This window comes from Condylostylus longicornis, unplaced genomic scaffold, assembly GCF_029603195.1.
Source record: "Condylostylus longicornis isolate FDR11 unplaced genomic scaffold, ASM2960319v2 ptg000004l, whole genome shotgun sequence".
Lineage (NCBI taxonomy): Eukaryota > Metazoa > Arthropoda > Insecta > Diptera > Dolichopodidae > Condylostylus > Condylostylus longicornis.
In genome coordinates, this window is record NW_026577973.1 from 16193895 (window position 1) to 16482252 (window position 288358).

Consider the following 288358-nt stretch of genomic DNA (forward strand, 5'->3'; position numbering starts at 1 on the left):
TGTAACCTCTCGTGGATTTTATTTAGTGAAAAAATTAGAATTCTATGAATTTTTCCTTAAAACAGAAGTTCATTTTTTTTAACTATGTTTAAAATATTAATTCCGTCTTAAAATTTTTCACTATACGTAATATTTTCCTTACACACATATAGCAATTGAATATAAAGGCTTTGTTATACAACTCAGTTGTGATTCTTTGACTAATTTTACTAAACTATTTGAATTTCCCTAATAAAAATTGTCAATTTTGCATTTGCTACATCTATTCAACGTTTCATTTATTCGATGACGAAATAATTGAAATCTTTGATGTTCAAAATTATTGTATATTTGTATAAAGACTTGCCAGTTATAAAAAAATTAATGGGTTAGCTTTAAAAAAAAAAATAGTTAAATTTAAAAAATTGCTTATTTTACATGGACTATAGACATATCGCTTGTTTAAATTTTGGACACATTTCGGCTTTTTTATTAGCAAATTTCACATTAGTTTGGAAAAACACCGGAAAGCCATTGCAACGTTTTTAAACTTAGCTGCGTAACTATGTAAAGAACACAATTATGAAATCTAAAAAATATTCAGTGCATACATAAAATTTGAAAAGCTAGAAATGACAACACAATGATGATGTGAATGGAAAACTTTTCCACTTATTTTTCCGGTAACCACTTTTCCAGTATTTTATAACTAACAGCTTTAGATAGTGTTGAAAGTATCTAATGAGAATCAAGAAAATGGTCAATTTTAATATTGAACCTCCATTGCTAATTGAAGTTTTATTTTAAGATTTAAAAAATCGACTAAATACGGATAAGCATGAAAAAAACGTTCCATGGGGACAAATTAGATAAAAAAGTGGCAACACTGTTCGGATACCTACATACATACTTCTTTCATTTATTTTGATTTCTTTTCTTTTGCTTTCTTATCCACTCCTATCTATCTAAATTATTGATGTAAACATGGAAGACAATTGAATTGAAATGTACAAATGTGGCGTTAATAATCTTCTCTAATTCAATAGGGAAGAAAAGAATAAAACAAATATATGTAAGAAGGCGGGTAATAAAATAATGAAAACAAAAAAAAAAACAGAAATAAAAATGTTACCAATTGAATAAATTATTAATTTGTCAGGAAGAGGATTATTGTGTAAATTATGTAGAAGTAGATACAATGCATTAACATATTAAATATATGCAAATATACATACATACTTTTTGATTTCTTGGAAATGATAAAAACACTTAATTTAATTTTATTCAATCGAGTGCTCCCCTTACTCGCCCTATATCTTGCTCTTCCTTATCAAGTCAGCTTATTGACTTATTTATTCACATTCCTTAATATTCAATTAAATTCAATTAGATTAAATCCATATTTAAGGGATATTTTCTATTGAAAAATTAATTTAAGATTAATTAAATAAATTATTTATATTACAATTTAAATTTATTTATTCATACATGTAAGTGATTATGATTGCTATTTATTATAAGATTTATTAGAAATTTTAATAATTTTGTACAAAGAAAACTTGAGATTCAATATGACTTCATGCAAAAATTGAGTTCAATGTCTTTGAATATGAGAAAAAATAAAAAAAAATAATAATTTCTTTGTTTGTCGCTTACTTGAAAACCAATGCCGTCACGATAACACAAAATTTTGTGTTACAGTTTTTTGTATTGAAAACGTTTATAAAATTTTTCTTTGAAATTATTACACAATAGACCTAATCTTACAAATTAGTTTCCTTAACAAAAAACCCTACCAATAAATGAAATGAAATCAAGTTTGGGGATTCCTGTAAAACCGTAATTGGTTTTTACAATGACAAATATTTTTTTAACAAAATTGGAACAAACCGAACTGATATACTGCTGTAAATCCCCTAGAAATAAATAAAAAACGCAGTTTGTTTTGGTCACTCCAAAATTAAAATACGTACTTGGTTGTTCAAATTGAATTTTTTTATTTTTTTATACTTTATTAACATTGTTTTTTTATATTAAAAATTGAAGTTTCATAGAATAAACCCATAATTCTAAATTTATCAATTTACAAGAGCTGTATGTCATTTGTATCTCTCTTGAATGAAGTGCCATATCTGATCATTGGAATAATTTTGCATTGGAATGAGCATTTGCATGTAAGGCACCTCTTTTAGTAAAACGATCGTGGTCATTGAAATTATCTGGGTGCAACAAAATTAAGTATCCTAGCGAAGTCTATGTCTCTAGATCTTTCTCTTCTCAAATGAACGTTTCAAATGGAATCTAAACAAAATACTATATTTGAAGAGTTAGAAAATTTTCGTTCTTGGATTTGAATTTCGCTGTCAGAAATTGTGCATAAAAATATAATGATATAAAAAATATTTAAAATGTGGGTTACCATACTACATCTTTTATGAGTTAATAGTAAAAACAAAAATCTTTAAGCATTTGGTCTTTAAGCATTTCTGTAATAGATGCGTATTTCAAAAAAAAGAAGAGTATCTGCTTAGATTTAATGTTACACTCCATAAAAGGTTACATAAAGTTTGGAGGGCAAAGATTCGTTCTTCAACTACTGTTGTTGTCAGTGTCTCTGACTGGGAAATGTTTTAAGGGAAAAAAAGTGAAATTTTCAGAAAAGAAAATTAAAAATTGTACTTTTTAATAACCATAAAATTCATAAATCAATGCAATTAAGCTGAGTTGATTAGAACAATAATATTTCTTGTACTATAGACCGTTTGCGAGAATTAAAATATCAAAAACTTTTATAATAATCAATAAAATAAACCGTGTAAACAATGCGCTTATAAAAGGAAGAAAATTTTCTACAGCGTTTTTGAGGTCCGAATTACGAACTAACAATCGCGTTAAGAAGAAAATATAACGAATCGCGTATATTGACCTTTTCTTCTAAAAAATTTATTTGTCAATATTGCAAAAACTAGTTTTGTAACTATTGTAAGTAAATCTAAGAGCTTTAAATTTTTTTGGAATTAAAAAAAAAAGGAAAAAAAAAATTGTGTACAAAAGTTCAAATTTTTTCACAAAGGTGTCAAAACGGGAACACTGATCGGGGTTGCTATCATAAAGCTTAGAAAAATTTATTTATAATTTTAAGTGGTACAATTGGTATACAATTAAGTAGATGTTCATTTCAATCAAATAATGAAACCATTCCCATATTTGCATGACCAATTTTAGTAAATTGTTTTGCTATCTGTATACACCACACTGTCATTAGATTACCTCCGAATATTAGTCTATACCTTCTATCTTTTACAAGTAATTTTAAGCATACGATTTTCTATATTTCGGTTTTAAACAATTGCATTTGTAAAAGTAATGAATCTAAGTATGAAATATATGCAAGGATATTTTAATATTAAAAACGCTAAGCGATTCAATTACCATTAAAATTAATTTTTGAAAAATTTCAAATTTTTAACAATTTAAAATACTGCGTTATTAAATTATTTTACAGCACTTTTTAATAATTCAAGTAATTGAAATAAAGCTATGCAAATATACAAAATGGTGGTGTGATCAATAGTAATTAATGAAAATAATTGCATATTGTTAAAATGAATTTTTGAAAATATTTTACGACACTTGTACATATAAAATACACTTGTACATATAACTTGTACATATAAAATAATAAATCATGTCACGTATTTTCATGTCATGACCAAATATCTAATATAGTGCAGTGTTGTCATATAGTGTTATTTTACTCGTTTCTTTGAATATTATCTTTATACAATTTTACACCTTTTTGTTCTTTATATTTCACACTTATATAAGTACAGACTTACAATGAAGGTCATCATCGCTTTAAAGGAACTTTCAAATACTATTGTAGTTCAATTACCTTCAAAATAAACACGAAAGCATTATTATATCTTAAAATAACTAATTGTTTAATCTAGGTGTTTTTGTAATACTTTCATTATTAAAGGATCCATTTTTGTGTTTTCTTGTCATCGCATACAATATAAAATGCTCGTGTTTTGCTGTTATTGGTGTACCTTTGTATATATACACCACAATATTTGCAAAAAAAAAAATAAAATAAAGCTCTGATAGTCTATAAGTGTATTTTTAACGGTACCGTTAATGTAAAAATGAATTTAATATCAAAATCATCATCTCTGCTATAAGGGACCTTTAATAATGGTGTTTGTTTTTTCTTTTATATCTTTTGTCTATTATAAAGGAATAACGGTAAATAAAAGTAATTTTTTTCACAAAAAAGAAATTTTGAAAAAAGAACATTTTTTTTTATTTTCTGGTTTTTTTTTTGTGTGTGTGTTTTTTTATTTAAGGACAAAAGGACGTTAAAAATTTAGCAAACAAAAAAATATTTTTTCGGTAAAATATGTGTGTACGTGTGTTTTGCGTAATATAGAAAAGGAATTAAGGATAAATGAACAGTGTAAGAAAAGGAAAACACAAAAATATTAAAGTTAAAGGAAAGAAAGAAAGAAAAAAAACTAAGAAAAATAGCTTTTATGAAAATTCGATTACTTTATTACATTGATTTTCACTTCAGTAAATTTCATTTAGAAAAATATTTTAAAATTAAATTTAAATTTTTTTTTGTGTTTCATAAGATAAATAATAATTATAACAAGTGTACATATAGTTTGTATATACATATGTATATGTATTAGGAAATGTTTAAATGTGGGCATGAACGGGCAATAACGGTTTTAATAAATATTTATGAGTTCTTAAACCTATGTATACCCACATAGGAACTACATCTACATACATATACATACTTGTAAGAAAAGGAATATTTTTGCAGGTTTATTCAAAATAGTTCCAACTTAAATAAACTGACTGCGGCCAGAAAAATAAGTTAAATGTTCACTGTGGATCCATCTATCTGGAGATTAGAATGAAAGACTTGCCAGCCGACGGGTTTCCTTAAATATAATTGAGAGCATATACAGGAGTAAAATCTAACGCAAGAACTTGAGAAGCGAAAATTTGATTCTTATATTTGTCACGTAAGTAAAAATGATTACCAATAACGGCATAAATTTGCATAAATATTGTTGTGAGGCTATAATTTTTTGTTTTGGATAGGCAGAGGTAATTATGAGTATAATTTGTGTGAAATAACAACGTTCAAAAGTATGCAAAAGTTGGTAATATTAAATATGCCAAAAGCAATAATTCACACATACATAGTTTTATTTTCATCCAAAAACACAATTTTAAATCACCACATTTTTTTTATAGTGATTTGTGAAACAGGAATATAAATCAGATTTGTTATAGCAACTAACTTTTATATTGAATCTCTGTTACAACTTATATATCATAATTACAGTTTATTGCTATCGGTACGTTAACAAGACACATGTATTTACTGTTCATTTTATCACTATAAAAAGTAACAACAAAAAAAATTTTTTATAAATTTTGGAAATATACAGATGTAGTATAAGTTGTAAACTACCTTAAGTAAAAAAAATAAAAAAGATGAGAAAAAAAAATTAGAGTAATATTTTTTCCTTCTGAATTGGGAATAGAAAAACTGACATAGCACTGAATCTTATTTTTATCTTATACTTGTATACGCCAATCAAAGAGAAACAAAAACTTTTATTATTTAATAAATTTTGTGGCAAATTTTTATCTTGTTTTCGTCCTCCCCTTAACATCCTTCGAAAATTTTTATTACCCGACTTCGTGTGGTTTACCTTATTCCTTTCATTTATATTGGTAATATAAGTGTTGCCGTTTCAATATTGAATAGATGCAGTAGCAGTTTCTGCAATTTAATGCTTTTGTAATTCGAGTCTGTAATTTGAATTACTAATTATGATGAACCATAGTAATTTGTATGACATCTTTCAATGTTTCTTTTGAAGATGTTGTCATTGTTATCAATTTTTTGGTAAGATGTCAAATTATCAATTTTCGACAATTTTTTTTATATTTTGAGGTGTGGAAATACTAGGCCTATAATAATATAAACTTTTCGAAATGCTGACCTTTTAAGAATATGGTATGTGCTCCCATTTTTTTTTTGTTTAGGAGAATCAATATACCATAAAAGAAGACTGTATATAAGTTTTTTAAATTTTGTTAATGTAAGTAAAAAAATTTTAAATCAAATTTAGCAATTTTTTGATTTTATTATTAAAAATTGGAAAATTAAATCTTTCAGAGATCGCTCAAGATGTAGTAGCATAATGTATATTCTGCCAAAATCCGGAATTAACCCGAATTGATTCTCGATTTGTGAAAAAGAGTAAAATAAATTTTAATTTTTTTAAATTTCAAACTTAATTTAACAAGTTTAATTTAAGTGTTGACATTATATCTTTAGTGCTTAACTCTTTGTGTCTTTGTTCACATATTGTAACAATTTTATAAATTATAATTATTGCGATCTTAAATTATGAACGGAAGTAATGTAAAGCTATAATTTAATCACGATACAGATTCGATTGAGCACATTTTCCAAAGAATTCAAAACTTTTAAAACCAAAAGAATTCTCATGAACTCCAAAAATTTAAGTTTTTATCCAGTCAAATGAAATTCATTTTTCAATTTCTATTCCTCAAAATTAATCACATGGAACACGGAATTAATCTTTTGAATTTAATATAAGCCACTTTGGAAATTACACTGGTTTGTAAGTATGAATTTTGTAAAAAAAAATTTCCTTTATTTTCTAATGGAAAAATATTGACAAAGTTGAATTTTCTTTTCTTTCCAAATTTGAAAAACTTTTATTTACTAAGTAATATTTTTAAAAACCATAACAAATACCACATTTTTCTTTTTAGGATTTTAGTCTCGTAAAATATTTTAAACAATGCATACATAACATTTTTTTGTATAACAAAATAAAGAACAAATTGATTGTTCAGTATTAGAAGAGTTTAAAATAACAAGAAAGGTTAAAATTTCCTAAAGAAAATTTATTTATTTTGTAGATTTATTTGTGTAGAGTTTAGAGAATTATTTATGATCAAAACTAATTCGTAAAATCTGGAATTGTCAACATTTTTAAGAATTTTATGTACAAAATGGAATTTATATGATGGAGTGGAAATGCTACAAATTTTAGGGAAGATCAAAAATTTCTTCAAAGGTAAATCTTATATCGAAACCATAAAATAATATTTTTTTTTATAAATAAAGAGCATCGCAATGAATCGTAATAATATGATTTGATTTCTTACGTATCATCAGAGTTCATTAAACAAGGGTAAAAAGGAAGAAAAAAACCGAAATAGCTACATAAAAAAATGAAGAATAAAAAAGAGGAAACAAACAAAAATCAAGGTTTTCATTTCTTTTTCTCGAAATTTTTTTTCTTTTTTGGAATGGTATGAGCCACTAAATAAAATGATAGCCACTTTCCTTTTTTAGAATTTACCTATACACACTTCCTATACTTATTTCTTTTTTTACTCTTCGTTACATCCTTTTTTCTCTTTCGTAATCTATAGCTTTAACATACAAAAAAAAAGAAGCAGAATTTAAGGAATTTTCGATTTTTCATTAAAATTGACTGATGATATTTTTTTTTTTTTTTACCTTTTATTTTAGTTTAATATTTTGTTATTGTAAGGATGCTGTAAAATACTTATAAATTTACAATGAACTTTTCAGGATGTCAAATATCATGAATGTAAAAAGTCTGAAATAAATACTCTCTAAGAAAATTTATATTTTATGTGCCTTAAATGTGTATGTGTTATTTATATATTGTTGTGTTTATATAAATAGAATAGGCATATACATATATATATACACTCTGTATTTATGTAGATATTTTGTAATGTTTGTGAAAATTTCAAAGAATTTCAAAAATAAAATTATGAAGATTCATTTTTCTTTATATCTTAAGGAGGTAAGAAGAATATACAAGTGTATACATACATATATATATATATGTATATATACAAAAATGAAACAAGTAAATAATGGAATTAAACGTATTTCATAAGCCGATTTCTTATAAAGGATTTCATTTATTAGAGAGGAAATCGTTTATTAAAGCATGCATTAAAAATCAACGAGGTGTTAAAACATTTTAATACCTTTGTCGCAATTTTTAATACTTTTGGCTTGTTTCATTCAAAATTTTTTTCTTTTAAAAATTTCAATTAAAACAAATAGGAAAATAAATGGTTTTTTTACTCCCAAAATATTTAAATCATTGTTGAAATTAAGAAATCTTTTATTTTTGTGAATTTTTTTTAAAGAATTACGTATAGAATTTTTTAAGATTAAGAAATCTCTATTAAGTGTATAATACGAAAAAGAATTTAAATAAGTAAATAAAATACGATTTGGATTTCGGAAATACGAAATTAAATTTTCGTAACATTAGGCGAAGGCGGAACCTATTGAAATTTCAATTAAAGTTGTATTGTAATTTCCAATAGAATTTCAATTGGTTTTGCGGATGTTGAAGCAAAAGAATTCTTAGCTTTATACAAAATGTTTGCGTTAATACTCTTATCATACAATCCTATTGTTTTAAGGAAAAAAAAATGGTTTTAGTTGAAAACATGTGCTCAAATTAAATTATGCAAGTTGAAATTTTAAATTTAATTTTAAAGAAAAAATTAAAATTTTTTGTATTTTTACTAAAAATTTCAGAACTAATTGAAAGTTACAATGAACAAAACTGTGAATAGAATACATAGATAGTATTACAAAAGACTCAAACTTGTTACAAAGTTGGTCAGGTTGGCTTACCAATTTACGTTTTAACTTTTGATATTTCTTTATAGGATGTTCTCAATTTTAGACTGTTCTTTAGGTAAAGGTGAATTTTGTAAAGTATACGTAAGTACATGAATTTTTTCAAATTTTTAATGAAATAAAGATCTACGAAACTCGATTCAAGCAATTTTAAAAAAATTTTTAGTAAACGATTCAAGTAATTTTGACGAATAAAATTTGGTTGTGTCACTACATAAACTACATCAGCTGTGAAAAACAACAATCAATCTTCTAACCTTAATGAGGCAGCAAATTTAATTAAAAAGGAAGCGTTTTGGAAAAGTAAAGTGTACGTATAAGTGTTTGAACATAAATAATAAGTTGTAACCGGTTCCAGTTTTTTATTCGGAAACTGTTATTATTAGTCAGACTGTTTCTATTACTCAAACTGAGTTGAGTGTTTGATAAAGCTAGATTACTGAAATTATTTAGGAATAAAATTTTATAACCAACGTTTCAGTAAACTCAAACCGCTTCTTAATATTCTAATACCAAAGAAAGGAAGTCATTGTGCATGGGACAACGTTTTGACAATTTGGAATTAAACAGTGCATTTTTCCTACTATTCTTTTTGGCTTTTGCATAGCATGTCAAAATTTTAAAAGGATAAATGGAGTAAAAGGTAAATTTCTTTTGTATAAAAGAAATTTGCGGTAAAATTTTATTTTTCATTTTCCTTATTATTTTTTCCTTTTATTGAAATAAGATAAGTGTGACTATACATTTTGGGTTTAAAATAACAATTTTCCTTCATCCTCTTTCAATACATTTTTTTTTTACTATTTTATGCTTATAAAATGAACTTTTTGAATGTCCTTTTTAAAAATTAATTTACACAACAGTTTTATGATTGGGTTATTTTTGTATATGATGAAATAAAATTCTCTTTACAGTTTTATTATCACTTTTTTTACATTTATTGAGAGGAAAGACCTTCTTTTCTTGAAGTTTTTTTAGTATTGATTGGTATTTTAGACTGTAATTTGAATATTTAAGAGTAAGAATTCTATTATTAAATTGCTATTCGTTTATTTTTTGTTTAAGTGTTAAGAAGCTGCTTTAAGTGAGGTAACATCATGTTTTTGCATAATTTACACCATTTCCGAATCTATCACACTAGCACATTGTACTTCCACTTCGTATATTTTTTACGACAACGAAATTTTAGGAATAATAGAATTTTTGCCATGATAAATAGTTTTATAGCATTTCTACTAAATAAATTTTATAGCATTTCTAAATTTATCGTATAAGGAAAGTACTTAATTTCAGTATTGAGTGTTCAGTTATATTAATGCTGTTATAATGTTGGTAAATGTTATGCAGTAAGCTTTATTATTTTTTCATGCAATTATCTGTTCAAACCTGTTAAGCGATACAACAAAATTTTCTAGACTATATTTGAAATGTAATTTTTCATATTACTGACATGTATTCAATTACTTTTATATTATTAGTTTTTGAAAATAATTCTTTTGGCTTTTATGGCTATTGTCAGCTAACTATTAACCGTTGTTATACCCGAACCCAATTTGATTGCAATGGCAGTGATCCTTTGTAGAAAAGAAAAAATTTCTAAAAGTTTAATGGTGTCTGCTTAGCTTGTTTTTGAGTAATCATGTGATCGGACAGACGGGTATGCGCTCAGACAGTTATATCTGAATTAATGCAGAATTTTACACTGGACAGGAATATATATACATAATTGGAACGGAAACTGCTCCTTCAAGTGGTTACAAATTACATACCAAAGTTAATAATTCCTTCACTAATGTGTAGGTTTTGAATGATCTAAATAATGCCATTTCTTATTATTGTTATATTATGCATTTTTTTCATTTTTTTTGTAAAAGCTTGTTGTTTCAACAGATAATTACTATTATACAGAACAAACTGTTCGGAATTCGCAACAATGTTTTTAGTGACTAATTAATATTTCGTGTATTATTTCCAACTGATCGGACATTTTTGAACAATAGTAACAAATGTATCTTGTGCTGTTGTATGCGGAATTGGAAGATTATAAAAATTATTTTAATTTTAACATTCTCTTCCCTTTCATGATTTTAGCTTCATTGCGTATGTCTTTCTTATAATGTGTGTTGCGTATTTTTCATCTTTCAAAGAGATGGGAGGAATTTTTTGTAATAAAAAATTTTTGAAAACCAAAAATTCATAGTAGTATGTGCCAATGTGTAGATTAATATTAACGAATATTATTTACGCAAATTAAATAACCTTGTATATATGAACATAAAGGAAAAGATCGAACACAAATTTATTAAAAAACAAAGCGAAAAAAAAATTGTATGAATTTTCAACTCAAAAGTGATTGAAAATTGATTTTTTTTTTTTTTTTGTAAAAAATTTCATGCTTGACAGCTTAAAGGAATAATTTAATTCTTAAAAAAACAAAATATTCCCAAGGTTTAAAAATAGAAACTTAAAAACAAAAAACCTGTTATTGTAAATATCTTGGGGGGGTTTCTTAAAAAAATATTTTGGCTTTCCAAAAATTTACTACATAACCTCGAAAATTTTTTCTCGTAAATAATTAAAATTTGCAAAATATTTATTTATTTAAGGGTTACTTTTCATGTCTCGTTTTAGTAATGAATTTTTGCGTCAGGATTGCCATTGGTTTATTGCCAGATGGTATTTAAATAAGGATGAGGAAAAAGCTCATTTCATGTTAGCATAATAATTTCGATAATATCAATAAATATCAGACATTAATATTGCTCTTAATAATTTAGAAATTTAAAAAATATTTATTTGACAAAGGTGGTTAATTTAAAAAGCCTTACTATTTATATTGCTATCTTTTGTTTTACATTTTTATATAAGGAATATCGAAAGGGTTAAAGGGTGTTTTGTAGCTCTTTCTTTTTGTAATTTTTTCGACAATTCAATACAATTCTGAAAAATGTCAAAAGAGTTCTTGTAAGAGACTATTTTGAAATATTCTGATCAGATTAGCACAACGCTTTATTTTCGTGCGAAGACGAACAACATTGCCCTTGCTTGCCCTGATTCTCAGGATAGCTTTTTTGCTTTGGAGATGAGTGTAAAGTACTCACGTATTTTACACCGAACATATATTTGGGCTAGTTCTTGCATAGTTAGGAACTTGGATTTTAATTAAGAAATATTACAGAAATTCTAGTTCATCTGAGTTTCCGGTATTTGTCAACAAAACATGTTCTTTTGTTCATTGTTTCTAATATTAAAAAAAAATTCTTAGAGCTCGACTTATTTGAAATTTGAATAACTTGCGTGTCATTTTTTCAATTCAACTCTTAATTTAAAAAATACATTCATTGGTCTTTGGTTTATTAAAACCTTTATAAAAACATCCTTTAGACTATTTTTTTTCCATAACTAGCCAAACTATATTACTACCGTAAATGCTTATATTGTTGCTTTTGTTATAGATAGTTCCATGTTGCTTAATTACGAGTATGCTTCACAATCCTTTTGGGGTGTGCTTGTTATGTGCTTGATTTAAGTGAATCTGATATGAATAGTAATGAACAGTGTACATCCAATATACATATACACCATTTTGCTTTATAATTAACTTACAATTATTAATTTTCATCTCATACGTGGATGCATGAACTTTGAAAATTTAAAAAAAAGCATAGAACAGATTAATTAAGAAGAGTTTATATTAAAAATCATTATTTTTTAAAATTTATAAAAGCGATACCTTTTATGTATACGAGTATTTTTGTAATTAATTTATGTGTTGCTATACACTGGCATAGAAACGCTCTAAGGTTGCTGGTTTCGTTAGAATATTCTGAATTTTTCTTTTGCCCGCCCCATCAAATACAATTATTTAATTCTTTAATATTAACATGATTTTTTTTGGATCTAGTTTATTAAGAATAATAATTGTTGTTAACTGAACGCTCAATTACATCCTTTTTTAAATATTTTGTTTTTCTTTTTTTTATAAAATTATACAAAATTAAGCAATTCTTTACAGAATAATAAGAAATTTATGAAAAACAGAAAAAAAATGCTTTATTTTACTGCTTTTTCACAAAAACAGAACATTGCTGTTGATTGAGGTTAGGGTTGATTACATTTATTTTAAACAACAAACTGAAATTAATTAAAAAAGTATAAATATAACTAGTAGATGAAAATATATACATACTACCATACATACATGTACAGATAATGTGGGTATCTGATTAAAAATAATAATGTGTAAGCGTATATACATTAGACAGTTAATTAAACCGTTGCATTGCGGTTGTGTGGTAGATTCTCATCACAACTGCATTTGTTAATGAAGTGAATTTGAAAATATTGTTGGAGGAATGCATTTTATTGGTTATTCATTTTGTATAAAATGTTGAAATTTATTTTATATTATGCAGAAGACGGCAAAATGACATTTCAAAATAAAAAAATTTCAAATATTTTTTCTTCGCCAACTAATTTAAGAGAACCTTCATTAATTTTATATGATTAATTTTATTTATTTTAATTTCTTATAACATTTTATTAAAGTGTTCGCAAATTGTATTACTCATTTTGTAAATATGTTTGTGTAGATAAATCCATATATAATAATTATGTATACAATATGTTGCACAATATACACACACGTATTTTTAGTATAATGTGAAATAAGAGATAATTGAAACTTTTTGCTTTCCTTCTAATAAAATTCTTTCGAATGTATTTAGCATTTCACATAACACCACCAACAACTTATTTAATACGAGAGTAGTCTCCAAAATTCAATTAGAATTAATATAAGAGATTAAGCTTTGTTTCAAACAGTCATTAATCAGAAACCTTTACTCATGTTATGTATTCAATTGCTCCTTCACATAAATTAAGCATCTAGAACTCTGTATTCTTTATAATATTTAGCTTTGTGCATATAAAAAGAGGACTTTGTTCATTAATATCAGTTGACTGCAGTAAAAATATTGTACGAGTATTAGGGGAAAATGTTGTCAATGAGCTCAAAATATTAGTTTAATGACAATCAACCTCGAAATTTGAAAATTGAATCGATAATATTTTTGATTTATCGTCAAATCTCACACCATAACAATTTTTGAGATCGAAACTCCTAATGAAGCCAATTCAGTTACATATTCTAAATAATTGTGAAGCTACGAGTAATAAATGTATAAGGGCGCAATTTAATGTAGATATTTAAAAAAATAAGAAGCTTTTAAGTCATATGAAGAAAGTGTGGCTATGAAACGGTCCTTGTATTTGTCACAATTCTGTCTTTGTCCCTAATATGTTTCTGTTGCATGTTCTATAGGACTTTTCTATTAACATTCTACTTAACATTATTTAATTGATGCTCATTGAAAATTTTTTACTTTTCTTCTATAGGATACGTATAGGATACAATAAATCAGTGTCGTTTAGAATTTTTAGAAATGACTCTTTCAAATACGTTAAGTTGTAGTTTAATAGTATATACCATTGAATGACTTTATATACAATTTAAAGGTTTCAACATAAGTGTAATGAGTTGGTCTTAGTTAGAAATAATATCAGTACGCGTGACCGAAAAAATTCATATGCAGAAAATGGGAATTTATTTACTTGATGAAGAAATACAATTAAAAGGCCTAAAATACTTACATATTTTATGCCTATATACAAAACTATGCTTTCCATAATTGCAACCAAAATATAATTGCATATTATTTAATTACAAACTTCTCTAAATCCTTCTACTGCCTTTAATTTATCTTGACAACATAATAACTTGCAATAGTTTCAATGAGATTAAATTTGTATAATTTACAATTTCCGTTCGGAAGTTTTATATAACAATTTTATAATTACAAATTATTTAGAAACATTTTAATTAGTAAAATTCCGTTTTCAATTGTACATAAGTAATTTTGAGAATCAAATTTGACATATTCATTACGTATATGCAAGACATGTAAGTAAATATAAAACATATGTAAATTTTTATATAAAAAAATTTTATACAATAAATTCTGAATATTTAGTAAAATGCTCATTTGTTAAAATTAGGTACCATATGAACATTTTAAAAATTGTTTAATTTGTATAACCGGCGGAATAAATCGCAAATATGAGATACCTTTTTTAAAGAAATTTAGAACTGCTTCTTCAATTCTCAATCAACTTACAAAAATTATATCCCTAAATTACTTTTGAATTAGCCCGTAGTTCGAAGGTTTATTAACAAAATAATCTCCCCTAAAAATTAGCAATAAAATTTTATTGCATTTGGAGTCGTATAAATTGAACATAATACATTCTCTCTGTATTTGAACTTTTGAATAAAGTGGCGGCTATGTCGATAAGACACAAGAACAAACAAAAATATCGTTCGTTCGGCGGCGTACTTCTATTACGTGAAACGTGTGAGTATTGTAAGAAATATTTGAGGATAAAGATATGGATCTTCTTATTTGTAAAATTTTTCGTTTCGGAAATATCTAGGATAATTTTATTAACTTCGAAAATAATTGTAAAGAATAATCGAATAATTGCGTTTTTTACATCACTATTCAAACGTTTTCACGAAAATCGTATCATTTACGTTATGTTTAACTTTGTTGACGTTTTTGTTACGCATACAACACTCATTCTAAAATTATGTGATGCTAGCTAAAACAGAGTCTAGCACTGATAAATTTTAAGAAAAAAAAAATAATATATAAAAGTTGAAATTACGTTCCCATCGAGGAAAATTTTTTATTAAATTATAGTTTAACTATATTGACTTATTCTTCTATGTATTTTATATATGTATAACAATAAGTGTTATTTAGAATTAGAACACTATAATATGTGTGTATATGAACATGTAGTTGTAGAGAAAAAAAGTTTTTCATTCATTGAATTATTTTAGTATTTTAGCTAATAGAATTCAGCTAATTGTTATTAATTAGTTGAGTGTATGGCATATTCAAGTAATTTTCTTGCTCTACATTGCAATCATTTCACACGATATATAAGCATGGTTATGTTGTATGGTAGTTATAGAGTCATTGATGCTATAGAACAAAGTACACAATATTGTTTTTGATTCTGAAAAATTTCATGGTGAAAATGATTGTTGATATTTAAGTATAGTAATAGTAATAGTAGAAAATATTAAGATTCAAGGAGAAGGATTCAAATTTATTCCTTTTAAATAAAAATTATAAGAAACTGAATGAAATTTTATGTTTAGAAATTTTATGATGTTCTTTTCATTATAAGTGAAATTGTTGTATATAATATAGTATTGATTTTTACTGCTTATGAGAAATTTGGTGACGTAAACTTAAAATTAACTTGAATCTATTCTTTTAAGTTCTCTCTTTTTTTTTTATTCATTCTTCTGACGTATACGTATGTAGACTATTTTTTTTTTCGCAGAGAAAAGAAAAACCCTGTTAATTTAACAAAGTTATTAGTGCATAAAATATTACTTGTCAATTATAAAATCTTTTAAACTTAATTAAGAGTATAGCGAATTATATAATTTTGTTATTGACATATAATTGACAAAGAATGAGAAAATTGTATAAAATTTGTTATGAAAGAAAATGTGATAAAAATGAGTTTCTTTTACCACACTTAATACTAGTATGATTCTATATATAGAATCGCACCCACAGAATCAGAATCAGAGAAGCAAAAATAACAAAATTGGATATTTTGAGTAAATTATGTGCATTACGTATGTTCAATAATTGCATATTCTTATATAGTAGGGCGTTGACTTCTAGGATGACTATTAGGTTCTAGAACTGTAAATAATTTTGTAATAGTTATACTTATACATTAAAAATTATAGAACAAATTATGATATTTTTGTCATAATATTAAATACGACTGCAAAAAGAACGAATTTAATTGTCGTGATTAAACAACGAAATAATATGGCGATTGGCTCGGAAAATTGGTAAATTAAACAAAAAGCAAGAAAATTTTGCAATGTTGATTACCCAAAAGTGTTTTTAACAGTTTTTGATCTTCATAACAATAACCATGAAATTCAGTTTTTTCATACCCCTTCGACTGTTCGAGATTCAGGAACAATTATCATTAGTGTTAGTAGTAATTGTAAAAATTTTTTAAAAGGTTCTTCTATGTGGGAAATATTTGTATGAGGTTACATAAAATATTCCTTACCTTTTATGGGGCAGTTTTTCAGAGCAGACGGTTTTTGGAGTAATCATAAGATAGAGTACAAGAATTCGACATAAAAACAAATTTAAAATGGCTAAAGAAAAATTGTAGTTTAATGTGTATTTTTCTTTTAGAAGTGTGCAAAATGTTTCATTATCAAAGCAAAAATTGGTTAAGATTCACATTTCGAAGTGGTTAATTTATGATGTCAGCAATAATTTTCTATACGATAGCAAAACTGTAAGTATTAGAAATGGAGATATTTACATACATGTTTACATAAAACAAAAAAAGGCTTAAAAAATTTATTGTCAGTGACAGAAATGTGAAAGCATCAACTTTGGAAAATAATGAACAAAAGAATTATGGCTTAGCTAGTTCAATTTAATTATAAAATACTAAGGTGATCTTTCGAAATACGTTTGCTTCTCAAATCTATATTATTCAAAAAACACACAATACCACAGATTATCTGTTGACCATATTTATTCACTTAATTAAAAATTTCAATTTTTAATCTTTAAAAACAAAATCCTTGTGTTTCTTTGAGACCTTGATTAAAATAAATAAAGTAGCAAGTAAAATATTGCAAAAGTGTGAACAATTATCGGCTTATTTTAATCACATCTAATACAGTTTTTACTTAATTTATAATTAAAATCTACACCTGATAATCTACCTGATATTTTTAAACAATATATGTAAAGAAAAAGGTTCCTTGCATACAAATAAATTCTCTTTTGTTATGCAAAGGAAATATGAAATTGTACTGGACTAAAAAAAAAGTATTGCAAATATTGTGCAAAAGTAAAAATTATGGAGGACTTAATGAATGGAAAAATCTTTGTATATGCAACTTATTTCTAGTGGCACGTATTGGTGTAGCAGGAGTTCAGGTAACAAAAAAAATTTCCCTTTGCTTTGTAAAATTTATTGGCATTTTTTTTTGTTTTTTAAATATTTTTAAGCAAAAAAGTTTACAATTTTGTGTTAGAATTTTAATTGGATTTTCTAAATTGAAATTTATCTTGTACATTTTTTACAGATTGCATTGCATACAATAAGTGAGGTATTGTTATGATAAATAATTGCACATGTCGGGTTCTCGGTGGAAAGTCATTCCCTTATGCAGATGAAACTAAGAAGTGAATCTATTTTTTGAAAATGTTTATCTGTCCATTAGTCTGGTTTGGTTTTTGGGAATCTTAATTTCAGCTAAACTAGATTTAATGAAAATAAATAAGGCGTAAAAGTTGAATTGGATGGCGTATAACTGGAGTATGATTAGTCATAAAAAACGGACTTTTATTTTACACTTTCTTAATTATTTTAAAGAAAATAGGTGAATTGCTTGAAATTTAATATTTTGGTTTTGCTTATTAGTGAAACTAGCTGACAAACTTCTCACGTAAATCAAACTCCAGCTAATGAACCTCTACTAATAACCAAATTAACATTTTTTGTTAGCAAGATGGAGCTAAAATTTTAAATAAATCTTTGAAGAATATTTACGTTTTAGCTGAATAATTGAAATTTGTAAGTTATTCAGAAAATACACAATGGCGGTCGATTAGGTGTTGACCACATCATAGTTTTTTTTTTAAAATAGTTTGGCTTTACTAAGTTTTTTTTTTTCAAATTTAATTTTAAGTATTTTAAAAATTTTTGCTTTTCTTTTATTTTTTTTCGTAAAAAACAAATTCGGATCCTTGTAGAGTGGTTTTTCGAATTAATATGAATTAAAGTATTGTTTTTCGTTACAATGCATGCAAATATTTTTGTTTTTAAACTACAATGTAAATTTATATGCAAAAAAATTAGTAAAATATTTTACAACTTCATTGTTTTTATATTTCTTTATTTTTATGAAATATAGAAATTAATTTTCCACAAATTGAGTTCAAAAGTAATACAAAAAATGAAAATGAAAATTGTATAAATTTTTTCTTTTTTTTTACAGTGCAAATCCGATTAATTTGAAAAATTTTTTGCTGCTTTTATTGAATGCCAAAATTTAATTAGATTTCACTTAATTTTGTGAATTGCACTTTATTTAATACAAATCAATGTCTTTGAAAATAATTCTCTAAATTCAATTGCAGGCATCATGCAGATTATATTTCATATGAGTAAATTGTGTGCGACATCCTGAGATTATTGAATTTTAGATCTGGATGGGTATATGGGCACCCATCAGATGAGAAAATTTTGTTAGAAAATAATTAGTATATACAGAAATTTGTAAGTCTTAAATCTTAGAAAACCTTAGTATTTGAAAAGCTATGAATGTTGTTGGAATTATATACGTAAACAAGTTTTGTATGAACGTAAAATTATTAAAAATTTTTTAATTGTTTTGCTTTTGTGTTTCACATTCGTACAGTGTATTCACATTCGTATTTTTGTTTAAAAACACAAATTTTGTTCTAATCGGAATTTTCAATTTAAAAATACGAGTATTTTTATCTTACTAGATTATTCAGAGAAATTCCTTTAAACCGGTTTTAGATCAGTTTTTTTACCAAGGAATTTAATAATACAAAATACGAGAAATACTTACATAAGTGTATTTGATGAATCGTGATTAAATACGAGTAATATTGTCAATAAAAAATAATTGCATTTCAGAAATTATTTGATTTGTTTTGATGTTAAAATGAAAATTATGGCAAATTTTTGTTTTGTATACGAAAAATTCCTACTAAACAAAAATAATATTATGTGGTCTTACAACGAATGTTATAGATGTTGGTTATTAAATCACACATGTGTGTGTACAATAATAACCAACCAAAAATATTGCATTCTATTTACATTTTAAATTATTTTGTCAAGAGAATTTGAAAACAATAATAATACTTATTTATAAATAATATTTTGTGGTAAATTTTATATGAAAATCTTAATTAATTTTAATTTTGTATTTGACGTACTAGATTTGTAAATGTTATTATGGTATGTAAATATGGTATGTGTATGTGTAATTTTATGTACACATGTATTTATTTTATTAAAGTTGCTTTGTATTAAAGTATGCCAAAATATTGTTCAAAAATTATAAGAAATTTAAAGATTTTAAACATTATTGTAACATTATTGTTTAACTTTAAAAATTTTCATTTAAATCTAATAATAATTTTGAGAAAAAAACAATTGTGATCAAGTACCGCACTGTATATACTCAAATAATATTGTATGATGAAAATTTATTAATTCTGGTTCTACGTTGTTAGCGATTATAATATTTTTTGTTGATTGAACAATAAAAATATACGAGCATTTCAGATTTTATGTAATATTTTTTATTCTTTTAAGTAATAATGCATTCATTTCATATTTTTATGTGGTTATATAACTTTATAACATTAAAATTTAGTACTTATATGTAATATAAACATATAGGTATTTAATAATTTAGTATATAATATGATCATAAAGGAATATGTCGCGGTAAAAGCAAATGTAATGGAATTTCGGGTGTAATTTGTCTATAAAATGTGAAAAAATGTTTTGAAAATAAATCGTAAAATTTAAATCTTAATGGTGTTGGTGCAAAATTTTAGTAATTGGATAACCAATTTTATGTGAAATAATTTGGAGTATATATAGAAAGTAGAAGTGCACATTATCCGATATATTTTATTTTATAATAACTAATACATTACTTTGCATACAAGTATGTAAATTATTTATGTGTATAAATGTGAGTATGTGTTCATATTAAATAAACATTATTTTTTTTCTATTAAATGTTATATGTGTTCTTCATAAGTACATTTACGTGTTCTTAATTTTTTTTTCTATATATACATTTATATATATACAATATTTTAAATTATTGTAATTTGTTGCATATAAAATTGTGTTAAATTTAATTCTTTAAATTGTTCACTTTTTTAAAGGTAGTAAATTACGAGCTCATGCGCATGTGAATTAGATAAATGTGAGAGTTTAATTTTAAGGGGTCTTAAATTCCAAATTGCAGGAACATAATTTTAACTCAGCTAAGACATTGTTAAATTTATAAATAATCTTAAAGAAAATTATAAAATTGAATTTAAGAAACCTATTAAAAATTCTTTTTTATTTAGTGTCGGAAAAACTATTAATTTCATTTATTGTAATTATATGTGACATACATAATAATGACGTAATATGAAAAATTAAATTGTGTTTCATTTAATGCATTTTATTAAATTATCACTTACTAAAATTATCAAATCTTTACTTAAATAAATATAGGAAGAAAATTAATTCTCAAAATAAGGGAATATTTGATAAAAAACGAAAATGCTGAATCGCTAGTGTTGCTTATGATCAATGAAATTGATGAATCGACAACGTTCCTTATTTCTGTTCATATTATAAATTAATCAATTGATAAATAATTGGCGTCTTTTCATTTTTGTATAAAACCTAAAATATTTTTAATCCGAGCTTCAGTTGCAAGTGAGATTTCAAGAACAAAATATTAATTTCAGATTGTCCAAGGTTGTAATAATTAAAAATATAAACTGTCATTATGTTATAAAGTGTTTTTGTAATTAATAAATTAATGTACATAATTGTTATACATATTTATATACACTTCAATACGTTTGGTAATAATTATTTAGACGTGCATATATTACGAAGCTCCGACTTCGAATAAGAATACTGTGTAAATTGCATAAAGTTTGTATTGTCTTTTTATTTATACTACTTACATACACATAATCTGCGATTTAATCTGAGTCTAATTACAGTCGTATATCGGAAAATTATAGAAATTACCCTATTCTCATCAGATTTTCTGTCAAATTTTTAAAAAAAATGTAAAAACGACCATCTGACTTTTATTATTTTTATGGTTTTTTATGTTAGCAAAATTTGACTTAAAATCCGACCGCCATCAATAAATTTCAGTCTGATGTATAAACAGTCATCAAACTTTATCTACAATTTAATCCTAGATTTAGTCATATATGTAAGTAATGCCTTATTCCCAGTGTATGATTCAGTTCAATTAAAATACAAAAAACAAAAAATTCGGTTATCATTTATACTGCAAGTAATTTTAAATAATTTTCATGCGATCACCAGGTAATGTGTGATGTTTTACTTGATCCTATATTAAAAATATACGTTGTACAGTTAAAGGAATTTGATGTGTATAACTTTAAATAAGCAAAACAAAGTATGAAAATAATTTTTTCATGTATGAAGTTATAAGAATTTTTATTTGATAAAAACTAATTATATTGCCCTACGCGTTGAATGGGACTCGTAAAAATAATTTTATAGCAAGAAACTTTTTACATAAGTATATTAAGTATATATACGAGTACATAAATACTTATATTAACTTATTTCATAACTAGCTTCTTATCAACATAAATCTGTAACACAATATTCATTACATGTTTTTGAAAATATTTTATTCCTTTTTTATGTAAAATTGATGAATAATACACAAATTCTTCACATTTTCTACATTCTCGGTTCTTGATATTTACTTTGATTACTATTATTAAGGCTTACATGTATATACTTGCAAATTAACTTGCATTTTTGTTTTTATGTCATGTTAAATATTTCATCTACATAATTTTTAAATGTACACAATACATATTTGATTAAAATTTTGTATAAATGTATGTAATATAAAAATGTAGAACAAAATATGGCTAGAAGTCGTGTATGTATGTATGTATATGAAACAATGATAGTCCGTTCATATGAAAACAAAACTAAATAACTTCATTTTTACACAACATAAGACACCGTTACAATAAAATATAACATTTTAAGTAAAAGAAAAAATTGTAGTTATTATTATAGTTGGAACAAGATATTAAAATAGCACATTCTTATATAATAAAATATTTAATAAAGACTCTTAATTTATTCATAAATTTCATGTTTTCGCGTTCACGGTAGAGAAGAAGAATGTTTATAATTTTTTTTTTTTATTTCATACAGTATTTAAGAGCACGCAACGTGTGTTTACGCGTATAATTTTCTTATTTTTCTTCTACTTTTTTTTTCAATATTTTCTACGAATAATTTTTTATTTATAAAATATGACAATCATACACACACTATATATATTAATGTAATTATTTAGATATATGAAAAGTGTTATAATAAAATTTTTGAAAATAAATTTTTTTCGGCAGATTCTAGGATCTTAAACGCAATAGTTAATAGATTGAACTAAATTTGTTGTTCAAAATTCTTAACATTCATAGTCCCCTCAGCCTTATTACAGGATGAAGTAAAAATTTTTTTATTTTTTTGTTTTATAATAAGAATTTCTCTTTTCTATATTTTGTGAGAACTTGAAGAGAAAACGGGAAGAGAGAGAAAAAGGGGAAATTCGAATAGGATTTTTGTAATAAGAAATGTCCTATTTCTTTTCTTAGTGCACACAATAATTATAGTTATTCGACCATAACAAAATTTTTTTTTACTTTCGTTTTAAATGAATGAATCAACTGAATGCAGCTGAGAACAGCGACTATTGCTCATATTTTATCTTTTTACATAATGTTGTGGAACTGGAATATTTAATGATTAATACATAAATGATTCGTTTTCTCTAAATTACAGGCTTTTAAATATTTCAATGATCTTATGTAAAAATTGTCGTTTCAGAATGCCTTGTGTGATATTATAATATGGAATCATTTACAGTAAACGATGAGAACGAAATTTATGTTCACGCATACAAATAACATACATAGGCACGTATAATTCACAAGCACAATATGTGAGCTACGTAAGTTGTATATGAATTTGTGAATTAAAAAATGACCATTTGTCAGTCGTATTGAAAATTTTATATGTATGTATATTGTTTTTTAAATTTTTCTAATTGCAACGAACTTTTAGTGATATTTTAAAGTGGTTTGTAGATCTAAGTAAAACATCTGCAAATTATTAAGTTTTCATTTTTATTGTAAGGAAGAGCCAGTTGATAAATCGCTCTTCCTCACAATAATAGGATTCTGATAAATTTAAAATAAGGTTTAAGGGTTTTTTTCACTATTTATTAGATAAAGGTTCTAAACATGTAAATATTTGATTTTTTAACACCTCACACTTGTGACTCAATTTAATATTGAATAAGTCTTTTTAAATATTTATGTATATAAATATGTATATAAATCTATACATATATAGAGAATGTGAAATTCATTTTACATATTTTAATACATCTAAAAATATTGGGAGTTGTTCGAGTTAAATAAGAAAGCATAAATTACTTTTGGTCCATCCTAAAACCTGTAATCTAATTTTAACACACCGTTCCAATATAAAATCGAAATTAATCTATTTTCGAAAGTTCAATATCTCACTGTTAAGATTTCAAGATGCCTTAAAAGTAGAAACCATTCAAAAAAGTTTAGTCGTAAAATTTTGATTCAATCGATAAAAATATTTTCAGTTTTGTTTTCATTGGAAACAAATTTTTTTAATGTTTTCTCATTGCCTTTAATTTTGAATTTTTTATGAAAAATGTCATATGACTCCCATTTTGTTACAATTATTTTCAAAGGAACATGACAATATTTTTTATGAATTTTTATCCTTAAATTTCACAAAATAGAACTTTGTTTAGAGTAAAGTGTAATACTAAAATCCTTGGAAAAAAAAAAATGAATTTAAAGGTAAATTTTTGTAAATTTCTAAGAAGAATCAAAAACAAATACTGAAAAGGAGTATTACTCCGTTACAAAAAATATTCCAATTAGAAAAGGCCAGGTGTATATCGCGTAAACGATATTAAATAAAATTATATTACTTTTATTTGTAAAGTGATGTAACTTACAAATATGTATGTATGCACATAGATGCGTCAATGTATAAATATACAGTGACGATAACTGAAATATTTGACAACTTAAAAAGGTGTAAATTTCTTTAAATTATAGAATTAAGAGTGTATAATAAATAAATAGAGTTCAAAATAAATAAAATTGTATGTTAAAATATTGGAAACCTAAAGGAGGTTTTGATTTTTAACATACTCGCGTTTCTATAAATAAATATTTGAAACGTAACATCTGAATCTTCACTAGATCAATCTGATAAAGTTCTTGTTATTAAATGCATTTTTGATATATTTGAGAAACTATTTCATTTAATAATAATTTTCATATTTTCACAACTGGCTAAAATAACTAAAAATTTGTTAAAATTTGTTTGAAAAAGTCGCATAATGCGAATTGCGTTTTGAAACAAAGATGAAATTTTTATGATAAATTATAAATTTTAATTAACCTGAAATGATTTTACCTGAACACGTCACTGTTTAAATGCAGGTTAAAATTTTTAAGTAAAATTTTTGGCAATCAAAATATTTGAGCTTTGAATTGCTGTCAAATTATAAAAATAAAATGTATTTAAAATATCAAAGTAAGTTGTGGTACCGAAATACCTGTTCTAAATTGTTTTTTTTTTAAGCAAAAAATGTGACGTACAACAAAGCTATTATGAGAAATTTGGATATTTTGGGAATTTTAATAACAAGTGGGACTATAACGATCATTATGCCTACAGAACGTTATCACTGTCTATTTCACGTGAATATATGTGTAGACGAACTCATGTGAGCAGTAATAGCCGATGTACTGTTTATGGATTATCGTCAGTTGAAAAGAAACTATTGACATTTAACTCAATATTTTATAGAACAATTTTCTATATTAAAAAAAAAATTCCAAATGTATTTTCTTGCTTTGGGTCTGTGGAGGTGTACAACTCAATAATATTTGTTATAAAACTCATAATATTTGTTCTCAAAATACAAAATAATGTAAATGATATTTGGTCGTATCCTTGGGATAAAATAAATATTAAAATTCACAATGTTTCTATATTAGAACAATTTTTACTATGAAACAAAAATCAGAAATATTATTGTTGTCGTAATAAATTGAATTTCTTCCTTAATATTAAATTAATGCTAAGCAAACACAAATATTAATTGACTTTTTTAATTAATTAGAAAAATTATTTGAATAATAGCTAAAATTTAAACTAAAAATTTAAACAAGAGCAGGAATTTATTCATTTGTTATGTTTGGCATGAAGTGTTCGCCAATATTCCATTAAGGTAAATAAAATATTAAACTACCCAATATGAATTATGATTTTAACTAAGTGATATAGAGTGTAGATTCCGTTTGTCTCAGTGGGGGAATAAGAAATTTTCCAATATGAAAAATGTACTAATGAACTGAAAATGAAAAATGTTTTCTCTACAGGACGAAAGATAACGCTATTTTAATACACCAATATTAACAGAATCCTTGAAAAAAGAAAATTAAAACGTTATAAAATTCCTCACAACAATTGACGTTATAAAATTCCTCACAACATTGGGCTGCACAAGTAGGAAGAATTATGAAAAATTCGTATAAAAATCAAATTTTCATTTGAATTGCGAATAGGTTTTTGCTTATAAGGGCGTAGGAGTTGATGTTGCATTTTGAAATTCTGATGTACATTCTTTTGATTATGGAAAATCAATGTCAATGTTAAAATTACATTAACAACAAAACTGTTATCAAATTAAATTAAGTATTTATTATGTCGATCAGAATTGTAAATCTTATTTTGTACTCTTTCGAGTCTCCATACCAAAATTTTTGTAGTAATTTCACAAAACAGTAAATATAACCAAAATGTTAATAACATTTTACTCTAGGAAAAAATATTTTCATTTGAAAATGAATTCCGTATAAACGAAAGTTGTTGAACTTTGACAATAATTTTCCCTAGAATTCTTTTTATTGTGATATTTTGATTTTCTAAAAATTTCTCTAAAATTGTAATAATAATCTTTAATAAATTTTCATTTGAATAAATTTTGAACCACAGAATTCTGAAATTCGTTAAAAAAGAGTTTTCCACAAAACAACATTTTACCTATTTTCTTTGAAAATCTCTTTGACGCTTCCAAATATGCTATTATTGTCTATAGTTATTTTGTACACCACTCATTCTTAATTATGATTACATATTTAAATTTTGTATATGATATATTGCACACAACACATATACACATTTGGAATAATACCATTAACGAATATATAAGTATGGGTGTGTATAAGTTACATCTCATTATTAATTTAAAAAAAGGCGTCATAAGAGTTAAAATTTTTTGTCAAAAATTCATAAAATTACAATAAAAGTAATAGAGAAAAAAAAGTATATGTAAAATTAAAATTCAGTTGGAAAAAGGAATAATTTTCTTTATATTTCCATTTTTGATTATCCTTTGTATTTATTCTATATTTGTCCTTTTTTTTCTATATTGTTATTTTTGTATATCTACTAATTCAAAGTTCAACAACATCACTTGTAGTACGATAGCTAAAATCCTATAGAAAATAATGTGATCTTTCAATCTATTCTATATTTATTTTTTCCTTCATGTCATTATCCTGACTTTTTTATATATGTGAAGAATATACACACACACACACATATTATATTTTTATATTGTATATTAAAAAATTTGTATGATTTCTTTATTATGGGTTCTTCTTATATAAATTTAGAATTTTATAAATTTTGACGTAATGGAAAATTAACCATAAATATGATTTTTGGATAAAGAAGTTTCAAAGGCATCCCTTCGTATGTGTAGTGTCCTATCATTCATTTTTTTTTTGTTATTTTTTTGTTATGTTAGAGAAATTTTAATATATTCAAAATATTGTAATCAAAATAATGATAATAATTCAGATATTTTTTTTTCTTTGTAATAATTTTGAAAATTTTGAATATTTTATTCAAGAGAAAAAATATGAAGAATGCTGTCATGTGTAATTTATAAATTTTTACAGTAAGAATATGAGAGATAGAGAGATTTAGTGTTCTATGAAATTTCCGTAATGTCATCAATTTGGTTTCATTTTAGGTACAAAATTTAATTTTTTATGCAACAGAATTACTTTAATTGAAGATATTTTTGTAGAAAAAGGATTAATTTCGCGGAAGGTGAAATTTTCAATTGAAGAATGCCACATATACGTACATATATGTTATGTATGTTATAAAGGAGATTTTGGTATATGGTCGAATCTCATTTGCATTAGATAAAATGAATCGTTTATGTTATTATCAGACTAATTAGATAATTAATAAGAGACGAGATGAATTTGACAAAGTATTCATGAAGTTTTTTATCGAAAAAATGGAACAAGCTACGGGTAAAGAACTTTATTTTATTGGTAGCATATGTAAATGTCATGGCTACAATGAAAATGTTTGATTTTCAATTTATCCGCAAGTAAATGAAGAACTTAATTCATGTTTATTGAAATACGGTGTAATCCTTGAATCCTCGCCAAATTTGGTTCGAAATTTGATGATTTAATTTAGGAAAGAATCTAGTTTTCCATTAAATTCCATTCCTATATATGCAAAATGTGTTCTACATGAATTAAATACATTTTTTTTCAAACTACTTCAAATATAAAGGGAAGAAGAATAAAATTAGCACACAACATTTATTTAAAATTAACATTGATTCTTCTTTTATGAACCACTAGAACGTTTGCGTATAGAGGGGAAAATTTAAAAACTGAAAGCATTCTAGAAATTTTCTTTAGGCGTAATTAACGCTAATGAAAAATTTAACCTTCATATAAAACCAACCATATTAAATTATTTTGTCTTTTTATAGAATCATAAAATTTTGTATTTTTAATTACATTAAAATCCTAGCAATATTTGAGTATGTTCATAAGTTTTAAATTCTACAACAAATTTGATTTTAAAATTTTTTAACAATAATAAATTTTGTCAGCCATTTAGGACGTGAAACGTAAAAGAAAAGTTAAAAGTTGATAGTCACCATCGTTTCGAGCTAGCAAACACAGATAATGAAAACATTTTGAAATTTAATGGAATAATTGAAGCCAACCCGTTTTTTTTAAAGGTCACCTGACCTTGATTTTTTAAGATTTATATTTTGAAGTTCGAGTTAATTAAAAAGGAGGCAATAGGTTTGTGTTTAAATTTGAATTTTAAATTAAAGTTGCTTTAAGAATATTAATTTTACTCCAAAATCCATATTAAAAAATTCCCGTATAAGGCAAGGGAAAGTTTTCTCTAAAAAAAATGTAAAATAAGTAAAAGGAAATACAAGGCGAGTTTGCCTCAATTAAATTAAAAATCTGCTCAAAATGCTTTAATATAAAAGCTCTTTATCGCAATTTACGATTGCAAATTAAGAATCGAGAGGATAAAATGAAGTCACCCATTGACATTACTGTCATTTAATTTTAGTAACTGAAAAAAGGAGTTGTGAAAAGTTTCGAAGCTGTTTTATGAAACATATTTATCTAATTTTTTTAAATCTCCAAAATTCAAAACTACCCCTAGACGTCCATAAAAACTCGAAGGGAACGCCCTGCGAGAGTTTTAAAGCCGTTCTGGACCACTCTGAAAATCGTTTGAAAATAAACGAAATTTTTTTCGTAAGCTGTACGAATTAAATGTTTGCAATTCTAACATATGTACATGCTTTAATTGGTTTGTAATAACAGAGAAACTTCAAAGGAATTAACAAATTTTCTGAACCTGAAATACACTCTAAAATTTTATAACATATGGAATATCATAAAAATTCTTTTTAATTTCATTAAAAATATACTTTAAATATAGACTTAAGTGGTAAATTTGTAGGTATTTTGTAATTTCTTTTTTAGAAACACTTTAATATTATAGTATTTTATCGTAAAATTGGAAAGCACGTGTTAATAATTTCACTCACAAAATGTTATTATAGAAAATTCCTATGAAAAAGTTATTTAAATTTGTGCTAAAAATTTTGTGGGCGTATTTATATTTTGTAATGTACTGTTTGTATTCGTATTCGCAGTATTGGGGTTGGAGTGTTTTATAGCAAATAGTGCTCTATAGTGAAGATGAATGTTTTAAAATTTTCTAAAAGCAAATCCAGAATACTGGATTTGGGCTACTCAGATAATATAAGGCTATTCAAATGGGATATAAATGTTCCATAATTCTTTACAATGAAAATTTTTTGGGATATAAATTTTAGTTAAAAAATCACTCACAGCTTTCTGAAAATAAGGTTCTAATGTCTAGAGGGCACATAAATATATGGTTGATTTTAACATTGAAATATTTATTTAGCCAGCTTAGAGAATTTATAATCGAAATAAAATTCTATAAGAACAAATTTTAGAAAACTGATATCGTAAAGCTAGTCAAATTTTTTTAATGCTAATTAATGAGTTAAAATTAATTTTCTGCTTTTACGTAAAATATTCTTATGTGTTATCTATTCAAGGTCCTATTTCTATGTCATCATCTACCACAGGCTTTCTTGAATGTTAACCCACATTCAAACTTAAATATCCTGTTTGTTTCTATTATGAAATCTAAATTTTTTTTTGAATTACAGCTGCCACATGTTAAATTCATTTCGAAAGAGCGGAAAAGAAATTAAACAAAATCAATTTTACAGTCACGCAATTTTTTTCCTGTGATGCTGCCTGTCATAATATAATCACATTATTCTTTTCATATATGGAAGCAGGTGAAATATATGCGTATACTGGCGGTATACAAACATATACTTCTACGTTAAAGAAAATCATGATATAGAATTTTGATTGATTTTAAAAATATATTATTTTTCCTTACCATTTTAGATATTTCACAAGCCAACAATAACCATTATAAGCACATTACTTTTTGAAATGTGCAAAAATAATAAATTCTAAAGGAAGCAAATAACAACAAAAATTTTTATAAAAATTCTCTATACTTAGTAGGATTTTTTTTTTGGGAAAATAACTGTCTATGATATGGAAAAAAAATTTGATTTTTCTTGGGATTTGTAGTCCTTTATCAATTTTCGTACAAGCTTAAATCAAATAAACATATACTTATGTGCGTATATACTTGCACATTCAACTTACATTAATATAGGTTCAACTCCTTTTTCTATAAAGGATCACATATTTTTAATGTTTGAGGTATGATTTTTCATTGTTGTGAACAGTATAGTATAAAATTAGCATTTATGAATAAGTAGCATGTAATACGGTTCTTACACACCCGTTCTAATAGGTATTATAGTTGAATAAGTGAAAAGCGTATATGAAAATAGAAAACTGAATAGATAAAATAGAAAACTCTTTTATTTTTCCAAGGACGAATAATACTAATTGTTTCATTAAGGTATTTTTAATATGAATACACACACAATGAAAAATAAAATTTTATTCTTAAATAAATTTTATTATTCAAGGAAATTAGAGTTATTTTGACAGCTTATAATGTACTTAATATAAAAATTCTCGCTGTTCTGTGCAATAATACCAATAAGCAATTAAATGCGATATAATCACATAATCATACTTATGCATTTTAGTGATTCTTAACAATTCTGTTTCTTTAAAAGTTTAATTTAATTAGAAATATTTTAAATACTTGTACGTTGAATTAAAATTAAAGATAAATGCTATTGTATGTATGAATAGCATTGTGATAAAACACTTGACTATATGATGAGTAGCAAATGTAGAACACAACGCTCATTTATAGCAACACTAGCATGACTCAAAAAATACAATTTTTGAGTTATTTATATAGGAAGAACTACATAAAACATTTCTCTTTTATAATTTTATAACAAGTAAAATCATTTCAGTCGATCTAAACCAACTGAATTATGCCCTGCACCTTGACAGTCTAACTACAAAAACTTGTTTTTGAAATATTTAGAATTAGTTTACATGGTTGTATGGCAATTATTCAAACCTGTCAAATTAGAATTCTATTTCTATTCTAGAAAAACTTCCGACTATGTCTGATCCATAGTTGGACAAAACTTCGAAGATATGTGACTTATAATTGGACGCATGACTGCCAAATTTCATGAACCTAACATTATTATTTTTCCGAATGTATAGCTTTTGAAATTAATTTGCAGCTACCTGAAGCTTTGACTCCATTAAAATTCTTAGGGCAGATGTGGAATATAATTGGACACACGTGTACAAATTTGATATTTATACCTTTATTAGTTTTTAAAATATTCATATCTGGGCCAATTCGGCCCAGTTACAGAAGGGTCCGTCCGTGGGATAATAAAAATAACTTGTTAAAGTGTGGTGATTCGTTTTTAAGTTATTGTGCGATCGGACGGACGGATTTACATGTCTAAATCGACGCAGAATTTCACGCTGAGCAAGAATATATATACATTTCCTTACCGCTGATGACTATTTCAAGTGGTTACAAACTCCATACGAAATTTGGTATACCCTTCACGAAGCCGCAGGGAATAAAAAGAGAAAAACATATTGACTCCAAAACTATAATATTACAACATTTCTCAAATATGTAAATTCTAAGTTATGCTAGTGATGCACTAAACACGCGATTAGTACAGCAATATGAAAAAAATTTATAATACAATTTCCATCTGTATAAATTCATTTACGTATTACCTACATATGTATTTGAAAATGTTGTTAATTTAGATTAGTAAATTATGTTCGTTTTTCCCAAATCCAATAACTTACACATTATTACATATGAAAATTTATGGCACCAAATGCAAAATGAAATGAAATGAAAATTTTCGTCTTACCTGAAAAAAACAAAAAAAAAAAATTTAATTTTAATGTTATGTAAAAATATTTAATAAAATTGACAAAATTGCATATTTTTAGGGTAGTTAAAAATATTTCATATCTTTAGAGAACGAAACTCAAAATTTATAAATTGTTTTAAGTTACGTAATTCTTCTCTAATTTTTAATTGAATTATTTAAAAATATTGTAGAATTATGGATACTTAAGAATTTCCAGAATGGTTTTGTTAATATAATTTAAAAAACATGCGGGTTCCTCAAATTGCTGATAGTTGGCATAAATTTCCATTGACTGTGATTCACCTCATTTCAAATTAGTTTAGTAATATGAACTAGCCTAAAACAATATTGAACAGAAGAAACGGTTCCGTTTAGAGGAAAATATTTGCATACCACAATTAACAAAAAAACCATAATAGAAATGTCAACTTTGTTCCTACTAATTGCAATGTTGAACTAAGTAAGTCAGCATAAAATTACAATTACTCAATACGTTGGAAATTTTAGTAGTTTTTATTGAAGCGATCAAAGTATTTGATTTTTAACTTAATGTTTAATATTCTTAATGAAAAACGTTTAAATTTTTGGGAACCATATAGGTATTCAAAAAATATTAATAGCCTTTAAAGTAATAAGTGTTCTTCATTATGCTAATTCCATCGTGTTTATGCATAATTTTGCATTATTTACCTAAATGAATTGTTTACCAATTAGCAAGTTCAAAATATTTTTACTTTTAATAAATTAAAATCCAAGCCATTAACGTAAGATTGCCTGCATACACATAGATAATAACAGAATGTCTGCGACTCGATAACATTTCCTAAGCAATCATATTATAAATTCAAACAACCTAAATCGACAAATAGGAGTACTAACAGTAACAACTTTATTTTGCTTGTGAAAATTCCGTTATCCTGTATTTGTCGGACCGATAATTAAGGCAACTTCGACTTATAAATGAGAATTTACAAACAATTGTCTCATATCTCTGTTTCCTAACATAACAAATGGAGTGGTAAAGTTATAATGAACTTCGACCGTTCTTATGTAAGGATATTGAAAATCTAGTCTTAAATTTCTGTTCTTTGCCAATCAATGAGTGTTATTTAACTTGAAAATTTAAAGCTTTACTAATTATTGACGAAAGTAATTTGTATAAGTTGGTTTGTGTTTGCGATCACATCTAACTTTTTGATATCACATTCTTTAATATCACTCTATCACATACGAAATATATTCGTTTGAGTCAATTGAGACCATTGATCTTTGTAAACAATGACACGATAGACGCAAGTGTGCATAACTGAACAGCCTGTAATATGTGCATATTAATATTTTCAATTTCCAAAACACAAAAATTTATTACTTTGACAACTTAATGTTTTTCATTAGTATGACATCAGAAAAATTTACTTGCAGCGGAAGTTTATAACCTATTATGTAAACTAAAATACTCAATTACATGCTTTTAAAATTTAATTATCTACAATATTAATAAAACAGCTTAGACTTATTATGTTAAACACAATAAAGTACAAGTACATGCAATCAGTATGGTTACATATAGTTATTTTATTCAATAGGGTTCTGTATATGCGAGCGCATTATATGTTTTAATAACAATCTATTTACAGGCATAGACAACTTGAAAATTGGGTCATTATTGTTATAGCGACAGAAATTTTTCAATTTATTATGACATGTAATTAATTTTTCAGGTGAATGAATAAAATGTTAAACGACAAAACTAATTTTAATATTCTTTATTAAAATATCTTTTGCAGTTCTAACTCACTTTAATATTTTTATAATAACTATGTTACAAATTTTAAAAATATGTATGCTTTTTTTCCGGAATGTACTTGGAGCCCATAATTTTAAAATGTAATCAAGAATATTTTTTTAATTATGCTTTTTAGTTGAGAATCTGATGAATGGTATGTTGTGGCCTGTTCGCAATTAAAGATTGTTCTTTGGGTAAAATTGGAAATTTGTTTTCTGTTAGTGAAGTTACACTAGTTTTGTTGAGTATTATGCAAGTACGGTGCGCTTGCGACATGAATGAAAAAATTTATTACTTCAAAAAATTCCAACTGGAAAATTGTGGAGTATTTTGATTACATAAACAGCTTTCAGAAAATCTAGTAAGCATTCCTCTGTTTACGAGAATATTTTTTTGAATTGTACTTAGTTATCGGTTAACTATAGTTAATTGAGCTGTTAATTACTAAACCAACCGCATAGTCCGAATTTTTTCAGAATATTGCTTTACTCAATGATTTTTTACAATGGTTTTTCAACATAAGGTAGACTTGAAAATAAAAAATAATTATAAGGTTTTGGGTTTCTTTTAAGTTTTTCACATTTGGCATCTTGTTTTATTTATTGTCACACATCATTACGACAAACTTTGTTATTTAGTTTTTAGCATCGTGAATGCAAAGTACATAACATGAAATGATAAAAAAGCACCTATGTTATAAAAACCTTTATGATCCACCCTTTTAAAGTCATTTTCAAATTTCTAGTAATAATTAGCAATTATAATAACAAAAATTACATCACCTCCCCTAGAAACATTCATCGGGAGTTCACATTATTTTGTTAGCATTGAGCTCTAATGAAAAGAAGCATAAGCGTACGTTAAATTTATAAAGTGTAAAATATTATACGTGCACACTTAAATGTACATTAATGTGTGTGTATGCAGAGAATGGAAGAAAAGTACATTATGAACAAGTTCATAAAGAACCGTAAAATATAATGGTGTAGTTTATGCTGTTGCTGATAATGAAGAGATTATTCATTCTGATGTGATATTGTAATGGGAAATTTTTGTTTTTTATTCGCGTACACAAGTAAGAAGGAAGCTTACATTTTTGTTTTTTTTCTGCATTTACATTAAAGGATTGCATGTTTTTCATTACAGTAACGTAACACAAAACCATTTTTAAAGTGTGAATATAAAATCTTCCCTTTAAAATCTAAAGGAATTGTTTATCTAAAGGAACAGTATTATTTTTTAGATCATTTTGGAATTGAAATGTAATTTTTAATTTTACTCTATACGTTCGCCCGTTTAATGAGACTTTTACGACCTTAATGAGAAAAAGCTAAATTTTATTCATAAATGAATCCTAGAATGCACTCTTTTTTTCTATAGACGAAAATTTTCCGTTTGGAAAAGTTATGATTCCTCAAAGTACTGTGTATGTTATTTTTTTGCGACTTTGTCGAAATTTCAAATCCTTTATAAATATCGAGAACTTCAGATTTCAAATTTTGATTCCAAATTTTTGAAATCCATTGTTTTCTAAAATTTACATACAAGTATTTCACCAAGACAGTAAGTTGTAGAAATCTGAAACTTTTACGAACCGTATATATTATACAAGAGCTTGTTTTGTTAAACAAAATGTTTTTCAACCCTCTTTCCCTGCTTTTGCTTTGTAGAAATTTCGAGCTTTAAAGAGTAAAGGTAAATGTAAATTTTTGTCTTATTAGAATTAGATGATATAATTATTAATTTGAAATGACTTAATCAGTTGCATAAACTAAAAATTTAATTAATGCTCCAATACTATATTTTATCATCCCGGCATTGAGATTATGTGTATGGTACAACATAATACTCATACAAGAAAAAAGAGATTTTTAAAAATCTTCATAATTTGCTTAAGCAAATACGATGCTTTACAAGCCATTCTTTTGATCCAACTTTATATTTCTTTTTGCGCTGTTGTTGCAGCATAAAATGCAAGTTACAATTTTATATCAAATTGTATAAAAAGGAAGAAGTGACAGCCTGAAAAATGTTGGTCGTCAAAAGCATATGAAAAGAGAAATATAAAGGTTAAAGCGATATTACAATACTAACGTAATGGTTCTAACATGCTAAATGTAAGAAATTGGGTTACATGCGTAGAATGGTTGCCTTTCAATCCGAGAATAGATTTGATTAAGATGAAGTAAGTGATAAAATAATTGAATATATAAATTATCAAAAGAAGGGCTTTGTTCATTAATAACAAAAAACTTACAATATGAAAAATCTTATTCAAATCCAGCGTTCCACTTCTGGAAATTAAACTATGAATAAATTAAATTAAATTTCAAAATTTAATAACTGCATATTATATAATATGTGTAACTTTTATACAAAAACTCCGTTAACGTTTTATGTTAATCATTTTTTTGCAACTCAGTAAATGAAGCGCGCTTCAAAAGTTCAAGCACTTTCTAAGACTGCTAATTTTTCCAATGCTTTCGTTTATTTTTATTGTTTTTCATTGTAAATGTTAATTGAAGTTTAATATTTAAAAACTAAAACTTCATCGCAGTGGAACCATGAGGATTTATTATTGAAATGTAGATTAAAAAATATTTTCCATAATGAAATCAAAAAATTTAAATCTTAGTGAAAGTACATTTTAACAGAATAAAACATATTTGTAGTTCTCGCAACTGTGAAAGTGTAAGTTTTTAATAAATTACTGCGTCCACATTACTCGTAAAATCAAATTTTAAACTCTGAAAATGCAGGCAGTAAAAAAATGCCATCGAAAATGGTGAAAGCTGGCATCCAAAATATGTAGCTGCCGAATTAACGATTGCCCAATTGGCTGAGAAAGTAGCCGTTAATGCGTTATCGCAAACCGGTTTTTGATAATTCTCTCAAATACATTTTACAGATATGGATAAATAAATAATTTTAGTAGAGCAAAGTTTCTCACTAATAGTTCTATTGAATTTTTATAAAAACGGAAAAGTGAATGTAACCGTCTTCTAACCTAAAAGTGTATAAAACTTTTGATCTAATTTAAATTTATTCATCTACCCATTTAGAGCTCAAGGCACAATTTTAACTAAACGCATTTCTAACATAATATTATGTGTTACACATAATATTATCTGAAATTGAGTCACTAAAATTAGAATGTCCAGTTTGTTCCCAAATAATATTGCGCTTTTTAAAAAATCTCTCTTAATTTTTGTAACTTAAAAGACCCGTTAGCTAAAACCAGCCCTACACATAGAGATGTACATATTTTTCTACACGAATTTTTTAAATTCTACAAAATTAATGATATTTGAATTTTTTCTATACTTCATTCTAGCAGATTTGCTGGAACTTCCTTGGGTATGTCATTATATACAGTAAAAATTTAAAAATTTTATATTAAAATTGAGATTTTTATTTTTAGATTTTCTCACAAGAATATAAAAATATCTTAAATTGAATTAACAATTTGTGCAATTAAAAAAAATATTAAACTTCACGAAAAATAAGTTCTTAATATGAGGGTCGGAACGATAATAGAAAAGGACAAGATGAATGCATACACATATCAAAACATACACAGAGTCAGACACGACCATTAAAAATCATATTAAATTAAAAGAGACAAAGGACTCTTACTTTTACTAAAAACACTTTCTATAAAAAGAAAACAACAGAAAATACACGGCAATAAAAGATTTATTTTTAGAACAATGAAAGAATATTAACGATCTTCTTTCAATTTTTTGCCAGTTGAAAATTTCTTCTTAATTGAATAGATGCATTCAATTATGTGTTAAATTAAAAGCACTTAATATTTCATGTAAAAACCTTGAATGTAGTGTGTTATTTTCAGAAAATACTAAAATTAATTATAAAAAAAAATAAAATTAAAAATAATGGAAATTGTTTTTGTGATTTTAAAGTCATTTTTAGAGAAAATTTTAGATGTTTATATACAGGAAGAGAATAGGGGCCACTCTCACAAACATTTTATTTGCTTAGAGTGTTTTGTAATTAAGTACCATTGCGTAGGGCCTCATGAGTGAACAAAATTTTGTGTGGAAACGATGTTTACAACTCAACAGATTCCGAGTTACAGCGGCTTAAATTCAATCTCGACTGACTTACAGGGCTGTATTGATGAGAGAACGCATATGATATTCTCCGGTCCATTAATTTTTGTAAATATAAGGGCTATTTATATTTTGTAAATATAAACTCTGTTGATCATCTTTGGAAAGAGACTTCATTTTGAATGGCTGTTTACATTTTTTATACATTGCCAAAGAAAAAATTGGGTACAAAACAACATTCACAGTAGTTTATTTTTCTCAAGGACTCTTAAACCAGAACAGGTATCAAGATGACTCATGTACCAAATTAAAGCTCAGTTGTAAAGCTTGCTAAAATCTCTAATTCAGCTGTGCTAAAGAAAAATAAAGCGCAATGTTATGTCACCGTTTTCTTTTAAATCAAACCTTTAAAGTCATGTGATTCCGAAATCTGAACAGATTATAACTAATGTAGATAGCCATGAGAAACATGTTATTCTGAGGCTTCTGAATCATATATAAAAATTTACCTATCTGACACAGGCATGGAGTTATACTTAACATTTCAAAAAGTAAAAAAATCAGTCGAGATTATTGACTTTAAGTCTCTGTAATTCGGAATCGGAATGTTGAGCTGTGAACATATGCTCCATAAAATTGTTTTGCTTACTCATGAATGATATAAAACAATACACTTAAATACGAGACACCCTCTATAGGCATTTTGAACTTAAAGCAATATTCATTTTGAACACCAAGACTTTGTTAGAAATTATTTTTTCATATAATTAAAATAATTTAATTCTATTCTATAAATTCTCAAGTTTATTAACAATTTAAAATTACTTTAGTCGGAATAAACAATGCGAAGCCACTGCAATCTTCGTTAGAAGATAAAGCAGTTTCCAGGTAAAAATTCCATGATAATCTTAACGGCAATAAGTTTAAAGAAATAGAAAAATTTAATGGAAATTACCATAACTACAATTATTGACTCAAGTATAGCCCAAATAAATTTTGTGGTTTTCAACGAAATTAATTTATTTGGTTTCCTTGAAAATAATAATTAATCAACTCTCGTGTCAGCACATAGACTCTTTTAATAATTTTCGAGGACAATTTTCAAAGCGAATGTTTTACAATTTCTATGTTTTTTAAATTTTCAAAAAAAAATTTTCATAATTGAATTTGCTTTTTCACAATATTTTTTAGTGTTATAGTGACCGAAACCATTTCGAACTTTTACGAAAAACAATTAAAAAATGTTGTCATTTCTAGTGATTTCAATTCGTGAATCTCATTTTTATTTGCCTGTATTTACTACAAGGAATTATCAAATTGGATTTTATTAATGACTAGGAATTTTGTGTTATTTCCACTTTTGTTTTTCTCCAAAATATAATCTTAACGAAAACTGAAAAGAAAGGAAAAATTCATTTTAATATCCGCGTGAGCAAATAGAGTGGATTGCAAAGGTATTGTAAATTTGATATTCCGACTATAAAACGAACGTCTTTAATTGGAAATGAAGGATTGAAATGAAGACTGTTTAAGATTTATGAAATTGGTAATTCGCTGTTTTATTGGGTCACGTATAAAATGCATGCACATATATTTCAGGTTCTCTAGTAGATCGGCTCTTATATGTTGAATGATTAACTTAAGAATTGAATGGTTGGACCTTCATTTTTCAAAGAAAGATTTTAAAATAATGTAGTAATGAATTTTCTGTCTAACCTTAGAGATAACTAGGTTAACTGTAGTATATTTACACATGTATATATATACTTTTTCTGCTGGGAATGAAGGAAATAAATCCAGATTTTCCAATTATTCAATTTTCAAATTAATGATGCAAAACAGAGAGAAGAAAATTCTAAAATTGTAAGAGCAAAGAAATGAAAAAAATTGCTTGTTTTATTTTTTCTTTTTAAATGCCATCGAATACAATGAAAAATGAAAATCTCTTACTAGCTATGCTTTAAGCGATATTTTTTATTTTATCATCTATCCTCTGACCTTTGTCTGGCAACGCCATGGTAACTGAATGTAAACATAAATTTTTTCTAATTTCAGGTAGACTTTAAATTTACTTGGGATATTTTAATTTACTGCTGTTTTTTTAAATATCCGTAAGATACTTTAAAAAAGTAACTTTCTAATTGAAGTCGTGAGATTTTTTAAATCAAAAGGCGTTTGAATAATATTTGTGATAGTTATAATTATCAACTCGGTGTTTAAGTTGTTTAAATTTTAAAAATTAAGTAAAATTTTCTTTACGTATAAAGTCTGTCTTCCAAGAGAAGAGATTTAAATTTTGCTAAAAAAAAATTTGCTAATAGATGTTTCAAATATTGTGCCCTACTAATTTTCCTAGCAGAGCGTTCTTTTGGAATGTGATCTAATTATATTTTATTTACTTAAAGATATTTTAACATGTGTCAAAGACTTCACAGATCTATCCGTACAGATTTCTAAGTATATGGTGTAAGAATTGAGTGTTGGATTATTTAAAAACTTTAAATCTGTACAATTTTCTTGATTCACGTTGTCCTTATATAGATTTGTTAACTTTATCAATAAGGTTAATTACTTTTAACCTATAATAATTTCACTGCGGAAAATCCTCAAACAGTCAATAATTGCCGTAACCTGTTAAAGTCTTTAATTTTGAGCTAATCCGAGGTAAAAGTACCTGCTCCAGATATCCAAAGTTCCGAGAACCCAATTGGAATTCTTGTCGAATGTAAATTATATTGACAGTCATGAATAAATTGCGTTCAAATCAATAGAAGGTTTGTGTTTAGGTCATTGATGAAATATTTTTAATTAAGTTAAATATATACAAAGAGCTAAATAGTGGTGGATGTAAAGAGAAATAGAAGTTATCGAATAAAAGTCTGTTTTAATTTTAATTTAATTTATTGTTTTGGTTGACGAAAACGAGTTACAATATAAAAATGGCTACAGCTACCTTAATTCATTATTGTACATTAAACAAATGTTAAGGTACGCCAAATTTTAAAATTAAATTTAAAATATTAGGGAATTTTGTAGGGAACACATGAATTACATACAATGGTTTTGGGAAGGATTGATTGTAGAAATTGAATTTAATAGCCCAGTAGTATAATTGAAATTCTGATTGAATTTTAGTTTAAAGAACAATTTCTAAATAAATTTTTTAAGAAATCGTGAAAAAATTTCCTTTTTTTTTATTAACCTCACAAATTTCTATGTTCTTTTTTTGTCAGTGTTACGTGTAAATAACCTTTAACAGTCTAAGTGATAATATAATCGAAATTCCAAGGATGTTGGTTATTGTTATAAAAATAAAATAGAAAGACTTGTTTTTATTTGTTAGAGACTTTTGTTTGTTTGTAAAAGATGAATTGTGAAGTCTTTTCTGAACCACGGAATATATAAGGTGTTTCTGCATGTATCATAATTTTTATGGACCATATCATGTATGAAGATGAACGCGGAAAAAGTGTTTTCACAAGGGACCAATTTTATATTCTTTATATTAGAAACTAAAAACGGTATTTAATATTAATCTTTTGCTTGTAGGAATTATCAAATGAGCTAACCCCTCCGAACATGAACAGCGTATTAACTATGAGAGTCTATTAATTAGTTTTTTAAAATTTGAAAGAAGTGTTTAAAAGAAATTTTCATAGTTTTATGAAACTCTTTTGGCAAACCACAAAATACACTTCGGAGCTAATGTAATATTGGTGTTTTTCATTTTGCGGTAATCGTGTCATTATTGACATGCTCAGTCTCAAATAATAAGTGCCGAATTAATAATTCTTATAGATTTCGTAAATTTCATAAATTTCACTAAAAGCTAACTAATTTAAATATCGAACTTTCTAGATTTCTTTACTGTTAATTAAATTTGTTCATTTTTATAATAAAGTACTATATTTTTTTATGGTTACTACGAATGGTAAATTTGGTTATATAAGACTTTATTAAAATAAATTATTACATGCCCTTAACGATCTATTCTTTAATCAGAATATTGTAATAAATTTCATCATTTTCAATCTCATCGGAGAAATTAAAGATTTAAAAATTAAAGTGAGCTTGTAAACTAATTTCAAAAAAGGACCTTTAATACACAAAAATGAGCAAAAAATTAAATTAATATCCTTGTGTTTTGTAAAATAGAAATAATTGTTCAGAGTTTTAAGAATGGTAGTCAATCACTTTGATTTTAAGACACGTAAAAAATTGGTTTCATTTGTCTTTGTTAAAAACAAAAACAAAATATTTTTTTTATGCTTTGAAATAGGAAATTTTGTTTTAAATTTTATTCCTTTAAGGATACTCTTAACATTTTTAATTTTGTTTTATTTATTTTTATACTTTGAATTCTGTAAGAATTTTTCTATTTCGGACAAATGTTATTTTCATATACACCTAGTTTCTTAGAAAATATTGCCATTTTTATTTGTTAGATGTTAGATAATTGGTCAGTGAATGACTGCAATATTTTGTAAATAAAAAACAAATGTGAGCCATTTGCAGATAAGGATTAGTATCCAAAAACCGATTTAATTCAAATTTCGAGATGACGTTTAATAAATTCGATAATTTTCAAAAAAATCTTCTTTATCGACGAGCTTTAAAAATTTTGTTTGGACATCAGATCTTAGTCGGCCTGAGATTCTACAAAGAACTTTGCGATAAAGTTGAATTTAATGGAGATCTAGGAACACAGTGGTTTAAAAATTCTTTGGCACGTAATCTTGTAATTGATTCTTAAAACATAAAAGTATAGTAAACAATGATTTCATTCAAAGTTAAAAGAATAATCACAAGAACCGATAATACATCTCCAGTTACCCCCTTGTTATTTTCATTTTCAGCTTTAATTTTAATTTCAAGGAAAGAGAATAAAACAAATAAATAGAATGTGTTTGTTGGTATGTATGTGCACTTAACGACAGTTGAGAATTGAAATAATAATATTTTACTTAGTAGGGGTTTTTAACATTTTGTACATGCTGGCCATTTATTTTTAATAACCATTTTCAAAAAAATTTTCAATCTTGATTTATTCTGTGTAATATTCGTGTTTTACTCTTGAAAAAAACATGAATCTTTGCAGTCTCATTTCTTTACACAGTTTGGTAGTTTATAAAATTAATTATTTGTGAACAAATCTAAAAATTTAATGTGAATAGAATCTGATGTACTTATAGAATTCATGTTTCAGTTACCATGACCAGCTATGAGTTTCAGTTACCATGACAAAGGCCAGATGTCATTATTATGGAATTTTATAAATTTTATAAATTTTTTTTTGTAACATACACAAAACATGGCTTTTTACAGCTTTTCAAGTTCAAGAAGTTCACAAAGGGCGATTAGTTGACCTATAAACTTACCATGAAATTTACTTTATGATTTAAATTGGATTTTACGGTTCATTTTTGAAATTATTTTTTTAAAAATAACATTTATTTTAAACTGAAAATATTTTTCTATATTATTCTGAACAAATCTTGTCATTTTTCCTAAAATTGTGATGACTTTGACTGAGGAATATTCTATGAGTTCAAAGCTCCTAAATAATTTAATAAAATTCAACAAGGTTTCTCGTTTGTGTGTGTATGTATGCTTGGCAACGTAGGTGAAAATTTAGTTTTTTCTCTCAGTTCTCACATTTCTTTTTTTTTTCGATATTTTCATTTATTTTCTATAGAAAGGACGACAGAAAAATTGGCGAATTTGAAAGTATACTTGAAAATATTGGAAATTTTTATTGTATTACAATTTTGGAAAAATATTCAATTAAAAATTAATTTTTAAAGAATTTCGGAAAAAATGGTTTTTGTAAAAGTTTCAATTTTTTTTTTATGTTTATTTTTCAGATGAATCATCAATAATATTTTCAAATATCAGAAAAATTTTATGAAGTCTGAGAAATGAATGAATGATTTTAATTGAAGTTTTTCTCTTTTAGGCTTTTCACCATTTTGTTTCTTTTGAAGAGGAAATTTAATTTGAAATTATTAAATAAAATATTAGAAATAGAATTAAAAAATTCATAAAATTCATCAGTTTTCTAATTTTAATCAGTTTTGAATAAGTTCTAATTAAAATTTAAAAAAAATAATTGTTTGCTTTTAGGAATTTTCAATATTTCTACAAATTCAATAAAATAAAAATTGGTAAAGCAAAGCGTTGCAAGTTCTACATATAAGTAATTTCTGTAAAAGCTTTGAATTCAGAAAGTAAATAACAAATATGTATCCGAATTGGTCGAATTCTCAGCTCCAATATTCTCTGAAAAATTATGGTTCACTAACGCTTTTCTGAACACAACTAAACTAAATTGGATAATTTAGCCTTTAGTTTGCCCATGTGAAATTCTGGATCGTACAGCCATTGTAGTTTCTAAAAAATATTGGAAAAACTTTTGAATTTGTATGAGAGCTGAGAAACAAAAAAACTCATATTCTGTACAAAATTTTGTGAAAAAATTCTCTGTAAAAAAAATTTTATTTTCCAATTTAAATTGATTGCATTTGTTCTGTATTTGGTGAAAATTCTATTTGTTATAAGCTTCTTAAATTCAGTTTTTATTTTGAATGAATGCTTGATCAAGCGAACTTTTACTTTTGATTGTTTGTTTCCATTTTTACATTCTGGTAATTTACGAGGAATAGAATTTTTTTGTACAAATATCTTCATATTTTAAGTTTATTGCTTTGAATAATGATTGTTAAGCATTGATCGTTCATTTGCAATGTAGTGGAAGAGAAAATAAATAATGTGCTTATATAAATTTCAAAAGAATTATTGTAAATAGTATTGGCAATGTCAATTGTTCTTATTCAATGTTTTACAGTAACACACGTACAAGTATGTTGTATTTGTAATTTGAATATTACATATTAAGATTTGTAACGTATTAATGTAAGCAATGTTTTAGTTTTATGCATTTCTATAAATAATCATAAATAGTAGAGGAAATTTATGTATGGTTTTATGATTTAATGAGTGTGTAAGTTTGATGTAGCTGATGGGAGATAACTAGAAATCATTGGGTTAATAATATAAATGTACAAGCAAAGGTATAAAACTTGAAAATAATAATATTTTTTCTGTAACAAGAAGTTTTCCAAGTACAATTTTCTTTAGAAAACTGGAAAAAATTGGTATTATTGGAAAAAAATTTGTTATTTAAGGAATTAGGTACTTCTGAAAGTATATGCAGGCGAATTTCATATAGATGCGGGTGGGGGGGGGGGGGCTAGGTCATCGTTTTAAGTGACCGCATTAAACCATATTCAAATTAGAGATTCGCGAGGTTTTGGAACAAATCGGACATGCAAGTGCCGGAAATGTGCGGCCAAGAAGATTACAGCGGCATTTTGGATTTTTTTTTATAAATTCATTATCCGATTTTCAATTTGTCTGTTTCAATAATAAACAATTGCTCATCTGTTTGTTTTTTTTTAAAATGTCAAAAATTTTGTTTATTTAATTTTTACACTTAATAAATTTCTTAATAAATTACGACGTTCGTGACAAGGATAATGCCATTTTTATCATCAAAAATTTGATTTATTGTTCATGTTTCAATACGATGCATCTCCAACATACATTTAGATCTACAAGAACATAAAATTTCTATGTGAAAACATTAAATCAGTTAGAAAGTGAGAAATAGAAAAACTTCTCTATGTAAGAATTTAAAGGTCCTTTTTACTGTGTTGTTGCCTTTGTTTTTTTAGAGTAACTATTTAATAGAGTATTCCTGTTAAAAAAAATTACGTAACAAACATATTTTAATGGTTTTTTATTTGATTATAAATTTTGAATAAAATATTGTGTTGGTTAGGTGGACAACTTTAATTGTTTGCTGTTTGTTAATGTAGATGCATCTTTATTATTTTTGTTATTGAGACTGTCGCCTCAATGATTGCTTGTTAGACGCCAAAATGAAAAATTTCTATTTTCATTTTTTTTTTATTTTTAGATATACTCGTATCATATATATTATGTAGTCATGTGTGTGGATAAGTATATGGGTAACATTTTTTACTATAATATTACAGTGTACGTACTTTAAATATAAGTGTTCTTGTGTCCTTAATCTTAATCCTTTTATTTTTTATTTGAAAGTTTGTTAAAGAATTTTTTAATACATTAATTTCTTATTGTTTGTGAAAGCTAATATTTTTTAAAATAATTTTGGTTTTGAAATTTAAATTGAATTAATTTTCTATTTCCAATTATTTTATTGTTCAAGGTTTCACTACAAGAAGTTTCCACTAATAAATATGAAGTAGTTTACAATTTATTGAGAAATTCAAGCGTAAATTCCAAAAATTGGAAAAAGACAAATAGCAATGCAGTTATGTTATGTATGTAATTTAGTTTTGAATATAAACTGAAAATTGTGATGGGTTCAGCCCTGTGTTTTAATGGCGCGTATGATTTTCTAAATTTAATCCGGATAATTAAATGATGTCACAAAAATGGTATTGAACAATTATTTTGAATATTCTGTAATTGAATTAATCGTAAATTTTACTACAAATCTTAATTTTCTGAGAGAAAACCTTTGAAAATTAAAGATTTTATAAATAAATTAAAAATTTCAAAACAAAACTTAAAAGTAATGAGATTTTTTCATAAAGCTATTTTTTGCCAGAAAACGTCCAATTAAAAACTAAATAAAATTTTAACGCATTTCTTATAGGATCAATTTGAATTTTGAATAAAATACGGAACAGCTTTTACTTTAAGATAGCATACATGTTCATACACATGTAATATTTATGAGTCAGTCGTCATTATTTAGGATTAATTTGAAAATAATTACGTACATATATTTTTTTTTTGGAAATTTTATGACAATAGATTCGGGGGAATATGGAAATATAATTATTGTTTTTTTCTCAATTCATTCATTCGTTTAAAATTTTAACTTTTTACTAAAGATAACATAAATAAGGAAATTTCCTGTTCTAACCAACCTGTTCTTCAAGAAATTTCATGAAAAGGACTTCATAGAGCTCATGCATTTAATTATTTTTAGAATTTTAATAATTTTTCAATTGTTTGTGGAATTTATTACTTGACTGGGACTACATACACAGAAGAATTTAATAATTGATTCATTGTCTGAGTTAATTCGGCACTTTTTCGACAATCAGCGAAATAAATTACTTATATATACAAGGTAATTTAGAAAGGTATATATGTATATGCACAATTGGTAGAGGATCGAGCCAAATCTCAAGTGTTTCCGAGAAACAAGAATTTTAACGGATTTTCAAGTAATTTCTACTTGTTTAAATTAAATAAACAGTTATTGAAAAAGCCAAAAATTTCAATCCACATGTTACTTTAGCATTCGAACTTTAGAAGAAGTTAAATTTTTTTCATTTTGCAATTTTTTGAGTTTTCTTTATCCCAAAAATTTCGTGTGAGACTTTTAGAAATTTAAATTTTTTTTTGACATTTGTGTCCAGTTCCTTCAGCTTAAGTTTTCTTATTAAATTTAATGCAACTAAAATTAGCATAGTCACTCCCGTTTTTAATATCTTCCTAAGTCACTCTACATGTTCAATTTTTAAAAATAATTTTTAAGATGTACGAAAATATGAATTGTTCTTATCGTGTGTGCTTATAATTAAATCTTTTTAATTAACAGATAAACTTTTCCTTAAATAAAACTTAATTGCAATTAGAAAATCGACATAACCCTTATAAAACGCAAATATAATTTATAAACTTCAAAAAATTATGAGTTGTCACATTCATCCAAGCAGTTTACAATACACAAAATCCACCTAATAATATAATAATATTGTTTTAACCACAGAACATAAATTGTAAAACTGATAAAAAGTTGGTTTTACTGAAAATTAATCTCTCCATACAGTTCTATATAAATATTAAATAGAGTATATTCTTCTAATTATTATATAGAATATCAACTGTGACATAGAATATTTCCGGAATTATTAATATAATTGTAATATTGTAAGAAGTTTTTGTATGAAAGGAAACCGCAAAAAAAACTTAGAGTTCATCAAGATTTTGTTCCTTCTCAATACACATATGTATATGTACCGTATACATCTATTCAAATGCATATTTTAAATACTAGTTTAAATTTGCCTAATCAAATTTCGTTTTAATTTTATTTGCTTAATTAAGTGCCATATAAATTATACTCATATTTTTCAAAATCTTTAAACTTAAACCATAAATATTGAAATTCTAGAAATGTTCATTTTATAAATTAATGCAATTATGTTAGTATAAGTATAACACAAAACAGTTATGAACATAAATGTGCTATGAAGATTGAAAGAGAAAAATTCTGCATAAAACGATGATGTGTATGTGTCTGTATTATGCTTTTACGCTCTTCAATTTAGAAAGCTCACATATTCTGGTATTATTAGAATTAAATTTTGAAAAAATTTTTAATTTATTGTAAGAATTAAAGTTCTCGTTTGAATCGACCTACAGTATTTTCTTTTAAAACAAATCGGAGATTTGTTTTTCTCTTCATATTTTAATTTTGACCATCTTTCGTAGCATTTCTTAAAGAGAAATTTATATTTTATTGTGACATCACAATTAGTTTCAAAAATAAATTATATACCCCAAGTACTCCAAAGAACTCTTTTAATTAATCTGTCAATAAACAAATTATTTTATAAAGTTAAAAAACAAATTTTTCGTGCGATACGAGTATCACTTTAAATTTCGAGCAATCTATATAATTTTATAGGTTGTACAGCTATCGATATAAGATGTTTGCCATTCTATCCATGAGGGACTTTGAAAACTTCACGAATGAGTGAAAATTTATAAAAGTTTACTATCCTGATTTATTTGCATTTTACAAAATTGCTATTGAAAAGCTTATAACTTTTTCCTTTAATTTTCCACTAATTTGCCTTTAATTATTTTTATATTGATATTCGAATAAATATTTTATTTGTTTCTAGAAAGTATTTTAATATTAAAGTATAAAAATTTGGAATTTATTTTGTTACCAACTCATCAAAATTATATTAAAACTCATTTTTTATTATTAAAGGATAAAAATAACGGCATGGATTTTATTTTTAATTCCTTGAATTTTACGCACATGTTTTCGCATTTTTCATATAAGTAAATGGAAATAAGCGTTTTTATATGCAAATTTTGTAAAGTGCTATATAAAAATTGTCTGGGCTCGTTAATATTATACATATCACATGTTGAATATATACACATACGTAAATGTGTGTGTAAAAAAATCATGTAGGCATTTAAATGGAAAATTTCTTTTTGTTAAGTTTTTTTTTTATATGTATTCGATTATTGTTTTATAACTTTAATAAAGAATTTAAAGACTAAATTTTCTAAAGATGAATAAGAATTTAAAGTTAAGAACTCATTAATGAGAGGTTTATGGCATATTACAGCCTGCTATCATAAAAGATTTTAGATTGGTAGATAAAATTTTACTGTTGCTTGAAACGTTTTACACAAACAAAATCAAATATATAAGCAGGTACATTTGTTAAACTTACACACAACTTTGGCCTGATAGTCATATAACCGAAGCGTTTACAATGGTTTGAAAAGCACACATTTAATTTCGATATATTCAGTAAAAAACCGGCATTTTTAGATTTTTAAGAGTGGAAGTGTTGAAAAGAACATTTCTACTCAAATAATTACAAGCGCATTGCATACTTTTGGGAGCAATATTAAGAAAAAGAAACAAAATTTAAATTCGTTGCGATGACACAGAAATCCCAGACGTAAAAAACTTATAAAAGAAATTTTCAAGAATTTCATAATTTTGTGGATGTACTGCTTGAGGAGAGTAAGTCTTCCTCTTACTCGGAGGATCGAGAGCTCCAGAGAAATTATTTATTAATTGCAAAATATTTTTGGAATTCATTCAAGTTTCTGAATATTCGCAAGTTTTTATTTGAGATAATTTATTGGTGTAAGCTTCGTACCTCTATTTTTTATTGATTTAAAATATTTTTTAATCTAATAAAAAATACATTTGAGATTTTTGAATTTTACATGTATCGATTATTTAAAAACTGTAGTGCATATGTCACTCCTTTTCGAGATTCTTATATGTTTTCTTAAGGAGGAAAAATCAAGTTGAAGAAAACAGTAATCAAAGAAACGTACACGAACTTTTTATTATTGTTTTGAAACATTATTTTTGAATAAGTTCCTGCGCTAGGATATGCTAATAATTGAACAACTGCTTACTGAAATTTATTGATGAAAACTTTAAAGAAAAAATTAAAGGTAACTTTTCAATAACGAAAAATTGCATGAATTCAGACATCTTTCTTAAAGCCCAAGTATTCAAACTCAAAAAATAAAGCGACAAAATAAATTTTCAATTACTTTTCAATAAAAAATTTTCATGAATGAATTTTTTCCAGTAACCATTAAAAATTTTTACCTTGAATATCGTGAATAACCAAAAATTGTTTTGTGTACTTTTGTTTCTCATTTTAATTAAAACAGATACATCCAATATGAATTTTTCTAAAAATAAACTCAGTATTAGAATTGGTCATATTTTGCCGATGAAAAATAAAATCATTCTATTATACCAAATTCTAACTATGTTATATACTAGTATATAAAATTTTCTTTGAGAAGTTTGAAAAAATTTTAAATTAAAAGCTCTACATTTCATTCGATTGCTTTATTTGTTTATAGAAGAAACAATAAAAAATTCGTACGAATATATTCCAAACATTTGAGTAGAAGCATGAATTGAGATCCTGTGCTTAGTTCCGTTGAGAAATATTTTACTTTACACAAAATATAAAATCAAAGGGCAAAAACTTGAATAATTATTTCTTTTAAAATCAGGACAGTAAGTGGAAAAGGTTTGAATGATGAATAATGTACGGTTTTATGGGGAAAAAATAAAAGAATGAATTTTTGTTTTGTGTTTACAAAGTGGTTTGAGATGAGTCGATCTCAAATGCAATATACAAAAAATGAAAACAAGAGAAAAATCTGTTCAATAATTGATTAATTAAAATGGCTAACACGCGCATCGTTATCAAGATCTAATTTAAATGAATTTTTTTATGAAATTCTCTTAGAATATTATTAAATTTCATTTATAAATTGAACTTTATATTACAAAAATTCTAAAAATCTATATTATTCTCATATTTCATTCGCGTCAAATAAAGGAAGGATTTAATATAGACAAAACATAGATTATCTTATTGCATACTTTTAGGATGAGAACTGCAATTAAAAGTAGCATTAACACAATGACTAATTTAATTCAAAAAATTTGAAAGAACGAAAAAAATATGCAGTACATATCGGGTAAATGTTGAGAATTATTTACAAGGTTTTGTAAATGATCATTTTGAGGAAGAGTACAAGGAATATCTTGCTATCTTTCTACGTTGTAGTTGAACTAAAAATTTTTTTGCAGTATTCACACAGAAAGTCGACAAGAAAAGGAGATACTAGAATATTGAGGGGGCACACCCTTCAGAGGTGGGTGGATAAAATTATAATGAACTTGTAGGTAAGTACCACGGAAGGATCGGGCCATGAAGTGATCGAGTTTAACAAATTTTATAAAGGAAATTTATAGTATAAGCCGTTGTCATAAAAAATAAAATGTCATGTTTCATCATTTTTAATTTTTTCTTGCTTCTAAAATTCAATAAAAACGACCAATTTTATTCATAAAAGGTCATAAAAGTAAGACTTTTTTCGCTTTGCTTTTATTAGAAGAATATTCACATTGCATATTTAAGTATGTCTTTTCACCTCTATCTTTCAATATACTGCATTTTATTTAACTGTTATTGTTGAAAAATGCAAAACTTGATACAATACTCGTATTTGTCAACGTTCGACGATTATAGACACAAGGGAATGCTTAACAAACTAAGCAATCAAAATAAATTAAATTATACTGTTATAATAGCTAAACATAATATAATACTTCAAATGCCAGCATGAATAATTCTACAAAATTCTTTTAAATTCTAAATATGAATTCCTCAGGAAATTTGCAACTAAATATTTCCATTATGAGAAAGTGAGATTTAATAAAATTTTCTATTGGAAAATTTGATATTTGAAAATTCCATTTTCTTTCATGTTATTTTTAAATTTTTCCCTGTTTTTACTTTATTTTTTTTTTTATTTTGCATTTAAATTTTGCATATATCACTTCAATTTTTTAATCCTGATCCTTGAGATTTGCATAGAAATTATAAAAGAGTAAAAAGCATTGTGAGGACAATAAGAAAAATAGTTTCCATGGAATAAAATAATTTTTATTTATGTAAAATGAGAATTTAAAAAATATTTTTAATGTTAATAGGATAATAGAATGGCACCTTACACTTATATTGTATGAATTCTAAGAGAAAATATAATAACGTAGTTTGAAATCATACAAAATAAATCTTTCCTGATATTACATGTAAGGTAAACGGCTATAATTCGGTCCTATTGCAGTTTTTTTTATAATAACTTCTTCAAAATTCTACATATAGCTACAAAAATCAAAATAAATTTTTTATAATATATTTTTTATAATTAAGTTGATTTTCGAATCCACGGCGCTTTCCCAAAAATTTTAATTTAATTTTTAGTGTTTATAGGACACGAGTGATTCGATTTCTTCAGACAATGTTGCAATTTCATCTAAAAAATATTTTTCACTAAATAAATGCGTTTAATTCATAATTTAGGTTTCAGAACACTGGTTTAGATTTATTTTTCTTTCTTTGCGACGTGTACTTTAAAAACCGTTCTATAGGTCAGTATTAAGTGGCCCAGAGAGAAGAAAATGGCTCAAAATTTTTAAAAATTTATCTAAACTGCAATTTTGATAGATTTTTTATTGTATAACATTAAAACCATTTTCGGTCCTATGGTTTTTTTACAGGTTTATAGGAATTTCTTTCGTTTAAGTATTCACTTGGAACCACATTATGAACATCGGCATTGAAATTGTGTGCTCTTAAATTGGAACTACTCCTTCATAATTACACATAAAAGAAATTAAATTCGCTAGGAAACGGACTTTTCTTTTAGTTCGTAAATAAATGAAATGTTTATGAGTATCCTTAATGTTAATTTATATAAAAATTTAATAAACCTCTATTTCATTTATTTCAAAATTACTGTGAATTATTGAGATGACGTGTTTGATGTTCTGAAATTTATAACATACCTTACAATCACAGTACCTATTTTCAAGACTTCCATTGTTTTACATCTCTGTACATAATATTGTGGTGAAAGCAATTTATTTTAAAAACATTACTTAATGATGTTCCTTTTTACTTTACAAACGCAAGGAATGAGACATTAAAAAAAAATTTGAATAAAAAATGATAAATTTTTCAATGTAGGGTAGAAAAACAAATCAAAACCGTAGGAGAAGTTGTTTTTCTATAAATTATTTAAATTTTCCACTTCAGTATGCAAACGTACATGTATTTAAATAATACATATATATATATATATATAAGTTAACACCCTATAGTTTCTTTCTCAACGATTAGCTACACGCGCCGTCCAATTTTAGCTAATTCAACATTTATTTCATTTTATTTCTCACATTCTTTATTGCAACATTTTTTATGCTGAAATTAACTCAACTAACTGAAAACGCATCATCAGCATATTTCAACATCATGAATGAAGCGCGTGTTATGCAGGTAGAATAAAAACGCTTTTTATAAAATTGTTTTTTATTAAATTATTATTGTTCTGAACTTGGAATAAAAAACACGTAAAAATAAAATAAAGAGTTTTTTATTGAAAATTTTATTAAAATAAAATAACGGTTTTTTTGTTAAGATAGTTTTTTTGAATAAAACTTTCTAACTCCAAAGGGTAGGAGTTATCTGGCGCCCGAGCAGGGACCACCCAAGTTATGAGAGTTGTGAATGAATAGCACTGAAAAAAATAAAAGATAAAAAAATATAGAAAAACCTGGAAAAAAATAATACAAAAACAGAAATAATAAAAAGTAAAAACTTGTGAAGTATTGGAACAAAAAATAAAAAAAAAAAAATAATAAAAAAAAAAAGAAGATAATAAAAACTTGTGAAGTATTGAAATAAATAAAGGAAACTTTAAGTTCAAAAAATTTTTTTTTTAGAGATAAATTTTAAGAGTTCAAAAAATAAAATTAACAAAATCTTGAGACAAATTAAAGATAATAAAACATTTTTTTTTGATTAAATTAAATTTAAGATTCAATAAACAGTAAATACAATTAATTTCCTATAAAAATAATAAAACATTTAACATAAAATATAAAGATAATAAAACATTTTTTTTGATTAAATTAAATTTAAGATTCAATAAACAGTAAATACAATTAATTTCCGGCAGTGCTAGAAGAATTCCCCTCTACATAACGCGCAGCAAGTAGGCGAAAAGCCGAATTTGCTACAACAATAGAGTGGGAAAAGGTGCCCCGGAGTAATCTAAAAATAGATAAAACGGAGTTGCTGCACGGAGCAGGCAAAAAATACTGTGAAAGACTACCAATACTTAAAGCTCGCTTGAGTCTGGGTGAGCGGTATTTAGAGCCTGACTCTACAAAGTGTCAGTTAACAGCGGCCCACTCGTTGTAGCAAAAGACTGCAGGTGGAACCTAATCAGATGGCAATCCAACTGGTTTTCATGGTGTAAGTTAACAATTTTCCTTTTTATTATACAAGTGTTGCTTACCTGAAAAGAGAAAAAGAAATCATAAGTCAAATAAAAATTAAACAGTCTATAAAAAATAAAAAAAAAAAAAAAAAAAAAAAAATAATAAAAAAATAATAAATAAATACAGAGTTAACGTCAACAAGTATCCTTAAATAAAAGGAGAAAAGGAGACCTGTATTTCGAAAAATTTTCACTTAAATATCATACAAGCTAAATAAATAATTACAAAGAAACTTGTTATTGCAAACATAAAGAAAGTTAAAGAAAATAAAAGTACAAAGATTTTGAATAAAAATTATTGATATAAAATTATAAGGATCCTACTCTCGTAAACAAGTATCCCCATCTGTAGGGAGAAAAGAGAGAGTTTTTTTTACAAATTACTGCAATTACATAAAAATAAAAGATCTTAAGACAAATCAATTGCGCTGATCAGCTGTAGAAATTAAAATATAGTAGAAATAACCGTAGAAAATTACAACAAAAAAAAAAATAGAAAATTTAATGCTTAACCTAATTCAAAGTAATAATAGTGCTCATTAATCTTTAAACATACGCTCTAGCTTATTAACTGTAGAATAGAAATTATAGTGCCTAGTTTAATATTAGTGCTTATGAACTTTTAAACTCTATAAATAAAAATTATATTAAAATTGCTCTACTAACAATTTAATTCACTAATTTTACTAAATTAACTAACCTAAAAATCAACTACTAATAGTACTAATGAAACGCAAATTAAATTTTTAAATACAAAAAAAGAAGGATTAAATATTTGATAATTTATATCCCTTACACAATATCCACAAAAATATTGAAGAAATCTTCTGTATTCTTGTCTTAAAATAATAATAAAGAATTAAAGCATTAAATATTAAATAGATTATAATAATTGTTACAATTTTTGTGAAAAAGGAAAAATTATAATAAAGGTTAAATAATTTTAAATTAGATTTCCTTTTAATTAAATGGTAATTAAGATTTAAACAAAAAAATTAAAGATAAAAAATAAATAAATCGATTTTTTTTTTTTTCTTCCCAAAAATTTTTCTGTGTAATTCATTTGAAATTTCCAATTTTTCTCAGCGTTTTAATCATTAAATAGTAATAGCATTTAATATTTATGTAAATAAAAAAAAAAAAAAATAATAATAAAAATATAACTAAAACAAAAACTGTATAAAGAATAAAAGATTAAAACAAACATAAAGATTCCGATGCTTAGTAAAAATTAAAACTTTCCGATTCCGATTAAATTTAGTAAAAATTAAAAATCAAATTAAACAACTAGAAATAGAAAACTGGAGATTTCAAAATAATAATAAAATTTTTATCATTGAAACCACAAATCATCCTTATTATTTTAGGAAATAATTTTTTGAAAAAAAAATATTACTCAAGAAAATAAAATTTCAATAAATAAATTTCTAATTTCACAGGATAATAATTTTTATTATTTTACTATCAAAATATGAGATAGAGGTTTTAACAAAAATTCTTGACAAGGAAAATTTTCCCTATTCAAATGCTGAAGAAGCTCTAAACTTTTCAAATATAAAAATAATCACTAACGACACTTGCTTATTTTATTTAATTGAAATACCTTTAACCAAAAATAATGTATTCGAAAAATTGTTGATAAAACCTATCAAAACAAATAATATTGTAATAAAATTAGAATATAAGGAAATATTATACGGAAAGGATGATTTGTACAAAATTATAAAAGAATGTAAAATAATTGGAAATATAACAATATGTAAAAATGATAATATTATTAGTTTAAAAAATTCTACCTGCATACCAAACCTTCTAAGAGGAAAGAATTCAACATGCAACATGACGAGCAGTTATCACATTCCAACAGTAGAACAACTAACAGACGGAGTAATCCTCCTCAATCAGCATGCTGGTAATATCACCATCGATAACGAGCAGCTCAACACCAATGGGACATATGTTATCAAATTCCATGGTTCCTCAATAATAATAGATGGAGAAAAATTTACTTCCAAGGAGCTATCAACAGTGCAAGTACTTCCGGCAATATTACAACCACAGCATATCATTAAACAATTTCAGGAACACCTATCATTGGAGTATTTAAAAACAATCCACATTAACAATACCAGGCAAATTGATTTACTGAAACAAAGAAATTTTTCTGGACCCACGTTAACACTTATTAGTTTTGGCCCAGCTACAATTGTCATCACGTTTATTATCATAGTATTCATCATAAAAATTTCGAGAAAAACCGGAACCATAGTAATCAAGAACAATCCAGAAATTAGCAGACCATCCCCTACTACAACAGAAAATACGGCACCACTGAAGACAACTACTAACACAACATCAACACCCTGTAAAACACCTCATAGTAAAACACCAAAACCTACCCAGAGAAATTTTTATCGCACCATCAAATTGTAACACCGATTGATTGGGGACAATCAATTTTTAAGCGGGGAGGAGTTAACACCCTATAGTTTCTTTCTCAACGATTAGCTACACGCGCCGTCCAATTTTAGCTAATTCAACAAATAGACATCATCAGCATATTTCAACATCATGAATGAAGCGCGTGTTATGCAGGTAGAATAAAAACGCTTTTTATAAAATTGTTTTTTATTAAATTATTATTGTTCTGAACTTGGAATAAAAAACACGTAAAAATAAAATAAAGAGTTTTTTATTGAAAATTTTATTAAAATAAAATAACGGTTTTTTTGTTAAGATAGTTTTTTTGAATAAAACTTTCTAACTCCAAAGGGTAGGAGTTATCTTATATATATGTGTATTATGTATTAAAATTATTGCACAAAAAATTTAAAAATTTAAAACCTATAATATAAAGTTTTAAAGATTTTAGAGATTGTGCTTACAGTTTTCGTATTATTGCGCTTAAGAAAATTAGTTTCTAACGTCTCTATAACAATTTTCGGTTCTTAATTTAATTTTAGTCACTACAAGTAAAAATTACATTCAAGATATTAAAAATAATTACATTTTTATTTAAATAGAGATGACATCACCTATTGTTTTGGACAGCATAAACAAATAATAAATTTAAATATTATGGAAAACAAGCAACAAGTACATAAATTATAAGAAAATTAAATTGAAAGTTAATTTTAGTTGAAAATAACTGCTTTTTCATATTTTATTGTGTACTCAATCTCATGGCAATTATTTTTAGTAAATTACAATGTTATTTAAATAATTACGTTTTTTTTTTAATAATTCTGGGAATTTACGATAACATTGCCATTTGCATGAATATGAATTTGTACAAAGTTTTCACCAATTTTATTATTAAATATTTGTATATAAGATTTTTCACTTTTCACTAAATAAATAATATTTTTTAAATACAATTGTTGTTTAATTTTTATGTTTTATTGTTATTGTATATTTTTAATGCGTATATATATATATATATATTTACCATAACCTGCTGAAAATCAACTCAACTCAACTCTAAAAAAACGTTATTATTTTGTTATTGTACATTGCACTTTAATTTCTTGTAAAATAGATCTACGTACATACTTATATATACAATTACATTTATAGACTAATAAGCTTGAAATGAACCATAAATTTTTTTAATTTAACTTAAAGCTTCAACTTCATAGAGTTTGTAATCATTTCGAAACATTGAATTCTATATATGTATGTCAGTTTGTACAAAGATCATATTTTACATAAAGCATGAAAGCATAAAAAGTAAAATTTGTGAAAAATGCTATGAAAAATCAGATAATAAAATTTATTTTTTGTTTTTATTGTTATTTTATTTTTTAAATATATTATTTTTCTTAAATGAAAAATGAAAGTTAAAATATCATCAAAAGTAATTATCAAGTTTTATGAGAAAATTAAACAAAAGTATAAGTGGAATTGAGTGAAATTATAGAGTAAGAAAATATGTATATAATTTATGTGTATATGTTCATAATATATATATACAAACAATAAGTAATTAAAATACAAATATAAAATGAAAACAATTGTTTTTTGTTTTTACAAATTTTAGTTTACATTTTCAATAGAAGCACATAATTGTAAAGAATTTGTAATTTGACGGCGTCATAAAAACAAAAGATAAAGGTTAATTTTTTTAACGTTGATATGATTGCAAATAATGGAAGTGTTTTGACAATAAATAATGTAAATATCGTGGGTTAAGAAGCAGAAAGCATTAAGTCAGGAAACCGTGTTTTGAGTAAATTCAATTTGAAAAAAATCGTAAAATTGTAAAACTAATCAATTAGTGCAATGGGATCGGTCTCTTTAATTTCTATTTTCTATAAAAACTATGTTCTGGATTTGCATGATTTTTTGTCACAACAAAGAATATATTTTTCTGATTTAATTCATGTGGATAATTCGAATTCTCAAAAAATGCTTTCTGCCTTTTAACCGACGATATTTGAAATCGAAAAGAATGCGATTAATATACTTATAGGCTTATTCTATAATATTAACCGATTTGTTCATCTTAGAGCAAACATTTGCAAGCAACTTAATAGCCTAATTGTGTATCTTGCATTTTAGCACTTTTTCAAAAATATTTAAAAAAAAGTTTCGTCAAACTATTGGTTAAAGATCCAACTTTATTCATCTCACTTTCTATTCACTTCCAAATCAGAATTACTCATTTCATCACTCATCAAGACTACTTAGTTTTTCAACTGGATGTATGCATTTTTCCTCAAATTATCGACTGAACGTCACACACCCTCAAAAACATAATGAATAAAATTTCTATACATTTTAGAAAAAACGGGATACGCAACACGGAATAATTCTTCTTACTGGAAAATTACATTATACAAATATGTGAGTGTAAGTCACTTTCTTTTCACTTTGCAAGTAATATAGCGAGATACACGATTTGGGTCTTAATATCAAATTGACTTCTGCATAACTCATATTACTTAGAAATTGTTCTGTAGTGATGATAGCATTTGTAGTTACCGTATACAATTAATCAAAAAATACTTGTTACTTTTCAAATTTCGTTATAAAATAGCCACAAATTTAGTGATTTAAAATTTTAAATAAATTAAAATATTCTTACCAGGTTGTCTAAAATTTGTTTTTATTGTTTTTTTTTATCAAAGTTTCTGTTTGAAAGAAAATTTACAATTTTCATAATTTTTTCCTTAATTTATAGTATTTAAGTATTCATAATTCATTTATAATATTTACTAATAAGTACCTGGAATTTCCAAAATCAAGATCAGGTTAATTTGACACAATTATGGTGGAAATTTGTCAGATTATTATTATAATTGCTCCAATTTATCATTTTTAATTTGTTCATAACATACAATTTGTTTTACATTGTAAACAAAATGTTGTTGATTAAAAAATTTGAATGAATCTATTGGAAAATATTGCAAAATTATGAAAATTTATTATTGCCATTTGGTGTAGAAATTTGCGCATATGCTCCAAAATTTTGTAATCGAATATAAATTTTGTGATACATACACCATAAGAGTGGAAGGAACTGTTTAATGTTCTTTATGGTTACAGCATTTATAATTCGGATTACTTTAGTTTTTTGTATGATTACAACAGCAATAGCCTAAAATTTTTATATGTAATTTATCGTGATAAAATGAAGCAATTATCGTGATTAACGTGCAAATGCATAATATTTTATTTTGAATAAGAACCGCTAAGAAAGATTTAAGGTTTTGAATCACATTTATTAAGTATTTTGCTCAATGCCAAGTGGCCCATGTACCCGTTTTAAAATAGAAGAATAATTAAAACAGTAATACAATTTTTCTAATTTAATTTGCTGAGTTTATCAGCTTCAATGATTTTTAATAAAAAGAGTATTTTTGAAATTCCATTGGATTCTTTTAACAATGGAAGACTCTAATTTTCATAATTAGTTCTTTTTTTTTTTTAAATTTAATATTTAATTGAAAAGAAGTTCTAAATTTTAAAAGATTGTGAAAAGAAAAGTATTGCCATTTTTAAATTTTCATCAGACAAGAAAATAAATTTGCATTCAAATTATTTTAAATAAAATTATTCGAACCCGTAACTTACATCAGTTGTAAAATTAGTATTCAAGAATGTTTACATGCTTCTTCTTCTGATTTTTTCTTGAACTGAATTATTTTTGTCACATCCCATGAATTTTGTTAATGAAAAACAAAAATCATTTAAAATATGTTTACATAAACATTATGCAAAAAGAAGATGAAAGCTAAAATGCTATAAGGATTTTTAAGTTTATTCCAAGTGATATTTAAATTTCAATCACAAATCTAGGATATATAACAAATGGTTTGACTCTATTAAGTTTCTTTTATATAGGTACATACATCAATCGTAGTAGATAAATGTGCGTGCAAATAACGTTTATGAATAGAACATGTTGTCCTTTTTTAATTTATTGTTAACAGATAAGTGATTTTCTTTTCAAAATAATTCTTAGAATTTAAAGCATAATGAGAGTTCTGTTTTGTCTGTCTAATGGGAACAATTAAATGAACTAAAATGATAATTAGTATAGCTATTAAAGTTTTTGGTTTTTGTTCTTTAAACTAGAAGCTTATACAAATTTTATCTAATTTACGTTTATTGTAAGAACTTTTGGAATTTTGGTAAATTTAAATTTTATATGTATATAGTTGATGTATAAGTATCCAAATGAACATAACGAAAAACGAGAAGAAGGTTTGAAGCTTACATCCGATTAGATGTGATCCAAACGAAATTAAAAATGCTCATCTAATTTTCCATTGTAGAAAATTTTGCAGTGTAAAGCAATTTCAAAAGAAAATTTCACTCTTTTTAAGTTTTTAACTTCAGTCTTAGTTTTTTATGTGTAAATTATAAGATACCAATGCATTACTGAACTTTCAACATTATGCTTCGTCCAATACAGTTGATCATTTTAATGAATTGTTTTGGGTGAGTTCCCCTACATACATTGCTTTATCCTTCAACAACTCTTGTCAGAATCAAAATTAAAAGTATGGCTTTTGTCCACATGTGTTGTACAAATTTTGTGATTCATGTACAATGTGCATGTTCCTGTGCTTATTGGTATTATACTTCTGGACCTATTTTATTTCCTCCTATTTAGTGCATTAAGAAATTCTAACAGGTAAGAGTCACATGATTTATTAATCTACATCTTCAATTTTTTATTTCCAATAAAATAATATTTAAAATAAAAGACCCACAGGTACAAGACAATTTTTGTTCTTAGGCACGTTTTTGATGTATAATTTAATTATAACATTAAAAATCTTGTCGTCACAATGTATCCTTGATTAAGATGTATAAGACCTCTGTAGTTGAAGAAATATATATACTGCATTTAATATAATATGAAATAAATACTGAAGAGACAAGTCATTAAAAATTTCAAAACTACTAAAATATTTACTTTTTTAAGGTAAAAGACTTATTGCGCTTCTAAAATATTTAAAAATATTATAGATATATAAGTACACAATGTTTGTGGTGTTACATAATCAGAGAAACTTACAATCATATATCACTCAAAAGTCATTTTTGTTTGGATTTTCAAATTCGAAGCCGAGCAATTCCAAAATTTAAAAAAATGGATTTGAGAACGACCTTACTCTGAGTTTTTACAGCTTTTTAACTTTCACCTGTTCAAAAGAGTCGGTGCAATTATATAAATGATACTTGCTTGCCAATTTGCTTGCTTCGAAGTTTGGAAATTTTTAATGAAATAAAAAATTTATTTTTAATTAAATAAGAATTTAGGCAAGTTATCAGTATTCGTCCTACATATAATATTATAAAATCAAACTTTTGACATTCTAAATTGTCATAAGTGAAATAAAATTCTCTTAAATTAATTTTAAAATCATTTAAGAACAAATTGTAAATTTAAAATAATATTTTATAAAATTAATAACTAATGCTAGAGAGAATCGCGTTCTGTGTGAAAGTCATTATTTTCAAATTGTTTTCATTCTTCAGATCAAATATTATACATATATCATAAACAAATACATATATCTACGTACATACAAACATATATGAATGTGATATAAACTTTCAATTATAAAGCTCATGTTCATATATAGAAAATTAAATAAAATTTGCATATGTTAGATATTTATTTGAAATTATTATGAAATTTTAGATAACGAATGAAGTTTAGTAAATACTGTTAAAAATATGGAATTTTTATGTATTAAAATGAAATTCCCAATAATTTCGAATAATTTACATTTTAAAATTTATTTAATGAAAATTATAAATATTCAATTTGAAATCTTTGTATGCGAGGCGGCGTGTGTAATCAAATTATAGCAACCACATGCACACTCTTTAAACATAACAGTTTTAGCTAAAATTTTTAACATTTTATTAATTTTGTTCTTGGTTATTTAATGACAGAGTTAATTTATTTTATAATAATTTTAATTGATCAAGAAGTGCAATATTTTATATTGAATTAATTTTAATAGAACAACGGTTTTGAATAGTGCTGCTATAGTACAACGTATTTGAGGAACGTATAATATCGGCGTAGGTAGAAACTCATACTGTTAAATTGTAAATGATTGTCCCAATTATCAGTATTTGCTCCATTATCCATTAAAAATGTAAACAAAAGTATCTACATATTTTTGGCAATTTAAATGAATTATTAACGAAAAGCCACCAATCACGAATAAAAAAACAATACAAAAATATTTCGAATCCATTAAGAGTTTCTAGAATTATTTTCTCTCGCCTGAATTTAAAACAAAAAAATTTAATAATATGGCAGTATAAAAAAAACTTTGAAAGGATTACGAAGTTTTAAATCAAGCCCGATGTAAAATGATATAGGGGTTTTTAACTCTCAATTACCCTAGGAATATATTAATTACCCTACAAAATACAAAATAACGGAAAATTTTATTTCACCGAAGAGTTAGTGTACATGCAAGCTAAGTGATTTGTAATTATATTATTAATTTTGTATAAGTATACATATTAGATACTATAAAACAACGTTACTAAAACTTATCAGCTTGAACTTTAAACGCAACAGTTGATCCAAAAGTTTATTATGCGTAGCTATTCTAAATTTTTTTTTAAATTTATAAAATTTTAGAGTGGACTTACTTTATAACTCATGTTTTAGTTTGGAATGCTAAATGAATTATCATAATTTTGTTATATTTCACATACACTCGTATATGACACGTTGAAATTGCTGAAAATTGCTTTTCAGTTACCTATAATAGTAATTTATAGTTCATTTGAAAATACTAAATATTTATGTAAAATTCCAAATTTTATATTTTTCTTTAGAATGGTGCAGCTAACGAACGGTAATTAAAAACTAATAGAAAATATTATATTATTGTCCTAATATGGTCATAAGTCAATTATTAAAATCAAATTGTTTTCCACAGTGTGTGTCCTTTATTAAACCAATTTCAATAATTCATTTGATTTTTAGAAATTTTGTTATACAACCTACGAGTATTACCCACTGTAATGCTATTTTGAGTATAAGTTTTGAAAAAAAAATAATAAATCCAGAATTTTACACATACATATGAACATATATGAATGTATATGCGAAGATAAATTTCATTGTAATATCTGATCGATCCAATATACATAACAATTAGAATGCCCTTAAGTACTTTTCAGAAATTTTGTGTAAAATTAGAAATTTCCAAAGCATTAATTTATTACTCGTATGAATTAGCTGGAAGTGATACTGCAATGAAATAATTGGCACAAATATTGGCTTTCAATATTTTTTTTATGGCAAGTAATGGCAATTGAAAGTTATTGCGTTTTGTTAGTAGGAAAATTAATTGTAAAATGAATGGTTTAGTATTAGTGAACTAGTGTGTACGATAATTTGAAATACAAAAAAAAAATAATGGCATCTTAATTCATTTAATACGCTTAACAACCTTTTATTATCACATTTTTTTCTCTTTGCATATAGAAAACAAGTTTTAAGTGATTTTATTAATGTGAATTAAATGTAATATGAGCTTTATAATTTGCTTTCATTTTAACCAAGTATACTTGATTGTATAATTGAAATAATTTGCACATAGTCCGTGTATTGAAATCCAAAAAACACTAAAGTCTCGATTTTTTGCACTGTAAATTAGACTGTATCATATTATGGATTTGATTTACTTCAAAATTAAAGAAAGGGGTTTCGGTGACAAAACAATGAAGTTCTTAAAAAAATTATAAAATGTTTAAGGAAAGCATCCTCGAACAACGAGGTTCAGTAACTTCAATTCCTTAATTAAAATTCAAAAGGTGAATTGCGTATAATCTGTCATACTTCATTTATGAGATAAGTTGAGTTACAATGTTGTAAGTGTAAGTTAATTCTTGGATTATCATTTTGACTTTACCCTAACACGAATTATTACGAATATAACCGATAAATTTCTAAACGAAACAACTCTATTAGTTCTTAATTTCTTTGCGAGATTTTGAGCTTCATTCATTTTGTTCTAGTAAGTTAGACATGACAAAATCAATACACTTGCTTTAAATGCTGATACTTTACTGTTAATTCTGATAATTTTTTTTTTAAATAAATTCCATTATTCTCGTGCTTTTTTATTCTTTAAGATTCGTTTATTTTGCCATTTCCTTTTAATGATTGCCTAATTATAATGATATCATTTTTGCTTTATACATTTTATATCGTATCACATTTCCTTTGCCAATTTTATTCAAAATTTACTTACAAATATACATCAACACTAGTACCATATATATCTATACTTTCAGTGTTCATAGCGCACCAAGAATAAGACAAAAATTGTTTTTTTTTCTCGTTTGACGGGAAAAAATTGGGGGAGTATCGTGAAGGAAATGAAAAAAAAGTGTTTAGGTATACGAAACATTTATGATAATTTTTGCATTTTTTTTAAATTTTATTTTGAAGCAAAAGAAGAGTTTCCTGTTTGTTTCACTTTGTATTTTTTCTGTATTCACTCTTTGGAAGTTATGAATTTTCTTCTGAGTGAGCAACAATATACTTTGTTTCTTATCTTGAATCTTTTCTATTTGAATGATTCTTAAATTTGTAAAATTTGCTTAAGTACAATCTTAATATACCTATTAATGTATAAGTGAAAAAAGAACAAACCTTATTCATTCAAAGACAAGATAGAAACGATAAAGTGACGCAAGTTATATAGTGATAAAATTTATTTGTCATTGAAGAACTTTACTGAAATAAGGAAATTTTTTAAAATGCAATATTTTAATTTTTGTTATTCAAAAATATTTTTATAAATTAATTTAATTAAATTTAATAAAAATAAATTAAAGTTAGTTATGAGGAATGAAAAACTTACAATTTTAAACACAGAATTTCTTAAAAATGGACAACATAGGTACATAATGTTAGAATTTTTTAAATTGTAGCAAATGATTTTTAATAGTTAGAAGTTTTAGTAGACTTAGGATTTTGAACCGTGGTGCCGCCATAATTCTCGAAAATTACTGATACATGAGAACTTCCACTGTAATTTTCTTACAGTAATTTGGGGGTACAGTACTTTGCCAAAATATAAGTATCCATGCTAAATTTTAATTAAAAATTTCTAGTAAATTTTAATTTTCCGAAAATTTCAGAAAAAATATTTTGAGCGTAATTTCGCTGAAGTAGTATAAGAAATTCAAAACTGTATTCATTGGGATCAACTGAAACCATGATGCCAAAATAAATTTGGTTTTTAAAATTTACGAAATGTAAAATAATTGTTTGTGACTGATTTTGGAACCGAATTCTATAATGACTTAGTTTTTAATATATTTCCAAATATTTCTTTTCGAATTCTATATACAGGCTGGATATAAACACAAAAGCGTAAGTAATGCGTGGTGTAAGATATGAAAACGTTCTAAAATAGTTGTTAATTTTTTTTATCTGAAATTAATATTAACAGCCGTCTGTTCAGTTAGTGATGGCAATCCCAATTTAGTAATTTAAGAAAATGCTTAATTATTAGCTTTTTCTCATAGTGATCGCATGTAAGTAGAGTTAAAACATTTTATTAATAAACTTGTCTAAATGAATTTTCTCTCTGAATACAAATAAATAGTTTTTAATTTATACTTCGCAATTATTATTGAAAGAATGTTATTAATATTAAAAGATATTTAATAAAATTTCTTATTGAATTAACATAACATGCATGTAATGTATTGGATTCTACTATTGGAAATAATTTAATCAAAATGGAATTTAATATCGAATGAAAATAGTTTTAATGTATTAATATCAATTTATGAAAAGTAAGAAAATATGATTGAATAAATTGTTTCATCATTCAGTAGAAATGAAAATGTATTCAATAACGTATAACCAAACCAATTGGTAAGTGGTTACGAATATGTATAATGTCCACGATTTCAATTAACTGTTTTTAGGGCTAGTGTATGATATCATAGATAATCATGCCTCAGGATTCATTATTTATTGTTTAATTTCTTAGTTTTTAATATCGAATATTTGTAATATATGAAAATTACTTAATAATTTTTTTTATAAGTATTGTATATTAAGCTATAATATTGAATATAATTCTTTTTTTTATAATCACCTGATCGGGGTTTGAACCAGAGATATTTCTGTTAACAGGCCTGTGCTATGACGACTGCACTAACTAATGTCAGATAATTCAAAATCAATGGCTTATTTTAGTACTTTCTGATAAAATTTTCTACTAAATTTTTAATTATTTGCAATTCGTTTAAGTAAATCTAGTTAAATATTAAGCAGCCCTTAAACAAATGAAAAATTCTCTGTCTAGGGCAGACCGAAATTTAAAAGAACCTTTTAAATCAAATAGATAAAATAATAAAACAATTGAGTTTTTAAGACTTTAAGACATTATTAACTTATCGAGAGGAAAGTATAATAAAGTTTTAACTGTTTATCTTAAAGTGTGTGGAAGTTTTGCAAAAAAATGTGAGAACGAGGTGACGGACAGGCTTAATGAATCTATTGAACATTCCAAATTTGTCATAAATGAATTAAGTATTTAGAACTTGATATTCAAAAGAGATCACCTAATATTTTTAAAAAATGGTCCGCTATCATAAGAGAAGTTTTGACTAAACAATTTTAGAGACAATTCTCTTTTTCAAACATTTATTAAAGCATTCATTTAAAATCAATGTTACCTTAAAAAATACGAAATATCAAAAATTTTGATACTTTTTAAAAATAAAAGCTATTAAAACTGAAAAATTTTTTGGAATAAATTCAAATTTTGACATTTAACTCATAAAATTTTTTATTATTTTACTAATACCTATACTCGTACGAATTATTAAAGCAATTACTAAAGTACTCAATATAACACCTAAGTACAAAGAATATAACGCCTGAAGAATAAATATGAAATAGACTTGAACATTATAAGAACAAAAAATTTCTTTTTTACTAAAATTTTATCGTTTTTCTCGAAATCAAATTTTTTAAAAACAACCTTACACATACATACATGTATATATAAGTGTATATTATTAAGTAGATACTTTAGAAAAAAATAAACTGATATCGTATGTACACATAATATTGCAAGGATCTTTTAAAGGATTCCTTGACACTCTCAAGGCGCAACACTTACACTTGTATGGTATATTCCTTATGTAACATATAAGTATAACAGTAGAAGAACGTAAATATATATGAATATATACTTAATATTTATTGATCTAATTTTAGATTAAAAATATGAAAAACGAAAAAATAAACAGTAAAACAAAAAAACAAAATATAATAATAATAAAAGTGTTATATTAAAAGGAAAATGCTCTTGAGTTATTTATGATTTTGTGACATTTGCAGTATATGTTGAAACAAAATGCCATTTTACACTAGCGTGAAATTCGAGTACTATTATAAGCTCTACGAAAAAATTTCATTTTTTTTATGGAAATTTTTTTCTTATATGTTTATGCTATTTATTCATAAATGTTATTTCATATTTACTCAATATGTGTAAAATGGAGAAAAAAAGGATATTACTTATAATTTTCAAATACGGTGTAAATGCAGAAAAATTATATATTAATATTGTGTTATAAATTCATATTTCGTACGGTTATTAAATTAGAGCTTCTAAAAATATAATTTTAAAGGTATTTATTAATGTTAACGAATATATTTTTGTATTGCATACACGATTTTTATGTATTGTTGTTGTTGAAAATATTGTTGAAAATATATATTTTACATATAAGGTTAATTTACAAATTTTTGATTTTAAAAATTGCGATTCTTGCATACTTTTTTATTCGATATAAAATTGGATGATAACCTTTGTTTTATTAACTATATTAAATTGGAAAAAATTATTAAACATTGATAAAAATTGCTTTAATTAAGATAGTCTGGACTTTTTTACTCTAGTAAACAATTTTGGCAGAGTTAACAAACAATTAACTAAATGTGTTGTTAAATCACAAAAATTTCTCTGCAGCAAAATTCAGTTGTGTTCTGTTTTATATATAATCGTTCAAATATCCTTTAAAATTCTAATAGTTTTGAAATATTGGGCAAAGAAAATTAAAAAATTTATATTACTTTATCAAGATTAGTCAGCGTCGAAAAATTTACTTTGAAAATATTGTACAGAATTTTGAGTTATCGTTATACAGTACAAAATAAATTCTTTTGTGTGAATGAAAATGCCATTGATCAGTAATATCGCCAAATAGTAACTCCATAAATAAATATAAAACTATTTTTCAAAAAATTTCTTCAGATCTATTGAAATACCTATGGTACTCTATATAAGAATTTAATATGGCAGTGTGAACAACTTCATTTCTTGTGTAAATCTATTAAAAATGTTTTTAAGTGTGTTTGTAATGTATGTATATATACATTTTGAAGATTTTCAACTGAAAAAGTGTTTGTAATTACATAACATACATATGAATGTCAGCATGTCAATTATGCAATAAAATATACAATTTCCATTAAATTTGAGAATCCAATCATAATTTAAAAAAATTTTATTTAAAACACAAAGATATTTTCAAGCAGTTTTTAATTTCAAGTTATTCTGAACTTTGGTCTCATTTAGAAATTCAAGAAAATTAAGAAAAAATTTTAATTATGAAAGTCACATAAGTTCAGATTTTTTCACAAATAATTTTCTATAGTACAAAACACATTATTCTGCACTTACATAAATATTTAAGCTAGAAAAGTTGAACTGTTGAATTTTAGTAATTTTTAGTCTTAAACCAATATAACATTTCGCGCCAGAGTTGTAAATGTAAAATTTTATTCTAATACAAATTTGATTTCCCAGATAGTCAAAAGATTTAAATTATATTTTTGAAATGTTATTGAATTTTATTTTTATCAATTGTAACATTGAAAGCACTATAGTATTAATTTGCCATTTTAATTTAATAAAATTAAAAAATTGTAAAGAAAAATTTCAAGAGCCAAATATCTCTAAAGTGGCAAATAACAATATTACGAAATAAAACTTGACAATTGGAGATTGTTCCAAAAAGAATATCCAAGAAGATGAAAAGAAATTTATATAGACTAACCAGCTTTAGAAATTTTTACAGAACTAACCGATTTGACTAACTATGGTAAATTTTATATTTTTGTCTAAACGTAAAACACAATTGGTTTCGCATTTGAAAATAGTTCTAGTCAATTTGTTGCATGTACTCCTTCCGAATCAATTCGTTTTAAGTAAAGATTGGTATAAGTTTAAAATCTTGAAGCAAATAATAATTGGATATAGTGAGAATAATTTTATCAATAAATGAAATTCCGAAAGTCTAATGGGAAGTCGAATTATAGCACATTTTATAAAAATTTCCTTATTCACCGCAAAAAAAAATCCATTTAAAATTAAATTGAAATATTAAATTTCACACACCTTTTTAATCGTACATCTGTTTTATTTTTTACTACCGTACACTCACTGATATTTTAAATTTCGTACACATATATTTATTTAGGATCGAACTAAAAGCACCAAAATTTCATTTAATGGTCTTTAATATAGAAAAATTAAATATTTATTCAATTTTTCGTCCTTTATTTTTCACCTGACATAAGTACTATACGTATATATGTATGTTCGTTCGCATATTCATAGGTGTACTTGATATGTGCAAATAATATAGATGAGTGTGAAAAATATATAGGCAAATATAAAATAAATTCACAGGTGTGCCGGTATAAAGCTTCAATCGATAACAATTGCTGAATTTAATATTAAGTTGTTTCAAAATTTTATGATATGACCATTTTTTGTTTTTATTATTTAATTTTATTTTGCAATGAGTTTTGTTTTAAAAATACTTTTATAATTTTATTTTTGAACTAATTTTTCCCAAATGGTAAATTTTACTATATTAAATATATGTTAGTATGTATGTATATACGTATTTTAGTATTATTATTTATACGTGTGTGTGAAACGTTTTTTGTTGATTGAGTTAAGCACACGTTTTTATTTTACAATATTCTAATATTAATGAAATTAAATAATAGTGTCAGTGATTCCTTTAAAATTGTCGAATATCAATGTCGCATTCCGGAAAAATGTTATGTTGGAGACAGGAAATAGATTATTTTAACTATTTTAACTATGAATAGATTATTTTTAAATGATGAATTCATTTTAAAATAGACAAGGTTCATCAAATTATGTTAAAATTTATATAATTACCAAATTTAGAATTATTTTGAGAGAAAAATAAATTTTTCAACAACTTTTCAAAAACTTTTGAAAAGGGGTCCGTGGACCCGTTTACAAAATATCTACTCCTTGTAAAATGGAAGCTGAAATTTTACATTTAAATAAATTTTTAATAGTAACTTATTTCCATAGAAGAAAATATTCATCCCCATCCTTTTAATCAGCTCCTTCCCCTCTCAAAATATAACTGTTTCAAAATCGTTAAATTTGAGTATTCAATACAGTATATTTCTGAAATTGCAAGCTTTTTCAAATTTCTATAAATTCAGGAAGCTGTACGTGAATGCCATGCCATCAAATAGTGTAATTATTTATCTTAACCCGAGCAATTAACCCTTGCATTCAATCATATTAAGTTAGTGAACGTGTATTTATATGTTTTTTTTGTCTCATCCTAAATGTATGTCACCATTTGAAACATTTTGATATATGAGGGAAAGTAATTTAAAATGCAATACATGGTTTTTAAGAGCAATATTTTTACACGTTCAAGGGAAAAGTGTTACTTAACAAAACATTGGCTTGACCCAACATTATTTTAGTTTAAGGCAGAAGATTATTCTACCCTGTATCTACAAGTAAACCAATGATATATTTTATAGAAATTTTGTAAAATATTAAAATAAAATTTTTATTATATAAGTACTTAGGCATAAGTTTTACTTTGTAAATTTTAATGTTTTATTGTGTCCTTGGAACATTTGAATTCGAAACTCTACAAAACATATTTTAGTATTTTTAATTTTTTATGTCAATATGAAGGAAAATATGTGCCTGCAGTACATCTAATTGAATTAGGAACTTATACAATCTGTTAAAATTTTTAATACAATTCGAATTTAAACCACGTCCAGAGTCAATTCGCCATAGAGTCCAGAGTCAATAAAAAATTAAAACATGAATTGTAATAGAGCTAAAATTAACCCAAGCGATTTGTTTAAGTCTTAAACAGAAGTACAAACATAACGAGTAGAGTATGCGATAAAAAGATTTTAATATGACTAGACATCATGGCGTCAATATCAAGCGTCATCTAATTGAAAAAGAAGAAAATGAACATTTTCTTTGCGCTCCTTATTGTTATTCTATTAGCAGAATAGATTAATAATAAATCATGTACATTAAATTTGGTTTCAATAATTTTTTGTAAAATTGTAAATAAGAAATTATTTGATACGGGATTTTATATAGAGGAAAAATTCAAAAATTGTGTTCAAATTTGACAAATACTCTTACCTCTTCATTTTAGTGGTTTTATCCTTGAAAAATTTTTTATTAAAATTTATTTTCTTCTCCTTTATTAATTTAAATGCGCTGTCAATAATTTTCACTTTATGAAAATATTTTTAAATTATTGCATTTTTTTGTTAACTTTTTAATTTAACTTTCTTTTATGTATTTTTTTTTCATATTTTTAATATTTTTCTTTTATTTTTCAACATTATTCTTATTTTCACCTAAATATTCAATATAAATACAATTAATCATATTTTTTTTTTTATTATAGCTGAATATACAAAAAAATTAATGTATCCAATAAATAATGACAGTAAATAATAAAGTTAAAAAAAATATTATATGTTTGCAGAACAAAAAACAAAAAACAATAATAAATTAAAATTCTTAACATGTAATTTCCTTTCGTTTGCAACATTGAACTTTTTGTTTATTTCCTAATTTGTTGGTGGATCATTGGACTACAGCCAATTTAAATTGTCAAAAAAATACATTAGAAATAATGTGTGTAATATAGAAAACAACTAGAACGACAACACTAAAAGAAATATAGAACGATCGGCAAAGGAATTATGATTCGGAAACGTTTAAGTTGTCAAAATATAGTTGATAAATATTATTTTGACAAATATTTTATTTAAATTTTAATTTCGTTCTAGCGTTAAAACAATAGGATTGTTTTTACTTTCGGCTTTTCCTACTCTTAGTGTTGCTACTGCCTATGTGAAGGTAGTTAGCTTTCACGGTGAAGGTAGCGAACCAACAATATTTTAAGCCAATTAAAGCTATTGCAATAAAATCTATTAAAATCAAAGCTTTAAACTTGTCGATTGCGGTTTTGTAAACAAATATCGAATGTATATAATTGGCTGTAGTTCAGACCGAGATCTTCCAAAAAGTGAGGTAAAATTCGCTATTCAAAAGAATTACCTAAAACTATAAGAATAGGTATAAGATAATATTTATTTAAAAAATAAAACAAATTTGATTTTTCTGTATTTTAATTTAATTCTACCAAACTATGGGAGAAAGTAAAATTATTTAAATTTTGCATAATTTTTGCGTATTCTTCAAATATTTTCTCTTCAAAGAATTTTGATTCTTACAATATTTACAATTCTACAAAATGTCTTAATTCCACGCTTCTCTGAAATGAGATTCGCATATTTAATGAGCATATTGTGTGTGCCTGTATTTTATATGTACATTCATACATACGCACATGTATGTGTGTTTAGTTTACGCCTCAGTTTCAGTCTTATCACACAATTTTAAATTTTTCGCCCGAAAATATGTAATACGTACATTTTCTTCTTGTACTGAAATTTTATATATTTTGAATTATTGTCGCGTATTCTTATGATTTAAGCGAATTTTTAGGCATTTATTTTTTTTTGTTTTTCGTACATTCTATTCGTTTATAAACAAATACACGTAAATGTGGAAACATGTAAGTGTGTGTGCATGTTTATGTGTTTATATGTGCATAAATCTAAAATTGTGAATTTTTTACATTAATATTTTTTTTTTTGATTTTGCTTTAAAAGTTGTTATTCTTCTTATTTATGTGCGTCAAAGTATTCTTTTTGAATATGTTTTGTTTATTTTTCAAATTTATATTTGTTTTGTACCTTTCCTACAATATTTACCTGAGTAGAAAAAGTAAGAAAAAAGGTCACACGTGAAACTCGTTTCTTTTCTCTCTTTCTTCATCTTTTTTGTTTTTTTTTTTGTTGGTTTGTTAAAAAATTTTTAAAAGTTGATTTAACACGTTTTTTTTTGTGTTTTATTTTGCAAAAATTTAAACGATCATGATTCGTAACCAACATCAAATTTGCAAATAATCCTGATTTACTAATGAAAAAATGTTGCTCAATTTAAATATGTAAAGTGTATACTTGTGTGTATATGCAATTGTATAACTGTAAAATTATTTTTTGAGGAAGCAAAATCACTTTACACAGGGCTAAATTTCAGATTGTTTTTTAAATACTTTTTTTTTTGGTACAAAAAATACCTTCATTGTATGTATGCATAAAACTCTTTGCTTTTTGACATGATTTTTGGATTAAAAATTTCCAAAAAAAAAATTAACAAGCAAAAAAAAGAAAGAAATAGGAAAGGAAATCATAAGGCAAATAAAAAACTTTATGACAATGAATTTCAATTTAATAAAAAGGCTACTTTTTATACAGAAGGTTTATGACCTCAGGAAGGTCACAATTTTTGATTTATGAACATAGTAATTAAGGAAGCGTACACATATTATTGTTAAAATTATTTTTTAGGACATTGATTAAAATGCTGGTAAAAAAAATCAATTTAAAATTATTAATGAATATTGTGTGTATTTGAGTATATGTAAAGTTTTATTTACATGTTAACGCACAAATAACATAAAAACTTGGTAGAAATTTATTAAAATTTTAAGAAATAATAAATTTGTGCATATAAACGCATGCATGGTACTTTCACTTCAAAATTCGAAGAAATTTAATTTTCTTGTGTTCTGTTCCGGTAACAGATCGAATTACAAATAAAATGTACATCTGAACACTAAAGATTTGTATTTTATTTTCAGATTTTGTCACTCCAAAGCCTTTTGTGATTTATATTTGAGGAATTTCTAGCAGGATTTAGAAAAATTGCATTCGTAAAGACGTTCTACTAAATTCAACTATCGCTGAGAGCAAATTTAATTACAGAGACGTGTTCCATACCTACAGTACATACAATATTGTATAGAATTTTATTCAAATATGAAAATAGAAAATTTGTTAGATTATTTTTACTAAAATTTAATTTACAAATAAAGTAAATGTTTAAAATTCAGTAATATTTTAAATTAAAATAATAAGAATTAAAATTTCCATGTTTCTACTTTAAATATTTTATTTTTTAAAATCACTTTAATTACTTTAATTCGTCCGCCTATTTACTAAAAAATTTTAATTAAAAATTGCAATATTAGATTTTTTTTGAAAATTTTTCCTATTTGAATTCAATCTAAATATTTTTTTATTCTATCAACCGGAATATAAAAATGTCAACGCGTATGAATATTTAATTAAATCAAAAATAAATCATCAAAATATCACGAAAATAAAATTAATTTTGAATTTTGTTTAAGCTTATTATGGCAAATATTAGTTGCAGTAATGATTTTGAAATGGAATGAGGAAATATTTTTGCAAATTAAATTTAATTTTTATTTTAGTAGATCTAGTTATATGTGCACATATGTCTGCACATAGTTTTGACTAGTTTGTTATTCTATGTGTTGTTATTCACAAAAACTATAAATTAGCCAGAGAATATTAAAGTCATATACTTAATTCTAATTTTAAAACTAAAATGATATTTTATTGGATTACAATTAATATTTTTGTATTTATAATAAAAAATTTAATTAAAATTAAGTAAGAAGATTTTGTTTAATAATGCGGATTTTATTTAAATGTTTACAAGCGATAGGTTCTTATTATAGAAGCAATTTTTTTATGAAAAAAAATTAAATAAAATTTAAAATAAATAAATTTCATAATCAATTTTATAATTTTTATTTTCAATTATAATATTAATCATTTATGTTTTTAAAATTGAAATTTTTATTTAATACTTTTAGATGTTAAATAAATCAGTATTTAAATATGTTGTACTTGTTTGGCTGCACTTTTAATTTCTGTTTCTATGATATTTTGATTTATTCAACTTGTAATTTTAATAATTTTAAATAAATTTATTATTTATGCTTATTTTCATTTCATATATGAGGAAGTAAGCAAAGCATTTTCGTATATACACCAACTTTTTACTTTCATTTTCAGAAATACACACTTTATGCATACACACTTATCTATAAGAAATTCTCTTAAAAGAAAATTTAGTTTCACGCTTTTAAAATAAATCACTAATTTTCAACTGGAAATACTTACTATTCCTTGATCTAGGAAATATATTAGTATTAAATATTTTTAATTTCTTACAATATGCGATTTTAAAGCTTACAATATTCTTGAATTTCATTTATTAGAACAAAAAAATATTTTACACTTTAGTTTGTTTGTAAATTAGAAATTTATTTTTAAAATTGCCTATGCATTAAATACCTTTCGAGTATCTTATCTACAAAAAAAAACAAAAAATTAGATAGCTAGTAATTTAATTCATTTTTTTTTTTGCTAATTTTGCACTATAAACCTTGCCTTAAGGTGTAACCAAAAATTCATAAATTTATTGAGACATTAAATGTTTGCATTCCTATGCCCGATAAGTAATTTATTTTTTTTTTGCATGAACACAAAATAATTTTTTATTTAATTAAATTCCGATTTGTTTGTACAAATTCTTAAAATCTAAATATTTCTATTCTTTATTATTAAATTAAAAATTTTTAATTTTAGTTTCGCTAATTATAATTACAATTTTTTTACATCGATTTATTTTTAATCACATATTATTAATGTACGTATTAGAGTATAGAAATGCGACCGTGAGCGAAAACAATAGTAGGTACCAGTTTACTGAAACATAAAATAAAAATCTACAAGTATTTTACCTGCATTTCATAATACAAGTTACTATTTCTTTTTCATTTCTGTTTGTTTTTTTTTCTGTTTGTTGTATAGTTGTAGTTTTTAAGTATATAGGATACGAATGGAGATAGTTTTGCTTTATGCTCAGTTCTGTTTACTTTATACGGCATGATCGCCGTCTCAATACACTTAGACTTTTATTTTGTTTTTTTTGGCTTGATATTTTTGTTGGTGTATTGTTGGCGTTTATTTTGTATGTATCTTTGTAAGAATATTGTTGAAATAATATCAGCCATAGAAAAGTAATAGTTCGCGGAACCATGAATATTGGTTGTAAAAGTTTTTTTTATGTATCTTGATAATCAGGGATTTGAAGACCATTACATTAGCTATAACATTAGCTTTACAATTCAAATTTGGCGTTAGAGTTGCGTTAATTTACGAGATTTAAAAATATTCTAAAATTAAAATCATATTTTCCTTAAAACGTTCCAAGTATCTATTTATTTTTTATTGCTGAATCTTAAAATAAATAAATTTTTTAATTAGAAATTGGTGAAGAAGAATATTCCAAGTTAGAAAATATTCTTTATGTTAGAATTCTAAAAGACAATCCATTTTAAGAAGATCTTAATGTAATAAATCATTTGCGGCAACCATTGTCAAACATTGGTTAAGGGCAAATAAGTAATATGTAAGTATGGGCCACTCGAATTTCTTACATTACCTTCTTATAAAAAGAAATGAAAGTTCTTAAAATTTTTTTGAAAAATTGTAGTAGCCGCAATCGAATTTTTTTCTTGCAAACACAATGATGGGCCGTATTTTGAAGTTGCATGGGCCGCACTTTGCCGATGGCTAATTTGCGGTAAAGCGACTTCAAAGTTTACTGTTTTTTATTATTTTATTGTTAAATTTTGAAAGTTCAATATAACGCACTGGAGAATTTTTAAGTACTAAACTGATTGTATAAACAGTAAATTGGGACGCAAACTGTATATTTTCGACCGATGGTATTTTATAAAATTTTATGAATTTTTATTACTGGCGTTTCTTAATACTGCTGTTATACACTGTACGTTCCTTTGTTTGCCGAATTGAAAAAAAAAAATGAGACTTAAAAATACTTTAAGTAGGTATTAGTTTTGTTATATCTCAAGTGTTTTATAAATTTTATTCTTCCCCCTATATGCGTATATAAGTTTTGTCTTTTTCTCACACATTTCTTAAATAATATACAAATACAGAAAAAGAAAACTCACTGAAATTTTGTGAGATTGAGAAAATACGATAGTAAATAAATTGATATGTATGTATGTATATGACTTAAAGAAATCATATATTTGATCATTTCAATTATGGGATTATGGCAATTGACAGAATAAGATGATTAAAAATTTTGTAAGCCATGAAAACAATTTATTTAGGCAAATGGCAAATTTTTTTGAACATTTTTGACAATTTTAATTTTTAAAAAATGATTACCGATTTTGTTGGAAAATGTTTCACTGAGGTATTTAAGCTTGTGCATATCCAGGAGGAAATGAAACATGGATGGCAAATAAAATTTCTTGCTTATTGTAACCATTTTTAGCACTTTTGGAAAAGTTTTCAAGAGTTCTGTATACTTTATTAGGGCACTTATTGAGGAACTGGCTGCTTGTCATTCAAGTTTTATAAAACGGATTCGAAAAAAATGTTGCGTTTTGAGAAGCTCTCTATAAGTTTTTATAAATTGATTGAAATTCGCCATACTGTGACTTAAGCTGATATTGTATCACTAGAGATTTACTTCACTTTTTTGAAATTTTAAATTTCTATTATGAACGATGATCAAAAATTGGTTTACAACTTTTAAAATAATATTTTCCATTACGTGAAAGAGGAAATGATCAATACTGAAGACTACTTTAAGCAGCAATAAAAACTGATCTCACTACTAAAATAATTATATTTTAGAATTGCTTTAAATGATAATATAATATTATAAAAATTTAGAAACTCGACTTTTGTGTACACTTACAGATATGAAACGTACTTGAAAAACTTATTTTTTCTCATTACTTATCTTATACTTTAAATTAATAATTACGGTCTCTTAATTTAAATTTGTGAGTGTATTGTTAAATAATAATGTTTTTTCTCATTTTTTTTCTATTGCGATAGTGTGCTGAAGAGACGTTAATATTTAATTATGTGTGTATATAATATGTTTTGCTATGTTATTGCTCATTGTCCGAAATTTCTCTCAGCAAATATCAAATTGCTTATTTTGTATGGTGCTTAAAAATATGCGGAACGTTTTTATACCCTGCACTTCGTGAAGGGTATATTAACTTTGGTATGGAGTTTGTAACTACTTGAAGGAGTCACCTGCGGTATGGACATATATATATATTCTTGCTCAGCGTAAAATTCTGCGTTGATTTAGACATGTCCGTCCGTCCGTCCGTCCGTCCGTCCGTCCGTCCGTCCGTCCGTCCGTCCGTCCGTCCGTCCGATCGCACGATAACTCAAAAACGAATAATGCAATCGACACCAAACTTTCACAAGTTGCTTCTTTTGTGCCAAGGACGAACCCTATTGTTATTGGACCAATTCGGACAACGGGTTCGGGTAGCTGCCATACAACTCAAAGAGTTTATTTTAATTATTTCAAAAACTAATAAAGGCACAAATATAAAATTTTGTATACATATGTCCAATTATATTCTACATATGCTCTAAAAATTCTAATGAGATAGCTGCACCGGTTCGGGTGGCTGCTATACAACTCCAAAAGCAAATTTTTTATAATCGGCAAAATAATAAAGTCAGATTCATGAAACTTGGCAGTCGTGTGTCCAATTATAGGTCAAAGATATTTCTGAAGTTTTTGTGGAATTGCTTGACAGGTTCGAGTAGCTCCCATACAAGTCCAAAAGCTTACTTTAAATATTTGGAAAAATAACGAAGTTAGATTCATGAAACTTGGCAGTTGTGTGTCCAATTATAAATCAGATATACCTGCGAAGTTTTAGTGGAATTGCTTGACAGGTTCGGGTACCTGCCATACAACTCCAAAAGATAATTTTAAATATTTGGAAAAATAATAAAGCCAGATTCATAAAACTTGGCAGTTGTGTGTCCAATTATAGGTCAAAGATATTTCTGAAGTTTTGGTGAAATTGCTTGACAGGTTCGAGTGGCTCCCATACAAGTCCAAAAGCTTATTTTAAATATTTGGAAAAGTAATAAAGTTAGATTCATGAAACTTGGCAGTTGTGTGTCCAATTATAGATCAGATATATTAGCGAAGTTTTAGTGGAATTGCTTGGCAGGTTTGGGTACCTGCCATACAACTCCAAAAGCTAATTTTAAATATTTGGAAAAATAATAAAGTCAGATTCATGAAACTTGGTAGTTGTGTGTTCAGTTATAGGTCAGACATATCCGTGAAGTTTCTATAGAATGGTTTCACAGGTTTGAGTAATTGCTATACAACAATGAAAGGTGCAGGGTATAATTCAATCGGTTCATACCGACTGAAACGTTTTTACTTGTTCAAATTCAATTAATTGTTTGATGTTATTCGATATGCAAAAGCGTGGGAAAAATCTAAAAAGTAAATTTTCTTTATAATTAAATTGGTAGACTACAAATATCTAAACAAAACAAACTAAGGGAACAATTTCAATTTCTTCATACATATTATTAGATTTTAATAAGCTTCATAATTTTATTTATGAATAAAACATTTGAACATTAAATAATTATGATCCCTTTAAAAAATTTCACATGCTTAACAAATGGAAACCGTTTCTGTTGTAATAATATTAATATGTGTTGTAATAAAGCTAGGTTTGTATGTATGTATGTATGTATATACATACATCAAATTCGCAGCATAAGACTTTCTGAATTTAATATTCTACTTGACAAAATGTGGAATTCAGTGTATAGCAATTCGAGACGTACCACAAAATGTTTTTCTAATCTACAGTCAATAAAGTATTTTCCTTAATAAATTTCGAAAAACTTCTAAAAATTCCAAGTATAGTTTTCAAATAAAAATTTTACGTACTTTTTGGCGCATTAAGACAAAAATTATAACTTTAGTATGAAAGAAAATTCTAGTACTCTTAATATGTTTTCTTAAACGAAAACCATCTAAGTTTTGCACTACATTGCATGAGAAATTGCCAACGAAGTCCAGTCTGAAATCCCTTGAAATCTTTTGTTGTACAAAAGTAAAACTACATAAGTAAATTCCAAGAAGAATTTACAGTTTTGTACAAATCAACTTCGGCACTTTGCACTTTTCCATTTTGCACTTTTGACCGAGAAATAAACACATTATAATCGAGGAAATTTAGGATAATTTTTATGGCACAAATATTTATTTAGGATTTTAGATTGAAGTTCCGATTCTTTAATCAGATCAATGCATACATATTATGTATACATTAATTATGTACATACTATATTTACTATAATAATGGTGTATACGCTTTGTTTTATGCTTGATTTAATGTTCCCAATTTTTTATATATGTACATATATTGTTGTTTAATTTTAAATGATTTTAAGATTTTATCGTTGCTCTTTCTTTGGGACTTGAATAATTCAATAGGGAACCAAGATAAAAAATATTAAATTTACAGTTGAAGGAAAGAACATGATAACTAAACATAAGTAAAATAGAAACCATCTTTTGTATACATAATTTATATACATACACACAATACATATATTAGGTAAATCATGTATAAAATGACCGAGATATTAAGAGTCCGATGTGTTTTGCGAATATGACGTTATCTACATACTATACATATTATATGGGAAAGATTAAGAGAAGAGAAGTTAAAATGTTAACAAGAAAAAAAAAATACATAAATAAATAAATGAAGTTGAAAGACCTATTTATTTTCGTATATAAAAATTTTGTTGTTTTTGTACTCCTTATAAGTTAATTGACTCGAATAATTATGCAAAAACTGAAAGCTATTCAGTTACTGAGTACGCAATATATGTTTATATGCATGTATTCCTAAAATAAATTGGAATGTTTAGAATACAAAAAACTATAATTTAATAATTTTTTAGCACTTTTCCAAAAAAAAAATTCGAAAAAAGTACTTATTAGTTTTTTCTATCTGTCCGTCCTGTACATGTTTACAAAACTTTTACACCCTTAAAGATAGAAAGCATTGAAATTTCATACGTTCATAGATCTTTATTAGAAACTTATTTCCGTAGAAAAAATTTTTACCTATCTTCCTTCTTCTAAAAGTTACAGCCCCTGAAACCCTAAAAATTCTATTTTTTAACTAAGTATTTATTGCATCGAAACCATCAATATTTTGCAAATTTTGCAAACGCAAAAAAATGCTGGGTAGCTTCTTCTACCGTGGCATACCATACTTGAATTTAAAAAAAAACAAAATGGCCGTTAAAATTTACCATTATCTAAAATCCGTTTTTTTTAAAGATTTTTGACATCATTTTTCTTCTAGACCACCTAAAATTTTAACAGCTCTTAGAAACTATTAAATAGGTAATTTCGTTTCTTCAAGATGCATTGCTCATCCCAAATGTATGCAATTTTTGAAATATGTTCGTATATGAATGAAAGCAATTTTAGCAGTGAAGTACATATACAGATTGTTTTTAAAAGCAGTATTTTGCTGAATTGAAAAATGCTACTTTACAAACCATTGGTTTGACCCAACTTCTTATTATTTTTGAAAATATATTAATAAATATTTTATTTACTCTGCTATAGATTGGCTTCTCTTTACATATTCAGGAACTAAAATTTTTTTTTATTCCCGGATGAATAAAATTCGAGTTGTAAGTCTGTTTTTCCTTATAAGTTCATTTGAACTTTTTCAATATTCAAAATTAAAAGCATATTTATTTTTTCTTACTAAAAAGGTTGTTCTTGCTCGTTCTCAATTAAATACTTTTGGTGATATTAAAAAAACTTGTATTTAACGAGCTTTTTAGTTCTTAATTTAAATGTAGTTTTTTATGTTAATACAATGAAAAACTTTATTTTTTTTTAAAGATTGAAAATCAAATATTAAAGTAATCAAATAAAAAACTTCCCATATAATTTTAAAATGATTTTTAATGCTCAATTTTATAATCTGAACCTAAAGTGTTTTTCTACAAAGATTTTGATAACAACCTGTAAAAATAAAATATACTTTGTCCAACGAAGGATAATGTTAATATTTCTATATTATTTTAAAATGGAGATCATGCAAAAAATGTGATTATAGCACTCTACACTTTTGCTAGTAATTTTATTTCTTGGTAAGAATTAATTTGTTTTGTTGTAAGATGAAAGCATTGGAAAATGGAAAAACTTGTGTTAAAGAACAATAAAAATGAAATCCACATAAAACCTTTATTCTTAAATTTCGATTCAGAATTGCGGAAGGAAAAGTAATATCAAACGCAGCGAGAGTAGCCTAATAGCTATGTATTTGTAAAACACTGTATGAGTACCTGCATATTTAATGTAAATTTTTTTCAAATTGATCATATTTGCAGCTTATGAAAGCATGTTGAGATTGTATTAAAAGATACTTATACAGGAAAAAGCAAAGCGTTTACTTTAAGTGACAGTTTCTTACAAGCAAGTGCACTTTTAAATTATACTAAGTGACAATTGTGACTAAAAATATGGCACTATGTCAAATTCTGGTCTTTATTTTAAATAAAATCAATTATTTGGCCTTACGAGTATATCTGTGAAATACAAAAAAGTTTTAAATTTTTTAATAAGATGAATTTCATTGATTATTCAATGGTTGAATCTTCGGTGGGTGCCTTCGACTTTCTACATAAATTTATCCAAATAGAATTATAATTTTATTTAAAAAAAAGTTTTCATTATAATTTTGTAGGTCAAAAAATTAATTTCTCAAAAATTTTCAATAAGAGCAAAATTATCATCATTTTTGATCATCATAAATTATAAAAGCATCATTGATTTTATTGAGCATCTAGTCTATGTTTTAAAACTGTTCGAAAATGAAAACTGGATTAAATTTTTATGTATCATACGAGTATAAAAATAAAAGAAAACAAAATTGAATACTAATTTGATATCTATAGTTAGTCTCGTGTTAGCACGAGAATCTCTCCAACAAAAAATAAAATACAAACACAAAATGAGCACTTAAAAGAGTGAGTAAAAAACGATTGTATCATAAGCTGGTTGAGAGATTGAATTGCACTGAATGAAGAAATATGTGTGCAAAATCGTGCCGTAAATTGTCTTCAAGTTTCAGTTGACTAGCCAAGCGATCATATTTTATTATAAACATAATATGTATACCTATATATTTAGATACATATTCTCTGATAATGACATAATGGAAAAATTACTGAATCAGTGATACAATTATAAGTTTTATACATAAAACTGAAAGTTTTAACGATAAAATAGTTGGAAATGTTTTAAGTTCTTCAAATTGATTCAAGTGATTGCATTTAATGGTATTTGGTGCCCTTATTACAAACATATACTTAAATGTGCCTATACGAGTATGTTTACAAATCATACACTTTTTTTATGAATTTTCTGTAAAAATTTTTATCACTGTTATAAGGAAATCCAATTTTATATTTTCGTATTTGCAATAAAAATATGAAAGTGTTATGCATGATATTTTATATAAATGTATAGAGCATATTACATTCATATGTATATATAATATGTAGTTGTTCTTCAAAAAAATATGTATATATATATATATATAATGTAGGTATATATATCATAAGTAACAAAATCAAAATCTATATACTAAATTTTTTAAACGACTTGTATACATTATGTGTATGCGAATCACGTACATATATCGATACATACATATGTATGTATATAAATGTTTATGTAAAATGTAAGAAGAAATTGCTCTTCTTCCGTTTCCTATAATCGTAATCCAATCACATTTCGATATGTTGGGGTTTTTTTTTTGGTTTTTTTGAAAACCTTTTGCAATATTTATTTATTTTCGGATAAACTGTCTTTTATGTCATAAAACAGACCCTTTGTAGAGATTTGCCACTTCGTTGTACCACTGCAAAACAAACATCCTTTTCCGCGCAGTATATAGCTCAAAAACTAAGTATGCAAGTTAACGATATTATCAACAATTGCTTATAATACTTAATAGCAGTTCGGGTAGCTTTCGTATAACTCAAATATTATTTGGCCATTTCTTCTAAGATACTCGTATGAAAGGTAGGGTATAAAAATTTCGTACGAACGAATGGAGTTATAGGTTTTTATGCTAGGTTTTTATTCCAAAAATGTTTTAGCGTGCAATTTCAAAATTATGCATATGGCTCTTTACAATTTAAAAGGTCGTAACAAGCTTAATTATTAAGTCTATACAAATAATACTTAAAATAACTATTATTTGTATAGACTGACATAGAACTTAAAAAATAACTAAATCGAATTTAAGATGCAATAAAATATTTAAACCACCTATTAGTGCCTACGTTTAGGGAATAATTTTCATACTACATTAATACCGGAGAGATATTATGTTATTTATGAAAATTAAATTATTCAAGTCTATATGGTTTGTAAAATGGAAAATTTCCTTTTAAATGTTTACTCTTGCAACTTGTAATTAAATAGCTTTAAGTCTTAGTAACGAAAATAATCTATTGAAAGAGTACAGAAATTTCCATATAATCGTTTCATCACAATTGCAACCATAGTTAAATATGTAAGAATTTTGGCTTCTCATCACCAATATTTATTGTATGAATATCCTTGAAAAATATTTTATTTGAAATAGGTATAAATTTGAAATTGATAGATTGTGTTACAACAAGTATTATAATATTAAAAATAGTAAAAGCTCATCTTTTAAAAAAACAAATTAACTGATTATATCAATTTCAATCTTCCACAGTTAGTCTTCATCAACAAGAATTACGTCTTTTTAAGAAATTTGAAAATATTGAAATATTCCATGCTAAAGAAATGCAAAGGGCATATTTTATGCATGTACGTATAATTTAAAAATTACCTACATTGTTACAGATATTTATTATTAATTCGTTATTTTAAGCTGGAGAGACAATTCCATTCTAAGGTCTTAGTAACCAATTCTAAATTTCACTGTGTACAAAATATTATACAAAATTTTATATGGTCGAGCATGAATAAATTTGCAAATAATTAATGATGACCAAGAGTGTCGTCTGTCTATTTGCAATTAATAAATTATAATTAATTTAAAAAGCCGAGTGTAGTATTTGTATGTAAAACTTGTACATAAATCAATTTCCTTCTTCTTTCTGTTGTGAATTGTGATTCAAAGTAATGAATCACATTTAACTATGATTTGTTCTTTAATTAATCATGTACAATAAATTTTGTTTTTGAACTGCTCTGAATGACAATGACCATCAATGTCAAAGAAAAATGTAATAAAATATTTTAATTTTTTCTCATACAATTCCAATTAAATTGTAATTGACTCTAATGAAAAAATCAAATAAAAGTCTTATTTATAGCAATTATTCAAAAATATAATTTTGATTGAAGCATACAAAAAAGTTTTTTTTAAATTCACATGAACTTGAAATTTTTGGCGAAAAAAAAAAATTTGTAAACGAAAAAGAAATGTTAATCAGCAGCTTCGGATTTCTGCTTAACATTTGAATGAATGAATTGAATGAATCATTCGAAATTTTGATCCCAACATAAAGCATGACATTGTTAATAGTTTTTTTACAAATTAATATTTGAATGAATACGCGTGACATCACTGACATAAAAACAAAGTTGTTTTGTTTTTTTTAAATACATATGTATTTCATTTTGGAGTATAAGAAATTTGCTTTGTTTTGAATAAGAATATGAAATATCAAGGAAATTGATTGATTATTGATTCTCTTTATATGCGCGTATAAATGTAAGTTTGACCCGTATACAGAAGCACTAGTTGTTGGCGCCGGATTTCTTTCCAAAAGTTGGGCGGTTTCACGTATACGAAGCTTATACATAAAATTTTGAATTAATCTGTCGAGTAATTTCTTAAAAATGATATTATTATAAAATTGATACGGTCCAAGTTCATTTGATACATGTCAGTCATATCCCAAAAGTCAATCCGTGACATAGCTAAAGTAAACTCACATATAAATTTTCATCAGAAACAAACTTGAGTTGAGATACACACGTGTACGGACACACCGATAGACCGATATCTCTCTAAAAGTAGTTTAGGCTATCACATATCCTCTCTTACATTGTAGGTAATGCGACCGTTAGAAGTGATAATAAATTGAAATAGAAAAATTCATTTGTATGAGGACTATCTTAAATCTAATCTTATTCCCAATGATGCAACTAAAAAATTGTTGAACGCTGATAGCCCATGGCTCAAATTGAATTATATTTGAATTTTGAAATCTGCTACTAAAATTTTCATTTAATTTATACGTTATTCTGAAATCAGTATTTAAACGATTCAACATTCTAATATGGGAACAACCCAACTTTTCTGTAACTATTAGTTTTATTAATCTGTAAACTTTTTCATTCGTTTTCTACTATTATTCTACCTTTTCACTTTAATTCATGAACTGCTATTAAAAATTAGTTTTTGCTTTCCCAGAATTTGAGGAAAATATTAAAATAACTAAATAATTGTTGTGATACTGGAATTCAACATTTTCTATGAGAAATCACTTAAATCAAAATGGCGCAAATACCTCTTTTATCGCTTAAAACTATGTTAAGGACTTTTAAAATTGATGTAACCTACATATTTTAACACATAGATTGTTTTTGAATACGACATTATTATTAAGTTCGTACAAAAGACCTCAGTTTTTACAATCATTGCAGAATCAATCACAAGATCATGTCTATAACTCGTGTCCAATAATTCCCATATCATTATCACTCACCCATCCATTCATCTTTTATTTGGTGTACGGAAAAGTTTCCTAATTCTTTATTTTTAATCAGAAAATTATTTTTACTTATTATTTTAAAATATTAATGTGGTATTTTCACTTTTCGGTCCCTTCTCAAAACTAGTGTATTTTTAATGAAAATTAATTTTCTTAATGATTTTTTAATCCTTTCATTGTATGTGTGAGTGTACATATGAACAAATAATAGAATTTTCTATATATTAATTGTATGTATGTAACATTTTTTCATTAAAATTTTATTTCAAAATACTATAAATCATATATTTTTCCCGTATTTTCTTTGTTTTTATTACTGATTTGGTTTTTTTAGAAATTTAGTAAATATTTCAAATTTCGAATTCTAAGCATTGCTTAGAAAACTTATTTTGGTGTTTAACATAATACATACATACTGTATGTATACAATATGTATAGTCTTACGATATAATTATGTTATATTATACTATACAGCTTCAAGTTTAAAAAAAAATATCCTTGAAAGGCTTTTAAAAAATTATTTTGGTTCCTTAAAACTCTTACAAGATTTTTTGGGATAAAATGTTTATTCTCTTCTTTTGGTTGTGGTTTTCCATTTTACTTTTCAAAAAATCTTTAAAAAGTTATTTAAGTAATCTTTAAAAAGCTTAAATATATTTGGAAAATTGAAAAAGTAAAACAATTACTGTGAAAATGAAAAATTGTTCAACAATGAGAGCATTACTTAGGAAATGTGTGAATAATTTGTGGTTTTCCATGTACAAACCGTGCATTTTCAACTTACGTTATGCGGGCCTTGGATTCAAATTTTAATAGGAAAGAAATTGAGAATTGCGGGCTTTTAAATATAATTAGGTCTTCATATATAACCGAGTTTCAATAAAAATCTTAAAAAAAGTGTAGTGTTGCTGTCATAGATTTCTTTTACGATTAGAGTCTTGTTAATATTTTAAATAAGAACGGTTAATATCAGGAGTTGCTAGCAGAAAATAAAAGTTTATTGCTTATTATTTTTGTGAGAGTGAAAAAAAAAAGTTTCTTAACTATTCAACTTGTATGCCCTTCTTAGTGAGTAGGAAACCTTCTTATACAGAACGTAAGTTTGGAAGTACATGAAACGTTAGCATACAATCATTCAAACATCTGTCAAATACATCCATATTTATATATTTATTCAAATAATAAAGAACAAACGAAAAAAAATGGATACCAAAGAAAAAAAATAACTTTTTTTTTGGACAAAATATTTACTTTTGCATTAAAACTAAAACAAAACCTTAAATAGGTTTATATGGTACAGTATATGTATATACTCGCATTGTATAGAAAAAATTAATAAAAAATGCAAGGAGACAGACAAACGGTTAAATAAGTAGCAAAAATTATTGGTTACTAAATTTCGTTATTTTCTCGATTTTCTCTAGAATAGAGCGGAATATGTGTACGTCCACATAGTTACCAAGAATAATTTTAAGTCAAAGTTAAATACGCCAAACAATGCAAAATGTGTACGATGCAACACCGTGAATAGTAGTGAAGCATTATGCAAAGAAGAATAATAACTTAAAGTTGAGGTTTAATTTTGCTGTGAATCCAACTTTGCTAAGTGATTCCAATTTCATTTGCAAATAAAAGAAAGAAAAAATAAATCTTTCTTTAACGCAATCAAAGCCACTGCTTGATATTTCTTAAGCGACGGAATTTTCTATATTAGGCGAAAGTTCAAAAATTGGTTAATTTGTCAGTTGACGATCGACGTAATTTGGTTTTTTTTTTGCTTTCCCATTTTCTGAATTCTTTGTTACTTAAACTAACTCTTGAAATTTTATCATTCAAGTCACAAAAAGAAAAAAATTTAAGGTGAATTGATTTTAAAAAAGGTGGAATTTTAGCACCTACTTAGGGATTACTTTATTTTATTTTCTCAAAAATGTTCATACTTTCTCCCAAAAATATGTGTGCTTTCATAAGAAAAATTGTTTTAAAAGTGGGTTTACGTTCTCTTGCTTTTCTTTTTCATTTTTAAAGTGTCCAGGCCTAATACTAATTTGAAATACTAAGCATTTGAACTTTAGAAAAATCTAGTTTTCTCGAAGGCGATAATTTCGTACGAAATTTTTGAAGCTTTGAAATTTTTTTGTTAAATATACAAAAAACAGTTTCTATGCCAAGATTTTTAAGTGCCTAATAGAATGTAAAAATTCAAAAAATTGTCCCTATTTTTGATTTCTATTAATAAGTTCTGTAATTATCGACTATTATTAATTTTTGATCACCGTCGTAATTCTGAAAAGCGGTTGACATTTTTAAGAATTGTTATTTTGTTAAAAAAATTAAATTTTAAGATTATATCCATAGAATCGAATTATATCTGTAGGAATGAAAATATATCCATAGGGCAAAAAAATATCCACAGGACGGAAATTCACTCATAAGGCCGAATTATATCCATAGGATCGAATTATGTCCATAGGACCGAATTATATCCACATGACCGAGATATACACATAGGACCAAATATATCCACAGGCGCTAATTATATCAATCGGATCGAATTATATTCATAGGACCGAATTATAACTGCAGGACCGGATTATGTCCAAAGGACCGAGTTATATCTATAGTTATGAATTATCTTCATAATACCAAATTGTATCCATTGGACCGAATTATAACTATAGGACCGAATTATATTCATAAGATCGAATTACATCCATAAGATCGAATTATATCTACAGGTTCGAATTATATCCGTAGGACCAAATTATATCAATCGGTTCGAGTTATATCCATTGAAACGAATTATCTACATAAGGCCGAATTATATCCATACGACCGAATTATATCCATAGGACCGGATTGTATCCACAGGACCGAATTATATTCATAGGACCGAAATATATCAATTGGACCGAATATTATATATCATTGCATAGGTCAACAAAAATCAGTAAAATGTTTGCTTGAAAGTAGTGGTCAAATGTCAACAGTTTCCCAGATACAGGGATTTTAACAAATTTCCACGAAATTTTTACTTGACGAACCTATTCTGTCTTATAAGTTCCCTTCTGCTAAGAAAGACAGGGGCTTGAAATGAACAGTTTCTGGAAGGACTAGTAAAAAGCTTTAAGGCGACAAGGATCTATAGTATTGTACCGAATCACCCTGTATATGCTTTTTTATTAACTCCTTACCAGCAAACCAATTTAATTTTAATATTCTTATGTTAAAAAAACTAGTAATCGTTGTACAAAGGTAAAAGCTTCAAGGAAAATAAATGTTCCGGCCCGAGGTAATATTCTGCAAAATAGCACATTTTAAAATTAATAACACTAAACACTAACTTGTTTAAAATTTTAAGAAAGCAATATGTATCAAAAACAATTAATGTACAACAAAAAAAAACCTTTTAGTCCATCTTAAGCAACTGAATTATACTCTACAAGTCTACATTATGAGAATCTAACTATAAAAACCAATTTTGAAAATATTTCAAATTAGTCTTTAAATTTGTTTGGCAAAAATCGGAACTTGGTTAGCTATTTAAGAAAAACTTCAACAACATTTCTTCAAGCGGGATAAATGGCTGTCAAATTTGATTCAGCTAAAATAATCTTTTTGAGTTGTATGACGATTTCCTTGTTCGAATAAAAAAACAGCCGTCCTTGGCAGAAAAGAAGCAATTTCTGAAAGTTTGGTTATAATTACTTTTTATTTACAATGCGATGGGATCGTCGGACGAACATGTCTGAATCAAACTGGAATCTTACGTTTTAAGCAAAAATATATTCATGTCAGTGAACAAGTGTTTACATGACGTTTGTATGTAAGTATATTGAAATTCTTTTCTTATTATCATTCCTTATTGTTACAGTAAATTGCTTTGTAGAGAATTTCAATAAGAAAATGCAGATATAGATAGACAGACGGACATCTTGAAACTATTGAATATAGTTTGTATATAAAACTCACTAAGAGGGAAAAAGGTGTATGATAGAATTCAGATTATATGAGGGAAGAAGCTAAAAAAAGGTTTCAATTTAGTTTAAGGATACATATGTATGTATGTGCATAAGTAAATAGAAAGCTCTAAATGTCTTACTTTGGAATTTATAATGATTTTGGGTTTCTTAAAGAGTTCAAACGCCCTCTAAAAGTAGTATAGTATGCTACAATAACATAGTAGTTAATATTTTGAATAATTTGATAACTAAATATTTATAAAAATATATTAAGGAGTGTAGTAATATTTAAACTTAAATTTCTCGCAAGGATGTTATTCAAGGAGCGTTGTACTCATAAACATTGGCTGGTGGGTGTTATTTAACTAAACAATGTATGTAAAAAGTTAAGATTTGGTTGTGTTTAAATTTGACGTAATCAAAGAAACGAGTTAAAGCCAGGAAAATTAAAAAAATTTTCTTCTCCAACTGTACTCGAACCAGTTTCATACCACTTTCTAGGCGGATGCTCTACCAACTGAGCTACAGAAGTATGAGGAAATTGCTGACAAATTGCTCATTACATTGCTTTCATGTCATCCATCTGTTCCGCAGTTGTGTAAAGAAATTTCCATTGAGTTAATATTAGTAGTATAATAGGAACATTTCGTATTAATTAAGGAACTACACGTTGTGTTAGTAATTTTGTAATTAAGAAATTAATTGCTTTATAATAAATAAAATCTTCACTGCTGTATTAAAAATCTCTTAAATTAAACTCAAAAATTCGTTTTCCGTCCAAAATCTTCTTCACATCTAAAACATACATTATGTATAGAGTCCAACACTAAAGTCGTGATTTCGTAAGTTTCTGTAACTCGAAGAGGCCAAATTTTTCTCTCTAAACTTATAACATGTTCGAGAATCTTTAAACGTTTGGAAGAAGTAATTTCGATATAAAATGGCATTTCTCTAATTTAATTAAAGTAAGCATTTGAATTTCTTTAAAATTTTATTCCTTGAGTTTTGGGGCCTATATAAAAAGGCAGCGTTCCGTTTTAAATATGAATGAATTTTGCCTAAAAGATATTTTTATAATGGAGCGAGTTAGTTCTTGTGACTGAGTGATCTTTCAAAACGGCCTGTCAGTAGATATTCGACCCGTTTTATGAAATTTTCATATTTTTCTTGTGATAGGTATTTATTATAAAAATTTTGAATATTTTGAAATTCAGTCGAATTTTTTCCACGTCCTGTTTATTTCATTTCTTTGTATTGCTTGTATTATTTCCCATTCCTTTCCTTCAATGTTTTTTTTATTTCTAAAGAAAGGAGTTGAGAAATAAAAAACGAACGCCATATGTTCATAAACATGAAAGAATTATCATGTTTTAATAAATGGAAAACAGATATACGCACACACATGCATAAAAATTTTAGAATTTTCCCCCTGTTTTAAAGGATTTATAAAAATTTTATACGAATGAAAAATAATGAAATGACGTTTTTTTATGTGGTTAGCTTGTCTAAATGGTTTTAATTGCACCTGATATTTGAAGTTAACAGGTGAAACGTAAAAAAAAATTAAAAACAAAATTTATGAAAGTAAAATCGTAAAATGTTGCTTTTTAGGCGGGAAATTTGTCTTTTTATATGTGTATGAATTTTATGAAGAACATTACAATACATGCGTTTAATATGTGTGCGTACAAAAAAAATTATGAATGTTTATAAAGTATAAAATGAGTTTAAATATAAAGATGACCAACAGGTCAAGGATTTATATGAAAAGGAAATAATTTAAGGCTTAATAACATATAGAATGAAAAAAATACAGAAACCTTTGATATGCAAAATGTAAGAAATATTGTTCCTTTTCATGTTTAAATTACGGAAGAATATCGACTCATTGTGTGTTGTACAGCTTTTAGAATCGATTTTCTTCGTGATTATTACTTAAATTTCGATTTTAACCAAAGAGTTACCATTTTATTATTTATATTATGCATTATAAATGAAATTACCCCTATAACTTCAGTTGTTTATAAAAGTATAGTAATGTACATTGGGTTCAGTTACAATGTTTCCTATTTTACCGGAATTATTCAATAACTCAGACATAAACAAAAAATCGCAAGTAGAGCTGTAAGAGATATATCGTTTTCAAATTTTTGTATTTATTCGAATTAAAAAATGTTGAAATTTGGATGATAAATAATTTAAGTATTTGTACATTAAAAAGAAGCGAAAACTTAATATTTAATTACATAATTTACAATTGAAATTCCTCCTACCATCAGAAACAATTATTAAGCTGGCGAGCATGCTAAACAACAGGAATGCAATCAATTAAACGATGTTGAAAATTTTCTCGAAATTTTATCATAATTGTTGCCACCAGCGTTTTTCATGCAACTTTGTTTTTTATACCCTAAACTTTGGTGTGAAGTTTATTGAACAGTTTACATTTATTAATATTTAAATTTTGCAAATGAATAAAAATATAAATAAACAAATTTGAAAATTCTTTAAACTTAATTTTACACTCATTTACTTTTGGCACAGGCTATACAATCTGCAACTCATATCAACCTTTTATTATAAAATTTAAAACATTGAGTGTGTATTTCAAGGAATTTATTTTTACAAGAACAAAACAGCAAGTCTGGCTATTTGGCAGGAATTAGCAACTTCATAATATGTATTTGTCCTGTAGCATTTCAAAATTTCTTCTAAGATGAGATTCGAAATTTTTGCTCGCAGTTTTTTTATAGATTATTTCGGACAATAAGTCAGTTCTTACGTAAGTGTAAAATTACGCCATAATGGAATTGATAATTAGAAAAGTTAAGATTCTTCTTTCATTCAAAAAATTATTTTCCTTCTAAAATATTTTATACAACTAATTATTTGAAAATTAAACTGTAGAGTATACGGAATTATTACTTGGAAACTCTTGAATAAAGCGTTCCAAGCAAATTTAAAGAATTCATTTTTGCATTTTTAAATATAAATATTAAATCTAGAAATGTCGACATACACTCATTTTCCCTCATATTTATAATAAATTTTGACCTTTTGATTTCAATCAGTATTTTTCTAAAAATATATACTTTAGTCCTTCACAAGTATACTTGTATATACCGTACTCTTAATTAGAAATGATAAGATCATGATTTTTTACCTTATTTTGTTATGTAACCATAAATTTGTTCTCTACGGGTTTTGTATTTTTTTTTGTTTTCTCTTTAATAAAATAAGTACAGGATAAAAATAAATTCTTACATATGTTTAACGTTAATTAAGTTATGCCCTTCTGTAACTCACCTGTAATGAAAAAAAAACAGAATTTATGAGTTGGTTATAAAAATTGTGAATTAAGATTGTAAGGAAAAAAAATATATATTAATAATGTTAGAAATTCATTTCTATATATTTTTGTTCTAGGTCAGTTTTCTATAGTTTTTGAAGTGAAAATTTTAATCAGCTTATCAGATTTTGTAAGGGTTTTCTAAATAATTTAAATTTAAAATAATTATTAGAGATTTAATTAATTAAATATGTGAATTTTATGTTTAATTTTAGTTGTATAATCCTACATGGAAAATTAATTAGCCAAAGTACGTGTAATTGTTTGCACATAAGGCATTTAAACACATGAGAATTATGATTGGATTATAAAATTATTGTTAAGCAACCAAATAAAACACGATAGTACAAAGTGTTTATAGGGTGCAGAAAATTAAACTAACACATGAAACGTGTATATTATGTAAGATAGCATCTGCATACACTTTATAAATTGTGGTTTAGATTATATTGTTCTGTGGATTATTTCGTCTGCATCTTATTACTTTTTAAACTGCTCGCTAATTTATCTGTTGCTTAGTTTACAGGTGACAATTAAATTTCAGAAATTTTTATAATTAATAATATGCACGACTCATAATAAATTTGATTCAATCAAATAGAAAATCGAAATAAAAGTTTTGAGCAGCTTCAATTTATCTTGTACCTTATGTACACGTATTTTCTAAAAATGTCAATAATAAATCCGGGCAAGTGAAATAATTAAACTTTTCCAAATTCCACCATAGTAAATGTAGGTGTACTATTTTTCTTTCTTAAGTCTTTTTAATATAAAAAACAGCGCTGACAAGTGGAATTAGACTTTTAGTTGCTGTTTTCTAACTTGAACAAAAATAAAAGTTTTCAATTTTGAATCAAATTTAATTTCTTCTACAATTTTTTCAGAACAAATCACATTAAGAGAAGTAAAATTTAATAAAATAAGTTAACAATTGTCTTTTACTTAGATACTTGCAATTGCAAAATCAATTTTTTTTTTAAATTAAATGCACGATAAAGCAAATAATTTTATTTTAAGAAATGTCACTAAACTTAAAAGTATCTAACTTTAGGAAGAAAAGGCTTACTTTAGGAAGAAAGACATGAGAATTCTTTTTTCAAAAAAAATGATTTGTTCTGATGTGGTCAACATATAACCGACCGCAATTTGTTGCCTAATTTACCGAATATGTTGCAGAAGATTATATCTAGATATAACATACTTACAAAAATGCAATTATGGCTCTTAGTAAAGTTTGACTTTGTGCGATCCGAATTCACTGAGAGCTTTGCCAATTAATTTCGGTAATCACCAGAACTCAAATATTAAATTTCAAGAAATCCTGCCAATTAGTTCAGTAGATCTTTCCAAAAAAATAACATATAAAATTGAAAAAGATCTAATTCCTGAAGCCTGGTACAGAGAAACAGTTAGACCGATATACTTTAGAAAAAAGTTTATTTACATTTTCCTTCCATGGAGAAGTGAGTTCCAAACGAAAACTCGACATCCGAAATTTGGTGCTATCACATCACTTTCCTTATTATATTGAATACGGTCGATAACAATAAAAAATTTTCTATAATTTCACTGTATTTTTTCTTGTTAAAATGAACAAGGGGCAGTAAAAAATCCTATCGCAAAATTAGCGAGAAAAAAAAAAGTTTATCGGTAAAGGTAATTATCGGTAAGATTTTTGGTTTTTGGAAGTTAAAGTAATTCAAATAATTAAGTTTAATTTAAACTTGCAAAAAAGAACAAGTACAAGGTCTCATATTAATTGCGCAGGTAGTAAAATAAAATTGTAATGAGATTCAAACTTTTCGATAGTAAGAAATTGGAAAAAACTTTACTAGTAATCAAACAATAATATTATTATTGAGATCCTAATCTTCAACAGACTGTATGACTTTTAACTGACTTATTTTTCAATAAATTTTTACAAAATTTTATATTTTGACATTGTTTTAGTTTATTTTGAGCCTAGTTTATTTAAAAATTTAGATTGTTTAATTCAGCCTTAATATTACTATGAATAAATCTGGCAATAATGTAGCTAGTTCAAAGTTGCCTTAAAAGTTTCTCTGTGTGTAATGAAACAAGAAACTGTTTTCTGTACCAGTTGCTCTATCTATTTACTATTTTCCAAAGTTTTAAGTACAGATGCATAAAATTTCAATTTATAAACGAACTTAAGCCCAAAAAGTGTTTTTTATAAATTCTGATAAAACTCTTGAATTCTAAAGTCCCATTAGGTTAATTAACTATTTAAATTATTAAACTATATGAAAAATATGAACAATGTTAAAAAATCTATTTATAAATAAATATAGAATAACCAGCATTACTCTTAAAATAGCGTTGAATTCTAAGAAAACTAACAAAAAAATCAAGGAAGAAATAATTTCCTTTTGCAAAATATCCTTATTATTTGTTATTGATTTTACTATATAGGAATCATATGTACAGAGAGTACAGCTACTACTGCATTAAACGAAAAAAAATCATAATATTTCCAAAAAAAATAATAAAACGCAAAGAAACTTTAATTCCATTTCAAACGAATGGATTTGAAATATTTATTTTTTCATATTTCAAATCCATTTCTTGAAATTTTAAAATTATAATAAAAATCTTAAGTTTTTTTTTGTAAAAAATATAGATAAACTTTAATAATTCCTCAACTTCATGCTCTGATATTTCCAAACAATGTGGTTTAAATTATTATTTTTGGATTTCGATGAACTATCCTACAGTCAGTTGAAAAGCTAAAGTGTACAGTATTTTATATATTGTAATATGACAAACCTTGTGACGTAAATATAAATTCTAGTTATAAAATTTCCAAATATACTTAAAATATTAAAATAATTTTGGTGGAAACTTATTTACCATTAAAAAAATTTTAATAAGTCAAGAGTTTATATTTAATGCTTACTTTCTCAAGCAAAGCCTTCTACGCTAATAAAAAATGCAAGATTGTACAAGAACTCCCAAAAGTTCATGATGTCATAAAAATGTTTTCACCGTTTTATATAACAGAGAATAAATTTCAGTTGAAATAAGTTTTTTACATTGTCGTTCACTTTACGTACAAAAAAATGCTTTTATAAAGTTGAAAATAGTCAACAGTAAAAAAAATTATTTAATTGTTATTTTTTCAGCTGCAAGTTTTTTGTTTTTTTTAGCATCAATGCAAAAAACTTTGAGTTCATTTTGATAGTTTTCATATTGATATTTCTGATGTTGTTGAGAATACACGGAAATTTTTGTGAAAGTTCAACTCAGAAATTTCCAAAAAATGATGTGGTAATTAAAATATTTTTGTAAGTGCACTTTTAAGTGCTGAGATACGGAAAGTGTCACAGTACGCATAAAACTATTCTTTCAGAAAGCAAAATTGAAATTTGAATTCTTTTATGTTATAGCCTTAAATATGGGACAAAATGGCTTTCCAAAAAACGCAATAATATACAAGGTGAAAAAAATAATTTCAATAATTTTCGGTACACCTAATTTTAAGAATGGAATAGGCACTCAAATCGATTAGGATCAAAAATTTTGAATGCGTTGTTTCTTTCGCAAAAATTAATTCTAGAGCGATTTTACGTTATTCTAAACTAGATCTTAGCACGTCAGAGAACGAATTTCATGTTCCACTTAACTCTATAGAAGTTTTGTTTGTCAATTGCTCGATTTGGTTTAATACAGTTGGAAAGTTCAGAGTAGTAAATAAAGAATTTGTAAAGAATAATAATAACATTAGGATTTCATTCCACTCGATATGCAACGTTAAAATAAAAATGCAAAATATTGCATATATTTAGGATGAGGTTGGTACTTGCATATTGTTAAAATAAATTACAAATTTTTCTTTTAATTGGAAGAAACTGGCAGAAAGGATAAAAAATATCCACTTTTAAAGAATATTTTTCGCAGAACTTAATGAAAAACGTAGCGAATTTAATATGGTGATTATTTTTATCTATTTTTGTGTCACTCAATTTTTCAGTGAAATTTTTTTTGCATATTATAAAAAAGTTAAATTAAAAATGTTTTTCATTAGATCAACGTCAAGGACAGTTTCAATGCAATTTTCTCATGTAATTTTCATTTCAGTTAATTAATCTGCTTTCCCTAATTGCCGGTTCGTATATGATATCGTATATGATAATTATATATATGACAGTTTGTGATAATGTGATTTCGAAAGCTTATGTAGAAAAAGTTATACCGTTTCATGTTAAATATGTAATGTTCTATTAACTATGTATTTCTTACATCTCCCTACAGATTTGCTCATTACGAGAAATACCTAAACGAAAGACTTTTTGGTAAAATTCCGGCAAGCATAGGGCATATTTCATTTCCGTCCCTTATAGTTTAAGAGTTACGGACTTTTGTTTTGTGTGTCTTTATTTACTTGTATGTTTTTCATAAAAATTGTTACAACTATGCTCACGAAAGAAAATAATATAAAACTCTTGAATCTAGCACTAAATTTATTATACATATATAAGTATTTATTTTTCCAATGTTTTCTAATTTGTAAGTAAAAGCATAATATTTCTTTGAGAACTTTTCAGAAAATGCTACCTATTTGACTTTTTAGATATTCAGAAACTTATAATAATCATGTTTTAGATTTAGAAAGTTATCTTTAGTCAGATGATGTTACTTTTAGAAAAAAAAAATCCTCTTATACGAGATATCTACCTAATCTCTTTAAGAAAATTGATAAAACTTGAGGGAAAAATTATTTTTTACTTATTTTAATATCTTAACTAAGCGAAGAAGTGTTAAAAAGTTTTTCATTTTAGAGTACTAAAAGAAGATGAATAAAAATTTTGTATTCCACAAAGTATAAGAAAATTCTAAAACTAAAGTGAATATTTATGATAGTTAAGAGTTTTCATGGAAACTTTTATATTTTCTAAGAAAATTCAATTTTCTTTTCATAATTTTGGAATTTTTAATTATTATTAGTATTCACGGACCAGTTAAACAAAAAAAACAATTGCTTTAATATTTTTTATTTAATGTTCATGTGAGTTATAAATCTATTATAACGGAAAGGAACTGAAGTCTAGTCATATTAGTATGGAATTAATCCAGTTATATTTTTATGTTAGGCTTAGGTGTTTTGATTTATGTAAAGCACATTTAAAACTAATTGCTGGTTATAAGAGTTTCGATTATATTAGACAACCGTATACGTATGGCTTTATAATAAATTTACAATGTTTGACATCAAACCTTGTTTTAAAACTACACATGAGCAAATTTTTTTTCAACCCACATTATTAAAGGTGTCCCAAAATTCACGCAAGATTTGAATTTTGCGCCATTTGTGTTGCCAACAAAAAAAAAATACAGAGTGACAGCTGGTAGTTCAGGATTATTAAAAATGGAGCGCTACACAAAAGAACAACGCATTTTTATTGTTGAACAATATTTTGTAAATAGTGAAAGTTTCAGCATAACGAGAAAAGCAAAATTATTTTCACCTTAATGGCTTTGTTCATCGACAAAATTGTCGCATTTGGGATTCAGGATTTCAGGCATGAAGGCATCATCGGTCTATTCTTTTTCGAAAATGCAGCTGGTCAGACAATAACGATTAATTGTGCTCGCTATCGCGACAAGATAATTCTATTTTTTTGCGCCAAAATTGCAAGATATGGATGTGGACGACATGTGCTTTGAACAAGACGGTGCCACATGCCATACAGTTCGAAAAACAATTACTGCAGTCATTTCCTCGTTTTGGTGATCAGAACTGGGCGGCCAGATCATGCGATTTAACACCGTTGGATATTTTTCTTTGTGGTTTTTTGAAGTCTAAATTTTATATCTGCAAGACCACGACCATCCACGCATTGAAATTTAGTACGGGTATCTCAAAGTTTCTACTATCAATTATAGTAAAGGAAATCATTGAAAAATTTACAACAGCACTGAATAAAATTTATGTACTTCGAATATAGTAGCCCTTTTTTCACTATATTGATCTTAATTGTGTTCAAAATGAAATTTATTAAAAATCAATTAAATTAAGAAAATAAAAAAATATTTTTGTTCAATATTTTTTCTCATTTATAATTAAATGAAAATGGTGCTTTTCAAATAAAATAGATAAAAAGGAAATTCTTGAAAAATTTCAAATAGATAAGCGATAAAAGTTTCTTTTTTTTTCAAATAACTTTTTTAACTCCTTACACTTTTGAAAATTACACCATAAATTATATTATAGACTTTAAAAATTTTATAAACTTAATGTTGAAAATAAATCAATGCCTGAACTTCCAAGGACTTATAAGGATTATCTTTTCTTTTTCTCTTATTACAATTTCCTCTCTATAGAATTTTCGAAAAATACCTTAATTTGTTCTATTTTTAATCTTTCAAAATTTAAAAGTGATAAGATTAAAATTATAGTTAAAAAGTTTTTTTTTTCAAAGAGTGTATAAGAGCAAATTATTAGTCATTTATAGTTACGCTACAAGGATCAAAAGTTTTTTGCTTTTGCTAGCTAATTACTCAATATGCGGAGGTATAATGAATTTATTATTCCATTGTTTGACATTCAAAAAACACAGTTAAAGTAAAAACTTGTATTAATTTCACTAACAATTCAATCTTTAATCTGTATAGTGCCGTTCGATAACAACCGGAGCTGCTGTCAGATTATTATTAATTATACCCGTATGAACGTATGTTCGAAGGGTATACTAAATTTGCCTTACCGTTTGTAACGCTAAGAAATAAAGGTGTTAGATATAGACTCAAGTGTATGTTTTTGATCAGCGTCAAATTCTGAGTTGATTTAGCTTTGTCTGTCCGTCCGTCCGTCCGAACGATAACTCAAAAACTAATTGAGCTAAGTTCACCAAATTTTCACAAATGATTTATTGTAGCAAGTGCCAGAACCCTATTTAAATTGGACGTGATCGGGGTACCAGTTCGGGTAGCTGCCATACAACTTCAAAATTTATTTGGCTATATCTCAGAAACTATTAAAGCTATGGTATTGAAATTTCACACACACGAATATATTAGTAGGGCCAATCTGTCTGATAAAAGTCGTTGAAATTACTTGGGTCCTTCTGGTACCTGCCATACAACTTCAAAAGTTATTTGACTATATTTCAGAAACTATCAAAGCTATGGTATTGAAATTTCACACAAACGAATATATTAGTAGGGCTAATCTGTTTGATAAAAGTCGTTGAAATTACTTGGCTCCTTCTGGTACCTGCCATACAACATCAATAGTAGTTTGGCACAACCAGTATTTTGAAAAACACATAGTACTGAAATTTTGCATAAATTAATATGGTAATACGGCAACTTAAAGTCATAGTCTGCCACATAGTTAGTTATGGCACATTAGTTATTCGCACATAGGATAACAAATTCGTACGGGTATCACAGAGTTGACAAGGTCAACTCTACTTTTTTTCTCGTTTTTTTGTTAAATTTTGCAGTTACCACTTCCATAGTACTCCTAAAGAGTATTAAATATATGAATAAAGTAAAAATTCAAAGCTCAAACTCTGTTTATCAAATTATAATTAATTTTAATTTCATCTTTGAATTAAAATTCTTACTATAATTTCGATTTTAATATAATTTTAATTCAAAATTTTCACTGAAGTTGTCATAAAATTAGATTTTAATTGGACACCTACTCCTATCTTAATGATAAATCAGAAATTAGAAAAATACTTCGTAATTTAGTGAACTAACGCGCAACTGGATTGAGAATTGCGAATTCAAATTAAATGTGAAATTACGGACAGTGGAAATTAAAATTGAGAATCAAGGAAAATATATGAGAATATTTGAAAATAATTAATTAATACAAAAATATTATATATTAAAATTAATAAGATTTATACCATCAATTTAGAAAGGAATTACAGCTTCAATTTGGTAGGTTGAAAAATATTTAAGTAAAGATTCAAAAATTTTATATATGCAGCAGACATTAATTTTCTTAAATTTAGATAACCCACGTTGTACAAATATGTGTGCAATATGAATTTGAAAATGTGTAGGTATTCTAGCTTGAACACATTTACGAGACTTTTACATAAAATAAATATTAGAAAAATAACAAATTTCTTGGTTAATTAGTAAAAACATGACACTCATTTGGTATAGGCATCCTTATGTGAAGTATAACATTAAAAATCCTTTTTTTTGCTCGTTCTTCTTGGTTTTTTTTTTGCAAGGCAAATAAAAAAAAATAAAAGATTTTTCTTTCTAACAACGAGAAAATTGCTTTTAATATTGATCTTTTACGACTGATGCACATGAATAGGCCAAGGGAACTGCTCGTAGTTATATTAATGAAAGGTCATTTTCAATAAACGATTATAATAAATTACAAAGAAGGTTTAATAGCTATGTATATGTATGGGTTAGAAATACATATAGTATCCTTTTTCTGTCAGGATCATGTATTGGGATCATATGGGAAAAAAAAATATTCCTTATCAATATATTTATCTACACTTAATATATAGGGTGACTTTTGAAAGATAGTTTATTGGTAAAAGGATATGAAAAAGAAATTCATTCTAAATGTTAGCTTTTAACATTAGATATGCCTTTTCATGTTTTGAACTTGATTTTACTTGGATATTTGTTAACTCTTTCAAATATAATGATTTTAACTTAGTTGGGGCTTTAACAATTGAATTGTTTGAAATGCTAGAGAGTCGAATAAAAAGTTCTGATTAAGTTCGTTATTTCGGTAGATCTCCGCTGATCCTCGTGAATGTGTCGTCTAATTTACGCTTATGTAAACTGGAAATTTTAATATTAAAATATTTTGTGTAGCTTCATTTTAAGAAATTTGGTAAAAAAAATTCAGAAGGGTAATTTCAGACACCCTGTTGTAATATTGTAACATAAATTTAACTCTAAATTATTATCCTAGTGCTATAAAGAAGGAATGTTATCCTATTTTCAATTTAGTTTTTCTTTACTTTTTGCCAATGACTTTTGAGATTTTAATTTCTTGCTTTATTGCATATTTTATGACTAAAATGAGTTGATTACTCTATATACGTATATATACACATATCAGTAGCTAATTATATAGAACACATGCCTTTATATACATATTACATGCGTTCTTTTAAATTATTGCTTGATAATGAAACATAAATCCTTGACAGCTTGTTACAGAAAGAATTTTGTGAATTGTGGTTTTATTTACATATTATGGAAAGGACATTCACTTAATTGATTAGATTTATACATATAAATTGTATAAGTACTAACAATTTGGAGAAAAGTTTACATAAGTATGTAGGAAATTTAGGAAATTTGTATAATTCTTTGGAAATTACATATTTGTCTTGGAAACAGAAAATTTCCAGTAATTAAATGAAAATGACAAAACTAATCCTATAAATTACATTTATTGTTCGTAGAAATTATTAATTAAAAAATTTTTTAATTAAATGCTTAAAAATCTGAAAAATTTATTATGATGAAAATTTTGTTGTAATGTGCTAGAGAAGTCATTGTAAAATTTGAAAAGTTCTTAAATGAAATTATTCCTTACAAAAGAAATAGAAATTTTACTAGTGATTAATTGGAGCATGAAATTTAGCTTTATTATATGATATCGTCCGTTTGTACATCGTCCATTTAGATTACATTCTGAGTCATGTGTATAAATATGAATAAAAAATAAAACAAATACTAACCTGCAATTCCTCTATTTTGCTTAGTCCTTCGATTCGATGATGGGCTCAATAAACTCTCTCTACGGCTAACAAAAGAACCACTAACACTAAAGCTTCCGAAACTTGAATATGTGTTAATGTTTAATTGTGAAGGCTGTTGTGGTACATGAAATCCTAAATTTGAATTTTGATTTTGTGTTGTATTATTGGCTGCGGCTGCTGATGTAACTGAACTCATTTGAAAAATTGGTACACTTGTTGTGCTTGTTGTACTATTTCTAGGAACATTAAGTGATGGTCGTGGTGAATCATTCCATACAGTATCAACCATCGAATCAATACTTGCTGATCGAGGTAGTTTACTGCCATAATCCTTCCTATAAAATGAGGAACATAAATTAAATTATAAAATTTAGCATAGACTTAAACATTTTTAGAAACTGGTAAGGTAGCTGTAATGAAAAACAATACCAAATAAATTACATTTCATCTTAAATTTTGAAAATAACTCAAACTTGAACCTTAATGTATAAGTAAGGTCAAGGTAACTGGATTCATTTTTCGTGGAGACAAGACACAAAATTTTCCTTAAAAATTAAAATTCTTCACAAAACTTATTTAAAATTTTAATAAAACTTAATAGATGATCAATATTTATTATTTACTAATAGATAAGAGCAGGGTTTAGGGACATGCATTAAGGGGATTGTCTCTTTTACAAGGATTTGATTGTATCTATTACGATGATCAAAATATTTTGGAAATTATAACCAGCAATCTTACTTTACTCATATTGAAAATAACATATGAAATTTTAATTTAATCTTTTTGATTAAACATTTAGACGCTCACCTACTGGCGCTCTTTTAAAATGAAAAAGTTGTGCTCTAAATTTATAAAGAAAATTTGTAAAAATGTAGACATTTCTTGAATCATTAATAATGTTGAATTCATTTTATAATTTGCATTTTCCTGAATGCTGATCCTTTATATTTTTGCATAAAAATTTATTAATAATAAATGAATTTCCAAAACAAAATTTTTTCAACCTCCTGTGCTGTATTATGTATTAGCTTTTTATTTGAATCTTTTACAAGGATTTTATTTTTTTGTTTTCACAAGGAAAATTTTTAATATTAAATATAAATAAAATATTGGAAGAACAAAAAGATAAAATAAATTTTCGAACACTGCTCAAAACAAAAATTAACTTTAAACCACCTACCTTACGTAGAATCAAATTGAGTAGTCAACATTACAATAATTTTTTTTTCAAGTTGATACAAAAATTCGAATGTTGTTTTTTAGTAGACTCAATGCAGTTAAGCTTTATGATAATACTTAGTTAAATTTTATATGGTCAGTATTTGTATGGTCAGTATATAACCGACCGCAAAGTGTTTTTTTTTGCTGGGTGAACGTACTGCACAAGATTATGAAGGTGTCCGTTAAAGACTTCTCTCAAATTTTAAGGACGTTTTAAGAGTGCAGAATTGATCTGCAGTAAATTTCCAGTTTTCTAAACCAGGCAGGTGTCCAAAGTTGGTCATTCCATGAAAACAAACAAAGTAAACAAACACATGTGTGCGCACAAAAATAGGCAGACCGACACCTCGTCAAAAATTATTTTATCTAGTTAAATTCTTTTCTATTTAAATTCTGGCTATTATTCCGTCACATGGAACGTTTCCGCCGACTGCGAAATTCGACGTCATCACATATCTATCCTTATTGTATACAATGTGGTTGGTAAAGATGCGAATAAGGAACAAAAAATTCCATCTGTTTAAATATTAAGAACTTTCAAAGTTTATAACATTTCCAAATTTTAAACTGGAAAATATTCATGTAACATTTGTTCCTAATTATAAATCAATAAATCAAAAGCAAATTTGCGATGACACAAATATACACTTAAATCAAGATTACCACATTTTTTTCTGTTAAAAATTCTGTTAACATATTTTGTGTTAAAAAGTAAAACATAACAAGAGAAAATCATTTTATTGTATATTAAATTTTAAGGATATTGTGGTAAAAATGTAAGTGATTTGATTTTCAAGTGCCTCCAAACATCTACAATACATATGTATAAAACACTCGAATGTATTTGTAAGTATATCAATACGAATGTATTTACCGTTAGTATTTGTACTTTTACCTAAAAATTGTAAGCGACTTAAAGTGTTTGTTAAAGTGTTTACTAAAATCAATAAAAAAATAAATAAAAAAAACAAAGATATGAAAATAAATTTTTTTTTGACATAACCTATCAAAAGTTATTCTTGACATGTCTGTGACATTCAAATTGAAATGTGGTTGAAGTAAACAAAAAAATTATTGAGAATTAAAATGAGTATGATTTTTTTATCGGCGGCGAAGGGAAGAGCTCTGATCGCAAATCGAGTTAGTAATTTTAAAAATATTTTTGACATTACATCTTTTTGCGGGCCTACCCTCTGTGCAATCCTCTTCTGACAATTTTTACTGAACCGATTTATATGAAAGTTCGCATTTCAGTAACGAGTAGACCTTTTAAGAAAAATTGATTTTTCTAAAAGGAGCAGCAATTGATTATTATAAGCTTAATTTAAGTTTTTCACCACTGAACTAAGGCTATAATAATCGAATTTTCTTAAAATCGTATATTTCACGTGGTGTAAAATCGTATTTGGAACGTGGTGTAATAAGTTTTGGGAAATTCGACTTATCAGAATACGGAAGTTATAGTTTTCCAATATTGATATTCAATTTGAATTCACAGTAAATAGTTTTGTATGTCAGGCAGCAATTTCGTCAGATTCACTAACCCAACTACTGTTTCAGAAATAATCGAATCAGGCTTTTACTTTCGTTTAGGCTTTTACGGCTTAAGTATCAATTATAATTAAAAGTCTTCAATGAAATTGACTGATTTATATAGAAAAAACCAAGATCTTACATAAAGAAAGTTTCACGGACTTTTGAAGATTATTCAGCCATCTAGTTTTTACGTATTTCCTTTTTTCTACGTTTTTTCTTAAGAAAACTCAAATTAAGTCCGTACGCGAACATTTTCTCAACAAAAATTATTTTGGAAAATGTGTTTAGACATTTGAATCATTGCATATGCCTGAAATTATTTGTGTTTGTGTGAAGGAATGATTCTTCTAAAACAATTTTATTGTACTGAAATAAAAAGTGTTGTCTTCAAGGAAATTTCATAAACATAAAACTATTATATACACATACATATATACATATATATAAAACACATGAACTCGTTTTATAAAAAAAAACCAATATCCAACATTTATAAAACAATAATTTTATAATATGGCCTAATGACATGCTAACATGCATGCTAGTTATATATAAGGCTGTTCATGTAATTATCCAAGTTCATTATATAAATAAAAAACTTTATTATATGAATAAAAAAAATTTGCAAAAAGTTCAAGGCACTGTTAATGTACATAATAGGAAGTTCAACTGCGAAAATAATTTTGGAAAAAAATAACTACCTATGTATATTTCTATACATAGTGATAGTATATACATATTGATAGTATTTAAAGCTATTTAAAGCCCATTTTTCAATGAATTTAAGTGGATTTTCCAATGATTCTTTAAAATTAAACTGAATTAATCGATTATCCACGAAGGTATACCAATATAACATTATAATATCCTTTCAAAAACAACACCTCGTTTTAACCCTATTAGTAAATTTCAAATAAGGGAAACCAATTGTAAATTGGCATTGTTACAGTTTCGTATGTAGTACAATATTGTAGTATTTTTTTTAATTTAAAAATAAATGCCACACAAGTAGATTCAGCAAACAATAGAATGTGATTTTGTTCCATTAAAATGTATTTAAAATCGCATACCTAATGTTGATTGAGATACGAAAGGAAAGAACGTAAGATTCAGATACGAAAGGAAATATTTGAAAAACAAAGGATAGAAAATATCAAAGAAAAATAAAAAAAAAATTTTCTTAACTTCATTTTACACTATATATCTATTTCAATTACCTTTCCCAAGATAATCTTCTAGGTGCATCATCATTTAGTGTAGGACTTTGTCGTCCACCTTTATTTGTTTGATTTAATAATCTAGCTAACCTGTATAACGCTGTATTATTACTATTTGTATTCGTTAAATTGGATGTATTAGTTGAGCTCAGAATATTTCCAGTCATTTGCTGTTGATGTGGTGTTATAAAAATTCCACCTGTTGCGCTTGTATTCGATGAAAAATTATTATTATTCGTTCCAGTAGTGTTAGATCCACCACTACCACTACTACTTGTACCTCCAACAGACATTCGATAAGCACGTGCAGCCACCACATGAGGTGCAGGTATTCTAGAAAAGAAAAATTAAATGCAATAAAATGAAAATAATAAGAAAATAAAATGAAACAAATGATTTAATGTGTAGAAAAAAAATGATACAATACTAAAGTGTTATACACATTATATAAATGAGAAAATTAATCCACATTTTCTTTGTTAACATTTATGTTTGGTCAAATAACTTTGAATTATCCATTTTTATCTTTTTTAAATTGGAAATGAAATTGTGTTGGTCTCAAATAATTTTTTTATTACGCTGTAGTTATAAGCCCATTATGATTTTCCTTGTCGTTTAAAAATTCTTTTTCGGAGTAACAATTTCTGTAAGTTTGGAAATTATGCTTTTGCTTAATGAAGGCACAATACCGCTTTTAAGAAATCTTAGTATTCTTTAAATCCTAGCACAGTTAAATGAAAAATTAAGTTCAAACCTGTAAGTCACAATTGAATTTCCCGTTACTTTTGGGATTGAAATTACGATCACATGCATTGCATTTTAGCCATGGAAGACTATGGGTCACGCAAATGACCGTATATTGCCCTCAAATTATGATTTCATGGTCTAAAATTTTTAAAATTTCCTCTGACATTTTAAGCAAATCATTGCATTTCAAGTATAACACAAAATTATTAAGAGTATTAAACTCATTTGTGTTAAAATATTAATAGAATCAGTTTATCACAATTTTATTAACTTTTGAAAGGAGATTATGAATTTAATGTTAATGCTGTTTTGTAATTTTTAATATTTAATTCCTTTGTTTTTTGTAATTTATTGAATAAACAATAACCATTTCTGCCATGTGGAAGTTTATTTAATTCTTATAATTGATTTAATCGTAATTACATAATTTAATTTTCATATTTTAATACACTTTGACTTTTAAATATTTTGTATAGCTTATATAAAATTTTAATTGAATCCAGACAGATTATTACTTTTTTAATTAAAATGTTCTTTTACAAGGTGTTTTCTGTTTCATTTACTCTTATTGGGGAAACTGAATTTCTGTTAAGTTTTTGGTTGAATCAACAGTAAATCACAAATTCGTTTAACCAATTAAAAACTTTAAAATTGAAAACTACTCAAAATTTCTAGTTTTATTCAAAAACTACTAAACGATTTATTACTAAACTGAAAATTGTAGGTAAGGGGTATTTGATAGTGCTGGACTATTTGAGAATGGTAGATAAGGTAAGGACTATTTCATTACCCTTTACTTAAAATTCAGATAGTCATTCTGTAAGAGTTTAATAATGCGGGAAAACTAATTAAATATGAGGCAAAAATTTTTTCCACGAAACCCTGTATTACTTAAATTAATATGTTAGATTAATTAAGAGTATTTTTCTACACTTAATTGGATTATAGTTAACGTAATTTCATATATTGTGAAAATGTACGAGTTATAAGAGGCTTTTTAAAAATAAAATATATTACCTAAGTACAACAGTTCCATCAGCGTGCCGTTCATACTCATCAGACGAATATATATATGGATCTATACCATAGTTACTATTATTATTATTATAGCCTAATAAAGGTGGTCCACTATGCGTACTTCCTGATGATTTTCGGCGATATTCTAATGAACTATCATCACTAACTAAAGACGCTCTAGATGATTTCGGTTGAAGAGATAAACGGGGACCATAAGCTGATGATGTTGATTCACCTGTAATGTAAACAATAAAAAGTTAAAATTTAGAATTAACATTCAATCAAAATGAAGGGACAGAGAAAATATAAATTAAATTTCCACATATGTACATATAAGAATCACTATCACATATTCAATGCAGGGTAGCAGGCTTATAATTGCAGAAAATGTAAAAGATTAATCTATTTTTCTAGTTTTTTGTTTTATAGTTAATTTTTCCCAAGCACCTTTAAAAACCACCCAAGATCTCTTAAACTTAATCCTGTCAAATATAACGTTACGCTTATAAAATGCATGTTTGTGTTTGTAGCTGAAAATTATTTGGAATTTCAATTTCATTAAAGAAGATTCTATTACGAAAAATTCACAGAAGAATTAAGAGAAACAAATTAAAGACATTTTTTAATATTTGTAGGTTTAGTTTTTGGACAAGTTATATAAGGAATTTTGAAAATGCTTTAGCAGTACAATGTCATTGTGAAACTTAATTTTTCAATTTAGTTAATTTGTTAAACCACTTCAACAAAGCCATTGAGCTGACGTATTTATTTTCTACACTTACTTGTCATTTAATTGAAGCGGGACTCTAAAGGTTGTCTTTTTTCAATGTAAAAAAATTATGTTCGTATTTAGTATAATAGCATTCTTAAAAACAATTTATGTGTCCACACTTCGCACTTCTTGTAAACCTGTGATAATTTTTTCTATCCTTAAATGTTTCAATATTTTGCAAGAAATTGATTAATGTTTCTTATAAAGTTTTGAATGTTTTTTAAAAAGTGAATCTTTTCTCTACACACCTACTATAACCACTTTGTGTGAAGAGTGTTCAATATATTTTAAGAAGAATAAAATCTTTTGGGATTTCAAAGGTAAAATGATTCTTATTCATTTTCATAAGAAAGCATGCATTACATATCACTTGCTTTTATTTTATCTATAAGTAATGTATGAATTCCCAAAACAGTGGCTGTGAAATAAACATTGGTATAAGCATTATTCTTTGCAAAAAGAAATAAAATTGCAATGTACATCCATTCCAAATAAAATTATTTACATTTGCATCTATGTGAGTGCATTTATATAATTATGTATATAATATTTAACATTACATAATGTGCTATAATAAAATACGAGTAAGTTTCAATTTGATTATGGAACAAGATCTAGAAATACTCAAGCTGCTTGGTCAAATTCGATTCAAACTGGAGCTGGTTTTAAACATCGAACTTATTTACAAACAAAATTTATAGAATGAATTTTTAATGAAATCAGTAGAAATATGCTTATTTTGCACTTCCTAATTGAAGTTTTAGTGACTTGTTTTTTAATATGAAACAAATTTATAAATTAAAGGAAAGCACAGAGCTTAATATAACCGGCGTAAAGAAAAAGAAAAAAAATTGAAATTGTTGTAATAAAAAATTTTTAAATTTCCTCAATTCGAAAACCATAGGATTCGGAAATTGTTTAGAAAACCATAAATTATTTTGTAAATAAATGAAATAGTGAAAAAATTTCATTGAAATGAGTACCTGTTTACTTGCTGTAGGTTTATGTGTACAAGTACCGACGACACAATAAATTTTATACCGCAAAATTAATTTCAATTTTTTATAGATAGATAAGGAAATAATATTTATGTTTTATCAAAATCAGCCCCTAAAATCAGAGTTCTCTTTATAACCAATTAAAAGAAAATTTTCAAATTAGTTAATTTCCTTTTATAATTTTAATTTAGTTTCTCTGCCACAAAAGTGATAATACTCGTATCTAACATAAAATAAAGGTAATATTGAACAAAATTCGAAACAATATAAAAGGGGGACTTCGTAAATCTTGAATTTAATTTATATTTACAGAATTTAAGACAAATATAGATGGTTATAAGTTACAAAAAATTTTGGAAGGATGCAGGTTTTACCATTTTAGCTAAAAGAATGATTATTTATTTTTGAATTCATTCTTGATTGCCAACAGTTAAACAAATTCTATTAATTTTGTTATTTTGTGTTTATTTTTAAAGATAATTTAATAAGAATATATTCAAGTACAAGACAAATCAGGGTTCGATGATTTTACCGAAATAGACTAATGAAACGCACTCAGACAAACTAAATATTATAGGAGAATTTTTTATTTTTCACTCTTCTTTTCAAATTGTGAAGCTCAAAGCGGGTTTCGTTATGAGTATCCCGTTTTTATGTCTTTAAAGTCAGGACCTTGCTTTTCGAGAATGCACCGTATAGGTAGAATATTTTTCCATTCCAAAAATATTTAATAATTCTATTTTTTAACAACACTATTCTTAGCACCAGCTTGTCTTCTTCTTCGTGTGAAGAAAACACTTGTTTTACAATTTTTATTTTGATAGACGCTATGTGCTGGTAATTTAAATCCATTAGAAAACTGTCAGGTCCATATATGGTTTACATTCAAAATATAATATTTGTATATAACAGTTATTTTGAAATAAAATGCTATAACTCAAACTCTTTTTACCGACCGTATTGTGTAAACAATAGGTAGGTTATGTGATGGCAACAAATTTTGCATATCGAGTTTTCGGTGGGAACGTACTTCTCCATGGTAGGGAAGTGTAAATAAACTATTTTTAGCAACCTGTCGGTCTGTCGGTCTGTCGGTCTGTCGGTCTGTCCGTCTGTCCGTCTGTCGGTCTGTGTGTGCACGCGTGTATCTCAAGTTCGGCTGAACCGATTTTGATGAAATTTTATATGTAAGTTTGTTTCCACCATGGCACGGATCGATCAACTTTTGGTATATATCAGGCCTCGGGAACTGCACTTTTTAGCGGGCCTGTTTTACATTTTTGAACATTTTGAAGAAAATATTCAACCGATTTACCTGAAATTTTATATATAAGCTCAGCTCGACCGTCCGCAAAAATTCGTATGTTTTGGAAGAAATCAGGCATCGGGAACTAGACGTTTACTACGGGCCAAATATACATTTTTGTGTATATAAAGAGAAATAATCAACCGATTTTATTGAAACTTAATATTTAAATTCCTCGTACTAAAACAACGAACATATAAATTTTTTGGAAAGATCAGGGCTCGAAAACTGATCTGCGGGCCGATTTTACATTTTTCACCATATCTACGGAACGAATTGATGGGATTTCTTGAAATTTGAAATTTGAGTTCTGGTTGTTACCAAAACTAACTGGCGAGCATTTCAGGGAATTCGGGTAGCACAAAGCGAAACTCTACTAAGAGCCAAATTTACATTTTTCTAGGTATGTTAACTATAAGCTTGTTAATGTCCTAAAAATTGGAAAGAAGTATTTAACAGGCATTTTTTTAATATTCTGTAACACTTTCACTTAACTAGACAATACATAATGCGGTCGGTTATGTGCTGACCACGTCAGATTTTTTTTTTTAAAAACAATATTCTCACTTTAGTTGAGTCGTTTTGTTCGAGCTTCTATATCTTTTAAACTTTTTAACGGGACATTTACGTTCTATAGGGAATTTTTATTATTTAAAAATTTAAGTGAAATTGTACTGCATATACTTTTGTAAATGTATATGTAAATGCATAAACATCTTTTATGTTTTATGAAACTTTAACTTTAAAATATTTAAAAGGATTCGTCACAACATTGAGCAAAACCATATCGAAGCATTTATATTGTACAGAGTTAAGCAAAACTATAAAAGTGATTTTCAAAGTATAAAGTCCAAAAAGAGTTTTACTTCTTTATTTTTTCTCTATATTAAAATAAACTTTTTTGATTGTTAAGTTGGGCACTCTCTATATAGACGTATACCTATAGGTATTATGCAAATGTTTGTCATTAATTTGTGTATATTTTTATTAAGAGTTCTTGAAAATTTATTTATAAAAGAAAACTTAGCAAATGGGTAAATAGGGAAATTTTTCTGAAAGTTTTAGTATATATACTATGTATATGGAGTGATTTACGAGTGTTATATAATTTGTGTGATTCTAGAAATTATAACGAGACACAAAATGTTGTTTTATTGTAAAAATTAAATTTATGAGTTTTCATCAATTTTTAATGTAGTTACACAAATTTAATTATTTGATTAAAATGAAGCTTTATATCAAAAAGGAACAAGTGAAAATGACATTCTCTTAAAAAGAATTCAGGAGTAAATAAATTAAAAAAAAACACAATATAAAATAGAAAGTTGTTGGATTAATTTGTTAAGTAATTTTATTAAGTGGAAAATAAATAACCAGGTAATTTATATTTATCAGAAATTGGGTACCAATGGGAAGAGTGAAACTGGAGATAAAATAGTTTATATCCCTTTTGCAAGAAGACCAAAAACCAATTTTTAAAAGGAAGTATTTTTGATTCATTCTAATAGAATTTTCGAATTATTAGAAATGTATAGATATAAGAAAAAATTTAAAGTGTAAGTGAAATTTATATTAACTGATAGCTTTCAGAGTATCACACAATAAAATGCTTAACACTCATAGTTAAAGTATACGCAAGTTGTACATGACAATTTTTAGAATAAATATTAAGAGAGTGGCGATCGGTATCTCACCGAAGAAAGTCGTGTAATTTTGGATTACATTTACTATTATTGAAAAGTTGTCATTTTTGAATAATTATATCTTTGATATAATTTGCACTGTAGATTGCACATTATAAGTGTAAAATTCATATATACTATAAAAAATCGGTTGTTCTGTAGTGCTGGTGGTAATTTACCACATGGTTTCAGCACAAAAAAAGGATGATCCAAATAATATAAAGGATTGTATTAAAACAAGCAGAAAATCATCCCTTAAGAGCGCAATGTCAGCCAAAAATGCAACGAAAAAATTAGCACAAGCTAATAAAAAACTGTTGCAAGATAATTCATCTTTAAAAAAGCAGTTGCAAAAATTACAAAAACAGGTTGATGAATTAATTTCAAAGAATAATTCTGACGAAAATATTAATCAAAAGGCATCCAGCTCCTATGTTCCTAGCGTTGGTGATATGGATCTTGATTTTGGTGAAAATAATTTATGTTCGGATAAACTATCCATTGAAAATGAAGTGAATTTTGTTGAAGTCCTACGAAAGAAAAATAAAGAAAAAAAAAAAAACCAAACCAAAACATCCGGAAATAATGAAAACAATTCTACACTTACGAATTCAATTTGTCAAAACATAGCAGGTACATCAAATTCCAGCAACATTAGCAGCAATAACACCAGCAACAATGTAAACAACAACAACAAAAGAAACAAAAATATTCCACCTATAATTGTTGAATCGGAAGATTTACCTACAATAAAAAAACTAATCAAAGGCCAATTAAAAATAAATAATTTTTTGATAAAATCAACAAATAAAGGAAGACACACGATATATACACAAGATATTGAAACTTTTAAAACTATTTTTGAATTTTTAAAACAAGCTAACGTCGAGTGTTTTTCTTATACACTAAAATCTGAAAAACCTATTAATCTAACACTGAAAGGTTTACATAATGACTACGCACCTGACGATATACTAAAATTACTTAATGAATTAAAAATTGATAATGTCACTTTTAAGAAAGTTCTCCGTTTGAACACAAAAAAAGCAACTCTTGAAAATAAAAAGTTGCCAATATACATCGTGCAAGCGGGACACGACAGCAATGTGTCAAGTATATTTGCCATAAAACATCTTGAAAATCAAATAGTAAAATGGGAAAAATTAAAAAAGAAACCAATCGCTCAGTGCACTAGATGTCAGCGTTTTAACCATTCAGCCTACAATTGTAATATGGAGCCTAGATGTGTTAAATGTGGGCAAAATCACTTGGCAGTTAATTGCAGTTTATCTAAGAATAGTCCAGCTGATAAATTATTCTGCATTTTATGTAATAAATATGGTCACCCTGCTTCTTATCGTCAATGTCAAAACTATGTTCAAAGAGAGGAGAGAATGCAAACACAACATAAAAACAAAATTACAAAAGCTGTAAATAAGGTAAATAATATACAGAACTATGTTAACTCAAATTTATCATTTGCTAATGTAGTTGCTGCAAATAATAAAAATAATATTAATAATCTAGGTAATAATAATACGAATAGCAATTTATTTACAAATGTTGCCTCTACTACTGGAATGAACCCAGAAATTACATTACAGAGTGTTATGTTAATTTTAACAGGTTTAAATCAAAATTTCACCACTTTATGTGAACGCTTTAATCAATTAGATAAAAAGGTTAATGGAATTTCTGAGAGAGTAGATTTTCTTATGGAGAATATCCATGACTAAAACAACTCCAAATAAACATAATATTAAGTTAAATTCTATTAACGTAAATTCATGTCGATCGCTTGCAAAACAATTTTCGTTGATTGACTTTCTTTCTAAAAATAATCCAGATGTTGTTGCTTTATGTGAAACCAAACTTGATGCCAATATACGTTTATCTTTAAGAAATTACGAAATAGTTAGACATGATAGACCAACAGTTAATATAGGAGGTGGTACTGCTTTACTTGTTAAAAAAAACATAAGATTTGAGCAAATTGATAATTCTAATTTTACGTTGTTTCAATGTCTGGAGGTTTGTGCAATAAAAATACCTATACAAAACAATAATTTTCTATTTATTGTATCAGTTTATGCATCTCTTAGAAATACCGAAACTTTTCAAAATGAATTTTGCAGAATGCTTGAAATTTTAGGTTTTGACAAATATAATAATTATTATGTGATTTGTGGAGATATTAATGCAAAACATCAAGATTGGGGTAATTTACAACATAATGCCCGTGGAAAATTCTTAAAAAAATTTCTCGACGAAAAAAAAATTTTATATAGAATGGCTTTATATGCTTCAGATTTACCTTCTTTTCCTAAAAGTAATTCATTTTTGGACTTGATACTGGCTGATGCTAGACTTAACTTAAAAACATCTACTATGGGGAAATTAGAAACGCTAATTTATGACAGCGACCACTTGGCTATAAACACTGAAATCTCCTACGAAGATTTTGAGAAATTCTTGTTTGAACTTCCAGAAGTTCATAATCATTATCTATACAATAGGGTGAATTGGCACAAATTTAAAAAAAATATAGATAAACAAGTACTACTAAACAATGATATTAGGGAATTACCTAATAACAAAAATTTAACAAAATCCGAAATAAATATGTTTTTAAACAAAATAGAGCAAATAATTCAAAATGCCATTCGAATTGAGATTCCTGTTTTCAATCCGGGAAATAACGGTACCGATTTGTACTCCAATGCCATTTTGTGTAGATTAAGAAAATATAAAAGTCAATTGCTATCTGCAAAATATGCCTTACTTAAAAATCTTCCAGATAGAAATCATCAAGCAATTATAAGAACTAGAGCACTTCTTAAAAATGTTAGTATTTTGATTAAAGAAAATTTGAAAATTTCGATTAGTAATTACTGGAAAAACAGAATAAAAAATATTAAAAGCAGTAACAGTAAAAGTATGTTTCCTGAAATTAGAAAAATTTATAAAAAATATAATTGTGAAAACTTAAAAAAATTAATTATCCCTAACGATAATACTAATATATTAGTTAATGCTGGTGTTAATCTGAATTTATTGGAAAAACATGGTGGTAATTTTATAATTGAAAATACTGATGATTTATTAAATACTATGGCATCACATTTGTCATTAGTACATCGCGAAACTGCCTATAGAAATTCTGCGATTGCTAATAAAGTTGACTCTGCGATTTCTAATTTCAATACAATAACGCAGGAGTACGAATGCAATGAAATATCACTAGTCGAATTCAATAACGAATTAAAATCAAATGAAATTTCCAGTTTGCAAAACAAAGACAATTATTTCACAACTTTAGAGGACTTAAAATCAATATTTTCTGGTCTGAAAGGCAAAATCTCTTCGGGAATTGACGGAATACCTAATTTGGTATTAAAAAACCTGCCTGATTCAATAATTGAGAAATATTCTATTATTTTTAACAACTGTCTGAATCTCAGTTATTTCCCTGAAATATGGAAAAAAGCAAAGGTTGTAACAATAAAGAAACCGGGTAAAATTTCTACCGATCCTAGTAGTTTCAGACCAATAAGTCTCTTACCTAATATAAGTAAGGTTTTTGAAGTAATAATAAATAAATACCTAACTGAGGAATCTGAAAGAAGGAATGTAATACCTATGAATCAATTCGGCTTCAGAAACAGACATAGTACAATCCATGCAATGACTAAATTGTCTTCTGATATTTGTTGGCATATTAACGATCAGAAATGCGTGGCGGCATGTTTCGTGGACCTGGAAAAAGCCTTCGACACGGTTTGGTTGGATGGCCTAATATATAAATTAATAAGATATGGTTTTCCCTTATACCTGATCATATTAATAAACAATATGATTCGCAATAAAACTTTTAGAGTAGTTTCCAGTAGAGGAAAGTACTCAAAAGAGTTTGCAGTTTTAAGCGGTCTCCAGCAGGGCACTGTAAACTCACCCATTTTATTTAATATATTTTCATGCGGACTACTGGATTCCCTAAACAACAGTTTAGGGCTAAATCACAGTATAGCTTTCGCGGATGACCTAGCAATTTACTCAGTGAATCACGATCCAAATATTGCACGATATATGCTGCAAAAACTGTTTGACAAAGTTGTCTCATACTGCAATGACTGGAAATTAAAAATCAATTACAATAAGTGTGTAACCGTTCTTTTTAGAAATACTACAAACAAGGCAAACTCCAAAATTAGAAGGAATTGGAAAAACGTTTTCTTAAAGGCTCCAGATAATACTTATATAAAAAATTGTAAATCCTTCAAATACTTAGGGGTTAATTACCACTATTTATACAAGTTTAATACGCATTGTCAGAATCAATTATCTAAAGCTAGTAAGGCATTTATGAGTTTAGCTAAGTTGTTCTATTCGAAGGTTCTCTGTAATAGAGTGAAAATTATTTGCTACATGAGCTTTATTAGACCTATTCTTACATATGGTTGCCCAATTTGGTTTAACATAAGTGCTTCAACAATGGAAAAATTTAGATTGTTTGAGCGTAACTGTTTAAGAGCTTGCACGGGTCTGAACAGAACGCCTGAGTCAAATTATATTCAATACTACTCCAACAAAACTCTTTATGATAGTGCAAATATTATGAGAATAGATAATTTTATCTTACAACTGATACGTAACCACATTCTAAGAAGTACTCAGATAACAAACAACTCACTAATAAACCATGCATGGTTTCCTGACGTGGATTACATAAGATCTACATTGGGTTCTGGTTTCATTCCACCAGAGACTTTCTTGTTTTTAGATGAAAATAATTATTTAGAAAATTGCTCTAATTATATTCCAATACTTTACCATTACATTAGAAATGCAGCAAATAAAAAAATACCTTTAGATTTAAATAACCTTAGCTTAGAAAATAATGAATATTTTAAATATGACAAATATATTCCAAATTTAAACAAACTTATTAATTATAATAAAACATATTTTTGGAGAAATTAGAGTAAGTTAGGTATAAGATAATTTTATTCTAGTATATGTAAGTTTAGGGTAAGTTTATTTTAGTTATTAAACATTATATTATAAAAGTTGCTTTTTTATGAAAACTTTTTAGCAACACTAAATAAATAATATCTGAATTCAATGAATTCTAACATTTTGTACATAAAATTTGTAAATTAAATATATTAACAAAAAATGAATTATTAGCTTTTAAAAACATATTTTTATAAATGGGAGAGCCTCTTGGGCCATTGCACATTTAAATTAATAATTATAAAAAAAATATTCTTTAGTTTTGTTTTGAATTGTACTATTATAAAAAAAAGAAAAAAATAAATAAAACATTAAAAAAAAAAAAAAAAGAATAAATATTAAGAATAAAGGGACATTACTTGTACTAATATTGAATTTAAAATTTCAGAATACAAAAAGTCACTTTGGGAATTATTTTTCAAAATGAATCGAATCTGGGAATTGAAATTTAAAAAATTCTGATTAAAAGTGCACTAATTTTTTCGCTGATGCTCACAATAAAAGGAAGGTTAATTTGGAGAGTATGGTTTTTTTGGCGCACTGTGAAGGAAGACAAGACGATAGAACACCTGTATAGCCTCTAGGAGTCGAATTATATCTAGCAGTTGGTCTCTTATGATTTAAGATAGAAGTATAAGTTGCAAAATGGTAAATGTTTTTGTAAATTTTAAAATTTTAAAACCTCCGGTTACCCAAATCCATAAAGAATGAAATTCGAATGCTATATCTAATAAAAAACGATGAGGGAGGGGGGAGGAGGGTAGGGTAAGAATTTTTTAAGCGATTGATCGTTAAAAAATTCTTACCCTACCCTCACAAGATGCCAAAAAATATGATACGAATTTAAGCAAGAGATTTCTCAAGAACGACCATTAAAAGTCATTTAAATAAAAATACATTTTCCATATTACAATTTTAGTATTGACTCGCAAATCCCATATAAATTCGAATATTGAATAAAAAACTACTCTCGAAATTGTTTTACAATTTTATTTATTCTTTATGACATTAAATATTATTAATGATGCGTTTATGTGTCAATGTCAAAAAAAAACAATATTACTCGATCAATATAGAAAAAAATTTAATTTTAAAATTCGAAGTGAGAAATGAGTTTTTTTTTTAATTTCATCAATTTCTTTACCAAAAAAATCAATTTACTCACGAAACTGTGTATAATGTTGGGAAACTTCCGCCAGAGTAATGAGAGTATCCATTAAAAACTAACCTACCTACTTGTATTCTTTTTAAATGTCACCAAAATAAATGACAATTTAATGATTATGTTAATGGATTTCTACTTATTTCATGAAAAGCTTTATTGATGACAACAGTGATATAAATGTATCGGGACATGACGTACAGTGTACCTGATATACTAAAATCTAAAATATATACTTTGTTATATACTTCATACTTATATGCATACATTTGGCCATTTATTTTACTTGAAAAATATTAAAATCATATTGTAAAATTTTCTTCGAATAAAATTTAATCACTGTAGAGGGATGGCTTTTGTTTTATGTTCTATGTTTTTCAAAATTTATATTACCTATTTATATAGAAAAGAAAGTATAAAAGCATACATACCTGTTGAAAGTCTACTAGAATCAATTTGAGCATGAAGTATAGAAATTCCTGGTACTACAATTGCTGGCAATGTCCTTGAACGTAAAAGTGGTGGTGGACCACTTCTACTACTAGTAGTTTGTGAATTGAAAGCAGCTGCTGCTGCTTGTTGAGCAGCTCTGAAAATATATTTTAAATGTAAGTTAAAATGAAAAAATAATAAAAAATATTATATGAGAAAATTTATTTCTAATGATTTGATAATGTGAAAACATTTTTATTATTTTTCTTATACGTTATATACCTACGTAATGTATATGTATAGATACCTGTTAGGTATGTAGGTACAGTAAAAGTTGGTTTATATTAGATGGATTCTAAAACTGAAATTATCAGACATTAAATTTTATCTCTCTCGGAAGGAAAATAAAATGGGGATAAAAATAGATGGTAGGAGTTAAAATATATTGCAGCACATATATTTGCTGCTCATACTTTGCCTTTTTTTTTCTTTGATTAAGTTTAGGCGGAAATTACATAGTAAATTTTTTGTTCTGTTTGACCATCAAACAAATAAACCATCTCATCAAGTGAATAATATAGAAATATAAATGTTATAATAAATAAATTTAAAAGAAAAAAATATTTGCCAGCGAAATGAAATGTTCCAATAAAAATAAAAGAGTTGCCTTACGCAAAAGGAGCAGGTTTTTGTGGAAAATGTTGCTGTTTAACATAGATTAAAATAAATGTTCCAAGTTTTGAATCGGGTCGAGAAAAAGTCTTACTAAATATTAAAATTTTGTGGGATTTTTACTGAGCAAAAATATCTAAATTTTAAGAGATTTATTTATTTATTTTCTAAATTTGCTGTATTTGCAAGCTATTGTCAGTAGTTTCGTTTTCTTATCAGAAATAAAACTGAATGAAATATTTAAGAGACGAATGTGATTTACATATTCAAGAAGAATCAATTTCAGTTAAAACTACTCTCAGTAGGAAATTATCTTCTGAGTTGGTGCACTTGATTTCAAAATATATAAAATTACTCCAGAATATTTTAAAATTCCAAAACAGTTTCCATTAAGAAAATGAAAGTATCTGCTTAAAAAAATTTTTTTTTCCTAATGCAACACATAGCTCTTTATTTTCAATTGATTACAACCATGGTTTTTTAATTTAAGACATTTTGGTACTTTAATTCCCGAATTAAATTTCAACCGTTTATAGCATCAAGTGCCGATATCTTAAATGAAATGAAAACATTTTGCTAGTAAAATTCGGAGCATAAAAGTTTATTTTAAGAGCGTTATTTTGGCAATCTTGTAAACCATTAAGAAAAGAAAATAATATAAAGAAAAGGATCTTAATGATCTGTTATCTTTTATAAAAAGCTAAAGAAGAAAAGGATGTTTAATTTTTTTTTAATGTGAAATTTCAAATAAAGTTACCTTTGTAATTTCAATGTTTTATTGTGAAAATAATATTTTAATTTAAAGGGTTTAGTTAACGGCATTATAGAACGCAAATTCTAAACATTTTGAAAAGGTTTTCTTTTCTCTCTTTTTCTTTGTGATTTAATTAACAAACGCAATTTAATTATCCTCTATATTGTAATTTATTAATTTGTTTTGGAAAGGTTAAAAGTAATCATGATGAATTTTTGTTCGTAATGAAAAACATATTATAATTTTCGTGTAAGGGTATATAAAGGATTCTAACCCAAATCAATATTGAATACGTAAAATCGAGGGAATTCTTATTGATTTAATTGTAATGGATACATTTTATTATTAAACTTATTTTCAAGAGCTTTTCTCTTTAAATGGACATTGAAAATTGTTATTTGCGTTTAGTATTAAATTAATTTAAGTTATGTAAGTATTGTAATACAAAATTTACGTCATAAGAAGTTATTTTTAAAGTGAATAAGAACAAGAGAATTAAGTGATGCATTTTCATTTAGTAGGATGGTTTATAAAGAAAAGATAAATTTAAATTTTTAATCTTGACTATATAGTAAATACTAATTTTTGCAATTGTCTTAAGAATTAAACGTAAATAAACGACAGCAATACGAACGTCACTGTGCTTTCTTAATAATTAAGTATAAAATTTGTAAATATTATTTAGTAGAAATGTAAACTTTTCTTGTTGGAACCTAGCACGTGCAGAGCGCGGTGAGAAAATCATTCCTACAAGGTCACATGTTCCTCTCAGTATATTAGTGAGTGATGGGGGTGCTCACATTACCTCTTGAAGAAAATGGAAAAGTTCAGGGGCCTTCTCTCTTACTACTACTACTACTAATTTAATTTTTTTTTGATAAACGAATTTAGATAACAAATTTATTTTAATGATCAAATGAGGTGGCCGATGCGTTGGTAAGGAAAGAGATAAGCACAACTTTTCTTGAACTGGAGCTCTTCTGCGGAGCCGGACCACATACGGTTTTGGAACACCTTCTGGGAGAATTCGGGGCTCTCATCCGCAGGAGAAGGGATGTACTGGGAAACTACGTGATCTGCCGCTCCTTCAAAGTTACTTGCGTTCATCAGTAGGAAGGGTCTCGAAGGGGTGTTGTAAAGCTTTGTCCCACACCTAAATAAGGGGCACAATCGATCCTTCAAGCTGGTTGCGGTGCATTGTAATCCCTTCTTTGCAATCTATAATCCGTAACAGTAATTTTTTTGAAAATTCTAGGCATTACAAAAATTTTTGAAGAAAAAATAAAATAATTAAATTAAGTTTCAAATCAAATTTCATTAAAATTCATTACTTTGTTTTATAGTATCAATCACTTGAGTATAAGATTCTCCGAACTTCATTTACTTGAATTAAATAATTATGAATAGATAGTATGTAGGTTTTTCCTTTTTCTAAGCGTATAAGTCAGGTTATAATATTGTTAGTACCTATAGACATTTTATATATAAAGCGAATTTATGCTGAAGGATGTTTTATATAAAGCGAATTTATGCTTTTATTTAAATAAAAATTTCAAACAAATTATGTTTTTTAAAATCATGGTTTTGAAGAGAATTTTTAATTAGTATTAAAACGTACACCAAAATATCTATCCTAACACAGTTGCGTAAATAAATTTACAGTCTTATTTAAATATAAATATTGCAAAAATTTTAAAATTTAAAGTAGCTATCATTTAAATTTTCTTAAATATTAAATGTATTAAAATATAAAAATTTTCTACATCTATACATACATATTTGCATCGAAATATTATATCGTAAAAACGAGAAAATTGTGGCCTTACTTCAGACGTTAAGGCAAACGTTTCATCAAGATCCTTGACCTATGAAACGTTACATATACACCAACGAAAAATTTGTGGAATAATAAATTCCATAAGAAAAATAAACAAGAGATTTTTGCGTAAAACTTAAATACTACGTTGATACCCACACATATATAGGTGAATATTATGTATGTATATAGAAAAATGTTTTCCCTCCTTCCAATTAAGAGAATCTTATAAAACCATAAAATTATTTTTTCGTTCTTTACACCTTTAAGCTTCGACATTGTTTCTTTTCAATATAAGTTCTTATATTTTTATCCATCCACATTATTTATGATGCATCAAGTTGACGAGCATATAGAAATTACATTATTTAACATCCTTAGTTTTTAGTAATATATGGTATTGGATTTTTTGAAAATTTTATGTTCTCGTGTGGTTCACTTTTTAAGCGAAAATTAATTTAGTTGAGAAAAATATTTGATTCTTGAAACCGTCTAGAAAAAATTATTAGTGTGTGTTCAATCCCTCTTCACTTTTTCTTTCGGATCGAAAGGTTTCTTGTCCGGCATTACCCAGAGTTTCTCATTGATTATGGTTTTTCGTCAGAATATTCGGCACATTATTCTGAGGCATTTATTTTTGATAACTTGCAGCTTTTGAATAATTGATTGATGTAAGCCATGTTTCATTGCCGTACATCAAAATAAATTTCACACAGCACCGGAATATTCTTGATTTTGTTGTTTTGGAGATTTGGCTGTTCTTCTATATCAGTTGTAGATTACATAATTTTTCTTTTGACTTCTTCAGTTTATTCTGACTATATATCTTCTTCGGTCAGCCTTCAGGTTATATTATACTGTCCAAATAGCAGGAACTTTTAACGAATTCTTGGTGATTACTTGTATGTGTGCTTACGTTTGTTACGCGATATCACGTTTGCTTAAGACGGTACGTTTAGTTTTGTTTTTAATCTGTTTTATACTATGCAGGGGATTGGCTTATTACAAATGTTTATTAACAAAGAATTTTTTTTGTTGCAACAACTTAATTCGATTTTGTGCTATAATGATGAAATTTGTAAAATTTTTAATTTTTATTACTAAAATTTTATTGCTAAAATATTTTCGAATTCTAATTATTAAACTTTTAATATCACACGAACGAATTATTCTTTTATTACATAAACCATAAATTAATAATTATAAGGTGAGAAAACTAGACCTAACTAAAATATCAATAAAACTAATACACCTTATAACTTGTATTAAATCTTAAACTATTTTCCAATATGAACAATGTATATAGCAACGCGGTTATTATGTTCATAATAAAATTGTATTAAAATTGTAATTATTTTGTTGATCTTAATAAAATAAATGGCATTTCAGATTTATAATATCCTGGGGATTATGTAACTACGCAACTATAAATTTCACGATGTACTTCTATAGCAAATCACAATTAGTTCAAAGCAAGTTAAAGAAGGACATTTCACTCGGGCGTAATGTAAATTTTCCAAAAAAAATATTTTGAGAAATTTGAGTGTGTAAAAAATGTTCATTGTTAGACAGAATATCAGGTGATAAGACGGATTCAAAATGAGTAAAAAAGATACTAAAATTATTTTAAACAAAACTCCTCTCTTTTTCGACAAGTTAAATTAATTTTTTAGTAGACAAAATAAGTGAAAAAAACAAATACCACTACAAGGAAAATAAGGAAAAAATGTTTTAAATAAATTTTTTAAATTTACTTAAAAGAATGTTTTGCTTAAATTAAACTTATCCTGAAAATATGCAATCTGTAAAGTTGCTAAAAATATGGTGCGATCATTCCGACGGTTAAATTAGCTGGTTGAAATTACTAAACAAATTTTTGTAAACTTTAGTAGAAAATTGTTTTGTGTTCTCAAAATGATTTATTTTAATTTTGCAATCTGTTTTGTGCATTACTTTTCTGCGAAAAAATTGTGAACAGGGTCTCTTAGTATTGAAATTAGCCAATATCTGTTACCCTTTTTGCCAATTTTTGATTATTGTTTGAATATTGTTTTCTTCTAAACTACACGGTAATTATTAGACGTCTGAAGTTTAAGCGACTTTTAGAAATTACAAAATCATCTCCTCCCGCCTCATAAAATGTTTAAAATGGGAATTTTCTATGCCTTATATTTCTGAAACAATAAGCTTTTTTAAATGTCTCTAAAATCAAAAAGTTTAAGGTAAATGCTCACTTAACCTTAACAAATGCTGACTATTACTGTAATTCTACTTTCAATTTTTATTTGAAACACCCTAAATATATGCAACATTTTGACATATTTTGGTGTCAATATTTTCACATGTTCAAGGGAAAAGTGCTACTTTACAAATTTTTGGTTTTATACGAATTTACTATGTGCGTATGTACAAATATATGTATATGTATGCCAAAATATTTGTGAATTCAAAAACCATTAAAATTTTGCACATCTAATTTTATTTCACATTATTTATAATCCTGTGTTTAAGTGTATACTAGCATATTATACATATGTACATCGTATATTTAAATAAATTAATGTAGGGGGCGAATTTTGCGTGTGCTTAGGTACTTTACAATAAAAGCGTGTTATACTCGTTACATTTTTCTTCTTTATGTACATATGTATGTATAACGATTTTTAATGTGAAATAATTTCAAAACATAAGGCAGATTTAGCTGTCAATTAAAAAAACCGTAAAAGCATTTTACAACTAAATTAAATGTTTTATGATGTTTGGGCATAAAATTATAGGCAATTTTTTTTACATACATACATACATGTATATATACATACACACGAAGATTGCTTCAGCTTCCAATTTATTAATGCAGGAACTATATATTTTATATAAATAGGTGCGAATATAATAATCAAATGATATTTAGAAAACTTGAAACCATTGACCCATTGAAATCATTCTTAGAGTATTTCAAATTTTTATGATGCATAAAATGTTGTTGAGACAATAATACACGCACGTGTTGTGCCAAAAGATCAAGGTGGGTTTTCCTTGTTTAGAATTGAAATATTGAATAGTTTTTCATTTATATGCGTATAATGTATGTTATGTAGTTGAAAATAGTAAAAAATTCATTGAACCAGGATTGCCAATGTATCGAAAATTTCATTCAATTTTTCTGCATTATAGAAAATTTTTATTATATTTCCAATTTTATGCATTTTCAAAATTAAAAACCTGGCATTAAACCAATTGGCTCACATAAGGTTTTTAAGCATGTTGACTGAGAAAAACCTAATTAATTTGCGATATTTGTGTACTCACTCAGGTAAGTTATGTTCGTGTAAGCAATTATATAAAAGTCACACTCCTTTGTCGTTATTATCATTAAGTATTTTAATTAAATAAAATAATAAGAATTATAAAATTATGACAGGGAACTTCATAACATTCTTTTTTGAGGGTGACTTTCTTCTTTTGAAATAAACCATCTTGATTTTTCCACACTGTTCCACTTGTTCTTTCCAAGGAAGGTTATGTGATGGTACCCAATTTCGCACGTTTAACAAAACCTATTTTTAGAGAGATGTCTGTCTGTCTATCGACGAGCCTGTCTGTGCAGATCTGTCTTTCAATTTCGGCTTAATCGACTTTCGTGACAAATTATATTGCTTGGGTCATGTCACGGCTTGATCAACTATTCGGATTTGTTAGATATTGGGAACTGGATCTTTACTACGGGCCAATTTTAGGTTTTCGATCATTTTTGAAAAAAATATTCAACAAACTTGAAATTTCATATATAAAATGAACAAAAATTGATGAAAAGAGTATGGGGTTTAAAAAAGAAGTGAAAAATTTCAAACCTAGCTTCTAGAAATAACAAAACTTTTGCGGAAGCAAATATTGAACTATTAATAAACACTTTTGTTTCTAAAGTAAATTTTATAATTTTCTAAAGAATAGTTATATTACAATTGTATGCACTATAATTATCGATTAGAAAATTCTTGACAATAAAAGTTCCTTGCCTTAAGTTTTAACGTAAAGAACTTTTAAATTTTAAATTCCCTACGAATTATTATAAGTCAATATTATAAAAATTAAATTGTCAAAATAATATTCGCTCTAATGTGTAATAAATTATTTTTAAAGTTAATAAATTCTAAAACTTTAAAAAGTAATTCAATTTTGTAACATTAAAGTTTAACCGCCTTTCTTGGCTTTCTTGGTTATACATAAGGAAGCAATAATACTTTAAAAGTTATTTCTGAATTAATTTGAAGAAAGCACTTGAAAAGTTACCATTGCAATTCAATAAACCACTTATTATTCTGAACTATTTTAATATCAATATACATATATATATATATATAAGTTATTGAAAAGTTTTAAGTGGGTTTATAAAAGTGGATAAAATCCTGAAAGAAAAAGAAAGATTTCGTGTTTAAGCAAAATATCTGTCCTCCATTATATATTGAGGTTAAGATATCAAGAGAGACAGAAATAAATTTAGAATCAAATAGAAAGATTAAATTTAGATCATCTGGTCATGCATATATATCAGTTTTATGGAGAATGCGATTTATATGCAATAAAAATATTAATTTCAATTTCTTTTTAATTTTGTTGGCACGAAAAATTGATAAAATGAAAATTTCTACTGCTATCCCTAAAAGTAACTTAAGGAGATTGAGTAGAACGTAAAACAAAATAAAACATTTCCGATTTTTGAAATCAATCCAGTAATAAAAATCTAAGCCAAACTTGACAATCTTTTAGAGTTCATAATATTCTCAGAGCTTGCGGTAGTATATTACGTTCTATTATGTGGAACAAAGAAAATAAAATAATTCGATTGAATCTGGAGACTATTCTTAAGTTCGGTTGTTTTTTGACAATTTTCTTATATTTACATTAATTTGCTATCATTTTAGCAATCTTGTTATCTTGCTCTCTGTTTTGTTGATATTTGGATTATTAGCTAACAACTTCTGATTGAGTGAAAACTAAATTAAATGAAGACGTATGGAAAATACATACTGTATGATCTTAAAGTAATAATGACTGCATCATGCGGAAAAGGTTTTATTGTGTTGGAAACTTGTTCAGTATTTTAGAAATCACAGCAATCGTAGGATATTAATTTTACTTCCAAAATGAATTTTTTTTTAGTTAAAACAAAGTTACTGTTTGTAAAAACTAAACAAAGTTGGGTCAAACCAACGTTTCTTGTGATGCAGCACACTTTTCTTTTCAACAAGTGAAAATACTGCTTTTAAAAACAGTTTAGCTATGTACTCTATTACTAAATGTACTTTTATTCATATACGAATATATTTCAAAAATTGCATAAATCTAGGATGAGCGTTGTATGCCTTTTTTTAAATACAAACAAAATAAAAATTTAAGAGGTGTTAACATAATAGTCGAGTTTAAGGGTTGGTTGCTTGAGTTGAGAAAAATAATTATATTTTTAATGGTATGACAATAACTGTTAGCATCCTGCATTTATGGAAATTTGAAAACACTTGCAGTTTTGGAAATATAAGGCGACAAATTTTTGAAATTTCGAGAGGCAAACAGAAATTTTTGAAATTTGGAGAGGCAATTACTTGAGATGGTGAAAAAAAATTTTCTTCTAACGAAATGAACTATTTTTTATTATCTAAGAAATGCTAAAGTTTCAGGTCTTGCAGCCTGGGATCTAGAAGAAAAACAATATCAAAAATAAGAGGATGGACGAATGGACCACCGGAAGGATAGAATGAAACTAATAAACTCTTTTTTTCAAAATTTTCTGGAAAAATTATAAAAAGTAATTTAAATTGAACTACTCCCAATTACTAAATATTATTCTAAACACTAGATCGCCAGAGCATCTGAAATATATTCATAAAAGGCTTCAAAATTTAGTTTTAACAAAAGTTAATTTCACACGCTTCACATTTTCCTATTCGGATTAATTTCACATTTTTTCCTATATTTGAAGTTAAACTACAAATTTAAACAGAAAAAAATTAGCGAATCATAAAAAGTGTTAACAATTTTAAAATTTTATGTCAGACCTAAAATTGTCAATCAATTGTCCTACATAACAAATTCAATAAATAAAGTGTTTAAATATACTACTTTGGTATTACGGGATTAAATTATTAGCATATCGCACGATCTCTTATAACATTATGTTAATTTGAATGAGAGGATAACAAAATCTTGAGAGAATCTTCATTTAAAATCCTTAAAACAAAATTAAATTTCTATTTGAGTTTTTGTATCTTAAGTAAAAAAGTGAATTTCCTTGAAGGGCGTACAAAATTCGATTCCTTTGAGAAATTTTATATTTTCCTTTCCCATATCAAAAATTAAATATGCAACTAACGGAATTGAAATTTACTTCAATTCTTATATTCTTCTTATATTTCTGACTATAGTAAGTTCTTAAATTCACTCTGACTCAGTGAATTTTTAACTATAATTTAATTGAAGCGCCTATAATCTTTTTCGTAAATATCATAGGAGCTGAAATTTAACTGAACTCATATGAAATAAGTCACTCAAATTTTTTCGATGCGTTTTAATGTGTATACAAACGCCGTTGAAATTTGATTTAGAATATTTTGCTTATATACGAGTATATTATAATAATAATAATTGGAAATCTATATTTACAAAACTTATTACCAATATCGAAGTACTCAATTAATATTATGCAATTTTTGGAAATGTACAACAGTATTACTTTTATTTCCTCAATGTAAAAGGCGAGTTCAACCGGAAAACATAAAAGTGTGGTTAGTGATTCTTTAAGAAAAATTAAGAAAGAAAAGCATATCTTGTAGATCTTTGATATCATAAGTTAAATCTAATAAAAAAATTATATTTAGGCTGCGATTATCACATTCACGGCAATGATTTAGAGAGGAAACGCGGTAGGAAATTCTAACATCATATGCTTTCCCTTTTCATCGAAAATAAAAACAAAAAATTTTAAAAATTGTTTAAAAAGAATTTTTCCTATTTTAAAGTAAAAATTCACGGAAATTAAATTTTTAATACAATAGAATACTTTACAAGTTTGAGGTAGTTTGGGATTTTACAAAGAGAAGAGACTTAATTTGCATATGGTTTACAAAAAGAAGAAAAGGAACATTTAAAACCTTTTCTTTTTCCTTAAAACTTTGTGAATTTTTTAGTTCCTTTTTTACATTACTTTCTTTTAATTTTGTTTTTTTTTTTGTTTCAAACTGTTCCTTTTATATCCTTCAGACCAATTATTTTCTTGTATACCTTATATTTTCCACTAAGGAATACATTTTTAAAATAAAATGAAAATATTTTTTTAGGAATATGAAATTTCAAAATATTTTATATCAAATGTCATTGCCTTTGAGTGCCTTCTACAAGTTAAAAGCATAAAAAGGAATTAAAAAAAAAATGGTATTTTAGGCACTTGTATACTGTTTAAAAAAAATTGTATTTTTGCTGTTTTATGGATTTTGTGTCTAGCTTTGGTATGCAGTTCCAAAAAATAAAAAAAAAGTACCATTAAAGAAATTACTTTTAGAAGAATGCAAAAATATTCGGAATACAAAATAATGTTTTTTTTTCGTTCTTTCTTTGGTCTTGAAGATCGTGAATTCTTGAGTTGATTCTGAATTGTTTAGTACCTAAAAATAATTAATTCTTTTTCAAAAACATTAAGATTCAAAGAAAAAGTACAAAAAAGTATTTCTCGTTGAATAACTTTTTTTTTTTGTTTCGATTAAGAAGAAAGAAGAATGAAAATATTTTCAGTTTTTCTCCAACAGCCTTTTTCATTTTCCAAAAGGATTTTCCATTTTATACTTCTGTTGATTTTTAAGAAAACCGTGAACAAAACTTCTCAAAATTTTATACATATACAAAATTTCTTGTCATATAACTGGTTTTTGGTGGAAATCAAAGGACAGTAACGTAGTTAGGCTGCAGAAGGTGTACCATTATTGAAAACAAAATGTTCATTTTTTGAGCTATGTTAATTACAAGTTTACAATAGTTTTGAAGTAGCTTGAAATAAATTTATAGAAAACACTTGAAGAGATTTATAATTAGTTGAAATAAATTATTTGGAATTTGGAACGAATTTGTTATAAATGGGGACCAAATTAGATTTTTTTGTAAAAATTTGTTTAATTCTTGTTTAAACCACGTCAATATAAATGTTAAACCAGGTTAAACGTAACATTTAAGAAGGCAGAGCTCGTTATTTTGCTTCATCCATGTTGTTATATTTTATTAATTTGCGTTAGGCAAATCTGGTCTTCTGGTCCTCACAAGTTTCTTGAGTTCATATGGAGGGTGAGTCTCGAGCGCGTGTTGTAGGGCATGCCACGCACTCGGATGGAGGCGCACAATAGATCTACAAATCTAAGGCAAGTGAAATGAATTTGCAAACAGTTTCTATGTAGTTTCGCGTTTTGGTTTTATAAATTTTAAATTGTTTGCTTTTATAGAAAAAATTATTTTCAAATGCTAACTTTTTTTTAAATTCATCTTTTCACAGCTTTAAAGATGCTTCAGTTTTTCTTTATTCATGAACAAAACCTGTAGTTCTGAACATTGACATATTATGCATTGGTTAATTGTATGAATTTAAAGTAAGATCTAATTCAAAATTTACTAAACTCTTCAAAGTGTATTTACGTTGGTACAGTATAATAGTTTTATTAAAATTTAATTAAACTTCACTAAATATACAACATTTTTAGTAGATTTGAATTCAAAATAATAAAATAAGCACAAAGGCAGCTTTATTAAATTTTTACTTTTTCCAACATTTTATTAAAAAAAAAAAAATCCTTTTTTCTTACAGTTCTTTTAACATAAACACAAAGTAATTGAACATTGAAATAAATAAAAGGATTACCATTAAAGCTTTACAAGATAAACACCAGATATTTTTTTTTATTTTATTTCAGCAATAAAGAAACTGCTGTTAAGAAAACGTTTGTAAAATATTTATATAACATTATTTACAAATGAAAAATCCGACTGCACACAAACAAGATAACCCAAACTCAAAAAAAAAAAGGTTAGAACAAAATTTTTAAATACTTTATTCAATATGAAAAAAATTTAAAATGCATTTAAGCGTAATATTGAATCCCATAAATTGATTACACTATATTGTGTACATTTTACGAAACAGTGAAACTTTTTACACCTTTTTAAGTTTTTATTAACACGTTTTAACCTAGACGGTTCGTTTTTCAAATATTTTTTCTTTGTGAACTAATACCATTGAACACAAATTTAAAAGAGTCTTGTTTTGCGTATTTATATACATACATATATGTGTACTGAGTGTCTCAAAACAAGTGTACATCACTTGAGATTACGGATTTTATTCAAAAATATTGAGGTTTTCGGTTTAGAGTACCAAATTCTTAAACTGAGCTTATAATTTGAAAATTACATATTCTAATAAAACCCTATTAGCAATTAAAAAATTTTCACTAACAGCCCGTCACCTCAAATGAAGTATCTATGAGAAAATACGATTGAAAATTCACCATTCAATTTATAGCAATACCGGTACATAACCGAAAGCAAAAATGGCCGTTCGCGCTTCATTGAAATTTTAAAGAAGTTTGTAAACTGTTAACATACCAATCAAACTAAAAATTTTGTTCATATTAGAGGTTCATTTTAAGAACTCAAATATTGAATTTGAAGAATTTTCGTCTGTTAGATCCCAAACCTAAGATTTGATACAAGATATAAAGTCAATTCGTCATTAAAGTACTGTTTTTAATTTTAAATATTAAATTTCAAGAAATTTTTTTAAATATTTTCTTAAAAGTGATCAAAAATGTAAAACCCAGTTTACATTTTTCATCAGACCAGAAATATTTTAATGTTGAAATGGTTTCAGTTAACTCAAATATGAGTTTCTATTAAAAACCGGTCCAGACGAAATGGATAAACATGTAAGCACACACACACACAACAGGCAGTTCAACACACCGACAGATGTGTATTTTACTATAGAAAATATCTTATTTTCTTTTCTCTTTCATGTAGAAACTCATAATGAAAATTTGAAATTTGAAATTTTGTATATCACATAATCTTTAGTATACAAAAGTCAAATGAACTGAAAGCTAAATTTTTCCGACCGCATTGTATTCAAAATGGTAGGTTATGTGATTGCAACAAATTTTGCATGTCAAGTTTTCTGTGGAAACGTACTTCTCCATTGTAGAAAAGTGTAAATAAACTATCTTTAATAACCTGTCGGTCTTTGTGTTCATGTGTGTATCTGAAGTTCAGCTGAACTGGTTAAACTGGAAAGATCAGGGCTCGGAAATTGATCTGGGGCCCGATTTTACATTTTTTACCATATTTACAGAAAGAACTGATTGAATTTCTTGAAATTTAATATTTGAGTTCTGGTTGTTACCCGAAGATACTGACAAACTTTTCGTATAATTCGGACAGCATAAAATAAAACTCTACTAAAAACCAAATTCACATTTTTCTAGGTATATTAACAAAAAGCTTATTAGTGCCCTTAAAATTGTTAAGAAGTGTCTAGACAATAAGTATACATTGCGGTCGGTTATGTGCATTAGAAAAGAAAAACAAATACACTTGCAACGTATATTTTGTGACTCCTACTGTTAATTAATGAAAATAATTATTTTTAAAGTTTGTAGATTCAAAATGTTATCATGAATTTATGATCATTATTTGGACAAATTCTTATGATCAAGGTAGTGAAACTAGAATCAACAAGATGAAAATTTTCCAAATAAAGAACGAGATTTTCTGGAAAACGCTGTATCCTAAACTAATTTTTATTTTAAATGAATGAAATTTTCAGACTTGATTCCAAATAGTTCAAACAAATTTCGACAGTGTTGATATCTTATTCTGTATGCCGTAGACTTTTTAAACGAATCCTCTTGCAGTTTTTCATTTGTTTTTTTTTTTCATTGTTTGTTTACTAAATCCTTGCGTTGACAATTTAAATAAATTTTTATACATTGCGATTACTAGCAATTTATTTTTTTCGTATGTATACAAAAAGATTTACATAATCATTATAAAAAAAAAGAAAAAAAAAGAAAAGTAATATAATTTCTTAAAGGGGGAAGAGTACATTCCTATTATCTCCGTATATTTAACAAACGTTTTACGGTTGTCGCTTAAATTATAACGACTTCATTATCAGCACAAAGGAGAAATGGCGCCGATTTTTTTAATAATAAAACGATTAATAATGGACTAAATTAACAAAAGGACTTTTATATAAATTTTAATAATTAAATATTTCGCTAAAAAAAAATAAGTATATGGAAAGTTGTTATTGCGACAGCCCGATTAGTCTATATATACTACTTATATATATATATATATTCTAAAATAAAAGGCTTTGTTCATAATATCAATCAAAATTTATTAAGAATCTAATAAATTACGTCTACGGTCCAGTAGATTTATTCAAACAGATTCATTTTAGATGATACTTTCTAAACGAATGGATTCAGATAGCATTACAGAAATAAATACTAACATTACAAGAATGTAGCTCCGACATCCTATACTATTGATTATGTACTAATAGTATACATATTAATAATACGTATATACAGATAAAATAAAATGTAAAAGTACAGAAAAATAAAATGTAAAAGTATTTTGATTTAATTTAATGAAAAAAAAAAATTTGGCTTTGATCAAAGAAAAATTGAAACAAATTGAAATTCAAACACTTATTCAGACACTTAAACTCTGTAGAAACAAAGTTGTTTCAATCTTTTAATAAAATTTTTTAATGAATTTTATTCGATTAAAAGTTTAGTGATTTTATTTAAATAGATTTCACAATTTAATTCTATGTCAATTTGGTCTGAAACTTAAATTTTTTCGAATATAAAATTAAGGCATATTTTGCGAATAATATTGAACAATTGAAACCTAAAGTTAGAGAACTTGTTGAAAAATCGTCACTTAATTTAAAATTTGGATATAATTTGTAAATTTTTTTTAAAATTTTTACTCATAGAGTTGTACACATTTTTTTATTCTTAAAATGTTGCTGTATTTCTGTCACATATAAGTACATACATAATAAGAGAATATAGCATTCACTTCTTTTTGTATTTCTCGTGCGACATTTCTGATAAAAATAGAGTTTTGTTATCTATTATCTATTAAACTGATTTGAAGAATAAACGGAAACCTCAACGTGAGTTGTTTTCTCGAGTAAAAAATTGCACTTGCTACAGCGTTCATTTATATTTCATATTTCACGTGATTGAATAAAAGTATATTGTATTGCTGAATTTCTTGGCAGCAGCATTTTTATTACTCAATGGTGAATTTGGGAACACATTAAAATTACAATAACATTAGTATAATAGTCAAAATCCTATTTGTATAAATGTATAATGTTCTTGTGATTGCGTGTTTCAAAGGCGACTGAATGAATCAATCGCATGTAGACAATATTTACGGTATAGGTAATCATGACGTTTACGGCATGAGGTAAGGTGAAGAACAATTTTCCGTTAATTTCTTCATACCTTTATAGCTCAGTTAGTAGAGCGTTAGTTTAGGAACCTGTTGGTCACTGATTCGAGTCGAGTTCGAGGAGAAAAAATTTTTTAATATTTCCGCCTTGACTCGTTCTTTTCAAACTTCTAAAAATAAATGTCATTGTGAAAGTTGTTAAATACCATTAAAAAGCCAGTTTTCACTTTCTCTCAATGCTCTCATTCATTCGTTAAAGCCTTTCATTCATCTACTAAGCATCAATTTTAACTTTACTTAATTTTTAAATGTAAAAGAGTGTAGTAGGTATTATTCCATTTTCTCATAAATTCAAACTTTTTAAATTTTGCAATTTTAAATTAATTCATATAAGTTATTAACATTTGAAATTTTAATTCAATTTTATTTAAAATATGTATACAAGAGGAATATGCAGCACTATAATTTCACCACTTTAACAAAATGCATTAATAATGCTTTTATTGTTTAAAAATAAAATGGAACTTCATAAAATTCATAGCTAGTTGAAAAGGTTATTAGGTGGTGAAAATTAAAACAAAAATTTTGAGAGTATAAAAGAATTTTTAAGTGCTTTTAATGTTAAACTATTCTCGAATTTATGTCAATAATTGATTTGGAGGTTAACCAAAATAATTAACTTAGATTTTTCCTCTCTCTATCCATTAAAAATTTATTTATATAGTTTTAGTAAAGTGTAACAAATTATATTTAATAGAAATTATATTTAGTTTAATATTTTAAAATAAAATTCAAAATTATTGTTCTCAAACTTTTTGTGAAAATCTGAAATTTCAGAAACACTACAAAGAAGTGAAATTCATACTCATGATTCATAAAGCAGTTCATACTCGTATAGTAAATTTCTACTAGTACGAGTATTATGAGTGTTTCCTAAGAAAGGGTTGGTTAGCTGAAGTTTTTTCGATAATGAACAAAGTGCATTAGTTAACTTTAGTGAAAGCGATTTTACGCTATTTAGCGCTGGATCTACCATATATGGAAATTAAGGATTTTCGTAATGAAGGCCGGAAAGCAGAGCCACCATTGAAAATGTAAAAGAAACTAAATTTTAAAAAAATATATCTTAATAAATTATCATTGAAATTAACTTGATCCTTGTACCTTAATTTGTAAACATTGCAAAACAAAAAGTTGAAAGTTTAATTTCAGGCTTTTATTGTATGACTAATCTTGTATTGAGCATGCTAACGTTACGAGAAAGAGATTTACCGCGCGCAATGTGCAAAATTTATTGTACATTATTCACAGCCTTGAGACCGAAGAAAGGGCAAGACCTTTTTTGAAACCACTAAGACGTTGAACAACTCAGAACGCTTTTATCAAATACACTTTACGTGATTTCTTTTATACTTGTGACCTAAATCACATTAGATGAAGTTTTTAACTAAAATATTAACTACTAAAAAATTTAATTAATTTTTAAAATAAAAACCAATGAAGTAGTACGATGGTACTTAAATAGATCATATCTAAAGTTACACAAGTTAACAAGTGTCTTTTTATTTATTTTTTAAATTTTTATACTTGCAATAATTTTTTATTCGCAACATATTTCAGCTTTAAAAATTTTCTTAAAAAAAAACACCAAAAATTAAAAATTTAAATTCGTAGGATCTCAAATAATAATTAAAGCAGAGGAGAAACTTTTTCTCATTTAATATAATTTCCGTTAATACTGTTATTCTTGGTTTGGGTATTGTATTGTTCTATATGGTGCTAAAGGTTTTCATATTGTTGGGATTTTTCCCCAGAAAATAATAAAAATTTTTCAGTTTTTTTAATATAAAGCTGCCGTTAAAAGGTTTACAAAAATGTAATTAATTGCATAACAGAAAAGGTCAATTTCATAAAAGCAAAAAGAAAAACCCCTGGTTACCATTTCATCCCTATATATATAATATTACATAGCTTTCGAACTCATTAGCGGAACCAATATTGTAAAGTAAGTAAAATAAAAATAAAAAATCCAACCAAAAAATTATGCAAAAAAACTCCCATTAATTTTAAAATTCTTTTAAAGAAAACAACGAGAAAAAAAAAAAAAACATATAAAAATGAAAAACAAAAATAAAAACTAAAAAATTTTGAGAAATTACGATTAATTTTGCCGCTTTTTGCACGTCAGGACCACGTAATAATTCTTTATCCTTTAACATTACTTCACCCGATTTTATAGAGTTTCATTGGTAACTATTTATTTATTAAAAATATTATGATGTTACCTGCTTTATGCTCTTTCTTCACCCGTTGTGCTGCTTTATACTCTATGTGTAAATAAATTTTGTTCTACGTTTAACATTTTACAAATTACAAAGTAAAATCCAAATAAAAGTGACCATATTCCTAGTATAAAACTTTTCAGTAACATGACTTGTGTTTATTGACAAAATTGATTTAATTTTGGAATACTCTTTGGTGTGAATAAAAAATTGTTAGATTTGTTCTGAAATTTTGTCGTAATTGCATACTTATAAGTAAATTATTTTAGGTTTTTATTAGCGAATACTACATAAATACTTGCTAAAAATTTATTATGTACCGAATAGTATAGATACGCGAGTTCCAGTCAAATGACGTAATTTTATAGATAACCGGCGTCAAATGACGTAATTTTATAGATAGAGCAAGAAATAAATTAGAAATTGTAATATGAAATTGAAATGACGATCAAGTATAATTGGACTATAACAGTTGCTGCCTTTGAGTTGCGGCAGTTCCTAGGAATCCGAGATCGCACATAGTAACTGGTGTGTGAGTGGTTACTGTGTTAAAATTTGTACTAAAATAAGATGTTAAATTGTACTTTTTGCACTTTGCTAGTGGGATTATATCTTTATTATCTAATTATTATATCATGAATGATGAATTATAAGTTTATTAAAGCCTACTTATGAATCATAAATTCTACTTGATACCTACATTTATTATAGAATTGTTATATGTAATAGATTGAGTTAAGTGTTCAAAATTTCAAAGAACGAAATGTTGAGCTCCTTAACCGTCAAAGGTTTATGACTTACCGTGTCGTGTGGGCACGTATTATTTGTATTTTTTGTACTTCAATTTTCTTTTAAACTTTCAAAATATCTAAAATGTTGGGAAAAAAGGATAATTTTAGGGTATTAATCAACCGCGATGTGAAAGCTCTATAACGGTTTTCAATAGAGCCGCGTCAGCAAGAGTTGTTGTAGTTACCTTGACACAAACTTTTTCAGGTTAACGTGTAGTTTTTCTTATATCAAAAAATTTTTCAAATTTTTTGCTAGAATTATTTAATTTGAGTCAAAGTTTACTTATCAGCATAAAAAAATATATTGTAAACCATTTATAAGGTTTTCATTTGCGTAAGATTTTAAATTTTTCGAAAAATTTATTATTGAAAACAAGTTGCTAAAAAGAAAAGATGTTCATTTCAGTTTTGAATACAAATTTCAATACAACAACAGCTTTTAACACTATTCGTATATTGGAATAATCAAAGAAAATAAACTTCAGGGATTACTGAATCTGTATATTGCGTAACTAATATACTTATTTACGAAATCGTCGTTAAAGTCTGAATAAATAGAAAAAGATAAATTTTATGAAATTTTTTAAAGGATCTATGTACTTTTTCTGTCATTTGATTTAGAAAATAAAGCGTTTCGCTACCTTATTGAAATAAAAATAAGATAAAAGAGAAAGTGAAGAAAAATCAAGAATTATAGGATGTTCAACATCACTTTGTGCTTGAAGTCTTTCTGACTATCAAAACAAAATTTTCGTTTTTCTCGTTTTTTTTTTTGAGAAATTTATTTTTTATGATTTTCTCTTTTATTTTGATCCGAAAGGGTGAATTTATTAAGCGGAAAATATTTTAGCACATTCCTTATGGAAATTAATTTCACGGCTAAATTTCATAATATTTTTGAATTTCTGTTTTCATTAAACGCGTCCGTATGAATGTATATGTGCACTTAAAACATGGCAAAGATAGTTAAGCATAGATAAGTTTTTTTTTTAAATACAACTAAACATAAATTTAGAAATTATGAAAATTATTATGTATACAAATAAAATAAGTTGAAATTTTCTCATTTGTGAATTTTAAATGAGAATATTTGTAAAAAAATTTAAAAATAAAATTATAAAATTAAGTAATGAATTCAAGTTAAGCTTAAAATACTGTTGAAAATTGTGCCGTGTGAGTTTGAGCGCGAAATCTTTACTGTGCAAGTAATTAGTGTCAAATCAAAAGCCCCATCATAACTAAAAATAAGCTGAAAAAATAGATCTTCGTCTTTCCCCAGGATAAAATACTTTTCTGTTTTAAAGAAACTTTGTTTATTGGAGTAATTTCACAATAAAGGATTAAAAATGGAAACATGACTGCTAGCCTATTATGGCGAATTGGGTTTGATTGTGAATCGTACAGTGTTTTCTTAACTTTCTTAAATTGATTAACATTATTTTAATTCTGAACATTGAAATTATTTTTCTGTATATATACATATGTATGTACATGTAGGTACTAACAATGTGATAAAAATCGTAATAAAAATCCCAGTCCTAATTTTTCCTTTTACTGAATTTGTATTTAATGAATGCACTTAATACTTATATTATAATTGTAACTTCTCATTTATTAAAAAATTTTAAATTTAACTCTTTTCTTCCAAAAATTCCTAGAAATTTTCACACGTTTTCCATTTTCATTTCAGAGTGCAGAAAAATTAGTTTGGTTAACACTAAAAAAAATTCAGTCCGCAATGGAAATTAACAAAAAACAAGTAAAAACGTTTCAGTCGGTATAAACCGATTGAATTATACCCTGCACCTTTCGTTATTATGTAGCAATTACTCGAACCTGTGAGATCATTCTATAGAAACTTCACGGACATATCTGACCTATAATTGGACATCCGACTGCCAAGTTTCATCAATCTGACCTTATAATTTTTCAAAATATTTAAAATTAGCTTTTGGAGTTGTATGGTAAGTACCTAAACCTGTCAAGCAATTACATCAAAACTTCACAAATATATCTGATCTATAATCGGACACACAACTGCCAAGTTTCATGAATCTGACTTTATTATTTTTCCAAATATTAAGAATAAGCTTTTAGACTTGTATGGGATCTACTCGAACCTGTTAAGCAATTCCACCACAACTTCAGAAATATGTCTGACCCATAATTGGACACATGACTGTCAAGTTTCATGAATCTGACTTTATTATTTTTCCAAATATTAAGAATAAGCTTTTAGACTTGTATGGGAGCTACTCGAATCTGTCAAGCAATCGCACCAAAACTTTAGAAATATGTCTGACCCATAATTGGACACACGACTGCCTAGTCTCATGAATTTGACTTTATTATTTTTCCAAATATTTAAAATAAGCTTTTGGGGTTGTATGGCAAGTGACCGAACCTGTCTAGCAATTCCACTAAAACTTCACAAATATATCTGATCTATAATCGGACACACAACTGCCAAGTTTCATGAATCTGACTTTATTATTTTTCCAAATATTAAGAATAAGCTTTTAGACTTGTATGGGATCTACTCGAACCTGTTAAGCAATTCCACCACAACTTCAGAAATATGTCTGACCCATAATTGGACACATGACTGTCAAGTTTCATGAATCTGACTTTATTATTTTTCCAAATATTAAGAATAAGCTTTTAGACTTGTATGGGAGCTACTCGAATCTGTCAAGCAATCGCACCAAAACTTTAGAAATATGTCTGACCCATAATTGGACACACGACTGCCTAGTCTCATGAATTTGACTTTATTATTTTTCCAAATATTTAAAATAAGCTTTTGGGGTTGTATGGCAAGTGACCGAACCTGTCTAGCAATTCCACTAAAACTTCACAAATATATCTGATCTATAATCGGACACACAACTGCCAAGTTTCATGAATCTGACTTTATTATTTTTCCAAATATTAAGAATAAGCTTTTAGACTTGTATGGGATCTACTCGAACCTGTTAAGCAATTCCACCACAACTTCAGAAATATGTCTGACCCATAATTGGACACATGACTGCCAAGTTTCATGAATCTGACTTTATTATTTTTCCAAATATTAAGAATAAGCTTTTAGACTTGTATGGGAGCTACTCGAACCTGTCAAGCAATCGCACCAAAACTTTAGAAATATGTCTGACCCATAATTGGACACACGACTGCCTAGTCTCATGAATTTGACTTTATTATTTTTCCAAATATTTAAAATAAGCTTTTGGGGTTGTATGGCAAGTACCCGAACCTGTCTAGCAATTCCACTAAAACTTCACAAATATATCTGATCTATAATCGGACATACAACTGCCAAGTTTCATGAATCTGACTTTATTATTTTTCCAAATATTTAAAATTAGCTTATGGAGTTGTATGGCAGGTACCCGAACCTGTCAAGCAATTCCTCCAAAACTTCGGAAATATATTTGACCTATAATTGGACACATGACTGCCAAGTTTCATGAATCTGACTTTATTATTTTGCCGAATATAAAAAATTTGCTGTTGGAGTTGTATGGCAGCCCCCCGAACCGGTGCAGCTATCCCATTATAATTTTCAGAGCATGTGTAGAATATAATTGGACACATGTATACAAAATTTTATATTTATAGCTTTATTAGTTTTTGAAATATTTAAAATAAACTCTTGGAGTTGTATGGCAGCTACCCGAACCCGTTGTCCGACTTAGTCCAATAACAATAGGGTTCGTCCTTGGCACAAAAGAAAAAACTTGTGAAAGTTTGGTGTCGATTGCATTATTCGTTTTTGAGTTATCGTGCGATCGGACGGACGGACGGACATGTCTAAATCGACGCAGAATTTTACGCTGAGCAAGAATATATATATATGTCCATACCGCAGATGACTCCTTCAAGTAGTTACAAACTCCATACCAAAGTTAATATACCCTTCACGAAGTGCAGGGTATAAAAAAATTTATGCAGTAGAAAATTTTTTTTCAAATACACTAAATTAATTTAAAATTTTCAACATATTGCACAAAAGAAGATTTATTAGACAGACCTTAACCATTTTTTGAAAAAAGAAAAAATAGAAATTCAGTTTGTTTCAGGTGTTTTAAGGTCGGATAAAGAACAGACGAACAAAAAAAAACTTTGTGTTCTTCATTACATGAAAAACTGAATTTTTGTTAAAAATTCAAAACTTGAAAAGTTTAAAATTTTAAATGTGGCCAAGGATTCATTTTTATTCTATAGCATGATGAAATGGAAAATTAACCTCTTATAAAATTTTTATGAAAAATGAATTTTTATTAAATAAAAAATAAGTGGAATAATTTTATTTATTACAAAATATGACTCAAGTGGCTTGTGATGCTATAATGTAAAAGCAAAATAAATTAGAACCTTTTGAAAATTTCAAAAATGGAATATTATTATGATTGGCGTATTGAGGTATGAAGGAGTTTAAAAATTGCAAAAAAATCGTGAAATTTGTTTTCAAATTGTGATGAAGGACTGCATTAATTACTTTTATGGAAAGATTTTTTAAAGGCTGAATTTTAACTTTGGGAAATTTGTTTTACACTTAAATAAAAAATGGGTTGTTAGAATGACTGAATAAAATTTTTCAATGATAAGGTACTGAAATTTTCATATGATATCAGCCATTATGCTCATCGATTATACATTTTCAAAATGCATTTGTTATTCTAATCGGTTTATGAAGGTTTCAAGTGATTGAGTAATCAGAAATGTCTTCTTCAACATCCAAAGATTTTTCAAATAATTTGATTCCTAATAGGCTATTCAAAACCAAAATTACATATACTACATTAGATATAGTAGTTATTCGATATTCAAAGAAAACAAAAAATTAGATGTGAATCCAATTTCTTCTTAGCTGCTTAACCTTCAGAGATAAAAAGTGAACTTCTTGCACATAATTCTACAACCATTTACACTTAATTATTAACAGTCTAAGTTTTCAAAAAATTTTTCAAACTAATTTCTTAACTGAAAATATTTTAACGAAATCATTTGTTTTTTTATATATGTATACATGTTTATGTTGAATATTGAAAGCTCTAAACGTCTGTTACACAGGTGTGTATAAAAATACTACATATAGAAGTACGGTATAGCACGATATATGTATGCCTATATGTGATAAAACTAAGTCTTTTTAATATCTTCTTTTACTTACAGAATAGTTAACATTAATAAAAAGAAATCAGGAGAAGATCACTTAGAATATTTTAACTACAAATTTACGTAAATATTTTCTTTTAAAATTAAACGTACAGGATGCGTGGTAGGTGACACGTTTACTTTAACTATCGCAGCAATGCTAAAGAGAAAAACTGAAAATATTTAAGATTTTGTACGTGATTTTACAACTTGCTGAAATTATTATGCAAGATTTTCTTGGGAAACAAAATTAGCTTCTTTGTACTTTATTTAAATGAAATAAAGAAAATTTTTAAAGTCATAATATTGAATATTTAAGCACAATGCCGTATAATATTGAAATATGTTATTTAAAATATAAAAGTCATTGACGAGCAGTAATCATTAAATAAAGCCAATGTATTTTTTTTAATTACTTAAAAAGCGGGTTATAAAAAAATTTGGAGTTCAACCTTGAAATTTTATAACACGGCATAACGTGAATTTGAATTAACAAATTGATTAGTGCGGTATTGTAATAAAATATTACAGCAGCATACTCATACGCAAATCTAATCAAATATACAAGCATGCATTTTATCAAAACGTAGATATTTTTGGAGCTTGATATTTTGTGAATGTGTCAGTTTTTTACATCTTATTTTATTATTTAAATTTAATTGAAAAGAACACTTTTATGTCCAATATTAAAAAAATATTTTATTAAGTCTTGAGAAATGTTGCAATTTTAATCAACATTTGTGAGAATTTTAATAATCTTTTGCTGTTAAGTGTTAATTTTCCTGATTTGTTTTATATAATTTTCAAAAAAGTTTTTATTATGATACGAAAGATTAGATTAATAAAATTGAATCAAACCAACTCCCTTGAACAAGTGAAAACACTTGTTTTAAACACAATTTACTACGTTACTTAAATTACTTTTATTTGTACAGAGTGTTTCGCATAACATTCAGAAATGATTCTTTGATCAATTTCCAGAAAAAAATTGTAAGGGTGGGGTGCAGATACGCTCATTTTCGAGCTACAGCCTGTTGAAAAAAATTTACCAAATTTTTCTTGCATATAAATAAGTGCTTATAACTTCGGAACTATATGTCGAAGAGTAATCGTTTGTGGCTTGTTTTACAGGAGATTGATTATTCTTTATTTTCGGTTTCAATCCATCAATCAATTTGATTTGAGCTCTAATTTTCTATATAAAGCTCATAAAAATCAGAACAATTCAATTTGTTTTAAATTTTTTTTAAACTTAGAATTTCTCAAAAATTTCTGATATTAAGTATTTTTTTTTGTTTTTTTCAATGGGCTATAGTAAAATCTAATAGTTAACCTACACAACATTTTCCTCAATCATATATTTGGCAGTAAAACGTGTTGAATGTTTTTAAAAGCATGCGAAAAATGCATAGTTTATACCATTAATTTCTACATCAAATTGCTGCATACATTTAGGAGGAGTAAAATAAAACAATCGAAAAAAGCCTTAATACTTTCCGATATATTTAAAATTAAGAAACTGTAGCAAATCATGATTTGATTTTTCAAACAAAAAAGGGTTTGAGCTCAGTTTTATAAACTCCCGAGGCTAAAATAAAATAAGCAAAAAACCAGTTAAATATACTGTACAGAGTGGCTCGCAACCAGTATTAAAGCTCTCAGGGGGTGATTCATTGAGGTTTTGTTTAAAAAAAAAATCGTTCGCGTGAAGGTTTAACTTCGGTCTAATGGTAGTTTTGGAAGGATAAAACGATTTAGATTCAGAAAAAACCTTCTACCAAATATCAGACAGACTTTTCTCAACTTCAAAAAAAAATTTTTTTATTTATACATATAAACCCTCTAAAATTACTCCTCCGCGAGAACTGTATAAGTATAGTGAAATTTATTGTGAACTTTCTCGAATGTTAATAAGTAGCAACATCTTGCAAAATTTCCAAATTTGAAGAAACTCCAAAATCACTAAAATACCGATATTTTTATAGAAATCCCAACATCCCACAACATTACAAATTTTCACATGTATTATGTGGTTAAATATAAAAGGGAAGATCTAAATTAATTTAAGACCTCAAGACATAATTACCTACATGTATCTTACATTATAGATTCAATACTCATATAATATGCATGATATATTCCACGATCTAATTCATCTTCCCATTACTCACATTTATACAAATTTATAAATTTGTATACCCAAATGTAAACGTATACAAATCAATATGAGAATATTTTAATGAGAATTTCATGTTATTATTTCATTAATATTTAATATTTTAGAAACAGATATTAAGTCAGCTTGTACACATACATAAGATAAAACTCACACTTGTTTTTTTTATACCTTGACGCTGATATGATGGCAATAATGATTTTGAACAATTTTGTACACGCTTTTTATTTGTATTTTGTATTTATAAGTATGTGCATTACCATAAATATATAAATATGAATAAATGTATATTTATTACATTTATGTACTTGTATCCTTGACGTACGCATTCAATATAAGTAAAGCAAGTGAAGTGTACGAGTATATACGCTAATATAGAATAATAAATTAAATTGAAATTCGATGTGTTACTATTATTCTGATAGAATAAAAATAACTGTTATGTCATCAAAACAGTGCCGAATCATAAATTTGCAGAGGTTTTTTGGTCAAAAACTGCACTAAAAGTAAAAAATTTGTAGCTTATAACTTGTGGAACACAAACTTCAAGAACAAAAGTATAACTCACGCATATTATATAAAGTGGCATAAACCAGCGCCTATTAATAGCCCACTATCTTCAATATATTAAGAAATTTCAAAAGAAAATCCATGCGTAATTTTTAAAATTCACATTAACGAAACCGGAATTAGAAAATTTACACTAAGGCAAGGCTTGAATTTTATTGTCAATTAATTTGTACACGCTATTTATAAGGGTATATTTTAGGTAAGACATCGATTAGTGCTACATTTTTGCTTTATAGAAGTTCGGTAGAGTAGTATAAGAAATGGAAGATCGAAAATTGTAAAATTATAAAAAATGTTTTAATAAAATAAAATATATGTGGGTTTGTGCCAGTTAAAGATTTTTTCAATTGGACTGAATCCTTCTGAAACCTTTAGGTGACCGCGTGATACAAATTCAAAAGAAAAGGCTACACCCTTGATGCTTATCTGGTGCCGCTATTGATTCTTGTATTCAAAATTATTTATGAGTTACAATGATTTTTGTTTTTTTTTTTTGTTCACCTTTCATATTTTCTTCTTTTTTTCATACAAGAACAAATTTTGGTTGCAAAAATTTGATTTAAAAGCTTTTACGATTACTTATGAGTTTATAATTTAAAATTACATTTATTTGTCAGATTTTATAAATTTTTGATGGGTTGTTAATGTTTTATCAAACATTTATTTATACTATCACTTACGTACATAAGAATCGATTTTAAAGTTCTTTACTTTATAGTTTGCGCCCTTTTAAAAATTTGGGGATGGTTGTACGTGCATTCACTTATGTATTTAGTGAATATGTATATTGAATTGCAAATTTTTATATTAAATGTCAGGAAATTGGGTTTTCGTAATAGTTCTTTTAAAAAAAAAATAAACATTAAATGCTGCATAAAATATTTTAGTGAAATATTTTCGGGCTAACAAGATAATTGCTACATAAATTTGTGTGCTGACAGTTATTGAATTAAATGACAGTTAGTGAATTTAAATAGCAAATAGAAAATTTAATAATCGAAAAACGGCAATCTGTTAAATGGTAGTAATGCTAAATGAAAGACTAGTCAGTTTTTTAAATTACAAAATAAAAATTATGGAATTCACGTTACCATTCACGATATATCGAATGTAGGGTTACAAAAACTCCTCACGTCGTAGAAAGACAAACTTTCGTGGAATTCAATTTGTTGTAATAAACAACTGTAATATCGGATTTCAGTAACTGGGCTTTTATAAGCCAATTTTATATTTTTGATAGTGTTTCAAAAAACAATCATTGAATTTTTTTTTCAAGCTCAATTTGACTGTATGGCGAAACATTTCCGACAGAATTCACAGATATAGCGGCTTCTTAAATTCAAGGACATTTTTAATTTTCTAAAATTCAATAGCCTTCATTGTGTTTCTTTTGCCTTTAAACAAAAATTGTGAAAGTTATGAAGTTAACAAGAAATGAAAGTTAAAAATTTTTCAGGGCGTGCGATAAAAACAATCTAATTCTTAAAAGGTTTTTAAGCAAAAGCAGTATAGCTCAAAGAGTTGGTATATAGTTCAATAGTTGTCTCTTTTTTAGCCATTTCTACATTTTTGATATAAATTTCTATATAAATTCGGGAATAATATTAGCAACACTCAACAGTATAAGAAATAAGTAACGAATCAATAATGTAAACTGGTTTAACGAGGCATGTATGAAGAAAATGAGCCTCATCACTGAAGATGATTTTGTTCAAAAACCTTTTATTACTTATTTACAAAGTATTAATCCACAATAAAAATGCATTGTTCTTTTGTGTGACGTTTCATTTTTAATAACCCTGAACTTTCAGCTGTCACGCTGTATTTTTGTTTGGTTTGCAACATTTTACCGCACAAATAGCACAAAATTCAAATCTGACATGAATTTTGGAACACCTTTTATATAAATATATGTAAGTAATTTAATATACTAATATTTATATGTACGTACAAATATATTTTTCAATTCAATACGATTTCGAAATCTTAAAAAATCAATAACATCAGCAAAAAGTAAAAAAATATGTATCAAATGCGGACAGAATCATATCCGGCATTTTGTATACAAAATTAATTTTTGATATTTTAATGAAAAGAAAACTTTTGATCTAAAAGTCGATCTTTTTGGATTAAATAACATATTATTTTTATATATTTGTATAAATTTAATTCGTATATTTTATACAAACAATTATTAAATCTTAAAGTATGACAAATTATTGGTTAAAGTTGAAATAATAAACTTGAAGCAATAGAAAAATACTTCTATGAGAAAATCATTAGCAATAACAAAATTTTGATAATATGTTTCTTTTGAAAATAAGAGACTATCTACAATTAATAAATGATGAATGAAAGTTTAATCAGTTGTCAAAAATATGAACCAATTAATTGTGTAAACACACATAGTTTTCGTTTTGTAAATGTTTAATAAATTTACATTTATCCTATATATTAAGATTTAATGAATTCATAGGAATGTCGTCACTCTCTGGTTCAAGACAATGTCAACTTAGATTCAAGTGATCAGAATTTTAAATAAAAAAAACTAGGATTTTGCCATTTTTCTAATTCTGAGGTTCAAAAAATTTTAGAATCTACCTTAAACAATGATCAATTAGACCTTATAATTTACAAATTTTAATCAATAATACTGCAATATCAAACCAAAATCACAATCAAGAAAAATTTAAAAAGTTTCATTTATTTTATTTCTATTTTAATAGAAATATTTTTAGGCAAACGGTGTGCAGCAACACAAGATAAAAATTTTTAAAGAACTCAAATCACAATTTTTTTTATATACTATCTAAATTGACCTTTTTTTGACCTTTTAATGACAATAACAGAAACTTTTTACTGAAAAATTTTAAATTTTTCATAACAAAAACGAAAAATTTGAGGCAAATGGAATTCAGGTTAGTTGGAAAATGAAATTTTTGGTTGTTAAATAATCGAAATTCATTACAGTTACGTTTAAGGAAAACCATAACCAAAACAAAAGAAAACAAAGGAAATAAAACTGAAATGGTAAAAAGTTTTTCCGATATTAATTTTTTTTTTGCTTTTTCAAATAAAAGAAAAGTTTTATTTTTCTTATTTTTATTTTTTCAGTTTCCTGTCCCAAAAATTTATTCATTATCTCTTTTACTTTGTCTGCTATAAAGTTGGTAGAAAAAATTTCAATTTTTCATTTCAATTTAATTGTTAGTCAGTCTGTTCAAAAATCTGGGACAAAGTTGTATGAGACTGGCATTTGAAGAAAGTGTCCATTGGACATGCACCAGAATTAAGTTGAAAAGTTTATGTTAAAGATAAATAATTTTAAAAATAAGTAATTGTCATGGAGTTCGTAAAATTTTTTAGAGAAAATTTCTTTGTTTGTTTTGTACGGTAATATGAGAACTGAGCATGTTTTTACAAATCAATTGAGGCAATTTCGAAAATACATAAAATCATTTTCATTTTCAATTTTCATTTAACATTTTTTTATTGTTCAATTTGTTTCGTATAAGTATACTGAAAATTTGCTTGCAACGTGTCCTCATTCAGTTTATGACCCAAGGCTTTTTTGTGATTTTTAAATTTTAAACTTAACGTTAGGTAAATTTTCATTATACCCGCATATACATACATATATATGCATTATAAATAACTGAATTTTTATATATTTTATTTAAATATAGCATTGTAAACAAGAAAATAATTCAAGATATACATAAGTATCTTCAAATATTGGAAAAGGAAATAGGTACATATATTATGTATAAATTTTTTCAAACATAAAATACTTAAGTAAAAATATTTTATTTTTACTTTCCATTACAAAAAATATTATAAATATTTTTATGTAAAAATAAATTTAAATTTATAGAAAATCGAAATCGTTATAAAAAATATTTGATTTTTTGTAATACTTCTGAGGAAACTATCTTTTATGATAGTTGATAAATGTTTCTATAACATTCAGGACCTTTTTATTTTACTATTTAAGACGAGTATAATAATTGAACGAATTTACGTACATACATATTTTATATTTTATGCAATATTTATTATAGACAGGAGTTTTTAATGCAACAAACCATTTTCTAGATTCTAACAAAAAATAGGGTATGTTTGGTTAAGAATTGTGAAAATGCTGTGCTTTTTATACATTACAGAGAAATCAGCCTGTCACTCTAAACTTAAGTAATTTAGAATGACGGACGGATGTTCCCGGGCCACTTTGATGCTTTTTGAAAGGAGACGCTGTGCTAACCTATTTAATTTGGTTATTTATTTAACGTTTTTCCTATTATTAAAGCTTAATAAGGTTTAAGATTCTACCAAATATTTTTTAATAATATAAATCACACATTAATATTTTAAATACTAAACTCACAAAATGTATATTTGTATCTATATGAATGTTATTTTAATAAGTGCTCGCAGTATTTTATTAATTAAAAGTTTTCCTACTTAATTTATTTAAAACATTTAATTGCTCTTTTCTTTCAATTTTAAAGAATATACAAATTATAATTAAAGAGGCTAACTGGAAATTATTCAAAAAAAAAAAGAAAACTTTTTTTTTCGTAGAACAAATTAAAATTTGCATACATACGTTGCAGATCTCCTATACCCTTTTGAAATAAAGAAACGTTGACAAATTGTTAATGCAACAATTTTCAGGCGTAGGTATATAAAATAGATGTAGTACACCAACACATTTTTGGTTTTAATGTGGCATGGTAAAAAAAAGTAAATATAAAAAAGCATATCCTTAAAATTTTGAAACAAATGGAACTTATTTGTTTTTTTAACTTTTTTTTTCACAGAGTTTATTTTCTGATGTTTTATGTGTGTTATAATTGAAAAAGGAAAACTTTCCTGAATAAAAGTTAATATTCATTTTTGTTTTGTTAATTTTTAGTCATTATCCTGACATACTTTACTTTTCTGTACTCTTATTTGTTAGTTACTTAATTTTTATGACAGGTTTGAGTGAAAAAAAAGAAAACATTTTTTGCACCTTATGTTATGCAAATGAAAAAGTTTTTTGTTCAAAAACATTAACTGAAAAGAAAATTTATTTTAATATTAAAATAAAAATTTAACCGAGTTGCTTTTATTATTTTTGTACTTCGGATTACGTAAGGTGTCTTTAAAAGTAGCAACTTTTCGACCAAATAACTTGTATTTTTTGCCTTTGTACTGAGATTACCGCCATATTTATTTATCAGGCCATATCAAGCTGAAATTATTTTCCAAAGTATTCCGAATTAAAAAATGCTTAATTACTGTTTTATATTCTGAAGTATTCCGATTGAAATATTTTTGTTAAATTTTTGGGTATTTTCGTTTTACTTTGCATGTTTTCAAAAGCCGCTTATACCGCATTCAAACTACAATGAATGATATGTTATTCTCGAAAAGCATGTTATGTATAGTGTCTAACCAAAAATTTTTATGGAAAAATTTGTCAAATTAAAGCATGTTTTTCTATTGTGAATGATTTATTTTTAGGATGTTTTCATTAAGCCAGAGGAAATTCTGAAAGAAATTTCAAAAAATTAAATCCATATTATAATTTTTTGTAATTTCAAATCCAAAAATATTTCAAAATATAAAAATATTTTTTGAAAACTTTTAAATGAACAAAATATTGACCAAAACAAATTTACGGTCAAACGAAAACAGCTTATGTAGTGACAATTCAATTTTCCATATTATGATAGCCGAGCAGAATAACATGTTATTCTCATGCAGTCTGAATAAGCTACTGGATTATTATAATTATTTTTTTTATATATTTCCTAAGTAGAAAATAAAAATTGTTGAAGTTGCTTTGAATTTTCTTTTTTAAATTTTTAAATCAAAATGTTTTCTCTGAAACTCGTTTACTTATTCTTTCATTTGATAGGTTAAAAATATGCATGATACGATCATTTAAAAATATGCACAATGCATTTTTCTAGCGAATCTACAAGCCGATTTTTTTTAAATTTGGTTATTATATATTTAGTCACGCTAATTCCAACAATCTTTGCGATTTTCACACAAATTTAGAAAATAATTTCGATTTGGTCTTCGAGCTTGGTGGCTTATTATATATGACATTAAGTGAGGTACTGTTAGCAAAACTTTATTTGAAAAAAGAATTCAACTAGTTTTAAAGCCGAGTTTATAACTGCTATTATATTATTATTGTTAACCAGAGTTAAAGCCGAGTTAACTATTTTTATTGATTGGATTAAGTAGCAGTATGCCAACTGCACTTTAAAACTACTTATGAGTTACGGAAACTGAATAACTACTACGGAAACTGAAAACAAGTGCACCATTTCGAATAAATGCATTGATGATGTGGTTACGATTTTTTTATAATAGATGGAATTAGTATTTTTCATAATTATTTTCAATTGAAATATGAACACAAAAAAAACATTTGCTTTTAAAATTCAAATTTGAAATACTATTTTTTTTCAAATTTGAAAATTTCTTGATAGCTTTATATTCTATTTATGCTTAAAATTCTAAAATGTTAAGTAGGCTGTGAAATCGATTGAAATTAGATGTCACAGACTACAGTACTAAAAAAATAAGGTTAGGTTTCATGAAAAATAATTACAATTGGATTGTAATTCTTAAGAAATAATTAAATTTTGTAATTAGTGGTGCATTCTTAGAAACAATAATAATCTAATAAATTATTCACAGAATATTGAAAAATTTGTAAGTGAAAACCGGCCCTTTCATAATGAAAATGAAATAAGAATTTCGTTTAGTAATCCTAATAATTATTTTTTTAAAATTTAATAAGTAAATTTTTTACAAAATAAAAATTTCATTAAAAAATATACTTACAATTTTTCTTTCCTTTGTTGACGCTTTCTTTTGAATGCCTTTTTAACACGCAGTAAAAGAAATGCTGCCCGATCTATTGATAATGATGGGTTACCCTTTTTAGGTGCCTCATCCATGATGAGGCCCTCGTTAGGGTCCCGACGGACACAAGAACCAAATGAAGTCACTTTTAATTAGCTTTTTTTATTTATTTATATATAGAATTTCTGCAAACATTTAATAAATAAAATCATAATTTTAATTCAAATATTGAAATTTTACTAAAAATTCTATTAAATGTAATATTGAACATGTTTAAATAGAATTTATAATTAATTTATTCAAACCAATTTATCTTTTTAAATCAAAAGAAATGAACACACATTTACGATAAAATAATCTACAAAAAGTAAAAGCACATTTATTTATTTGTTTGACACGGTTATAGCGGTTTTTTTCCAATTCCAAATTTAATTGATTTTTATTTTATGTTGGTTATAGCAATATACCTACATACGCATATATATGTACATACATATATTTTTTTTCAATTTAATTCTCAATTTTTTTAATCACAAATATTTTAAATATTTACACACTGTTTATTCATTTTTAATTATACACAAACTACAATTACATTTACTACTATTTGATGTTTTTGTGTTTACACAGGCAAATAATTTTTTTTTTTGAAAACGCGTTCAATTCCAACTACATTATTATAATGGGCTGTTATATAAACTATAATGACACAAAAAAAAAACAGAAAAAACACAATTAAAATTTTATAATAAAATTTTTTTTTTCATTGTATTTAAAAGCAACATTATTATTCAATAAAAGAAATAAATTGAATAAAAATTTTTTTGAAAATGACAATTTTTATTTTAATGTGTACTTAGATTATTTATTTTTAATATTTTTTATTTAATATGACAAATAAGAAATCAACCAAAGAAGCAAAATATTTTATGCGTTGTATTCCTTGAAGCGTACGTCAATGCATTATCTTGAAAGTGTGTAGTAACAGAAAATACTTGTAGCACTACTCTTGTAGCGTCAAAGTTTGCTTATAAAATATTTTCATTTTTTGAAAATTTTTATAAGCAAAAAATTTTTTGAAAAAAGTGCTTATTAGTTTCACTCTGTCGTCCATCCGTCCGTCCGTCTGTCCGTGTGTCTGTTTACAAAACTTCTACACCCTTGAAGATAGAAAGCTGAAATTTCATACGTACATAGATCTTCACAAGGAACTTATTTCCGTAGAACAAAATTTTTACCTATCTCCCCCCCTCTAGAAGTTATACCCCTCCAAAACCCTAAAAATGGCTTTTTTTAAATATTTGTTGCAATAAAACCATAAGCACTTTTGAAATTTTGCAAACGCAGAAGGGCAGTGGCTTGCTTTTCCTACCGCGGTATACTATAGTTAAACTTTAGAAAAACAAAATGGCCGTTCAAATTTACCGTTATCTAAACTCCTTTTTTTCCAAATTTTTGATGTCGTTTTTCTTCTACACCCCATACTGTAGAACCTTGAAATTTTAGGTGCTTTTAGACATTTACAAATAGTTCATTTCGTTAGAAGAAAATTTTTTTCCATCTCCACCCCCTCTCAAGTTATCACCTCTTGAAATTCGTAAAATTTGAATTTTTGACACCTTATATTTCCGAAACCGCAAGCTTTCCAAATTTTTATAAACGCAAAAAACTAACGGTAAATTCCATGACATTAAAAAATATAATTATTTTTCTTAACTCACACAATTAACCCTTAAAATCGAGCATTATGTTAACCCTTTTTTATGTTAATTTTTGCTTTATTCAAAGACTGCATATATGTGTCATCCTAAATATACGCAATCCTAGAAATAGTTTCGTATATGAATGAAAATAATTTTAATAATGTGATAGGTATACATAGACTGTATTTAAAAGCAGAATTTTCACTTGTTGAAGGGAAAAGTGCTACAATACAAAGCATTGGTTTGACCCAACTTTATTACATTCTAAAGTTAGGAAATTTAAATTTATGTGACTATTCGGGAGCAAATAAAAATATTATCTGATGCTTGTTAACTACGATATGTAGTTAACAAGCAAATTATGTAGTTATGTAGTAGTTAATACATATAACATACGTATGTACGTAGATTTTACAAAATGGATTGGTTCCTTATAGAAAGCCGGGTAAAATAATCACGATTGCAAAGATAAAATTATCCAAATCATTCCTTGATTTTCTATAAAGTACATATTATGTAAGTTTGTACATAATATGTACATCTATGAAAACTTTCGGGATTCTTCTTATTTAAGAGAATATATTGTATTTCATAAATGTATGTATGAGCAGTGCCTAAACAACGTCAAATATTAAATAACAACAGTGGATAAAAAACAAACATTTTTGTGAGTCGCCTGAGAAAACAGACTATGTTAAAAATGAAGTTGGCTATATACATATCGTCGGCTGAGTGTTATTTTGATCCATACGCCACTTTTGAAATTTCTGACTTAAGACCACTTTCATAGGTTTTCGACGATGATTTTTCAGTATATATAATCAGATTTTCGCTATCTCATTTACTTTCGCAGATACGCCGATTATTATGTATGTGCAAAATAATTTTAATATTATTAGTTATGTTTCACTTTTATACGGTTGCAATATATAAAAATCGATAAACGGATTAGACACACAAAAAAATTTTAAGTCCCAGATTTTTGGAAGATTACGGTAAAACTGATCCACAAATTTATAGTGTAGCATGAAATTTTTTGATTCAAAACAATTTGATCCGAAGCGGAGAATGAAATTTAAATTAGCTTAACAGCCAGATTTGTACCCTGTCAGAGAAACACATTATCTATCCAGGGACCACTTAAAAAAGATCAGATTAATCTCGGTCAGCTCACTTCGAAAGAGGATCAAATGACAGAGCGTATTGTGCAGGCGTGAGGCATAATCATTTCAGTTAGAAGATGATATTTTTGACACTCCGGGGTAAGTTTCTGCTTATTGTGGGCGCAAAATTAAAATTTGTCCAACACATAAATGAAGTTGTTAATGGAGAAGTCTTATAACCGGTTAAATCGAAAATTACTTTTTATACTTAATAAGAAGTTTCCTTTTGTTAAATCGAAAATTACGAAACTTCTAATACTTATTAATAGCTAATACTTAGAATTAAAAAGTATTTTTGAAGCTATTTTAGTCTTAATTGTATGATAATACTCTAAACTTGAACAAATATATACATAACATATACAAGCATAAAATAAACTGTTACAAAGCTCTTTTAAATTGCAACAGATTTTAATTAATTTTTACAACAGTATTTTCTTTTAAATCTATTTTGTTTAACTACTGAAAGTTCTCATATCACTTCAAGAAAATTTCCTTGTAGTCTTCTTAATAAATGTACTTGTATAGAGGTAATATAAATTAAAAAATTCACTCGGATTTTTCATGATTGTAAGCCATTCAGTAGATATTAAATCACACATATTATTTTCGTCAGCATCCTTGAATAAAATTCTTATATAAATTAAATAAGCTACCAACTACAATAAAACTTGTTTAAAAAAAGAATAAGAGAAGTTTTTTTTTTTAAATGAGAAAAAGTATTCTTTATTTCACTTATATTAGAATTTTTCCACTTTGTCACACTTTGTTAAAATTTAGTATAAAAAACATAACTTGTATTACATTTTGTTTTATCACTATATATGCACTGAAGAAGGACGTGATGTTTTAAAAAAAAATATTTTATGTAAAGGAAATACAAAGATTCTTAAAATCTGTGATGAAAGAGCTTGTATACTTTTGTCATTTTCATAATTTTGTATTTTTATTATAAAAGATGAAAATGTTCTTTGTGCATTTGTTTTTTATTATGTAAAAAAAGTTTTGTTCAACCGACATGCTGTTATTTTTTCTTAATATTTTTGAATAATGGAAAATATTTACTTCGTATATGATAGAAAGAATGATATGAGAGCTCTGATTTGCAAAAAGAAAAACCTTATCAAAGTGATATCATTGTCAAATTCAAAAATCTGTTGACAAGCAAACATGTCCAAGTTTTAAATCTATATTTAATAATTTATGTTTGTTTAATCTTAGTAAACAACAAAATCAAATCTAGTCTCTTTTTAGGAATACTAAAAAATTTATATACATATATAGATATTTGAGCGAAGCAGATATAAAATTAGCCCATCGTTTCTCAGTTAATATTATGGTCCGATCTGAAAATTTGAGCAATGATGATAGTAAAATTTTATTAAAAATGCGCTAAAAATAATTTTTTATGCAATGATTATACTAAAAAAAATTCGAGTCTTTAAAATTTTAGGTTATTAATCGGGTTGCTCTGAAAGGTGGAAAGCTATAAAATGCAAATTTAGGCTATAAGCAATTTTCGAACTTCAGATGTTTCCGTTATCTTAAAAAAATTGCAATTTGAATACAGAAGCTAACACAAAATTCAAGCCGCATTATGTATTTTATTCGAACTTGTATATTGACTTTAAACAAATTCCAGGTTGGAATACACGTAAATAATTCATTAACAATAAACAATTTTTTTTTATCAATTTTTGTAATAAGCATTGACAAAGAATTATTGTTATTTAAATAAAGTTTTTCCTATAGATTTATCAGATGTACTTATTTACTATATAGGAAGGTACTAACAAAGAATTCATGGTTGTTAGTACCTAATAACTAGTTAGCTAGTTGTTATAGTCAAATAACTGTTTAGTTTTAACTAAAAATTTCTCATGAATTTTAACGCAATGCAATATAATTTCTACAACATTGAATTTAAAAATATATTGTAGGCAAATCACTTAAATTTTACTACATAGTAGTGCACTGTGCCGGACTAATATGTTTTTCGTTATTACCACCAAATTTCGGAAGTCGAGTTATCGGTCAAAACGAATTCCTCATTCTAGGAAAGCTTAAATAATCTATTTTTGAAAAATGTTTATCTGCCGATTCAGTCGGTTTTTGTGTGTATGAATTTTTTTCATATAACACTTTTTAAAATGCGTGATATTTATTATTCTAGTTTTTTTACGCATGTACGTATATTAATATATAAATATGTACTAAATTAAGCTTTTATATCATTATGAAGAGTAAGTCTTCAATTGAAACATTTAGGATGGTATATGGAATAGCAAGATATTTTTACATAAGAACTTAGGTCTGCGCTTTTAATAACACGCTGTACTTTAATAAATAGCAGACGTTGATTTGTTTTTTTAACGCGATATTTCCCTGGAAGTTGATCAAAGAATCCCATAATTTTATGGATTAAAAATGTTGATTCAATTATATTTTGCAGATACTATATACATAAGTTTTAAATAAGTGAAGTCTTTAGAATATAATTTTAATTCAAAAATTTCGAAAGTATAAAATTAACAGGAAAACCAATTTATATACTAGTACAAGAAAAAGGATACTTATAATTAGACTAAATAAAACAAAAACTTAGAAATATTAAAAAATATACTGGAATAAAGTAATAACATAAAAATTCATATTGTATACACCTCTGCCCCTAATAAAATTTGATAATAAAGCAAACTAACATAAAATTTTATTATAAATGTACTTTTATTATAACCACCTTTTATTTAAATATTTTTATTACATTATATTCGTATTTATGTAAGTATATATTTGTAATAATTTTCCAGCAGTTGGTATTAATGAGATTTGTAAAATTAGTAATAATTAGTGTACATACACACACACAATAAGAGAAAAATTGTTATATCCTTGTTAATTACGAAACAAATTAAAAGAATTTTTAGTGTAAATTAAAGGTATACTTGTAATTATTATTATATTTGTACATTTGTATATTTGTATGTTTGTTATATACATGTTTACATGTATATTAAAACGATTTCTGAAATTTTTGTTTTAAAAGTATTCCATATTTATTTGTTTTATAAACTTTTATAATTTACACTTTTTGTTCCCCAGGGCCACCCATTTACATTTCATTTTGAACGTTTATTTTGCTAATTTTATTTATTTGATTTTTTTTTTTTTTATGTTTGGTAAATTAAAGTTTTACACAAATGATTTGGTAATATACATGTAAAAAAATATACAGGGATAAATAATGATGAATATTTACTTTTCAACACATTTCTAGCAAAATTGATTAAAAAAGAAAAATGTGCTTATTGGTTTGATTTATCAGCTCAGCCAGCGCTTTCGTACGACTGCTTACAAACTTTCCGTGTTCCTTAAGTCGGACCTTTTACATTTATTTCGGAAGGAAATTTATTTCTAACTCCTTAATCCTCTTTTTTTACAACTTATTGAATCAGAACTAATAAACACGGAAATTTCCTTCTTTTACCGCGAAAACGCATAGACAATAACGGGCTTTTATTTTTGAAAATTTTAAATGGTATTAAAAATGGTAAGATTAGAAGACGGTAAGATGTCGAAGCTTAAATTTTTAACGATTATTAAAAACTAAAATTTTTTTTTATATCTCTACTGCTCAAATTTTATCGACTAAGTTAACAAATCTTAAGTTTCCCATCCCTATTTTCTGAAACTGTCTTCTAAATTTCTACAACAGCATTTTCCTATTAAAAGACATAATAAGTAACTATTAATCTTAACACTCCTGATTAGCCCTGAAATTTGACCATTATTTTTACGCATTATTTAATTTTTGATATTCTCATCCGAAAAGTATGCAATGATTTTACATATTGGATACAACAAATTAGCTATCATTATTGAGATTTTAAGTCGAAGTTCATTTAAAGGAAAACATATGTAGTTTTCATTAGTTCAAATGAAATGTGCTACTTTACAAATGATCGGTTTGATTCGATTTGAATTTTATAATGAAATAAGACAACTTCGGCGCAATTAATCATTATTTAAGTTGTCTTAAAATCATATGTAAAAGTTAAAAAATCTGGCATTTATGATTTTACAAAAAAAAAAAATACTTTTCAAGATAAGTATATACAAAACTATTTTTTATGTGTCATTTTGTTTTTAGAGCGAAACATTGAGCAGCAGTATTGGGACTTAAAACACAAGAGAATGGGCTATCCAGAGAGAAAAATTGTCACCTAAGATCTTCAAATCAAAATAAAATTATTCAATTCCTGCATTATTGCTGTTTTTTATCAACTTCCGTATCAAATCGGAATCAAATATAATATTGGAGTGTCTATTGGTGCTAGAACCACAACTTTGATCGAAAAAATTATATTTTTGCTCCAATTATTTTAAAATAACTTTAGGCTTCAGAACTTTTAGTCTGCAAGACTAAGAATATTGACATATTTTTAAGAACTGATGGAAAAGAGTAAGACCATATTCAACTAATTTTGCGAATAGTTGAAAATATTTACTAACATTTCAAAGGAACACACTTACTATTGAGTCAAAAGATAATTATAAATACAAATAAAAGTTAAAATTGTTTGAAATTTCAAATTTATATAATAAAATCGAAAATTTATTCATCATTTGAAGATGTTAGATGAATATAATATGTAAAGTTCAACTATAAATACCAACGATAAAATTTCTTGTAGTAAAGTTTCATCTCAAAATTTAATTATGCAAATAATTTCTGAATTGCTTTCTTAGTTATACTGTAACATATATATATATATATATACACCAAAATTTTCAAATTCACCTTCAGCATTTAAAAATTCTAAGTTTAATGAATTTTTATCTAAAATTGTAACTGTAATGAATTATGTAAATTGCTTTTATAAAAGTTACACTAAAGTGGGAAATTATTATTTGATTTTAACATGGCACCGTTGCAGAAATTCATTGGAATTGTGTTATATTGTAAATTTATTCAAAACTTTAGAATATTTTTTAAAGTATTTAGTTACATACAAAAATTATTTATTGTCAAGTTTTATATATTTTTTCTTAAAGTTTATATGATTTTTTATTCCTATAATTATAACATTTTTAGTAGGAGTTTAAAATTCTTATGAATTTTTTACATACATAAATACAAAATTACAATTTTTGAAGAATTCAAGAAATTTTAAATTGTTGACTGCATTTCTCGTAAATTTATGTATACATTTTCATAGTTTGTACTTAGTATAACACTTTACATTTGAATTACACGAACAATACATTACAAGGATTTTTTTATACAAAACTTTTATATTGGTTTAAAGCAATGGAATAACAATCATTTTTACGTTATTATACAATGTTTTATGAAGGTTTACAGAAATGTAAAGTATATAAAAAATGTTGAATGTTTTGTTTTTTAATATGGGATTTAGCAAAAATGAGGAAAAATAGAGTTGACCATGTCAACTCTGTGATACCCATACGAATTTTTTATTTAATGGAAGAACAAATATGCCACAGCTGACTACGGGACAGAAAATTAATTTACCGTATTGCCATATTAATTTATGCAAAATTTCTGTACTGCTATTTCAATGGTTTTTAATATATCACAAGGAGACAAGAAATTTCAGTGATTTTTATTACTGACACTTAATAATATATTTGCTTGTACAAAATTTTGATATAACAGCTTCTATAATTTTTGAGATATAGCCAAATAACTTTTGAAGTTGTATGGCAACTATCCGAACCAGTACCTCAAACATATCGAATTTAAATAGGGTTCTATAATTTTCTATATGAGAAATCATTTGTGAAAATTTAGTGATCTTAGCTCAATTAGTTTTTAACAGAGAGACAGACAGACATGGTTAAATCGACTCAGGATTCAACGTTGACCAAAAACATACATTTGAGTCTATATCTCAGACCATTATTTCTTAGCGTTACAAACGGTAAGGTAAATTTAGTATACCCTTCGAACATACATTCATACGGGTAAAAAAACAGACTTAGTTATTTTGAATTTTAAACAACTCATTTTTAAAATAACTGTTTTTTCTAAAGAAAATCAATAGCTTTAATATTGCCTACAATAAAAGAAAATTGATACATAAATACAAGCTACCCTCATCTTTTTTAAAATTTAGTTGGAAAATATCCTTCAAGGATAATATAAAAAGGAGCATTCAAATGATATTTTCTTTCTGTGTTTTTTTTTTCTAATAAAATAGGTTTTCAGTGTTTTTTTTTATATTTTCTTTTCTAAACATTAAAGATTTTACCATTTTGATAAAAAAAATTCTTTTTTATCGACTATTGTTGTGATTTGTTATTCTTTTTGTTAATTTCTAATAAAGTTTTGCAATAATTGCAAGGATTATCTGATAATAGCATTACTTTTCAGTAATAATAATAAAACTGAATTTACTTCGAAATGATCTTATTCTAGATATAAAATTTGTCTAAATATTCAAAATTGTTTTTCATTCTTTAAATGCTATTCTGAGCTGTGGTATTTATTGTAAAACAAATTGAATTTAAATTTAATATACAGAAAACGAATATTGTGTTCGTCTACAGAATATTCAATGGGAGAAGATTGACTATATGTAAAAAAAACTATTCATTTCAATATTCTTCTAACATAAAAGAAGAATATTGTTAAATTTAAAAATTGCAAAAATTTCAAAATTCTATAAAATTTTTAAATTTAATTGAAATGAAAGAAAATTGCTGACAAGATATGAAAAAAATGTAAATTTTGAGAACTCTATAGCATATAAGAACATCAAATTATTTTGTTAGACTCATAACGAAAGTACAAATACTTCAACATTACCATTTCATCCCTTTTAAGACCCTAAAATTAATAAGCACAATTTAATGAAAATTCAAGTCTCCTTCATATTTCAAATTTTTTATTTATAAGAAAAATTACAATATAACGTTTAAAGTTTCATATACATTTTTTTATCTACGGCAATTGCAAACTTTTCTGCTATCACACCAACCACCTTTGAATCCTTGAGCAAGGCAATGAGCTGCACAAAGTTGTTCGTTTGCAAGTAAATCACATGTTGCGCGTTTTTGACGTAAATTATGTTCCAAACTCGAATCAAAATTTAATAACTGATCTTCATCTAAATGATTTTCAGTTTCATAGGGATAAGCAGCAGCAACTGCAAAAATTATAGCAAATACAGCAGCAAAAATTGTATATTTCATCTTAATAAAGTTTTTTTTTTAAATATTAGTAAGAAATATTATTTTTTTTAATTAATTTAGTTTTGCAATTTTCAACAGCAATGTTTAAACTGATTTCAAACACAAAAATCTTCAGTTTTATAGAAAAATTTTTAATCAAAAAATATGCGGTTTAGTACAAGGAAATCCCCTTGGTCTTAATTTGTATTTCAAAAGAATTTTTTTTTATTATTCTAGATTAATTCTACTATTTAGTATTTCGATTTATTTTTATAATAAATTTACACAACATAATAACTGCCTTTGGTGTAGTTATTTTATGCATCCAATACAATCAACAGATTTGAAATCAATTGAATAGCTGGGGTAATCACCTGTACTAAATAAGTCGATAAGAAAAATCATTTTTTCATAATTTTAAGGTCAAAAATATGTTTGGAAGAAGTTCAATAAGTTGAAGTTTATAATAATTTTTTCGATGAAGTTTGATTTTAAGAACATTTGAAGAAAGTTTCAAATAATGTTACTGTCGCAGTTAAGTGTGGTACGTACTATACTGGAAAACTATTTAATTTATGTACATTAAATAAATAAAGTGCGTTACGGCCTGCATAAAATTTTACTCAAACGTTTTGTTCAATAATAGCACCTAAAGCATCAGTTTTAAACTATGCGCAACAACATATAAACGTTTTATATATTGACGAAGAGGTTAAAAAGAACTAAATGAAAAAGTGATCAAGTAGAGAGACATTGTCAAAATCTTATTAGTGTTAATATTGAATATTCAAAATCAGACGCATAATCAACACTCTCGAAGATCATATTCTAATTGAATCGTTCAAATAGTTCTCCAATAAATATAACACGGCAATCTTAGATTTAATTAAAATACATCACTATAACAATGAGTCTTTTACTATTCCTTTCGAGTGCTCTAGAGTCCAGACAAATAAAAGTTTTATAAATTTTTGGTTATTACTTTTATCAATTTTATACAATTCCAGTTTCCATCTTTTAAAGTATTGCACTGTAACTGATTGAAAATATTTCTTCTTTACTTTTCAAGTATTTTGCTACTAATTTACGAAAAATTTCGAACATCAAACAACATTATTTGGGACTTTACAATATTGCATGGGCGAAATTTAACTTAGCCTCGTTAAACTACACAGGTAAATGTATTTCGAGTTGTATATGTGTGTAAATTTAGCATGCCATGTTATGTCAAGAAAATGAATGTGCATAATAATGAAGCTATAAAGTTCTTTCAGATATCAAATTTGCACATCGGGGCCCAAGCAAAATGTTAAAGTTATTTTAACACTTTGTACTTTTAACTGTTTTTATTAGAATCTTATTTTTATTGTAGGCAAATTTCGGCATTACTCTATAGAAAATTTTTGAAAAGGCTCTAATTAGCATTTATCTTAAACAATAATAATGTTGTTCTACATCAAGCACTGTAGTTTCTTAACCGGTCACCAAGATCAAAGATTCACGGTCTCGGCGTATTGTTGGTAAAATTTTAACCCTAAGCTTCTCGGAATATAAAACATACAGTACATACTTAAGCACATATTTAACAGATATAAGACAAATAGTTGAGATTGACAGAATACAATACAATATTAAGTTGAGAAGTTAAATAGAAGTTCTACAAGGGTCAGTTATCAAACCTATCTTTTTATAAACTTCATGTTAATAGTCAGTACCTCGATTGGGTTTACAAAGGGAAATACAGATTTTTTCTGATGATTTGATGAATGCTTGTTATGAACAAACACACCAGAGTTTGAACTTTAGTGTTTTATAGAATTTATGTAAAGTTAGAGAATTATTGGTGGACTTGGTAATTGACAGCAAGCTAAAATGCAAATATCATGTTGATCATAACGTTTATGCAGGACCGGACGGTTCATATATGCAAAGTATGCATTTGCAGTGGGCGACAGAAAAGCAGGGGCGCCATTAGAAACTTTAAAAAACCATAAATTTAAAAAAAAAATTTTAATACAAATTTAATTCAATTTACAGCGAAATTTACTTGATAAAATGTACCTACATACAAACATAACATTTTATTGCTAATAATATAAAAAATGTGCATGAAAAAAAACGGTCAGTTACGCAAAACACTTAGTATTGATCTTCATATATTTTCCTTTCCGTACAATGAAATGTTCATAGAATGAAAATTATTCACACATTTTCTTACTCTAAACTACTCTTTTATTTTTATTTATTGTACGAATACACAAAATATTTTTTAAAATGTATGAATCATCAGAATTGCAAATATTAATTTTTCCTTTTACATACATACTAGAATAAATTCGCATATTATGCCTATACCCAGAAAATATTATTTCATACAGCTATACACATTCAATCCTACATATACATAAGTGAAATCATATAATATGCATAGAAGCAAGATACGCAAAAAATAAAAATATTCAAAAATACACACGCACACATAATTTATATTGTTTAATATGAATAAGATCAACACTCATGCGTACACATATAATTATCTCATAAAGCAAGATTTTTATTTTGCTGAGATTGCTCCCTATCAACACTCGCTCGTACACATATAATTATATCACAAAGCAATGTTTTTATTATGCTTAGTGGCTACACTCGTTCGTACACATTATATTTAAATTGTTTCATACATGCAAAATTTTATTTTTGCTTAGTTGGCGCCCACTCACCAAACAAACAAACACATTATTATAATGTATTACTTTTCTGTATACTATTGCATTAGTAAACAACAAGAACAAAACAAAAAAAACACAAATTAAGAATGAGAATAGAAAGAAATTAGAAAAAGAGAATGAGAGCAATATTCTTAAATAATGGAATGCATAGCTTGATATTGAGATTGTGTATACCAATATTTTGTTTTTGTTTAACAACAAAATATTTTGAATGAATTTCAAAGTTACATGATTGTTATGAATTTCTACTACTATGTTTTGCTTTCGTTTTTGAAAAAAATGTTATCAATCACAGAATTATATATTAATTGGTAATATTATCTACTACAGGTATCACTCCTATAACACGGTTAATTGGTTCCGTGTTATATCGAAACCGTGGTATACGAGGTTTTTAAAAAGATAACAAATTATGTACATAATATTGTTAGGTACAATAAATAACGTAATTACATCAATTCAAGAAAATTTTTTTGTCCGTGTAATATCGAGACCGTGTTATATAAAAACCGTGTTGTATCGAAACCGTGTTAAACGAGACTGTAAAACTAATGTATTTTCCGTGTAATATCGAAAACATGCTCCGTGTTATATCGAGAGGTAAATTTTAGAAAATCTGAAATTTCATAAAAAAATTAATGAAAAACTTATTAACTTTATTTTTTTAATATAAATAAATAATAAATTCAATCATAAGTAATAACGAACAAAAATAAAAATATAAATTCATAATGTATAAATCGTAATGAAACAATTTCATTAGATTAATTTGAATCATCGCTGTCATCAAAAATGACCCGTGACTTAGTATTAATTTTTTTCATATTTGCTTGAAAATCCTCGTCACTAGTTATTTCTTCATCAGATGAAGCAGCTACAAAATCAGATTGCAACTGGGCCAAAACTTCTCTATAAGGACCCAAGCAACTTCTGAGATCTCTTTTAAATTTTCCGCAACGAACTGCTGAAGAATCTTTGTTAACGAAATGATTCTCTAAGTCATTAGCTAACGCTATACCTTTTTGCACGTCAGCTAAACTTAATTTAGGAGCGATAAAGCTAAAGTTTTCGTTTTGATCAAAATTGGATATATTCAATAATGCAATGAGCTCTTCCTCATCCAAGGTTTTTTCTTCGAACAGCTCTCTTATGTCTTGAATATTCATATCGACAAACCCATCCCCTTCTAAGTTAGAGGCAACGGATATTATTCTATTATATTCATCTTCCAAAGTTGATCCAACATTCTCTGTATTGACCATTTGAGGTAGCAAAGATTTCCAACACCTATTAAGTGTATTTCTTTTTAATTCCTTACAAGCTAGTGCTACAGTTGTAACGCAGTCTAAAATGGAAAACTCCTTCCAAGTTTGAAGAAGGGTTGCATTTCCATCACTTTCGAGTCTGTTAAAAATTTTTTCAAATGATAGACGTATATAGTATGCTTTCAGTGTTGATATGATTCCCTGATCTAAGGGCTGAATCAACGATGTACAATTAGGTGGCAGAAAAACAATTTTTACGTTTGGGTGATCTAATTCCTTAGTATGGCTACTTGCATTATCAACAATTAGCATTAATTAAAATTAATTAGAAATAATTAATTTTTTTTATTCATTAATTAGAATTAATTAAAATATTTGACATTAATATTTTCCTTTAGTTAGTTGAAACTTGAACGATCTTTCTTTATCAAAGTGAAAAACACAAGTGGCTTGACAGAGAATATAAATTATTCAAGTACATATTACGAAATGTATTTTGTATGTTTAAGTATTTGTTATTATTTTTAGGGGAAATCCCATTTTTGTTGTGTTGAATATCAAAATTTAAAAAAAAATTTCCGTGTAATATCGAAAATCGTGTTAAAAAAGTCGCAAATTTTATACCGTGTAATATCGAAAACGTGTTATACAAGTGCCGTGTTATACGAGGGATACCTGTACTTATATTGAATTGGAAAAATGTTGTTTAATAATCAAGCGAATATTAACAATTTTATGTTGAATTGATCTTGTGTAAATCATGCAAACAATAAAAGTAAAATGAAATGGCGCAATAATTTGTTTCACACATTTAACTCCAAAATTAAAAATGGATTTATTTTAATAAAATCAAAAAAAATTAATGAACAGCATAAAAGCTTGTACCAATGTACATAAAAAGCTTAGTTTTCAAGTCATAAATTTTAGAACGAAACTTTGATTTTCCTTAAATTTTTGAATGCAAGTCGAAACTTTTTTTATACTCGTACGCTGCTTAAATTCTTAGGCGATTAGTGAAATAAAAAGCCAAATTTTATTCGTAAATTTAAAATTACGAATAAAAATAAAAATAAATTTCTACTTTTTTTCATATTCAAATAAGCTTTGAAAAAGTTCATTTGATATAATTTTCATAGAACCTTTTACAATAAGTTTCACTAACGTCAAAAAGTAAATTTTTTGGTTGTTAAAATCAAAAAATCAAGTTTAAATGATTGATATAAATCTAATCATAACTTCATAAAAAAACATACAGTTAAATAAATTACCTACCTTGTTTTTGAATTTATAAAACAAAAAATTGAAAAGTTTAGTTCCAGACTTTAATTATATAATTCAGCATAATAAGGTTACAAGAAAGTGCTTTATGATGCACAATGCGCAATGCCTATTAAATTTTGTTCACAGTAATAAAATAGGTGAAACGGTGGAGGGGCGGGGGGGGGGGGGCGCACTTTTTAGGAACCGCTTAGGGCGACGAATACATCAGGACCGCGCCTGCGTTTATGACAGCTCAATATATGTTTTTATTACAAGTAAGGTTGAAGGGATGTTCGATCGAATTGCTATATGTTTCCTATTTATTCAAACTATTTTTAATTGAACATTATACCCAAGTCAATTGTATGCGTTCGAGAGCCTCTCATGTACATATACTTAAGGAAATATTGATTAAAAAATTAAATTGAATTATACACAATCACCTTGTCAGGCAACCAGCTGAAATGTTGATTTGTTGAAATTTTTTTTAATAACATAGCTACTTCAAAAAACAGGAATTATTCAAAAAGCAAAAAAAAAAATTAATTATTATTTTGTTTAGATTTATTTGCAATATGATTGAAATTGGAATATAATTATTAATTTTATATAAAGAGAAACTTGTCGTCACTATTGGACTCGTTATTTCGCCTAAACATATGCAATTTTTGTGTTACCGAACAATTTTATTCAATTTTCAAAATACAAAAACAATTAATGATAATATAAGTTTGTATACACACCTATATGTGTAAAACATAGGAATATGTATAAATCTTTACGTTTCAGAGAACACGAAAAAGCTAGACATCATTCGAATATACAATATGTGTGCTACTATAAATATTTATTGACTTTGAAACAAAGTTCAACACAATACAATAATTTATGACATAATTATTAATATACTATGTATATCTATAAGTGGTAGAACAAGTGTGAAATTAAAAATAATGCTTATCATTAATATTCGTAATATGAACTGTATTGATGACCTTATTCTGAGAATGAAAAAAATTATTTTTTTCTACTTTTGCCAATCAGTAAATGTAATTGATTGTGATGAAAATTCCCAATAGGTGAATCCCAATTGTCGATTATGTGGAATTTATTATTTTCCTAAAAAAATCTTAAACAAAATCTTAGCTTGGGGGATTCCATAAAGACGATGGCTCTTGTTGAAAAATTTGTATATAAAATTGAATGTTCACTTAATTTCAATATCATAATCAGTTCAGTTATTCTCAATTCAAGATTAACAAACAAAGATTTTTTATAATCACAAATATTTCAAGTATTTCAAAAATATTTTGAAGAAAATGAAATTCACAATTTTTGCTGCAATATTTGCCGTCATTATTGCAATGACAATTGCTTATCCATTTGAAATTGATAGTAACCTAGATGCTGGTGAAGAATTACATTTTGATTCTGATTTACAACATGGATTGCGTCAAAAACGTGCAACTTGTGATTTACTTGCAAATGAACAACTTTGTGCTGCTCATTGTCTTCTAAAAGGATTTAAAGGTGGTTGGTGTGATAGCAGAAAAGTTTGCAATTGTCGAAGATAATTTGATGACTTTAGATAAGTTTTTAAGTTTTACTTTTTAAGATATTGAATTAATTAACTAGAAGAAATAAAAAAGATTGTATTATGAGATTAAATCTTAATTTTTACTTTTTAATAATAACTAAATAAAATTTAATAACCAAACCAAGCTCAGACATTAAGCATTTTAAAAAATTTTGCGACTGTAAAAAATATTGTCAGTCACCAATGCTTAAACACCAATACTTGTATTTACAGTCAGCTTGGGAAGGAATTTAACAAGTCTGTGGTAAATGGATCGAATAACGCTAGTGAAATTTATACATTTACTCCTAAAACAAACTAAAAAGATCCCAATTTTCTGCATTAATTTTATTTAAAATTAGTGACAGTGAGTAGTTAATTGTAGATTGTTAATAGAACGCTACTTTCACTAGATAAGAATAAAAACTAAATTCCAATATGAAGAATTTTGCATTTCGAGTTGTTTTTCTAGTTTTAAAGCCGACATACTTATTTGCAGGACAAGTATTCAAAATTATTGTTCATCTATAATTATTTTTCAAACAAGAATAAAACTTGAACGTTCTAAAATATTTTTTGAATTCACTAGCCCTACAATAAGTTTCATTCTTATACTTATTGTAGAGATCTAAATTTTAAATAATTAAAGGGTCTACTATTATGTTCGCAGATTACAAAATTTAATAGATAAGATCATATCAAAGTTTTCAATAATTTCAATCAGCTTTTAAATATTTTGTGCCAATGGCAATGGCAAAACACTTCAAGCGCGTATTATACGCAAACCGTTTAAAACCACAATACAAAATGTAATTGTTGTACAATAGGAGTATAAAGCGAAGTTCACCTTATAAATTACACACTAAATTTTAAATAAAAAGAAGGAAGCAATCTGATTTCGATCCCACCATATTTTTTCCTTTTTTTTCCTTTTTATAAATTTGTGAAATGCAATGAATTAAATTTTTTGATAAAACACAGCTGAGATGGCGCCCCTCTTTATCCATTCCTTTTTTGTCTATTTTAAATCCAGACATATTTCTGAGATAATAAATGGCCATCGTCATTATTAAAGACGAGTTTCATAGGTGACCTAAATACAATTAAAATGAAAAATGAGGGCTAATCTTATAAAAAGTGTAAATCCTTATTTAATAAAATAAATATTGTTTATGGTCACGTCATCTGTTATAAAGAAAAATAGATTTTGCTTTTTTTTTTTGGGTAAACGAATAGGTAAGCGGACCAATTTTCTTTACTTAGATGATGAATGCTTGGTCAACAGATGAGTTTAATGTGCTTTAGGGTAAAATAAGTAAGAAAAAAATTATGAAAGGGAAAATTATTTATGGCAATAACGTAAATTATAAGATTTGATTTTATTTCGTTGTATTCGGAAAGTCATTTACAAAATATTGACCAAAATTAGCAACTAATTAATCTCATTCTAAGTAATCTAAAGATTACTTAGAAGATATACATATCTTGTGACATTTTCTTTTTTGGTTCCTACTTCTTAAATAATGAAGCTTCAAAGTAGGTCTTTCTAAAAATAAAAATGTAAGAATTGGACATATCTTAAGAAAGACAACCGAAAAAAGAATATGTAATTTACTGTGTTCGTCTTGGCACATGCTATTCGGAAAATATTTTATTATATTTAATATATTGATTACTTGGATGGTTCTGTGTATTCGTTATTAGTATTTAACGGGTTAAACAAAAAATCATTCATCTATGACACATTATTCGAAGTGGCAGGTAGTTTTAAGAATATGCCAAATTTTGAAATTTGGATTTTGTACTGTAAATATCAATACTTTTGAAAAATGAATAAGAGCTCTTTGGTTTTTGAAAGTGATACTTAATTCATAAAATAATAGTCTTGTCGAAACAGAATCCAGTCGATTGTTATACAAAAATGAACTTTTACAGCATTATTGAAAGTGTTAGTTTGCTTCTATACAAGTGTGAGGGGTCAACTTAAGAGGCTGGTCCTTAAAAGTGAAGATGTTTGCAGATTTTGCAGGACACGAATTCATGAGGAGAATATGGTTCTCGAGGGTGTGCTGCAGATTCTTTAACTTGGTCACTGTGCATGTTTTTATGTTTTCCTTCCAACACTCAATTACATAAATATTTTGAATGAATAATTCATCTTAAAGGCATGTTTATCACTATTTCCATATCTAATTTTTGTATTTTAAATTATTTAATTAAATTCTTGTTATATTTCTTATTAAATGATATTTTATACAGCAACTGTGAATGATTTGAAATCTGAAAATTCTAACAATTATATTTTAATTCTTTAAAACAAGATTTACAAAAAAAAACATATTGAAAAATTTTTTGTTAAAGTAATGCCACCTATATGTACCATGCCACCAAACTGAATTTATTTTTTTCCGAATTATGTCGGAAAAATATACAAAAACAATTCTCACTCTTTTATGTTTTCGAAGTATGCCGATTGAAATTTTTTTTTTATTTTTTTTTGTGAAATTTTTGAGTATTCTTTATAATTCTAACTTTATTTAGTATAGTTTTAAAAGCCATCTAGATAATAATTTTTAATTTTTTTGCTTTTTTTTCAATTTATTTTTAAATTTTATTTTTTATTCAAAAATTTTACTCCGTAACTCAGTACCCTTTCATTTGGAAGACAAGAAAGGTTGTCTGCGCTAAAAATTGCAATTTTTGTTTTTTAAATGCATTTTTCAGATGGAATTTACCAATGGATTGAGCTAATAATATTGTTCAATTTCCAAAATCACACACCTTCCATTTAAACTCCATATAAATTTGAAATTTATTTTTGATTTGCTCTCTGAGCTTGATGGCCTGATAGATATGTATGGCATTACATATGGCGTTAGTTAAAGTCTTCGAAATATTTTTTGTTTTCATTAAGTCATCTACAAACTATGAAAGATTTAAATTAATTTTTCAATATTCAATTTTCAGATAAATCTTATAAAAATTGTGGATATGAATATGATTATCAAAATATGCATCTCTATTGTTTCTATAAGTGAACTATAAAATATTATACAATATTTATGTATGTAAATTTTATATGGGCGTCTGATAAATATTTTAGAAAATTTTTTGATAATTTCACAATCCACACCATCATTCTAACATAAAATTTAAAATATGTACATATATGTACGAGTACATACATATATGTATGAATGTAACTTAAGTGAAAATTTAAAGTCCGCATAAAAGTATTGAAGAAGATTTAAAACGAGAATTTCCAAATGAAATTATATCATGAAAGTTTTAATTTTTTCTGTTGCAAATTACATTGTAGCAAGAGATTTTTGTTACCACATTTTATGCAAAAAAAATGCGTGTGGTTTGAATATTTGTAAAATCTTGTATACAGAGATAAGAAACGAACACATGAGAGTTATTAATTTAAAAAACGTATGCATGTATGTATGTTTGTATTTGGAAATAACAAAGTTTAAATTTAAATGAATAAAATCGAAATACAATAATTTCATAGTTACCATAGTGAGAACTTAATTTAATCTTAATATTTTAATAATAATTTTTAATATTAGTTACATATGTAAACTTTAAGTTGATTGCCATGATTTTATTCAACTTCACCTAGAGCGTAAAGCTATGTATAAAATATGTGAGTTTAATTACTTATATTGCTTCAGTTGTAAATAGATTTTAATTTTTTACTGAGGATTTTGAAGACGAATTTTCCAGGAATATCTGGACTGGGAAGTCGAAATTTGGTCAGACTATTTGACTATATCTGATCTAGCTGGAAAACTTTCTAGGATTTTAGTAAATAAATCTCAAATAAGAGCTGGATTTATGTATGTGTTTCTAAGAATATTAACTAGAGGATTACTCATTTCTTGAGAAGTAAAGTGTTCAGTAAAAGACATTTTTTTGCAAAACTTTCGCTATAATAAAAATAAATTTATTGGAATTTATTTTATTTAGAAAATAAGCAAATGCAGTCTGTCATACATAATTATGTTAACTATATTAGATTTTTGTTATATTGAACAAAAAATAATGAAAAATTATGCTATTTGATTGTCTAAACTCTCATTTCAAAATTTGGAAAATGCTTAAAAAATCTCGATTGTTTTTTTTCGTATGTCTTACCTCTCTTAATCTGACCCAATAATTTATAAAATTAATTATGAAATCCACCAACAAGAAGGTATACGAGTACGTGCACACATAAATACTCTCGAAGATAAAATCTAAATTGTATGCACATCTTTTCTGAAGAATTTATAAAATAAGATATTTCAGAATTTTTAGTGTATGATTTTGTAACTTTTATAATACTTTGTAAGATTACTTTAATTTTACTGTCGTTCAGCAAAATAACTCAACTTAAATTCTTTATAAAAATTAATCTGAAAATCCTTTGTAAGTTTCATATATACACACATACATATTTTATATATAAAGAGTTGAAATTTTTAAATCTTTGCTCGTATGCTTAAATATTCTTCTGTAAATTTTAAAAGGAAAACTTTAACATAATTCTTTAATTAAAGTTTCAAATATGTTGTATGTAAGTAAAAGAAACTTTTGAACCAAATTCTTAATATCTTACTGATGATAAGATTTTTGATGAATTTTCTTAGAACATTTAGTATTATAAAGGAAAAATGTTAACGCCTCGAATATTCGTTCAAATAAATATTTTGTAATTTTTGCATATTACAGTGCGATACAAGAGTTTTTGTACTCCATTTTACACGCTTTGTAATATACTAAAAAGGTGTGGTTGTACCAAGTGAAGTTGTGCTGAAAGTAATACACGCTAAAAGGATTGATAAGTTCCGGTGAGCTACGAAACCCTTAGGATCATTTTGTTTTGTTGTCAAATTATACTATAATTGACAACCTACAAAATGTCATCTATTTAAAATATGAATGCAAATACTTTTAGAAAAATGTTGTCTCGCCAATTGTACATATAGATCGTCACGTATTAATAGAGTGAACTAACGTATTATTTTTTAGCAAATTTACATGAGAATTAAAAAAAAAAGTTTACTTGTTCGTTTCACTGATTACAAGTGGGCTCCTCTAGTTTTTGCGTTAGTGTAAAAAACTGTTTCACTCAGGATTCTTCACTTCAGGATGGAAAGCTGAAGTTTTGTAAGAAGCCCAGGAATATAGTTCCACCCTAAAACATCATATTTTAACAACCTGAAATTGTCAATGCCGCAAATAAATTTTAAAATTTTTTTTATTAATTTGTTTACTTCGACACGAAATTTTAGACGTTTCCAGTTTTCACAGTTTTCCAATATGCCAACATACATATTAAGTAAAAAAGTGTTTATATTTTTATTTCCCGTACTTAACTACTTAATTTACGACAACTTCATTCTCAGATATTGTAGAATTTTTAAAATTTTATAGAAGGAGAGAGATAACTGTAATCATCTGTCATCTACTAATCATCTGTGAAATTGGATTGTTTGATACCTCTTCTAATTACTCCTTTCACATCCTAAATATATGCAACAAAAATTGGTTAGCCATGGCTACAAACACGCACAGATCTCAAAGACAGAAATTTGCTTCTTTGCAAATCCTACGTTTGAACAGAACTTATTGTTCTTTGTGATTTCAGAATATTCATAGCATTTACATATGCATATATATATATATATATATGTACACACAAAATATATTTTATTTTTTAGTTCTTTTAAATACTTAAATTCACAAATATTCATATACATAAGAACATACAAAGAATTCTACATGTTTACATGTAGGTTCGTAAAATTTATCTTTTATTCTGAACTGTTAAGTTTCTTCTATTCAAAGCTTATAAATTTCCAACAAGCAAAATGAAAAAAAATCAATATTGTCATGTTTTATTCGAACAAATAAGGATCCTTTAAATAAAATTTAAAAAAGACACGAGTTATTTTTACAGAACGGATGGGTTTCAATAGAAAAGAATGAAATATCATTTTGATTGTGCCATAGATATTTTTCCTTTCTTTATTCTTATTCTTTAGTTGAAAATGAATTATTGTTTAAAAATTATTTTTATTGTTATACATTTTGTATCACGTGAAACATGTTCTCGATACCATTTATACCAACTTGAATAAAGGAAGCCATTACAATTTGATTGGAATAAAAGCTTACAAAAAGATTACAAAAGTTACACATGTCGCGTAATTTTTGAACTAAAAATAAATTGATTCCCCATTATCATTGGATAAGTAAAATTTTATTATTTATCAATTGACATCTACCTAACGAACTGAATTGAAAATTCAGTGACTTTACAAAGTCAATTAAGTGCGATTTATTGTAAGTTTTTGATCTATTTTACATTAAGACTAGTACAACCTATGGAATTTTTTTATTAAATCCATTCTTTATTAAATTTATAAACAAAGGCTCTATTATTTTTAATAATTTGTCGAATTTGGTCTGGGTATAATTGTGAGATTATATAAAAATAATATGTGTAAATAATATGTGGTTTTGAAATTTTGTTTTCAGAATAATTAGGGGAAAAAATGTCTTCATAACTATGGCAATTTTCGTGAAACTCCGGTTTGCGCCAGAACTCAATGGACTTGTCGAAAACTAAAAAACAAAGAAATATGAACTCTAAAAATCATAACCAAAGATATTAATTTTAAAAGAAGAAACCACTTTTTCCATTTTTAATTAAATTCGAAAAAATTAAGATTCCATTAAATTTTTATGCAACACAAACTATAAAATTACCTAAAAGGAACTCCTCTATAATCAAAAACTGACCCCAGGGTTCTTTCTTATTTCTTTCATAATATATTTTATATATGAAAAAGGGTAAACATTCAATAAGATCATTTAGTTTAAATTTTCAGCCATTTTTCCAGAAAAAAATATTAAACTTAACTTCTCGTGCGTTGAAACCTTTAATATATCGCAATGAAGAAAAAAAAAAGTTGAAAAATGGAATTTTATTAATGAGATTGGACTAAAAGCAACAATAAATTATTTTGTTTTTCTCGTACCTCCCACTAACTTATTTTCCGTCTGTATATTTGTTCTTATATACACACACACATATTTTCAAGTCTTAATTACACATCATATTTACATCGTCAATGGTAACATAACAAAGAGAAAAGAGTATATTCAAGAGAAATTTCGCTTGAAAGAATAATACACCATTATCAGCTTTTACTTAAAATGAAAATGATTAAAATTAAAAAAAAAACAAGTAAAAACGTTTCAGTCGGTATAAACCGATTGAATTATACCCTGCAGCTTTCGTTATTGTGTAGCAATTACCCGAACCCGTGAAGTCATTCTATAAAAACTTCACGGATATGTCTGACTTATAATTGGACATCCGACTGCCAAGTTTCATGAACCTGACTTTATTATTTTTCCAAATATTTAAAATAAGCTTTTGGAGTTGTATGGCAAGTACCCGAACCTGTCAAGCAATTCCACTAAAACTTCACAAATATATCTGATCTATAATCGGACACACCACTGCCAAGTTTCATGAATCTGACTTTATTATTTTTCCAAATATTAAGAATAATCTTTTAGACTTGTATGGGAGCTACTCGAACCTGCCAAGCAATCCCACCAAAACTTTAGAAGTATGTCTGACCTATAATTTTACATACGACTGCCAAGTCTCATGAATCCGACTTTATTATTTTTCCAAATATTAAGAATAAGCTTTTAGACTTGTATGGGAGCTACTCGAACCTGCCAAGCAATCCCACTAAAACTTCAGAAATATATTTGACCTATAACTCGACATACAACTGCCCAGTTTCATGAATCTGACTTTATTATTTTTCCAAATATTTAAAATAAGCTTTTGGAGTTGTATGGCAAGTACCCGAACCTGTCAAGCAATTCCACTAAAACTTCACAAATATATCTGATCTACAATCGGACACACAACTGCCAAGTTTCATGAATCTGACTTTATTATTTTTCCAAATATTTAAAATTAGCTTCTGGAGTTGTATGGCAGGTACCAGGACCTGTCAAGCAATTCTTCTAAAACTTCAGAAATATATTTGACCTATAATTGGACACATGACTGCCAAGTTTCATGAATCTGGGTTTATTATTTTGACGAATATAAAAAATTTGCTGTTGGAGTTGTATGGCAGCCACACGAACCGGTACAGCTATTCCATTATAATTTTTGGAGCATGTGTAGAATATAATTGGACACATGTATACAAAATTTTACATTTATAGCTTTATTAGTTTTCGAAATATTTAAAATAAACTCTTTGAGTTGTATGGCAGCTAACCGAACCCGTTGTCCGAATTAGTCCAATAACAATAGGGTTCGTCCTTGGCACAAAAGAAAAAACTTGTGAAAGTTTGGTGTCGATAGCATTATTCGTTTTTGAGTTATCGTGCGATCGGACGGACGGACGGACGGACGGACGGACGGACGGACGGACGGACGGACGGACGGACGGACGGACGGACGGACATGTCTAAATCGACGCAGAATTTTACGCTGAGCAAGAATATATATATATGTCCATACCGCAGATGACTCCTTCAAGTAGTTACAAACTCCATACCAAAGTTAATATACCCTTCACGAAGTGCAGGGTATAATAAATGAGGAATTTACTAAAGCTAAAGAAAAACATAAGAACAAAAGGACTCTATACTTTAGATTAAATTAAAATTAAATACGTTTCTCTTACGGGGTTGTTCATCTAACAAAGATCACAAAGAAAAATTTATGCAAACATACTTACTCGTATAACAAATCATGTGCCGCCACAATATTTACCGACCGTATTGTGTAAACAATAGGTAGGTTATGTGATGGCAACAAATTTTGCATATCGAGTTTTCGGTGAGAACGTACTTCTCCATAGTAGGGAAGTGTAAATAAACTATTTTTAGCAACCTGTCGGTCTGTCGGTCTGTCGGTCTGTCGGTCTGTCCGTCTGTCGGTCTGTGTGTGCACGCGTGTATCTCAAGTTCGGCTGAACCGATTTTGATGAAATTTTATATGTAAGTTTGTTTCCACCATGGCACGGATCGATCAACTTTTGGTATATATCAGGCCTCGGGAACTGCACTTTTTAGCGGGCCCATTTTACATTTTTGAACATTTTGAAGAAAATATTCAACCGATTTACTTGAAATTTTATATATAAGCTCAGCTCGACCGTCCGCAAAAATTCATATGTTTTGGAAGAAATCAGGCATCGGCAACTAGACGTTTACTACGGGCCAAATATACATTTTTGTGTATATAAAGAGAAATAATCAACCGATTTCATTGAAATTTGATATATGAACTCCTCGTATTAAAACAATGAACATATAAATTTTTTGGAAAGATCAGGGCTCGAAAACGGATTTGCGGGCCGATTTTACATTTTTCACCATTTTGAAGAAAGTATTCAACCGATTTACTTGAAATTTCATATATAAGCTTTGCTCGATCATACGCAAAAATTCCTAACTTTTGGAAGAAATCAGACATCAGCAACTGGGCGTTTACTACGGGCCAAATATACATTTTTGTGTATATAAAAAGAAATAATCAACCGATTTCATTGAAATTTCATATATGAATTCCTCATATTAAAGCAATGAACATATAACTTTTTTGGAAAGATCAGGGCTCGAGAACTGATTTGCGGGCCGATTTTACATTTTTCACCATATCCACAGAACAAATTGATGGAATTTCTTGAAATTTGATATTTGAGTTCTGGTTGTTACCCAAACTAACTGGCGAGCATTTCAGGGAATTCGGGTAGCACAAAGCGAAACTCTACTAAGAGCCAAATTTACATTTTTCTAAGTATGTTAACTATAAGCTTACTAATGTCCTAAAAATTGGAAAGAAGTATTTAACAGACATTTTTATAATATTCTGTAACACTTTCATTTAACTAGACAATACACAATGCGGTCGGTTATGTGCTGACCACATCAGATTTTTTTTTTTTAATATTGCAGAATTAACTAGAAATGTGTAGGATCCGATATCATAATTTTGAACTGAAAAGAAAATTTTTGAAATAAATTCAAAAATAAGGTCATTGGACTGACAATTTTTAGCAATAATGGCGAAGGCACAAAAATGTGCAGAATTTATTTGCGTGTAGTGTTTCGTTTTCCATATTTCACTCCAGTTTCCACGGCACTTTAGCATAGTTTTTCTTTGTTACCCTTGTTTTTCTTTGTTTTATCAGAAATGTGCCGAATCACTTGCATCTATCTGCCAGTATAGTTTTAACATAGTTTTTGTGCTCTTTTATTTTCATATTATCAAAGATTGTTCAATAATTTATTTATTTCCCCGATTTAATTGCTACAATATTTGTTTGTCTTTTTAATATTAAATACTTGAAGTATCATTGAAATTTTCTTGAATTTTTGGGTATTGCAGTAAACTTCCAAAAATCAAGTTCGAAATATAATGAAATGTTTAATTTCTGATTGAAATTTTAAAATTATGGAATAATAGTTTTAAAAATAAAATTTTGTTCTGGAAATTTAAATTTTATTAACAAACCAAAAACGTAAGATATTGAAAGCTAAAAACATATTAAAAATAAAATTATCGTCCTTCAGCTCTTACCATGTAAAAATTGTTTGAATTCAATCCATTTAAGTTTCTATTTTCTATATTCAATTCTAAGAATGAATTACAGCGAATTTTTACAGAAGCATTCTTCTAATTTGAAGAAGTGGAGCAACAGAAATACGCTTTGCGGTACGCTGATTTCACAAAGACACGGTCTACAATTAAACTAGGCCTTATTAATGCAAATTATTTAATAATTTCATATTCAATATGTTCAAAAATTTTGAAATGTAATAGAAAAAAACCTCAAATATTCTTTATTCTTAATTAATTGTTTAAAACAAAGTTCACCAACAATATAAAAAGTATGCGTACATAATAATATTAACTTAGAAAAAAATTAATATACTAGGTACATAATGTTAATAGAGTTATGACTATATATTGTACTAAATCTTAATGACCTTAATGTGAAGACGATTGACTTACATACATAAAATATGATGAACATTATTTTGCCCAAGAAATCAACTTGCCATCTTGCCAAAATAGTATAAAAGAAAAAAGGAAAAAAAAAACTTTTTAAACTTTGTAAAAATCTTCAAGAGTTTCCATGTGCAAAAAGGAAGTAATTTTCACACATGCATATGTGTACATACATATAATATGTACGTATATGTAAGGACACATTATGTAAGAAGGAATAAAAAAGCAAAAAAAAGAGAATGAGAAAATTTTCACATTTTTGGGAAAAATTTCAAAAAAGTTTTTCTTTTCTTATTTGACTTAGCATAATTTATAACAGAAAATTGAAGAAGAATAAAGAAAAAAAAAGAAACATGAAAAAGTAGCATAAAAATTTTAAATTAGAAAATAAAAAATTAGTCTTTATGTGTGCTACTTTTATTGTAGAGACGCCATTGAGATCAGTTTGGTTTGTGTTTCAACAATAAAACAAATGTACATATGTAAACATATATGTACGTTATATGTAAAAGAGACATTTGTATGTGAACAAAAATTAACTATAGAAATATTTCGTCTGTCTTTTATGATTTCGTAAATTTTACGTATTAGAATTTTTGCACATTTTACATATACTTGTATACCTACACATTTATTTGTATAATATACATAAAAACATGCAGAGTGATTTTTGTTCTGTTTTAATTTTTGCAATTTTATTTTTAATATTTTACACTTACTTCGCTACAGCTGCTGTTAACGCGACAAATCGACTCAGTTTTATTGTCATTTTGTCATAATAATGTCAAAAGCCGGAAATTATGTTGCTTGAATACTCTGAAATTTTTTTCGGCGGAACACGTAGAATTTGTTGTTTGTGTCGAGTTCCTTAATCAAACGCAATTTTGGAAGACAATATTAAATGAGAAGCAGTTTATAATTTATTACCGAACCAAAATAATCAACAAGTGGAATGAAATTGTATCCCTTGAATGAACAATTTAAAACGTTGTCATTGAATATTAAAATATCAAAAAATTCTAAATCAATTTGCAGAAACTTCAATTTTGAGAACAGTCTTGTTGAGATGTAACAGATTTGCAAATTTCATATGACAGTAATGATTTCACATAACACAAATAGTCTTATTTCAATAAGGAAATCTTAAATGTAAGAGTCCGTATTTTTCTTTAAAAATGTTGTTAATCCTTTAGTTAGATAACATAGATTCACGTGCTATTTTATTTTATTTTTACATAGTATAGCCAAATATAATATTTTATCAAAAAAATTAACTTTTAAACTTATTTTTTTTTTTCATTTATCCATATAAAACGAAATTTTTACACCTCTAGACAGACATATAAATTATTTCAAAAAATTCGTAATGCAAAAAACAAAGTAGAGCAGGCAAACATAACTTACGAGTACCTCACATAGTTTAAAAAAATCTTATATCTAAAACTTATTTATGGAATGTTGGATTTTTTCTTTATGGATTGAATCAGTAGATCAGCTAGTAAGCAAATCAGAAAAATATTTTTCTTATAAAAAAGTTCTGTTATAAGCACATATTTTGCTTCTAAGCGAGTACAAGTTTCCTACTCATGTAATGAGCTTGACAAAAATTTCAAAGAATTATCCAAATGAAATTTTGAGTAGATGATTTTAATAAGCTTACTGAAGTATAATTTATGACAAAATGTAATTTCAGAATTGTGTTTTAGATGAAAAAAAAAATTCTACATACTAGATTTGTTTTTGTTTCTATATAAAAGATCCTCGATTTAAAGAAGAAAAACAAATGCGAAAAAATTTATTTGTCTTTATAAAAGATTTTTTCTCCTGGCCCGTATGTTCGAATTCTGCAAATTATACGAACAAATAAATAGAGCAATTTATAGAATCAATTTTGTTTTGCTGATAAAAGAGTTGTGTAATATTCTACAAAAGACAATTTGGTATATGTATAAAGTGTTCCAGGCCGAAAAATTTTCTTATTGCTTAATACGGTCCTGTAAACATTTTACATATCTGCCTTAAAGTATTTTTACTTTAAAAGTTAGAGAAAAAGTACAGCTAGGAACAACACCCATGAAAAAAGTAAAAAACTTGATACATCATCAATGTACTTTATATGTCCAAAATCGTTGTATTATATGCATATGTGTATATCTCCTACATACACATACATATACATATACATAACATTTTTGAAGGAGGGGACGAAATAAAAATAAATTTTTGTCAAGGTTTCCAAAAAGTTAAGAGTAAGGAATGAAGTTTCAAAGTTTTATTTATTAAATAAATTCAAATATAAATTAAATTAAAATCTAATTCAATAAAAATAACATTGTTGGGCGTATACAATTTGGAATTATGCAAAGAGTATTATTCTGTTCGAAACTCTTGCTTTTTGTTATAAAAATATGATTAATAAATTTGAATATTACTAAGATTATTAAGAAATTTGTCTTATTGCGTTTCTAATTAATTTTACTTCGAAAGTCAACATTTAACATTCATATGTACATACATACATATATTTAAATATTTTATCAATGACCAAATATTTAATAAAATCAATTTAAAATAAAGTTGGGTTAAATCAATGATTTGTAAAGTAAAACCTTTCTCTTTAACAAGTGAAAATACTGCTTTTGAAAACAAGTTTTGTTATCACATTATTAAAATTACTTTCATTAACATAGGAAAAATTTACAAAAATTGCATACATTTAAGATGAGACAGTAAAAAAATTGAGAGAAGCGTTAATGTAATGGTCAATTTCAAAGTTTAATTGCGAGAGTTAATTATATTTTTTAATGGTATGTCATTTACCGTTAGCTTTCTACAGTTCCAGAAAAAAATTCTGGATAAATTTCTAACAAAATAATTTAATTTCGAAAAAAACACATGATTATAATCTCCAATTTCATTTGTCAAATTCAATAAGGAAAATTCTTTCGGAAAATTTTTGTATGAAAAACAATATTTTCCCCCCACAATTTAAACTACCTGCAAATTGTGTCTGAGAGAAAAATAATATATTAAGAGAGAAATTACCATTCTTTTATGAAAATGTTATATTCGCATAGATATAAAATTGTAGCTTCCTAACTTAAAGAGTCTATGTAAACAAACGCGAAAACAGATGTACGAACTGTACGTCGAACTCAAGCTGATTAATGTATACTTGACTTGTCTCAGAATAAAAAAAATTATTCAATTTAAATTCTAAATTTTGTCTATGATCTTTTATTTGCTTGCCCAATCGGAAAAAATTTCATTTTCCACATTAAAGGAAAAAATATTGATGAACTCTTCCATTTCAATTTCTTATCTTGACAAATCTTAAACCTCCGTGTTTTTTAAAGTTTATTTCTTTGAAATGAAAAGGGTTTTGTAATTTGTTTTCTTCAAGTCAAAAAATATTAAATTTAAAAATAAAAATATTTTTTTATGCATATTTATTTTTTAGAAATTTTTTTTTTCCCAGCAATCTGTAGGATATCAAGAAATCGACAAATTTTAAAATTTATTTCCTTTAATACTAGTATAAGACATGGTTTCTGTTTATGGATTTGTTCCAATTTTTCATAAGGATTATAAAAATTTTATATAGAATAACAAAAACAAGATAACCAGATTATTTGATTGCATTTATAGTACTTTTTTCTTAAAAAACGAAACAGAATAAATCCATAATATCGATTATGAAATAAATGATATGGGTTCTTAAAATAGGAAGATTAAAGTTATTCATTTGATAACGACATTATAAAAATGCTTCGAATATTGTTTTTATTCCATAAAAAGAAAAAAAAAATAAATCAGCAGATATAAAGAACATCAACGTCCAAAAGATAAAGAGCATTTTATTTTACTATATGAGAAGCAATTTATTACTTATACCAATATTTTTGTATCGAATCATTTTGATTTATGTATTTATTTTTCCTTCACAAATATTTATTTTTGCTATTGAATATTTTATTGTTGAACCTTAATCAACGCTTAACACGTGTCAGTTGGAATATTATTGCAAAACTTATACTTCTAACACTCTTATCAATACATCCAATATTTGATAGGAGAAGAAAAATAAAATCTTCTGAACTAGAAATTTCATATTTATCTTTTGTTTTTGAAATTTATAACAGATTATTTTCTTTCATACTCGTATAATTATATTAGTATATGAGTTTTTTATAAAGTTACAGTTCAAGATTTTTTAATACTATATTAAAGCTGTACACTTAAATAAAATTTTGCTATTTTAAGATTAAACTAAAACGTCTATGAGTAGTTTTGGAGAGTTAAGAAAAATCAGGTTGAAACTAAAACGTCTATGGGTAGTTTTGGAGAGCTAAAGAAAGTCTGGTTGAAAAAATTCTGGCTGACAAACACCAACGTTAATGTTAACAAAAAAATTCTCTGAGTTCTCCGTTTTTCAATCAACATTTTACAAATACAGGTTGCATCTAGAGAATAATACCGCAACATCACTAAATTTATATAATTTCGATTAAATTGAGTTCAAAGTTTTTATATTTTATATGGGAAATTAAAGGCCGAAAATTTTTGTTTTATACTGGTATTGCTTCTAAACTAAAGTAAAATAAAAAATTATACAAAATATTGCGGTGCATTTCTTAATAAAAAAGAAGATATTTTATTTTAATAAATGTAAAACTGCAATATTTTGAATTATTTTGGTTTAAATCTCATTTTCTTTTCATTAAATTGATATAAATCGAATTTTTGCTGCAACTGGTTTGAGAAAACCGTGTACTATTTCAATATGTCGTGGTAATAAACTGAAATATTATTTTTTGAATTTGGGTGATATCGTAGAAAATCGCGGTATTGAATTCAACAAAAAACACATTTTAAAAAATTTCAGCCGAAAACTGAACTCAGAAAATTTCTAATAAAAGTGGTAATTTTTAAAATATTGTTACGTAATTTAGAGCAAAATTTAGAGAAATATTTTGCGCTTTCCACTACATACCTAGTAGAAAAGGTCAACAATTTTGAGATGTTGCGGTATTATTTTCAAAGTGCGATATGTACTTATATCTTGTGCAGTAAAACGCTGATTGAAAATGCTTAACTAAAAAATTTTAAGAATTTTGTGTAAGTTTTAAATAAACTTTATCTTATAAGTTTACTAAATCAGCAGAATCGCTACTAACAGATCTAATTTTTATGTGATTTTATATAATCTTATAATTTACTGAAATTTTAATGAAAATATTTATATTGACCTTAATGAATTTTACTTACATAAAGAAATATTTTTGTGTTAATTTTATTATCATTTACCTGCAACATTGCAGAAATCATGCAGCATTCAAAGCCAGAAATCATGCAGCATTCAAAATTGAGGATGTGTGGGTGTATGTATGTACATAATGTGAACTTGTCAGTCAAATAATATTATGTAAGTTTTGCATTTTGTATACAACTTTTGTAATTTTTTATAATTTCATTTTGAATTACTAAAATGTTTTTTTTTTTAATCAAAAGAATTTTTCCTTTAATATGCAAATGGTTTTAAAATTCTGTAGTTGAATACAAACATAAAGTCTTTTACACTAGCCATTGAAACAAATTTAAAAAGGAAAATGGTTTGGTGATTTTTCAAACATTTTTTTCTGAAAATGTTTATTTAAGATTTTAGTTTAGTAAAAGAATTTAAAAAATTTAAATTTAAAGTGACACGTAAATGTAAAATTAATATTGAAATAAGTTGTAATAAAACTTAAATTACATCATCCCATAAGCATATGTGACTATATGTCACATAGTTAGACTCTCTAAAGGGTTTTTTTCTCTTACTTCACCCCCGCAACCGGTACAGAGCACCGGCCTGATAGTGTAAACAACCATACCTCAGTTTTTGCGTTATTGGGTTTTTAAATGGCCCTACCATAGTTTTTTCTTAAAATTAAATATTTAAATATCAAATTATTCGCTAAAAATTAAATTTATCATAAGAGTATAAAAAAGGGCGCAATGAAAGAATTAAACATAAGGAAAGGAACAAATATTTTACTTATGATCTTAGGTTTAAATATGTGTTAAATGTAACGTTAGAACAAATGTACTCAATAATATTTTTAGACAAATTTAATAGAAATAACGTATACAATGGTGAATAAAATGATTGTCCTAGATTAAAACTTAAAAGAGTCCCAAAGTTTCACATTCGATTTCATTCAAAATTTCTTCAAAATTATTTAGTAATTGTTATACAAAATTATTAGCTTATTAAACATTATAATAAACTATGTATGACAAAAATCGCATTAGTTCGTAAACTATATCGACCCAACTTTTTATTCTCCCACATAATTCAATTAAAGACGAAAACGCTTTCGTTTTTTTTGTATTACAAATACCAAAACAAAAATTGTAAGTTATACTAGAACTTTTCGTATATTATTTAATTCTATTTAGAAACTACATAATACGCCATGTTTTAAAATCTTAAAGATATCTCAAATGACCTTGAAACAATTTTATATTATCTCAAAATCCATATAAGTACTTATATTCTTTCTCTTTATTGGATACTCATTTTAGGAAAAAAAGAAAAGAAAAATAGATATTTTATTACCATTATACCTTCTCTTCTTATTCGAACTAAAGAATTTTATCCTTCATAAGTCCTTTCACTATTACATATACATACATACATACATATATATAATAAATACTTAAGGATTAAGAACTCGTTATATATTAACTTTATCCATAAGTCTTTATACTATTACATAATTAATTTTGTTCGATTCTGTGCGTATTTTTATTAAAAAAAAAATTATTATCTTTCTTAGCTTTTGTAGAATGGAAAGATGAAAGGTTTCATTTTCAAAAATTTCCAATATTATACGAGTATGATAAATATTAACATATTGTGATATACGCATATTATTTATAATACACTGTACGAGTATTTCATATTTTCTTGTATGATACTAGCACTGACTGGCACGTACGTTAGTGTATAAAGTACTGTTAAGTCTTAAAATCAAAAGATTTTCTATTTAGAAAATTTCATAATCTACTTGTATATATATACTCGTACATATATTATGTATATAGATGTTGTTTGTATTCTGAACTGAATAATTTAATATTTTAATATTCTTAAAGTTTAATCCTTTATAATCTAAGAGAATAGAAGTTTCAAATTGAAAGTTATTTAAGATTATTATATTTTTAGTTTCAAAAATAATATGCAGTCATTTTTTGGCACATTTTCAAATAAATCTGGAAAAAGATGTGCTTGTTTTGATGGTTTTCGTACGTCTGTTTATGTAATGTCTACTCCCTTTTGTAAAAATTTATTCATGTTAATCTCTTAAAGATAAGCCATGGGGATCTCAAATTTTGGCACCGTCTATAAACATTCATTTATAAAACAAAAATTTTTCCACCTCCACTGCTTTTAGAGTTTTCGTCTCTGAATATTAAAAAAAATTAAGTTTTTGGCAGCTCATCTCGAAATTATATGGAAGCAAATATGTACGAGTACATAACACAAAATACGAGCTTTTCTCACTTGAAATTTTAGAAAATAAATAAATACATAAAAAAAAAATATATATATATAAGTAGCACATAAAATCGTTTAAATTTGTTACCAGTTCTTTAAATTTTGTTGGGGCCCTAAATGTATGCAATAATTATGAAATATGAATATGACATTAAAAAAACAATAGCGGAATTTGTCAAGCTAAACTCCACTAAAACTTCTATAAAAGTTAAATTATTATTTTTTCAAATATATATGAGCCCAAATTTAGGCTATATTTCAGCTGTGATTAGACAGGTCACCGCTATGCGTTCTATTACTTTCATCTATAGGTTACTTTGTTAGTTTTTGGAAAACTCAAAATAGCTCTAAACTCGTTTTCCGAATTAGTCTTGGCGGAAGAGAAGTTATTTCTGAAAGTTTGATTTTGATTTCCTTTTTCGTTACCGAGTTATCGAGTGAACGAATGGACAAATTAACGAATAGGCGGATGTGTCTCATTCAATGCAGAATTTTGCGCTTAGCAAGAATATATATACATATATAAAAGCCCATAACGTAGACGACCCATTCCAATGGTTAAAAATTTTGTTTCACTAAGGTATGGAAAAGTATTTTCACTTGGTAATGTGCTTTTTCAAAAATCATTGTTTTGATCCGAAGTTATAATTATTTGATATTTTCTTAGCAAATATATCATTTTCATATAATCAAGTACAATAAAGTTTTTGAATTAAAAAAGAATAAATTTTATAAATACATAAATAAATTATTAAAAATTAGAAATATTTTGTTAAAAATGAAGAGTTAGAAAATCTTTTTATAAGTAGGTAAGTAGAAATAAATTCAATAGTGAATAGTTATGGTTTCAATTGAAATTCAAACAATTTAGAATTGTTAAAAAATTAGAATGATTGAAATAAAATGAGTTCTCCATCATTATTTTGTGGTAAACGGAGAAAATATTCCACAGTATCTGGTAGCATTATAGTGAAAATCAACATAATTGTATCAAAGCTCGAACCCCATTAAAAATTAAATTATTTATTTTATTTATTTGCTTTCAATTTTTAAACTTACTTCAATATAATTGACCAATTGAATTCCAACAAGTTATTTTTGTCAAATAATTCCTAGACTCTGGTTAAATAATTTCTAGACTTGTTTTCCTAAATGCGTTGATATTAATTCAAGCTAAATCTTTCATATTCCAGGTGAAATTTTTAAAAATTACATCATACTTACTATAAAATTTAAGGAAAGACTTATTATTAATGAAATTCTAGAATTTCAAAGTGAACGACTTACTTTTTCAGTAGGTTTTCGCCAGCAATGTTAAAATTATCAAAATTTTAATAAACAATTCTTAGAATCCATGAAATTTTCAATATCTTCCTAAAGAATTATCTGTTTTTAGCCTTCATGAAATTCATTGCTTAAATTCATCAGTTCTACTTTTGTAGTGAAAATAAAGCATTTCAATATACGCAGTGTCAAGGATTAAATATAAAATTTATAATCGAGTTTCTCATTATTAATTTGTCTAATGTTTTAGATTTTCTTTCTGACCATGCTAATAGCAATTTTCCTTTGTCCTTGTTCTTAAATATTCTTAACATCTAAAACAAAGAATTTTATATTTTATGGGATGATAACAGTGATATCAAATATGTTTTAAAGTCAAAAGATATTGTAGGCCGACGACAACTTGAATCCTTTTTATATAATTTAAATATTTTTTTTTTTCAAAGTTTTCATATTCAATTCAATTGCTTGTTTTCATGACAATATTTTTTATAAAAAAATAAATTAATAGCTATTATATATACGCTCTTGTATAAGGCTAGAACAAAAGTCTATTTAGTTATTTATATATATATATATATATAATCGTACAATACAGACGTTAAAAGTCTGTCCTTTAAATAACAATTGTTTTTGACTATGACAATTATAATATTTTTTCTTTTCGGGGGAATGTCGTGCTGCTAATTGTCATCGTATAATCAAAGTCTAGAAAATTCAAAACATTTAATGTATAATTTGTGTATGAAAATATTTTTTTGTATATATACATACATAAATATGTACTAATATAACAGCAATAATCATGCATGTATTTTTGTATAACATATTCTATATAACACTGTTCAAAATGAAATTAATACTTGTACGACTTTGAGACTTTTTTTGTTTTTTAGGATGCCCACATATTACAATGGCCCACAATTTACATAAAATAATTCAGTAAGGACAGGGCATAATGATAAAATAATTATTTGTTATTTTGTATATGTTTGTGGATATATGAGAATTTTTAACTTTATCATTTTAGATACAAATGAATGTAAAAGAAGGCTGGGCTGGCCAGTGTTTATAATTAAAATTTGATTATATTGGGATTAGAATTTAATATATGTATGTATGTGTATAAGTATACCTATACTTTTGTCACAATAATTATATTAAAAAATTATATGAAAGTTATAAATAAAAAAAAATTATTTTTAAATCAAAGGTTTTGGAAAGAAACATCTTTCACCACATGTAATGTACGCGTATATGAATGGAATATGAGTGTAGGAATATGAATAAAATATATGAGAGCGGAGATGGCAGAATAACTTCACTATAAAATTTCCATTTTTTTAAAATTCGAAATCTATAGAGGTTTATAACAACTGCAAAACAGGTTTTTTCTTGAATTTTGCGAATCTGAAGTAGATCTTTGATAAAAGGTAAACCAAACTCGGTGATTTCGTTGTAAAGCTTATAAATCCTACTGCGGTTTATCATTGGTGTCACAAACTTTTAAGTTTACGAAACATTTATAGATCCTGAGAAGCCAAAATATTTAAAAACAATTTCGAAGCACTTTTTCTTTAACCATTATTTACTCATTATTACATATGGACTCTTCATTTCATTTTAACTAGAAATATTTGTGTTTCAGAATTTCAGAAATAAGATATTTAAATCAAATTACAAAACTCATTTTCTTATACTAGAAAACACACTTCTTGATCTCAAGAAACTTATTTTTAATAGCCATCACGGCCGTTAAAACGAAAACTTGAATTTGAATTTCTTTTGAGGGTATTATAATTGGATGGTTTATTTGGTTGGATGCAAAACGCTATTATTTTCTAACCAAATGGTAATATCAATAGTAAAAGTTACAACTTGTATTGCCGGATACGAAAATATATATTCTGTAAAGCAAACAAACAACCACTTAACCATCAGCCGTCGGCAAACTTTTGTGGGTTATGGGCAAATGTGTACTATGAGAGTATGAGTATGGTCCACTTGACGTTCTTATTTTCAACTGACTTTACTGATTGTTATGCTTTGACAAATAATAAACTTGTATGGAATTTTATGTTCCTATATATATATTATCTATGATTGAATTCTAAAAATTTTTTTGAAAAATTTTAATAGTCGTAATCGAATATATTTTTATCTTGCAAGCACAATGATGGGCCATATGCTGCTCATAGGCCGCACTGTACCGTCGACTCATATTTGTATATAATATGATGTCTACTGCACTTCATTTTCTGTAGTAATATAATAAAGACAAATGAAATTTTTTCAGCATTCATATGAGGTTTTGTAACATCTATGAGCTGTTCAATATTCTTAAACTTTATTTTGTTATACCCGTACGAACGTATGTTCGAAGGGTATACTAAATTTGCCTTACCGTTTGTAACGCTAAGAAATAACGGTCTTAGATATAGACTCAAGTGTATGTTTTTGAACAGCGTCAAATTCTGAGTTGATTTAGCTTTGTCTGTCCGTCCGTCCGTCCGTCCGTCCGTCCGTCCCAACGATAACTCAAAAACTAATTGAGCTAAGTTCACCAAATTTTCACAAATGATTTATTGTACTAAGTGCCAGAACCCTATTTAAATTGGACAAGATCGGGGTACCGGTTCGGGTAGCTGCCATACAACTTCAAAATTTATTTGGCTATATCTCAGAAACTATAAAAGCTACGGTATTGAAATTTCACACAAACGAATATATTAATAGGGCCAATATGTCTGATAAAAGTCGTTGAAATTACTTGGCTCCTTCTGGTACCTGCCATACAACTTCAAAAGTTATTTGACTATATCTCAGAAACTATAAAAGCTATGGTATTGAAATTTCACACAAGCGAAGATATTAGTAGGGCCAATATGTATGATAAAAGTCGTTGAAATTGCTTGGCTCCTTCTGGTACCTGCCATACAACTGCAAAAGTTATTTGGCTATATTTCAGAAACTATAAAAGCTACGGTATTGAAATTTCACACAAACGAATACATTAGTAGGGCCAATGTGTCTCATAAAAGTCGTTGACATTACTTGGCTCCTTCTGGTACCTGCCATACAACTTCAAAAGTTATTTGACTATATCTCAGAAACTATAAAAGCTATGGTATTGAAATTTCACACAAGCGAATATATTAGTAGGGCCATTATGTCTGATAAAAGTAGTTGAAATTTCTTGGCTCTTTCTGATAGCTGCCACACAACTTCAACAGTATTTTGGCACAGACAGTATTTTGAAAAACACATTGTACTGAAATTTTGCATAAATTAATATACGGTAACTCCATAGTCAGTTATGGCATCTTTATTCGCACATAGGATAACAAATTCGTACGGGTATCACAGAGTTGACAAGGTTAACTCTATTTTTTTCTCGTTTATAATTAAAATTATTTATTTTGCATGGGATATGAAAAAGTTGTAGATATGAACTTATAGGCCTCCCTTTGCAAAGTGGAAATTTTGTGAATAAATTTAAGATACCAGCTATAAGGATATTTTCCAATTTATTCAAAAAATCTCAATTTTTAGTTTTTAAAAATCTATTAAAGAAAAACCTAAAATAATATTTTTTTTAATCAAAATTTTTGTTTTTTTTAGATCATAGAATTTTCTATGGGAAATCCTTTTAAAATCAAAATAGAAAACTAAGTTAATCAAAAACTTTATTTCACAATATTTGGGGAAAAAAAATATTAAAAAGTTTTTTTTCAAAATTTTTTATTATTTTATAAAAGAAAAACTTTAGACTAGTTTAACATACTCGTACAATTTTTTTTCTTTCAATCATTTCTCTTAATTCAACTGGACGTACTCAACAGCAGGTGAATTAAATTTTAGTAAAAATATTTTTCAAAATAATTGTTGATTGACCTAAATCCAAAGTAATTTACTTTAATTTTCTATAATCTTTCTAAAATTTATTATACTAATATCTTTAGTTCTTCATTATACACAATAAGAGATATTTGGAATGTCTTCCTGTCCTAAATGTATTTTTTTTATAATTAAAGTAAAAACCAAATATTTAAATTGTGTCTCTCTTATATTTTAATATTATTCATTAATGATTCATGCGAGTTGAATATTTTATACTATACGGACATTTATACCGTATATTTCAAAAGGACGTGAATGTATGTGCCTTAATGATATAAAATATATATATATAATATATATTATTAAGTTTATAGAGAAAAAAAGTTAAATATCCGGAAAAACAAGTCATGAGTGCAAAATTCAATAACGATACATCAACTAGAAAATAAAAAATATTTATGTGTGTATGTATGTATTTATTTATAATTATACGTACATACAAAAATATATATACATTCCACATATATGCATAAAAAATAGAATACAACATTGTTTTTAAAGGGAATTTCTTTTTTTTAGAAATAGCGATAGAAGGGAAATTTAAGTTTTCCTTCTCCTTTTATTATGCAAATAAAATAGAAAAAAGGAAAATTTTTTTTATTTTTTCTTCATGGTTCGTTATTATAAAAAAACTTTTTGGATTTAAAGTTTATTTTCTTTTTTTTTTTAGAATTTATTTAATTTTTTTTTCTTAATGTAGAAAGTTGTAAGAAAAGTAGGTTTCTGCTTAGGCACACAATTTATCTATATATATCAGAAAGAAAGAAAAAAAAAATAAAATTCACTTTTTCACTGTCATACTCTTAATAAATACAAATATCCTATGTCATATCTAATATTATTGTTATACACACTTACCTAATATACAAATACATTTATACTCGAAAAATGATGGTATATAGGTGTATAATTCTCTTTATTTACTTACTTTTCTTTGTAATATTTTTTTAAGCATGGGAAATTGGAATTTCTACATTAAATATTTAAATTTGTGTAAATTTTTCACCACAAAAAAAAATTTTTTTTTTTTGTAGGAAAATTGTTTTTACCAGTTCTGTTGATACGAGTATTATTTGGGTTAAGATAATTTAAAGTTTATAATAACTGCAATAAGATTGTTTTACAATGTGTTACATTGTTCCAATGTTATCTGGTTTGAAATTAATTTAAATGAGAAAAAATAGGGTTGACCATGCCAACTCTGTCATACTCGTACGAATTCGTTATCCTATGTGCCAGTAAATATGCCACAGATAATAACAGACCATCAATTAAAGTTGCCGCATTACCATATTAATTTATGAGAAATCTCAATTAGTTTTTGAGTTATCGTTGGGACGGAAGGACGTACAGACGAATAGACAAAGCTAAATCGAGTCAAAATTCGACGCTGAATAAAAATATATGCTTGAGTCTACATCTCAGACCATTATTTCTTTGCGTTACAAACGGTAAGGCAAATTTAGTATACCGTTCGAGCATACGTCTGTACTGGTTTAAAAATAAATCAGTTTGGTTGTTATTTAAAATGCATTAAAACAATTACGCAAGAAAATGCTTAATTTTAAAACACCTGCTATAGTATTTTACAGTCCTACATGGTGAACTAACTAATTATTTCAATTTACTACTAAAAGTGTTGCCATATATCAAAAATCTCATAATTTGAATACTCTACACATTGGTACAGAGTTGCAATTAATTGACGTCATACAAGTCCAAAAATTAATTTTAAATATTCGGAAAAATGATGAGGACTACGGGCACCATGACAGCTAAATCTTATGAATCTAACCAATTATAAGCCAGATATGTTCGTGAAGTTTTTGTGAAATGGTTTGACAGCGTAAATTTTCAAAGTATAGGGTATAATTCAGCAGACTTAGACCGATTAAAACATTTTTACTTGTATTAATCTTCATTTGTTAATTTTCAATTATTGAAATATTTATGTGTATACTAAAAATGTACTAGTAAATTGTTATTTATTTATATAAACATATTTTGGATGTTTAAAAATTTCATGTAGTTTAACAAAAAAAACTTAAAATATGTAGACTTATTATGTATATACCATGTTCTGTAATGGTTACAAACAGATGTTGTTCAAAGATCCGAGATTAAAATATTATAAAATAAATGTAATACCCTCGAAATTATTAAGAAATTTTATTTTAATTTGACCAAAACACGTAAGATGCCTGATATCTAACTTATAGTGGTTACATTCTCTGATATGTGTCTTACGATAATTGTCATTTTAAATGTAACCAAAGCTAATCATAGTAATAACTATGTAAAGATTTCCATTTCCTTACAAGTTCCAAATAAATTTAAATGATTTATATATGTATTAGTAATGAACATGTAAATTGTGGAAGATTATAATTATAATCAAGTATGGAATCTTACATCATAATTCTAAGAACAAGTTAATACATAATAATGTAGCATTCTCTATGAGATGAACAAGACTTTATTGCAAAACTAAATAGAAACTATATGGTCTTAATAATTATTTAATAGCCTTAATAAAACCATTCATTGTTATTAATACAGAATTGTTATAAAATAAGTTTACTAATATTACTATTCGTAAAATCAGTTGTAGTATGAGCAATTGAAAGTAAACAATTTTATAAAGTGCCATTTATTTTACTTTGCTTTTTATTATTTTTTAAAGAGTATGACTGGTGACATAAAAAAAAGTGAATATTATCTAAGATGAAATATACAAAAAATAAATTTTTGTAGGTTTTTCAAAGAATCTGATATTATTTCCAAAGAGTTTTATGTTCTTATATAATGTTTTAATATATTAAAAGGTTTTATGTTAAAAAGATTACCAGTATAGCGGTATCAATAGTATTTCATGTTTAAAAATGTAGCGAACATCATATGCAGGGTGATTACAGTCCTTAAATTCTTGACCTTGGAACGGGTTTTTTGCTATATCTCCAATACCAGAAAAAATTTTTTAACATTTGGGGACTTACATTAAAGCTTAAGCAGTTGTACAAAATTATGTTTAAAAAAATGTCGAGATTTCAAAAAATTTCATACAAAATTATCGGATTGAAAAAAAAGTTAAAAAAAAATTTGGTTTTTTCCATAGTTCGAATACTCGGTATTCCGAAAGTAGGCAAAATACAAAATCAACTGATATGTTGCTTTCAATCTCTGTACTAGGTCTTTCAAAAACTGTTTATTTGAAAGTACTATATTTTTCAGAAGGGAATTAATAAGCAAAAGAAAATGCAAGTAGAATTTCCGTAAAAATTCTTTCAAGTTCCTGTACCTCGGAAACCTTTGAGATTTTATACCTAGTTCTGGACAAAAATGTTATTTATTTCTGATGCCCTAAATGATGGTATATGTTATGCCACTGATTACTTAATCACCCTGTATAATAATTAATAAATTTATTTTTGTGAAATGATGGTCGGTCAGAAAAGAATTTATGAATAAATTTTTAAATATTAATATTCTAAATAAAGCCACAAAGAAAAATTTTTATTTAAATAAATTATATCTAATTTTATTTCTAACCGTCTAATAGTCTCCTAAGACGACCATATATATTAATCTATGAAGAAAATTTTCCACTTAATTCTTTATCCTTAATATTCGCTTCGTATATTTTATAACACAATGTTCATATTATTATTATTGTTGATAACAATATTTTATTTTTATTGCTATACATCTTATAAAGGAATATTAATATTACCGTTATTATAACCTTCAACTACAAAAATTATACATAATGTGAGTGTGTATATTGTATATATAAATATCTTTTCCTTAAATTTATTCTTAAATATCATTTTAAATATTCTTATATATATGTACAATATGTACATAATATATTTACATGTGTTTATACATAAAGATGACAATTTCCTGTCTACCAAAACAAATGTATCGTAATAATTTTTTTATATGAAATATGTTTGTAAGTATATATGTGGACAGAAATTTATATGTGTATAAGGACAATGTACAAACTTATTAAAGTTTCATATAGTTCTTTTGTTTTCTTTTAGTTCCCTTTAGTATTTCATTTTGGTTTGAAAAATTCCTTAAACACTCTTTATATCTGGTTCATAATGTGTATCTATGTATGTGTTTATATTTATTCACATATTGAAAATTTATAAAGTTAGTCGGACAAACTGTAGGATTTTATTCCGACAATTCTGTTTAAGTATGTTTGGTATGATCAGTGACTCCATTAAAAAGATTTCTAATGAAGAATTGAATATTATGCAAAAATGAAAAAAACTAATCAAAAAATAAAATAGGAAACAAACAGGCAATCATCTTAGATACCAATATTAAGTTGCGACTAAAATGAGCACATTTTTGCGCGATGTTTTCATAATTCGGATGTTATTCCGCTATTATAGAATTCCATTAGAAATTTTTCTTAAAAATGAAGCAATTTCTATTTAAAATGATAAACAAAATTAAATTGCTAATTGTTTAATTGCTTTCATTCATAACTTTTATAAAAAAGTATTTGACACCAACCATCCAATACCGAAAATGAAATCAATGTTATGTCCATATTACGTAAAGCAAAACAAAAATCTCCTCTAGCAATCTTAACAAAAAAAAAAATAAACAATTCAAACCCTGCCCAATAATAATTGGGAAATAAGCAAAAATATTATTAAATCATTTATAATTTTTTGTATTCTAAAACATCAAAAAAAAAATTTTTTTTTAATAATTTATTTCTGTAATTTGAATGTGTTAAGGTTAAATAAAAATTTATTAATTTTTGATAAAGGCAACCCATAACTTAAGAATTTCATTCTACCACAATAAAATAAAATAAAATATTTACAATAAGATCAAATTTAGGATAGACATTCTAGAAAAATAATATGTGTATGTAAAACATATCAGAATTCAAAGTGCCTGTAACAGTATAAAGAAAACGAAAACAATATATAGACAATCTCATTTAAGATCTCATTAAATTTATTGAAAAAAAGAAAACAAAATCCAGTCATATAAAAGCTAATCCCTAACCAACCATTATTATATTATCTTAACATAAATATATTATAATAAAAAATAATATTAACGCCTACATATTGAAAGTGAATAAGCAAAATATGTAAGTTTCTTGTAAAAATGCCAAAATACAACAATCCATTATGACATAAGTCCTTTTTGCTTTCATTATCCTTTTTTTTTTCTATGTATTGTTTTTGTAAATATATTTGTATTAAAAAACATATTTTTATTGCCTTCTTTATAATTTTGTCATCATATGTATGTATATTTGTAAATACATTTATACTATAACTGTATTAACAATATTAGTATATCAATGATATAATGAAGCTCGTATAGCTGCAATATACTCGTACGTGGTCAACGTGGTTCTCGAAACAAGAGAAACGCTCAAGATAACGAGAAATATTTAATAAAACTCCTGTTACAAATACAGTTCTCATAATATACAAATGACCGCGAAATACCTAGAAAGTTTTGCCGTTACGGTTTATTACCAGCTTTTACGCAATGATTTTGGTCAAAAACTTTATCACGTCTATTTATATTTCTAACATAACAGAACTTCTCCATTAACTTGCTCTTACATTATAAGACAGTAACATTAATCGTAATAAAAATTGTAAATTATAAACTATTAACGAAATTGTTTGCTACAAGGTTTAATCCAGTGATTCTATCAAAAAATTTTTCAAAAAAAAAGCAAGAGTACTCATTTTATTAAACATTCACTACAAAGATTTTTTTATTTTTGTTCTTCAAAATTGCTTCTAAGTTCTATTTACCTCAACTAATTTAATTTTTAATAAAACTCTTACATATTAATTAAAAATAGTTCTGTCTACCGTTTCGCTTACTGAGTAAATGTTAAAAAAAAAGAAAAAAAACTTAATATGATCAGCACATAACCAACCGCTGTTGAAAATTTGTTAAATACTTTCTTAAAAATATTCAGAAATTGGTCCTTAAAAAGTTCCACTTTCTGAAGCCGGGCATATCCCAACAGTTGATCAATCCGTGACATAGTCAAAAAAAATTCACGTATTTCATTAAAATCCACTCAGCCGAACTTGAACCCGTACAAACACAAACTCGTTCACAAACATACCGTTACACCAACATCTCTAATAATAGTTTATTTACGTTTCTCTACCGCGTGTATCTCGATATGTAAAATTTGGTTCCATAACATATCCTTATTGTATACAATGCGGTATACTGACATCTAGCCTATAAACAATGTTCTAAAAATTTAGTTTGTATTCATCGGAGTTACGCTTTAAAATTATGTATAGAATATATACGATCCCATAAAAAATAGTCCTGCTACATTTTTTTTAATTATTTTATTTTCCATGTTTCTTTGCAGTTCATTTGAAAACTACAAAACTACTAAAACTTTAATTGATTTTTATATATCTTACAAAGATTTGCTAACGAACTTTTCGGTTTTTTTTTTATTTGGATAAATTTTTATCATTTCCTGCAATGCTAGGATTTACTTTTAATGTACCTTTAACACAAAAGATTTCTAATTCTTAAAAATAGATTTTATATTTTTTCTATAAGAATTTTATTTCATCTTGATATTGGCTGTATTTGCCCCCTAATAATAATCCCTTTATATTTATTTTATTAATAAAATATACAAGCTCTATATATAGTGCCTCCTATAATTCTCCAAGAAATTATTTAAAGCTGATGCATTAAGTAAAGTTAATCAAATTACTTTTAATATAACAAAATAACTTTTAATAAACATTTCACGACAAAAACTTGAAATTGAGCATAAATTCTTTTATCTGTTATAATTTGTGCAAGTAGCTTAACACAGTGATAGAATTCGGATCTCTTCTTTAAAGTATTGGATTTGCTACTTTAAGTTTTTTTTTCAATTTTTACTTGAAATTTTATTTTTTTAAATTTTTTCCACAATAATTTTATTTAAATGTGATTTCATCGTATGTCCTTGTAATAACTAAAAAAATTTCTGTTATACTTGTACCATAAATGATTTACCATCCAACAACATCTAATAGTTGCATAATAGTTCTGTTATGCTTTTTTGTGTTCATAAATTTCAATTTTTTCGCGAAAAAAATTTAATTCTATTTTATTAAACATTTAAGTTTTTTTATGAAATTCATATTTTTTTTAGCACAAATGTTAAGCGAAACAAACCTTTAAAAAGTGGTAATGTTCTATAGAAATTTTTTTCCAAATTCTTTCAGTATTAAAGTAACCTTAATCCTTAACAAATTGAATATAAATTCTTTATTTTGTTAATAACTCAAATATTAAAATTTCTTATTAAAAGATTACAAATATTACTTTTAGTAAGACATTTTCTTACAGTGATTTCACATCGATTCTGCGATCATTGTTTTATTGTAATGAAGTTGTGTTCGAGATATCAAGATTTGCTCAAAACCGATCTAAATATACTTTCGATTAAAATCTGTTGAAAATTATCTTTTTCGAATTACAGGAATCTTAACAATTCAACACTATGCATGATTGTCAAATTAAAAGTCGCATAATGAATTTTGTTCCGTCAAATATAAGCAAGCTAAGCTGATGCAGTCATTTACATTTTATATTTTATGATTAACTGACTGAGAAGTCAAATAAATAATTTAAGATTTCTTATAACGAGTTTTCAAAGTTTTAGTCACAAATTATAGAATTTTGTCCAGTTCTTTATAGAATTTTAATTTAAGTCATTAAAATATTTTCATTAATACACAAATCATTCTGTCAAGAGCATTTTGGAAGTTTCAAAAAATTTCATCGAAAAAAAATATAAGATGAGGAAAATTGATACTCTCCTAAAGTTTGAATGACTGTATTTCCGAAAACAACGTGTACAACCAAATAATATGCTATATTCTTTATTTTAAATCCTACTCTGAAACTTTTATTGTTTTTGGAACGGAAGTTATAAGCAATCAAACTTAGATATGTGAAAATTTCTCTAAATTTTCTTTAAATCTCTGTAGCGGTTTCGCAACGGTTCCGATTTAACACTATGTTCCCAACAAAATTTTACTGATTCTCAACTGTCTGACCGATGTGACATGGTTCCTAATTTGAATCACCTTGTATATTTTACATACTCTATATTTTTAAAATTACCAAACATCGATCTACATAATTGTGATCAATTGGTAAACGCGTTGTCTTAATTTTTTTATACAACTTATAAAGCTATGTCATACGTGCGTACGAAAACACATAGTAAAAAGCATTTCGGTGTTGCCAAAGTTTACAATAATCTAAAAATGATTATTATTTTCAGCTTGTTAAACTTTATCCTTTTAACTTATTCTAAAGACAACATTAAATTTTCTCTTGCTTATAAATCAATTTTGTTGCTTCTTATGAGCAAAAAAAAAAATAAAAAACGGATGAAAAATTACTTAATTTAATTTATAATCAAGATAAAAAACGTTAAAACAAAAAATCACTCAGATGATAGAACCAGTAAAAGGATTTCCGCATTTATTTTAATAAAACAAAACAAAAAAAAAATTATTTTACATTTTTGATTTCCTTTCCTTTTTAGCTTTCTTGTAAATGTACATACGTGCTATTAGATACATACCTATTCATAATACTTGAACGAGAATATATTTTCGTGAGCTGTGCACTGAGAACGTTATACTCTGGGTTGACGAATTTTAAATCTTAAAAGCTCTTTTGAAATCAAACAATTTGTTTATCTCTGAATTTGATAGCTAGTGGTTGAAGCAAGATAATTATTCTAATAGAAGGATGAAAGGAATTAAATTTTGTCTATTAAAATTTTAAAACCATATTGTTCAAATCTCACACAATAGAAAAGAAATTTCTAAAAATAAGATCCCCTAAATGTATGCAATTTTTAAAATAAATGTTTATATATCGTTTATGTATGAATTTTGAAAACATTATCGAAAATCATTTTTTTACAAATACAAAGAAGAAAAAAATATTTTTAAAGTTATTTCCTATAAAACATATCTGTTTTCTTAAAAAGTTACCATTCACATGGGTTTATATTTTAGGAAATTTAAGATTTACTTGTTCTATTACCCTGAATTTTTCGTATACTCTCTATATTTGCAGAATTTCAGAATTTCGACCAAAATAATGATGCTTCTTAAGAGTTTCAAGGACATTCAAAAAATAAACTAGAAATTTTACAAGATTAATATCGAGCTTCTTACTCTTACGCTTACTGTTAATTTTTACTCCTTTTCTCTTTACAATCATTTTTAGCTGACAATGTTTTCAATTGAGTATTTACAGTATTGGAAACTATGGAAGGTAATCAGATAATTATGGCAAATATTTCGAAACTTTACAGTAACATTTCTTGTGCTTATATTTTACGTATACCGGTTTCAATTTATCGTATTTTCATTTTATATCCTTAAATAGCACTCTGTAATTTAATTTGAAATAAAAGCGGAAGGGTATAAAACAAAAGTCACTTTTAAAACAAAAAAATATTTAATCCAATTTTTTATATAACAAAACTAAGATAAATGTAAAATTTGTAGAAACAAAAAAAATTATTTTAATCTAAAAATTCAAATAAAAAATCTTGCATAAAATATGGCAAAAATTTAAAACATGAAAGTGGCTTTTTGAAGGAATCAAAAATGATGAACACAATAATGAAGAAAATAATTCAATCTCATAAAATGGACCGTCAATAACATTCAAAATTAAGATATTCGTCATCGAAATTGCAATACATAACTATTTATTAAAGTATTTTTAAATTGGAAATTTCTGCTTCCAGTTATTTGATATCGTAATTTTAGGGTAAATAAAGCAATAGTATTTTAATATGCTATGGGCCATAAAATGTGTGCACTTTTTCTATTTTTATAAGATCTACGCAACACAAATTGTTTAACAAGTGCCAAGTAGTGCCACATAGCATTGTATCGACAATTATAAACTGGGCATTCTTTTTAGCGATAACTTAAAAACAAATGTTCTATACATCTCTTAAGACACATTACCTAACTTTATCTGCTTAATCAGATCTTTAACCACGTTTTCTATGACCCACTATAAAATAAATATAACTAGCATCTGGGTTAATCAATTACATCCAGTATATTATTCATCGGCATTAATATTTCCAAAAGTACTCGTAGTAGTTATTTTATTTTTTGTTGAACTTTTCTGAACCATTGTGGTCATGCCATTTGAAAGATTTTTTGTTGCATTTTTGCGCAAAATTTTTTTAATCAAAAAGTTCTTTTTGAGTTTGTCTCAAAGGGAAATTTAACGTATGTCTATAATTTATGTGGAATATGCTAAAAAAATTTGTTTATTAAATGAGTTGTTTTAAATTTCTAGTTATTTCCCGATCCTACAACAATTTTTGTTTTATAAAACTTTACGAAAATTACAATTAATATCGGCTTTTAGTATATAATTTCCAAAAAAAAAAGTATGCCAATTAGTTTCAATCAATCTGCCCGTCTGTCTGTATATAGTCCTTCATTTACAAACCTTCTACATCCTTCACGATAAAAATATCTAGATCGTCCTTCCCTTTAAGATAAAAAATTTTCAAAATCCTGAAAATGAACGTTTTTTACTAGTTACAATTGCTAAAACAAAGGTAATATGTGAGTTCTGCAAATACAGAAAGATGATTAATAATTTCTTCTATCACAAAAAGCTATAAGCCAAATCAGTTGTTTGCAATGAGCTTTCAAACTAAATTCGATCTTAAAATGGATTTTTACTTATGTTTTAAGTGGATTTCCTCGTACACAGTAAGTCGGGCAATTACTGTCTGCCTTGATTAAATTGATAAATTTTATATTTTTTTTAACCTCATGAAAATTTTTTGTTAGTATAATAAAAATATTTTAACAGAGTATCGCTTTCTTTATTTAAATCTAATACTCGTACAAGTTCAAAAGTCCTACATAAATACTAGTCCTATAGACATAAAAAGCCAAAAGGAAATTTCCTACTACAAAAACCATGGGTTTGATGTACTCGATATTTTCAAATATTTTTTTAACCTTAAGAAAAGTTCACAATTTCCCAAACCTTGAAAATTTTCATTTTTAAAATAAAAAATAATAATAACTTAGTGGAAATTTTCAACAAAAGAAAAAAAAATTAATAAAATTTATAACGCTTATATCATCAATTCATATGAATTTTAACCATCATGTAGAAATAATCAAAAATTGAAAATATTTTTCTTTATTTAATGCTTTCTCTTTTCTCTCATAAAACCAAGAAAATTTGAAATATGCAAAACGCCCTAGAAAATATTACGTCTCATATTTTCGCCCCCATTTTTAATAAAATTTAGTGAAATGTAAAAAAATACCAATTCTTTTTGTATAATCATACATGCGCCTACATACACAACAACAATGTAACAACAATAATAGATCCGTAAATTTACAATGAAAAATTTCCACATGATTAAAAATGAAAACAAGTGGAAATGTATCGGAGAAAAAATAAGAGAAAAATTAAGAAAAATTACCAAAAATGCATCTTTTTTAAGCAAATAAAATCTTGCAAATCAATTCACAAAGGGGAGAAACAAAACAAAACACAATAATTCCATAAATTGCGTGTTTTTGTACGGAGAATACCAATAAATTTTGATCAATTTAACGGATTGTAGAGTAGCACATTTCCGATAAACAACTGAAAATGTATTCAATTCAAACGATCTTCGTATTATTTTCTTTAGACCTTATTACGAGTATGTATGTGTATAATATGTACACACAATGTATTTTTAAGAGGAACATAAAAGAAGCTATTATAAACCTGTATAATAGACACTGTATATAACAGTTACAATTATTTGGTTTTGTTAAAATATATTTTTGAATTTTTTGGTAAGAAGTCATATTTAACGTTACATACTTCTTCATTATTGCATAAAAATTTGATGACACTTTCAGTTTCAAATACTGTAGCCGTTTTTTTTCAAAATGATTAAATTTCTTAAAGTTTAATATTTGAGTTCTGATAGTTAACGAAGCAGAAAGGTGAACTTATCAAAGATTTTGAATAGCACAAAGCGAAACTCTTCTAAGAACCAATTTTTCATTTTTCGAGGAATGTCAAGTAAAAGCTTACTAGTGTCCGCAAAATTGTAATGAAGTGTTTAAAATGCATATTCATAATCTTTTGTAATACTTTTACTCAATAGGCAATATTGCGGTTAGTTATATGTTGACGACATCTGTTTTTTTTTTGTAGAATAAATTTTTCGCAAATTTTGTTGGCGTAAAATTACAGCTTTCTATTTTAAATGACAAAGAAATTTGGTAAAAAACACTCGGACGGATGATATTAACCGGTAAAGTAATATAAGTATGCACTTTTTAAATTTTACTAAATGCATGCTAAACAGCAACAAGTTTGTATTTTTTTCCTATTTTATGGAAATTTTTAACAATATATACGAGAGTATCGTAGTTTTTTTTGAAAATTTCAGTCTGTTTTTCACTGTTTTTTTAAAATTAGGTGGCGGTCATCAACACACATTGAAAACCAAATAATTGAATTTGGCTGGAAATTATATTCTCATATTATGTATAAGATACTCTTATATAGTAAACAAGATCCTGATAATTCTGCTATTAACCGTTTTGATGTGTCACACATAGGAAAAAGTTATGATATGTTCATAAATACAAAGTATATAAAAAGATATCCTTTTACATTTTTAGCTGCTTATTATGGATGTTAAGACTTAATATTTCTCAATTTTCCTCAATTGAAAACGGAATTCCAAAAATATCACATAGAGATCTTTGACACTCAAAAAGAAACATTCTGTCAAATTCATCTCTGAATTAGTATATGACTTAAGTGAGAAAAAATCTAAGCGAAGCTAGATCATTTAATAAAATTTTGCTATTTCTTGAATATTTTTCAAAATGTTTGAAGAAAAAAAATCTCTATATGCTTGTTACTCTTAACTAATTTATCTTCCTATCAATAATTCAAAATACTTATATATATGTATGTAAGAAATTGAAAGTGTTATGTTAACACAATATTATTTTTTTTAATATAAATGTGCTCCACGCTTGCATCATTAATTCTACATTTTACTTTCATATAAAATATTTTAGAGTTTAAGACCCAGCCTAAGTAGAAGCAATTTATTAGGAACCTATATTTTTTTTGAAAATGTTATATAATGCCTATAAAAATGTAAATACCTAGTTTATATATACATTAAGACCTTTATCATCAATATACTATATAATTATATTCTAGTTCAAGAACAAAATACACGTAACATTGAAATTTGAAATATATTGTAAGGCTTTGTCAATGAGAACAGTAAAAAAAAAAATGTAGGCGTGTGCAAAAACAAGAAAAAAAATTGACTGCAATTTAGCTTTTCTCTTCGTTATCGTATTCATATAAAATGTTTAATTTGTAACTTTTATCCTGCTACACAATATTATTCATTAGCTTTTTCATTGTTTTATTGAAAGTTTATACTTGAAAAATTGTATTGTAAGTGAAATTTAATTGGAACATGCCCTTGAAAATTTTCAAAAAGTATCTTTAACTACATACATTACATACATTTTGTATGTACGGATATAAGCTTATAAAAATTTATTGAATCGAACTTATCAAAAAAAAGGATGCTTAAAATTAAAATATTCAAAAAAAAAAGTTTTAAGTACACGAAGAAAAAAATTAATTATATTTTCGTTTGCTGAGCTCTTAAAGTACATTTAATGCATATTGACATAAGTGCTTGTATTTTAAGTACATTTTAAGAGCCTAATACACTAACATTAATATGGCAAGGTATTCTCTTTATACAGCCAATAATATAATTATATTTTAAGGTAGGCATTAATTGAAATGCAGAATCAGTTAAAAAAAATTTTAAACATTTCCAAAATCTATTCAATTAGAAAATTTTCGAGAAGGAAATTATGTGTTACATTTATATAAACGGTGACCATATTTTTTGCAGGAAAAGTAAGGACATCCAGAAATGTAATAAAAATTATAATTTTTATTAAGTTTAATTAATATATACATACATCGAAATAATGCAACATTAGTAGTACTACTACATTTGTTTTAATACAAATTTAATAAAATAAAGGAACACAAAAAAGTCGTCTGGAGACATCAGAATAAAACATTAGATATAACCTCGCCACGGTGTTATGGAACAATAGAAACAAAATTATAAACTTACTTATATTTAAAAAAATAATGTAAACTATTATGAAAAATTAATGAAAATATTTGTGAAAATTTTGTAATAAACCTTGACAAAAAAATAATTTAAATTCATTTAAAAATTATATTTTGTTATTAAAAGTTATTCTAAAGTAATCATCCCTTAATTACGACTTTTCCGAAGCTCAAATGTTATTGACTATTAAAAATATTCTTTCTGGTAGACGGATTAGAAACTGGCAAGCAGACGCATTAGAAGGTATAAGTTTCAATATGTTTTTATATTCAATATTTTTTTCATTAAAATATCCAAAAATTTCTAGCCATTTTTGATCCACTAATGTATTTTGCCCACTTTTCAATTTTTTTTCGCATGTGCATAGTTTTTAACATATTCTACTTCATCAAATAATTCGTCATTATTAATTTTTAAATCATACCTTAATTCACTAATGTAAATTAATATTTTTTCAATATGCTGCCAAAAAAAGGACAATTTGCAAAAATAGGAACAATTTAGTGTTTTTCTCCTGGAAAAAAACAAGCCCGAAAGGATAATTTGCATAAAGAAAGACTGTCCCTTAAAAATAAGGACGAATGGTCACTGTATTTATATACCATGATTTTAAAACAAAAAAATTCGTAAGTATGAAAAAATAAAATGTCGCATTATTAATTAATGCAACAAAATTAGCTCTTGGAAACAGCAGAGCAGAGCCAAAACATGTTTTCAATACATAATTTTTTGCGGTTAATTCCGAAAGTCCTAGAACTGAAGCTCATCGTGTTACAGCTATATGATATAACAAATATTATTTAATTTCGTTATTTTAACAAATTTTGACTATAGAAGCGAATTTGTGCATGAGAAGCTAAGTAATAAGTTAATATTCTTTTCACTAAAGAAATTTTTAAATTTTATCTTTAACTCTTTTTTTAAATAAAATTATTTGCCCAATTAAAGCGGGGGAATAATTAATTTTTGTTTTAATGTAAACTCAATAATTGTGTTATTCTATAAAATGACAATTTTTTTAGTTTTCCAATCGATATTTAAATTAATTAAAAACAATTTTCTTTATTTATTTTAACTTATAAGCCTTTTGAAGCAGCACAAATAACACATATGTAATTTATATGCGACATAATAATGTAGAAAATTTATTTGTATAAGTTAAACACAACATGTAATCCACACATAACACATACCTACTTAAAGAAATTTATTAAAAATTAACATTTAGTAAAAGTACTGATGAAAAATATTAAATTTTCAACAATTAAATAATTAAAATAATTATTTTAATTAAAAAAAAAAACATCTGTTGAATATTTTTATATTTTTAAATCTGATATATTTTTATAATAATAAGCGAATGGTCCTTGAATAAAATAATTGTGATATTAAATTCCAAAACTTTTACTATAATTCCCTTTAGATCATTAATCATAGGTCTTTTATCAAAGGGTTAGTTAATTAGTTTTAATGTCTTCTTTGAGTATTTTTTATTTTATTGTATGCCTTTTGCGTATTTTGTTAGTATTTCAAGTAAAAAATAATTATAGCAAATTACTAATGTCGCAGAAAATGAAGTTTTTTTACTCAAAAAGGTTTTTTGTTCCTTTATCGAAAATTGTCAATTTAACTCTCATCATAACTGTGCTAAATTATATTTCGTCCTTGGTATAAAAAATTAAACATAGCTAGCTATTTTATTAATTTTAATGGGTAAAAGTAATTTGAATAAGCGGCCCACTAAAGGGGGCGAAGCATTTCTTTGAGAATATTTCTTATTACAACAACCATTTTCTATCTATACCAAATGCAATACTGCCCTTTCGGTTCTATTTTATAGAATAAGTTGTCTTAATTACCAAATCTTATAAAAATGCAGTTAATTATAGAAAAATTTATTAAAAAGATAAAAATAAATAAAATTTTTTTTATCTGTTTATAACACTATTCTTTGAACTTAGTTTGTATAAAATTATAAAAATTATTTTTCTGTTTGTATATATTTTTATTCAGTGTCGAATTGTAAATCTATTTAGACAAGTTTGTCCTTTAATCTCCCCATCTCAGAATAAACTAAGTAGAGATGGTTCAAACCAATGGTTGGAAATGTAGCACATTTCCCTTCAATAAGTGAAAATACCGCTTTTAAAAACAATTTTAATTCATATACGAGTATATTCCAAAAATTGCATACCTTTAGGATAATTGTATCCATCCTTTGATATAAAAGAAAAAAAATTAAAGAAGCATTAAATACTAATGCTCGAATTTGAGCGTTAATTACGTGAGTTAAGAAAAGTAACTACATTTTTAATGGCATGGAATTTATCGTCAGCTTTCTGCATCTAAAAAATTGTTTGGAAAGACTTACAGTTTCAGAAACATAAAGTGCTAAAAATTCAAATTTTACAAATTTCGAGAGGCAATAACTTGAGAAGGGTTAATGCTAGTGGAAAAAAATTTTCTTCTAACGAAATAAACGATTTTTTAGTGTCACAAAGCCGCTAAAATTTTAGACATCTACAAAATGAGGTCTTGAAGAAAAACGATATCAATAATCATTACATTTTTTGATTTACAGTCATTTTGTTTTTCTAAAGTTCAAATATAGCAAGTTGTGGTAGAACAAGCCAGTGATCATTTTTTTGCGTTTTCAAATTTTAAAAAGTGCTTATGGTTTCGCTACGATAAATAGTTGGAAAATGGAATTTTTAGGGTTTTGAGTGGCTATAACTTTTAGAAGGGGGAAATAGGTAAAAATTTTGTTCCAACGAAATAAGTTTCTAGTAAAGATATATGAACGCATAAAATTTCAGCTATCTATTTTCAAGGGTACAGAAGTTTTGTAAACATGTCCACGGACGAAACTAATAAGCATATTTTTTTAAAAAATTTTTTGGAAAAATGTTAAAAGCTACTCAAACTGAGCTGGCCAAATTTTCACATACAATTCGCAATATAAAATTCGAAGATTCTATTTACGTTGAATTTATTTGTTATTATGATTCGAGTATATTCTATTATACAAATTACATAATTTAACCACTTTTTTAAAATATTGAAGTAATATACTGTAATTAAACTCATATTATACCACCATAATTCGTTAAAATCAATCTCAAAATATTTACTCCAAGTGGTACTTATACCACTGCTCCATCTAACTTTAATAATAATTTTATCGTATTTCAGAAAATATTTAAACTGCCGTTGTCACATTTTTTAAGTTTTGTAACACTTATTAATTTTATAAATCGCCAATGCATTTGAATCAAAAAAATTTATTTTGCAGTTCAATTAGAACTCATAAAACTAATAATTCATGTTGCTATAAAGGGGTTGGTGTGGCACCCACCTATCCCCGTTTGTTCTTCTTGTTAAATCGATTTTTCGAAATGTCGTAATTTGCATTCATTTTCATATTTTCCATTGGTAAAAATATGCTTCTATTAAAAAAAGAATTAGCTTTTATCGAATAAAATTGGAATTTCTTTCTTTTTTCCAATAAAGCGTCTTGAAATTTTAAAAAGATCAAAATAAATCTCCCCAAAAAAAATTTTTTCAAAAAATCTGTCTCAAAAGTTCGAACCTCTTAAAAATAATAAAATATTATTTTTATTTTCTTTATTGATTTTTAAAATGCATAGAAAGCAAATATTTTTTAATTTAAAAAAAATTGTCTTTGATTTTTTTACAATAAGCGAATCTTCGAAATTCTTCATGGTATTCCCAAAATTATCATTTATCCAACAATAAAAAAGCCCTTCAATACTCTTAAACTGTTACGTTTTAGTAAAGTATTTTCTCATTTTAATACTTGGAATATTTAATAAAAATCATTTGAGATCAAACGAAAATTTATTTCATGTTTTTATTTACTTACTATGCTCACACATATTTGCATATATAAATATGTAATACATTCCACCATCCGTAATTGGCTTCACGTGTTTCGTAACATCATAATATAGTGTAAGATTAAACCTCGACATTTTTAAATTTAATTTAAATACATTTTGATTTTGACAGTGTTTACGGTATTGTAAAAATTATAAAAGGAAATTCAAAACACCAATATCTTTTTCTATTTCTAAATAATATTAGAAAGGTTCTATTTAAGAAATATTTCCATTGTTTCTCACAAAACTTTCTCAGCACTGTTTCCAAAATGTGTAGAATTCTACCGCTTTGATTTAGAAAGTTACGAGCTTATTCGAATTATTGGCATTTTTACATAATAATACGTAAACTGAATTTTTATTTTAAATTGCATACTTTTAGGAAATAAATATAATGACGTTGCTTGTGTATGCAAAAACTACCTAAAACCAGTTTAAGATTTTCAACTATATTATTTTGTTTAATGAATTAATTACATAGCAAATCAGATTCCATTTCGATAAATCTCCCATAGATGCATTTAAATTTAATGAAATGACTAGTTTAGCACAGCACCATTACTAGTATCATAGTCATCGACGAGTTATACAGATTACAAATTTTAAGTGTCACAATCCTTAATTTAAAATATAGAATTGAATAAGTATTTGTAATACATACTTTCAATTTCACCTAAAAACATCTTGAATATCATACAGATTCGAATAATACTAATTATATTTAAAAACTTTAGTAATATACTCTTGCCCAAAAAAATACAAAAATTACAACTCAAGGTACAAAATATGTATTTAATGCCTGTGAGTTCATAGTTAAATTAACCATCGTTTGTATACAAATATAGTTACATTATGAAACTGGAAAAATTTGTGAAGACTTATCTTGTTATACCTAATTTGTTCATATCAGAATTAACCATCACATCAATATTAATCATAAGCAATCACATCAATAATAACTGTGTCAAATACTGTCGCGCTACCAAACATAAAACCATTAATATAATCATTGAAATATCTCAAATGTTGCAACTTTATTTTAAAGTTGTGAAGAAGTAGAGTTGACCGCCTGAACTCTGTGATACCCGTACGAATGAGTAGTTTTATGAGTTGTGTAGATAACAGCCATACTGTTTCATACGATCTCTTGTTTTTTGTATGTATAGTATTATACAGGCTCAGCTTTGATTACTACTATAACGATAATACTAAACGCGCTTAGCTCAATTAGTTTTCGAGTTATCGTTGGGATGAACGGACAGATATGGTTAAATCAACTTGGAATTCGACGGTGGTCAAAAGCATACAGTTATGTATACATCTCAGACCATTAACTCTTAGCGTTACTAACGGTAAGGAAATTTATAATACCCTCTGAACATACGTTCGTACTGAAATAAAAATCACCTACCGTAAATATTTAAACTAGAATTTAATCTCAAAATATTGTGATTTTTAACTTATATTCATAAAATAAGAGGAATTTCAGCACAAAATAATTTAAATTATTTTCAATTGCATCAATAAGACCCAATTTAAGAAGGCAATATTGTATATTTTAAATTTTAATTTAAATTTTGTATAATAATTGTTAACAAAATCGATTAATGAATTTAATAATTTCCAATTCATTTCATATTAAATAATAATTGGAAACTAATAATTTTTCATATAAAATTTCACTATAATTATTTCTTAATTGAACATTTAATGATAATTTAATTTCATATAATTTTCAAATGAATGAATAAAGAGAAAATCTAATCAAATTTACCGAAAATTACACATGTATAATGGAAACGCATGAGCATATAAAAATCAAATTTTATCAATAACAATTACTTTCCATTAATTATGTATTTGTTCAGACAATATTAAATCTATAAAAAAAATGGAAATTATTCCGAATATAATGGAAATTATTTTCATGAAAATATTTCTAAAAATAAAAAGTTTGGAATAATCTAAATTTCCAAATGATATTAAAGAATTCTTAATTGTTAATAATAAATTATAAATTAGACTTCTCCAGCCAAGCGTATAGCATTCAAACATTGTATTCGCTTAAGTACAAGTTACAATACAAGTATATTCACAATACACCTGTGCAGATGTACAAGAAGCACAATTTAAAAATTTTTACGATAAATTTTTTCATAAGATAACTTCAGACTTATTACATTTACTTGATAAGAAAAATTTAAATAAACAAGCTGCTTAATAAAGTCTCAAAAGCTCGATAATAGTTTTGGAGTACCAAATTTATTGGTAAAAGAAATACTCGAATTTTAAACATCAATTTTTGAACTGAGAAAAATTGAATATAAATATTGAAAGAAATGAATGGCACAATATGATTAAAAAATAACATATATAAAAACTATGTCCTGGTCCTGATTAAAATCTCTCTAGATCTACCTGAAAATTTTATGTGTCAAATATTTAACCACCTATGGTGATGAAACAATGGAGAAATCTCAGTTTGTGATATTTAAAACTTCTGAAAATTGAAGAAAGTTCCTGCTACTTTTTAGCAAAATTCTGTAAGCAAATGTGGTTTCAGCACAATTAACACTCAAAGTTTAATATTACCACAGTTTTAAAAAACTAAAATTGAAAATACTTGAAATTGAATGCTGTAGATTTATGAAAGTTTTATAATTAAATCGACAGACAATCAAATTTAAAACTTTTTGCCGAATTTCTTTTCACTTTTGTTGAAAAGTATAAAAGAATTTTGTCGTATGAATACAAGCTACTATTGTATAATTAAAATATAGTATAAAAAAAGTAGATTCATAATTACCGATAACTCATAAAATATAAAATCCAACATTTTATTATTTAAATTTTTCTCTCAGTATCCTTTGTCATATTTATTTCTAAAGTTCTAAAAATGTTCATTTGAATCGATTAAAGTTAAAAGTTTCAAAAAATTTTTAGTAATATATATGATAGCTCAATAGAAGCTATGTTGCTGAAAGAGTTTTTAAAGTTGGACTATAGTTTGAGATACTATTTTAATGTAGCTAGAGGTTAGGTTATGTTAGGTCGACGCATGTATGTCAAATTTGCAAGCCATCTTGATATTTCGTATTATGTGTATAAACGAATAAAATGCGTCAACTAATTGAATTCACAAAATAAATTACAAATAACAATACAAAATTCAAAATTATATGGGAGATCCTGCTCTAGGGATCAGATCAAAAATTACTCTCCTCATAGACAAAATTGTTTTCCTAACTCATGTAGTTGGCAACACATATTAAGGAAAGTTCAATTGTTTTTAAGAAATCGTGAGATTTTTGTGAATATGTCTTTGATCTGGATAAATAAGCGATGAACTTTTTGTAGACTAATATAAGCTACTTTAAGAAAAATTAAAATTTAAAAATATGTGAAATTTCTTAATAAAAATTTAATTAAATATTGTGTCATTAGCTTCACATTCTTGCAGATTGAAAGTATCTCTTAACATTTCTTTCAAAACTTGAGAGGTAACAATTATTTCAAATTTATCTACTATAGCTGCATGTGGAATATTTGAAATGCTTCTAAATAAATGCATTTTACTAAGGGAAGTCATAAGTTTCTGTAATACAAATATCAAACATAAATTCAATTTTTAATTTGCAGAAATTATCTTAACTGTGGCAATACCCACAGTTGCTTTTCCATTACAATGAAATCGTTGTGAACAAATTGTAATGTTAAGTGTGCAAACTATGAAAAAAACCTGAGTTGAATTTTGAAATTTCTGATTCAATTTAAATTCGAATTCTCTATGTAATTTAATCTTTATTTTATCAAATATAGGGTAATTTATCTCTTTTAGTTTATGTAAACTTTTTATCTAAAATTTAGTTAAAAAAACAGTGATTCCTAAAGTGGTCTACATAGACCCCCAGGGGTCCATGGAAACCTGCTAGGAGTCTAAGAAAAAATATGAATTTGAATAATAAATAAGTTTTTTATTAAACTTTCTCACATCATTGGTGTACCTTGCTACTGTTAGATATTTTAAATACATCAAAGAAAGTAGCAGGGGTTCTATCAAAAATTGAAAACACGAAAGAGAAAAGATTTGGGAACCTCTGGTTTCAACCTTCAAAATCAATTTTAAATTCGAATTTCAAAATTTTTTCGAAATTGAATTCAACTTTAATTTTTTGTATAATCTGCTTCAGGTTGAAGGACATCTATTCTGTGAAAATTTGATTAAGGTACAAATAGGATTTTTAGCATCATTTACTTGAAGCTTGAATTTTCGACCATAAAAGTTTGGCTTTTTTTTAAAATTAAATATAAAGGCACACTTCTACTGAAAAACGTTATTCTAACTGTTTGTCTATTTTGTGCAGTCATAATTCATAACCTCGAAAATATATCTAGAATAAAATTTAAAAATGTCATAATAATTATACTAGTATTAGCCATTTCCGTTCATGTGTAAAATTTGATCAGCTCAAATTACTTTCCTTATTATTGCATTCATATTATGTAGAATTAACCTACATTCGACCGTTAAAATTTTTTTTTTTAATTTTCACGATATGCAATATTTATAATGATTTATCGAAAATATAGGGTTGCCAAATTGTACTTTTTAATATTTTATATAAATATATTCAAAGAATTACTAAAAATATGCAGTTTTGAAAGTTGAAGAATTGAAAATAGATCCAGAATATTGAAAACTTTTGGCACCACAATTTTTACAATATAAAAATTTCTAACTATAAAAAAGGTCTACTGTATATTTAAAATTAATGCTGTCTCAATGGTCACATTACAAGAAAGCAAACTTATTTTATCAAGTTTGCAATAGTTTAAAATTTAGAAGAAATTTTAAATACAGACATACATACATACACAAATATAATATAGCACGTGCTATATTTATATTTGTCCTTGCTTAAAATTTTTCTTTATTCTATTCACTTTCTTGACTCTTCAATCATTATTATGTAGCTATTATAATGTGCTTAAGTTCAAGTTATTGTGCATGGAACAAAAAAAATAGTTTTTAGATTACAAAAGAAAACGGGAAAACAATTATCCTTTCTCTTTCTCAATCTTTTTTTTTGTTTTGCTTACATCGTACATTGTTCGTAATTTTTTACGTAAATCAGGTCATAAAGTTGGAAAAAAAATTTAAATTTAAGTTTTGTAGGATAAAATAGAAAACTTGTGAATTTTTTCCTTTAGGATTTATTTTTTTTACTAAAGATTAAAAATATTTTCAATAGACGCCAACAAAAATTGAATAAAAAATTTAATATTGAGTTAGAAACTTATTTTATAAATAAATATTTGTTTTGCTCCTATGTCCTTCATTGCAGAAGTACCTATGTTCAAATACCATCTCATACCTAATTTACTCTTTGGATTTTTGTAATATTGAACCAATCAATTTATTTATTTAAAATAAATAACAGTTTTCCATGAAATTAGCTGAAATTTTAATATGTACGACTTAATAGAAAATAAATATTTTGGGTTCAAAAAATTTTGTAAGCAAAATATCCATATTAATGCCGAACTGCCTCAGAGAAGAACAGATCGGCTTCAGGAGAGAAAGAAAATAAAACCAAATGTTTATTAAGAAAACATGGAAATGTTTATGAAGAAACAAAACCACTCTGACCTACCAAAATAAGTAATCACAATATAGGAGATGTCACCGAATTTTGTTAATTCGGAAATATGTTTACTACTGATAGTGGTACAGAAATAGATATCAAAAATAAAGTAAGATTTCCTTTAAATTTAGAGTGATACTGGACAATGTCACATATTGAATAATGTGATATAATTTATAAGACAGAAAATATTGCCAGTGTGAGGCTTCCTTTAATAACATATGTCATAAGTAACATTATTAATAATATAAGCATCAATTACATACAGCAGTAAAGGCTATACATAAATAACTTGCAGATTTTTATAAACAGGTGTCCACGACACGAATAATATACGGCATATTCTGTATTAAATGCAAGATAATTCTATGATGAAGTAACTAGCAGCTATGGTGCTCATATAAAGAAGAAAAAATAGAAATAAAATTTAGTCAACACTCTCTAAAAGCAAACAACCAATATAAGGTCGAAGACTCTTAAGTGAAACACACAAGGAAAGAGAAAGATATGCGGACATTAAAAAAAAAATGGTGCAAAAATGTACAAAGGGGAATGGATTTTATGATCCATATGCTACCAAGGCGAGTAAAAGGAAGAAAAAGCCGGAATTCTCAAGTAGACGATCTCGTATTAATTATTTTATCTCTTTTTTTTCATAAACTAAAATGTAGATCTTTCTCAACTCTATAGATTTTTTTTTCTAATATTTTAAAAATTTTATTTCCACTTTTACTTTCGATTTTTGTTCGATTATAATCTTACTTTTTTCAAAAGTTCGTCAACATTAACTTCTTCCTTCACTGCTATTCTTATAAAAAAAATTTCATAGCCCATCTTCATCTTCAATTTGGTAATTTTCGCTACAGACTTATCTCTTTTACTTTATGTGAAAGGCATAAGATTATTAAGACAAAAATTTTTTATAACTCAAAAATTTAAAATTTAAAAATATTTCAAATATTTCTCTCAAAAAATACACCATATAGTATTTCCGGGTTCCTTCTATACGAGTGTAAGACTCATCAGTAAATTATTAAAAATTTTTTTTATTTCAAAAAAAGAAGCACTAAAACAAAAGAATTCTGCGGCTATTTGCAATTTTTTTGGAATTTATCATGAATTTTGTAAGACAATGATTATATTATTAGAATTTTTGATCAAACGAAACTCCTACGTTTCGGGAACGTAAGATATTTCTTTTAATTTTCTTTTTTAGAGTAAAATACTTTGTTTACATGCTTTGACCTTTAAAATAACAATAAAAAACAGAAATTAAAAGTTAAAAATTATTATTAAATTTTCGGTTTTTCTTTAAATTGAAAAAAAAAAAATTTCATAAAAAAAATTTTCTTTCTGTTTGCTTGTGACTTACGTTAATAAAAATTCTAGTCAAGAAATTTAAGGCGATAAAAGCATTTTTCATTTTTCTCTTAAATACAAAGAAATGGTTTTCGTTTTGTTGGATTTTCTTTAGGAATTTTGTGAGACAATTTGAAATTTTTGTTCTGTGACTATACGCACATATCATAGCTTACACTCACTATTTGTATTTTCCAAAATAAACCGAATTATTTTCATTCGAATGCTTTAAAATTAAAAACAAAAATCATTTATTGTAGAATTAAATGGAAAACAGTAAAAGAGCAAAATGTTTGAAATTAATTGAAAACTTTGACCTCAACTATTTTTTTTTTGTCAAAATTTATATTCCAATATTAAACCTATATAATTATACAACGAAGGTATACTAAATTACTTTTGAAACATACACTGTTATACACAATATTTATACTCAATTAAAACATTGAAAGCATTAATATCAATTAAAAATATATTATAAAAGAACTGGAAAATTCAATAAAATTAATTATAAAAAACAAAAAATTGAATATAATAATTAACAAAATATTTTGCATTTAATTTTAATAATCGAACACACCCATCCAAACATACTAAATATTGTATTACAATGCGTCGTAAAAAAAAATACAATAATTATTGGTGTATTACACATAAAAGGATTATAAAATTTTTAATCCTATAGAAAAAAAAATTATAGAGTAAATTTTTATAAATTATAAATTTATATAAAAACAAGTAAAAACGTTTCAGTCGGTATAAACCGATTGAATTATACCCTGCACCTTTCGTTATTGTGTAGCAATTACTTGAACCTCTAAAATCACTCTATAGAAACTTCACGGACATGTCTGACCTATAATCGGACACACAACTGCCAAGTTTCATGAATCTGACTTTATTATTTTTCCAAATATTAAGAATAAGCTTTTAGACTTGCATGGGAGCTACTCGAACCTGCCAAGAAATCGCACCAAAACTTTAGAAATATGTCAGACCTATAATTGGACACACGACTGCCAAGTCTCATGAATTTGACTTTATTATTTTTCCAAATATTTAAAATAAGCTTTTAGACTTGTATGGGAGCTACTCGAACCTGTCGAGCAATTCCACCAAAACTTCAGAAATATGTCGGACCTATAATTGGACACACGACTGCCAAGTCTCATGAATTTGACTTTATTATTTTTCCAAATATTTAAAATAAGCTTTTAGACATGTATGGGAGCTACTCGAACCTGTCGAGCAATTCCACCAAAACTTCAGAAATATATTTGAGCCATAATTGGACACATGATTGCCAAGTTTCATGAATCTGACTTTATTGTTTTTCCAAATATTTAAAATTAGCTTCTGGAGTTGTATGGCAGGTACCCGAACCTGTCAAGCGATTCCTCTAAAACTTCAGAAATATATTTGACCTATAATTGGACACATGACTGCCAAGTTTCATGAATCTGACTTTATTATTTTGCCGAATATAAAAAATTTGCTGTTGAAGCTGTATGGCAGCCACCCGAACCGGTGCAGGTATCCCATTATAATTTTTAGAGCATCTGTAGAATATAATTGGACACATGTATACAAAATTTTATATTTATACCTTAATTAGTTTTGGAAATATTTAAAATAAACTCTTTGAGTTGTATGGCAGCTACCCGAACCCGTTGTCCGAATTAGCCCAATAACAATAGGGCTCGTCCTTGGCACAAAAGAAAAAACTTGTGAAAGTTTGGTGTCGATTGCATTATTCGTTTTTGAGTTATCGTGCGATCGGACGGACGGACGGACGGACGGACGGACGGACGGACAGACGGACATGTCTAAATCGACTCAGAATTTTACGCTGAGCAAGAATATATATATATGTCCATACCGCAGATGACTCCTTCAAGTAGTTACAAACTCCATACCAAAGTTAATATACCCTTCACGAAGTGCAGGGTATAATAAACTACGAGGTTCTTTAAAGAATTTAATATAGGGCATATTTATTATACGAGCATTATGTAAAGCATTATGTAAAGTTTACCATTAAATGAATGCAAGGGACACAATACTGAAAACCTATAGTTGTGATACAAAAATATAAATATTATATATGATGTATATAGATGTATGTACATATATACATACATATATATGAAATATTAATTATTACCAGTATTATATATATATATATACATATTATCATGAATACATTCTATAAATGAAAAAGAAATTATATACGTCGCAATAATCGGGAAATTTTTATACTAAACTTTTATGAAAAAATTAAGTTCTTTGTACGAGTAAATGTTTTGCTTTTCCATGAATGACAATTAAAGAATAATTATTAGTGAATAAAATTCAATAAAAAAATAGCTATGTACCCTTCTGATCTTCAAATTTTTTTTATAACATCTCAATTATATCCTTGGGAACGTATATTCGAAGGGTATTATAAATTTTCCTTACCATGTTACAAATGGTAATAAATTGCAAATAATAATGATCTAAAATATAAATATAAGTTTATATTTTTGATCAGCTTCGAATTATTAACCCATGTCTGTCCGTCCATTCCAACGATAACTCAAAAACTAAGTGAACTAAGCTCACAAAATTGAGGCAGTATTCGCGTAACTACCATACAACTTCAAAAGTTATTTTGCTCTTATCTCAGAAATTATTAAAGTTAAAATATTTCGCACAAGGAAAAATATTATTGCAGCTGTTATGTTATAAAAATCGTTGAAATTTCTTGATTTCTTGTAGTAGCTGTCATACAACTTCAACAGTTGTTTGGTCATGTCTTATACAAACTATCGAAATTATAGTACTAAAATTTTTCATAAATTAATATGGTAATACGGCAACTATATTATAAATTCGCTAATAGGATACAAGTTCGTAAGGGTATCACAGAGTTGACATTATTACTCTAGTTTTTAGTAAATTTACAGAAAGCTTTCTCAGAAATTTTACAGAAATCTTTATATATATATGCAGCTTAATTATAGTTAGCTTCCAGGTAATTTTACTGTAGCTTTTCTGAATAAGAAGGATAATAATTATATATATAGTTAAACACTAATTTAACAAGTAAAATTCATATTTAATTGGAAAATCAAAATTTGTCGCACAAATAACTTGGGTGAAACTCAAGTGCCTGTTTTACATGATACACTATGTTATATAACGTATATAAATAAATTATTGCAATGCAACCTCTAGTTCTCAAATACCACGATTTACAAATCACAAAATCTAATAAAAATGATAATATTTAAATCGGATATTATTAAATTTTTTAAGTGTGTTCCACAGTGTTTTCCTATAGCAAAGTTAAATTGCATTCTATAATTTTTACAATAACTTTGTCAAATTTTCGAACAAAATTAATTTATGTATATTGGCTTACTTTAGAAATAACCTGTGCGCTACGCTTTCATAAATACTCGATTAGTCAAATGGACCTGCTTCTGCCGTTTAAAATCAATTTTGCATTTTTAATTTTTATTATTCTCAATTGCTTAAATAATCATAAGTAAACTTATTAAAATATCCCAGGGTTTTTAGAGCTTGCGCTGTTAGGAATACTTATTTGTCGTTAAATGGTATTACAAATCAATTAGATTTGTGATTAATTCTCATTATAAAAATCATATATTTTTAGAATTACAAACACAACAGAAAATAATTGGGTAATTATGGAACATTTTAGTTTCAATATTTTTAAGCAAAAACTAGTCTGTTGATTAATTGAGTACAAATTAAAAATAAAATATACTTGTATAGTAAATTAAAATTGTTTTTACTTTAAAAAAAAACTTCTGTGATTTTATGAAACTTAATCTTTCTTCATACTATAAATAAGCCTCCAGTTATGCAATATAAAAATATTTTTAATAACAAAAAGCAGTTGGTTATTGTTTACTTTGTAATTTTGATTTTTACAAAAATTCGCAACAGTTATAGTTTCTTACACTATATACATATGTATACTAATTTTAAAATCATGCTTTAATAAATTTCATTATATTTTAATTATTTTATAATTGAATAAATTTAAAACTAAGAAAACACACTGATCTAATAAGAAAATAGCCGACCGCATTGTAAAAATTAAAAAATTTACATAGCATATAGTTTTATGGCTATGTACACGTACTTAATCATTATTACTTTTACTTAATATAGCTCCGAAAAATGTAATGTCAGTTTTTTTAGTTAAAGACATTCTTTTAGAAGTCTGATGTTACCAAAAAGTAGGCTATTTAATTTCTTAGTGAAACAAAACTATGCAAATAAAAAATTTTAACAAAGCCTTGATTTTTTCTTATATGTGATCAAAAGTGTAAATTCTGTTTTAAAAATTGATCAATTCTTTCATTTCATAAAACAAATAATTAAAAACGTTCTTGAGAATTTGAGACCCAATAAGTACTCTTGTCTCTCTAGCCCAATTTGAGAAGCAAGAATTTGTAATCAGACAAGCATGCAATTACAGGAATCCTGGATAAAAATAATTGTTTTGCATTTCTATAAACCGGAAAAGTGGAAGCAGAAGACAATACCTCTCTTATTGTATTCAATGCGGTCGGCGAAAATCGATTACTATTAAACTAATTCAAGACAATCATATTAAAAACTTCTTTCAAATTTTTATCAAATAAAAACAGCAAATTATACTCAAAGCAATTCATATTTTAACAAATTTTCCCCATCGGGAATACTACAATTATTTTTCAAATTTAATTATGCACACTCACAATCAACTTACTTTTTGATGAAATTTCAAGAATAATCCTAAATTATCATTAAAAAATAATAAGTTTTAATCCAAATTAAACTTATATCTTAAATGAATTTTGATATTTGAATTGTAAATTTTTAATTTTAGTTTCAAATTCCACAAATGAAAAACTTTTAGGTTTTCTGAATTATAATTTATAATATTTTAAATTTTGAATAATATCCTTGACTTTGGTAAATATTATTGTATATGTATATTTTATGGAGACTCATTATTTTTAAACTTGATATGAAAACTAGTAATATTTTCCTCGAAATTCCTTAAGAATTTTTAATTCAGAATTTTTAGATTCATAATAATATGTAGCTCGATTACCACTACTTAGCAAAAAAAAAAAAATGAAAAAAATAAAAATTTTAATTTTATTTTATAAATTTCAATTTAATATTCAAATCAATTCAATTTTAATTTAAGAATAAAATTTTTAATATAATTAGAATTTCACATAAATTTGAAATTTATAAATTGAATGAATGATTCAAATGTACTCAATTTTAAACATTGCAATGAAATAAAAATTTCTATAACTATTTTTATCATTTATAATCCAATATATTTTCTTATTAATTTCATGGAAGAAAAAATATTGGAGAACGAGTAACTGACTACTAACGGACAACAATACACATTATTATACACAATTGGGTAAAAAAAAACATTTATTACGAAACACTTACAAATTTATAAAATTTTTATATTTTTTTACTTCTTTTTTTTTTATTATAAAATAATATAATGTTTAAAAAACAATAAAATGTTCATATATTATGCAAATAAATGTAACAGAGTTATATACATATATAGTATGTATATTAAATATTATATTGTTATACACAATTTGAGTTAAGCCGGCTTAGATAAATGTATAACGGTATTAAAATAATAATAAAATAATTATATACGATTTTTTTTTTCCTCGAATAATCGTTTTAACGGTACAAGAATCACGACGAAACTAAGTAAAAATTGTTTTTCAAAAATGTCCTTGCATATATCCTTTCGAATAATATTCATTATTGTTGTTATTGAAAAAGCTTATTTCATTATTCTATTTAAAGCTTTTTTTCTTTTATTAAAATATGGTAGGGGAAATTTCACCTACTATACATATATTAAAGGTATTTTATTTAAAAAATTTCCAAAGAGATTAATTCCTCTTTTATAATATTTTTATTTCAGAAGAGTAACGGAATTTCATCTATTTATGAATGAAATCATATTATGGGAATTTAGATTATTCAAAATATTATTACATAATTTACATATCTAATAAATTATATAATAAGCATGAAAATACAATTTATTTCTATTTAAAAATTTCTATTTTTAAATAATGAATTCGTAGGGCATTTTTTAAAAAAAAAAAAAAGGAAATGTCTATAGTGCAATTTAGCATGGGATATATTATTCATTTAAAATATATTTTTTATATATTTTGAAAAGTTATGTAACTATACAATATTGTACGGCACATTCGTGTTAATAAAATAGTATAAAATGATAGAAATAGTATGGGAAAAAGCATCAAATTATTGTTAATCTATAAAAATATAACGTTAAAGATCAAATAATCACTATGTTGTAAAAAAACATGGTAAAAGAAAAATATGTTTGTATTTTAAAGCAATTGTATATGTATTATATGTATATATGTAGGCACATATACATATATACATACATAATATGAAATAAATGCTTGAAAAGGGACATATTCTGTACAAAAATAATAAAAATAATAAGATATTCGATTCACTCTTACACAAAAAAACAGTTATTAATAGAAAAGTTAAAAATAAACCTTATATTTTATAAGTACATATACTTACCTAATTGAATAACGAACTTAATTTTAACATTGAGTTAAAAATATTATGTCCATATTTATAGCCTATATAGAATATAGTTGCAGTAAATCGAATAAAATTCAATTATATTTAGATACCATTAAAATTTAATATAAAACGGTTATTCTCCTTATGTTTAAGCAAAAGGAAACCCGATTAATTTATTTGTGTGTGATATTCACAGAGTTTATTACTATTTTCATAGTGAAACCGATAGTTTTAGTTTGGAAAATTTAGAAAAATTGAAAACTGACTTAAAAATTCCCGAAAAGAAGCGCGTAACTTTAAATAGCAACAAATATATTACATGATAAACTGCAATCTTAAATTTGCCGTATAATTAAGTGTCAAAGCTGCAATAATTTTAAGAGTACAGGATTTTCATCTAAAATTTTGTATTTGTAAATCTTATTCGTCTTTTTATTGACTTGTTATTATTTGTCTTCAATATTATTATATTTTAAAAATGATATACAACTTAAAAACAACAATTAAAATCGAAACAATTTTAATTTCAGTATACAAGAATTTCGTTTTAACAATTTCCTCAACAAAATACAAAATGATCATAACAACTATTTGGAAAACTTACAAAACAAAAAGATGCCTTCAATCAGTGAAATTTTTTCAAATACAAATGTGTAATACCATGCTTATAAACCATGGTACTACACTGTTATAAGCAACATAATATTACGAATATTTTAAACAAATATGTTTTAACCTACCGTATAATCTTTACTACTAATTATTGCTGAAATTATTAAAACTTATAGTAAGCACTGATGTTTAAATGGAATATAATTAAAATAAAAATTAAAAACTGTTACTTTATGTATACATACCGTATATTTAATAGAAAAATTGTTTTATTAAGCAACTTGTCAAATATTATAATCGAAAATTGTACAAATAACAATTAATTGACTTTATTAAGTAATATTATAGAAAATATATATATATATGATTAGTCTTATGATTTTAATAATTTTTGATTTTGTTACAAAATAAGGTATAAATAAAAAAAAACATCATGTAAAAGGTTTCTCTTATATAGTTGAGCAATACACTATTATTATTAAAATTTATTTCATATTTAATAGCCTATAAATGGTTGACTGTAATACTTTGAAAATTTTTTCGATATACTGAATGTTATTTATAAAAATGCATTCATTTTGTTGTACAGAACAAAATAGTTTTGTTATTTCGGAGCTTAAGAATTATTATAATTAAATATAAAATTTAAAGCACTTTCAAATACAAGTATTATTTTGGAATAAATAATAAAACTAACTACCATCTCTCATGGATTTATCAAAAATTAACCTAAGTGTACAAAAATCGAAAAAAAATTCGGCAATTCAACTCAACTTTTCAAAAAAAAAAAATTAATATGTTAAAAGCACTTTCAATAATAAAAATATAAAAAAAAAACATATTTCTAAAGTTAATAATTGGAAGACAAACAACTTTTAGTTTTGATCGGTGGTTTCGAAGTTATTGGTTCTTCGTCATCAGAAGGCCCAAAAGGACATACAAATTCGCTCCATTCCTCGGGACCTTTATTACTCTTTCTTCTTTTCAATGAAAATTGACCTTTTTTCGGATATTTCATTTTACTTGTTACGGTCAATGGGACGTACCCTAGTGTATTTTCAGCTTGTCTTTTTTGCTGAATTACATCTCTACCCAATAATTCTTTAAATCTTGTTGATAGATGACGTCTTAACAGTGTTTTGCTTTGAGGAATACAAAGTAATTGTGCTAATAGTTCAGCATTAAATTTTGGTTCGTATTTCATAAGAGCACCATGTACCCCAGCTCCTCGCAGATTTGGCGCATATTCACTTAAATCGACTCCTCTCAACCATTCCATTACGCGATTGGAAGTCCATAAATGCACAGGTTCTTCATTGATATTTTCTGGTAAAAATCTATTAACTAGACAATTGTCATCCCATTTATTTTCACGCATTACTTGAATTCCTCTTCTTATGCTAGCCACAAACAACAAAGTTTGGACATTTAAAATAGCTAAATCATCCATAGTTAATTTGTGAAGCATTCTACCATCAATCCTTTCAGTTAAAAAAGATGTTTTAAGTTGTGACAAACCAATGTCATCTAACCATTTAATTACCCAAGCTGTATCTAATTTTCCTGCACACAGCATTAATTCATCTGTTTCTTTTCCACTTAATTCTGCTACAGCCAACACAATTTTTTTTCTGTGTAAAGGAGATTTTAAATTTAATTCCCTTTCCATGTCAGCTGGTGCGCATTCTATTAAATTTTTTGTTCCATCTACCAACCAACGTCTTGCATTCTCCTCAATATATCCTAAACCCATGTCATAAAACCAGGAACATATATCATCTACATTCCAAATTTTAAAATCTTTTAGTTGATATTTAACACTTCCACTCCAACACAATCTTGGTGAAGCAGTAGCTCTAAACCCACCTCGTTGAAAGTCACCAACAATGCCTACATCTTCTAGATCACCACTATGACTGCGGCGTAATTTTCCAAATAAATTTTTCAGTCTTTTTGGTTTACGATTATTTGGTTCAGCAATTAAACTTTGACTTAAAAATGAATTAGCTAAATCCTGTATAACTCTTTCCTCCTCAGCGAAACCTACACAACGTGGCTCTTTTAAATTTGCATTGTTATCCATGTTTTGCTTTTGATTAATGTCATTTAAGTAGGTCACATTTAAACTTGCCAAAGCCGATCTTGGTAAACTATTAAAATTTGGTGATACTTGATGTCGAAAAGATGATGGTGGAGTTCGGGATAATTTTGATTTCTCAACACTTGAAATACTTCCATGAAAAGATGCACTCATTCCAGTATTGTTAAATCTAGCACTTTCTGAAGGTGACGATTTTTTAGGAGTTGAAGCATGGTTATTTATTTCCATATGAGTGCTGCCAATTTCTACAATACTGCGTTCTAACGCAGCTTTTTGGAGTTTAAGTTCACTAACAGCTGACATTAAAGCCATTTTTTGTGTTTCCAATGATGATCTCAAAACAATTTCACGCTGCAAAAGCGCCTCAGTATGACTAAGTTGTTCAGTTTTTCTAGATACTTTTCTTTGCAGTTCTTCAATTATTTCATTCTTTACAGAAATCTGTGACTTTAGATTTCGCATTTCTAGCAGTAATTCTTCTTTTTCTTTATGAAAATTTTTCATACAATCATCCATATCTTGTGGTCTGTACATTTCTAACCAGTTGCTTATAGCTAACGCAGTTTTTTCATCGGGCGTTGGCTTCAAAGAACCAACCTGCTGCAAGGCAAGAGCAAGCGATTTAGCAATAAATAAAACATTTGAAGCAGATATATCTTCCGATGAATGTTTATACTGAGGTATATCTCCCATTTCTAGCTTTGTTAAAAACCTAAAAGAAAGAAAACAAGTTATTTTTTTCACACACAATATAAAAAATTTCTAAAAAACCAAATTTATTGTTAATGATTAAAAATATTTTCAATATTAACACCAATTTATTTACCAAAAATAACTTAAGAAGCGATAAAGAAAATAATAAATAACTCTTTCAATAAAATAAAATAATAATATTGTAAAATTTTGTTGTCAAAGTTTGTGTATGACAGACGTCATTTTCGCGAATGCGGCGACGTCTACTTAATATTGAGTTGCCATTGCAAACTAAAATTGTTAATTATTGGCCAAATTAAGATGACATCTTTAGTTAAAATCTTACAATGCGAACAGGCCATTGAATATGAAAACAAATTAAAATTCAACGGAAAGTTAGAATTTCTTTTAGTTACAATAATATTTTATATTTTTCATCTTAAAATTGACTAAGGTCAAGAGATCAATAAATATTGAATAGAAATAGTAAATTTTTATAATAGTGAAAAATCAACTATAATTAATTTTTGATGACAAGAGTCACTCGAAAAAACACACATAACATTTTTAAGAACCGTTATTTTGATAAAAAATCCGAATTTTAATGTTTTTATTGAAATGTTACAAATAATAATAAAATTGAAACAAAATTTTATACAAACTTTTAATTTGAAAAATAAAAATTGACTTTAAAAAATTTGAAATTTTTAAAAAGAAAAACTAGAATTTTGTATTACGAAAAAAAAAAAATCTAGTAATCCAAAATTTTTTTTCGAAACTTTTCTTGGTAAACAAAATTTTAGATTTTTAATTTTCGCCAATTTTTGTAAAGAATAGTACCTATATGGTTTGAAATTCTTAAATGCATTTTTCTCACATTGGGTGCAATTTAAAAATTTGGAAAAAATATTTTCGGAATCTAGACACCATTTGGCATCTGAATTTATTAAAATTAACCAGCTGGAGCGAATTTTTAAAGACATGCCATACAAATTGTGACATTTATTTTAATAGAAAAAAAATTTATTCCAATAGGAAAATTTAATTTTTTTTACACAAAATGGAGTTTGTAAATGATATGGTAGGTACATTATGAATTTAAAGAATAATTAATAAATAATTTAATGGGATTAATAAATTTTGAACAAATTTCTAGAAAAACTAAAATTTGTATACGGTTGATGCAGCTAAAGAGGTGTTACAGTAAAGCAATTAATTCAAAATATACGATTGAATAGAAATAGAGTTGAAAAAAGAAAAACATAAATGTTTGCCGAATGTGTGTTTTGAGAAAATTGTAAAATTATTGGATGAGGAATTCGTATTTTTCCAAAGTTTTTGATAAAGAAATATTAAATTGAATTTAATTTTAGTTTTAGCAATATCTACCTACTTTGATTTTTAATTGAATTTGTGGCTCACAATATTTTTGATTTTTGCGCTATATCTTCTGTACCATAAATAATTTTTAAAAGATTGAGGACTTAAATTAAAGCTTAAGCAGCTGGGCAAAATTCTATAAAAAACAAATATCAAGGTTCCAAAAAATATCATACGAAATTACCTAGTCGGAATAAACTGAAAAAAAAAACAAGGAAAAATTTAATTTTCTCTAAAGTTCAAAAGCTTGGTACTGCGGAGGTACATAAAATACAGAATCGAGTAACATGTCTATTTTAAGTTCTTATCCTTTTTAGAGCGGAAGTTATAATCAAAAATACTTAGATAAGTAAAAATTTCCTGAAAATCCCGGTAACTCCGAATCCCTTGAGATTTCCCACCTAGTCCGGAGCAAAAGTTGTACCTATTTTCACTTCTCTAACCAATGGTATATGTTGTTGTATACCTTTCTGAATTCTCCATGTATTTTTTTCTCATATTAACATATTTAAAATTTATCTAATTAGTGGATCAAGATTACATTCAAAACAGGGGCAGTATTAGAGTTATGAAACACCTACACACATATAAAATAGTTTCTCTTCATATTTGATAAACTTTTTAGGGCTGGAAAAATATATTAACTTGCGAAGATTTATTTCTTAAATAAGATTAACGTAAGACAAAAATTATTTACATAGTAGGACATCAATACATTTGGCCATCAATAAATTTCTATTATTTTTTTTTATTAGATAAATTTATGATATTAGAGATTATGGCTGCCAGTGTTATGTTAAGTATTTTGATAATTGCAATACTTTCATAACATAATTTACTCTCAAATATCATATTACTGTATAAAGTTCCTAATTCTATTGCTCAATACGTATTACATTTGCGTGCATACATACATACCATCTGTATACAAAATGAAGTGAAGAACTTAATCTTGGCAAAAATTCTCTGAAGATTTAATAAAGATTGAAGAAAAAACAATTTTGAGAAAAGGTAAAAGATATAAAAAAAAAGGTAAATTGTAATCAAAAAAAAATTTAAAAGATTTTTCGGCGGGTCATATAACCGAATTAAAACAATATTACTGAACTCGAATTTAGTTGTTTTGTTTATTTTTTTTTTATAGAATTAAAATACAAAGTAAGAAATGTGATATAATAAAATTAAAATAAGAAATTGAAAAAAAATTTTACGACATTGTAATTTTTTTAGTTGGCCTCCACCAAAAGCATTTTTTGTTGATTTTAAATTTTATTGATTCTTTTGATTTTATTTTCTAAACTTAGGACCAAAAATTTTTTATTTTATAGTTTTTTTTTCATTTTATTATTGTTTTTCGATTTTAAAAGAACTCTTGCATTTCGAGAGATTTACCTATTAAAAAATCATACGAAATGCTTTTCATTATTGCTCTGAGATTACAAGACTTTTTTTGAAGCACCACAAAGAATTTCTATCATACAAACATTCAGATCTGACTTTTGAACTTGGAATTTAAAAAAAAAGTGTTTGTATTGAAGTATCTATTTTATACGAATTGTAAAACTGTCTGAAAGATAAAATGGATTAATAAATAAATATTCTTTTTGTATACTTCGAATCAAGTAGAAGAGTAACTGTATAGGGCTGTATAGTAAAAAATAGTAAAAAATAGTAGATAAAATATTTTTAAAGTTGCTTTCTGCTATTGAAACATGCTCTCAATTTTAAATTTCAATTCTTTACAACCATAATTTTATTTTACGAACACAAAAATGTACTTTGGTAAGGAACATTGTAAATACATATCCTAGATTCTAGAAGACAAAAAGAATATTGCGAAATTTCAGTTCCAACTTAGATCTTAAAATAGAACATATTCGATAAATTTTTACTACAAAATTAGCACGCTCTAAACTTGTATAATGCTTTAAGCCTTTAAGCAAAAATATTTTAGTTTAAATAAAATCATGTGGAAAATAACGTAAGATACATTACAATTAATCTTCTTGGTTCCTGTAGATCTAAGTCTTTCTAGCAGACATTTCAAAGGAAGGAGAATCTAATTTCCTTTCTTAGTCTATATAATCCTACCTATTCCTAATGCATTCCCATTCACACTCGACACTCTAAGCAAAAATTTGTTGTAATACATATTATACAATAACGTTTTATATGTTTGCTGTTTATTTTTACCATCAATCGCGAATGGACATTATCACTTTGATCTCAGTATCAGCTTAATTCAGTTTTTTGCCTATTTTTTCCAGCAAAATATTTTTGCTTTGATTTAATTAATTTAATTTAATAGTTGCCTAACACAATGTATTTTTTTAAAGTGTCCTTGTGTTAGTTGTTTCCGGTACACCTTCATTCCTGCAAATGTTCACTTCCATTTGCATGCCATTTTAGCGTTTTTATTAATTGTTTTGAACATTTGTTATTTAGAAATCACTGTTTTTTTTTTAAGGAAATGTTTTTTCTCTGTATTGGGTTCATGCACAGTTAATTATTGCTCAAATGTGTTCCAAAATTATTTATTTTTGAATATGCGTACAAACATATTACGTATGTACATTTATGTATATATTTTTCAATATGATCATCGAATATTAACAATATTAAATAATAAAATTTTCGGTTCTGATATTTTTGCTCGATATATTTAATTACATTGAAAACATTTGCCTTTTCTTTACGACGGTTTTGCATTTTAATACTTCCATCAAATTACGATTCCTTATTATGTAGTTTCGCTATGTTGCTGTTTTATCCACCTTAATTATTCAAATGAAAGATTTTGAGGTCCGATACTTTGCGAAATTTTTTTTTTTAAGTTTTAGGACTAATATTGAATTGAATAAAAAAATTAATTATATTTTTATTATATTATGTTTTCAATTTATTTAACTTAATATTTATTTTTGAGGACTTTAGGTTCGTATTTCACTTAAAAATACTAATTTCTTTTAGTACAAAACAAACTAAAATATAATTTTCATATTTTAACATTTAGTATTAGATTTACACAAATAAAATCGAAAATAAGAAAAATCAAATTTTTTAAATTAAAAATTTTGTCATTTCAATTATCAAAATAAATTACAAATATATTATTTAAAATATAAACTCCAACTTTCACTTATAAAAAAAAATTTAATAAAGCACAAATCAGCATGTGCAAGTGTGCAATAAATATATTTTTGATAAATTAATTTAAGTATAAATTTTATTACATTTACATTATAAAAATTAATAAAGTATATAAGCATGTACACTTTTAATTTAGACAAGATTTGGGAACGTAAAATTTAGACTTTTTCTTTGATTAATTACTCTTTCAATTAAAAAAATAAAATCAGTTAATTTGTGGGCACTGATGTTGAAATTTTATTAAAGATTCTAAATGAAAAATTGCCTATTAGTATTACTTAGTTAATGATTTCAATAACATCAATGGTTTAGGTTACAATGAAAACAATAAACGAAGCAAAATACATACTTATTGTAAGAGTAAAAATAATATTATATTAATTTATAAACGAACATTATATTTTCAAATATTTAAATGTCTTTTGCTTTTATACATCTTCTAATAAAATTTGTTAATGAAGTTTAATCTCACTAAATTTAAGAATGTGTTAATATTAGTCATGTGAATATGCACATCTTGATAATTATGCATTTTTAATTTCTTAAACAAAACTATTTAAAATAATTTTATAAATTTCATATTGTCTTTTATAATTTAGAAAAATAAATTGAAAATTCTTATGACAAAAAAATATTTTCAAAATCATTGCCTAAAAGTATCAGTACACTGGATATGAAACGATATTAGCTTTTCAAGTTGGAACCAGCGCAATTTGACTTTATTAATTTTTTTTATCAATTTTAAATTGGAAAGCAAGTATTACTTATATATGTAAAATAAATAAATTAATTTGTATTGCTTCAATAGAATCATTTTCTCGATTTACTAAAAAATAACATTTATTATTATAATTCAAGTGTTTTTTTTAAATTAAAAAAATGAATTCATGAATATATACATATATATAGATATATATATATATAGATATGCGTAGTTTAATATTTATATTCTAAATTCAACAATTTTCAGTCCGAATTCGAAACTGAAAAAGCAAAATTTTTAATTATATATGTAATATATAATAACACATACAAATTTTTATTAATTATATTTTTAATGAAACTTTCAAAAATTTGTGCTTTTTGTGATATTATTTTCCATTTTATAAAAAACAACTTTAGCTGAAAAAATTATACATGCTAATATAAAAAAATTTATTATTATTTGTATATTTTCACAATTGGAAGCTGAACAACCTTTAGATAAAAAATGTTTTTTTTTTTTGTTTAACATTAATAGGAAAATTTCACTTTTTTATTGATTTTTTTTGTTAATTTTTATTTTATATGTAAACAACTTTATATTAAATACTTTTATTCTTAGTTCAATTATTTAGGTAGAACATAATCTGTATCAAAAATTCTAAAATTACTAAGTATGTAATAATAAAATATGATTATTATTAAAATGTAAATATCGAGTATTAAAACAAATGATTAAAGAAGACAAATGTAATTTTCAATTTATTTTTGGTGACATAAAGTTTTATGTAACGAAAGGTACATAATTATAATAATCAAAAAATTTTGACATTAGTTACAATTTATAATTCTATCACGTTAAAATTACGTTTTTTCAAGTACATTGTCATAATAAAACAGCCGTGCAATATCTGTTACATATTATGTAATATTTTTTACAAAACCAAATCGTCTTGCGTATGGTTTTATATCAAAAAGGGAAATATTTGTTACGACTATTGGTATCATGTCTTTTTTGTAATTTAAAACAACATGTTGTACATTTATAGTACGTATCAAAAACAAAAATTCTTAATAAAAACGTGAAGGAATTTCAATCATTACTTTAAATTTTGTATTACAAAATTAATGAATGATAGAATAAATTTCGAAATGCAGAAACTCCATTTTACAAAAATTTTCATAAACACTTTTCTTTGACAAGTCAAAGCATATTATATAAAATAATGTATAGTTTAAATATATGTAAATCTGTCTAATTCATTAAAACTTAATTCTATTGTTGTACTTTCGTTACATAAAACTTGCAAAAATACGTTTACCACATTTGTTATAAGAAAAATTAAATAACAAAACTTCTTTTTTCATTTTGAATTATATATTAATTTCTTCTGTTAATTTGCCATTTTATTTTAATTTGCTCTTCATGTATTACTACCTTTATTAAATTGACTAGATTCATTTTAATTGTGTTTTTGTTTTTGTAATATTTTCAGCTTCATTACATATCGTAATTCTAAAGAACATATTTTGAACTTTGGTATATTTAAATTGTTTTATTGAAAAATTATATATAAAAATAAAAAACAAATAGAAGACAATTTTATATTAAGTAACCCAAATTTAATAAACCAAAAAAAAAATTGCATTAATAAAATTCAGTAACAATAACTAAATTAAAATAATATTTTTAGCACTGGACGAAGATACTTCAATTTTTGGATGAATATGTTCTTAATATTAATTTAAAAAGACATTAAGGGATTTTTCAAAATTTAAAATAAAATTATAATTGATTAAGTATATTTTGTTTTTTTAAAATTCTTAAGTTAAAAATATTTTTTTGTATATATTTTAGAATTCCATAATTTTTCTAAGAGGTTTTTTTTTATCTAATTACATTAGAATGTAGTTTAGAAATTTGGAGTAAAAAAGAGCGGTGATAATACAAATTTTCATTTATTACTATATAATATTCATTTATTATTGTTTTATGGGTAATTTAACTACTTTACAATGTTTTGCGTGTTGTACTAATATTATATTTTAAGGATTTTTTTTATACTTAATGTATGTAATATGGCATCCGTTGTATGTAATTATTTAAAATAATTTAGTATCCAAATTTTTTTACAAGAAAAGAATAGAAGACTAAGTACATAATATTTTTTAATCTAAATCAAATATTTACTTCTTAGAAAACAAGCATTACAAGTAGTATTTATATTTGGCTCATTTTAAGATTCTTCAGTTACTTGGAGTCAGTTTTACATTTACGTTATAAAAAACTGATAAACACGCGTTAATATATAATTGGCACCAAATAGTTCAGAACAGAAATTTTGGACATTTTCTAATTTAGAAAAGCATAAATTATAATATAATACCATTTTGTAAATTAATGTTATACGTTTTTAAATATTTTGTGTAAAAAATTATTTTCTTTCGTTTTAAGATTTGAACTTAGAAAAAACCAAATAATATGTGATAAAAAATTAACTGGCGAGAGTTTATTGTTGATATTCAGTCTTAGCAATTAAAATACATGAACGTAGGAATTGTGTGTTTTGAGTTTCTTTTTCTGTAAAACGTATTTATAAAGTCGCGTTTGAGTAAAAATTTGTAGTTTCGAGTATTTATATGTATTAACTATTACATGAATGTATGTACGTTAAATTTAATATAGAGGATTAAAAAGATTTTTAATATAGTATTCACGTTTTCTTGATAAATACATTGATTAGTAAAAACTATTAAATATAATAGGCCTAACAATTATTGTTATATATTTATATTATGTATGTATGTTCTATATATATATTTATATATACACTTATGCTACATATATAAGTATATATATATATATAGATATATATATATATATATATTATGTAAACATATTTATATATATTTTTGTTTACTTTTCTAAGATTATATATATAAATTTAAATGAAAATAAATAATTACTACAAAAACCATTTTTGGTTTTTATAATTTAAAAAAAAAAGTAAGATATCTTTCTGCTCGTATATGAGATTCGTAATTACATAACTATACACTTTCTTTGACGACGTTTTTGTGGTTCTGGTCTCAATACAGCTCTAACAGCTTCGTCAAATACCTAAAATATAACTTGCATTTTTTTGTTTGTTTGTACATTGAAAATAATGAAATACCTGCTTAAGACCTCTTTGCGTGAGTGCCGAACATTCCATATATTTTACAGCTCTTATTTTATTGGCTAATTTTTGTCCTTGTTCTCTTTTTAAAGGTGATAGCCCCTGCTCGGCTAAACCACTTAACGTTTCTCTATCATCTCGTAAATCTATTTTAGTACCTGTTAGAAATAGTCATAAGTTCAATTTTATCAATTGCAAATGTAATATTTTTGTTTTAAACTTAAAATGTGCTTTTGTAATACAGACCAACTAATATTATTGGAGCGTCTGGGCAGTGATGTTTTATTTCAGGATACCATTTTGAGGTAACATTTTCAAAAGACGATGGACTAGCAACACTAAAACATATTAAAAATACGTCTGTTTGTGGATATGACAAAGGACGCAGTCGATCATAATCTTCTTGTCCAGCCGTGTCCCATAAACCAAGTGAAACTTGTATTCCATCAACAGCCATAGGAGCCGAATAGTTATCAAAACTAAAACAAATAATAGTAAATTTAAAAAAGAATAACTTTTTATGAAAAGTAGGAATATTTTTGACAAGCATTAAACAAAAAATTAACAAATTAAAGAAATCAGTGGAATCTACTTACACAGTGGGTACATATTCACCAGGAAAACTATCTGTTGTATAAGAAATTAACATGCAAGTTTTTCCTACCGTTCCATCACCAACAACTACACATTTTATAGGTCTTCCAGAAGACATCTAAAAATTGAAAAAATGTTTGAATTTTTTTATTGTAATTTTAAAAAACTTATTTTTAATATGTTGATTCATAAAATTTTTGTGTCAATTTAAAATAGCTACTGATGTAAAAATAAACTACATACATATGTACATTTTTTGAATTTTCTTTAGTACTCCAATATTGAACCAAAGTTCTAATTAGCATTTTGTCGTTCTGCTTAAATGGTCTGTCATTTACTGTACATATGTACATACATAAAACAAAGGAAATTCCTGATTTTCAAAGTTCTAGTAAAGTTTAAAAAACTAAATTATATACAATTTGCTAAGCACTTAATTTAAGCAATATTAATTGAGCACAAATATTTAGTATTTTTTATTTTCAACCAGAAAATTAAATATAATCGGATGACAACGCCTTTATTGACTTGATTGAATTATGTTAATCTGTTTTCACTTACATTTAGTGTATTGCTTCAAAATTCCTCCTTTGATACACCAATTATTTGAATATATGGTTAATAAACTTTAGTTTATGTTAATTAAACTTGCAAAAAATCTTTAAAATGAAAAATTTTGCAAATACTAGAAATTAAAAGTTTTCATCGTAAAGCAAGTGCGATAGCATCAATTTTGACTTTGAAATTTTGAAAGATGTAAGAGGACGTTGCTGATGTATTTTTTATGATTACAACAATCGATTTTTTTAAAATTATTTAATGTTTTTGTATTAACAAGAGAACCCAAGTTTTTTTAAATAGAAATTTTTCGTCAAAACCTATTCCAATACTTGAACCATAAAATCTAATTTCGTGAAAAATAATTAGATGTCGCTAGTTATGTTCAAAATTTTCTTACAATGGATATCAAACCTTTTTTATTATTTTAGTTTTTGACGAAATTACTGTTGTGCTGTGCTTATACTTGATACAGATTAATATATTTATGTACACAACTGACATAACGGTTAGCGTTTATTTGAATGGTTTTAATTTCAATGTTGACACTCTCAAATGATTTTTTAGGTAATTTGTAAAATTGAAAGAGAAAAGAATAAAAGAAAAGGATTTGTTTACAAAGTAATTATAGACTAGAATATTTAAAGAAATCGGATATCTTTTTACTTATGAATAGATTCTTTGTAAAATGTTTTCAAACATGCTGTTTCTTTTGTTGTCAGCTCTAGCTCTTTTTCTCTTTTTGGTTTGAATATTCGACTTAAAAATTTCACATATTCCTCTTGCAAATTTATAGTTTCTTAACAATCTAAAAGCCAAGTTTTTTGATATAAATCATTTTTTGAATGTACCATGTTCATATTGTTAGAATATCCCATATTTCGAGCAATTATAGTTAATTGGTCCATGCATAAAAAAATATTTTTTGTCTGTGCACATGTATCAAATAAAAATTAACATTTTAAAATTTATTTATTCAGTTATTTTATATACTATATACATACATAATTATTATACATTCACACTTTTTCAAAAACATGTGATTTTTTAAATATTCTAAATAATTTACCAAAATTTGTATTTTATGCAAAAACTTTGTATTGAATTTTTGTTAAAAAAATTGTATAATTCAAACTAAAATACTTTTTTTAAAATACAATTTTTTAAAATATGAACATGCAGATAGAAAAATAAAATATAAAATTAAAATCTAAAATAAAATTTTGCGATACATTAATTTTTGCTGGAAATTGATCAAAGAATCATCGCTCCAATTATTTGCCACTTTATGTGAAATACCGTGTATATCAATAATTTTATTATTTTAATACTTTTTAGAGATGGAATACACAGAAAGAATCACGCAAACGCCAACATTTCGAGAATGATGTCAATATTGATCTTAAATTAAATAATTTAAATTTCACAAATATTTTGGTTTTTTTCTATCAAATAAAATTTTGGAATCAACTACCGAATATTCAAGAATTGTTGGCCTAAGTGCATTTCGATAAAAACAATTTGATAAGGATGTATGGATTATTTAAGATTTGATTTTAGTAGGTATAAAATTATATTATTTTGAAATTAGGAGAGATATTAGTTCGAAATTTTGAAATAAAAATGACCATACATATGTATAAGTATGTATGTATATGAAATATATGTATGTGCAAAGTCATTTCTGCAAGAACAGTTCGTTAATCTAGGTTCGTTTTCATACAAATTTTCTATTTTCGTTTGCCAGTCTGCCAATTCATTTATTTACTTTCTATTTCTTTGCTCATTCCGACACAAAAATAACTCCTTAAACATTAACAATCATAACCGTATGTAAGTAGGTTTGCAGGGTATCCATAATTTTTATAAATGGTCAAGGGCTAGATAGGTAGTTTTACTTGTTAAAGTGTTTTCTTTTAATATTTTATACAAATTACACACTTCTGCAAATAAAATGATATTTTAATTAATTTCATAATTGCTATTCGAATACAAATCTCATACCCAACATATATGAACAACCAAAGTATAGCAGGTGCCTTCCTGTACCTAATTTGGTTATAGAAATTTCTTTCTAGAAAGGGGTTGCAGAACTCCTATCGTACGATTAAAGTGATTTTTTTTTAAATTAAAAACTGAATTAAAACTAATGATTAAAATAGCCAATTGAAAAATCAAATTTATTTTGCCACCTATCCTACCTTCGTTCAAACATTATGTATTATAAATTTTTTTTTTAACCGATCTGCAACTGAAAATTGATCACAATATTAAAACTGGAGACCGCAGAGAATATTATTAGAAATTGAAACTATGTAACTACATGAAAACAATACCGAACTTTGGTTGAAAAAATGTAGTAAATTTTGATTTTAGCACCAGAAGTAACATTGTGACATTTCGTTAGTTAACCATTTTTTCTCTGCAATTTATAAATTAAGTTATTTTCGGATTATTCATAAAATTGTTTTTTAGTAAAAAAACTAGTCAGGTGTTTCTAAGAGTAAGAGACGCGAAATAATATAAGTGTGTCCATGGCTTTTTCTTGCACTTAAAATTGAGTGGTATACAAGTATTATGTAATCTAATTTATGAAAATTATAATTTGTGCGAATGATAAACAAGTAAAAATTAAATAATGGAATTCATCACTTTGCAATGCAAGCTCATATTTTTTAGGAAAATTTTTATTACTCATTGTATAGACTGTATAGATGACAGTAATTTGTGTTCCTATAACGTATTTAAGCCTATTTACATGCATATATTTTTTTAATGAAAATAACTATGCCAACCCTGTGGACGCCAGTTTTATGTCACTGATATTATATTGACAATATTGAAACCAGTAAAAAAAATAATCAAATTTTTTATTTATTATTGTATTGTTTTTGACTTAAACCATAATTTTATGACAGAAAAATTGTTTTTTACTGTCAAATTAAAATAAACAAAATAGCTGCGTAAAAATGAAAAACCGTTATTTTTCATGAACAAAAATTACCTATATTGATATTGCCTTAAAATTTGTTTTCGTGTCAATCGGAGCGCCTCTAATTCTGCCCGATTTTCATAATTTTCCTTTTTTTTTGTCTTACCTATAAAAATAATTCAATTGGAAAATTTATCTTTATTAATCTTAGAAATCTTTTGATTAGCCAAAAAACTTTACATATTATTATTGTTAGTAAAACAAAAAAATCACCTTTTCAAACATTTTTCATTTTTATGGGTTTTATCATAAATTTTTTTTGAAAATTAGTAATAGAATTTCGGAAAATGATCTAATTTTGAAAAGTTGAAAACAAAAACAGTTTTATTAGTATAAATTGTATTGTTTTTATTAAAAAGAATTACATAAAATTTTACCAAAAAAAAAAACGACGATTCATAACCATTTTTGAAGTTATAGATGTCATTTAAATCAATCAACGCAATAAATTTGCTTAAGAAAATTATTTTGAGGTAACAAATTATACAGTCGATTAAATTCAGTCGGTTTGTAAAACAGCACATTTCTCTTTAAAAGTTAAAAACTAATATTTTCCCGCTTTGTAGATTAAAAAATTAAAACGATTTTCTATTCATTTCTGTGTAGCATACGTTAAGTTGGAATTCTCAAACAGCAGACTCAAACTCAAACATATAAACTAGATTAAACTTTTTATTAATTCAGTTAAGATTTGATGGTATGTTATTCAATGAGAAGATAATGGTACATTGAAAAAACCTATTTTTCCGAGATATTACTTCTTGATAGCCGTAATGATGTAGAAGGAAAAAATAATATTTTCCCGGTAAAATAAAACATTTATTAACAGCTACGTCTTACTAAATTTTGGACTCCTCGAATTGGCCATACAATGATTTGAAAATTTAACAGTTAATTTACCAAAGGAGCAATTCACCGATACATTTTCATGTTTTCCAAACGGTAAAAAAATTTTCTATATACTAAAATGAATTTCTCATTAAGCAGATTTTTTTCGAGTTATTTTAGTAATCTGCTTCTAAGGAGCAAAAATTAAAACGAAGATGATGCAAAAATTTTAAAAAAATTTTTTTAATTTTCATAAAAACATACTGTAGCAATACTGTATTGAGTATCTTATTAAGAATTTTTGTTATTAAAAGAATATTACTCTTAATTTGGTTATATTATATTTGAGATGGTTTTAGATATGAGATAAATTGCCTATATACATGCAAATTCTAGCCACGTGTTTCCGTTAGTCCTTATATGGACTTTATATTATATATAATCGGAAAAATATCAGTGTAATAAAAAATTAAAGAAATATTTTATTTTGTTAATTTAAACTTATCAAAAATCGATTTGAAGTTTTCACTTCGGCTTTTTAGATTTACCACAGAGTTGTGTTTCTTTTGTTAGTTTCAAAAATAATTTCAATATCCTATTATTCCCTTTCGGAGTATTCGTAATTCTAAAATTCAATTCAATTGAAATTTAGAATAACTTCTGTTTTAAATTATAGCAGAAAAATTTTTGGCCCTTCATTTGTATTTGTTTTTATTTAATGTTATAGCTATACGTATATAATTATACGTCATTTTATGTACGTTCATATCTATTTGGTGAAAATAGACACCTATATACTTACTATTTCCAGTGAAAGATAAAATCAGATAGTTAACTGGGGGGAATTTTTTAAAAATCGTTGATGAAACAATGTTCATAGCTATATATGCATGTATGTATCTATATAGAATGGTGCTATGTCTTATATAATTCACATACGAATATACTTATATAAAAATGTATATTATAAGTTTATAAAACATTAAAAACTTACAATAGAAATATTAAAAAAATATTGCCAAGCGATATTTTTTTATTGCATGCGTATAAATTTAAAACAATTTCTATTATTGAGTACTACTATTACATTATACGTGGTGAAATATTACACAGCATTTTTCTATAATATACATTATCTATGGTATCTGTTATACACAAAATCATATGTATAATACTATACGTTGTAGGGTAAACTCATTAATGGGTGAACAGTTTTCGAGTCCAAACACTATGTTACTTTTTTTTATTTCTAATCAAAATTAAATTAAAAATTGAGATCAAAACAAATATTTTAGAAATTGTTGATGTACATTGTATGTAACGAGGCATATTTTGCTGTCAGAGATATACAAGGTTAATTTGTGTTAGCGCATTTTGAAAACCAAATATTTGCTGTCTGGATATTGGAGTTAGTATAGTTTCTTTTATTTACAATTTGGATAAACATGTCCGGATACTGGGAAAAGTGAGTAAAATTTTAAAGAGTAGTCAACTTTTAATATAATTGTACATATTTTGAATAATTTAAATAAATAGAATTTTGTATTGGCAGGTATTGGCAAAATGAATAATATGCTTTAGTGTACGAAAAATACTTAAAAAAACTGTAATATTTAATTCAAGAAAATTTCTATATATCCTGATATTCGGATGATATTAACACAAATCATATTTTAATATTATTGAACACAAATCTACTTTTAGAAACGTTTTAAAACTGAATAATGTGTAAACTGCTCGGCCACTGGTACCTCTACCCTATATAAACAGGATAATATGTATAAGCTTACCATGCAAAAACAATGAAATAATGGGATTTTTTTCTAAACAAATTCAAGAAGTTTTGATATATTTTTTTTCTCATACTTTTTACATTTACTTTTAATTCTGGTAATTTCAATTTCTTATAGCACAGTATGTACTCGTATGTATATATATAGTTAAATATAATAGATAAGTTCACCTTGATTTGAATTACTTATTTAAGTATCTGAACTTTTTGTACTTACATGCATACATTTATATCTTAAATTTGTTCAAGAAATGTACAAAGAGAGTGAGAAAACAAAAAGGATACAAAAGAAAAAAAAATATTAAAAATGTGATTTACAGCCGCTTTATCTGACGCCAAAATTACTTTAAATTGTTAAGACACGTTCCCTATCAAAATTAGATTTTTTTTTTCTCTTCAGGAGAAATCATTGTATACAATAACAGAAGATATTTAATCCATTTAAATTTACGTACTTTGGGCGTATGTGCATGCTATATGTAGATGTATGTTAATATTTATATATGTAAAATGTCATACTGCGTATATATATATGTTGTTATATCATTAATTGAATTGAAGACTGTAAGGAGACCTAAGTGATTATTCCAGGTTTTGATAATAAATAATATTAATAATTCTTTTGAAAGAAGAATGAGGAAATAAAAGATGAAAAAATTATAGTTTAAAATAGGCTTTGCTTGAAGTATAACATTTTATACGTATCCGTAATGTGACATAGTAATCATGTTGCATATTTACAATTTTGCATCAAACATGTGTTTGTGCTGATAAGTATTGTGCCTATTACACTAATAATATTAACTTAATAGAAATTTCTTCATACAACTGCATTTTAACTCGTTCCTTTGATTAAGTCATCTGCATCTTTTCTGCAGTTAAATGAAGAAATTTCCATTTAGTTAAAATGTGTTTGTGAGTTTGTGGGACTCTAATGTGAGAAATAACGAGAATAACAGGAGATATCTATAAGGAGATAAATTAACATTATTTTCTAAATTAGGTCCTGTGAAATTTAAGTTTTTTTCTTATTTTTTTTTGTAAAAAAAATGCAGAACCAAACCAACAGTTTGACGAGCAGAATTAATGTTTTACTTAAAACCACGACATTATAATTTGGTTTTAAATAAATAAGTTAAGGGGATTTTCAATTTTTACCAAAATTCCTCAGTTATGACTTTTGCTATTAAGTTACATGTAATCCTACTTACAATTTCATTTGTTTGATACAATGCTCGGTTTTCTCCCATTCATATAAAATCGTTTACTTTCCTCGGAAAAAGCTCGAAAATGTTTTAAACTATGGATTTAAAAAATTTTTGTAAACTATTCAATTAAATTTAGTGAGCACACATAACTCATTTATATTGTAGTCAAATTGGTAAAGAAATAAACTATTAAGCATAAAGTATCCGAGTTTCATACAAATTAATTTATGTATTGCTCAGCCTAAAATTCAGTCCGTCCGTTCGATCGCATGGTAACTCAAAAATGAATAATGCAATCCACATCAAACTTTCACAAGTTGTTTCTTTTTCGCTCAATACGGCTGCTACTGTAGTTGAACCAATTCGGACAATGGGTTCGGGTAGCTGACATACAATTTCAAAAGGATATTTTAATTGTTTGGGAAAATAATAAAATTAGATTCATGAAACTTGGTTGGTGTGGGCCCAATCGAAGGTCAGACATATCCGTGACGTTTTAACAATGAATCCTAATTCTAGATAAATTCTTAAATTCAGATTGTCAAGGTGCAGGATATATAATAATTCGATCTGTTTATACCGACTGAAACATTTTTACTTGTTCAAAAATATAATTGAATAAAATAGAAACTACATATGTAGATACAAAAATTTTATTTGTACATACAATATCATGTACCTGAATTAATATATTTATATAGATATTTGTATTGTTATTGCAAATAATGTATGCAGAAATAATTTTCTTCTATAAATATAAAATAAAGATCCTTCTTTTTTTTAATACAAATGACATGTCGTGCAGGATACCATATAATATTAGTATTCGTCCTTTTTTATTTTTTTTTTCTTAACATAGCCTAATGGTGATTGATAGTCGATTTTTTTCTAATTTAAAGCGTATATACGTATACATGTATCTAGAAGAATCAGGGAACTAGGTTGATAGATATAAGTGATTGATTCAAATAAATTATAAAAGGTCATTCAGGGCTATTGGAAACCATTAAAAATCCTTAAAATATTTCATTTATAAGACACTGTTAGAGTATGTGTATAAATAATAATGTTATATAAGATTATTAAACATTATTGACTTATCGTATATATTAAAGGGACAAAAAGAAAAATTGCGAATATTCAATAAATTTTAAAATATTTAATTTAGTTTAAATTTAGGTTGGTAAAAATTAGAATACAAAATTTAAACTGCAAGTAATTTCTCGCAAATTAAACATGAAAATGAATGAAATAATAAAATTTACTGAGCTTAAACAAAAAACAAGACCTAACAAATTCTATTATATTTAGAATAGGGTTGGAATACCTTATTAAGGCAGTAGAATTACTCTTGTATTCTAGTTTTACTAGAATGTATTCTAGTGGAATTACTAGAAAGCTAGTTGATATTTGCATTAAATAAAACCTTCACACCACGCTATATATATGGTAATATTGAAGATTTTAAAAATATTAGTGAAGATTCATGAAAATTTGTTACAAGCTAGGATGGATTTAAATTTTTCTATCATTTTTTGTCCATACGCATATTGTATATCCGATTTTTAAGACACTTGAGTTTTATGTGGAAATTCTTTAAAATATAGCCGGAACAATTATGAAAGTTTCTTTATTTTACATTGCCATAAGCTTTAGACTTCTTATTACTAAATTTCGATTATATAAGAATTCAAAAATGGTAAATTTAAATTTCCAATGCTTCAAGTTTTTTGAATGTTTTTTCCAATATCTCTATAAAAAATATGATTTGAAGATTAATTTAATAAAAAAGTAAAAAAAAAAAAATTCACTTAAACGAAATTCAAAATTTATCTGTGAAATCTGAATTCCAATGACCCTTATATATACGAACTTGAATGCATATGTTCTTTAAGATTATTTTCACATAATAAATTTTGACCAGAAACCATTTTCATTGAGATTTATTAGAATTTTTTTTCCTTTCTTTTGTTTTTTTCTTGTTCATCCTTATTTGTTTTATTTTTTCTTTTAATTATATTTTAGCTGTTCCTTATATAATTTTCTACAATTAATTAATGGGTCATTTGGGATTCGATTTTTTGCAATATATAATTGTATACAAATCAAGTGTGTAATTTTTAGTGTATACATAGTAGTGGAAATTATAAATTTTATTATAACAACAAATTGAACTTTAATATGAACTTATTATGAATATTTAAATTGAATCCTTAATATTAAATCAATATGTTTCGTAAGATTTTCACTAAATTTATTATGTACGTATTGTATATTGAAGAATGGAGTCTATATATATGAATTGGGGCTTGATTTAAGCAAAAAATTCAATTCGATTTCATTTCAATAGTAAGGCATAATTATTATTTATGTGTACGTATATCTTATACAGGTTGTTTCGCATAAGGTGAGAAATAATTCAGAGAAGATTCTTTGCAAAAAATTTTTTTGGCAAAAAATTGTGTAGGGGGAGAGGGGTGTGCAGATGTACTTGTTTTCGAGCTGCAGACTGTTGATAAATGTTTACAATTTCAGAGCCGTGCCTGCGTTTGATTGCCCTTTTATTTTTGGTCTTATACAATCAATTTGATTTGAGTCATAATTTTTGAGATAAGGCTTTTGAGTCAAAGTTAGAATTTTTGATTTTTTTTCGCAATTTTTTTAAAAAACTCGAAAATTCTCGAAAATTTTATTATATTTCTTTTTTGTTTTCTTTTCGATGCGCTACAATGAGATCTAAAAGGTAACCCATTTTCTTCTATCTCTCATAGTTTCGACAGTAAGACGTTTTAAATGTGTTTAAAAAAATGTGCAAAAAATGCACATTTCACACATTTTTCATGCAAAAATAACATTCACAAATATTTTTTTAAGTTTAGTATGTGTAATAAATAATTTGTAAATATTTGCCAACTTAAGCAAAACACCCTGTATATGTACATATATGAATCTTTAACATTATATTATTAAAATGTAATAAAAAAAAAATTTAGATTAAAAATTTTATTTGAATAATTTTTCTCTTATACAAAATAACGTATAGATTGTAGAATTAAATTTTAGTGTAAATTTGAAATTGCATATTCAATAAATATACGAATATTTTTGTATAAAATATGCTAAAATATGGAATTTTAGATTTTGTAATATCAGAATACTTTTCTAATTTTATATACAATATTCATTATAAAATATTGTAATCAAAAATAGTATTTCAATATTTATTGAAATATTGAATTTTAATAATAAAATATTGAAGATGAAATACTAAATTATATACTTAATTATATATATATATATATATATATATATATATACAGCTATGGTCAAAATAATAGAAACACCTAATATTTTTGTTCATAACAATCCCAAATCATTATATTGCCGCCACCATGTTTTACGGTTTTGAGCGTGAACCTGGGGTTTAATTCAGTATTTGGTGGACGTCTAGCGAAGGTAGGAACATCTGGCCCAAATAAATTAATTTTTGTTTCGTCCGAACAAAGGATATTGCGCCACTTCTTTACACCCTCTGGCCCACTGCACTCCGAATGAGTTTTAGCAAAAGTTTTTCTATGTTTAATATTGTTTTTACTGACATAGGGAACTTTTCGAGCTTCGCGACCAAATAAATTATTTTTGTTCAATATTTTGCGTATGGTTCTACCACTCACATTAGCCTGACATTCTTTTAAAATTGCTTTTGAAGATTTGAATGGGTCTTTTTTACATATTTTTCTGTTCAGTTTTTCACTTGTTTATTGCTTTCTTCCTCGTGTTTTAGGACTTTTATTACTTTTTAAAGCATTAAAAACTAAATGTACTCAACGTTCAATAATTGTGGCACATTCTTTTACACTTTTTCCTTGGTTTCTTAAGTTTTTAATTATTTATTTTTCCTTAACACTAGAATGATTCGATAGACCCATAATTCTGCAATATTTTTCCAATTTTTCAAAAAATTAAATTATTTGATTATTAAAATTTAAATATTGTTCAATATTTGCTTAAATAATTTAAAAAAAATTAGTTTTATTCATCAATAAAGCTACCTTAGCCGGCTGTTTCTATTATTTTGACCATAGCTGTATATTGCAATAAAATATGAAATTTTAAAATATACAGGTGTTATTGAAATTATATATGTCAATATATATGGAAATTATATATTGATACAGGTGATCAAAATTGAAATTATAAAATTATTAGAACAAACCATATCCAAATACAGCAAATACTCCGAAAATGTCCTTCAATAAATATTATATGAGCCTAATTGTTAGACCATAAAATATGCTTTTTTTATATTTTTAAAATTGGATTTGTATATATATGTACATATAAATATATTATATGATTATTTTACCAATGATTTTTTAAAAATACTAGAATTTAAATGTGCAGATACTCGTTACTTATAAACTCATAATTTTAATATAATAAAAATTCTAACACTTTATGGTATTTGTTAAATTTTTAAGAAATATAATTTTGAATAATATGAAACCACACTATACGAGTATACTAAAATTATAAACCAAATAGATAAATCTTCAATATTTAAACTTTAAAGTATTTAAAGGTATTCTTAGTATGATATTTGATTCTAAATCTTTTATAATTTTGTACGAAATAAAATACCTTTTGCAAGGATTACAAAAGAGATTAACCCTTATTAGCCTTCCTTTACTGATATTTTATAAAGCTAAAATTCAAAGAAATTAGTTCCACAAGTTGATTTTGAAAGACGACTACTCAGAAAGTGAATGAAATAGGGTAAATTTTTGGTCCACTGCAATAAACAATTTTTGGTAATTTCTGGAAAATGTTATACATTCCGACCCTAAAATCAATTGCTTGTTAAAACAAAATTTAATAAAAACGTTTAATTCCAATTTCAATTTTACATCTACCTACATATGTCATTTTAAAATATATGAACCTATCTCAACGATTCTGATGTATGAAAAATATTTATGCTCTACACATTAACAAAAGTCGGTCGGTAGGACAAAGTTCTCTACAAAAATCATATATAAAAATTAAACACATTTTCCCCCAAATTTCTTATGAAGTGGGAGACGACGAAGACCAAGGGGTTCAGAATGTCAAACACGTTAAATGCCAAGGGGGTCATGCGAATTTGAAGTTTTATTCTACCCCAAAGCAATTTTAAAAACACAATAAAAAGCATTAAAAAAATAAGCAAGCTACAAAAAATTTGTGTCTAAATTAAAATAAGGAATAAAAAAATTTGAAATTTATTAAAATTTTCAAACCAATTTTGGCTTTTATAAATTAAAAGAAAAATTTTTCCTTTTGAATACAAAATTTAGATAAATATTTTTTTTTATCAATAAATATCAGAAATAATTAGAAATATTACAAATTTCATAGTTGAAAGTATTTTGAAAATTTCGCAAAAAAGGTTACCATCAACATTTCAAAATGCGCATGAAGAAAAAGAAGAAAATATTTCCGATGTTACACAATCTTGTATATGTGAATGTTGTCAGAAGAATCACTGTAATTCCGAAGAAGCATCTAGTGTTGAATCAATTTGCCGTAAAGTTTTAGGTTTCTTGTCAACATCTGATCGCTATAAAAATCAAGACCTTAAAGAAACAAAAATTCCACAAAATGTTTATAAAGATCATAAAGAATCTATGCGAAATCATGCTAAAGAACAAGAAAGAAATGCTTGCACGGAAATCGATATGAAAAGTTTAGAAATTTCAATTCCAAAACAAGAATTTGAACCGGAAATTACCAATAGTGAAAACATATCTAAATTAAATACATTAGATGAATATTATAACGGTCAAGATAATGACAAATCAGAAAGCATAGATGTACAAGAAAATAAAATTCACTCATCTTCTGAAATATTTTCCAAATGCAAACCAATGAGTTCAGAGACAGCATCAAATATAAGTTTGAAAAGTTTTAATAACAAATCGGAAACAAAAATAATTTTACAAGAATCTGATAATATTCAAAAAGTTCCACCTTATTTCAAATGCATCTTTCAGAATGCTCCAATAAATTGCGTTTTCCAACAAATAATTTGTAATCCCGAATCAGAGCCAGTTATAGTTAATGAATGCCGTAAGCATCATAACAGTAATAGTTTGAATAGTGATCAAGTCCGGGAGGAAACTAAGTTTTATGCTATAAATGGCAACTCTAGTGAAAATTCAAATGATGAAAATAAATTGGGAAACCAGCCGAATAATACCAAAATGGATAAATGTCAAGCTTCATTAAAAAGTCAGTGTTCCCAAACAAATGTAAACAAGTTAACCATTGACTCTAAACGATCAAATGTTCCCAATTCAGGTGAACTGAAATATAATGAGAATTCGAAACTTGTCGATATTTACAATATTTTGAATAGACTAAAATCAATCTTAAATCAGAATATAAGTGAAATAGTGAGTATTTACAGATTTTGAGATTTATTTCAAATTTTTATCTTTTTGATATGTAATTTATTTTCATGTCAGGGACGTAAATTTTATGCAACTATGTCCAATTTTAATAAATTAGGAGAAGAGGAATCATGTTGCTGTAAACGTTCAAGATCTGAAATTATAAGAATCACAGACATTATTCCACTAGGAAGAAGGTGCTTACTTGTTCAGTGGAAAGTTTTAACCAGTAAAACTTGTTTAAGCTATGAGGTAAGCTTTATGCGTTTAATTTTTAAAAATTTTCAGTCTGCTTTTGGAATTTGAACAAAAATTCAGACTAATTAGCATGCTAAAATGATCATGTGTTTTCTGTCACATACAAGTTTTAGTTCTATTATTATAACAGTTCGCAAAACTTAATTTCTTTCAATAAGAATACGCTTAATTTAGTTTAATTAAGCTAAAATAAATTTGTAACATGTGAGTACATCTCAGCATTATCACCAAAATCGATAGTTTTGTCATTCGAATTCGATCGACGGCACATCCGCTTGAATTAAAGAACTGTTTTGTATCATAACAGTATATGATATTTTTGCAAATAAAATAATATCAGTCCATGACTAGACCGTGTAAATCTCGTTAAATAATCAACAAAATAACATCACTTAAAAATTTCTGTCAAAACAATTAGATTATAAAAAAAAATATTAAAAAAAAAAATAAGCAGAAATTATTTAAAAGAAAATTTTATTTTTTACTTAGGTTTCTCTTGATGGTTGTTTAGTAAGCAGACTAACGAGTTCTCAAAGGTGTGTTTCTGATATTATTTGTGGAGTTGATATTGGTGCCAAACACATTATTTGTGTTACACCTATTTCGACACATTTTTGTAATAATGCGAAAAGCCGCTTCTGCCACAATTGTAGTTTTCCCATGTATGAAAAAGTGAAATGCACGAAATCTTATTACGAATACAACCCAACTTAGTTTTTTCTGTTTCAAATTTTGAGAAAAATTACAATAATTTTAATAATTTTATTGAAATTTTTAAATTTGTAAAATTTAGAAATTTTCGCAATAAAAAATTTTTGAATTTTGGAACTTAATTTTTTGTTTTATATTTTTTAAGTTTTCTGAAATAACAGAGGAAACTGAGGTTAAAAAAATAATGAAATAATATTAGCTCCTTGGCAGTTAAATAATTTTAATTAAATAAATCAACATAATGCTGGATTTAAGATAAAAATGGAAACGTACTAAATAAAGATAGATTATCGCATTTAGAATACATGTTAATCTTACAATAATTTTGGGCTTACTTTTCGTAAAAACCTAGAATTAATACAAACGCGAGTATAATATAAAAAATTTTGAATTTGACATATAAAACTTGAAAACCCACTTACTCACATTTTATTCGTTTACAATTACACTGCCACATGGAAGCAAATATTTCATGTCAAGTTTTAAGCGGAAATGCATAAATGATTCTCCGTAATAAAATAAATTATTTTTAGTAAGATTTCTGTGAAAAGTTTGTCAATAAATTTAATTAAAACGCAGAACCGAAACATTAAAATCTTAGTTACTTCCTTAGTTATATTTTAGGTCCGCAGCTTTGTTTGTGTGTTTAATTCTGTATATCGAATTCGAATGAATTAATTTTCATGAAAATTTGTATTTGGGTTTAATTTGGACTTCCAACGGATTTAAAGGTTTTTGCTGCATGTTAAGTCTACTACTACTAGTTTGCTGCATAAGATTACATGATTTTTATTAGTTTCAAGAAAATCAAGATTTTCAGTAATTTAGATTGAAATAGAAAAATAATTAACAGATTTCTTTGAAATTTAACATTTTAACTGTGTTTCGGAAATATTTTTGATTTGGAAGGTTAATTTTCAATAAGGACTGATTTTACATCTCTCTTTTCATGTATAAAAATATAATTTGTATAAAAACCTAATTAATATTATTATTTTATTGAATTTCAAACTTTGCTTGGAAGAAAAACTCAACTAAGAATCAAATTTATATTTTCCTTAAAACTTGAAATTATTGTTCTGAAGGACATTTTCTTATTCTTGTGCTGACCTAATCAAATTTTAAATACTTTTTGCTAAAATTGTTCTATTTACCTATTTCAGTTCCAAACTTCTAAACACTGAATTTAAGCCTCAATTTTTTTTAATGGCGGTTAACTATTAAATTTATTCCTTAAAATATTTATGAATGTTTTTATTTACGAATGCGACAAACAATTTTTCAACTTTCAAAAAAATTTTTTTTTAAAACCACGTGCAATGATTTTAATAAAAGTTTTAATTATGAAAAATTTGATATAATATTTATTTAGTTTATTATAAAAATTACAATTTTCAAGAATTAATTTTTCGTTTCCATCAAACGTTAAAAGCAAAAAAAAAAAAATGAATTTCCTATATGAGTAGTTGGGAAAGATCGGGTTTTTGTTTTACTCCTCTTAATTTACGTTCAATTCATTAGACATGAAACCATTGAGTAATATTTTTTCTCCAATAAAACCGAAAAAAAATAAAAATTATAACCGACAACAAATAATTATTCGCATTTTAAAATGCTTTGAAACAACGTAATTCCAAAAACAATTTTTACGCGGAAATTTTATATTAATTTGCAGTCAATTAAGAATGAATGGTACATGATAGGAATACGTTATTTTTATACGATTTACAAAACATAGTTAGTAGCTAAATCGAAAAACAGAAACAAAAACAAAGCAAATTTTTCGTAAATTTTTTCACCAAAAAATCGTTTGCCCTCCCCTTACAATCAAAACAGAAACTGTCCAAAAATAACAGTGAAGAGAATTCAAATTGTTTGATTGTTTTCATATTCATGTGCATTATTACGCTTACATACATGCGTACAAATATAATATGAATTATGTGTCTACACAATATGTTTGTGTGAAAAAATCATATATAAAATATTATGTATGAAAGGTGGTGGAATCCTTGAATTAAATTTCGAAAAATTTTTTTCTGTTTTTTTTTTTTGTACGCAAAAATATTCAAAATTTATGTATTTAAACACACATTCAAACATGAAAATAAGGATAAACTCATGTGTGTACACAAAAATAAAAACAATAAAATTATGAATGAGTGAAGTGCAACGGAATGCTGTAAAGAGCCTCATTACTCTTTCATTCAGAAGTTAATTAAATCATTTTTGTTTCTGTCTATATTTTGGATATACGTACATACATATGTATATTATATGCGTATACGAATTACGTACATATTTAGTATTATATAATATTATTTCGAATTATTTAATTTAAAATTGGCATTAGAGTTTTCCTAATTTTACTTGTAGAATATTTAAAAAATAAGATAAAGTTTATAACTACGAGAATTTTACACCTCGCTAATTTATTATGAATAATTATATAAACTGGGTCCTATATTGCACCAATCAAATTTTAATTTTTTTTTTTAACTTTTTAAGAAATCATTAAATTTTTATTAGTGCAGTACATAATTTGTATTTTGACTAAAAGTAAAACTTGCTATGTTTATGAAACCGCACTTTCTTCTTGAACAAGTGAAAATACTTTTTTAATTATTCTCAATCACTGTTAAAATTACTAATTTAACTACTACATCAAAAATTATAAAATATTGCATACATTTAGGATGAACCAATAAAAAGGAAATTTTTTAAGAACGGTTTAGTGAGTAAGTTAAAAAATTAATTATATTTTTTGTTGGAATGGCAGTAAACCGTTAGGTTTTTGTTTTTATGGAGATTTGGAAAAGTTTGTGAAGAAATATAAGGGTAAAGTAGAGCTAAAGAAAGTAGCTTGGGAGTGGATTTAGGTGCAAAAAGTTTCTTCTAATGAGGAAGCTACTAAAATTTCATGTTTCTACAACCCACCATTTAGAAGAAAAACAATATCAAAAATTTGAAACAGGTTTAAGATAAGAGTTAATTTCAACGAATATTGTGGTATTGTAATGTTTGTATCGTCTGAAGAAGGTAGTAGCTGCTGGCTACAGGAATTCTGCGTCTATAGAATTTACAGAATGTGGTTTCGATATAAGTTGCCAAAAAGGGATATTTTTTAGACTATAAATTTTAAATGGAGGGGAAATAAATAAAAAATTTTCTTCGATAGGTATAAGTATCTAGTAAAGATTTATTTGTGTAAAATATTTCAGCTTTCAATCACAAGGGGGTTAGATCTTCAATTTTTGGTAATAGAAAAAAAGAACCAGATATGGAATTGTTAATTTATTAAAAATGTAAAAATATTATTAAATTTTTTTTTCTCTTTTTATCGGTAGCCTCCTGAGAAAAAAATTTTATAAAAAAAATATAACTAGGTTTCTTTTAGCAATTTTTTGCAATTTTTTTTTTTTTGTAAATATAACGATAAAGCTGATATTTCTTATGAAATAAGCTTTCGAAATCTATTACAGTTCTATCACACATTAAATCTGCCTAGAATACAATGGGAAGGACAATAAATGGTTTTGTTATTCGCATTCAAGTATTACGCTATCGTTTGAATTTTCGAATTTCCGTCTTCAGTTTTAACGCTATGAAACAAGACTGAAAATACACAAATTTTATTAGAATTAATTTGACTAATATTTAGGTTTAAATTTGAACGTAATATTCAGCTTTAAGATATGAAAAAATTTATATTTACAATTCAGTAAAATTTGATATATAAAATATCAATAGAATTTACATAACATACCTTAGAGTTTTCAAGAATTATAAATTTTATTTAGTGTATTTAATCAAGGATAACCATAATTATCTTAAAACTTTTTTATTGTTTATACATTTGAAAATAATAACTATATAGCTATATATGAACATTTATGAATTATAAACAGTTATAAAATCTGATGAACGAAAATATTGTGTAAAATAGCGCGAAAAGTTTTAAACATTGAATTTAGGTTGAGGTTGAGTTATTCAAAAGATATTGATTTAAATTAATTATCGTATTGTGGATGTTGTACATATATGTAGGTATAGGTATAAGTAGTCCTTTTAAAAAACAGACATTGTTTTCCAAATCTCTAACACTACGGGAAATTTTTTTTTTTATTTTGCTTATATTTATTGAATATTTTCAAACGCAGATTATTCGAGAAGTTATTAAATTCCCTCAATGATAGACAAATGTTAAACAAATAATTAAAATAATTGCAATAACCATAACAGCTAGTTGCTTGAATTTTTGCAAGATTGGTTTTTAAATTGAATAATTCGTCTACTTCGGTACGAATTCGAAAATTAATGCAAATTAAATTTTTCTGATACTCTTTATCGTATTTTCAAAAATTTATTATAGACTTTTGAAAAGGGTTACGTTAAGGTTTTCATTGAAATTAAAAATTCAGTATTCATAATTATTACCAATTTTTATCCCGACTGCCCATACTAATAAAAACACAAATATTTTAATTTATCCTGTACAAGATAATTACTTCCAAAATAGCTACTTGTGTTTTAGACGCTTGAGTAAAATTTTATTCTGCAATTCTTAAAAAAATAAAAAATTACATTGAGAAAATACATTGGAAACTAAGACAACAGACTAGGAGTGATGTAAAGTTCTGAAAATTATAATACAACATTATAAAAAAAAGTAGGCAAGTTCAAAGAAAATTTAATGAATTAATTCATAAGAAGTGCTTTTATCATAAAAATTTAATTGTAAAACATGGGAAAATACTTGGAAATTTCAGAAAAAAATATTACGAGGGAATTTAAGTTATCTCTTAAATCTCTTAAAATTAATTTCTAATTCTGATGTAAGAATTTTCATATTTTTAAAAAATAAAATTTGGAAAAATTTATGTACAGGCAAAAATTTTGTATTAAATACTTGCATTTTAAAAATTTTTAATTTAATGAAACTTTTTTATTAAAACTTTAAATGACAAAATAATTTAAATTTATTGCTAACATGTGGCATCTGAGTTACCTACAGGACTTTAAGCACTATTTACAAAATGGATTGAACCAAATTTCGCATGTTGAATTTTTGGCTCACATGTGTTTCTCCATGGAAAGAAAGCGTAAATTAACTAGTATTAGCGAGATCTTTATCCTTCAGTCTGTTTGTGTCCAGATCAGTATCTCAAGCTCGGCTTAAACCGAAAATTTATATTTGAATTTATTTTGAGGATTACACGGTTTAATAAACTTTTGAGATATGTTAGGCCTCTGGAACTGAATCTTAACTACGAACTGATTTTACATTTTTCGTTCCAGAAACTTTACACACAAGCTCTGATTGATAATAGAACAAATGGCATAAGTTTTTGAGAAAATCAGGTTGTCAGCAAGTGGGCTTTTACAAAGGGCCAAATTTACAAATTTCTTTGAAATTATATATTCAAAACTAAGGGTATTAAAAGAATGAACTTGTAAATTTTTTGGAAATGTCGCGGCTCGAAAACCGAATTTTTATCATATCTAATGAAATAATTGATGGAATTTTTTAAAATTTAATATTTGAATTCTGTTTGCTACCGGAAGTAATTGACGAATCTTTCAGGGAACTCGGATAACATGTTCCTACGAATGAATCTACACTAAGACTCAAGTTTACGTTTTTCAAAATATGCTAACTGAAAGCTTACTAGCGCCCTTAAAATTTGGAAGAAGTGTTTAAAAGCTACTTTCATAATCTTGTGCAGCATTTTTGCTAAACCTATGGCTTGCAGTCGGTTATGCGGTCACATCAGATTTTTAAAAAAAATTTAGAACTAAAATTTATTTCGATTTCATTAGTAATTTAATTAAAATTTGTTCCATTCATTTAAACTTAATTTTTTGATTAATTATTATTTTAATTCCTGATTAAAATACGCTAAGCCTCTTACTTTTATTACTTTATTTAAAAATATCATCTTAATTTTTTAAAGTGTTTAAGTTTTATATACAAAGTTTGTAAATAATCGAGCCCCTCTTTAATTCAAATACAATTTTATTAATAGAATGAAAATCAATTCGCCATAGGTATTTTCTTTAAATCCTTATTTATGTATGAGGGTAGATGTATGTATTTTTGTCTATGTTACTGAAAGAATAAGTTAATCTTTTATAGTGTTAGACTTTTTAAAGTACAAAGACCTTTGTGAGTCTCATGAGATGAATTTTTATTCTATAATAATCCTTTATAAAATATCCTTTTTATTCCTTTGGCATCAAGTTGTCTTTTGCTTTTTTCGTTTTGATTTTGTTTTTGGTATTTCATTTTCGATGCATGCTGTGTCATGACCTGAATAATTTGTAAAGAATTCATTTAAATTCATTCTGATTATTTTATTTTTATACATATAACGCTTCTAATGTATTCATATGTTATAAGCGCTACAAAAATATGTACAAAAATCGCATTGGTAAAGAATGTGTTGGATGGCCACGATTGTGTCAGTAGACAAACTTGTATAATTTACTGAGAATAATTGACTGAGAATAAATTAATTTTTAGTTGATCATTATTAATAAAAAAAGTCAAATTGTTTCCGTATATGTATAACACAGTGGATTTTTTAGAAACTAAATTGAAATACAACATGCTAATCTTAATTAGAAACACCATTAAATAAAACAAATTTTTTTGTAAATCAACTGGGTTTGAACCACCGTTCATTCGATCTCAACATATATTATAATTTATGCTCAATATGTAACTATAATGGATTTGGCAGTTTAACAATAATTTAAAGTCAAAGTTTTTGAATGGTGACTGAATTTTGCCGAAATTTTCAATATGAAAAAATTCATCTCATTTGAGCTTCTTGAAAATTGTGATTTATGAATATATAAAACTCATTTCACCCTTTTACGAAAAGTATTTGGAAAAGAGGGAGAGGTTGTCATCGCCTTTCTTGGCATCAATTTATTAGTCTACAGTAAACAAAATACCAAATTACTTTTGTTATACGGAAGCTTCTTTTTTCAAAAGAGAGATGTTTGTTTCTAATCTACTACTACAATATTTCACTACAAATTGCTTACTGCTACACCACTCACATAAAATTTTTTTTTTTTTGGAAATCGTAGTCTTCAATTTAAGTTTTTTAAGTAGACGAATGAAAGCTAGAAGAGTGCAGGAAGACAGTGAAAGTACGAACTGTATATAATTTCTTCATTGAAATTCCAATATGAAAATTTGCCTTTGTCGTTTTTTTATTTATTTTGTTACAAAGATTATGTAGTTATATTTTTCGCTCCATGAGTATTTAAATTACGATTTTGTCCATTTTTTGTTTTGGATACCATCTTATAAAAAACACCTACCCAACACCTACACATTATTTATTTGATACGCGATTTGAGTGTTTTCGAGAGCGTTTTAAAGAGTAGGCATGCTTTCTACCCTAAATAAAAATTTATTCATAAATACTTAATTTAATACATTCATTTTTAATATTTGAGGCGCTCCGTGTTTTAGTGGCCTACTTGCAAAAATGACATTTCAAATAAATTGAGATTAAATGTTAAATATTTAATTTTTAAAAAAATTTTTAAAAGGCAAAAACCTAACTTATGTCAAAACAGAGTAAAAAGAGGAGTAAACTAAGAATTTTGTAAATAATAGAATTTTGAAAATAACAGCTCTACTATTGAACATACAAACTCCTTTCTGGAAAATTAATGGATAGAGCACTAATGCACTGAACGTCTAATTTGTGAGATTGCAATTTAATAAATCTCTAAAGAGCACACTTTAAGATTTTAGATTGTGAATTTTTCGTCAATTTGCCAAGTACCCCCTACTTGTTTTGTTCATTGAAGTGTTGATTAAGATTTTCGAGATAGAGAGAATTAATTAACAATAATTCTTAAACTACCACCACATAATTTGTAAAACAAAGTTGATTTAAATGAAATTAATTTATAAGTATAACAATTGTGCAAAAAATATTTTTTATAAGAAAACAATGTTGCACAAATACAAAAATGATTGCCACACAATTTATTTTTGTGAGTTTTTTAATGATTTTATATAGAACGATAATAAAATTATAATAGTTTTGAAAAAATATTAATGAAACAATGTAAAAATTTTTCAAATTACATTCATTTTTAATTGTCTAATTTAATATTTTTGTACTTAAAAATTTAAAGTATATAGAAACGCAAATAATTATACTGTCCAAGAATTGTAAATATTAAAATTTAATTAAAATACTAAAATTTTAAGCATTAAAAAATCTCATTTTAGCTGTACATTATATACATGTGTATGTATGTATATGTACAAAGTTATATAATTTTAAATGAAATTTGTTGAAAGCAATAACTTTAATGGAAAGTGGAAAATTGCAGCACAATAATCAAAATTTTATAAAGAAAATTTATTATTTTAATTTTATTTAAAAAAAAATTTTGCAATATGAAATGCAAATCCGAATAGAAAATAATTTTATATTTTGGAAGAGATTTCTTATGGGGCAAATATTTTGGTAACGTTTAAAACATTAAAAAAAAAAAAAGAGACATGTTTGTTTAAGTACAAAGAAAAACAGGAGGGTTGCTAAAGTTAAAATTAAAATATTTTTTATCTCGTTTATTAACCATTGCCCTTCATTTACAAAATGAAAACTTAAGTCCATCATCATCACATATACTGCAAAAAATTCTCTTGAGGTATTCTTGGTATAAAATATATTTTATTTATTTTTTTATTTCAAAAAAAAATTATTAAATAAATTCTTAATTTGAATTCATTTTATTCTATAAAATTTTGTTTTCTGTCACAGGGAACATTTTCCTTAGAGGAGAACAAGAAGAAAATTTAAGTAAAATGACAAAAAAAGGATAACAAAAAAAAAGTTGAAATGTTTACCACAAAACTAATTAAACTTTTTTTTTCTCTTTTTTTTTTGCATTTTTTATTCACTTTGAATCAGGATTGTTCATCACTTGAGACTTCATAATATGTACACATGTACTGTTTTTGAATACCAAATCCTTTTTAAGGATTATCCTAAAATTTGTTATCACCCGATGATGAATGAATTGAGGAAGTTTTGTATAAAATTCGTGAAAAATTTGTAATTTAATTTTTATATATTTTTTTTTTATTTGGTTATCTTATTTTTTTTATGTAGACACAATTTTGGGAATTGTCAAATTTAAATTGTAAATAAATGCAATAATCAGAAGTACTAATGACAAGTACATACAAGATTTCTAGTTACTCACATGCATAATATACGTAGGTAGGTATTTGAATGCAAAAATATTTATGCAGAAAATTTTAATTTAAAAAAATGAAAAAATTCAATTTTCAAAAAAAAAAATGTAGTGTATTTGTTATGTTTATAAACCTCAGAGGTTTTATGTACATTAACTTATTGTTCATATAAAAAACATTCTTATAAAAACCTTATTCAAGTCGAAATATTTGAAAATTTCACTTAATAATACACGTTTTTAATGAACATTAAAAAAAACTAATAAATTTTTAAGAATTTTATCATTTTTATAACTTTCGGCACGTGCATTTTTGTTTATGAATACCATAAAACTCCCACGTATTGGTGGTGCGTATATTAATTGTTTTTATATTTTAGTATTAAATATAATTAACTAAATTTTAAAAGTTAAACTGGATCACAACAATTTCAAAAGTTCATTCATCATTTAACATTCATTATTGCTTTAAAAACTTAATTTACTTACAAATTGCATACTTTTTTTATTCTACTTTACCCCTGGGAGGAATTAGAATAGAGCTAGTGCATGATATCGTAAACAAATATGAATAAGTTTCTCGTGTCCATGAGTTTTATTAGGTAGGTGACGCGAAACTACCCTAATTATTGCATATCTCACTTTTCTCTTATGTAATATTTAAACTTTGTTTGTTGAAAAACTATTGTTTATTAAATCCAATTTTAGAAGTATTGTTGCATTCCGAAGACGCCGCAATATATAATGCATATACTTAAAACTATACAATTATATCGAAAATATTATATAATCTGCATGTAGGTATACGAATATTTAAGTAATGTGATGCATTCTTTTTGAAACTCTCATGTAATTTGGCATATTTCATTAAAGATCTCAAAAAGAGAGCTATATTCGAATTATTCAGGTGAACAAAAAAACAAACTCTTCAACGGACCTTATACAACTAAAAAAACAGATGGACGACATATGGGCGAAAGAAAAAGTTTTTCTCCTCAAACTGAACTCAAACCAGTGATCTAATTCCTTATATGTAGGCACTCTATTAATACTGAGCTACAGCGGTATGAAAAAATTGTAACAAGATTTATTCTCTGTCCATTAAAATCTTTATGACACCAAATGTATAGCCTAGATGAAATTCATTAATAAGTGTACGAATGTCGAAGAACTTTGGTAAAATTTAGTTCCCATTAAAATACAAATAAATTTGTGTCAAACTAGTTGTTGGGGTTTGTTAAGTAGAATATTTTCACTAGGCAAGTAAAAACAATTTTTTCTTTGAAAACTATCTTTCATTTAAATTATTCATTTATTTATTGCATACTTCTCGGATGAGAAAAAACATTTACATAACTATTGAATTATAATTACAAACAAGTTTTTATGTCACTTGTTTTTAGTAGCTATATGGTAATACGAGTATTTAAAACATTTTAAAAGTTCTTTAAAATTTTTCCATAAACATTCTTCTCGCTCTTTAAGAGTATTCTTTACCCCAAACTTACATAACAAAAAAATTTGATGTGATCAGCACATAACCGACCGCATTGTGTATTGTCTAGTTAAGTGAAAGTGTTACAGAATATTATAAAAATGTCTGTTAAATACTTTGTTCCAATTTTTAGGACATTAGTAAGTTTATAGTTAACATACTTAGAAAAATGTAAATTTGGCTCTTAGTAGAATTTCGCTTTGTGTTACCCGAATTCCCTGAAATGCTCGCCAGTTAGTTTCGGTAGCAACCAGAACTCAAATATCAAATTTCAAGAAATTCCATAAATTCGTTCTGTAGATATGGTGAAAAATGTAAAATCGGCCGCAATTCAGTTTTCGAGCCCTGATCTTTCCAAAAAATTTATATGTTCATTGTTTTAGTACGAGGAATTCAAATATTAAATATCAATGAAATCGGTTGATTATTTCTCTTTATATACGCAAAAATGTATATTTGACCCGTAGTAAACGTCCAGTTGCTGAGGCCTGATTTCTTCCAAAAGTTAGGAGGTTTCGCGGTCGGTCTAGTTAAGTTTATATATGAAATTTCAAGTAAATTGGTTGAATATTTTCTTCAAAATGATCAAAAATGGAAAACAGGCCCGCTAAAAAGTGAAGTTCCTGAGGCCTGATATATCCCAAAAGTTGATCAATCCGTGCCATGGTCGAAATAAACTTACATATAAAATTTCATCAAAATCGGTTCAGCCGAACTTGAGATACATGCGTGCACACACAGACCGACAGACCAATAGACCGACAGACCGACAGACCGACAGACCGGCAGACCAACGGACCGACAGGTTGCTAAAAATAGTTTTCTTACACTTCCCTACTATGGAGAAGTGCATTCCCACCGAAAATATGCAAAATTTGTTGCCATCACATAACCCTTCTATTGTATACACAATACGGTCGGTAAAAATAAGAGTTATTTCACCGAAATGGAAAATCCAATATTATTTTCAATTTTAATCCGACATTCTAAAGTAAATCGGCCAGCTAAAGTCAGCCTTATAAAAATCCCTTTTTATATTTTTTTAGAAAACTCTGTATAATGAAACAATTACACTTTTCTATTATCGAATGATGGCCGAAAATATTAAACTAGTTTGAAGCAAATATTTTTTTCTGAAATTCACTGTGTTATATAAATGGTAGAAAGCAAATTTTAATTATAATAATTGTTTCTCTCTCAAATTATTAGACAATTGAAGAGGAATTCAATATATGAGTGCATAGCAGTGAAGAGCTGTAATTTTTATTACAACCAAAAATACGAATTAAAACATAGAATTTATTAGTAATCTAATAATGATTTTATTAATTAATTAGGTACTCACTTTTGTTTAGGAAGCATAATTTACAAATACTTACCTTTGAAGGACCATCTAAATTTTATAAAACATACGTTATTCCATGCTTCGTTTTCTCCTTATTATTTTAAAAAATATTAAAGGATCAACTCAGGATAATTACTGTTGTCTATTACAAAATACCTAAAATATTGAAAAACTTTTCAAGAGAGTGAGAAAGAGAGAGTGGAGAGGAAAAGAAAAAAAATTTAATAAAAGTAAAAATCAAAAAAAAAAAACAACAAGAAAAACTTTGTATTTCTTAAGTTTTTCTTTACATATAGAGAACGAAGGACGGAAGTAGTAATTCTTCTTCAGAAAAAGAAACCATTTCCGTCTTAAATCACTTACGTTCATTCTTCCTCTTTGTAGACAATTTGATTTTTTCTTCTTGTTACTTTTGGTATTTTTATTTTATCAGTTATCTTTCTGAATTTTGGTGTATAACACAAAGGGTATACAAAGGGTGTGTGAGTGTGTGAATTACAAGAATTCTTAGTTTTCATATGTAATAATATAATCAACCATACAATTGAATTTTTGTGGCCCAAATAAGGTTTGTTCGAATGGAATTGATTCATTTAACGGATGTATACAAGTTTTCTTTTTAGTTTTTTTTTTTACTCCAACTCTTCGTTGTGCTCATAAATTTAGTTTTCTTTTTTTTTTCATCTCATTTTCTTCTTTTAAAAGTTTTTTTTTTGTTTCATAATATTTTACCTTTTATAGTGGTATATTAGAAGAGAAATGAAACAAAAAGAAAAAAGGAAATTCTTCTTTTATTCCTCCATCCAAATTGTGTGCCGGGAAAACATTTTGGCGCCACTTGGACGTTTGAATCTGTTTTAATCGATTAATCCATTTTTTTTTTGACTACTTGGAATTTTTTGCTTTTTCTTATTATAATTTTTCCTTTTTTTATTTCATTTTTATTTCTTTTGAATAAATGCTTTTATTAGTACCTTAAATGAGTTAAGATGTATGAGAAAAACGCATAATGTCAAGGTAATATTGGTTAAGAATTTTAAAAATTAAATTAAAAAAAATATTTTTGTGGAACCATATTGGTAAAAGTTGTTTATCTTAAATAATATAATTAAAGCAGAATAACTAAAGAAAAAATGTAATCTAGACGCGTTAAATTGTATGATTTCTACTTCTAATTAGCAGTCGAAAATTGTAAAATCAATTAAACGTGTGGCATATTCGTTGTTAAGTATTATTAGTCTGGAAACCTTACCCAATCGTCAGTCCATTGTACATCGTCAGATCATTTTACATGACAATCGGGTTCTTGTAAAATGGTCAGTTAAATTGAGTCCAATTGATAATGAAAACTGTAACAAATCATCCGGAAAGGTTCAAAAATAATTACGCAAAAATTTAAAAAGCTATGTTTTATGATTCTTCTACTAAAGTCCTGAAATGAAAATATTTAATGAATAAGCAGTTTAAAACGAACACAGGACTACAAATTGAATTGAATATCAAATTCTTATATTTTTCTGTTCTTACTGTCTATGTTTAAAACCCGTAAACACACCCACCTGTCGTACCTAACAAAAAAAAAATTTAATTGAATTACAAAAAGATTTCAAAATAATTTTAATTTTGCAAAATGTTTAATAATTCAAAACGACATGGGAGTATTACTTTATAACATAAAATAATACTCCCATGACGTTTACTAAAAATACTTCAAAAACGCACATGTGTAGGTGGGTAGGCCCAAATAAAATCTTTTGTAATTACAAAAGATAAAACATTTTCAATTGATCTTCAAATTTGTTTGCATAAAATTCAATGAGATTATTGATTTTATTTATAATTCAAATTTTTTTTAAGAATGCTCTCAGTTTTAACATAATTTTTATAGTAAATTTTGAAAAATTTTTTATATTTTTTATTAATATTTGTTAAGAAGAGAATACATACATCATTTTATTCAAAGAAGATATCATTTTATTTTTCCTAAACACAAGAGGGTATCATTCTAATTTTCTATATAATTAATTGAATTTTACTTGATTATAAACGTAATCTACATTATTTAACTCCATATACTAAATTTTAATTGACTAAGAATGCAAAAGTGTTATTTATTCTTCGGATATTCGTTTCGTCCAAAAAATAATCGAGAAACTTGCCTTCTTACCATTCAGTGTATAAAAATATGAGAAAGACAAAGAGCGAGCTCAAATTTTCTTTAAATTTCGTGCAACATGTTGCATTGTTATGTTGCTAGGCATAATTGTATTATAGAAAATTAAATTATAGCTCAATTCATCAAATTCAATTTCTAATTCTATTATAAGGGGAGAATAAATTTCAGTTAGACCGAATTTATGCTAAAAAAAATTTGCAAACTATTTTTTTTTTTTGTATATTAACACATCAGTATAAAAGTTTTATATATGCATATATGTGTACGTGTGTATGTAAGAGTTTATTTATTTTTTTTTTTTTGCTCAGAATTTAAGAATCATAAAACATTTCAAGAATCACAATGTGGAATACTCGTATTTTCACTAATAATTTTTTGGTTAATTTGCTATACCAATTTATTCATATATATACATACATACATGTACGCCTATTTATAAGTGAAACAATTACAAACATGCTTACATGACATTGTACAGTGTACAGGATATAGGTATAAGTTACACATGTCTGTATAGATGTATGTAATAAACATAATGTAGGTAGGAAAAGTTTTCATTTTTCTTTTGTATTTTTAGCATTTTCATTTGATTGATTAGTCCCAGAGATGATAAGAACTTCAACATTATTCAACTTTTATTATATTTGAAATGTATATAGTAGGATGATTAATATAATATGTCTATACTCATACATAATAGACGCACATATATACATAATTTTATCTTATAATAAAATAATATTTTATTATTCAATATAATTAAAATATTTTGAGGTTCCTGTTTAGTTGGAAAAGGAAAAAAAAATTATTTATTTTCTATTTTAGGAATAATTTTTTTTTTTTTGGGAAAAATTTTTATAAGATTTTTATAAATATTTCAGATTAAGAAATTTTTCGAATCGAACAATAAAATTAAGTTTAATAAATTTTCATTTTATTTTGTGTTATTATGAATGATTTGACAAAATGACATTCAAATTATATTTTTTGCTATTAAAAAATATTATAAGCATTTTCACAGTTAATAAATTTTCTGTTTGAATAATTAATATAAAATATACGACATTTTTATTATAATAGTTCATATAACTTCTAAACAAATAATAGTTTTAGTCATAAAATTTGAAATAAATTTCAATTTCTTAAATAAAATGTGTTTAATATTACTGACAAGAGTAGAAGAAGGTGTTATACAGCTGATATTTTTGTATTTTTACCCAGAGAGAGAAAAGTGTTTATAGTTGAAGTAGAGAGTAGTATTTTTACCCAGAGAGAGGAAAGTGTATATAGTAGAGAGTAGTTTTACTAAGAGCATATAGAAATTTTCTTTTCCTTGTTCCTTAATGTGTTGCTACGGGAATTTATATTGACTGCTAGAAATTACAAAAACACATGATAGTAAAAATCACAGACTTTGAGGAATTGATTAGCTTAAACAAGTCTCGAACACCTTTCGACATCTTTTGTGTTATTAAGCAAACTTATTAGTTTGTTCTTAAGACTTTAGATATTTATTGTAAAATATTTTTAGTAAATTTACAAAACTTTCCTAAATATTTGATTTTGCATACTTTTAGGAACCTTGTCTTTATTATATTCAAAATTTTAAAATTCCTTATATAATCAAAATAAAATATAATTATCAGATGAACGCCTCGAAAAATTCAACACATTGCTTGGAATATTTCGATCATACTTACATTTGTATTGTGTAAGCCTGGTTTAAAAATGCATGTTTTGTAAAAGCAAAATAATTGCGTGTTGACATTATAAAATAGCTGTAAGTGAATTCCATTTCTGAAATCCATTTCTTTTAATTATTTTATCATTCAGTATTATGGAATTCATATTAATAGAATGTTTGGTTTATAATTTAAATAAATCTTACAATTCCAAGTATGAAATTTTACAAAAGTAATTTTTTTTACAAACGATTGAAGGTTGCAATATCTCTCAAATCGAACAACTTTGCATTCTCTGAGCAATAATATTAAAATTAAAAATTCCAGGATATTATACTCCTCTATTATTACTGTCCCTTTCGGAATTAATTTCATTAATTACTTATAATTCCTTTAATTAATTTTAATTGAACAAATTATAAGAAATTTATCAAATATGATATAAGTAGGTGTATTTAATTGAATGAACTCACACTTAAAATTTTAACACTAATCAACTTCTTTGTAACTAGCTATATATGGAGGAAAAGTTTTATTTATAATTGAATTACTTACGTAATTTTATTGTTAGTGCCAGAAGAACAGAAATTCAATTCATACTTTCATTATTATTTCAATCAATCTTAAATAATCGCGTAATAAATTATTTTCCAATATTAATTCGTTAAAAGTTTTATGGGATTAGCGTTTTTATTTCTTATTTTTTTTTTTCACAATTTCTTACATTTTAATTTTCCGTGTGCAATGAAATAAAAATTTTTATTTATGAAAAATTATTAAATAAAAAAACAAAGCAATTGTTAAAAGTATTCATAATTTTATAAAACTATACTTACATTTCTACATGTAAGTATAGTTTTTCTGAATGTATGTCAATATGTGGATTAAAATGATAGTTTAAATGTATCTATGTATGTATATCTGAAAAAATATCAGCATGATACCAATTTTAACATGTTGCTACATTGCGCAATCATTACATTCCTTTCTAAATTATCTTTACTCCTTTTTGGCGACAATATGCAATTTATATGAGAAGATTTAGGTATATGTATATATAAAATAACTGTCATTGAAATACATTTATATAAATGTATGTATGTTATGTTCATTTTATAATGAAAATATATCTTTCACGTTTAAAGTTGCCATCCAATGTTAAATACAGAAAATTGCAGAAATTTTTAAAAATTCTAATTCGAAATTCGTTTTCGAAGGACATTCCATATGCAATACTTACGCATTTAACGACTAGAATTAAATGATGTTAATTGAACCTTATTAATTCAAAATTACAAACCCCTTGGGCCCCCCCCCCCCCCCCCCCCAAACATCATTTTAAATTTTGTTTGATAAGAATTTGGTGGCGCACTATTCATCAAACAAAATTCATTAAAGTTTACACATCAAATTTTCATGAAAGTTTAATAAAATTGAACATGCTTCATCTATAGACCCTGACTGACTCGTATATAGCTTTACTGAATTTAAGCTCTGTATTGAAATTTTTCTACAGCTATGTAATTTATTTCTAATACAGTTGAATAATTAGAATAGTGTTAGAAAATTATTTAAGTGACGTCCTTATTTTATGCCACAGTCCTAATAAATTATACAAAATTTGAATTTTCTTTAAAAAAACAGTAAACCCCTCAGACGAAATATTTTGAAGAATGTCAACTCTTAAAAACGATGCATAGATCTACATAACATGTTCATATTGTTCTATTCGATATAGGTACTGCTGGAGAAATAATTTTTTTTTATATTATTATTCCTTGTCTACCTAATGGTGAATCACTCATCGACCATACGTGTACAAAATATAATATGTATACTTTTTACTTTTAAAATAAAAGCTAAAATATCTATTTAAATAAATATCTATATAATCATATACCATATAAGTATATATGCATGTACATATTGTATAGTACAAATTTTTTTTTTGAATGATTACAAAATTTCTTTATTTAAATTGAAGTATCATAAATCTAATAAAATATCGGTGAAGCTGCTATTGCCAACGGGTTCAATTTAATTCAATTCAATTTAAAAGAGTAAAACAAAATTCATCTATAATGCATATGTGCGCTGGGGTTAAATAGATTCATTCATTTATTCTGATTTTATTTTACACATATGAAAATGTAATGATATACGACCGTATAGTATGTAAATAATATATTCATAAATGCATGTACATATATATACATTTTGTAATATAAATATATAGAAAAAATTTTGAACAGCAGTATAATAATAAATGCCGTACAAGACCATAAGTAGTAGCAAGTGCAGATAAATACTGGAACTTATAGAAAATCAAAATGTATACGAGTTAAAATCTTCATTAGAATTTTCTTATAAAAAAAAATTGAAAATAAAGACGATGAAAAGGATATTCATAACTGCTAAAGAATATTTTTTTCCGTTTGTATAAATGAATGGGTAAAATAGTTTATTCTATGATATTGAACAAATTTTTCTACAGTTGAATGTCTAATAAAAAGACAAGTCTAAATTATGAAAAAAAAATTTATTATAAAAAATAGTTTTATGAGGAAGGTGTTATGGAAAAAAATCAGAATTTGTAATAAATAATTTGGGTAAAAATTAAAGGGTAATTAAGGAGATTTTAAGAAAATTATTCATTTTTCTCAGTGAGCATTAAAATTAATTTACATTTAATACGGAGCTTCATAGAAATCTTTAGTTTAATTTTATATACTACATTCACTTTTATATACATGGTTCAGCTTCGGAAGAAATCTTAACTTCAAATGTTTTATCGGAAACTAAGATTATGTCTCCTTAAAAAGGACATGTCAATTGATTTTAAGTCACTTTTCAAGGCATAACGTTAGTTAACGTTTTATGTTAAGAAACTCTCCTAAAACAAACACATAAGCAATCGTAATTTTTTTCATAAGTTCCCAATTTTATAAATCGTGTACTCAAAATATTCTGTCGTTTCGATAAATTTTTTTATTCCAGAGACTTAACTGTTTGCATATTCAATTTTATACTTAAGGAAAAAGAAAAAATTCAAGCAAAATTTTCATATTCATATAAAAATGAACAGATTTTCTACCAACAGTATTGCATATACGGTAAGGCAGGTATTGTTTTCTTATAAAATTTTATATGAGGAATTTTAAATCTCTATACATTTTTGAGAGACGCAAAACTTTTGAATTAAGAAAGTCGTAAAGAGATTTATTTTTGGAATGACATTGTTATATCGACCTTACCGTCAGTTTGTAGATTTATCTGTGCATATCTGCACTCCATTGACTTTTACGTATAAAACTAGTTACAGCTGCTCTATTTAAAATATTACTTGGCAAAAATATTTAAATGATTCTCTTGATTTTTAATTTTAACTTTCATATCTGAATTATAATAAACCAACACTGAAGCAATGATAAAATTCTTAAGAAATTTGGTTTAGCTTATTACAATTAATTGAAAACCACATTGGTAGTTTAATCATCAAGTTCAAGCATCAAGTAATGTTCTACAAATATTTAAATTCCAAAACATGTTTTCAGTTTTCGGAGAAGTTCTTTCGTCAGAGTGATTACAGCATCTATAGATTTATTAGTGTACATGTAAAACTTATATGAGAAATAATGCAATGTAGTCATTGATGTGCTGTTCACATTTGATTTTTTTATATAAGAAAGAAAGGGCACTTATAATTTTATATAGACGAAAATAAGTGTATATGTACGTACATTCTAAGGAGTATATTATAAAAGGAAGAGAAACATTTGAATTATAAAATCAAATATCGAATTTTGTAAATGTCCCTGAATTTTTGGCAAGATTTTCATTAAACTTAAGCCAAAATAACTTTTTTTCTTTTAAATTATATTTCAATATCTTTATTTATTGAATTGGACAAAAGTTCAATTTATTAAATTTGATCTTAATTAAGAAAAGTTATTCAATATTAAAATGAGGGAAAAAATTATATTCGAAATTTACATATAGTATTAAAATTGCATGCTTGTAATCCGTTGCACAAGAAATAATTTTATTTAAGATTTGAGTTTCTTGCTTAAATATTAGGACAAATTTTGAATTTCAATTTTCAACTACATGAAGTTTGTTTTAAAATTATTTACAACTAATTTTAAATCTGTTTTATTTTTGTTATATTAGCTTAAGTGAAGTTTTCATACTCAGTAGTATCTAATATTTTTGATATATAAATTATATAGATGAGTAGATTGTTGAAGACAGATGTGGGCACAGGAATTCCCCCCTCCGATCACCGCAGCCAGTCATGGTTTAATTTCATGCCCTAGTTTCATATAGTCTTAGAGTTAGCTAGGTAGGCGACTAGCCTGCCGTAGTTTTATTTATATTAAATATTTCAGTTTATTAATATTTACTTTTTATTTTTCTTAGTCTTTAGTATCGAATATTATGAATATTTGAAAGTGGTTTATTATAGTTCTGCCTTATCCAACTTACGCTACTTCGGTCCCAAGCAAATAGCCTCGCCCAAATCATTTGCACCTCCTAGCGGTCAGAGCAAGACAGTCACAGAAAATATGTATGACCGCCTCCTCATCACCTCCGCAGAATATACATAAAAGGGAGTCCGATTTTCCCGGTTTGCGCAAGTGATATTTCGCTGAACAATGCCCAATAAAGAAGCCCATAATAGCACGAACTCAGTTTCGACCCATCCCAAGCAGCTTGAAAGAGAACTTCTTTAAGACTAAATAGGATGGGAAAAAGAGTTTTGCACGATGATATCCCTCAATAGATCCTTCCCAAGCAAAACGCCAAGTCTGCCCCTTGATAACAGATATTGACATTTCACAAAAGGGGACGAGCAGAGCGAAAGAGACCTCAGATTTCCTCCTCACTAACTTGTCAGCGACATTGTTTTCCTATGCCCACTGTATCCGCCACCCAAATGAGCGTCACTCCATTTGATGATGTCAGCTTCACCAGTACGAGCACTCGATTATATAGTTTATACCTTATACAAAATACGAATATTTAATTTCCTAGAATCAACAGCAAATGCATTCGCCCACAAAATTATGTACATTATGCAGCGGATAACAATACCATTCTTGTCATTTTCGAAGAAATATGTTTTCTATATAAGTAGAAATTCGAAATTGCTGTCTTTATAAGTAAGAACTGATTTAATATGAAAAATTAATAATTATTAATTTAATATGAAATATTTTCGATAAATTTCTACGGAATATTTGGGATTTAATTCTAGCAACAACTATTGAATAAGTGCTTTTAACCTAAACATTGGCCTTGTTGTAATCGAATATTTTCAATAATATAATTGATTATTCAGAATTCAATTTTTCTTTGAATTTTATAATTTTCTATAAAATAAAATAAACTTGAACACAAAATGATCTACTCTTGTATTAAATTTTTTTATTTAATCATGAGTTTTTATTTTTTTTTTTCAATTTCATTCATAGTTTTCGCGAAAGTTAATAATTTTGTTGAAAGCATATAGTGCCCTTAACTAATACTATAATTTGTGATTGGTCGTTGATTGGAATTCAGAACTTCAAAAATTTATTTTTTTTCGACCCCAATTAATTATTAATTGAACATTTCAAAGCATATAATTTATATCGAAAAATATAAATTTAAATCGATTTATCTTTTCGAACACATATTCAATTTTCTTAATATCCTTTCTCTAATTCAATTTTTTTTTAAGTCCTTAAAACCCTTGTTGAATGTTTCCCTTTATTTAAAAAAAAACAACTAAACAAAATGCTTTCCATTACAGAGAGATCAAATGATAATAGTATCACTTTTTAATGTAGAATATTGTAACATTATAATAAGAGAAATTTCTCACCAGGATATTTTTAAGGATAATTAATCAGTCATTAGCCAGTGAGATGTACTGTGCATTTCAGTTTTGTGTGTATATATACTTTATGTATACATATATTTAATTTTAAGAATTTTATGTATTTTTGTATGTTTACATTTATAGTGAGAGTGTTTTTTATTTAACTTTATGTAATAGTATTATAAGGACCCCAATTAATTTTTTTCAGTTAAGTTAAACGATTCATTCAGTGAATTAAATATAAAAGAAAGAAAAAATGGAAAAAAATGGAAAGCCTTTACATTAAGAATTAGCTGAATTAATGTTAAAGGATAAATTTCAAAATAATTATAGGGAAATTGAATCGTGATGTGAGATTAACCTTAATTAGTTTATTTCAATTAAAAAAATATATAACATGAACAATTACAAAATTATTTTTATACATTGTATGCATACATATGTACTCGTATATATATGAATATATAAATGGTAAGGTTTCCAATTAACTACTGCACACATTTTTTTTTTCCTTTGTTCACTCCTAGAAGGAGCATAGGGCTAGTGCATGATTTCTCATTTTTATAGTGACCTGACCGGGGTTTGAACCCGAGACCCTTCGGTTAAAGGACCGGTGCCATAACCACTGCACCAATGGTCAGATACTCCACACATAGATTTTAATATTTGACGATACGTTCAAATTATAATTGTAAAATAATAAATTCGGTTTATAATTATAGAAGAGAACATACATACATAACAAATATATTTACGAGTATAACACAAATTAAAATTAATTTGTTAAAAAATAAAACCTTGTTTTTTTCCCTATATTCAAAGACAGAAAAAAAATTTCCAATTTCTCCAGATAACTTGAGAAAAATGATTCTGCAGATAGAACAATTTTATTTCAAAAAACTAAAAAAGAATAATGCCATGTGGCTATGAAATTTAATATTAGTAAATAAATTCGAATGATTCCCAAAGATCTTAATTGTTTTTTATAAATTTTGCAGATATTGCAAAGTTACTAGGCATTTGCCGTACAGAGCATTTAATAGTCGTCATTTCTTATAGTTTTATAGTTAAAATAAATGAAACCAATAGCCATGGTAATATTCGCATGACAAATTTTAATGGTAATTTAATGGTAATGGTTTTTGTTTTTATAGATATTTGGAAAAGCTTGTAGTGGCAAAAGAATAAGGAGCCGAAAATTTAATTTTTTTTAGCTTTGAGAGACGATAACTTGGAAGAAAGTGGAAGTGAAAAAAAAAATTTTGATTGTAGAAATTGGGTTGAAGACATCGTTTAATGATATATTTAGGATTCAAAATACAAATTAAATTAAGAGATCATAACTTCTACAGGGCTATCGTACATACGAAAATTGTAGGAGTAGGTAAAAATTACATTTGCCACAAAAATCTATTTAAATATAAAATATCGCATCTTAAATGAGGCGAAGAGGCAGATGGAGAGACGGGCAGACAAACATATACGGGTAGATAAACAGATAAACAGACGGATATATGGAAAGAGTAAGACTATAGTAAGCCCTTTTTTCGAATTTTGTTAGGCAACTGCTAATACAATAATATAAGAATCTTTTGAATCCATTCAAAAACTGAATTCTAAATCGAAAAAACATTTTTGAGACAATTTAAATTGATTAACGGTTAATGTTTAGATGTTAATTTATTCTCTCATAACCAAAACACCCATTATAGTTAGTAAGTAGAAAGTTTGTGAATTAAAAAATTTCATAAAAACAAAATTTTGTTTTTATTAAATTAATACTTTTCAGAATTTCACTGGAGGTAATACAAATTTTAATTAACCCCATTATTACACCATTTAAAATAATTTGTTATACTTCCTTCTAATTTAATGTTATTTCCTTAATAGTTTTATAACCTAGTTTGTTTAAGTTTATTTTCATCAAAAACAACATGTTCAAGTATGTATAACAAAATACTTTCTTTTCTATAAAATTACCAATTATAATGATTTTCTTAATTAAAGGTTACTAACTTTATTAAGAGGTGTCATATTTTTCTCCCTCATTATGATTATAGATAGCTAATTGAATATGTAAGTATAATTATGTTGTGCAATGATTTATAATATTTACAAAATAAATATACGCATACAATATATTTTATACAGATTATGAAATCTATATACTCTATATATCTACAGGTGTTGTATTTTACTCAAATTTCACCCCAAAAAATAAAACAATATAGTTGTGTATAATACGAGTACAAATTATTATTAACAAACTTGTTGATATCCTTTTCATTTAAACATTCTCTACATTTATTATTATTTTACTTATATAATATAGTTAAAACTTTTACTATATACATCCATACGCACATATTATATTTATGATTTTAAATAAGTATATGTAAATAGGTATGTATAAATATTATACTCGTATTAAGGTAAAAATAGAAATAATATAACATCTTTCCCTCACTCAATATTTACAATTGTATACAAATGAACTAATTAACACAAGCAATTCTATATATCTAGGCATTTTAGACCAAATTCTGTAAAAGGATTTTTCTTATATTTCGGATATAATAAATTTGTATACGTTACAGATTGTTGCTTTTTGTTTTGTATATTTTGTACATATATATAATATATGTATATATGTATATGTAGAAAATTTTTAAGAGAAGAAAATTTCCGTGATTATTGTTTCATTCTGTGAATTTTATTTGAAATGACCTTGTCTATTCTTCTTTTTACCTAATTATAAATTAGCCAAAAGATATATTTGGGTCCTTCTCAAAAAATATCATATTTCCCACTCATATTAAATTATATAATATTTGTTTCAATATGAGAGTATACATGTATGTCTGTATGTTCATGTAATAGTATACTTATGAGTTCAAATGTGTGTAAGAACAACAATAGAGTGGCATGATAGCATTGTTTTTAATTCTGTTTTTTTTTTTTTGTTTTTTCTTTTCTGACCCATAAATATTATTGGGAAGAGTATATTACATAAATTACTGTTAATAAATTTAAATCAAATCTGTTCTTTGTACAAAACTTATATTTTTTGGGTTGTGCCAATTACAAATTAATTTTGTTCGTAAAATACCAATCAACGTCACATTAACCGGAAAATACGTAACATTACAAAAATTAAAAATTTATTATTAAAACATTTTCATATCATACTCGTATAATTTATATCAAGTTGAGTTTCTCGGGTACATTGGGTTTATATGATTGTGTTTTAGATAAATTAAGATAACTCCCATTATGCAATAATAAGTGTCATATTATGCAATATTTATTTGTCATACTTGATTAATTTTTAATCATTTGCTGAATGAAATTATGATGTAAAGTTTACTGGAGAGAACTTCTTACAGTTTTCTTTACATACGTGCTTATCATAAGTTCTGCAAGTAGAGCATGAGCCTCAAAAGTCCAATAAACATTGTTAGTTAACGTCATTATTACTTAGGATATTTGAATCAAATCGAGCTACAATTTGTTTGTTTAGTTTGCTTAGTTTTAAAGCACTTAACCGATTTAAGGTATGAGTATCAATAAGTTAACAGTAAAATTTTCAAATAAGTCGCAGTATTGCATTGTTTTGGATATTGAAAATTGGTTTGGTTTCAGTATGCCTTTTACATTGTTTTTTTGTTTTTGTTCAAATGATACAAAAATTCTCATATCTGTCAAATATGATACCGACATCGACATGATATTCCCAGGAATTGAATTTTTTTTTCATATTTCAATTATACAAAACGCTCATTCCTTCCTTATTCTTTAGAGAAAACAAATATAGAAATAACATAAAGTACACACATACATACATAAATCAATTTTTATAATTTAATAAAAAGAAAAATAAATACAATAGGTACTTGTCCTAAGTATTTATCAAAATTTTAACAAAAGAATTTTTCACTCATATCGTATTTCTCTTGGAATACGCGTACATTTGCGTTTCTAGGATACTATGAAATTATTTTGACGCATTATTTTTACTGAAAATATTTATAGAAATTTAGAAATTTAATGAAAAATCTTTAAATTTCGAAAGTATTAGAGTTTAAAAAAATAATTTTAAATATATTTATTAGTGAGTAACCATTAAATTTAATAATTTAACAAAAACTTGCGGCAACCAAAAGTTAAGTAACAATCTTGAAATTATTGGAATTTTTAAATTTTAAGAAACTTCAGTAAAGTGTACATATGTAACAAGTTACATGCAACTTAAATCTACTAATAAAAATTTACTTTGTCTTACAAATTTGCAAGGATACAAATTAACTTTATTTCAGAGTGTGAAAACTATATCGGAAACAGTGATTAACTGATTTTTGATCATAGGTTCTACAGAATGCATATTCCTATCACAAAAGTTGTGATAAAGTTTTAGAACTTTATCAGTTATAAGATCTATATTTGTTTTCCTATGTAACTTTATTGTTGAATGATAAATAAAATTTTATCAAGCCAATGGTTTGTAATGTAGCACTTTTCCCTTCAACAAGCGGAAATACTGCTTTTAAGAACAATAAACGATGTGTATCTACTAGCTATATTATTAAAGTTATTCTCACTCATATACGAATATATTTCAAAAATTGCGTACATTTAGGATGAACGATTTATGCAGCCTTGAAATAAAGCAAAAAAAAATGATGTAAGAGGCATTAACGTAATGCTCGATTTTAAGGTTTAATTACGTAAGTTAAGACAAGTAATTATATTCCTATATAATCTGTATTTATAGAAATACGAGAAGGCTTACAGATTCGGAAATTTAAGGTGCCAAATGTTCAAATTCTACAAATTTCGAAAGGCCATAACCTGAGAGGGAATTTCAGCTTTCTATCTTCAAGGGTGCAGAAGTTTTGTAATCAGACACACGGACAGACGAACAGAAGGACAGATGGGCAGACGGACAAATAGACAGACGAACAGACGGACAGAGGGACAAACTGACAGACTGAGGGCACTAACAAGCATTTTTTTTCAAATTTTTTTTGAAAGAGTGCTAAAAATAAGATCTAAAATTATTTTCAATATTTTGTTTTGTAGTACTTGCATTTTTTTACATGACCCTTGGGATAGTCTAATAGACACAGGTCATCGATAAAGCACTACTAGCTAAAATATATGCTTTAAATAGTAAACATTTTATTGATAAGGCTCAGCTTGGACAAAATTTAAGAACAAAATATGTTTAAGAATATTTTTCAGTTTTCTTCATTCACTAAAAGCGAAGAAATGTTTGGGTCAATCTACAAAATGCTAACAATAAAAACTTAAAATAATGTTCTAACAAAGAAGTAAATTCAATTTCGAGCAAGGCTTAAGATCTTAATTTAAGAACGGATCTCTGACATTCTTCAGAATTGATATATTGATTATTAATTGAACTGCTATTTATATTTCTGTCGAATTTTCATTTGTTTTACTTCTATCCCGAGAAGAATGAACTTATAGTCACTCCAAAATAAAGTCCTTTTTTTGATTTTAGATTTATTTTTTATTATTTATTTTTTATAGTTATAATTCACTTAAATCAATAATTGAATAAAAATAGTAAATTTTGTTATAATGTTAAAAAAATTACAGTTTTCGGTGAATAGCAGGAAAAGTGTTGGGTTTGAAATTCATCAATTTATACTTAGGTTCAATAATAACCTCAATAATATTTATTAGCAACATAAAGAAAAAGTATAGTTATGTTGCATGTGTGTGTGTGTATTTTATAACTTTCTTGAGAATGCAAAATTATCCAAAATATTTTCTTATAACACCTCCACTTACATTTATTTTTGGTTCAAATAATCTTCTTGTAATATTCAATTTTAATTTTCCAAAAACAAAAACTACGTAGCTATATGGAAAAAATTAATTTTTGTTAAAAAACTTCATGTCATTTAATATTTGGGTTATTTTATTTTTATAGCTACCGCATACTTATCGTATTTCTTTTATGTGTATCGTAAAAATTTCAGATTAAAATATGAAAAAAATTAAATAAAAAAGAAATTTTCAATAAAATTTTTATGACAACATTATAAATAATGGTGAATGACAGGGAATATTATAGAAATTTTTGATTTTACAACCTCAAAACTATTTATAGGTGAATTGTAGAACATTTGGGTATCATCTTAAATTTTCAATTTAATTTAATTTGAATGGGGAATCGTGTGCTAAGTTGTGTAATTGAAAAGATCAAGCTTATGATGTCCCGCAAACAAATTCATTGTTCAGAATGGCAGATTTTTGTATAACTTTCGTTATAGCTTTGATTTGTTTTTAATTATGTATATTTTTGCTCCGAAAATATTTGTAGCGCCGAAATTTAGTTAGTAATAATTAACAAATTCTAATTTAATCATTGTACTACAGCCCTATTTGGTAGCTGTATGCATTAGTTTTTTTTGTAGTCATAGCAACATTGTATTATATTTTTACCGGTGTATGTGATGCACTTGAACATGGCACTAAATTTAACATTAGCATTATTCGACAATTTTTAAAAAGATTTCTGTCGATCTGTCTGTCTGCGCAGATCAGCATCTCAATTTTGGTTAGACCGATTTCCACGAAAATTTATATCTGGGTTCTTATTGAGTATGAAACAGTTTAATCAACAACGTAACAAATGATGTTAGGCCTCTGTAACTAGAGTTTTACTACGATGCGATTTTACGTTATTGCACATATAAAGAGAAATAATCAATAAATTTTCTTGAAATTTTTGAGTTCTGATTGTTACCGAAACTACCTGGTGAACTTCCCAGGTAATTTAGATGGCACAAAGTGAAGTTCTACTAAGAGTCAAATTTACATTTTTTTAGTATGTTAATTAAAGGCTCGCTAAAAGAAGTAATTTTATAATCTTATGAAACATTTTCGCTAAATACACCTTGCGGTCGGTTATGTGCTAACAACATCAGATTTTGGCATATTGTCATTGTACTGTACAATTTATAGTACTATAAAGAAAACAACTAGAACTACTTTTTTTGAATGCCGCTGCTTTAAATTAAAAAATTTAAAACTCATCAGCGCCCCTCCAGAAAGTAGCTCGTGTAATTACAAAAATTGTTTTTTTTTTTTGCACTCTAAACTATATACACAATGATATTATGTATTATGTACATTGATTTTACAAATATTCAGAAACTTTAATAACTGAAAATACGAGTAGTTCTACTAAATATAATAGACACAATTAAGGTCCTTTTATGTTAAAACTTCAAATGTGAACCAGTCATAAATCTGCGAATAAGAAATTTTTTATTAAAAAATTATTCTAAAATGCTTTTTATGCATCATGTAATAAATGTAATTTTGTACGTATATATGTAAATGTGAATCACTAAATTATTTTATTAAATTATCATACCTACTTAGAGTTTTATTACAATTTGGGTATTTTTAAAAGTATTTTTAACATATTCTATAAAAAATTTCGAAAACTACATAATAAAAGTTATTTTATGGGGTATTTGAAATTAGTAAGAGTATAAAATGAACAATTGTTTTCCTAAAACAAAGACTAATAAGCACTAAAAACTATTTAAAATTAATAAAATCTAATAATGTTAAAAGTGCTCTTCAACTATTGCAAGATTTTGATTATTTTTCAAAAAAGATAATCATTATTAGTAGATACTTTAAACTACTTAAGTAATTTTTGTTTATAAAGTAGATATATTATGTAAAATCAGAAAAATTTTATGCTTATGTGTTTGTAATATTTAGTTGCATACACGCACTTCTGCACCTTTTACAAAATTTACAATAAAGAACACAATTAGATTTGTACATATCCTTTTACGCATATAATCGCGGTGGATTACGAATCAGAACAAAGACCAAAAAAATTTAACACATTGAACAGATTTTACAACTAATTAGTATAGTTAAAACAAATATGTAATTAAATTTTTATATCTGTAGATGTAAATAGAATAGACGCTAAGAAATAAACGTCTAAACTATAAACTCAAGTATATGTTTTCGATCAGTGTTGAATTTTGAGTTGATTTAGCTATTTCTTTCCGTCTGTCATATCTTGGAAGCTTTCAGATCATACCACTGAAGCTACAACAGCTTTCATACTGTACTTCAAAAGCAATAAATATTGGATTGCACGAAACTAAAGACAGCAATGAGTAAATTATAGGTAAACAAGTTTGCAGTTGCATAAGTACCGAAATAATTCCGAAAACAATTTACTCATAACTAAAAAATCTTAAAGCTTAAAACAAGTTTATAAACGAGGCTAATATTCTACTGAAATACTAACACGAACTGTAAAAACTTACATTCACCATTTCTATACTAACTCCATATGTCTATTCTATCTTATCTCACTTTTAACAGAAAGACATTCGAAAAAACAAGGTCTTAAAAATTAAATGTTATTAATTTTAAAAGGCGATTACTTGAGAATAGAGATTGAATTAAACTTCTTTCTAAGGAAATAATTTCCTTACAAGAATGCTTTGATGGTATTAAAGTTTCAGACTTCAAGACATACCCTTATCACCTAAAATTAAAACAATGTTAAAATTTTAGATTTAAAGGTTAAGGGGAAATTTCAATTGCCATTTTGTCATCATAACGTTTATCTATATTTTGAAAAAATTAAATTGCTACTAAATAGATAAGTAAAAATTTTCTTCTAGAAAAATTTATTTAAACTATATAAGCGTGGGATAAATTGGCGTTTCTTATTGTGACGGAAGTAAAATACAAATAATAGGATTGTTCCACATCTGCCACATTTGCAGAATAAAGGATAATCTAATAAGAAAGAATATAGAAATTCTTTTATATAAAGAATTTTAGTTCTTTTATTAAAATTATCAACTCATTAGAATTTGTGGCGGCCGCGTCATTTGCTTAAAGAACTGGGTCACATTATATATGCAGAAGCTTTCTTATGTGTGACAATAAAATTCTACAGCACATTGTTGTAGTGTTATCCGCGATAATTAAAAAAAATTAGATTTGAAATCACTTTACACTCTTTTAACTATACAAACTCAAACAGTGATAAATGAGGTTTAAAGAAAAGAAGATGTGAAAGAAATGTAAAGATTCGTTCAATTAAATACGAGTTTAATTAGCATAATTGTTTATTCTTATTCAAATTTTCAAGCTAGTATTATTCTAAATTTGTTTTTTAATAATGACAGCCTACACAGGCAATAAAAATGTCATATTGAATATTTGACTTAAGTATGAAATAAAAATAATTTTAGAATAATTCTTTATTAAATAGCCACGTTAAGAAAATTTTTAAGCTTTCCTCTGTTCAAAAGAATAAAATCAATGAAAAACTCATACGCGCTAATATACTAAAGCAATTATCACTATTGCGATAGTTTCTCCTAAATGTAGGCAATCGTTTTTATTCAGTAATAAATAAAAAACTCATAACGAAACCTATCTCTTAATTTTTAACTTGAAAGCAAGTGGCCAGTGAACTACGAATTTTTTATCTTTATTTTCAGTACGTTAAACTTTCGAACTTTAAAAAGCTTTGAAGTCTCTAGTTTCGTGTATAACTGCGTTTAATTTGAACATCAATTTTTTTTCACGGTTTACTTAAATGTTCAATATATTTTTATTACACAAGCAACGTAGATTATAACAGTTTTACATTTAAATAAAGATACCATAATAAAGTTCCCCTTGTTTATATATCTGCAAGTATTTCTAAGATTTTCTGTATGCGTTAAAAAGTAATTTACTTGAATTTTATGTGTATCTACATAAAAATATTATATAATATTAACTCTTAATATTGTATGTATAAGAAAAATGTAAAAGCAAAAACTAAATGGAAAGTCGCCTTGATAACTGTTTCATTTGATGTAATATAAAATTGGCATAGAAAAAAAAGAAAGTATGAAAATGGGAAAAGTAAAGTATAGAAGGCGGATAAGCGATAAAATAAGATACTATAGAATTAATATACAATTATATAATTTATATACTTGTAATCATCTTCCAATTCGAATTCACTTTACGTATTGTAAGATAAGTTTTTTTTTCCCCCAGTGTTTTTTGTATATATATATGTATGTATATATTAAATTCAAAAATTTATACGTGCGCCGTTGTTATATGGGCGCCGAAAATCTTTGATGCTCTTTTAAGAAGAGAAACAAAAAGTGCCAAAGGTATCACACAAACTATAATTTATCTACATTTTTTTTTCATTACACTGTTTTAAAGTTTTTCTACTTGTTTTTTTTTGTTGTGTAGATACGTTCTATTTTCTTTTTCTCAATTTTCATGTTTTATGTTCATAAACGATTTTCACAACCCTTGCCTCATTTGCGAAAAGTTTTTACTTTTTTTTTTTTTTGAATTTTAACTCTTTCAAAATTTCCCTGCGAAAAAGAGTAGAAAAACTTTTGGTTTTTTTTTCTTTGTTTTATTTTTCACTCTATTTTGGAGCGATCCATAAAATATTTAACAAAAATTTAAATTCGATTTTGCATAATAAATGTTTAACGTGGACACTTGCTCTCCAATTTGCCTAGGAATAAATTG

General features: G+C 25.9%; 6 protein-coding genes across 6 annotated transcripts; 1 reads left to right on the top strand and 5 right to left on the bottom strand.

Moving 5' to 3' along the window:
* Positions 1 to 58034: 58034 nt before the first annotated feature.
* On the bottom strand, positions 58035 to 156922 carry LOC129613451 (phosphatidylinositol 3-kinase 2-like). Its single transcript, XM_055527529.1, has 6 exons — positions 156307 to 156922; positions 122732 to 122889; positions 111368 to 111602; positions 109604 to 109936; positions 105606 to 105961; positions 58035 to 58087 (listed from the first exon to the last, which is right to left on the bottom strand). The coding sequence occupies exons 1-6, from the start codon at positions 156420 to 156422 to the stop codon at positions 58035 to 58037; spliced, it is 1251 nt and encodes a 416-aa protein (XP_055383504.1). The 5' UTR covers positions 156423 to 156922.
* A 9165-nt stretch (positions 156923 to 166087) lies between these two features.
* LOC129611719 (U-Asilidin(12)-Dg3b-like) lies at positions 166088 to 166491 on the bottom strand. Its single transcript, XM_055525010.1, has one exon. It carries the CDS (start codon positions 166409 to 166411, stop codon positions 166157 to 166159), a length of 255 nt encoding a protein of 84 aa, XP_055380985.1. The 5' UTR covers positions 166412 to 166491; the 3' UTR covers positions 166088 to 166156.
* A 3392-nt stretch (positions 166492 to 169883) lies between these two features.
* On the bottom strand, positions 169884 to 170696 carry LOC129613460 (tigger transposable element-derived protein 1-like). Its single transcript, XM_055527542.1, has one exon. The coding sequence runs from the start codon at positions 170694 to 170696 to the stop codon at positions 169884 to 169886; it is 813 nt and encodes a 270-aa protein (XP_055383517.1).
* A 2164-nt stretch (positions 170697 to 172860) lies between these two features.
* On the top strand, positions 172861 to 173312 carry LOC129611693 (U-Asilidin(12)-Dg3b-like). The gene has a single exon (XM_055524966.1). The coding sequence runs from the start codon at positions 172964 to 172966 to the stop codon at positions 173216 to 173218; it is 255 nt and encodes an 84-aa protein (XP_055380941.1). The 5' UTR covers positions 172861 to 172963; the 3' UTR covers positions 173219 to 173312.
* Positions 173313 to 229867: 56555 nt separating this feature from the next.
* Positions 229868 to 232445, bottom strand: LOC129610345 (liprin-beta-2). The gene is made up of 2 exons (XM_055522904.1): positions 232336 to 232445; positions 229868 to 232221 (listed from the first exon to the last, which is right to left on the bottom strand). Exon 2 carries the CDS (start codon positions 232200 to 232202, stop codon positions 230259 to 230261), a length of 1944 nt encoding a protein of 647 aa, XP_055378879.1. The 5' UTR covers positions 232203 to 232221; positions 232336 to 232445; the 3' UTR covers positions 229868 to 230258.
* A 5585-nt stretch (positions 232446 to 238030) lies between these two features.
* LOC129608205 (ras-related C3 botulinum toxin substrate 1) lies at positions 238031 to 241924 on the bottom strand. The gene is made up of 5 exons (XM_055519565.1): positions 241769 to 241924; positions 241210 to 241325; positions 240860 to 241092; positions 240611 to 240771; positions 238031 to 240555 (listed from the first exon to the last, which is right to left on the bottom strand). Exons 2-5 carry the CDS (start codon positions 241323 to 241325, stop codon positions 240478 to 240480), a joined length of 588 nt encoding a protein of 195 aa, XP_055375540.1. The 5' UTR covers positions 241769 to 241924; the 3' UTR covers positions 238031 to 240477.
* Between the last annotated feature and the right edge of the window lie 46434 nt (positions 241925 to 288358).

What these genes read in the sequence shown, in the direction of transcription:
- LOC129610345 (XM_055522904.1), bottom strand. Translation starts at nt 232,202, where the DNA reads ATGGGAGATATACCTCAGTATAAACATTCATCGGAAGATATATCTGCT.
- LOC129611693 (XM_055524966.1), top strand. Translation starts at nt 172,964, where the DNA reads ATGAAATTCACAATTTTTGCTGCAATATTTGCCGTCATTATTGCAATG.
- LOC129613451 (XM_055527529.1), bottom strand. Translation starts at nt 156,422, where the DNA reads ATGGATGAGGCACCTAAAAAGGGTAACCCATCATTATCAATAGATCGG. An exon ending in TTCTAGTAGACTTTCAACAG is followed by an intron (nt 111,603 to 122,731) that starts GTATGTATGCTT and finishes TTTACATTACAG; the next exon opens with GTGAATCAACATCATCAGCT. An exon ending in GCAAAATAGAGGAATTGCAG is followed by an intron (nt 58,088 to 105,605) that starts GTTAGTATTTGT and finishes TTTTACTTGTAG; the next exon opens with TGACTAAAATTAAATTAAGA.
- LOC129613460 (XM_055527542.1), bottom strand. Translation starts at nt 170,696, where the DNA reads ATGCTAATTGTTGATAATGCAAGTAGCCATACTAAGGAATTAGATCAC.
- LOC129611719 (XM_055525010.1), bottom strand. Translation starts at nt 166,411, where the DNA reads ATGAAATATACAATTTTTGCTGCTGTATTTGCTATAATTTTTGCAGTT.
- LOC129608205 (XM_055519565.1), bottom strand. Translation starts at nt 241,325, where the DNA reads ATGTCTTCTGGAAGACCTATAAAATGTGTAGTTGTTGGTGATGGAACG. An exon ending in GGTGAATATGTACCCACTGT is followed by an intron (nt 241,093 to 241,209) that starts GTAAGTAGATTC and finishes TATTTGTTTTAG; the next exon opens with TTTTGATAACTATTCGGCTC. An exon ending in CGCAAAGAGGTCTTAAGCAG is followed by an intron (nt 240,556 to 240,610) that starts GTATTTCATTAT and finishes GTTATATTTTAG; the next exon opens with GTATTTGACGAAGCTGTTAG.